The 238,357-nt window shown below is 45.0% G+C and overlaps 11 protein-coding genes across 17 annotated transcripts in view; 5 read left to right on the top strand and 6 right to left on the bottom strand.

Annotated features, from left to right (window-relative positions):
• Positions 1 to 4,324: 4,324 nt before the first annotated feature.
• Positions 4,325 to 19,954, bottom strand: proser1 (proline and serine rich 1). The gene is made up of 12 exons (XM_056285229.1): positions 19,764 to 19,954; positions 19,571 to 19,636; positions 19,061 to 19,129; positions 18,550 to 18,644; positions 18,307 to 18,400; positions 17,000 to 17,110; positions 14,990 to 15,091; positions 14,674 to 14,752; positions 14,148 to 14,240; positions 10,982 to 12,398; positions 8,529 to 8,673; positions 4,325 to 4,475 (listed from the first exon to the last, which is right to left on the bottom strand). The coding sequence occupies exons 1-12, from the start codon at positions 19,806 to 19,808 to the stop codon at positions 4,350 to 4,352; spliced, it is 2,442 nt and encodes an 813-aa protein (XP_056141204.1). The 5' UTR covers positions 19,809 to 19,954; the 3' UTR covers positions 4,325 to 4,349.
• Positions 19,955 to 21,302: 1,348 nt separating this feature from the next.
• Positions 21,303 to 31,993, top strand: vps36 (vacuolar protein sorting 36 homolog). Its single transcript, XM_056284949.1, has 14 exons — positions 21,303 to 21,432; positions 23,020 to 23,088; positions 23,234 to 23,304; positions 23,444 to 23,558; positions 23,677 to 23,766; positions 23,920 to 24,006; positions 25,117 to 25,149; positions 25,668 to 25,745; positions 26,813 to 26,947; positions 27,082 to 27,147; positions 27,467 to 27,531; positions 29,603 to 29,687; positions 29,918 to 29,994; positions 31,237 to 31,993. The coding sequence occupies exons 1-14, from the start codon at positions 21,337 to 21,339 to the stop codon at positions 31,316 to 31,318; spliced, it is 1,149 nt and encodes a 382-aa protein (XP_056140924.1). The 5' UTR covers positions 21,303 to 21,336; the 3' UTR covers positions 31,319 to 31,993.
• A 2,478-nt stretch (positions 31,994 to 34,471) lies between these two features.
• LOC130117015 (thrombospondin type-1 domain-containing protein 1) lies at positions 34,472 to 56,087 on the top strand. Of its 2 annotated transcripts, XM_056285150.1 has the most exons (8): positions 34,472 to 34,790; positions 36,026 to 36,274; positions 42,131 to 42,525; positions 43,782 to 44,445; positions 45,893 to 46,054; positions 48,581 to 49,004; positions 49,491 to 50,040; positions 50,960 to 56,087. In XM_056285150.1, the coding sequence occupies exons 2-8, from the start codon at positions 36,214 to 36,216 to the stop codon at positions 51,596 to 51,598; spliced, it is 2,895 nt and encodes a 964-aa protein (XP_056141125.1). In that variant the 5' UTR covers positions 34,472 to 34,790; positions 36,026 to 36,213; the 3' UTR covers positions 51,599 to 56,087. The 2 variants fall into 2 exon arrangements, with proteins under 2 accessions (XP_056141125.1, XP_056141126.1); XM_056285151.1 differs by lacking the exons at positions 34,472 to 34,790; positions 36,026 to 36,274 and having other exon boundaries at positions 42,416 to 42,536.
• Positions 56,088 to 57,150: 1,063 nt separating this feature from the next.
• fgl1b (fibrinogen like 1B) lies at positions 57,151 to 67,504 on the bottom strand. 2 transcript variants are annotated; one of them, XM_056285157.1, is made up of 9 exons: positions 67,375 to 67,504; positions 67,126 to 67,220; positions 66,303 to 66,549; positions 65,361 to 65,520; positions 65,059 to 65,156; positions 62,308 to 62,396; positions 60,439 to 60,564; positions 57,928 to 57,992; positions 57,151 to 57,822 (listed from the first exon to the last, which is right to left on the bottom strand). In XM_056285157.1, exons 2-9 carry the CDS (start codon positions 67,186 to 67,188, stop codon positions 57,639 to 57,641), a joined length of 1,032 nt encoding a protein of 343 aa, XP_056141132.1. In that variant the 5' UTR covers positions 67,189 to 67,220; positions 67,375 to 67,504; the 3' UTR covers positions 57,151 to 57,638. The 2 variants fall into 2 exon arrangements, with proteins under 2 accessions (XP_056141132.1, XP_056141130.1); XM_056285155.1 differs by lacking the exon at positions 67,375 to 67,504 and having other exon boundaries at positions 67,126 to 67,320.
• A 377-nt stretch (positions 67,505 to 67,881) lies between these two features.
• tpte (transmembrane phosphatase with tensin homology) lies at positions 67,882 to 81,679 on the top strand. 2 transcript variants are annotated; one of them, XM_056285153.1, is made up of 19 exons: positions 67,882 to 68,217; positions 68,980 to 69,081; positions 69,755 to 69,835; positions 70,256 to 70,303; positions 70,391 to 70,552; positions 71,911 to 72,030; positions 72,883 to 72,982; positions 73,113 to 73,176; positions 73,749 to 73,813; positions 74,044 to 74,104; positions 74,197 to 74,278; positions 75,366 to 75,454; positions 75,640 to 75,701; positions 75,813 to 75,893; positions 77,405 to 77,510; positions 77,614 to 77,711; positions 79,770 to 79,865; positions 79,965 to 80,035; positions 80,672 to 81,679. In XM_056285153.1, exons 2-19 carry the CDS (start codon positions 69,032 to 69,034, stop codon positions 80,772 to 80,774), a joined length of 1,539 nt encoding a protein of 512 aa, XP_056141128.1. In that variant the 5' UTR covers positions 67,882 to 68,217; positions 68,980 to 69,031; the 3' UTR covers positions 80,775 to 81,679. The 2 variants fall into 2 exon arrangements, with proteins under 2 accessions (XP_056141128.1, XP_056141129.1); XM_056285154.1 differs by lacking the exon at positions 67,882 to 68,217 and adding an exon at positions 68,698 to 68,880.
• Positions 81,680 to 82,306: 627 nt separating this feature from the next.
• Positions 82,307 to 94,083, bottom strand: smpd1 (sphingomyelin phosphodiesterase 1). The gene is made up of 8 exons (XM_056285152.1): positions 93,407 to 94,083; positions 92,082 to 92,402; positions 91,306 to 91,586; positions 89,449 to 89,622; positions 88,836 to 89,007; positions 86,683 to 86,759; positions 86,025 to 86,170; positions 82,307 to 84,292 (listed from the first exon to the last, which is right to left on the bottom strand). Exons 1-8 carry the CDS (start codon positions 93,614 to 93,616, stop codon positions 83,865 to 83,867), a joined length of 1,809 nt encoding a protein of 602 aa, XP_056141127.1. The 5' UTR covers positions 93,617 to 94,083; the 3' UTR covers positions 82,307 to 83,864.
• A 7,798-nt stretch (positions 94,084 to 101,881) lies between these two features.
• ilk (integrin-linked kinase) lies at positions 101,882 to 115,559 on the bottom strand. Its single transcript, XM_056284377.1, has 13 exons — positions 115,439 to 115,559; positions 113,946 to 114,175; positions 108,120 to 108,285; positions 106,845 to 106,940; positions 106,573 to 106,669; positions 106,353 to 106,436; positions 106,163 to 106,248; positions 105,430 to 105,539; positions 104,616 to 104,743; positions 103,511 to 103,632; positions 103,173 to 103,272; positions 102,567 to 102,697; positions 101,882 to 102,462 (listed from the first exon to the last, which is right to left on the bottom strand). The coding sequence occupies exons 2-13, from the start codon at positions 114,032 to 114,034 to the stop codon at positions 102,313 to 102,315; spliced, it is 1,359 nt and encodes a 452-aa protein (XP_056140352.1). The 5' UTR covers positions 114,035 to 114,175; positions 115,439 to 115,559; the 3' UTR covers positions 101,882 to 102,312.
• Positions 115,560 to 117,274: 1,715 nt separating this feature from the next.
• timm10b (translocase of inner mitochondrial membrane 10 homolog B (yeast)) lies at positions 117,275 to 120,992 on the bottom strand. The gene is made up of 3 exons (XM_056285193.1): positions 120,711 to 120,992; positions 120,119 to 120,214; positions 117,275 to 118,929 (listed from the first exon to the last, which is right to left on the bottom strand). Exons 1-3 carry the CDS (start codon positions 120,732 to 120,734, stop codon positions 118,144 to 118,146), a joined length of 906 nt encoding a protein of 301 aa, XP_056141168.1. The 5' UTR covers positions 120,735 to 120,992; the 3' UTR covers positions 117,275 to 118,143.
• A 17,770-nt stretch (positions 120,993 to 138,762) lies between these two features.
• On the bottom strand, positions 138,763 to 154,152 carry si:ch1073-15f19.2 (T-cell surface protein tactile). Of its 4 annotated transcripts, XM_056285124.1 has the most exons (8): positions 154,011 to 154,152; positions 153,044 to 153,397; positions 151,741 to 151,859; positions 150,207 to 150,363; positions 145,934 to 146,491; positions 140,326 to 140,419; positions 139,341 to 139,445; positions 138,763 to 139,098 (listed from the first exon to the last, which is right to left on the bottom strand). In XM_056285124.1, exons 1-8 carry the CDS (start codon positions 154,090 to 154,092, stop codon positions 138,987 to 138,989), a joined length of 1,581 nt encoding a protein of 526 aa, XP_056141099.1. In that variant the 5' UTR covers positions 154,093 to 154,152; the 3' UTR covers positions 138,763 to 138,986. The 4 variants fall into 4 exon arrangements, with proteins under 4 accessions (XP_056141099.1, XP_056141102.1, XP_056141100.1 ...); XM_056285127.1 differs by lacking the exon at positions 140,326 to 140,419; XM_056285125.1 differs by having other exon boundaries at positions 138,763 to 139,445.
• A 9,021-nt stretch (positions 154,153 to 163,173) lies between these two features.
• On the top strand, positions 163,174 to 211,668 carry hephl1b (hephaestin-like 1b). Its single transcript, XM_056285540.1, has 20 exons — positions 163,174 to 163,424; positions 173,347 to 173,591; positions 180,878 to 181,090; positions 181,851 to 182,063; positions 183,584 to 183,838; positions 187,121 to 187,292; positions 191,609 to 191,748; positions 191,998 to 192,129; positions 195,031 to 195,236; positions 197,626 to 197,770; positions 199,827 to 200,039; positions 202,523 to 202,739; positions 204,335 to 204,474; positions 204,604 to 204,729; positions 205,545 to 205,651; positions 207,351 to 207,585; positions 208,725 to 208,864; positions 210,120 to 210,273; positions 210,708 to 210,722; positions 210,841 to 211,668. Exons 1-20 carry the CDS (start codon positions 163,249 to 163,251, stop codon positions 210,933 to 210,935), a joined length of 3,339 nt encoding a protein of 1,112 aa, XP_056141515.1. The 5' UTR covers positions 163,174 to 163,248; the 3' UTR covers positions 210,936 to 211,668.
• Positions 211,669 to 221,457: 9,789 nt separating this feature from the next.
• Positions 221,458 to 238,357, top strand: part of slc43a2b (solute carrier family 43 member 2b) — a 20,934-nt gene continuing 4,034 nt past the window's right edge. The window contains exons 1-4 of the mRNA XM_056285240.1: positions 221,458 to 221,645; positions 224,907 to 225,226; positions 237,903 to 238,200; positions 238,327 to 238,356. Of these exons, the coding sequence (XP_056141215.1) occupies positions 225,064 to 225,226; positions 237,903 to 238,200; positions 238,327 to 238,356 (491 nt within the window). The 5' untranslated portion in view covers positions 221,458 to 221,645; positions 224,907 to 225,063. The remainder of the gene's footprint in view (positions 221,646 to 224,906; positions 225,227 to 237,902; positions 238,201 to 238,326; position 238,357) is intronic.

Here is a 238,357-nt window from a genome sequence, read left to right on the forward strand (position 1 = left end):
ATTCATAAAGACTCCCTTCATGTTCATGGCAGTGTCATGTCAGTTTTATGCACCGCCCTTCAAAGTCCGGGTGGCGTGGTGGTCGCCGGTTCCCTACAGACACAATTGGCTCTGTCTGCGGGTGGGAAGACGGATGTGGGTATGTGTCCTGGTCCCTGCACTAGCGCCTCCTCTGGTCGATCAGGGTGCCTGTTCAGGGGGGAGGGGGAACTGGGGGGAATGGCGTGACGTCCCCCTGGTGAAACTCCTCACTGTCAGGTGAAAAGAAGCGGCTGGAGACTCCACATGTATCTGACGAGGCATGTGGTGGTCTGCAGCCCTCCCCGGCAGAGGGGGTGGAGCAGCGATATATATATATATATATATATATATATATATATATATATATATATATATATATATATATATATACACACACACACACATATATATATACACACACATATATATATACACACACATACATACACACACACACACACACACACATATATATGTGTATATATATATATACACACATATATATATACACACATATACATACATACATACATACATACACACATATATATATATACACACACATACATACACACACACACACATATATATATATATACACACACACACATATATATATATACATACATATACACACACACACATCTATCTCTCTCTCTCTCTCTCTCTCTCTCTCTATATATATATATATCAGGAATTTGTGTGAGACAATAAAAAAATTATATATTGTATAATTTTTTCTCCCCCCTTTTTCTCCCCAATTGTACCTGGCCAATTGGGGAGAAAAAGGGGGGAGAAAAAAATTATACAATATATAATTTCCATAATGAACATTGGATAGGAATGCTCTACAGCAGTTAGTGGAGGAAAGTACAGATAATTAGTATAAGAACTGGCCCAGGGCACTCAGAGAGGTGTCACGAGTGAGTGACGGTGTGTCATGTGAGTCGCCGCCCACCTGGACGTGGTGCAGGACTCATACGTGATCGTGATAAGCCACGGTTAGGAGTGCTAAGTGGACTGGATGATAGCGGGCTGTAAAGGCGGCGGATAAAGATCCGGCTGATAGACGCGTGTCACGTGGGGAACTTTCCATAGATTACGCCGCCATCACGGGCGCACAGATGCGAGGCTGAGTCCACGAGAGGGAATAAAAGAACAACACACGAGAGACTTTAAGAAAGAAATTACTATTACTCCCAAACAATAAAACAACAGCGAGCAAGCCTACGTCAGGTTGTGAGTACGTGTTGGAGTGTACGGTAGTTTAAGTGCAGTATAAAACAGAAGGAAAAAAAAAAAACACACAAAAATAAAAAAGCCCCTTGAGGCAAATGTGTAATTTGTGATATTGGGCAGTACAAATACAAATTGCCTTGACCCTAAAAAGCATCATTTAAGAATATAGCCATTATACATCCCAAAGTATTATTTAGCAAAGGAGGACGTCAGTCGCTTCATATACAAGTGAGCCCAACCTGTACAGTCAGATACTGTATTCATAGTATTGCCTTCATCACAGCTGACAAAAGTACTTTGTAAACAAACAGATAAGGTCACAGTAAATTGACAAAACATTGATAAAGACAACACACATACATAAAAATGACTAAAAGCCAAATTGCCCCACACAAAAAAAAAAAAAAAATCATATCGTGTCCTGCGCCGTATGACGGAGGTGTCAATGAGCCGAACAGAAATCATTTCATGGTAATATCATTATGTAAAAATCAGATTTTTACCAACAGTGGACTCGAAGTGATACATAAATCCTTCCTAAGGGGCCGGACATTAAAACACATACAGGGGTACGCGTTAATGTTTGACATGATGATACTGTGGTAAATTATAGCAAAGAAGCCATGATCCGTTAATTCACTAACACATTAAGTTAATTAAAAACAGCTGAACTCAACTACAGTAAATTAAAATAATAAATCAATATCCATCGATGTCCTCCTGTGGAACGAACAGTATCCGCTTGTTCGCCACAGTGGCTACCCGCCCTCCTGTTCTGCATTTGGCTGCGGCGCTGGAGACGTAAAACAAGGGAGGCGCACTGCTCCCTGCCCTCAGTTACCTGATAATTACAAGATACAGTAAATACCTTGTCACTCCCCATAAAATACCTTGTTATTAAGAAAAACATGATCAACGTGGGACCCGGTCATATTCTGGGCATTTAAGCATCAGAAAGAGCGAATGGAAGCCAAGGCGACGTGGATAAACTACGATTTACTTCAGGTTTTTCTTCTTTCTTGGTTTGAGGCATCGGCAGCAAGACGCTTCTGTATAAATGTCCAGGAGCTGAATAATTTTTTATCAGGGAAGAGCCTTACTCGACAGTAGCCATGAAAATGAAAGACAGTCATAATCATTTGGAAATGTATGGATTAGCCATCATCTTGAATGCTCATTAAGTCTCTCACAAAGTATTCAGACTCTTCAATCTGTTGTTCTATGTCCTGCACAGTCCAAAGTTTGGCAAAACCTGCGTGTGCGTGTTGATTTGTGATGAAGAAGGCTGCTGTCTAGGTCAGAGGATAAGCCGGGGGGGGGGGGGGGGGGTTAAGAGTAGAAATGCGTGTTTTAAAGAACAGAGAATGAGGGACACCTGTGTGTGTGTGTGTGTGTGTGTGTGTATATATATATATATATACAGTGGTGTGACAAAGTGTTTGCCCCCTTCCTTATTTCTTATTTTTTTGCATGTTTGTCACACTTAAATGTTTCAGATCATCAAACAAATTTAAATATTAGACAAAGATAACACAAGTAAACACAAAATGCAGTTTTTAAATGAAGGTTTTTATTATTAAGGGAAAAAAAAAGATCCAAAGCTACATGGCCCTGTGTGACAAAGTGATTGCCCCCTAAACCTAATAACTGGTTGGGCCACCCTTAGCAGCAACAACTGCAATCAAGCGTTTGCGATAACTGGCAGAGTCTTTCACAGCGCTGTGGAGGAATTTTGGCCCACTCATCTTTGCAGAATTGTTGTAATTCAGCCACATTGGAGGGTTTTCGAGCATGAACCGCCTTTTTAAGGTCATGGCACAGCATATCAATCGGATTCAGGTCAGGACTTTGACTGGGCCACTCCAACGTCTTCATTTTGTTTTTCTGAAGCCATTCAGAGGTGGACTTGCTGGTGTGTTTTGGATCATTGTCCTGCTGCAGAACCCAAGTGCGCTTCAGCTTATGGTCACGAACAGATGGCCGGACATTCTCCTTCAGGATTTTTTGGTAGGCAGCAGAATTCATGGTTCCATTTACCACAGCAAGTCTTCCAGGTCCTGAAGCAGCAAAACAGCCCCAGACCATCACACTACCACCACCATATTTTACTGTTGGTATGATGTTCCTTTTCTGAAATGCTGTGTTATTTTTACGCCAGATGTAATGGGACACACGCCTTCCAAAAAGTTCAACTTTTGTCTCGTCAGTCCACAGAGTATCTTCCCAAAAGTCTTGGGGATCATCAAGATGTTTTCTGGCAAAACTGAGACGAGCCTTTATGTTCTTTTTGCTCAGCAGTGGTTTTCGTCTTGGAACTCTGCCATGCAGGCCATTTTCCCCCAGTCTCTTTCTTATGGTGGAGTCATGAACACTGACCTTAACTAAGGCAAGTGAGGCCTGCAGTTCTTTGGATGTTGTTGTGGGGTCTTTTGTGACCTCTTGGATGAGTCGTCGCTGCGCTCTTGGGGTAAATTGGTCGGCCGGCCACTCCTGGGAAGGTTCACCACTGTTCCATGTTTTCGCCATTTGTGGATAATGGCTCTCACTGTGGTTCGCTGGAGTCCCAAAGCTTTAGAAATGGCTTTATAACCTTTTCCAGACTGATAGATTTCAATTACTTTGTTTCTCATTTGTTCCTGAATTTCTTTGGATTGCAGCATGATGTCTAGCTTTTGAAGATCTTTTGGCCTACTTCACTTTTTCAGGCAGGTCCTATTTAAGTGATTTCTTGATTGAGAAGAGATGTGGCAGTAATCAGGCCTGGGTATGGCTACAGAAATTGAACTCAGCTTTCCAAAGATGTGATAAACCACACTTAATTTATGTTTTAACAGGGGGGGGGGGGGGGCAATCACTTTTTCACACAGGGCCATGTAGGTTTGGATTTTTCTTTTCCCTTAATAATAAAAACCTTCATTAAAAAACTGCATTTTGTGTTTACTTGTGTTATCTTTGTCTAATATTTAAATTAGTTTGATGATCTGAAACATTTAAGTGTGACAAACGTGCAAAAAAATAAGAAATCAGGAGGGGGGCAAACACTGTTTCACACCACTGTATATATATATAGCGTGTGTGTGTGTGTGTTTTCATTGCCAGCCGAGCTGAGGGTGTAGGCCTGGCTGCAGAGGGAAGGGGGTTCCCGGGGCAGCAGGGTAGTTGGTGAATCCATTGGGCTGCGGGGCGAAACTCTCCAGTGTAGATGCAGGGTGAGCCTGGAATGAGAGGAAGAAGAAAAAGGGTCTCTGGGTAAAGCGTGTACTTTAAACTTTTATTTGTCTCATTAGAACCAACCTTTTCAGAACCAAATTTACTTGGCCATGTATGTGTAAACATACATGGAATTTGACTCCGGTTTAGTGGCTCTCAATGTACTTACATACTTAACACAACAATCTTCAGGAACATATACAAGGAATGACTATATACAGGTGAAGCAGGAAGGTAATAGTGCAACAGTGCAGAGTGCAAAGATGCTGGAATAAATATGTTAACAGGTTTATATATACACTACCGTTCAAAAGTTTGGGATCACCCAAACAATTTTGTGTTTTCCATGAAAAGTCACACTTATTCACCACCATATGTTGTGAAATGAATAGAAAATAGAGTCAAGACATTGACAAGGTTAGAAATAATGATTTGTATTTGAAATAAGATTTTTTTTACATCAAACTTTGCTTTCGTCAAAGAATCCTCCATTTGCAGCAATTACAGCATTGCAGACCTTTGGCATTCTAGCTGTTAATTTGTTGAGGTAATCTGGAGAAATTGCACCCCACGCTTCCAGAAGCAGCTCCCACAAGTTGGATTGGTTGGATGGGCACTTCTTGCGTACCATACGGTCAAGCTGCTCCCACAACAGCTCAATGGGGTTCAGATCTGGTGACTGCGCTGGCCACTCCATTACCGATAGAATACCAGCTGCCTGCTTCTGCTCTAAATAGTTCTTGCACAATTTGGAGGTGTGTTTAGGGTCATTGTCCTGTTGTAGGATGAAATTGGCTCCAATCAAGCGCTGTCCACTGGGTATGGCATGGCGTTGCAAAATGGAGTGATAGCCTTCCTTATTCAGAATCCCTTTTACCCTGTACAAATCTCCCACCTTACCAGCACCAAAGCAACCCCAGACCATCACATTACCTCCATCATGCTTAACAGATGGCGTCAGGCATTCTTCCAGCATCTTTTCATTTGTTCTGCGTCTCACAAACGTTCTTCTTTGTGATCCAAACACCTCAAACTTGGATTCAGCCGTCCACAACACTTTTTTCCAGTCTTCCTCTGTCCAATGTCTGTGTTCTTTTGCCCATCTTAATCTTTTTCTTTTATTGGTCAGTCTCAGATATGGCTTTTTCTTTGCCACTTTGCCCTGAAGCCCAGAATCCCGCAGCCGCCTCTTCACTGTAGACACTGGTGTTTTGCGGGTACTATTTAATGAAGATGCCAGTTGGGGACCTGTGAGGCGTCTGTTTCTCAAACTAGAGACTCTAATGTACTTATCTTCTTGCTCAGTTGTGCAACGCGGCCTCCCACTTCTTTTTCTACTCTGGTTAGAGCCTGTTTGTGCTGTCCTCTGAAGGGAGTAGTACACACCGGTGTAGGAAATCTTCAATTTCTTAGCAATTTCTCGCATGAAATAGCCTTCATTTCTAAGAACAAGAATAGACTGTCGAGTTTCAGATGAAAGTTCTCTTTTTCTGGCCATTTTGAGCGTTTAATTGACCCCACAAATGTGATGCTCCAGAAACTCAATCTGCTCAAAGGAAGGTCAGTTTTGTAGCTTCTGTAACGAGCTAAACTGTTTTCAGATGTGTGAACATGATTGCACAAGGGTTTTCTAATCATCAATTAGCCTTCTGAGCCAATGAGCAAACACATTGTACCATTAGAACACTGGAGTGATAGTTGCTTGAAATGGGCCTCTATACACCTATGTAGATATTGCACCAAAAACCAGACATTTGCAGCTAGAATAGTCATTTACCACATTAGCAATGTATAGAGTGTATTTCTTTAAAGTTAAGACTAGTTTAAAGTTATCTTCATTGAAAAGTACAGTGCTTTTCCTTCAAAAATATGGACATTTCAATGTGATCCCAAACTTTTGAACGGTAGTGTATATATGAGGTAGTAGGTGGACATGACAGAATATGCACATATACAATATACAGTATATACAGCGTGCTTAGATGTATCTTGACAATGTTAAGTGTTCATGAGTGTGACAGCCTGCAGAAAGAAACTGTTCTTGTGTCCGGTTGTTTTGGCATACATTGCTCTGTAGCGCCTACCAGAGGGCAGGAGCTGGAACAGGTTATGATCAGAGTGTGATGCGTCTGCAGTGATGTTGCCTGACCATTTCCTGACTCCGGAGATGTGCAAGTCCTCAATGGAGGGCAGGTTGGCACCAATGATTTTCTCTGTGGTCCTGACTGTTGTAGTCTGTTCCTGTCCTTTTTGGTGGCTGATCCATACCAGACAGTGATGGATGTGCAGAGAACAGACTGGATTACTGCATTGTAGAACTGAATCAGCAGCTCCTGAGGCAGGTTGAACTTCCAGAGCTGGTGGAGAAAGTACATCCTCTGCGGGGTCTTTTTGATGATTGCATGATTGCGTTTGTGTTGGACGCCCACATTAGGTCCTAGGAGATTATGGATCCCAGAAATCTGAAGGTTTCCACAGCAGACTGTGAGTATGGTGTGTGTGTGTGTGTGGGGGGGGGGGTTCCCTCCTGAAGTCCACTGTCATCTCCACAGTTTTGAGCTTTTTCAGCTCCAGGTTATTATGACCGCACCAGATGGCCAGCTGTTCAACCTCCCATCGTTATGCTGACTCGTCACCGTTCCAGATGAGGCCGATCATCGTTTGTTGTTAGCAAACTTCAGGAGTTTAACAGACAGGTCTCCTGCAGTCATTTGTGTAGAGGGAGAATAGCAGAGGGGAGAGCACACATCCCTGGGGGGCGCCACTGCTGACTTTTGCAGTACATGTTCAGATCCTGTTGTTCCATGTGAGGTGTGTGTGTGCATGTATGTATGTATGTATGTATGTATATATATACATATATATACACACACACATACATATATACATATATATATAATCCAGTGAGTCAAGTACATTTTTTATGAGACAGTACAAGCCTGTTTCATGCCATAAGCAATCATCAGCTGTCTCACTAGATTATTTTGCCCCTTATTTGTTGAGCACTTTCCCTACCATTGAGTGTTTTTTTAACAAAGTTATATGTGTGTGTGTGTGTGTGTGTGTGTGTGTGTGTGTGAGTGTGAAGATGGCGGCGCGAATTAATGTTTGCAGTGGCCTCACCCAGTACCGGTGTGGGAAGATGGCAGCGCGAATTCACGTGTGCGGCAGCCTCAACCAGCCATGCAGTGTCTTTGTCTATATCTGGGTCTAAGTTTGTGTCTTCATTTGATGGCTTGGAGGGCTGGTGCTGGATCGGCTGGGAGAGCTTGGTTTGCTGCGTCCTGTGGGCCCAGGGACCACGGCCCTGCCCGGAGCTGCGCACGAAGAGCTAACAACGAGGGCAGTCTGATATACTTTAATGATATACTTTAATGATCCCGATAGGGAAATTACGCTCTGCATTTAAGCCATCCTAGCTATGTAGCTAGGAGCAGTCTGACAGAACACGGAAGCGGAGCAGGCTAAGCTAGCAGCTAGCCCATGCAGACCGGCAGTTCCAATAACACCGAGGACAGTCTGGCAGCGGCCTTGCCTAGCGTTGACTGTGTTTTTAGTGTTGTCGTGTGGAGTACGGGAGGGTGTGTGGAAGGTGTCTGGCTGGGAGAGCCAGTGTTGGATCGGTTGAGGGAGCCTGGTCTGCTGTGTCCGGTGGGCCCAAGGACCACGGCCCTGCCCGGAGCTTCGCCTGAAGAGGAAACACCGAGGGCGCTCTGACAGGATGCGGGAGCAGTGCAGGCTAAGCTAACTGCTAGCCCATGTGGACCGGCAGTTCTGACAGTCATGCTGGCTGGTGTTCGTTCTTTTGGACAGTAATTTTTGTTTTTAGTTTGGATATGTGTTAGTTTGGATATGTGTTCTTGTAGTTCTTGTAGTTTTTGGATATGTGTTTTTGTCTTTGTGTTGCATTGCTGTGAGCTGGGGGAAATGATATTTAATTTTATGTATGTATTCAAGTACATAAAATAAAAGGACAAATAAAGTGTTCCTGTTTCTTGATATATATATATATATATATATATGAGTGTGTGTGTGTGTGTGTGTGTGTGTATGTGTACCTGCAGCAGGGCAGACTGCATGGCTGGGTTGTGGAGACCACTGAGGGAAGCAGGAGATGCAGAGGGAGAGAAGCCTGGCACCCCCGGGAAGGAAAGCAAGCTTGGAAACCCAGCCCCTCCTGGAGGTTGGAGTCCACCGCTCAACCTGGAACAAAGTACTATAGTATTGTAAACCAACAAAGACATGTATATGACATGCAAGTGTTGCAAGCACTTGGGCTTTGACAAGATAACTTGCAAATGATTGCCACAAACCACCTTGTTTTGCTGCAGACTAACAACTCTCTCCCTCTTTTAGGCAGCTCTTATTCAGGTAAAACACCACCAATTAACAATGTTATGTCCAACAGGCTATAACCCAAAAAAGTATAGCAGACCTACACTGATCAGCCAAAACTTTAAAATCACCTGTCTAATATTGTGTAGGTCCCTCTTGTGTTGCCAAAACAGCTCTGATGTGTCGAGGCATGGACTCCACAAGACCTCTGAGGGTGTCCTCTGGTATCTGGCACCAAGACGTTAGCAGCAGATCCTTTAAGTCCTGAAAGTTGCGAGGTGGGGCATCCATGGGTCGTACTTGTTTTTCCAGCACATCCAACAGATGCTCGATCGGACTGAGATCTGTGGAATTTGGAGGCCAAGGCAGCACCTTGAATGAACCCTTTGTCATGTTCCTCAAACCATTCCTGAGCAATTTTTGAAGTATGGCAGGGCATATTATCATGCTGAAAGAGGCCACTGCCATCAGGGAATACCGCTGCCATGAAGGGGTGTACTTGGTCTGCAACAATATTTAGATAAGTGGTATGCCAAAGTAACATCCACATGATTTTCAGGACACAAGGTTTCCCAGCAGAACATTGCCCAGAGCATCACACCGCCTCTGCCGGCTTGCTTTCTTCTCATAGTGTATCCTGGTGCCATCACTTCTCCAGGTAAATGACGCACACGCACCCGGACATCCACATGATGTAAAAGAAAATATGATTCATCAGACCAGGCCACCTTCTTCCATTGCTCCATGGTACAGTTCTGGTACTCGCGTATCAGAACTCGTTGTAGGTGCTTTTAGTGGTGGACAGGGGTCATCAAGGGCACTTTGACTGGTCTGCGGTTATGCAGCCCCTTACACAGCAAGCTGCAACGCACTGTGTGTTCTGACACCTTTTTAATCATAGCCAACATTAACTTCTTAAGCAATCTGAGCTACAGTAGGTCTTCTGTGGGGTCGGACCAGATAGGCCTTTGCTCTCCGCGTGCATCAATGAGCCTTGGGCGCCCATGGCCCTATCGTCGGTTCATTGGTTGTCCTTCCTTGGAACACTCTTGGTAGATACTAACCACTGCACACCAGGAACACCCCACAAGACCTGCCGTTTTGGAGATGCTCTGACCCAGTCATCTAGCCATCACAATTTGGCCCTTTTCAAAGTGGCTCAGATCCTTACGCTTGCCCATTTTTCCTGCTTCCAATACATCAACTTCAAGAACTGACTTGCTGCCTAACATATCCCCCCCACCACCACCTTGACAGGTGCCACTGTAATGAGATAATCAATGTTACTCACTTACCCGTCAGTGGCTTTAATGTTTTGGCTTATCAGTGTATATCCACATGCATCAGCTGCTGTGGTCGTAATACTACTTACATTCTAGGTACAGCACACTCACTTATTAACACATAAAACCGAGAGTAAAATCTTACGTTTGTTACGCCCCTGTTTCAGTCACTTCACAAGAATGTTTGAATCAGAGTCACAGGTTCTCAGTAGCATAGGGCCAACTCTGGCCTTTTTCCACTGTCTTGTACAATTTACCACAGAGACGGCTTGATGGGTGTGTGCAAAACTGGAATATGACACACATTCAGTCTTCTGACAATAACAGACATGTAGCTTTTGCAAACAGAAGCCTGAAACTTTTCATATGAAAGGATTGTGCCATAAGAATCCAACATCGAGACCAATTAGATCAGAGGTGCCCAACCATGTCATGGAGAGCCATGCGTATGCAGGTCATCACTCCAACCTGACACCACATAAGCTGATTTAACCAACAATCCTTTGAGCAGACAGGAAAGGACTAATCAGTGAAATCAGATGGAGGGGTCTCAGGTTGCAAGGAAAACCTGCATACACATGGTGCTCTGTGGCACATAGTTGAGCACCACTGACATAGGATTCTTCATACAATTGCAGTTGCCTATTCTGCATTCCTGGTTAAGCTGAAAGTCGACCATACCTTTCCCGTAGAATAGAACAACACCTCTGTATATTAGAACTGCCCCCTCTAGTGATTCTTTTAAATCCCATTTAAAACCATCTCTACTCCCTGGCAATTGTTTGGCCTCAAGGTGCCATCTACTGTCTTTGTCTTGTGTGTTGCAGTTTGTCCTATATTAATTACACTGTTCTTACTAATGGATAGTTGATTCATCCGCACGTCTTACATACCCTGGCTGGAAGTTAGAGCTGAAGGCTGAGGCGAAGCCTGGCAGAACCGGAGATGACGACGGGACCCCGGCTGCTGCTGCTGCTGCTGCAGCCGCCGCCGCCGCCTGTAAAGGGGCTACGGATGCAACAGACGACGCAGTGGCTCCAGGGAGTCCCATGAAGGATGACAACACAGGGCTCCCAGCACCTGGACCACCCGTGCTGCCAAATCCGGGAAAGGTGGCAGGGTTGGGGCCGGGTGGAAGCCCTGAGAATATGGAGGGGGTGGTTGTGAGGCCCAGCCCGAAAGGAGAGGCCGCACTCGGGGCTCCACTGGGAGCCAGGCCAGGGTAGATGGGTGCAGCTACCGTCTGCGGGTGGCTGGAGATGTTGGTGGTGGAAGCCATCGAAGTCAGGGATGAAGGAATAGAGGAGGAAGGGAGAGAGGAGGAGAGCGAAGAGAAAGGAGAGAGGCCAGGGTAATGAGATGGAGCCGGGCTGGAGGGGAGGGCTTGGATCCCGGCAATGGCAGCAGGACTGGGGAGAGAGCCTTGAGGGGAGCCAGAGGGGTGGGACAGACCCAGGGAACGGGCCAGGGCAGCCTGAGCTGAACCTGGCACCACTAAAGAGCCCACAGAGGGAGTACAAGAACGAGACGTGCCTTTGAAAGCCGATGGCACAGGACTGTTACAGCCACTGTTATTGCCTGCCGGTTGTTTACTCAGGGCAGCACGCTGCTGATCACTGTAGAGCACTCCGGATGACCCCATAGCAGCCTGGGCTGGGGTTGAATGCACTGTTGAGGATTTGGGACTGGGGCCTGGTGTTGAGGTGTTTCCAGTTACTGGTGTGGTAGATCCAGAGGTGATGGGTGACATTTCTGAAGGGGTGTAGCTGCGAATTACTGATCCGGCGAGGTTACTGGGCTGAGTTGGAATACCAGGGAAGCTAGGTCCTGAATGCGGGTCGGCAGACAGGGGAAATGTCTTCTGTTGTGACACACTCACATTGCTGGGCTGAGGTAGGGTGTCAGGGCCGCCCCTGGAGGTAGCTGGGGTCCCGGGTCGGGAAAGCCCACTGTGGAAAGAAGAGGGGGAAAAGCCTGCGGCGCCAGGTATGGGAGTTCCACATGGGGTTCCTGATGGGGTGTGGGCTTTAATGACAGATGGGGGTGCGGGTGTACCGTAGCCACCAGGCGTAGTAGGGGGACCTGCCTTAATGACGGATGTGGACGGAGCTGGGGAGGAGGGGGGTGCTCCTGTGTTCTGAGCAGGAACCATGCCTGGAAAAACGGGCGTGATGGGGGTGGTGGGCGGGGCCTGAACAGGGGAGGCCTGGGGAGGGACGGGGGTGGAGGGCGTGGAGCCATGGGGAATGAGAAGAGGCCCACTATTGACCCCTGGAGTGGTATTTTGTGGATTGCCTGGTTTGGAGTAACCTCGAGAGAGAGAGAGAGAGAGAGAGAGAGAGAGAGAGAGAGAGAGAGAGAGAGAGAGAGAGAGAGAGAGAGAGAGAGAGAGAGAGAGAGACGGACAGACAGACAGACAGACAGACAGACAGACAGACAGACAGACAGACAAATTGAGGATGAAAAAAAATCTAATCTGGGCATTGATAAATATCTTGTGTTGTGAAACATAAAACAAGCAAGTAAAATGACAAAAAAAAAGAAAAAAAAGAAAAAGAATTCTGTTTAAAAACTTGGATCTTTTAAAATTAGTTAGATGCCAACAGGCCAAAAGAGTAATCCATTAATATTCAACCTGCAGGTGTGCAGTGGGTGGGTGGCGAGACAGTTTCCTGACGTGCAACCAATTAAAGGGGAATTCTGACAGTTTTCAACATTAAACTTTGTCTACTTACCTAACTTTACCTAGCTAACACAAATTTAATGTAAAATAGCAGAGAACTCAACATGTTTCAGCTAGACAACTATATCCTAAAAAGTTCGACAATTCAAGCGTGCTCAATTTTTCTCCTCTTTTTCCACCCACTTTGGCATGTCCAATTCCCTGATCTCCTGCCCCTGCAAAGCCCATACAGCAGCTGCGGAGGGGTGTAGACTTCCAAGTGGGTCCTCTGATACACGTGGAGTAGTCCAACACTTCTTTCTACAGGAGAACATAACGCCTTCAGAGGCTCATGCTATTTCCCCCAGATCCACCTGCAGCTGCAGACACCCCACCTCCAGTGACACAACGTGTTGTAAAGGTGGAGAGTATCGTCCGTACTGGCTCCCCACTCATGAACATTCAACCAAGTCGTAAAAAATGCTGGAGCATTTTTTACAGAGCTGAAATGGAGCTGAAATGTGGTGGGATGTTAGCTTATTTACCTGCTAGGTCACCACAGCATCCAGCTATGCAATATAATGTGACATACATATGTATTTTCTTGTTTTAACTGTAGCTCATAGAGCATAACAGTACAAAGATTCTCACAGAGAGGAAATCTAAGTAACTACATTCCCCACATTCTGTTCTTTACAACCCATAATAGCAATTTTGATGGTCCAAGAGATAGCAGTTAAGCTTCATGGCCAATTTGGCTGGGAAACCTCTACAAAAGCTCTCCTTCCATACAAACCCCATAGTTAATTTGGCCTCTGGTCCGTCGTTGTTATAATACTGCACTGCTTTGAGCCCTGCCTGCCACATTGTGACTATTGTAAATGGTAATTTCACGAAATGGATCGCATAAATTTTGCACGTTTTGAAAACTGGCAGATTTTCCCTTTAAGACAATTGGTTATTCCAAGCGATGCATGTTAAATGCCTGCAGAGGTTGAAAACAGAAGCGCTACAAAAGCATGTACACCTTCAAGCACGAGTTCCAGCGAAGGAAGCGATTAATGACATTAGTTTGGAATGGTTCTCGGCCCGGGAGAACAAAGAGCTACGTCCTCACAATCCACCATAACCTAAATTCTATTCTAACCCTGTTTGACTGGCAGTTGAGCAGCTCCACCTTCACCTCATCAAAGCATCATATTGGAGGAGCACAGTTAAGCATCATGCCGAGTAGTTAGGCAGCAAGCTTCGAGGAGCGCCAATTTGCTCTCATACACACACGCACATACGCACGCACACATACACACGCCAACACACACACACACACACACACACACACACACTCATGCATGTGTACAAATGCCCCCACCCCCCCACACGTTGCCAAGGTGTCATACCTGCTACTTTGTGGGTGGCACTGTAGGGGGGAGGGGGCACGCTGGCTGTTATAACCCCTCCCACAGCCACAAGGCCTGCGTTGTTGTAAGCACCTGAGTGGTGTTGCAAACATTAACAGTGTCCACCAAAAGCTCTCTCTCTCTCTCTCTCTCTCTCTCTCTCTCTCTCTCTCTCTCTCTCTCTCTCTCTCTCTCTCTCTCTCACACACACACACACACACACACACACACCCACCCACACTCTCTCTCTCTCTCTTGAGGAAACACCCCAGCACTAACCAAACCTAAACCAGGCTCAGATGACAGTGGTAAAAAATGTGTTAATTTACATGCCTCGCTGTACATAAAGCCACTCCAAGTAGCAACAATTATAAAGATCAGACAGTTTGAGTTATAACTCACTCACTCAACGTTCTCTCTCTTTCACATCTGTTCTCTTTTCCAAATGCATACACTTCATGAGGGATAAGGGTGTGTGTGTGTGTGTGTGTCTGCATTTGTGTGTGTGACCTAAGTTGTTTCTTACTTGGAGCGATGGTAGCATGTGGTCGGCAGGGTGGGATTGGGTAGGGCACGGGCCGGTGAGGATTATATGTGGAAGGAAACTAGAAATGGAAAGATAATAAATCGACTGATCAATCAACCAACCAACTAACACTGCCCAGTGATGAACTGGTAAGCTTATCCATGAAAAATCCTTCTTCAGCCATTAAAGAGTCACTTGCCATAATTGTGAAATTTCTACCTTTCAGATTACAGTAATTCGGCATTCTTATGTGTGTCATTGCATTTTTCTTTACCTTAAGGTACCAATGTCTCTTGAAAAGAAAGACTGCGCTTACAGGTTTATATGATCCAATGATCCGGGCAGCGATTCCTCTCCCCTCTGTATTAGCAGGGCTCTCCTCCTTCTTCTCTCCTTCCTTTTTCATAAGCAGGGTTCCCTTTGATCAAAAACACACATTTTGTCATGTCCAATGCTACAGAGTGGTCAAGGTGGAGCTTTAAGTTTTTGTGCTGGATTGACAGAAATGCAAGCGCCACTTTTAGTTAAAGAATTTGTTCAATCAGAATGACCTGCATCACTTCAATTTAAATGAGATGACTGGAAATACTTTGGCAGCCTATTCTACCATGTTTTCATTTCAGACGTTAACTGCTACTGCTACTTTACAACTAAGATGTTGTTGATTCGATTGTGTTAGTTTTGCTACTTGATTTGCTTTGTTTAGACAAACTGCCTGAATTAATTTAAGAATTGAGCCTGTCCCCTCTGTAATACAGACCCAACACAATTGCAGCAAAGGTTATGCATGGCATAAGCAGTCATTCATTGTATTCTGCATGTCTTGCAGTTATCCTGCCATTAATTGGAGTCAATACTAGCAGCTAATTTTTTTTTCTTCTCAAATCTAAATAGGACATATGCTGCTCTGAAAATGACTACAAATATCAAGTCACACATAAAATAAATGACCATTCTACTGCCCCCGAGCATCACATTGTCCCCTGGAGCAAGTTTTCTGCAGATCTTATTGAGGTAATTTGATATTGTATTTGGCTGCAATCCCTTCACCACTAGGACTGCAGTCCATGACTTAGGCTATGGAGAAACTTTTTATAACTATTCAGGGATTTAAGCAATTGTGTTCCTGAATCCTGAAATGTCCTGCAATGATAGTTCTAGGGTTGTGCGATATGATGATATATATCATGTGACAATATAAAACGTCTATCGTTTCATATTAAGCTCTATCGTTTATTTCGTTGTGTTGCAAATCACACTCTTTACAGTAAGAGTTTTCGTCATTTGGATGACCTTTCCCGCTCTTTGCACAGCACGGATGCAGGCAGGAAATTTGCATGAAGGCAACACAAACAAACATGGAGGACAGTGAACGTAATGCAGAACGGGGTCATTTCGAACAGGACTCTGACCGGCCAGGACAAAACGAGGAGCTTAAACCTAAAAGAGGGGCTACTTCTATCGTACGGCTGTGGTTTGGGTATGAAAAGTCTGACATGGACCAGAAAACCGTACTTTGCAAAATATGCCACACGCCGGTCCCCACAACGGACTCAAACACCACTAGCCTCTTTTACCACCTACGCAAGAGTCAAGTCAAACATAACGGAGAGAGACTACAGATGAGAGCCGCAAAAGCACAGCCGAGTGCTCAAAACGAACCCCAGACTCAGACGTTGCAGGAGGCTTTTGGCCGCAGCACACCATATGTCAAAGAATCACGAAGATGGAAAGAGACAACGACCACCATTGCAACTTACATCTGCAAAGACATGGCCCCAATTTACACGGTCGAGAAACAGAGGTTTTGTGAGTTGGTGCAAACACTTGACTCAAGGTACACAATGCCGAGCCGAAAACATTTCACCCAAGTCGAGTTGCCTCGTTTATATCAAACATGTCGGGCCAAACTAGAGGAGAAAATCCACATGGTATTCTACTATGCTACAACAACAGATATGTGGATGAGCCGAACGATATTTTGCTACATGCTTAATTGAAAATTTGCAGTAAGGTTCTAAATAAAAAGAGAAAAATAATCAAATATGAGTAAGTACCTTTTATTTGTCGACTATATGACTCAAAATGTAATGAGAAATAGGCCTTTCCATGTGGTCATTTTATATAAACTATATTCACTGAATTTACAGAAAATGCGCTATATCGTGATATGAATGACCTATATCATGATATGAGATTTTGGTCATAACGCACAGCCCTAGACGGTTCAGTTTAAGAGCACTCTATGTAGAAAAGGTCTACGTGGAAAACACTCCATGTAGAATAGCTCTATGTAAAACTCTGTGTGGAATGGGTTAGTACTCACATAGAAGGTGCCATTGACCAGGCTGGGCCTGCCTTTGGGGTAGGGGTTGCCAGGTATCATACCACAAGAAGAAATCATAGCTATAGGAGCCTTACAGCCAACTTTACACACCTAGAGAGACACAAACATACAACACTTAGCAACTTGATCCACAGGGTCACCTTTTCACTATGTCTTCAGAATTTGGTTTTCGAGGTAGGCTTTAGGCATATTGTGCTGTACTGGTTACAAAGGCGATTTAACACACAGTAAAACATATCAGTAGTTGTGTTATCTTGTTCACTGAAATGTAGGAGTGACATTTAGTAGTTGAGAGTTCACTTTTCCTCTTTTATATGCACGGGAATTATTTAGGTCAGTTTACACTGCACCTTAAACAGCCTTTCGTCTTGTCTAAAACGTACTTAATTAATTCAGATTATTATGAAAATTATGGGATCAAAAAATGCAACACCATTTTATTGAAACTCCAAGAATCTCTTCTAAAGTTAGTTCTCTATCGGTATGGATCATCCATCCATTATCCAAGCCGCTTATCTCCAATCGGGATTGCGGGAATGCTGGAGCCAACCCAGCAGTCATTGGGCGGCAGGTGGGGAGACACCCTGGACAGGCCGCCAGTCCAGCACAGGATCGACACAGTCACACCTAGGGACAATTTAGTATGGCTGATGCATCTGATACATGTCTTTGGCCTGTGGGAGGAAACTGGAGCACCCAAAGGAAACCCACGCAGACATGGGTAGAACACGCAAACTCCACACAGAGGACGCCCTGGGATGACCCCCAAGGTTGGACAACCCCAGAGTTCGAACCCAGAACCTTCAAGCTGTGAGGCAACCGCGCTAACCACTGCACCACAGTGCTGCCAGTATGGATCAGGACAAGATTACTTAATTAATTAAAAGGGAGAGTTTCTTGATTGGCAAGTGACTTGAATGCATCACTGTTGTAAGCAGGGCAAATAAATCCCACTGAAAATACAGTGAGCATTGGTGCCCTGTATCTGTATCACTCTGTATCTGGACACAGGTTTACCTACCTCTTCTTCCCATGCAACTCTAACACAAAGTGATGAAGCAAAGCGCAGCATAGTTTGACGCTTTAAGCTTAGTGGAAAATCAACAAAAATAATCCTAGAGACTGAGCATTATCAAATAGCAAATCACAAATTGAATAAGATTGGCAACCTTAAAGTTACCACACAAGTATTGTGCACTGAAAGGGCAATACCAAACTAGATTATTTTTTTCTATCATTTGCTTTTTTTCTTTATTTGTATACATATATAAATGTGTGCTTTGTACCTGCTCCAATATCCTACGGGCTCGTTTCTTCTCAGACAAGTGAATGCGGAACAGGTCCTCCACAGGACGGTAATTCTGAGCATCTGATATGTTCCTTTAAACATTGGGAACAAGCAACATTTGGCAACCAACCATTCATACTATTTAACTTATGGCTCTAGTAATTGCAATATTATAATATGAAGAAAAAAAACAATTAAAAATGTTGCAGTCAGTATCAGGTGAATTTTCGGAATTACATACAGAGCTATCAGTTCCAGGACAATCAGTCGGTCCTTTGAGAAGGTGAAGCAATTTAGGATATTGGCCACTTTGGTTGTAGGAATTGCAACCATTTTCTAAAGTGAAATGGGAAAAAGAATTTAGGAGATATAACAAGTTAATCAAAAATAACAGTGGAGAGCCAGGTATCATAGCTTAACTGACAATCACCTTTTTATATTTATGCTAATAATGCCAATGTTGTGCTTTTTAAAACTTTTTTTTAAAATTAACTTCTTTTTAAAGACTTAATTGTTTTTACTAATTTTCAAACTTTATTTTATTTTTAGACTTTTCAAGTGGAAATGCAAAATCAAAATTTGGCATCCTAGAGTCAATTATTTCAGTATTTGAAAAACCCCACTATTCTCAAAATATTATTACACCATCAAGAGAAGATTATGAGAAAACATGATAGTCATATGGTACCAGACCCATAGTGGCACACACAATGTAAACCACAAGAGCAAGTACTGCAATCCTTATTACTTACATGCTGAAGTGCTTTTACTGCTTTGATCTGAGGTTCAGCCCATGAGAAGTACTTCAGTATCTCCATTACCTGTAAGAGTTACAGATTGTTGTACATTTCAGAGCCAAACTGGAAGAGCACTCCCTCAGTCTAAGTCCATGTCATCTCTGTAAAATCTTACTGAGTCAAGTTACTCTTTTCTTTGTAAAATGTTGTTCATGTAAAGATTTACATGTTAGGATTCATCTTGAAATGTTTAAGAACATATTTTTCTAGAAACATTATCAAATATGTTTATGAAATCTAAATATCACATTTTGCATGGATTTTTGCAGAAGAATATTGTGGAAATGACAAAGCAATCACACATAATGTGAAAGACGGATTCCTAAGTTTACAAATTTTATGAATTAATCAATTAAACATAAGTGACACAACCACATAGGAGTGTTGCTGTGCACCCAGCTAGCCTATATCTAAATTTAAAGGTAAATCAGTGTCTTGGTATATTCGGGCAGGGACAGGAGGTACCTGTTCGCTGGAGAAATATCCATGCACCTGTTCTATTGCCTTGATCCGCTGATCTGTCAAGACGCACTGAAAGAAAAGTCGCACATTACCTTTAGTGATTGACAGAATGCTGTGACTGAAACATTTTTTTCCAATAACAACCAGCCAAATTCAACAGACAACTATTTCAAAACTTGGGATGGGCATTTCTTACCTTTCTAATTTCATCCAAGACGATATCAAATGATTTCTTATCCATGTTGGATGACTGATCGTAAACTGACTGTAGCTACTCTATGACAAATATTCCAGCCGATACCATATACTAAGTGCAATTTTAAAACAAGATGATCAAATTTAAGACAGATGCATTCGGGTGTTTACTTTTAAGAGTTATCTCTGCCTTTTAAGATGTTGCAGAGGTATGACCAACATGGTTGTTTGCACGTCCATTGCACGTTGTCCGTCTTGGGAGAGAGATCCCTCCTCTGTTGCTCTGAGGTTTCTTCCTATTTTTTCTCCCTGTTAAACTCTTTTTTTGTTTAGAGAGTTGTTCCTTATCCGATGAGAGGGTCTAAGGACAGGATGTTGTGCTGCTGTAAAGGCCCTTGAGGCAAATTTGTAATTTGTGATATTGGGCTATACAAACAAAATTGACTTGACCTGACTTGTTTGCAGTATTTGATTTCTGATCAGTTTACTGATCGTAAACTGACTGTAGCTACTCTATGACAAATATTCCAGCTGATACCATACACTAAGTGCAATTTTAAAACAAGATGATCAAATTTAAGACAAATGCATTCGGGTGTTTACTTTTAAGAGTTATCTCTGCCTTTTAAGATGCTGCAGAGGTATGACCAACATGGTTGTTTGCACATCCATTGCACGTTGTCCGTCTTGGGAGAGAGATCCCTCCTCTGTTGCTCTGAGGTTTCTTCCTATTTTTTCTCCCTGTTCAACTTTTTTTTTTTTTTTTTAGAGAGAGTTGTTCCTTATCCGATGAGAGGGTCTAAGGACAGGATGTTGTGCTGCTGTAAAGCCCCTTGAGGCAAATTTGTAATTTGTGATATTGGGCTATACAAATAAAATTGACTTGACCTGACTTGTTTGCAGTATTTGATTTCCTGTGTAATACAGCAACATGTTCCTTCTGATCCTTTTGTCTCTGCAGTATACAACTCCTCCACTCCACAATGATTCCCGACAAGAGAAAGTCTGTTCAACTAAAATGAAAAAAATAATAACACCAGATTCACAATCTGTAGGAGATTGAACGTCCGCGGCTAACACGCTAGCTAGCTTTAGCTAGCTCAGTTCTGCGTACAACCTAACAAAGGGAGGCAGGAACAAAAGCATAGAAAAAGTATAGTTACAAGTCAGATCGTTCAAGGTTTTTGAAACTCAATGGCAGAGTAATTCGAATTCAACAATAAACACGTAAAATTACATAAACGTCTCGAAATAATACGCAAAGTAAAACCAGCAGCTTAAGCCCGCAATCGTCTATTGACAGCTGCTGGGGTAGGACCCAGCCGTTGCGCCGTTAAGTCATCTTACTCAAAGCACAAGTTTTTAATTCCACATTATCCGTGGTAACCGTGAATTTATATAAAATAACAGTTGTTTATGTAGGATTTTAACCGGAGTATGCTTTATGATTTTTTTTCATATTGTATTTCAAAGTATTTTCCTGCAGGCTTGTATTTGGACACCATACAGGAAGTAAACACAAAACACATCGCCCCAGCAGTGCAGAAGAGCAACTCGCTTTTATAGCAAGGAAAATGGACCGGTTTACGTGGTCGAACGGGCTCTTAGAAATCAACGAAACATTAGTGATTCAGCAAAGAGGTGTCAAGTTATATGATGGAGATGAGAAGGTATAGCTGTTATTTCTAAAATCTGTTTTACTGTTTATTTGCACAATACATTAGCATAATGCTAGTGGGTCAAAATATTGAAATGTCAGCCAGCTCTGAACACGATACTATTAATTTCCTTTCCAACATCTTATGTAAATCATCAAGAATTATTTTCTATATTGTTTCTTCTTTTTTTTTTCTTGTTGGCAAGCTAACAGTTTAATATGACCCTCCTTAGTAGCCAATTTACTTTCTTTTAAGTAAAATTAGATAGTTTACTTGCTGAAATGTTGAAGGATTTGAGGATGAAGAATGAAAAGGCGGTTGGTCCAAATGACAAACCTGTGGAGGCATGGAGGTGTTTAGGAGAGATGGCAGTGGAGTTTTTAACTAGATTGTTTAACACAGTCTTGGAGAGGGAGAAGATGTCTGAGGAGTGGAGAAGAAGCATACTGGTACCAATTTTCAAGAATAAGGGTGATGTGCAGAGCTGTAGTAACTACAGAGTTGATCAGTCACAGCATGAAGATATGGGAAAGAGTAATAGAAGCTAGGTTAAGAGGAGAGGTGAAGATTAGCGAACAGCAGTATGTTTTCATGCCACAAAAGAACACTACAGATGCGATGTTTGCTTGAGAATGTTGGAGTATAGAGAAGGCCAGAAGTTACATTGTGTCTGGATTTAGAGAAAGCATATGACATGGTGCCAAGAGAGGAGGTTTGGTATTGTATGAGGAAGTCAGGAGTGGCAGAGAAGTATGTAAGAGTGGTGCAGGATATGTACGAGGGCAGTGTGACAGTGGTGAGGTGTGTGGTAGGAATAACAGATAGATGGGTTCAAGGTGGAGGTGGGATTACATCAAGGATCGGTTCTGAGCCTTTTATTGTTTGCACTGGTGGTGGACAGGTTGATGGACGAGATCAGGCAGGAGTCTCTGTGGACTATAATGTTCGCGGATGACATTGTGATCTGTAGCAAGAGTCGGGTGCTGGCTGAGGAGTGCCTGGAGAGGTGGATGTATGCACTGGAGAGAAGAGGAATGAAAGTTAGTAGGAGCAAGACGGAGGGAGGACAGCGGAATGGTGAGGATGCAAGGATTAGAGGTGATGAAGGTGGATGAGTTTAAATACTTGGGGTCAGCTTTTCAAAGTAATGGGGAGGGCGGAAGAGAGGTGAAGAAGAGAGTGCAGTATATTAGAGGGACAGCACAGGTTGGACAATTTGGAGACAAAGCAAGAGAGGCAAGATTGAGATGGTTTGGAGATGTGTGGAGGAGAGATGCTGGGTATATTGGGGGAAGGATGCTGAATATGGAGCTGCCAGGGAAGAGGAGAGGAGGAAGGCCAAAGAGGAGGTTTATGGATGTGGTGAGCAGGAAGAGATGGAAACGGATGATCTGCTGTGGCAACCCCTAACAGGAGCAGTAGTAGTAGTAGGTCTGCTGAAATGTACCTTTTCACCACACGTCAGTCTATCTATCTATCTATCTATCTATCTATCTATCTATCTATCTATCTGTCTGTCTGTCTACGATCTAATGGGGAAGTTAAAGATTCTCAGTCACATTCTCCTCACACTCCCCCTCTTCTCTGTCATTGTACAAGGCTAAGCTGGATGCTGGAGTAGTCTTGCTGAGCACTCATCAGTTGATTTGGAGGGACCTTAAGAATCACGTAAGAGAGGAGCAATCTAATGTTGCATGATGCATGCTGAACTGCTCAGACAATGTGCAAATTAGTAATTGTGTTTACTAATTTGTGCTTTTGATTTACTATGCTGACTCTTAATGCCTCTGTGTATTTCCTTTGGTATTCATAGGAATGTTCCATAGCCATACCTTTATCACAAATCATCTTCTTTGAGGAGCAAGGAGCAGGAATAGGAAAAAGGTAAATATCAGTTAACAAGTTTATATTGTGATAATGGTTTGCTTGAACTGTTGTCTTGTATTTCAAAACCTTGTTTACAATACTTTTGATATTGTTTTACAAGAAGGGGAAACTATTATTGATTGCTGTTATCTTCTAGTGCAAAGATAGTCATCCACCTGCATCCAGCACCTGCCAACAAGGAGCCAGGTCCTTACCAACAGAGCAAGTTCTCATACATAAAATTGTCCTTCAAAGAACATGGGCAGATTGAGGTAACACCACTTAAAAGTATAAGGAAATGTATTTTTTAATCTTAAACCCTCTCTAAACACAAGACAAGGTCTTTGTTTATTGCTCAAATGAAACCATCACAGTGTCGTGTGTTTGAAGTTCTACAGGAGGCTGACAGAGGAGATGACACAGAAGAGATGGGAGAGTACTCCAGTGTCACAGCCTATCCCCACAGGAACAGGGTCTCAGGTGAGGAGCTGAAGTTGAGCAGACGGTCGCCTTCATCAAATGATTTTGTTTTCTTCTGCATTGGGTTAGATCCATCTTTGTTTGACTGAACTTTCTTTGACAACAGTTGTACTGGTGTATGTGGTTTTTTTCCCCCTCTTTGTGGTCATGCAGACCGGAAGGACACGTGCTGTGGGTATCGTTGGCATTGAAAGAAAGATAGAGGAGAAGAGGAAAGAAATGGACAAAAACATCTCTGAGGTAATGCAAAGGGAAAATTGTATGTATGAGTATTTGCAAGACACTTGACTGTGCTTCATCCCCGGCTTCAAGCTCAATAACATTTAGCCTTTTTTTTCCTCCATCTAGTCTTTGGAAAGATCTTATTGTTGATGTCAGAATGCTGTGCTGCTCCATTTTATATGTGCGCCACATTTCAGTCAAATATCTTTATTACAATATTAAGTGAGGCTAAATGTATTTTCCTTAGTATATGTATAACCACTTTCTGTATAAAAATGTTTTGAAAGTAGTTTGATTTTAATTGACACTGAATTAAATGTCATTATTCTGTTTTTATTAGCATTAAATATATATTGCCCAAATTTACCACATTAAAAAAAATGTCATCATCTCTCACAATATTGTGATGCCATCCATTCCATCCATCCATTATCCGGACCGCTTATCCTGCTCTCAGGGTCGCGAGGATGCTGGAGCCTATCCCAGCAGTCACCGGGCGGCAGGCGGGGAGATACCCTGGACAGGCCATCACAGGGCATATTGTGATACAGTTCTCAAAATAAAGTAACAGTCATATACAATAACCTGCCAAGGCCAAAACTGCAGCTAAGAATTTCAGTTACTTCAACATTTACTCTGTCAAAAACCAGATGTTGGTGTTTGCTGCCTGTGGCTGTCCCAGTCGCTGCTCCACCCCCTCTGCCGATCCGGGGAGGGCTGCAGACTACCACATGCCTCTGTGGCGTCGCCAGCCACTTCTTTTCACTTCCTGACAGTGAGGCTGTTTCGCCAGGGGGACGTAGTGTGTGGGAGAATCACACTATTCCCCCCAGTCCCCCCCCCCCCAACAGGTGCCTCGACCGACCAGAGGAGGCATTAGTGCAGTGACCAGGACACATACCCCCACCTAGCTTCCCACCTGCAGACACGGCCATTTGCATCTGTAGGGACGCCCAACTAAGCTAAAAAAAAGAAAAAGAAGAAGAAACTTAATTGCATAATGATCAGAACAAGTGAAGTATACTAGAGGAAGGAGAGGCTCGCTGGATTTTAGCTTTGTGGGTCATGTGATTGTTATGATGACTGATGTGTATCACTCATTCAGTTCCTTTTTTTCCCTTTTTTTAGGCCTTCGAGGATCTCAGTAAGCTGATGGTGAAGGTAAACAGAATGCTTCCTTTATTTAATTTTCACTTTTCCCTGTACTTCTTGATTCATCGGTGGCCTTTTATGGGAGGCTCCTATTTTTAACGTGCCAGCCAATGGGTAGCACAGTGGCCCAGCGGTTAGCGCTGTCGCCTCACGGCAAGAAGGTCCTGGGTTCGAACGCCGGGTCATCCCAGGTCATCCTCTGTGTGGCGTTTACATGTTCTGCCCGTGTCTCTGATGGGTTTTCTCTGGGTGCTCCGGTTTCCCCCACCATAAAAAAGACATGCATGTTAGGGTTGGTACTCCTGTCTGTGTCCCTGACCGAGACATGGCAGGATGAACTGGAGTTGGTCCCCAGGTGCTACACGGCAGCTGCCCACTGCTCCTAGCTACACAGCCAGGATGGGTTGAATGCAGAGCGTAATTTCCCTACGGGGGTCAATAAAGTATCTCAAAATAATTTTTTTTTCCCACAACAATGGCTCGGGAGTCATAATCCAGGCTATCCTAATGCGTGTCTTCTCCAACAGGCCAAAGAGATGGTGGAGCTGTCCAGATCCATTGCTAACAAGATAAAAGACAAACAGGGGGACATCACAGAGGATGAGGTATGATCTTCATCCACATCATCTGATATACAAGTATTCAGTGAGCATGCTCATTCGCTGTCCATAACAATATGTATATTTGTTGATATAAGCCCTCTCCGACCTCATGTATACCAGCATGCATGGAAAGGTGTCAAATATATACGCTTGTCTCATTCCACAGTTCCTGTGTGGTTGACATTATGTCCAGTGTGGTCATCAATGCTGTCTCAGGGCCATTACACATTGGACCAGATTATAACCTTGGGAGCCCAGAAACAGCTTTATGTTGTGTTCTAGGCCACATGAACTCCGAGCTTTCACTAAAAGCTACATGTTTAATGGGCTTCCTGGTTTTTCGATGACCTCTTCCTTTCAGTATGGTAAACTGGATCTCCTCATTTCTAGAGCTTAGTACTTTGTATATGTTAATTCTAGGACAGGGTACAAGATGATGTCCTTTTGCTGCCATCCAGGCCAGTCCACACTGGATTAGGCTGAGACCAAATGAGACTGGTCAAACCGGCTGCTCAAACTCCCACGCCCCCCTCAGCACTTCCGCAAGGGTAAAGAATTGGTGCATTGTTCCACGGCCAGGATGGAATCCACATTGTTCCTCCTGGATGCAAGGTTCGACAGTTGGTCGGAGCCTCCTTTGCCGCACCCTAGCGTAGACTGTTCCAGGGAGGCAGGGCAATGGGATGCCCCGGTAATTGGAGTACACCCTCCGGTCAGGTGAATCGGCCGTACTAAATTGTCCCTAGGTGTGAATGTGTGTGTCGGCCCTGTGATGGACTGGCGGCCTGTCTAGGGTGTCTCCCCCCACCTGCTGCCCCAATGACTGCTGGGATAGGCTCCAGCATCCCTGCGACCCTGAGAGCAGGATAAGTGGTTTGGATAATGGATGGATGGAGACCGGTCAAGACTTATTGAGAATATCTTGGACTCTTGCTGAGACACTTACACTTCATGCGTGTTTGCAGACTTATTTGCCCACCCTAAGGCAGTATAAGCTTAACCCCATATAGGGCACACACAAGGGTTCCAGGAGTTTAACTTGTGAGTAATGACGTTGTTGACTTTCACAGACGATCCGGTTTAAATCCTATTTATTGAGCATGGGTATTGCCAACCCCGTGACGAGAGAAACCCACGGCTCTGGTACACACTATCACATGCAGCTGGCGAGACAGCTGGGAGACATGCTACAGGCCCCACTGGAGGTAGGCGTGTGTGTGTGTGTGTGTTCATGTGACAGAGAAACCGTGTTCCATGTGTGCGTTGATTTGAATATGCAGAGATAAGGAGCTCTTCTCCATCACTTCCTCCTTTTCTTTTCCGTTTTGCTCTCCGTCAGGAGCGAGGCGGCATGATGGCTCTGACTGAAGTCTACTGCCTGGTTAACCGAGCTAGAGGGATGGAGGTGTGTGTGACAGACACAGACACACACACACACACACACACACACAGAAAAGAAAGGGTTGAAGAAGTGTAGCGTGTATTTTATCTGGCCTCTCCTCTGTGAGTCGGGTTTGTGTCAGTACAAAGTGTCTGTGAGTCGGGTTTGTGTCCGTACAAAGTGTCTGTGCCATCTGTTCTTTTCCAAATCAATACTTCCAGAGGCTGGGCAGTTATCAAGCTGTTTTGTGTGTTATTGTTAAATTTAACATCATCAACATTATTGCACTATTGTTGTGGTACTTCTGAATAACTGAACCCCCCACCCCACCACCACCCCTTAGCTGTTGTCTCCAGAGGATCTGGTGAACGCATGCAAGATGTTTGAGTCACTCAAGCTGCCGTTAAGGTGAGTTCATGTCTGATGTGTGTTTGTCTTCATGTTTGATTACATTGTTTGATGGCGGCAGCATAATTACATACATCTGTGTGTGTATGGTGTGTGTTTGACAGTGGCAGCATAGTTACATACGTGTGTGTGTGTGTTTGACGGTGGCAGCATAGTTACATACATTGTGTGTGTGTTTGACGGTGGCAGCATAGTTACATACATTGTGTGTGTGTGTGTGTTTGACGGTGGCAGCATAGTTACGTACATTGTGTGTGTGTGTGTGTTTGACGGCGGCAGCATAGTTACATACATTGTGTGTGTATGTGTGTGTGTGGACCAGGTTATGTGTGTATGAGCCAGTGCAGGCGCCTGCCTAACCGAGGGATCGGCCAGGAACTTCCTGCCTGGTTTCCTGTTGTTGGACGTGCTTTCCAGCCCTCTTACGCTGTGTCATTTCCTGTCATTTCTTCGTTTAAAAAAAAAAACATTGTCTTGTTTCCGCTATCCAGCGTGTCCCAGTGCCCCAGTAAAGACACTGTCCCATCTGTTCAAGTCTATTATAGCTTGTGTACCTCATTTCAAATAGCGCCACTTAAAGCCGTTGACCCGATCCCTCTCAGATGACTTGTTTAGCTAGTCTTCTTGTTTTCGTCTCCTCCGTCTGTCTGTCCTCCTGCATGTGTTTGGCCTCACCCCGACTCTGAGAACTTTTCCTGTTGTCCACTGTGGCAGCGGTGTCTAAAGATGTAGAGCAGGTCACCTGGTGGCTGGAGGGTTGCCGGTTCGATCCACGGCTCCTCCTGGCAAAAATGTTGGGGTACCCTGAGCAAGACACCTAACCCTTAACTGCTGCCAATTAGATGGGTGTTACCTTGCATGGTTGACACCGCCACCGGTGTGTGAGTGTGTGTGTGGGTAGATGTGAGCCATTAATTGTAAAGGTGACTGCCACCGTGCACTGGGTGGTTTGCAGCTGAGTGTGAAATGGCTGGGATGAGAGTCAGCATCTCCAAGTCTGCGGCCATGGTTCTCTACCGGAAAATGGTGGATTGCTCCCTCCGGGTTGGGGATGAGTTGTTGCCTCAAGTGAAGGATTTCAAGTATCTTTGGGTCTTGTTCATGAGTGAGGGTAGGATGGAGTGGGAGATTGACAGGCAGATTGGTGCAGCATCAGCAGTAATGTGGACGTTGTACCGGACCGTTGTGGTGAAGAGGGAGCTGAGCCGGAAGGCACAGCTCTCAATTTACCAGTCAATCTTTGTTCCAACCCTCACCTATGGTCATGAGCTTTGGGTGGTGACCGAAAGGGTGAGATCGCGGATACAAGCGGCTGAAATGAGTTTCCTCCGTAGGGTGTCTGGGCTCAGCCTTAGAGATGGGGTTAAGATTTCGGACATCTGGAGGGAGCTCGGAGTAGAGCTGCTGCTCCTTCGCGTTGAAAGGAACAAGTTGAGGTGGTTCAGGCATCTGATTAGGATGCCCCCTGGACGCCTTCCTTTGGAGGTTTACTGGGCCAAGTCCACCTGGGGGGAGACCCCGGGGTAGACCCAGAATTCGCTGGAGGGACCACATGTCCAATCTGGCCTGGGAACACCTTAGAATCCCCCCAGGAGGAGCTGGAGGGCGTTGCTGGGGAGGGGGACGTATGGAGTGCCCTACTTAGCTTGCTGCCACCGCGACCCGACCCCGGAGAAGCGACTGATGATGAGATGAGATGAGATGAGACAACTGTAAAGTGTTTTGAGTAGCTGTTGCAGCTGACAACGGGCTGTATATATACAGTCCATTTACCAGTTTACCATTGTGTTTGACTGAACTTTCAGCCTACTGAGAGTCACACTTTGACCCCTAGTCACTTGACCATCTTTATTCTATTCATGCTACTTTATTTCTCAATGCCCTTATCTTTTAATTTCTCTTTTAAATTCCTCATTCTGTATTTCTTGTTTAATGCCCTTCATGGCTTTTATGTAAAGGACATTTAATTTCCTTTGTGTATGGCAATGTACAACAAAAATAAACTTGCCTTGCCTTTGGAAGCCTCCGCCTTCATTTCTCTGTTCTGTTTTTCTTTCTTCCTCTCTTTCAGGTTGCGTGTGTTTGACAGCGGCGTGATGGTGGTCCAGCTGCAGTCTCACAGCGAAGAGGAAATGATAGCCTCAGCGCTGGACAATGTAAGCTCGAACATCACAAACACCATGCTGACAATGGCACGGCCATGCTCGTGGAGATCAAACACATGTGGTCATCGTGGAAGTATCTCTGGGCAAATATCCGGAGAGAAGCCGGAGGCCACGTTCTTACAGCCCACATCTCTCTGACCCGTCACCCCTTTTCTTCTTTTTTTGACCTCTTTATCTCTGTCTGTCCCCCCCGCCCTGTCTTTCCACCGTCTGCTCTTCAGGTGTCAGACAAAGGCTCGCTGACGGCGGAGGAGTTTGCAAAACTGCTGGGTCTGTCAGTTCTGCTGTCTAAAGAGAGGTGGGTATGCCGTAGCAGGCGTGTCCTGCCGAAGAGGTGATGTGCCCCGAGTATCATCGGCAAAACATCAGTAAATTTGAAAATACGTATTTCCCGACACTGGGAATGTTATGGAAAATTATAATTTTGGAAAAGTCATGGAAGTCTGGCTAAAGCAGCATCAACTCTGTTAAAGATCGATTTACTATTTAAAAAAACATGTCTGCAACAGGTTGTCTGTATGCTAACAGGTGCCTTTGCTAGCTAGCTTTCACATCAGTTAGCTAGCTAGCGCGTCGACAGTATACTGAGCAATTGCAGTTTCGACAATCAGTGGCTTCAAATGAACAAGTACAAAATATGGCTTGCTGAAGTTGTTGAGAGTAAACTGGCTCATTTACAGTATTTGAGATACAGACCAACGTTCACATTATATGCAGTGTTAAAACACACCTTTTCAGCGGCAACTCAGTAGTTTCTTTTGGTCATGGAAATCAAGCACAATGTGTGTCACTGCTCTATAATGAGTTTACACACACACACGTTTGTTTTTCTGTTCTCATAAGGATGGAAGATTTATGTCTGAGTCAAAATCCTGTTTCCTCGACGCCAGACTCTAAAGTTTCCCTTAAAGTTATATAAGCCATGGATATCCGGGTAGCGTAGCGGTCTATTCCGTTGCCTACCAACACGGGGATCGCTGGTTCGAATCCCCGTGTTACCCCTGGCTTGGTCGGGCAACCCTACAGACACAATTGGCCGTGTCTGCGGGTGGGAAGCCGGATGTGGGTGTGTGTCCCGGTCGCGGCACTAGCACCTCCTCTGGTCAGTCAGAGCGCCTGTTCAGGGGGGAGGGGGAACTGGGAGGAATAGCGTGATCCTCCCATGCACTACGTCCCCCTGGTGAAACGCCTCACTGTCAGGTGAAAAGAAGCAGCTGGCGACTCCACATGTATCGGAGGAGGCATGTGGTAGTCTGCAGCGCTCCCCAGATCGGCAGAAGGGGTGGAGCAGCGACTGGGACGGCTTGAAAGAGTGGGGTAGTTGGCCGGTACAATTGGGGAGAAATCCACAAAAAAAGGTTACACAAGCCATTAAAAACCTTTGCTGAAAAAAGATTCAAGCTCACTATTACAATGATTAGTACTAATATCCACAGGAAGCACATCAAGTTTCTATTAATTTTTCACCAGTTCTCTCTCTGATGGCTCATTTTACACCTTATACGGTATCTCTCTCTTTTGGTCTCTCTCTCCTCTTAAGGTTGCTGCTGGCAGAGAAAATGGGTCATTTGTGTCGAGATGACTCGGTCGAGGGTTTGAGGTTCTACCCCAACCTCTTTTGACCCATTTTGCACCTACTATGGCAGAGACAAGCATGGCGTCCATGTTTCTCCACTCACAGACGTAATGTGGTGGACTGACGGACTGAGGCAGAGTTCCTACTTTCATCTACTTGAGTGGTGCAGCAGCACGCCAGCTGTATTTACACAAAATAATGTAGTTACTTAATGTCGTTTCCAGTGGCCTGGAAACAGTTTTGATAACTTAACTGATTGAAATGTGGTTGTCCTGTCTGAGCGGTGTAACCCGTGCATTCTGCCTTGCTCTTAAAGACATTGGGTTCTGTCTTTTACCAAGTCTCTTATGCAGATACCTTTCCAAAGATTCTTCAGCATACTTCGTGATGACTGTGCACATCATCAGAGAGGTTTTTCATAGAAAATTTCCCAGCATTATGCAGGTTTTCCATGCAAGTTTTTTTTTCTACTTCCACAGCCTGACAGAATGTCTTTACGTATGTGAAGTGGTAAATGGTTTCATGAAAAAAATGGCTTCATGGGATGGCTTTCACTCCGCTCAAATTTTGCACTTCATCAATAATGTGTCCTCATGCTTGAGGATGGTACGGTTACCACCAGTACTCTTCTGTATTGTGGGGGAGAGGGTCACATGTATGAAAAATACAAATTGTTCTTTTTTTGTCTCAAAGGGAAATAAAAGAATATCAAATTAGTCAAATGGGATGGAACTAGTTTTGAAGTCATTTCTTTGTGCGATAAAAATATTATTTCTACATGCCTTCTTTCACAGACATGTTGCAGAGCAGCGCACAATATTGTATTAATTTTCAAAAACACTCCATTGTTTCTTAAGATTACAGAGACGCGGCAGCAGCACCATGTCATTGTGTGGTTTCCATCTCTGACCACTAGGTGACAGGTGTATTATTGTAACGGCTGCAAAAAGCCACAACAGGCGATGCCATGCTAGCGATGGATCTGATTACTGTGATTTTATAAATATTATGTTTTCTTTTTCTTGTTTTGTTTCCCCCTTTTTCTCCCCAATTGTATCCGGCCAATTACCCCACTCTTCCGAGCCGTCCCGGTCGCTGCTCCACCCCCTTTGCCGATCCAGGGAGGGCTGCAGACTACCACGTCTCCTCCGATACATGTGGAGTCGCCAGCCGCTTCTTTTCACCTGACAGTGAGGCGTTTCGCCAGGGGGAAGTAGCGCGTGGGAGGCTCATGCTATTCCCCTTAGTATCCCCCCCAACAGACGCCCCGACTGGCCAGAAGAGGTGCTAGTGCAATGACCAGGACACATGCCCACATCCGGCTTCGCACTTGCAGACATGGCCAATTGTGTCTGTAGGAACGCCTGACCAAGCCGGGGGTAACACGGGGATTCGAAGCGGCAATCCCCCCTGTGTTGGTAGGCAACAGAATAGACCACTACGCTACCCGAACGCCCTCCAAATATTATGTTTTCTTTATGATGTTTTCTAAAATATTCACACTAGCATCATGATATATCACAATATATTGAATCGTGACATATGTATCGCAATACGAATTGTATCGCCAAATTCTTGCCAATACACAGCCCAGTGATCTATGTCACGTGTGTTCTACTCATTGTATGGAAAAGATAGAACACAGTGTCAGATGGATCATTCTTAAAGGTACGATCCATTATGGCACACGCCACCATGGCTATGTGGCGTACTACAACAACATCAAAATAATGTTCATGACTTTAAGGCACAAACTGTTCTTCAAAAGTGGTTTGAGCTCAAACACAAAAGTACAAGTAGGCTTGGCACTAAGACTCTACCTATACTAGAATTACTACCACAGGACAATCCATCTCTAATTTAATTCCCTATGTAGGTCTGATTTAAACACAGATTAGCATTCCTCTTTGTTCCAGTTTTGAATAGTGCTGAGCTGTGTACTGGGTTGCTGCCGGATTGCTTCAGAAGGGTTTCCTGTTTTCTGCAGGCCCTGATTAGATTACCCTGCCATGTGCTTTGCTGGTTTACGGTGGGTAAAACTCATTTGCTCCAGAGAGTCCTGAGAGTAGACCTCCGGTAGTCCTGATCACATTAATGGTTAATAAAATTTGATTAATCACAACCAGCATTCAAATGTTGTTGCACAGTTAGGGTACTATCAAAATAAAACCAGGATTCTCTCCTCGTGTTGAGATGGGCTGATTTAGACACCACTGCATTTCAAGTTCATTCATGTCCTGAGTGGCTGAGTTATCCATCTGTTCATATCTACAGAATGTCTTCTTTTTAATCAGGGGATTGTGTCAGAGCGAGTCATTGGTCAGATTATATATACGTGGGAACGAGGTAATCTGATTGTGTTAGGCAAATGTTTGAACAGTTTATTACCCACGCTTAGCATCTTCAAATTTTATTTTCATAACGACGACTCGGCCTCGGGTTCCCTCCTGCCCTTCGCACTCACTTTGTAGGCCAATTACGATACACGATGCTACTGTGGCTGACCTCTCTCAGCTTTGAATTTGTTCCTAAATGTAATTATACCAATATGACTTCTGCTTGTCTGAATATATACGGGCTTTTCCAGCTCAAGGGGGGGGGGGGATATAAACCCATCTGTCACATCTCAAATGTTCCTGTATGTAGTCACTTCCCCCCGGCACCTGTGACCTTTTGATGGCCTCTATGTGTCTCTCGCTGTAACGCAAACACCCGTAGATTCACCACCACATTATAATCTGACACCTCTACTACGAACTCACAAGCTATGAACCTCTATAATGATTTGTTTCTGTTGGAAGTTTCCTGTCCTTTATCTATCTAGCTAGCTAGCTAGCTAGCTCTAGCTGGCTAACCATTTCAATCTGTCAATCAACAAACGCTCGGGGGCAAATGAGTTGGTGGACAGGTATAAACAACAGTAAAGCCTGCTTGGCATCACTATAAAATGAATCACCGTGCCTTTGTTGCAGGGTTATGATATGCATTACAGTGAACCTCTGGAGGTTATAATACTATGAGAACCCCTAATATATTCAGATGTCGTTTATGTAAAATTTACATGTTCACTTCCGTTGCTCACGTGAAAGTTTGAAAGTCCACCCTCGGGGTCTGTCGTGTCCGTATTTTGATACAAAAAAAAAAAACAAAAAAAAAAATCACATCAAACAGACAACTCCTGACATGCCCCACGTCATTCATTTGATAAGCCACTTAATTAATTGGCGGTCAACGCGCCGCGCGTCCTTCCCGGTGCGCGCGCACGCGCTCATATCCACGCTCGCTCACGCCACACGGGCGCAACTACCGACGGGCGAGACGCGACTCGAGCGACTGGTCTCCGAACCCCGGCCGGTGGATCCTGCGTCTATAATCAATCAGTCAAATCAAATCAAATCAATCAATCAATCAGCGGGCTGCCGGCTGTGACGAGAGCGGAGGGCTGCGTTGTTGCGATTGCCTTCTGTGCGCGCGGGGAGAGTCGGATGGAGTAAAGTCACACCGAGGCTCCGGGAAACGTAAGTAACCTACGATGTGATTATTCCAGAAGGGGGGGGGGGAAGTTAAGAGGGTCGCGAGCGTTAATCTGGCCCGGTAAGGACTTCCGTTCGCATCGCTGGAAGGTGCATTTTAAGTAGTGGAGGTTTTACACACAGCACACGCACAAGTCGATGGGCGTCGCCTAGAAATAAACACAGAAACTTTCTAGAAAGAACCTCATGTTGGATTACAGCATAACGTGAAATACTCATGATAATACCACCTAGGGCAGTGTTTCTCAACCGGGGGTCCGCGGACCCCTAGTGGTCCGTGGTGTAATTGCAAGGGGTCCGTGAAGATAAAATATCTTTAAAAAAAAAGATCCTATGACGTTTATAGAAATAGGATTATTTTACTCAAATGTGACTGAGACCTTTATCTACCTAAACTATAAAGGGTAACGGGACTTTTTTCTCTAATTACATCTGTTTCACAAGTGTAATTTATTGTATTTTTAATAAGAGATCTCGCTCCCGTTTGCATTGTTAAAAGTTGCTGCATAAGAATTCTGCTTTGTTAACTATATCTAAGTTACAACTGAAAGCTCTTATTTTTGCCCCAAAGAGTGAATAAATGCTATAATGCCATTTAAAATGCAGTTTCTACTGTTTCTATCAAATTGCAACCCCCCTCCCCCAAGATCAGGTGGAGGGGTCCTAAGGGTAGATCAAAAATACGCAGGGGGTCCAGGACCCCAAAAAGGTTGAGAACCACTGGCCTAGACCACCCAGTTTGACGAGAACCGAGTCATAATGGGGTCTGGAAACAGACTTTAATAAAACGGCGTTAACCCAGAGAGACAGATGGAAAGATAACATCACACCGGCCGAAGCGGTTTATCCAGTTTGGTTTGTCGTCATTATCACACGTCTCCAAATGGACGTAGGCTAAAATTGTCTTTCTCAAATCCTAATTTGGCACGTTACCCATGGCCGGGGTTTCTCTGAGACAATGTGAGCATATTTCCGTGAAGGGGGGACCTGGGCACACTCACTCCTTCTTAGTTAGTAACTAAGTGCACCAGGAGAAGCGCAGACGTGTGAAACCCCTGCTGGTCTGCAGAGTCCCACTGTGGATCAGCAGGGGGCGAGTAAAAGTCAGTCATCCGTCTTCATGATGGACACGACAGCGCGCCACCTGTGTGGCAAAGGTGAGAAGCAGAGGAAGATGCCCGTGCGAATCCAGATGTCACCTTCCTGTCTTCCTGTTTTAGACCCCGCGCCTCCTCTGGCGCGATGATCTGACAAGCGTTCAGCTGTTCTTCATCATCTTCATCGTCATCATCATCTGTTTGCTTGGTGGTTGGCTGCGTTGCATCTCCTCTGATGAACCTCTGGCTGCGTAAGAGGAGGTGAGTCGGGAGGAAGAGGAGGGTCATGCGGTGGAGGAGGACGAAGAGGCATGGGAATGCCACCGGGCTCCGTCTCCCTCTCGCCACTCCTGCTGGCGCTCATGGCATCCGGTGAGTCCTGACGAGCCTCTGTCGCTTACTGCACACCAACGCCACGTCCCGGCTTCACACACTGACCCAGCAGCTATACTGAAGACTCTGTGTGTGTGTGTGTGTGTGTGTGTGTGTGTGTGTGTGTGTGTGTGTGCCAGGTTTTTATAGAAAATCTGAAATCACCTACCTTGTGGGGACATTTTGACATTTTTTTGGTTGGGGGGGTCTTCATGAGGAAAAGGGTCTATTTTAGGGTTAGGACTTGGGTTTAGGGTTAAGGTTAGAATTAGGATTGGGCTAGGGTTAGGGTTAAGGTCAGGCTTGTAGTTGGTTAAGGTTAGGGTTAGGGTTAAGGTCAGGCTTGTAGTTGGTTAAGGTTAGGGTTAGGGTTAGGGTTAAGGGCTAGAGAATGAATGTAGTCAGTGAGGGGTCTCCACAAGTACTGAGAAACGTGGTGTGTGTGTGTGTGTATTTGTGTGTGCTAGCCATCAAAACCTGATGTATTCTCTTTATGTATAGCACAAAAAGAGCAAATCAGACAACAATCAGAGAAATATAAACACAATCTGATCAGTAAAGATTCATTTTATCTAATCCAAACACACCATGTCACTTGTTCCTGAACTGCTAAAATGAACCATTTTCTGTAAAATGCACAGTTGGTGTTTTCATTCGGTGTCATGGTCTTGGACAGTATTTCCATTGACTTTGAAAATGGGATTTTTGTCTCTTGAAGTTTTGATTTATATTTTTTTAAATATGTAATGTTGATTTTTTTGTCACTAGTTTATGTTCCCATATGTTCATATTATTACTAATAATTTCACCTTTGGAGGATGAATACATCTTTATTCTAGATGGCAAGGCAGCAAAGAAAAAGCCAAGCCAACTATTTAATTACGCTAAATGATAAATTCCTAAACTCTGCTCAGAATCTGAACTGTTTGAATTGAGGTAAACTCACGTTGTGAGCTTCTATAACACGAGACTTCAAATAACTACACTTCATTTTCTGGATTACTTCACTGTCGATAAGAGGGGAAGAAGCCTTAAAAAATCGTAACGCTGAATCACAATATTTACAATATTATGATATTTTTTAAAAATCATTATGTATTGAATCGGCACTGAAATATGGTTTTGATGTCCAACTGGGCCGTGCCTGTCTTCATTTTCACCAAACTTTTTTTTTTATTTTTATTTTCTGTTCATTTTAATTTTAATTTTCTTCTCGCCAAACCCAGCACGGCCGTCATGTGAAAACTGACGTATCTGGCTGAACCGCGTGCACGCGCTACAGACTCCTTCAAACGGAGGAGAGGAGTTCCGCTGCAGGCGGAAAAAGGAGGGCAAGTTTTTTTTTCCTCTCCCCACACCCTCTTTCCTTTGGCGAGAGAGAGAGAGAGCGTTGCTTTGTCAGGATGTGAGCTCAACACAACAGGATTCAAATAGCATAACAGCTCTTTAAATGGATACGCCACCATAGTGGAACATCTGATGTTTACAGAGATTACAGCAGTTCATGTAGATAAAGGACTTCCACATCAAGTCCCATTTAATCAGTACAGCCCTAAACCACAACACAGCCCCACGAGGGCTTTACAATCACATTACATTCTCCAACTGATGAAAATATGATAATAATAATAATGATAACAACAATAAGAAGAAGAAGAAGAAGAAGAAGAAGAATTTACTCATAAGCACCTTCAAATTCACCCAAGGACACTGCACAATTCATAATAAAAAACAATACAAAGAACATACAATCCTAAAATAGCAAAACAATTCATAATGAATTAGAACAATAGGGAATGAATATGTGCCAGTGTAAGACTTCCCCCATCCCAAGACCCTCAGTGCGGATGAGGAACTCTACAGGGGGGAAAATGGGAGCAACAGATGATGGATTCCCCTTCCCGTGTGGATGGACATGTAATGGGTACCGAGTGGACAGAGTAGAAAAGCAGGAATAGATTTACAATAACCGTTCAGTTAATGAGTACAGGTTAACGCTTCAGGATTGTCTGTCTATAGTCATGTCAAACACTAACTGCTGGTTCACGTCAGTTAGTTTGAGATTAGTATCTCCAAAACATTTTCCAACTAATGCAAAGTCACTCAAATAACAAAATAAAAATTAAATCCAGGATTTTTTTTCCATTCATGAATAGTTATTCTATCTATCTGAACCAAGGAGTCAGACTCCATGATACCACAAGTCATCTTTACCATGGGTGGAGACTAGTCTCCAGTCTCCGTATCTACTATTACTACTACTTTAGGCTGCTCTCGTTAGGGGTCGCCACAGCGGATCATCCGTTTCCATCTCTTCCTGTCCTCTGCATCTTCCTCTCACACCAGCCAACTGCGTGTCCTCCCTCACCACATCCATAAACCTCCTCTTTGGCCTTCCTCTTTTCCTCTTCTCTGGCAGCTCCATATTCAGCATCCTTCTCCCAATATACCCAGCATCTCTCCTCCACACATGTCCAAACCATCTCAATCTTGCCTCTCTTGCTTTGTCTCCAAACCATCCAACCTGAGCTATCCCTCTAATATAATCGTTCCTAATCCTGTCCTTCGTCACTCCCAATGAAAATCTTAGCATCTTCAATTCTGCCACCTCCATCTCCACCTCCTGGTTTTTCGTCAGTGCCACTGTCTCCAAACCATACAACATAGCTGGTCTCACTACCATCTTGTAAATCTTCCCTTTAACTCGTGCTGGTACCCTTCTGTCGTAAATCACTCCTGACACTCTTCTCCACCCACTCCACCCTGCCTGCACTCTCTTCTTCACCTCTCCCCTGCACTCCCCGTTACTTTGAACAGTTGACCCCAAGTATTTAAACTCATACGCCTTTGTCACCTCTACTCCTTGCATCGTCACCATTCCACTGTCCTCCCTCTAATTCACACATAGTATGTACTCTGTCTTGGTCCGACTGACTTTCATTCCTCTTCTCTCCAGTGCATATCTCCACCTCTCCAGGCTCTCCTCAACCTGCACCCTACTCTCGCTACAGATCACAATGTCATCCGCAAACGTCATAGTCCATGGAGACTCCTGCCTGATCTTGTCTGTCAACCTGTCCATCACCATTGCAAACAAGAAAGGGCTCAGAGCCGAACCTTGATGTAATCCCACCTCCACCTTGAACCCATCTGTCATTCCAACCGCACACCTCACCACTGTCACACTGCCATCATACCTATCCTGTACCACTCTTACATACTTCTCTGCCACTCCCGACTTCCTCATACAATACCACGCCTCCTCTCTCGGCACCCTGTCATATGCTTTCTCTAAATCTACAAAGACACAATGCAACTCTTTCTGGCCTTCTCTATAATTCTCCATCAACATTCTCAAAAAAAACATCGCATCTGTGGTGCTCTTTCGTGGCATGAAACCATACTGTTGCTCACTGATCGTCACCTCTCCTCTTAACCTAGCTTCTATTACTCTTTCCCATATCTTCATGCTGTGGCTGATCAACTTTATACCTCTGTAGTTACTACAGCTCTATACATCACCCTTATTCTTGAAAATCGGTACCAGTATGCTTCTTCTCCAATCTCCAGGCATCCTCTCAATTTCCAAGATTGTGTTAAACAATCTAGTTAAAAACTCCACTGCCATCTCTCCTAAACAGCTCCATGCCAGGTATGTCATCTGGACCAACCACTCTTCATCCTCTTCATAGCTGCCCTCACTTGCTCCTTGTTAACCCACCGAACTTCCTGATTCACTATCCTCAAATCACTCAACCTTCTGTCACTCTCATTTTCTTCATTCATCAGCCCTTCAAAGTACTCCTTCCACCTTCTCAACACACTCTCCTCGCTTGTCAGGACATTTCCATCTCTAACCTTGATCGCCCTAACCTGCTGCACATCTTTTCCAGCTTGGTCCCTCCGTCTAGCCAATCCTTAATGTCCAACTTCTCTTACAACTCACCATACACCTTTGACTTGCATTGCCACATCTCTCTTGACTTTACGCCGCATCTTCTTGTACTCCTGTCTACTTTCTTCATCTCTCCGAGTTTCCCACTTCTTCTTTGCCAACCACTCCCTCAGTATACTCTGCTGTACTTCCTCATTGCACCACCAAGTCTCCTTGTCTTCCTTCCTCTGTCCTGATGACACACCAAGTACCTTCCTAGCGGTCTCCCTCACAATTTCTGCTGTGGTTGCCCAGCCATCTGGTAACTCTTCATTTCCACCCAGTGCCTGTCTTAACTCCTCCCTGAACTCCACACAACAGTCTTCCTTCTTCACCTTCCACCAGCTGATTCTTGGCTCTGTCTTCACTCTCTTCCTCTTCTTGATCTTCAAAGTCGTCCTAAAGACCACCATCTGATGCTGTCAGGCTACGTTCTCCCGTCACCACCTTGCAGTCTCCAATCACTTTCAGATCATGGCTCATACATAAAATAAAGCCCAACTTTGCGCACTTTCCTCCACTCTTATCCATCACCCTGTGTTCCTCTCTCTTCTTGAAGTATAAATTCACCACAACCATTTCCATCCTTTTTGCAAAATCCACCATCTGTCCTTCCACATTCCACATTGACACCATACCTACCCATCACCTCCTCATCACCTCTGTTCTCTTCACCATCATGCCCACTGAAGTCTACTCCAATCACCACTCTCTCCTCCTTGGGCACACTCTCCACCACTTCATCCAACTCACTCCAGAATTATTCTTTCTCTTCCATCTCACACCCATCTTGCAGGGCATATGCACCGATAACATTCATCAATACACCTCGGATTTCCAGCTTTATACTCATATCTCTGTCTGACACTGTTTATCTCGAACACACTCTTGACATATTCTTCCTTCAGAATTACCCCTACCTCATTTCTCCTCCCATCCGCACCATGGTAGAAGAGTGAATCCACTTCCAATGCTCCTGGCCTTACTCTCATTCCACCTGGCCCCTTGCACACACAATATATCTACCTACTTCTCGCCATCATATCAGTCAGCTCTCTCCCTTTACCAGTCATAGTGCCAATATTCAAAGTTCTGGCTCTCACCGCCACACTTCTACCCTTCCTCCTCTCCCGCTGCCTCTGCACATTCCTTCCCCTTCTTCTCATTCACTCAACAGTAGCATAGTTTCCACCGGCACCCTGCTGGCCAACAGTGCCGGTGGTGGTTGTTGGTAACCCGGGCCTCAACCAATGCAGTATGAAAATCTGATTTAGGATCCACATATTTGATTTGGCAAAGGTTTAACAACGGATACCCTTCCTGACACAACCCTTCCCATTTATCTGGGCTTGGGACTGGCACTAAGAATGCACTGGCCTGTGCATCCTCAATGGCTGGGTTACGCTCCAGTCTCCATATACCACTGCTGATGTTTTGACTGCGTAGGACAAACACTGGTATAGCGGCAAACGTGTGTGTTGGAAAAAAAGACTGAAACATGATGCTGACGTGTCCATGACAATCAATATGACTGTACAACAGTGTTCCCATATAGTGTGATGTAGTTTGTAATACATTAGATTGCCTGTGTTAGCTTTAGTCCCAGGATCCATTTTTAGAAGGGTGGGAACTGTTTATTGCTGAGCTGATGGCACATCAGCCACAATGGCTGCTACACCTTGTCTGTAGTTCTCACTGCCAGATTGGGAAAACTATAGGTTTCAGCTTTAATTTTTGTTAATTGGTTAAATTGATCAATTTAAGATCAAAACTCAGATCAAGAAAATATGCTGTGTTGGTTCCGGTTCATTTAGAAGGGGCATAATGAATAAATAACTTATTCGTCAATGTTTCCTCTAAAATTATGCTTTCTGTCCATTTCTCCTGGCTCCTTTCTCTTCTACACCGCCTCTTTCCTGTAGCTATTGCAGGCCTGAACGTCTGGCCCTCCCTCCACGTTGCCCTCAGCAATGCCAGTGTCTTTGTGGACTTCAGGACAGGATGCAACATCAGCACCGTCTGCAGCACCACCATCTCTCTGGTCGACATGGAAACCAATACCACCCTCCTAACCAGAATCCTACCCAGCAACCAATCAGAGAGGAGCGTAGAGTTCAACTGCTCGTGCTTCCTGTATGCTGGTACGTTCCGCTTCCACCTGAAGCAAACCAATGCCATCACTTCCTCTCACGCCAATGGAACGGATGGGAGCATCGCAGAAACTACGAAGGTGTGGTGGAGTTCTGAACTGCAGGTGCGGTGGCCCACCTTTCACATCACTGTGGAAAGGGCCAGTAACCACTCCAGATCTTTTCAGGTACTTAAAGAGTAAGTAGGCACTTGTGTTATGCCTGTCTTCGCCTACTCACATTTAGGTAAAATATAGGGGTGTAGATGTAGAGGACAGTGATGGAGGTTTCTATGTATAAAGGATATAAAGGGGTGTAGATGTAGAGGCCAGTGATGAGGTGTCCATGTATAAAGGATATAAAGGGGTATAGATGTAGAGGCCAGTGATGAGGTGTCCATGTATAAAGGATATAAAGGGGTGTAGATGCAGAGGACAATGATGGAGGTGTCCATGTATAAAGGATATAAAGGGGTGTAGATGTAGAGGCCAGTGATGAGGTGTCCATGTATAAAGGATATAAAGGGGTGTAGCTGTAGAGGACAGTGGTGGAGGTGTCCATGTATAAAGGATATAAAAGGGTGTAGATGTAGAGGACAGTGATGAGACGTCTACCCAGAGAGGTAGGACGCCATGTGTGTCGCTTGGGTCACATGGGTTTCGCTGTCTTCGATGCCCCCATATAACGCAGGCAATTCAGTAATGTGCATTTCACCGCACGTAATTAAAAGCATATATTTTCTCTCTCAAAGCAGCCATGTGATGCGTCTCGTTTTTTGTTGAATCTATCATGAGGTTTTACCATCTTAGGCCTTCACCAACATGTTCAGCTCAAAACATAACAAAAATGTTTACTCTCCCTTTAAGGCAAATAGGATCCAGTGTATTGCACTGAAATAGTGAGGTATGAAAATATCAATAAACTTGAGTATCACGATACCATCTCTCACAATATTGCATCGATTTTCTAAAACATTGTATCGATTGTTATCATTACACAGATTACACAGAGACATGACAGTAGCGGAACTTCATTGTGTAGTTTACATCTCTGACCACTAGATGGCAGGTGCAGTATTGGAACAGCAGACACTGCCAGTGCCACACTATGGCTCCGATGACTTTGATGTTATGCATATCGATGTGTTTTCTATGACATTTTCCCACAATCTTGATAAAATATTGCAATACACCGCAGGGTTTGTATCATCATGATATATCATGAGACACTGAATCATGACACTTGTACTGTGATATGAATCGTATCGCCAAATTCTACACCAACCAAACAGCAAGTTCGTGTATTGTACCAGAAAACTATGACCAGATTGAGAATGAGCATTAGTGTTAGGTGTTAAATGAAGCTCTCTGATGACAATTTCAAATAATCGCTCACTCCGACCCAAAGATAAAACTCTCAAGTTTCTCTCTCCGCGTCCTGTCAGGTGGGGATATCCACTAACCAACACTTCCAGCCGTGCGCCAGCAGCCAGGACTCCACCGTCCTCTTCATGGAAGTCAGCTACATGGAGTTCAACCAAATCGGGCGAAACAGCATCGACAAGGTCCGGGCCCGTACGCGCCACCCGCTCAAAGCACTCCGTTCCCAGCGCGTTGAGTTACCCTGCGCCTTCCCCTTCACGGAGAGGGACTTCATACGAGTGGCCCTACAGTCCCCTCACACAAACCAGGAGGTGAAAAGCTCTGAGCCCCTCTACCTGTCACGCATTATTGCCTACAAGCTGCTGGTGGACAACGCCAATGCTTTCAGGGCCGGCTGCGAAGGGACGGTGAAGGTGAAGCTGATCACACCGCCCTGCGCCCACATCAACGGAAGAGTCCTGCTGTATCGGGACGCAGACGCCGGAAAGGGGGCCGCTGGTTCACTTGAGACGGGGCCGGCAGTAACGGCAGCGTTGGGGTTTGGATCGAAGGAGCCCTCGTCTCCTCCAGTGGCGTTTCAGTGGTTGACTCAGGGAGAGAACGAGACCGAATTCAACTGCTCCGTGTTTTTCCCCGGGAAGAACAAGTACTGCTTCCGGTTTGTCTTCAACTACAGTCAGTCCCCAAGTCTGGCACAGAACTGTTTGGTGGTTCACAGGAGTGCCGGTGAGATTCACATACTGACAGGAGATTATGCAAAATATCATTATCACGACAATCATAATAATAAGGAATTTTACTATATTTTTATATATATCAGGATATCTGCTTACATACGCAGAAATACTGCGTTTAAGGATTCAAATGAGGCTCATTACTCCGAACAGTCATTAATGATTATTTTTCAGTTATTGTCAGTCTTTTGTGTGGTATTAACACTAAAGCGATTTCACTGCACTAGCGCCTCCTCTGGTTGGTCAGGGCGCCTGTTCGGGGGGGGGGGGGGTAGCGTGATCCTCCCACGCGCTACATTCCCCTGGTGAAACTCCTCACTGTCAGGTGAAAAGAAGCGGCTGGCGACTCCACATGTATCGGAGGAGGCATGTGGTAGTCTGCAGCCCTCGCCGGACCGGCGGAGGGGGTAGAGCAGCGACCGGGACGGCTCGGGAGAATGGGGTAATTGGCCAAGTACAATTGGAAGAAAAGGAGGGGGGGGGATTCATGAAAATTTGTACAAAACTTTTTTTGTGTGTGTAAAATTACCTTTTACGTTGCTTAACTTTTTTTGCAACTTGTATCAATACCAGCTCGTTGTGGACCGGCATACATAAATTATTTAAAATTCACAACAACAGATCATGACACTTTGTGCACTTATTTGAATAGTTATATAACACTTGGAGTGGCTGTTGCAGCCAGAAAAGCACTATATAAAGTGCAACTTGATTGATTGATTGATAACCATTACTGTGGAGCCAGTTTTTAACCAAAAATGTTTGTTAGTTTTTGCAAAAATATCTGAATTCGGTTGACTGTTAAATTCAACATGGTAGACACACTACTCCATGTTGCTTCAGTCAGTATGTGGACTTTAGTTTAATTGGTTTGTGTGCTGCAGAGGTCTATAGAGGTCCAGTTGGAACATGCACACAAATGTTCGAAACTATTAGACATTGTCCCAAAAAATGGATGGGATGGGGGGGGGCTTTTGTGTTGATACAGAAGTAAGAAAAACATATTTTTTGTTTCTCTTGGATGGGGGGGGGCTATTTGTGTTAATGCAGAAATAAAAAATATATTCTTTTTGGTTCCTCTTGAAGAAATTTGTTAACACAGCCTTTACGTTAAAATACAAGTACTTCTTGTGACAGCTCTATATTTTGGCTTTATCTTTACCACCTTTACTTAATGAATTTTGGCAAATTTGCTTAACTTGTGTACATCAGTTGTATTAACGCTAAGATGTACGTCGCTTTGGATAAGTGTCTGCTAAATGAAGTTGTAAAATTGTAACATCATGGGATCAAGCATCGGAGAAGATGTGAAGCTTCCTGTTCGCCCGTTGTTTTCTGGTTTGGAAAGGAAGCGAGAAAGGAAGTGAGAGTAGGGGAGGTTTAATTATAACCCGTAAAGCTGAAAATAACAGATTTTTCCCCTTTTCTTGGGGCTGCAGAATCGTGGGGCCCGTGGCTGCCGTGGAGCGTGTGCAGCGTGAGCTGTGGAGAGGGAGTGAGGGAGCGATTCCGGGAATGTCTGCTGCCATCTGGTGTTGAAGGGCTGCAGTGCACCGGCATGGTGAAGGAACAGTCACTCTGCTCACTGGAGGACTGCGTCGGTCAGCCTTCCTACTCTGTTTTCTCATCGTCATCACCCATCACTTCCATTATTCATATCCTTGGTTTTTTTTCCCTGTTATTCATTACCATATTTTATTACATTATTTATAGCCTCATTTTATACACGTTGCGAAAGAAAGAGCCATGTCAAAAAACTAATATAAAATTTAGCATATTCAAGGAAGAAAATCCCAAAACAAGCAAAATAATCTGCCACTGCAGTGAAATATAGCTAAGATTCTCCTAGAATCACTTCTTCCGAACGACCAGAAATATTGAAACAGGCTAAATTGCCTTCATTTTAAGATATTATATGTAGCCTGCAGCATAAATTAAGTGATGAATGGGCCCTCACGTCTCATGCATGTCAGGGGGAGTGGCAGCCAAGGTAATGCTAATGGAGGATGATTTATCTATCATACAACATACCACTTATTTTTAGTTAAGAAGATTTTTAAATTCACTCATTATACGTCCTATAGTGAAGTAAAGTAACTGTTATCTGACTATAACAGACTACTATTAAAACACACATTCTAAAATAAAGTGCTTGTGGGTTTTTTAGAAGTTTACCATGGGACATCTGTAGTGTTACAGGTTAGGAAAAGGTAAAAAGTCCTTCCTTTTTCATTAAGCCAAACTTTTATGTTGTTCAAAACAGTAGCTTCAAATTGAACATGAACACAAGTGTTTGTGTGTGTGTCCACTATGTAGTGCTAGAAAAGACACACTAAATGTACATTATGTTGCTACATATCAAATGTAGAGCACACATTTTAAATTTCATGTAAATCAAAGGAAGTTTGTAACATAAGGCTTGATTTCCTGTTTCCATTAGGTGGTGCTACACAAGTGTGTCATTAATGCAGCAACACATTTAGCGGAGGTAGCCTGACATGCATATGCATTTTCATGAATATCGGACGTTGCAAGGAGTTAGATATCACCACCTGTATCCACTATGTGGCACTAGAGAACACCTACTAATATGTCATGTTGCTGTGTATCATGTGTAGACCACACAGTGTAAATTTCATGTATATCAAATGATGTTTGTCACATAAGGATGACTCCCTGTTGCCAGTAGGTGGCGCTATGACATCAATCTTCACTTCCTGTTGCCAGTAGGCAATGCTACAGAAAGAAAAGTGTGATTAATACAGCAATACATTTAGCTGAGGTTGCCTGACATGCATATGCATTTTCATGTTTATCAAACGTTGTACGAAGGAGTTAAATATTATTTCTTGTGTCCAGTGTGTGGCACTACAGAACACCCACTTATTATACGTCAGTTGCTGTATATAATGTGCAGACTGCACCATGTTAATTGTAAATCTGATGGTGTTTGTCACATAAGGCTAACTTCCTGTTGTCAGTAGGTGGTGCTGTGACTATGACTCAATATGGACGTGTAGATGTTTTCAGGCCTGGACTGTTATCCAGTATGTGAAATTTGGGCCAGAATGGACAATGTAAATTCAAGTTGCAACAGCTTCCTCTTTTATGGCCAGACATGCAAATGTTCCACATCGCCAAGGCAACGGCATTACACAAAAACTCAACATATCCCTGACCCAATCTGAGATGGATCTGGTTAACATGCTAGGCAGAGATCGTAAAAGTACAGCACCTGTAACTTCCTGTTGCCAGTAAGTGGCGCTATAACTATGACCCAATATTGACACGTAGATGTGTTCAGGCCTGGACTCTTATCAAGCATGAGAAATTTGGGGCAGATTGGACAATGTTACGTTCCGGTTACAACAAAACGTGCAAATTGACTGGCACACCACATCAAGGGTGTTCCACGAAAACTCAAAAGCTTCGCAATTTAGCATCGCAAAGGTCTTTAGATGTCACAGACCAAATCTGAAGTCACACTACTCAATTATCTAGGAGGAGTTTGGGTACATTGCCTGGAAATGGCAAAAACTGTGCAAAAATTGCACAGTAAATTCAAAATGGCGGACTTCCTATTGGATTTAGGGTATGGCTCCAACAGGCTTTTTTGTAGGGCTGGAGATGTTTCTGCCTACCAAATTTCGTATTTCTACATCAAATTTAAAGGTGGGCTTCTGACTTTAAAAATGGTTAGGGAACACTGTCAAGCCAATTTGCTACACCCAAGCCCAAGACTGCTCCTAGCTACACAACTAGGATGGGTTAAATGCAGGGAAAGAATTTCCCCATGGGGATTAATAAGCAGTAAAAAAAAAAAAAGGAGACCCATATCAGATATCAATTTTCACCACTTCTGATATATGTGCAAAGTGTCGTGAGTTTTCAAGCACCTCAAAATTGCGTTGGAAGTTTTAAAAAAGGAACAGAATAATCTCTACAAATACAGTAGGGCCTTCGCACCACTTGGTGCTTGGGCCTTAATAATCCTATACAGTCTTGATGAGGAAATGATTCTTGAAACAAGACGAGATGATATTTCTGTGTGATTTTAAGACTGCCAGACTTGTGCAGTGCATCCTGTTAAAACTGTTCTCTCTCTCTCTCTCTCTCTTTACCTCCAGCACTGCCGGCTCCTTCTCCGTCCCTCTCCACTGTGTCTGTGGGATCTACCCCTCTCGGTGGTAACCTGGTGGTGGTTGCTGGTGTTTCCCTCTGCCTGGCTGTGATCCTGGCCACGGTTTTGGTGGCCGTGTGGAGAAAGCTCTGCCGTACACCCCAGTGCAGCTCTGTTCGACGAGGCTCGGTGCATTCCCCTGGCGGACGCAAGCTCTCAGACGAAGCCTCCATCTATGGGAACAGCCTGCAGAGACCCAGCCTGTCAGACGGCCTCGGCTGTCCCCAAGGCGGGCTGGCTTTGGGTTTAGGCCAGAAAGTGATGCCTCCCCTTGGTGGTCAGCCGCTTTCACAGCCTCTGGTGGTGCCCTCGGTGCAGGACCCAGAGAGGCTGTCTCCCACAGGACAAAAGCTGCTGCCGCCCATCTTTGGGTATGTAAAGGTTAATGTTTTAGATGGGAGAGAAAATGGGATAGATGTACAGGGTTTGGGACAGGATGGTAGAGATATTCCACTGGAGGAACAAAGACAACAGAGAGAAAGAACAGTGACACATATTGTCATAGATGCGTAGCACCACTGTTGTGTGACTTTGTTTGCAACAGAATGATACGGAATCATTGTCTTCAGTTTGTCGTTGGAAGTAGGTCTAGTATGGGCTGCAAAATATATGCTTATGCACCATTTCAACAGAGCTAATGTTAGCTCTTAGCTCTCATCGATGCTAAGAGAGATCGGAAGTGTAGGTGCAGAAACAAATAGAATTTGCCAATTTTATTTCCAGCAAGAATTATGAAGTGCTGAATCTTTAACATTTAAAACATTATTTCACATAGAAAAAACTGAGCTCTAGGCTGGATTTTTGAGGCTCCTCCATCAGTCCTTTTCTCTAGAAATTAAAGATCAGTATCTGTCCAGGTACCGGCTGGCTCAGCAGCAGTTGAAAGAAATGAAGAAGAAAGGTTTGAAGGAGGCCACACAGCTCTACCATGTCTCCTCGAGCCCCGTCCATGATACTATGCTGGAGACGTCAGCTTCTCCCACACACTCCCTGACTCCTACACCAACAGCGTTCACTGCTACCAAGCTCCTCCCCGGCACTGTTCCCCCAGGACAACACCAGGACAACCACGACCTCAGCCAACTCTGCATGGCAGCTCCCTTTCCTGAGGCTAGAGCCTCATCACAGTGCTCTAGGAATACCCAAGACAGACTGAGTCCCAGAGTGGAGCTCCTCCTAGGGCCTCCCGTTTCTGGCCATGGCAGTGGGGGGAGCTCAAAACGACACGACCGCACAGCGGAGTGGGTTGAAATGGTGGAAAGGAGTGGGTTAGGAGGACTTTCAGGAGGAGGAAATTCTAATCAGAAGAATCCAAATTTCCGTCGAACCTCCAGTTTTAATGATCCCAGACCTCATTCCCCACCTTCTGCACTCCCCAGACAGTTCAGAGAAAGGAGCATGACTCAGGTCAGCCAACCAACTTTATTCATTTATTCAGACAAATGGCACCCAAAAGCAGTAACCCACTTTTGGATGCCATTTGCTTGTTTGTTTGTCTGATACAGAAAAAAATGTAACAAATAACATGACATTTCAAAGAAAGGTGGGTAATTGTCCCTAGATGACCTGATTAGATTTTCAGATCTGGGTCAAGGTCACAAAAAAGGTAAAAATTGTTTTTCAGCTAAAACTTTGTCAAGAATGGTTCACTTTACTTCAAATTGACACCAAAACATGATGTCTTGCCATTTCAAAGATATATCCCCATCAGTTGCTATAGCGAGAAATGGCACTTGTTCATTTACAGCTGCTACAAGGACTATTTCCCTGATAATTTATCAGTCTTAGTTTAACTCTGATGCCTTGAAATGACCAACATAACCAAATGAGACCACCAACAAAAAAATTAGATATTGTTATATAATTATTCCAAACGTTTGTTTCCAGCCCAGATTCCCCATGAAAGCTGACAAAGCAATTTACGGCACACAAACGGGATACATAGCCAGAATTAGAGATACATTACTTCATTGCTGTATATCCTACCAGCAGCTGTTTTTCTAAAACATCATGACATCTCTCACTCTTCTCTTCAAAACAAATGCACCAGCTACCAGAGTTGATGGCAATCCTGCAACAAGAGGGAAAGCTTGTGTGAAATGAAGTCGCTCTTCTGCAAAACACCAATGCTTTCATCCCCAGCGGGTGCACAAAGTCAATAAAACCCCTAAACGTCTCATATCAGCTTTAATTCTTTGCTTTATCTTGTGCCCTTAACTGTATCCTCTTCATTTTTGTTGTATTTGCTTTGATTGCATCAATGTGGCTCTTTATTTAGTTGAAGAACTTCTATCATACAATAACCCGTTTACATTGTCTTCCTAAGGTGGGCTCGCGGACCCTCCCTGAGGGAAGCTGTAGGACCAAAGGAATCCGAGAGAGCAAGCCATACCCCTCTTTCCCCTCCTACCCCATTCCAGAACTAGCTGCCACAGACTGGAGCCAATGCAGACCTCATGGAAATGACCAGCGGTGGCCCTTAGGGGAGACAGCAGGTTTTCGCCAGAGCAGTGAGCTCACAAACAGAGGGACCAACACTAAAGCCAACCTTAATGGCACCACGGAGCGAGACAAACAGAATAGCAGTGGGACTGGAGCTGGACTGGGAGGGGGAACCTCAGGGATAGGCGGCCCTGTCAGTTCTCATGTCGGAGGCCACCTGGGTCTGAGTCGCGCTGAGCGGGCCGAGCAGAACTGGAGCCGCCGTGGCCCTTCTCCCATCCAGAGGAACATCTTGGCCCGCAAATTAAAGGAAGCCCAATCCAGCTCTGGCGTGTTGGGTCAAAATGGCCGCCAGCGCAGCTCCACTTTCAGCGCATCCACCTCGGAGCAGAGGAAAGCTCGGTGCCGTTCCTTGCCAATGTCGGCAGACTTTAGCGGTGTTGACAGCTCCCCCTACAGGCTGAGTGAGGCAGAGCAGAGGATGATGGACCTCGACTTGACTTCATCTTATGTTGAAGAGTAGCTCTAACACACACACACACACACACACAATTTGATTTTTCTATATTTGTAAGGACCCTCATTGACTACATTCATTCCATAGTTCTCTAACCTTCACCTTAAAGGTAACCAATGTAGTTTTGCCACTAGTGGCGCTACAAAGCACATGTTTATATGACGTGGTCTTCAAGCATGAGCACTAGGACGAACATGAACGCAACGAGCATGGGGTGATGTATTACATGTATCTGTAGAATAAAACACAAAGAAGAGGAACCACCAAAGCACAAATCGAGACGCATCAGTATACTACTACTACTACTTTCGGCTGCTCCCGTCAGTATACATCCAGGAAATAAGAAATAGAAGAAGAATATGAGAGAGAATTATGCCGACTGCTCAGAGCAAAGCTGCTGCCCCGTGAAAACCTGACCTTAATGTAGAATGATGAAAACAGACGAGTAAATAGAGGAGGTCCTGGCTGACGTCCAATAACTCTTACAAACTGCTCTCTAATTTCAGCCTCCAGCATCCTCAACACCATGTCCTGGACAGGAAAATTAGGGAACAAATGTCTAGGACTATCTAAACACTGCATGTAGGTGTGAGTGCAGATAGGACAAGTAAAGTCAAACTTTATATCGTAATTTTGTAAGAAACGCACATATCTATATAACGCACATTTTTATATTGTATCGTCTAAACTGATAATCTGTGCTACCGATGAACAGCCTTTCTTTTTTAATCTTCTATTCGTTATATTATTCCCTAACTTTCAGAAAACCAAACTCGTGTTTATTTGTATTTCAATTACTTGTTTGTCAGAGTCCATCCATGCCTTTTCCAAGCCGCTTATTCTAAGTAAGGTCGCGGGATACTGGAGCCTACCCCAGCAGTCATTGAGCGGCAGGCGGGGAGACACCCTGGACAGGCCGCCAAGCCATCACAGCCCCCCCCCCCCCCACATACACACACACATTAATACCTAGGGACAATTTAGTGCGGCTGTTTCGCCTGACCTATGTCTTTGGACTGTGGGAGGAAACCGGAGCACACGGAGGAAACCCACGCAGACACGGGGAGAACAAGCAAACTCCACACAGGGGATGACCCAGGACGACCCCCAAGGTCGGACTACCCCGGGTTCGAACCCAGGACCTTCTTGCTGTGAGGCGACCGCGCAGCAATGTTTTTTTAAAAACATATTTAATGTAGCCTTGAGTGTCCATATGACCACAAGAACCACTGACGAATCCCCAACACTGTCAAACAAGACACGGAGGTGTTCCTGAATTTCTCATTCTCAAAGCTGGACGGCAGTCTTGGATTTGAGACGCAGACATTCGGCCGGGTGTGAAAACAGAAAACTGTGTTTCAGTACTCTGTGACCTGTCCAAAGTTACGCACATCCCCCCCATTCTTACCCACCATGTCTTCCTGTATATTTTCTGCTGTATTTGGCCGGCGGTGTCTTGCACAGCGAACAGCAGCTGTGCGGTGGCACAGGAAGAGAGGTCATACACCCATCATGTGACGCTGTCTGGGTGCAAATACCACGAGATGTTTATGACGTTGTTCTAGCTATCAACATCTTTTTGATATCATAAATTAACTTTTCACTAGTTGAAATATCCATTTTGAATATCGTAAATTGAATTACAACTTGAAATAAGTCATTGTTAACTAGTTAAGATAACAACTGCTGATATCAGAAATTCAAATTGTTGAGCTGGGGTGCGCAATCTTCTTCTTGCGTATGGAGGATAAGCAAAGCTTGACTCGGTTTTCTCTTTAGATTTTAACGTTAGGCATATTTATTTAGGCAAACACAGCAGGTCTTAGCTCTCTACTACCGACTCTTACAACACACACTGTTGCACACTGACAACACACACTGTCCACAGTGAGAACGTGGCGACGTCACATCCGAATGTACCGTAATACAATGAGTAAGGGCGCCATCAAATAACGACACTTAACACCCCCACTCGCTCTTAGCTCAATTGGATTACCTGGAAAACAAAACAACAAAAAATAAGGCTTCTTCTTTACCTTGACAACGAGAACACACTCTATGCACTTCTAAGTGCCAAACATGTCTTGAGCAAACCTCTTTAGCTTTAGCTTGGTGACTGGCTTTGTCATTACATCAGCGATCATTTGCTCAGTAGGACAGTATTCCAAGATTACCTTTCCATTATTTACAGTTTCCCTTATGAAGTGGTACTTAATATCAATGTGCTTGCACCTCTGCCTGTTTACTGGGTTTCTGGCTAGGGCTATAATACCTTGGTTGTCTTCGTACACCTTTGTTTGTGCATACTGGTATTTGTCTATACCTCTGAGTAGCTGTTCTAGGTAGATACATTCCTGTATGGCTGATGCTAAGGACATGTACTCTGCTTCGCAAGTAGATAGTGCTACTGTCGGTTGTTTTCTTGTCTTCCATGAGATCAAAGAGCTTCCTTCACTTAGACTGACACAATAGCCTGATGTACTACATCTGTCTGTTACATCTGATGCCAGTCAGCATCACTGTACATTCTTAAACCTAGTCTCTCTGTGTCATTTCTCTTGAAGCATAAAACATGTTCTGCTGTACCTTTGCGGTATCTGAACACGTGTTTTACAGTGTTCTTCTGTTGGTTCAGCAAAGTGCTGAGATAGTTTACTGACCACGAAACTTATATCTGGTCGAGTGCATGTGGACAAGTAAATTAAACTTCCCACTGCCTCTCTGTACTTTCTTGGCTCTTTCATTTTTTCAGCATTTTCTGAGTACTCAAGTTTTGGCTCACATGTAGTCTCCCTGGACCTGCAATCCTGCATTTCAAATCTCTCCTGTATTTTGCTCATATATCTCTTCTTTGACATTTTAACTTGACCTTCTGCTTGCTCAAAATCTATCCCCAAGAAATGTTTAAACTTTCCCAGGTCTTTCATTTTGAACCTTTCGGTGAGCATTTCCTTTACACTTTTCAGTACACCCTTGTCGCTAGCTGCTATTATCGTCAACCCATATTATCAAGATTACCTTTTCGTTGTTTTTCTCTTGTATACACACAATGATCAGCAGATTCTGTACAAAACCATTTTCACTCAAACATGTATGTAACATAGCGTTCCAGTTTCTGCCTAACTGCTTTAGACCATAGAGAGACTTATGCAATTTGCATACTAGCTTTTCACACGTTTCTGACTTTTTCTCATAACCTTCTGGTAGCTCTATATCGATTTCACAGTCAATTGGTACATGCAAATAGGCTGTGTTAACATCCATCTGGTGTAAGACTAGGTTCTCCTTCGCTGCCTTCTGCATGACTGCTCTTACACTTGTCATAACAGCTGTGGGTGAGAATGTCTCCTCGTAGTCAGTTCCTGGTTTCTGACTGTAACCTTTTGATACAAATCTTGCCTTGTACTTATCAGATCCATCAATGTCACACTTGAGTGTGTAGACCCATCTACCCCCCACTGCATGTTTACCTGATGGCAACTGGGTGAAGCTGAAGGTCTCGTTCTCCTCCTGTGATCCCATCTCCTCGTTCATGGCATTTTTCCACTGCCTTGATTTTTTGATGCCATGGCGTCCTGGTAGGTTTGAGGAATGTCGCACAGTGCTCTATAACAAGAGTCCACGCATGTTTTCAGTTTGTCCTCTGTGTCCTCAGTCTCGAATTCCTGTAGGTAAACTGGTCTCCTCTTGGTTCGCGGTGGGTTCCTTCCGATTACAGTCTCGATGACTTTGCCCGGCTGTGTGCGTTCAGTCTGTTCAGGTCAAGTCCCAGAAACTCCACTCTGAACACCCAGACCTGGTACATTTTCTACGTTTTCATCAACAACATTTTCTTCACTGTCATTGACCCTGGGATGTACACTCCTATCACCATATTCTATGTATGACTCAGGTGTTTGCATTGCCTTTTCTTTGGCTGTCTTGGTTGCCATTTTGTTCCTCCGCGACTTTTCTGACACCATCTTCTGCCCCCTTTTTCTTGCACAGGTATTCTTGGTGTGTATTATTTTTGCAGTAACTGCACCACACTTGTCGATAAAATTTTCTTGCCCTGTGCCCTTTTATTCCACACTTGTAACACGTCACGTTGGCATCTTCATCTTTTCTGTCGCTAGCGTGCGTCTTAGTGGGGCCTCGGCATTGCCCTGCACATGTCTTCATCACATTATCCGTACATCTTGCCGTGTTCATTTTCTCCGCCTCTTCATGGACCCGTAGTCTTCTTTTAAAGTCTGCGAACGTAACGTTATCTTCGTTTTGTGTTATGTGGACGGCTAGCAACTTAAGAGTCTGGTAGCCCGCCTAGTATCATGGCTACGATCAGTCCATCACTCATGGTCTCGCCTGCATCTCTCAGAGCCGTAATGAGGTTCTCCGCCCTTATTGTGTAGTCGGTAACACTCTCGTTGTCCGCCATGCGTAGCTTGGACAACGACGTGTATAAATGTATTATCCGCGGCTTGCTTTTTCCGGAATAATGTTCTTTCAGTATTCTCAGAGCTCCCTGTCATCATCAGCGACTTCGTGTCTTATCAGCGATAGGCTTTTATCATCTATCAGTCTTATTAGCTCAGCATAGCAATCAGCATTCGCCCTCCTATCTTCAGCTAACTGTTCTTCGCTAGCGCCGGCGGGCTCACGTAAAATAGTCTCTTTTAGCTTCAGAGTACGTCAGCAGCCTAGGAATCTTGTTTCCCCAAAGTTCACGCTTATCTTAAAAGCTGCGGTGCCAAGACTCCCGTCGCTCGGCTCGCCATTTTGCCAACGCGCCAATTTTACCGCGGCCTACTAGCTTGCTATACTTTTCCTTTGCTAAGCTAGCTTGTTGGCGTCATTGGCTAACGCATAATGCGCCGCGTAAAACCTCTTCCGAGAACATAAAGACAGATTAAGAAACTGCGATATGAACGCTCTCTTACCTCCAAGCTGGTCCACATAGCCTGTAGAAGTTCCGCGTTAAACTTGCTCCTGAATGCCAGCTTGTGTCCAACTCTGCCTGGGCCCCATAACCTGTTGAGCTGGGGTGCGCAATCTTCCTGTTGCGTATGGAGGATATGCAAAGGTTGACTCGGTTTCCTCTTTAGATTTTAACGTTAGGCATATTTATTTAGGCAAACAGGGCAGGTCTTAGCTCTCTACTGCCGACTCTTACGACACACGCTGCCGCGAGAACGTGGTGACGTCACACCCGAATGTACCGTAATACAACGAGTACGGGCGCCATCGAATAACACTTGACACAAATCTTGATATCAAATGACCAACATACCAACCAGTGGTCTTTCAACTAGTTAAAATTGAATTGTAACTAATGTGGCTCAAGTTCTGACATCAAAAAATGGATATGAAGCAAGTGAAAATTGAATTTGTGATATAAAAAAAGGATAAAACGGCTCGCCACGTTTGTGCAGTGGGCGGAACAGGACGACGTGTAACGCCAAATAACAAACCGAGATAGGTTTTAAAACCAGCACCAAAAAATATATATATATATGTTTTCACGTGACTTTCTGGGCTAGTGGGGGTGGGTGTCTGGGTCGGGTATAACTCTCCAAATCTGGCCTGGTCTGGTTGGGTTAGCTCAGAAAAGGTATGAAATACTGTTCATCTCACTGACTGTCCCACACTAATGACCGTGTGGTTTCCACAGGACCGCCTGGTGCTGCTGTTTCCACCGGGCCACTGCTTGTTGTGCAGGGACAGCTGTGTTGTCTGGATCACTGTACAAAGTGGGTTGATGTGACAGTGTTGTTGTGATATTTGAGGGCACTCAAATATGAACATCAGGGAAGCAACACTGTTGATATGCTGATTGTTTTATTGTTAATGCCGATACATTGCACATTCTAATAACTGTGTTAATAGCATATGGTTGCAATGAAATATAAGGCAGTGAATCATCACTTTCCAATGATTAAGTTCTATGTTAATCAAACAAACAAGGGACATTTTAAAGGAAAAATAATTAAAAATATGGCGCATGCATTACTTTTCCCCCATGTTTTTCTTCATTTGTGAAGTCCAGTACGTCTGCAGCCCAGCGGTGTTATTCATTTTCCCCGGCTCCACTGCCCACGCTGTCCAGGAAAACAAGGGGGCGCACCTTCATGGTGCTGTGTCTGAGGGAATACCAGAGGCCCTTCCACGTCCCCCACACCACGCCGTTGTCATGCGTCCCAATGTACTCGCCGCCACGGTAGAACTTCCCGTTAAGATTGGCCGCGTGACATCTGCAGACGGGGGGGGGGGGGGTTCAGACAGTGAGACCACGATGCTACAAGAACAGACATAGAGAGGACACCATACGGGGGGGCCGAGGTTTAAAATGGTCTCACCTGTTAAACCACCAGCCCGCCTTGTTCTCCTGGGCACAGCTGCCTTGAAGGAAGCGGTCATTGTCCTGTCAATTACCATCGCTGCTGTTATTATCATACTCCGCACCAACACTGTTTACATTTCATTTCATCTAAAGGGAAACAATCCTGATTTTGAACATCATCTCAAAATACTTTGTCTGTATACACACACACACACGTTGCAGAGGATAATACTCCATTAGCAGCCATAATACTTTTTTCCCCTTCTTTTTTGGCCCCCCCCCCCTTTTCTTCCCAATTGTATCCGGCTAATTACCCCACTCTTCCGAGCCATCCCGGTCGCTGCTCCACCCCCTCTGCCGATCCAGGGAGGGCTGCGGACTACCACATGCCTCCTCCGATACATGTGCAGTCTGGGCAGGGCCGTGGTCCCTGGGCCCACAGCACACAGCAGGCCAAGCTCTCCCAGTCACCAAATGAAGACATCTTAGATGCAGACGTGGACAAAAAAAAAAAAAAACGAACACCAGCCAGGATGACTGTCAGAACTGCCAGTCTGCATGGGCTAGTGGTTATCTTAGTCTGCCCTGCTTCCGCATCCTGTCAGACCGCCCTCAGTGTTTCCTCTTTGGGCACAACTCCGGTCAGGGCCGTGGTCCTCGGGCCACAGGATGTAGCCGACCAAGCTCCCTCAGCTGATCCAACGCTAGCTCTCTCAGCCAGACACCTTTGACACACCTCCCCACACTCCACACAATGACACTAAAAACACAGTCAAGGCTAGGTGAGGCCGCCGTCAGACCGCCCTCAGTGTTATCGGAACTGCTGGTTTGCATGGGCTAGCAGTTAGCTTAGCCTGCCCCGCTTCCGCGTCCTGTCAGACTGCCCTCGGTGTCACCTCTTCAGGCACAGCTCCAGACAGGGCCGTGGTCCCTGGGCCCACAGGACGCAACAGTCCCAGCCATCAAATGAAGACAAACTTAGACGCAGATGTGGACAAAGACACTGCATGGATGGTACTGGGTGAGGCCGCCACGAACGTGAATTCGCACCACCATCGTCCCACATCGGTACTGGGTGAGGCCGCTGCAAACGTGAATTTGCGCCGCCATCTTCCCACACCGGAAGCGGGGTGGGCTTCCAGTAGGGGGCAGCCTTCCCACTGGTCCTAATAAAAGCAACAAATATCAAATCCCAATGCCCCTGTGCAGTGACGGGGACAATGCACTGTGGGTGATGCCGTCCTTCGGATGAGACGTTAAACCGAGGTCCTGACCCACTGTGGTCATTAAAGATCTCATGGCACTTATCGCAAAGAGTAGGGGGTTTCCCGGTGTCCTGGCAAAATTCCCAACCTGGCTCTCTCCATCTGGCCACCTAATCATCCCCCCCATGTAATTGGCTCAATGATTCCTCCCTCTCCACCTCAAGCTGATGTGTGGTGAGCGTTCTGGCGCAAAATGGCTGCCGCGCCTCACCCAGGTGGGTGCTACACATTGGTTGTGGTTGAAGTGAGTTACCCCCTTCTATGTGAAGCGCTCTGGGTGTCTAGAGAAGCGCTATATAAATTTAATGATTATTATCATTATTTATCAGTTATACAATGCAGCGATTTTCAGTAAATCATGCTGCACTCATAACGTTTTTATTCAAAATGGAACAGTTGCGTTCGAGTTCCACGCACGGGCACTGTTAGCAGGGGCGGATCTACAGGGTGGCAAGGGGTGGCAGCTGCCACCTCTGGGACACAGTCTTGCCACCCCTGTTGCCACCCCATTTATAAATCAGATAATATGTTTTTAAAGTATATTTTATGTACATGCATGGTGAAGGTCAATGAGACCCGCACCAAACTCATCTCAAACAGAAGTCGCCGATTTAGAATCCCCCCTCCCCCTCACAGGCGCGGATCTACAGGGTGGCAAAGGGGTGGCAGCTGCCACCTCTGGGACACAGTCTTGCCACCCCAGGAAAAAATCTCTAGATCCACCACTGACTGTTAGCGATCACACTAGATGCGTGCCGTGCCCGAGTCCAACTGAACCGTGCCCGAGTCCAGCCGAACCGTGCCCGAACCCACCTGTTCAACCATTCCCGAGCACAGTACGGAGCGACCAGTTAGTTAAACGAACTTCGCTCACACGGGCTCAGACGTGCTCGGGCACGGCACGGATTGCCTAGTGTGAGTACAATTTACAATTTCATTTAGCAGAGTACACCCTAACAGTCACCGTGAGAAATGCATCTGGTCTCATTCCTGGTGTAAACTACTAATAAGACACATTAGCCCCTAGCTAACGGATCTGCCCCTTAAGTCGAGCGGTTGGTGATGTCGCCTTGTGGTGCAGTACACCTCGTATCGAATCCCGCACCGGGCAAGAAAATAACCGGTTACAGTGGTAATGTCAAAACTTTCTTGACATTAAAAAAAAAGACCCAGATTCTGATTCAGAAACTAAAACTCCACATAGGTTTAGTTTCAGACTCAGAAAGCAGTATTTTCAGTTGTTTGGAGGACCGGTGTCTAACCTGGTCCTTGGTGCTGAACTGCATGCCATTGAGGCAGGCAGACCACTGATGCGTCATTCCCCTTCCTCCGGTCAGAGCGTCGCCGGCCCGCCCGCTGTACAGCTCGTACTGGAGTCGGTACCCATCCTGAAACAAGGCGCGACAGCAACCAGTTTGTACGGCAGTCACATTTAAACTTTTGTGGGCCACAAATACCTTCAGTGAACTAGACTCATGACGTCGTCATCATAATAGTCCACCTAAAGGATGTCGTCATCTCAGGTCCCAAATTACTTCCGGTTCCGTTTTTTTTCATCTGTGGTGAAAATGAATAGGATTTCCGGTTACTGTTTCCCAATCAATTCGCCCTTTAGATGTGTGAAGACGAAACATAGAAATAATATAGGATGAATTCCTTATGCATGCTATCGAATTAAGCATCGCAGAGCTGCCTTTTCTCTCGCTACTCACAACCGGAAGCAGTTTGTTTTCCGTCACTACTCACGACCGGAAGCAGTTTGTTTTCCGTCACTACTCACGACCGGAAGCAGTTTGTTTTCCGTCACTACTCACGACAGGAAGCAGTTTGTTTTGAGTGCGAGTGACCGACGCTCAGTAATATCCAATCACCGCACATTTATGAACCAATTAAATCTCACTGGATTGATTTAGAGTTAAGATTATACTGTGTTTTTTATTGCAAGTTTAGTTTTGAGGTTCAATAGTTATGTTAACGGTTAAAGTAAGGGTTAGGTTAAGGTTGTTGTCGTGGTTCTAAATTATGTGTAGTGATCCCTACTTCGCCATCCTGGGCAAAAAAATAAAAAAATAAAAAATATCGCAGAGCAGGTCACGGAAATGGTAAGCTAATTATAGCTAGAAGTTTTTTTATATTTTCTCATTACTTCTTCAAAATTGTTTGACATCCACCTAAACAAATACAGAAATTCATATTAAACCCATATTTCTTCCTCTTTCTGTTTATTCCCCTCATCACATTTTCTATTTCTATAGCTTATAAATCCATATTTATTTATTTATTTATTTAACATGATGATGCTGGTCGCGTGGCCTGGGTCCTGTACTATTCCGGTAGCATCCGAACACTGCTTGGCATCCTGCGCATCATATTCTTCATACATTTTATTATTCCATTATAATTCTGTTTATCCTCTTTCAATGTTGTATTGTGTAAATTATATACACACAACATCCATTGCACGTTGTCCGTCTTGGGAGAGAGATCCCTCCTCTGTTGCTCTCCCTGGGGTTTCTTCCTACTTTTTCTCCCTGTTAAAGGTTTTTTTTCGGGAGTTGTCCCTTATGTGATGAGAGGGTCTAAGGACAGGTTGTTGTGTTGCTGTTAAGCCCACTGAGGCAAATTTGTAATTTGTGATATTGGGCTACACAAATAAAACTGACTTGACTTGACTTTATTCCCTGCTTCTCATGCGTTGCCACAGCGGATTTTACAGTTTCCATCGGTACCCTGAGAGCGCACAGCACCAACGCCGCTGTTGTTAACCCGGGCCTCGACCGATCCCCTATGGAGCCTCGCCTGATCCGGTATGGTCTTGTCAATCCGTATAAGGATTTGGCAAAGTTTTACGTCGGATGCCTTTCCTGACACAAACACTAACCCTATGGACGGGAGCGCAAAGCACTGGATGCCACCCCAGTATTTATGGACTTGCACCCATGCCTGTCTCCAAATATTAACCACATTTCTTAAACACATTTGTCAGTGTTGGACATAATTTGAGGCGAGAATTTTATATCCCTATTCATTTTCCCACTCGACCGGCCAGGTAATTGAACTGGAATTCCTTATTTGTGTGGAACATTTACATCACGCTTTGGTTTTTCTATAAGAACAGAGGTGAGTCAGACCTCCTCATCGGAGATCCTAAAATTCTCATAGAAGGCATGGCTCCTCTCTCCCTTCCAGTCCATTAGCTCGATCTTCACCAGGTTCTTACCTTTGGACAACAGAGACAAAACGTAAGAGAAGAGTTCACCTCTTCTGATGGGTTGTACTGTTTAGTGGCCAGACCTTGGAAAAATAGTAGTTAGCCTGGACCTAATTCCAGTTCTGAGTACACGTGTAGCCCTCTAATAGGCTTCACCATTGGTTTACCCCAAAACTTTGATCCATGCCCTCATCACATCCAGAATTGACTTCTGCAACAGCATTCTTTACGGCTCATCATCCAAAGTCCTAAACAAACTCAAGTACATCTAGAACTCTGCTGCTCGCCTACTCACCCACTCCCGCTCCCGTGACCACATAACCCCCTGTCCTCCAGAACCTCCACCGGCTTCCGGTCCCACAATGGATCCAATTCAAAGTCCTTCTCCTCACTCACAAAGCCCTCCATAACCAGGCCCCCTCCTACCTCAATGACCTGCACCACCACCGTACTCCTTCCCACAGCCTTCACTCCTCCGATGCCAACCTCCTGTCTCCACCACACAGGACCAAGCACTGGACCCGGGGTGACCGGGCCTTCTCCATAGCTGCCCTCTCCCTCTGAAACTCTTCCCAAACATATCAGGGACTGCACTGATCTGTCCACGTTCAAATCATTAATCAAAACTCACCTTCTCAGAATAGTTTTTAATGTGTGATTAATATTGTTTGTTTTATGTTTTTGGTGTGTTGCTGTTATGTTTAACTTGTGTAAAGTGTCTTTGAGTGCTCTGAAAAGCGCTCTATGAATAAAATGTATTATGATTGCTATTTGTTATAATTAGCTTCTAGTGAATAAGGAGTGGAGGCCAGGGGAAGAGCGAGCAACGTGCTCTGCCTGCCCCTTATTCACCTCACCTGGGGAGGAAGGGGAGACGTCCCCTCCAGCCCAGGTAGAACGCCTCTCATGGCTGTCACCAGCATCTGAAATAGCTTGTGCATCAGAGTTTGTAGTGCTCAGGACTGCTATTTTTTGGAGGATATAATGGGTGGGATGATGCCTTCTACTATACCCAGAAATAGGAACGTTTTGGACAACAGAATGAATGGGGCTGACACGCCCCTCGCGTGCCTGGTTGCAATGGGGGGGGGGGTAGCTTGAGTGGCTGGTGGTCCTGTCGCAGGACCTCTCTCCGGAGAGACAGCGACAGCGAGATCTCGGCTGCTGACGTGGCTGCTGCTGCTGTCGAAGAGAGGGCTGCTGGGGGTGAAGACGAGATCCCAGCTGCTCCAATGCCTTCGGAGCGATCTCCAACCGGTCAGTGAATACCTGGATGTCCGAGCCAAAGAAGGACTCTTAAGAGAGGGGCGCGTTGAGCAGAAGGTGCCGCTCATGCTCCTTCAAGGAGGACAGGCCCAGCAAAAGGTGCCTGTAGCCAACTTGCGCAGCCACTATTGATGGCGAAGGCCTGGGACACACGGAGGACGGCAGTGGCTGTCATCTGGCACCAGTGTAGCAGCAGTCAAAAAAGTTGGCCGTCACTCGGTTCCGCTCACTGGGGAGTGACGGACAACTGCCTGGCCAGAGGGAGGCCGAGGGGAGGAGGCAGACCCTGACTGCATCCTCTATCAGCAGTACTCCCTTGTCCCACTCCCAGCCCTCCATGGAGCAGTAGGGACCATAGGCCACAGCCGGGGGTTTACCATTGAGCAGAGAGGCCCACTCATGCTGCGCGTAGTGGATCAGAGGTGCCATCTTGGGACACACAACACGTGTTCAAGGCCTACCATGTGGCTGAGCATGGAGGCTGGCGGTAAAGTTGTCCAGGGGAGCAGAGGAGGGCAGAACCGGTGGAAGCAGTGTTCCCATCTTTTCGGCAGAACAGGCGAACAGGATGGGCAGATCGTCGGGTGTATACCGATGTGCCACCGGTGGCTCCTCATTGAGGAAGAGGGTAGCCAGACCCCCCCCCCCATAGTAACGACAGTCGCCCTCCTAATCATACTCGTCCCAGGGTTTGGAGCAGGCCGTCACCCCTTTGTACACATGCACCTGGCCGGCATGGAAGAGAACGGACTCCGCAAACTTCTGCCGGTTCTTGCACTCCTCTCGGGGGGAGAGCAAGGCAGGCAGGGCAGGTCTCAAACTCCTCCTGGTCTTGCCAACTGAGGCAGGCAAAGCAAGACTGGTGGGCATCCAGGAGTGACAACTGAGCAGCACAAGTGAAGCAGGTCTTGGCAAAAGTAGTAGACATCTTGAAGCTGCGACACCAGAGGGTGACAGGATACTCGTAGGAAGATCCGTCATTCAGGTGGCTGAGTGAAAAAGGGAGACAGCGAGCAGCGGAGACACGGAGGTTTTATAGGGACCGGGCACTGTGTGGCTCCTACCCCCTAATTGGGCAGTGAGTGCAAAGATCTTTCTCAGGTGCTGAGGTGGAGCCTTGATGGGGTAAACCAATAGCGAAGCGTGTTAGAAGGCGGAGCACGGACGACATGGAATAGCATTTACAGATTAAAGTAATAGTTCACTTTAGTATATAATTTACTTTTTATTTGCTCGGAGCCAAATGGGATGGCTTAACTACATATATGATGCATTGGAAAGTCAAATTACGCGTTTTGTTTTTTTTTTCTTTCCATTTATTTACCTAATACCATCTGGTGAAAACTAATGTCAGGAATCACTTCCAAATGCTGTTTGATTTGTGTTGGATTGAAGGGGAACTTACCTTCTGAGAGTAGAGTATGAATGTGCTCGTTTCCGAGCCAGAACTCATCATTCCACAGCTTGAAATCACCAAAGCCATCTTTGTAATCCACCCAGTCTCTGCAATGAGATGAGATGAGATGAGATGAGATTAGATGAGATGAGATGAGATGAGATACACCAGAGAGAATGTCCATTCAGCTGGAAGGGAAAACATGTTATTCCATGACAACTTCCAGAGTCCACTGTGTGGCTTTGAGCAAAGGCCTTGGAACCTCTATACCAGTTTTACAGAATAAAAGGACTGAGTAGGAGCAGTCATACCTGTTGAAGTCCACCCTCCCATGCCGCCGTCTCTGAAACACAGTCCAACCTCCCCCATCCTCCATGTCGCAGTAGACCAAAAATGGCTCCTGGTCCAGTTTGGGTCTGATTCGATAGAAACCGCTCGGAGGTCTCAGTCTGTCATACAGCTCAGAACAGTCTAAAGAATCCACAGGGTTGGGTCGAATTACTTTGAAATGTAGTCAGTTACCGAATACAAATTACATGGCAATTTTCATAATTAGTAACATAATCCATTGGATTACAAAAATGTAATCTAATCGGAACACTTTTGGATTACTTCAAATCAAACATTGAAAATATTGTAATTTATGCTAAAAAATGGATGCAACCACAAAAATGTGAGCCCCACAAATGTTATTTTTTCTCTTCAAACATCTCAAAACATTTTCAGTCCAAATAAAATGCATTTCGCATTTTCAGCAGTCAGATCAAACCCTTTTTTAGCCTACTAGGAGAAGACTTCAGTTTAACCGTCGCGGTTTTCATGATATAAAGTGAACAAAAGCGAATGACTTTCATTCATTCATTGTTGTTTGAGATGTGACGCCATTGGTGTGTAGATACTGCATTTCATGTCGACCTCTGAGCAACTGTCAGTCTTTGCACTAGTTCTGGCCCCACTGGTCTTGGGGTTAGGCTCACCACTTTAAAGACTTGGACTTGACTTGAATGGTGGTCTTGACTACAAGGCTAAAACTTACAGATCGCTCATTGACGTCAACAGAAAAGTAAATTGTATTACATTACGTGTTGCATATTACAATTACAAATTCCAATCTGAGTGAATGAGACTTTTTTTAACAGACGTATGGACTCATGAACGCAGAGTGGGCTCTACTGACTACAGCCCATCGTGGACACCACGATCGACAGGATATGAAAAATGAATGCAGATGGTGTGTTAACATCCACCCTTACCTTTGTCCTGGACCAATACAATGCCTGCCGGTGGAAGTGGTCTCGCCAGTCCTGGGCTGAAGTCTCCTATACTGCTGTTGTCTGGCTTTAAACGTGGGTCAGGATCGGAGGAAGGGAGTCCAAAGGGTCCAAAGTGTTTATGTGTCCTTATATAGTCGATCTGCCAGGCCCCAATCAACAGCTGTTTCTCCAGGTCCTGAATACTTCGCCTGAGCCCCGCAAGCTCCGGCTCACAGAAGAACAGCGACTTGAACGAAAGGAAATCCAGTTCAAGAGATGAAGCGGTGAAGGCATGAAAGGATATTTCTATCTGTATCTATAGAGCATAGGGCTTTGCAATAATTCAACACTTATCATCACCATTTTAACGGTACTGTATCGGGATGAAATTTGGATATCGTCATACCGTGATAAACAAATAAGTAATAATGAGAATACATTACCTACAGTGCCTCTCAAAATGAGGTGTGAAATATTTGAGGGAGCATTATTTGAAACCTAATTCTGCTTTGATATTATACTTTACGTTACCAAAACACTTCAATGTGATGACCCTCAGCTGGTTTCTCAGATATGGTATTTCACATATGTAAGCAGACATTGCAATATATGTTAACGTCATGAAAAACTCCACTTAAATATCGTGATAATGACATTTTTCATATTGCCCAGCAATAATGGGGGCTATTGGCATCGTCCCACATTCCTCTCGGGAACAGGTGTCAGTCTTAAAAAAAAAGTCCTCTGGATAGGCACAGGTACAGCTTATAGGTGCATTTCAGGTATTGCATGTACTGAATCTAAGGAAAAACAGAAAACTTACGAATGACTGCAGAGGCGAGGCCGTCACTGGGCACAGCAGTGCCAGCAGAAGCAGCAGTGACATGGCTGTTATGAAGGGCAATCTGCTGTGGTGGTCTGAAAGCATAGATAACACATTAGATATGGATCATAGCAAATAACACACTTTCAAAATGTTTTGCTGTTTTAACCAAAAATAACGAAAATCCAAATGAGCTTCGAGGGAAGGAAGAAAAGAAGAAGAAAAAAATCCCTGCAGCACAAAACCCACCTTCATTTCACACGTCCACCTGTTTTGTTTTCCCCCATTTCCAGGTTCAGCCTGTCCTTTTCCAGTAAAATGGTGGGTATTATTTATAGGCTGGCTATGCATGGTCCACATTAAAGCCAGGATAAGGTTGACCCCCCCCTCCTCCCCCCCAAAAACTGAACTCAGATCGGTTTTTGGAGCGCTCTAACTCTTTAAAGCAGGGCGGGAGCTCGGGGGGAGAAGCTGACCCCGGAGCAGCAGATATGATGGACTTTCCGCTGGTCAGATGCCCAGAGATTCCTCACATACCAGCAGGGTTTGATAGATCTTCTGTTTTGTTTTGGTAAAACACTGATGAAAGTTGACTCGTGTGCGTGTCAACAGCGGATTCAGCCGTCCCAGATGAGACGCGCCGAACCAGATGTGAGACTAGCGGTTCGGCAGCTGGAACGGGACGAAAACGTTCGCTACTTGGACGCGCGCGGGGGGGGGGGGACGACGGGAAACAATGTAACGAGAGAGAGAAAGAGGGGGAAAAAAGCTCGAGCGTTTATTTTCTGCGCGAGGTCAGGAAGTCGGAAACCGCTACGTCTGCAGAATGGAGGAGGAGGAGGAGGAGATACAGCCGGTTAACCTTTGAACCGAGCGCCTCTGGTCCCTCCGGCGTCCTCACGAGAAGTCACAAGACAAAACCTCAAAGTACCTCGAATGTCAGACATCCGATGTGGGAAACGCGGTGCGGGTCGGAGGGTAAACGGCGTCACAGGTTTGGGAGCTTCGGGCGCAACGCACAACGGAGACGCACGCGCCGAGGAAGGGGACGTCTCGATATCCCGCAGACGAGCCCGGCTGCAAACGAGAGAGGTTCGCGCTGTTTGGGTCCGCACTTTTTCGTTGGGAGTTATCCACCACCAGTTTGCTTTCTCCCCCCCCCACCAGTTTGCTTTCTCTCTCCCCCCCCCCCACCACTTTGCTTTCTCTCTCTCTCTCCCCCCCACCAGTTTGCTTTCTTTCTCTCTCTCCCCCCCCCCCCGTTCCTTCATCCCTTCATACTTCTGGACTTGCATCGTCTCAACAGCAACAGAGTCTCGTCAGAATTTGTGCTGTTTGGGGTGCTTGGTTTTTTTTCTTTCTTTTTCTTCTTCTTCTTCTTCTTCTTTTCCAAAGAGGGACCGTGTGCATGACCAAGCGACATCTCCGGACGTCTTCATCGGTGCAGGGCAGGACTCGTCCTTGTTTTCAGGGCTGCAACCGTTTGCAGAGCTTTGCAGGGAGGCTCTCTTTTACACTCCTTACAGGCCCAATCTGTGACTAGATTTGACCATCTAGAATTGATGTTTATTCACAAACACAGTGGAAGAGTTGGATTTACAGATTGAAAACGACTCTTTTGCGCCTTCCTCATAATTGCAAATATGGGTCTGTTTTACGCCGATCTTTACAGCCGTTGGTGATGTGAACAAACCTTTTGCGTGAGAAACTCAGGTTGAGTTGTTGTTTGGAGTTAAGAGACCTGTCAATCAATCTGTGAGTGACAGCAGCTTCCAGTCCTGTGTTGTGTGTTTTGGTGGTGGGGCGGCCTTTGGTTCACACCTGAATTCAGGATTGTACCTTTTTTAAATCCAGGAAGAAGAAGAAGTTGAGAACAAAGCGAGGACAGGAGCCAGACACACGAGTCATGTCCGTTGTCCATTTCAATCCCGGGTCAGATTCCACGGATGTTAATGGGTGAGTAAAACACCACCGGCATGCCTATAAACAGGCCCGAGGCAGTCAACCTTTACTCTGTGCTTTTATATGAACACCGCAGCGCGATGTTATCTGCTGAGCGGCACTGCTACGATCTGCTGCTGTGTTGTATGGGAGGGCAGCTGGAGGTTTTTTTTAAAATCTTTTTTGTTTTTAATCTGAAGAAATAATCCCTTAGGTGTTTCCGTACAACTCAACATTTTTGCATCTTGTCTACTTTTTGTATTTTTTTTGTCTTAAGTTTGACTTTCAACATTCTTCTTGTTCATCCCCAACCCAACCTCCACTACATTCTATCAATCAATCTGTCTGTCTGCCTGCCTGCCTGCCTGCCTGTCTGTCTGTCTGCCTGCCTGCCTGCCTGCCTGTCTTTCTGTCTGCCTGCCTGTCTGCCTGCCTGTCTGTGCCTGCCTGGAAGTCTGCCTGCCTGTCTGTCTGTCTGCCTGCCTGTCTGTCTGCCTGCCTGGAAGTCTGCCTGCCTGGAAGTCTGCCTGCCTGCCTGCCTGTCTGTCTGTCTGTCTGCCTGTCTGCCTGCCTGCCTGCCTGTCTGTCTGTCTGTCTGTCCTGTTTACCTGTATTTCTGCACTGTCTGTGTGTTTTTATATGTATCTGTTTGTTTTTCACTAGGTTTGTTTATCTGTCCACTTTTCAGGAAGATTGATAAGATGGAGGATGCTAAAGTTGAGATTGATGATGGGAAGGATGAAAGTCTGGAGGCAGACACGCCGTGCCAGTAAGTTCATGCCGTCCGAGAGGGTGGCTTGACCTTTCTCTTGAATTCCTGTTGAAGGGCGGCACGGTGACCCGCTGGTTAGCACTGCCACCTCACAGCCAGAAGGTCCTGGGTTCGAACCCCAGGCCGTCCCGGGTCCTTTCTGTGTGGAGTTTGCATGTTCTCCCCCTGTCTGCGTGGGTTTCCTCCGGGTGCTCCGGTTTCCCCCCACCATCAAAAAGACATGCATGTTAGGGTTAATACTCCTGCCTGGGCCCCTGAGCAAGGCAGTGGAAAGAAGAACTGGAGTTGGTCCCCGGGTGCTGCAGCTGCCCACTGCTCCTATAGGATGGGTTAAATGCAGAGGACACATTCGTTGTGACCTATAATGGTGCTAAAGAAAAGCTGCTGACTCTCCATCTCCCCCTTTTTCCTCTGTAGCAAAATCCGGACGAAGATAACACCTTTTGTAATGTCCTTTGGCTTTCGGTGAGTGTGTGTGTGTGTGTGTGTGTGTGTATGTGTGTGTGAGAGACACGATGGCGGCCGCACTGACTTCTGTCTGCTGTGATGTAGCGTGTTTGGTGTGGTACTGATCCTGGTGGACGTCGTGCTGGTGATTGTCGACCTGTCGCTGCCAGCCAAGAGCAGAGAGGTGGGAAACGCCTTAGAGGCCGTGTCCCTGATCATCTCCTTCTTCTTCCTCATCGACGTCCTCCTCCGTGTCTACGTGGAAGGGTGAGCGAGCGAAGAATGCCTTTTAGAGGGAACGAGAGAGAGAGAGAGAGAGAGAGAGAGAGAGAGAGAGAGAGAGAGAGAATGAGTGTGAAAAAGTGACACAAACCTTGTCATGAGCTGAGTCGGCAGAAAGAACTGTTGAGATTCTGATTAGCTGTTAAATAGGAAGTAACGAGAAGGAAGTTGGACAGGAAGCGTATGGGCATGCACCGGGCTGACCTGTGTCCGAACCCATGTACTAGCATACTGCATACCAAAATAGCAATTAAGTGTACTGTTATCAAAAGACTGTTTTGACTGTGTAGTTTACTCAGACAGTTTGTCAGACCTCCATTTCATCCTGTTTGCAAAAAATCCACTTGTCTCCGATTTGGTCACCGAGCTGCATCGACAGCAAAGCACAAGGACAGTAAATGCAATGCTGGCTGCCACAGAGCCAGGTGTGTGGCTTGCTAGTTCCCATAAGGAGGTGCTGGGTTCAAACCCCGGGGTTGTCCAACCTTGGGGGGGGGTCACCCCAGGTCGTCCTCTGTGTGGAGTTTGCATGTTCTCCCCCGAGTCTGCGGCGGGTTTTCTCTGGGTGCTCCGGTTTCCCCCCACCATTAGAAAGACATGCATGTCAGGGTTAATACTCCTGTCTGTGCCCCTGAGCAAGGCAACGGAAAGAAGAACCGGAGTTGGTCCCCAGGGGCTGCAGCTGCCCACTGCTCCTAGCTACACAGCTAGGATGGGGTAAATGCAGAGCGTAGTTTCCCTACAGGGGATCAATAAAGTATCTCAAAAAAAAGAAAAGAAAAAAGTGGTGGGCAAAATGAGTGAATGAGTCATGCTTGAATGACTCATTTTCGAGTGCGATACGAATCGAGTCTCGTGTGGTAGGCACTGAATGATTCCTACCGATTCGTATGTGTTGACTCGACTTGTGCTGCTGCAGCTGACGATATGGCAGATCAACCAATCAATCAATCAAGCTGCATTTTCAAACATTGATAAACATCAAGTCCGAATATGACATCAGATCAGCTTTCCATTTCAGCACTGAGTGATTTGAACTGACAAAAAATAGTACTTCAAGTCGCCAGTTCAAAAAATGGGGTACAAAAATCCGCATTACACACAGTGTAAACACACTACAAGTTCATTTAACGTCACTGTTAGTAGGACGAGTGAGTTCTGGACACAGATCTGTGGGGAATGATACACTTGGTTATCCTCATTTGTCACCAACTAACTACACTACACTTGTGTTTTGTTTTTTTTCTCATGAAATTACCCTCAATTCACAAGACATGTACTTCTGGTTGCGTACCTTCTCTGTCCATCAACGAAGTGGTGTGTTTGTCACGGCCATGTTCCAGGTTCAAGGTGTACTTCAGGTCCAAGCTAAACATCATGGATGCCTGTATCGTGGTCGTCACTCTGGTCGTCACGATGAGCTACACCTTCTCTGACCTGTCGGGAGCCAGCCTCCTACCCAGGTACCGGATCTGACCTGCCGCTCGGCAACCTCGTAGTCCCCCGTCAGCATCCACCCATCATGGTGCATCTGTTAGAGCCATGATGTCTGAAATAACAACAGACATGCATGTAAAACTGCAGACGGACATCATATGAAAGTGACAGACGGAGGTGGAAAGAGACATGAGAATTCCTATTTAAGTTGAAGTGCTGTTAATGATGCTTTACACGAGTAGAGGTCATAGTGTTGATTAAGAAAATAACTCGGGTAAATGAGTTTCTTAGTGGGGCGTCAGGGTGGCATGGCGGTCTATTATTCCGTCGCCTAGCAACACGGGGATCGCCGGTTCGAATCCCCGTGTTATCGCCGTTATCGGGCGTCCCTACAGACACAATGGGCCGTGTGTGCTGGTGGGAAGCCAGGTGTGGGTGTGTGTTGTGGTCGCTGCACTAGCGCCTCCTCTGGTCGGCCGGGGCGCCTGTTCGGGGGGGGTACTGGGGGGGAATAGCGTGATCCTCCCACGCGCTACATCCCCCTGGTGAAACTCCTCACTGTCAGGCGAAGGGAAGCGGCTGGCGACTCCACGTGTATCGGGGGAGGCGTGTGGTAGTCTGCAGCCCTCCCCCGATCGGCAGAGGGGGGAGAGCAGCGACCGGGACGGCTCGGGAGAGGGGGGTAATTCGCCGGATACAGGGGGGAAAAATTGCTCAAGTACTGTAACTGTACTTGGATAAATTTAACTCGTTACTTGTCGTTTCAGGCCTTGTGTTGTGTTGTGTTGTGTTGTGTTGTGTTGTGTTGTGTTGTGTCGGTATGGGCATGTGTGTGCGTATGTGTCCATTCAGTCCTCTGTTTTCCCACTTGCCGTCAGGGTGGTGACGTTCCTGCGTTCACTGAGGATTATAATCCTGGTGAGGGTCTTCAGACTGGCGTCGCAGAGGAAGGAGCTGGAAAAGGTCACCCGGAGGATGGTGAGGTCATCGCCACAGCAACACAAAACACCACGAGTAGCTGCCGGAGCATCGCTTATGTGCTGTGGCTGACATCGTGGCGGGGCCTGGGATGGGCCTGCCAAGCCTGACCGGTTTCTATTTTCACCAGGTGTCTGAGAACAAGCGGCGGTATCAGAAGGACGGGTTTGACCTGGATCTCACCTACGTCACAGGCAGGTGTAACGTCCACACACGCCACATGGAAACAGGTATTGGATAATTGTAATGGAGAATTCATTGTGAAGGGGCATAGCGTGGCGGTCTATCCCGTTGCCTACCACCATGGGGATCGGCGGTTCGAATCCCCGCGTTACCTCCGGCTTGCTTGGGCATCCCGACAGACACAATTGGCTGTGTGGGGGGAGAGCCCGGTGGGAGGCTGGATGTGGGTAAGTGTCCTGTTCGCAGCACTAGCGCCTCCTCTGGTCAGTCGGGGCGCCTGTCCAGGGGGTGAGTGGGGGGGAATAGCGTGATCCTCCCACGCGCTACGTCCCCCTGGTGAAACTCCTCACTGTCAGGTGAAACTCCTCACTGTCAGGTGAAAAGAAGCGGCTGGTAGTCTTCAGCCCTCCCCGGATCGAATTGAAATTCAAGCCACTCCGTCTGCTGTTAACCACATTGTGAAGGCACAGGCAGGCTTATCACGCTTAAAAGCAGCAGGATTTGATCTGGAATCGAACACACGTGTGACGTTCCCCCTCTTAAGCACACAAACATCTGATTGTGTCTTTTCCCTTCTTACTAGACCGTGTCATCGCCATGTCCTTCCCCTCTTCTGGGAAGCAATCTTTCTACAGGAATCCGATCAGGGTAAACCATCTGGATACACACACACACACACACACACACACACACAGAAGAGCTTCCTCCCAGCATGCATCAGTTCACAAAGCCTTAACATGGCAGTCGCCATGTTGACGGTGAAGATGCTCCTAGGCGGTACTTCACCATCACAGGCAAACAAGAATCCCTCTCGCACACAAACATGCACACCTCTGTTTCTGTCAGACGTGTCACGTCTTTCTTCTCCCCGGGTCCAGGAGGTGGCCAGGTTCCTGGACACGAAGCACGCAGACCACTATAAAGTCTACAACCTCTGCAGTAGGTCTGCCTCCTTGTCTGTCACCGATGTCCGTCGCGGTGTGCGCCGTGTCTCACTGTCACGTTTTCCTTTTCTATCTTGACATTTCTAGGTGAAAAAGGCTATGACCCCAAGTTCTTCCACTACAGGGTGGAGCGGGTGTTCATAGACGACCACAACGTTCCCACCCTGGAGTGAGTAACTTCGTCTAACATGACGCGTCCTTGTCCGAGATGCTCTTTTTTCTCTCCCGTTGCCTCGCTTTGGCTTGCAGCACTGTGTGCGATTGTGCCAATAGCATGTGGAAGGACGTTCTTTTGTGGGTGAGGATTGTGGGTACGGCTGTGATTTAATGCCACGCCAGAGAACCCAAACTTAAGAAGGTATTTTTACTTGGATACCAACCCAAGTGTGCCCTTTTCAAGATTTGTTGGAGGTCACAGTGGTACAGTCTAGTACATACTGTGTGAGTGAGAGGGAGGACAGGAATGGTGAGGATGCAAGGAGTGGAGGTGACGAAGGCGTATGAGTTTAAATACTTGGGGGTCAGCTGTCCAAAGTAACGGGGAGCGCAGAAGAGAGGTGAAGAAGAGAGTGCAGGCAGGGTGGAGTGGGTGGAGAAGAGTGTCAGGAGTGATTTGCGACAGAAGGGTACCAGCAAGAGTTAAAGGGAAGGTTTACGAGATGGATGTGAGACCAGCTATGTTATATGGTTTGGAGACAGTGGCAGTGACGAAAAGACAGGAGGAAGAGCTGGAGGTGGCAGAGATGAAGATGCTAAGATTTCCACTGGGAGTGACGAAGAAGGACAGGATTAGGAACGAGTATATTAGAGGGACCGCTCAGGTTGGACGGTTTGGAGACAAAGCAAGAGAGGCAAGACTGAGATGGTTTGGACATGTGTGGAGGAGAGATGCTGGGTATACTGGGAGAAGGATGCTGAATATGGAGCTGCCAGGGAAGAGGAGAAGAGGAAGGCCAAAGAGGAGGTTTATGGATGTGGTGAGGGAGGACATGCAGGTGGCTGGTGTGACAGAGGAAGATGCAGAGGACAGGAAGAGATGGAAACAGATGATCCGCTGTGGCGCCCCCTAACGGGAGCAGCCGAAAGTAGTAGTAGTAGTAGTAGTAGTAGTATAGTCTAGTATAGTAGTTTAGCATGTGCAAAAGAACATCATATAAGACATGCAAATTAAGATTTAAACTATCCCAAGGCATTTTCATAACTGATCTCTCTCTCTCTCTCTCTCTCTCTCTCTCTCTCTCTCTCTCTCTCATCAGGGACATGTTAAAATACACAGCCAGTGTGAGAGAGTGGATGTCTGCTGATCCTAGGAATATCATTGCTATTCACTGTAAAGGAGGAAAAGGTAACATCTGTGACCCGGCACACCAGTCATTTTCCTCTAGCAAACACATTTGAGATAAGATGGAGTACTTTGTATGGTGGACGAGGTCACAGTTGTCATTTTGCGTCTCAGTCGGACCTCTGCTGGCTGAACATGTGCAATTACACTAATTCAATGGGTCATGTATGGGGTGATGTGATTCACAGGACGTACAGGTACTCTCGTGTGCACCTGGCTCATAGACAGCGACCAGTTTGAGAGTGCACAGGTAGGTCTCTCCGGGCTCAGTGACCAACATCTAGCTGTGTTTGATGAAATAACAACGAAGAAGTAACAACGTTCAAACCAGCGCTTATGAATTCGTCTCTGTGTCTCACAGGATAGCCTAGAATATTTTGGGGAGAGGAGGACGGACAAAAGTCGGAGCTCCAAGTTTCAGGGGGTGGAGACTCCCTCTCAGGTAAACTTTACAGTAAAATCTGACGTCATGTATCGGGACTAATATCAGAAGTGTGCTGCCTGCATGTGTTACATAGATAGGACGTCGTATTGATTACGTGCCAACGGCAACAACAGGCGTCAATGGACAGACAGGTGAGGCTACAGCCTGCGGAGAAGTGTAGACCCTTTTGATATTTGCAAAACATAAATTGTGTTGATTTGAGTCAACAGTGTGATAATTGGAAGCCTGTAAAAGAGTTGCTGAACCCTCCAGGGATGGGCAGCATGACCCAGAAAGGGCCGGTGTGGGTGCAGGTCTTTGTTCCAACCAAGCAGTTACACACCTGCGTCTACAAATCAAGGTCCTTAGCAAAGACTGTTGGTTGACTAGTAGGATCCGGTGTGCAACTGCTTGGTGGGAACAAAGACCTGTACCGACACCGGCCTTTTCTGGATCATGTTGCCCATCCCTGTGTGCTCACCTATCAGCATTGACAGACAGACAGCGCCAGCACCGACGGTGTCAATAGTACTGTCAGTGCTGGTTCTTCATCACACCTACACCCAACTGACCCATTATTCATGTTATTATCTGCAGCTGTGTTTATCCTGCTATGCTTACACCACACAGTACCAAGACCAGCCTGCTATGTTTTTAACCTTTACATGGTTTTTAACCTGTAGGTGTCAGGAAACTCACTAAAATGGTCTTGGGTTTAGTTACTCTTTAGGGATCCATTTGTTGGAGAACAAATTAAAGGGCAAAGATGTTTTAAAATATTATACCAAAATAAATGTGTTTTTTTTCCTCCCCCCATTTAAATTGAAATATTTGTGCTCATCTCCTTCAGTGAATGCAGACACTCCAGTTATAACTCAGGAAAGATGCTAATAAAGCAGTGTTTTTTAGTTGTCTGCACCTGCAGCAAGCGTCACGGTTGGTTTAATACATGAGCTCCACTCCACATACTGCAATGAAACATATGGGCCGCAGAGACCATGGAAATGATCGGTTATTGCGTCCAAGTAGCGTAGCGCTTCATTCCATTGCCTACCAACGCGAGGATCTCCGGTTCGAATCCCCGTGTTACCTCCGGCTTGGTCGGGCGTCCCTACAGACGCAATTGGCCGTGTTTGCGGGTGGGAAGCCGGATGTGGGTATGTGTCCTGGTCGCTGCACTAGCGCCTCCTCTGGTTGGTCGGGGCACCTGTTCTGGGGGGAGGGGGAACTGGGAGGAATAGCGTGATCCTCCCACGGGCTACATCCCCCCGGTGAAACTCCTCACTGTCAGGTGAAAGGAAGCAGGTGGCAGCTCCACATGTATCGGAGGAGGCCCGTGGTAGTCTGCAGCCCGCCCCGGATCAGCAGAGGGGGTGGAGCAGCGACCGCTTCGAAGAGTGGGGTAATCGGCCTGATACAATTGGGGGGGGGTCCAAAAAAAAGTGTGTGTGTGTGCCGAACTTGGAATATCCACCATTTTGAAATCCTCATTCTGTGTATGCCATCTGAGTTCTGTGTGTGTGCCACAGAGCCGGTATGTGGGCTACTACGAGGTCATGAAGACCAAGTTCAGCAGACACGTGCCGCCACCTCAGAGCCTCAGAATCAAGAGCATTCGCATCCACTCCATCGCAGGTAAAAACGCCGCGGCAAAGCGAGCGCTCTCGTGCTGCGTCCTTTCCCGGTTCGTGTCGCCGCGGGGCCACGAGTTGACCCTGGTTTTCCTGTCGATGTGCAGGTGTGGGTCGAGGTGACGGCAGCGATCTCAAGGTGAAGGTCATCGTGAGGAAAGAGCTGGTGTTTCAGGGCGTTTGTGCCAAACAGGAGAATTGCACGGTAAGTTCTTCTGTTAGAGGTGGGCAGGGGGGGGGGGGGGATCAGTTCATTGCAGAATCGTGATAAGTCGTGACGATTTTTAACATCGCAGCATTTCCCCCCCCCCTCTCGGTGTTGAATCGATATGAAGAGACTCGGTGAGGAAGTTTGACCTCGTGACTTCTACATCTCTGAATGTTTGAATTTGAAGGGGTTGAATGTTTTACTCAAGGAAGCATATTGATGTTTTCTAACACATGGGAGTTAAAATTACAAAAAAAATTTGTACATTTTTCTTTGGCTCGTTTCAGTTTTCACAAGGGCACAAACCCTGACTGGTATATGAAAAAAATACATCATTATGATTAGTCAAATATAAGAAAGTGACCTTTTAGTTAGTCAGACTGAAACGTCACATGCTTTTATCTGGCTAATGTTTATGATAGATAGCTAGATTCATGGAGAGATAGATACAGGGATGATAGCTACAGGGATAGATAGATAGATAGAACAGGGATTGATACATAGATAGATGGATAGATAGATTCATGGAGAGATAGATACAGGGATAATAGCTACAGGGATAGATAGATAGATAGATAGATATATGCATGGAGAGATAGATACAGGGATGATAGCTACAGGGATAGATAGATAGATAGATAGATAGATAGATAGATAGATAGATAGAACAGGGATTGATACATAGATAGATGGATAGATAGATTCATGGCGAGATAGATACAGGGATAATAGCTACAGGGATAGATAGATAGATAGATAGATAGATAGATAGATAGATAGATAGATAGATGCATGGAGAGATAGATACAGGGGTAGATAGATAAGATAGATAGATAGATGCATGGAGAGATAGATACAGGGATGATAGCTACAGGGATAGATAGATAGATAGAACAGGGATTGATACATAGCTAGATGGATAGATAGATTCATGGAGAGATAGATACAGGGATAATAGCTACAGGGATAGATAGATAGATAGAACAGGGATTGATACATAGCTAGATGGATAGATAGATTCATGGAGAGATAGATACAGGGATAATAGCTACAGGGATAGATAGATAGATAGATAGATAGATAGATAGATAGATAGATAGATAGATAGATAGATGGATGGATGCATGGAGAGATAGATACAGGGATAATAGCTACAGGGGTAGATAGATTAGATAGATAGATAGATAGATAGATAGATAGATAGATAGATAGATAGATGCATGGAGAGATAGATACAGGGATGATAGCTACAGGGATAGATAGATAGATAGATAGATAGATAGATGCATGGAGAGATAGATACAGGGATAATAGCTACAGGGGTAGATAGATTAGATAGATAGATAGATAGATAGATAGATAGATAGATAGATAGATAGATAGATAGATAGATAGATGCATGGAGAGATAGATACAGGGATAATAGCTACAGGGGTAGATAGATTAGATAGATAGATAGATAGATAGATAGATAGATAGATAGATAGATAGATGCATGGAGAGATAGATACAGGGATAATAGCTACAGGGGTAGATAGATTAGATAGATAGATAGATAGATAGATAGATAGATAGATAGATAGATAGATGCATGGAGAGATAGATACAGGGATAATAGCTACAGGGGTAGATAGATTAGATAGATAGATAGATAGATAGATAGATAGATAGATAGATAGATAGATGCATGGAGAGATAGATACAGGGATGATAGCTACAGGGATAGATAGATAGAACAGGGATTGATACATAGATGGATAGATAGATGTGCGTCCTCCCTTATGGATTCCACACTTTCTAACAGCATCTCATGTCCAGGTTCCACCTACAATTACTGTGATTTTCATAATTTACTGCAGATAAGAGTGGATTAAGCCTTAAAAACACCAAGTTGTATTATTGACGAAATGGGGATATTTGAAGAAATTGCAATGTGCATCGAGTCAGCACTTAAGTATGGTTGTAACATGGTATGGGGAGCTACCCGCCCTTTCTCATCCATAGCTGGTGCTCAGAACGTGGATTGACTCCCGGGGATCTGCGCTTGTTTTGCAGGTTTTTCCTGACGTGGGGAACAACGCTGCCGTGATCAGCCTCCAGGACGGGCCTGCCGTTGAAGGAGACGTGAAAGTCATGTTTGAATCGAGCGCTGTGGGTGATCGCATTTACACGGCTTCACAAAAGCGGACGAGGCAGCTTGTGTTGTGCGGCTTGAATCCCAACTTGTCTTGTGTTTTCGATCGCCTCTAGGGTTTACCCAAAGGGTACGAAGACTGTCCGTTCTACTTCTGGTTCAACACCTCCTTCGTAGAGGACCACAAGTATGTTCCTGCCACCACATAACATCCTCTCAACCGAATTCAGACGTGTAAAACAGATGTTTGGGGTATCCTTGTAGCGTGGCGGTCTATTCTGTTGCCTACCAACACGGAGCTCACAGGTTCGAATCCCCGTGTTGCCTCCGGCTTGGTCGGGCGTCCTACAGACACAATTGGCCGTGTCTGCGGGTGGGAAGTGGGATGTGGGTATGTGTCCTGGTTGCTGCACTAGCACCTCCTCTGGTCGGTTGGGGCACCTGTTCAGGGGGGGGGGGACTGGGGGAATAGCATGATCCTCCCACGCGCTACGTCCCCCTGGTGAAACTCCTCACTGTCAGGTGAAAAGAAGCGGCTGGCGACTCCACATGTATCGGAGGAGGCATGTGGTAGTCTGCAGCCCTCCCCGGATCGGCAGAGGGGGTGGAGCAGCGACCGGGACAGCTTGGAAGAGTGGGGTAATTGGCCAAGTACAACTGGGGGGGGCCCTCCCCAACTGGGGGGGGCCCTCCCCCCCTCCAAAAAAAAAACCGAATCAAAAACAGATGTTTGGTCTCCACACATGAAGCCGCAATTTTGTGTAGAAACCGTTCACCAGCTTTCAGTTGACCGACTGAACAGTGTTCGTTTTACTCCGGGCAGGCTGTTCTTACCCAGAGAGGAGCTGGACAACCCTCACAAGCCCAAGACCTGGAACCTCTACAAGGAGGACTTTGGCGTCACCATGTTTTTCTCAGATCCCTGAATAAAAGCCATTCAGAAAAATGGAGGAGGGGTTCAGGCGCAGGTTCATAAGTTTGAGTGGCTGCACACGCGCACACACACACACACACACACACACACACACACACACACACACACACACACACACACACACACACACACACAGGAAACCGCGGAGAACACTAATACAAGAAATGAGCGAGGGCTGCACACAAGCACTTCCCAGAAACTGACGTTTGGTCTGACAGAGTAAAGCGGCATCGGACATTTCTTAAATTGTTGTTCGGGGGGTTTTCATCTGTTGTAGCTTTAGAAGTGAAACCTTTTGACTGCAGAATTGGTGCCATGATTAGTTTTCATTTAAAAAAAAAAAAAACTTGTCAAAGAGATGTGAACAAGTTGTATAACCTGCACATGAAATGAAAACCAAAATCCTGACAGAGCCGGGGGGGGGTCAAATCTAGGACAAGTCCGTTAACAACTTATTTAACGTGACCTCTGTCAGACTGGATCAGGACAGTCCAAATTAGACCAGAAGACTCAGCACACCGTCATATTTTGGTCAGATTATTCAAATTAGGTTTGCATTCTTAAATGATGGTGGGATTGTCTCGTTTCGACGCCTTAAGATGTTTCACAAGCGTGAGACAGAACTGAAACGCCAGATGACTGATGGAGGCAAAACGCTGAAACTTCCCGGACCTCCGTGCGGTCTGTTTTCAACACGTGCAGCCCTCATCCGTTTCTTCAGCGCTGAACGGTTCGGATGTCCGATTAACAATGACATGTACATTTCTCATTTTCTGAAATTGAGAATGACATAAATTCCTCGTTGTTGAACATAACCTAATTTGTAATTTGAACACGAGAACGATGTACAGTTCTCATTTGAACATGAGGACATATGCATTTCTCATTTGAACAAGATGACCACTCTTCAGTATACCACATCCAAATATCCAGAGAACTGGTTCTGAACTATGGGGGAGTTACAGGAATGGCTCCTGACAGCAAACCACTTGTGCAGCTGTCAAACAAAGAAGGAATACATACCGGCTCCTGCTCGCTTGGCGTACGACAGCTTGAGGAAAGTTTCTACTCCACACCAACAGAACCAGGTGCCGACTCACAAGGGTACATAGAAGAGACCTGACAAAGTAAACGGACCAGCTTGGCCATCAGCAGTGCTGTGTCCAGGAAGGCGCTTCGGATTTGACATTTGTGCAGCTATGAGGTGGATTTTTGCACCGAGGTGTAAACGTTTATATGGACTACATTTAACATTAGTTCTGTGTGTGATACATCTCTGGAAAAGAAACCACTTAAATATAAAAAATGTCCACATGAGATTTTTTGTTGAGGTTTTGAATCGTGAATATTTGTTTGCATTTAATTTCCCCTCTTGGATGAGGCCAGATTTTCCGTTACACAAAGTCTGACTGCAACATGAAGCTATTCTGAGACTGTTTTCAGATCAAACTTGTTTCAAATCAATGTATTGTCACAAGAGAAATGATTAAACACCTATGGAGGATAACACTAACTGCATGAGAGTCGACAAAAAGACCTTTATTTGCAATTTTAAAGAATTTATTTAAATGACTGCTCGTTTTGTATTTTTCCACCACACGTGCAGCAGCCACAGTCCAGAAATACATGGTCAGAACAGCTCCAGCGCCCGTCACACTCACTCCGTGCGTCAGATTCACTCCACTCAAACTCAGTTGGCAGAAAAAAATAAAGTGCAAAGACATAAAAGGTACAGTGTTGATGTGGAATATTACGTTTAGATTTTAACACATCAAAATCTGATGGTGCTACATTTCTGAAGTTGGCCGCTTCACAAACTGGGCTTCATGTTTGCAAAGGAGGCGAGGCGGTCAGAGAAAAGTGACTGAAGAGATGCACGACTGCTGATTATTGGCCGATAAGCAAAGTTATGTAAGCTTAAATGCCAAGATCCGTGGATGGAAAGAATGCATGACGGCAGGGGCCTCTTTGATCAATGCCACATCTGGATCAATGTGCTTTTCCTCCCCTAACATCTGGTCATACACACTTTGGACAGCAAGCCAGTCTCAAATATTTGCACAACGTCAAGACGAAACCTTAAGAGAATTTTATTCCAAAGTCAGGAGATTTTCTTTAAAGTGCTCGTCGCAGTTAAAGGAATCACGCCGATGTCCTTTAAAGAGGTCTGCACTTTTCACGCAGCTTGTCCATGAAGCTACACCATCTAACGAAACGGAAAGAAAAGAACAACTGAGTGACACTCGTCAATGATTAGGACCCCTTACTGGGATGCTTTCAAGAGCCCATCCTGATCGCCAGCTCAATTTCAACATTCAGGAAAACAAAAAGTGAGTGAAGCAACTTTTCACCTTTACGTGAACTCTACGTTATTTAATGTCCAGCCATTGTAAGATTACAAATCAAAACCTGCTTGAAATGGTTTGGATGTGATTTTGATGTAAATTTCTCACTCGCTGTAGACTTATCCCAGCACTGCCACGGGGAATAAGAATCGCATGCTTTGTTAGTTCCCACTAGGTTAGCTTCTAAAAATCCTGAATCGCACAACGTGCTGCATGGTGGCGCTGTCTCAGTGTTGACAGGCTGCTTCCTAACTCACTCTTCATGCTTTGCTCAGCAACAACGGCCATTGTGCGAATTCACACATTTCCTGACAAGGGGTGTTAAACAGAAGGTGACAAACCATGAGCTTCTTGCAACGCTGCAATCTTTAGAGGAACCCTCCCCCCTCCAAAATACCACATTCTTTAAAAAAAAAAATCCTCATCAACAAATAGACCTCACCCCAACGCAGAGTAAGAAATCCACAGTAACTGTCCTCTTTAAAAGTAAGGGCCCTGAAGTGGGTTGATGCAATGGAACAAGTCCGATGTAATAAACCTTATCTGCCAACTGGTTTTAAGCTGCTCCTTACTGGCCCTTACGCAGAGAATCAATATCCAGTCATCAATCTACCTGCACACTGACAAACTAGTGGTCATAAATACTGTCACACTTTTATTTGGCTGAATTTCAGATGTGGTTGGGGCCCACCGTCGTATCCAGGGCCCCCGCCACATTCAGTCTGAACTAAACCAGATCAACAGAGGGTCACCTTGGCTGCCCGGGCCATGTTCCCCCCGAAACCACTGAGGAGGTCGCACTGTACCAGCTCATCATAGCGTCCGCTGCGCAGGAGGCAGAGGAGCGAGGTTTTACAGGTCTCCTTGCAGGGCTCCGACACATGGCCTTTGTGTCTCAGGTACCAGAATTTCTGGAAGACGCGGTCATCGGCCTGGAACATCTTCAGCAGCCCATCCCAGCTGGATGGAAATGCTGTGGACATGCCGAAAGCCTCGGTGGCGCGGTACAGCAAGGTCCATTTGGGGTCCGGCTGTGGGCTGCTAGGTACGCCCTGGGCTCTAGACATGTGGTTGACCTCCGTGAGATTGAGGATGTAGGTTTCATGGTCCAGAACCAACCGAGAGCTGCCCTGGTAATTCCCATCCACAATGTAGACGCGATAACCTACAAGGGGGAGCGAAGACCAGAACCTTCATCATTATAGTCTGAAACAAATAGACAAATGAGCCAACACAATAATATGCATTAGCTCACTAAAATGAGATAAGACTTCGTCTTTAGATGTTTTTCAAATGCGGTTGGTGGGTCTGTGACCCTGGTTCACCTCTGGACAAGTTGCAGCACCATTCCTGTTGAATGTTGCAGGATGAACACAGCTCTTTAGATACTCATGTTATACTATATGAGCAGTTGCATCGTAACTGATTAAATGACTTTGAAGACATTTTCCTTCTTGAAATGGGGGCATCCTTCCCGTTGCAGGGAGCTGGTAAAATTCAAAATTACTATCAATAAAATGTTGACTTTATCATAGCAAAAAATAACCATCCTTTATAAACAGGTGGGGCTGGGAAAAAAAAAAAAAAAGATTGTTGTTGATCTATACCAATTACAAAACGATAGCTTTACCACATGTTGAGATTTCTGGCTTTTAAAACCTGACGTTCCAGTAGAGGACACGCTGCAACATCTGTCCACAAAATTACGAGTCCTCACGTGTTCATTTTGACGCGAGTTTTAACGTTCCAATATGGAGAAGTCAAAAGTCAATATCATCCAACAAAAAAAAAAATTTTACACTAAACTCCTCTCCAAAAATAAAATAACTATAGGTATCGCTTTTGCGAGGTGGTGAAAAGGAGACTAAAAAGAGACAAAAACTGAAGCAGAGCTAGCCATGCCAACGTTGGACAGATGAGCAGAATCAGCATTACATGTATAGCCATGTGCGACGAGTTATATATTTTGTGTAGTGTTTTACAACATGGTTGTCTGTGGGAATCCAGTGTCGGGTAGCTTGTGAAATTGCCAGACATGATTAGAAAGAATTGTGTCATTTGCAGCCACTGTTGCTCAAGGGGGCAGGGCATGGGGGAGCAGGGTTGAGACCAGTGGTGTAGTGGTTGTTAGGAGGTAGGCACACTGCGACCTAGGTGGGCAGATCACTAAGGAGAAAGTGGGTAGTCTCTCCTATACATTCCAATGGCTTTTTGACTGATGATACTGAAAACTGACAGAGGAAGAGGTGGGTATACACTCTGTATACCCTCCACTACACCACCACTTGTGACACTATAAGACAGGAAACCAAGTTTTCCGACATCGTTGTACTTCCTACTTGACAATGATAACGACCCCTAGAGACCCCCCCCCCCCCTGTACCTATAATAAATGTGTGTGTGTGTGTGTGTGTGTGTGTGGGGGCACGACTTTCTGTTCACCTCTTTCTTTCTTGATGTCAAAATTGGTTCAGCTGTACCAACGTGGGGATCGCTGGTTCAAATCCCCATATTATCTCTGGCTTGGTCGGGCGTCCCTACAGACACAATTGGCCGTGTCTGCAGGTGGGAAGCCGGATGTGGGTATGTGTCATGGTCTCTGCACTAGCGCCTCCTCTGGTCGGTCGGGGGGCCTGTTTGGGGGGAACAGCAGGATCCTCCCACATGCTACATCCCCCTAGCGAAACTCCTTACCGTCAGGTGAAAAGAAGCGGCTGGTGACTCCACATGTATCGAAGGAGGCATGTGGTAGTCTGCAGCACTCCTCGGATTGGCATGGGGGGGGGGGGGTGGAGTAGCGACTGCGACGGCTCAGAAGAGTGGGGTAATTGGCCGGATACAATTGGGGAGGAAAAAAAAAGGGGGGGGGGATTGGTTCAGCTGGTTAACTCCCTCACCTGGGTTGAGGTTGATGTAGGTGGTGACACTGGGAGCAATGAAGGCCACTCCCAATGGACGGGTCATCGTCGCCTCATCATAAAACATCTGGAATTCATCAAAGTGCGTGTGCCCGAAAAACTGTCCGCTGATGGTGCTTTCATATCTGGGTGGGTGGGGGGGGGGGGGGACAAAAACACACAGAATTTGGCTTGCTGATCGCTTTAGTATAATCCTCAGTAGTATGGAGGTGTCACATGCTGCTGCTTTTAATTATTAACCAAGGCCACTCATGGGACAGTAGTAATCTGAACTAGGACAAGCCAGTACACTTCTCTCTGAGGAGTACACACATTTTCCAAACGGGGACACCCAATCACAGGCCATTTTAAGAAGAAAATAAAAAGGGAAGTGAAATACAAGGAAGCAAAATGTATGCGTGTAACACTTCAAGACAGTAGTGACCACAGGCAGGAACGGTATCGATGCCATTTTTAATGTCCTTAACAGAGCGTATCGGCCTTGGTCTTCTCCAGCGAGGGCTGATTTTCCCCACCAAAGTAAAATTCTACTTAACTGAAAAATAAAACAGTGTCCGTCTCTTAGATCCACATCAGAACAAGTCTGAAATAGAAGAATGAGCCGACCTTAGCTCATAACAGCGAGTTAACACACTACCTGTTGACAATGTGGTAGTAGTTCCAGCTCCAGCTACTGAGACACAGACCAGGAGGAATGTGACCGATGATGTGCACCTACGGAATTAGAGAAGAGCAGAATAGGAACAAGAGGGAAAACAAAGATCAGGTAAGAGAAGAAAGGTGACATGTTCTTCAACAGGGAATCATTAACCGCCCAAATATCGGGAGATGTTCCTTCATCCTCGCGCCACGCTCAGTTGCAGTGACTTTGAGGAGGTGAAGAGGGACTACATTAAATGCAGTCCATGTACATAAAGTTAGTCAAGAGCATTTTCCACAGGTAGTAAAAGAGCTACCTGCATCAACTGCAATACTTTTTAGGAGGCACGTTACAATGGCAGACCGTCAAACATGTAGTAATAATCACCGTCAGTCATATTCGTTCCTCATCTACCCCATTTTACTGTTGCTTCAATGTTATTTATGCGTCGGCGTTCTGGGAGAGTTATTTGTTTTAAGTGTGATTCTGTCTTGTGCAAGAGACCAAAAAACCACCATGGGGTTTGTCAATTGGCACGCCAAGGAGAACAGTTTCCCCATCTTTCTACTTTACTTTTGTCATCTATTTTCCGTTTACCTTATTATACGGTTCCATCCTGTATTTCTATGTGCAATAAATACACTTCTTTAAACAAGCTAGTTCACCTTAAGTGGGAAGTTGCGTCAAAACTAAGATCTGTGTCTAAATGCTTGTGGTGAAAGCTCAAACACAGTAGGGGGGAAGGTGTCAGTTCCCTTTCTTACTTCAACAGGAGTGTACTGAAATAACCTTCTCACACCAGAGCAACAACCTGGGAAGAACCGGTTTGTCACTGGTGTGAATGCATCAACACAGGTCTCATCCAGCCTGGGTCCGTGATACTGGTTATGAACCAGGTTTCGACAATACTCAGCTTCGGTATGAAAAGGGAAACACTGGACCCAGATTTCAATCAAGGCGCCTCATTGGAGGCACTCTAGTCAGGAATCGGGAACAATTTATTGTCATTTTGTTCATGTACTTGCGTACACAAAAGAAACAAAATTCTGTTTCTCCCAGCAGTGCAACCCAAATACATACAAAAACAGAGAAAAGAAGAAGAAGAAAAAAAAACACACAAACCGTTAACAACACAGTCCACTCAATGCAACACAGTCCAAAAATTCCACTGTCCAGAGAACGAACGCCAGCTAGGATGACTGTTGGAACTGATGGTCTGCATGGGCTAGCAGTTAGCTTAGCCTGCCCCGCTTCCGCGTCCTGTCAGACCACCCTCGGTGTTTCCTCCTCGGGTGCAGCTCCGGCAGGGCCGTGGTCCCTGAGCCCACCGGATGCAGCAGACCAGACTCCCCCAGCCGATCCAGCACCAGCTCTGCCAGCCAGACACCTTCGACACACCTCCCCGCACTCCACACAACGACACTAAAATCACAGTCAACGCTAGGCGAGGCCGCTGCCAGACCGCCCTAGGTGTTATCGGAACTGCTGGTCTGCATGGGCTAGCAGTTAGCTTAGCCTGCTGCGCTTCCGCGTCCTGTCAGACCACCCTTGGCGTTACCTCTGTGGACACAGCTCCAGGCAGGGCCGTGAACCCTGGGCCCACAGCACGCAGCAGACCAAGCTCGCCCAGCCGATCCAGCGCCAGCTCTCCCAGCCATCAAACAAAGACAAAACAAACTTAAGACGCATGGACGGTACTGGGCGAGGGTGCTGCAAATGTGAATTCGCGCCGCCATCTTCCCTCACTGGAAGCGGAATATGACATAAACGTCACGTTATACAGAAGTTGGAAAGAGGGAGCATGTTGTTGCATTAAGTTTTCATAAGGTGACTGAATTGAATAAAGAAAAATTCTACAAAGACACGGCTTGCATGACCAAAACAACAGCCCGGCCACAATATTTAATCTCCACTGTAAAAAAACCCCCGCTGAAATGGGACACTTGTGTCAAAACACAACATCCTGCCCAACAGTGACATTTACGAGCTAAATCGTGAACAGTGACAACCCGGTTTTAATCCGCGACCATAGTCTGATATGAACAGCCAAACACAGATTGAACCAGTTTCATACACAGGCGTGTGTGAAGTACAACTACATCATCAACATTACCCATCCTCTCAATCTATGTACCTGCTGGTCCACTCACCTTCTCCCCCTTCTCTTCACTGGTCTGGAGGATCTGGACCAGCCACTGCAGCTGGCTGGCCGGGTCAGTGGAGTTCACCATCAGCCAGAAGTTCTCCCGTGCACAAAAGTTCATGTTGAGCGACACCACCCTCAGCCCAGGCTGGATCTCCACTGTATAAAATCCACCATACCTGAAACCAGACCAACAGGTAGTCAGTGAGTGGAAAAAGAAAGTACTACGACAACACAAGCTGACAAGAATCATGGCATCTCCATTGTGTATTTGATCGAGAAAATGAGACAACTGAAATCCACAACAGGAAGTGAAAGCAATGCTGCATTGACTAGTTGTCTCATTCGTACGTAATAAAGAGAGAACAATGTTTAGGAAGACTAACCAAAACAAAATTGGGGTGGAGGGTGGTCAGATACTGTGTATATAAATTGTGAATTGTACCTTTAATTTATTATTCTGATCATCCCCATTACCGTTATTATTTTACTTTCATTGTTATTGCTCTACCACCATGCTGCCTCCTATCCCTTTGTTGTCTCTACTCTTTTAACAGAAATGATTGAGAGCATAAATTCAAAGGAAAGGAAGAAAGAAAGAAAGAAAAAAAAGGGGGTACCTCAGTGTTTTCAGGGCTTGCTCCGGTAACCAGGGAGCCCATTCCTCGGCCATGGCATTGTAGAGCCAGAGTGAAGACCGGTTTCCATGAACGAAGGGCGGAGGGAAGCTGTTGACCGGCGTGCTCTCATGGTTCCCTACAGCAGGGTATACTGTCACATTAGGCCCCAGGTGTCTGCACAGAGGTCAGAAATGATTTAGGTCAGTTGGATCGATGAAAAAGGGTGACAAGTGACTCAGAACAGACCAAAGTGGGGAAACAGCACATATTTGAACTCTTGCACTTTGTCTGTGTAATTCAATATGGCAATGCGAAAACAGGTTTAACTGGGGCAACTGTACGGTCATCACGAGAAAAATCCAATGACACTCGTCAATGATTTTCTCAATGGTTGCACTCTCTGAGTGCAACCAATTGCCTTCAGAAGTTTCCTGATGATTGCTGAATGATCGAACGTTGACCTAATGACTAAATAGTCAACCTGTGTGTAATCTAATCTCAGTACAAATACAGCTGTTCTGTGACGGCCTCAGAGGTTTGTTAAGAGAATATTGGGGAACAAACAGCATCATGAAGTCCAAGGAACACACCAGACAGGTCAGGGATAAAGTTGTGGAGAAGTTTAAAGCAGGGTTAGGCTATAAAAAGATTTCCCAAGCTTTGAACATCTCGCGGAGCACTGTTCAGTCCATCAATCCGAAAATGGAAAGAGTATGGCACAACTGCAAACCTACCAAGACACGGCCGTCCACCTAAACTTACGGGCCAAACAACGAGAGCACTGATCAGAGATGCAGCCAAGAGGCCCATGGTGACTCTGGACGAACTGCAGAGATCCGCAGCTCAGGTGGGGGAATCTGTCCACAGGACAACTATTGGCCGTGCACTACACAAATCTGGCCTTTATGGAAGAGTGGCAAGAAGAAAGCCATTGTTAAAAGAAAACCATAAGAAGTCCCGTTTGCAGTTTGCCAGAAGCCATGTGGGGGGCACAGCAAACATGTGGAAGAAGGTGCTCTGGTCAGATGAGACCAAGATTGAACTTTTTGGCCTAAATGCAAAACGCTATGTGTGGCGGAAAACTAACACTGCACATCACTCTGAACACACCATCCCCACTGTCAAACATGGTGGTGGCAGCATCGTGCTCTGGGGGTGCTTCTCTTCAGCAGGGACAGGGAAGATGGATGGAGCCAAATACAGGGCAATCTTGGAAGAAAACCTGTTGGAGTCTGCAAAAGACTTGAGACTGGGACGGAGGTTCACCTTCCAGCAGGACAACGACCCTAAACATAAAGCCAGGGCTACAATGGACTGGTTTAAAACAAAACATATTCATGTGTTAGAATGGCTCAGTCAAAGTCCGGACCAAAATCCAATTGAGAATCTGTGGCAACATCTGAAAACTGCCGTTCACAAACGCTCTCCATCTAATCTGACTGAGCGTGAGCTGTTTTGCAAAGAAGAATAGGCAAAAATTTCAGTCTCTAGATGTGCAAAGCTGATAGAGACATACCCCAAAAGACTTGCAGCTGTAACTGCAGCAAAAGGCGGTTCCACAAAGTATTGACTCAGGGGGGCTGAATACTTTTGCACACCGCACTTCTCAGTTTTTTATTTTTAAAAAACATTTAAAATCATGTATAATTTTCTTTGTACTTCACAATTGTGTGCCACTTTGTGTTGGTCCTTCACATAAAATATATTTATGATGTTTGTGGTCGAAATGTGACAAAATGTGGAAAAGTTCAAGGGGTATGAATACTTTGGCAAGCCACTGTATACAAGAGGACCTAAGTAAACTGGTGTGTCTGATCACATCTTTCTGTGGGCAGCATGCGGTGTGTGTATGCTCACTTGTGGATGAGCCTGGAGATGACGGTTAGCTCAGACAGCTGTTGTTTCCTGGTCTGAGACCAGACGTTGTGTGCCGGTATGTCTCCCGTCCAATAGACCCAGTCCCAGGGCCCAGTTTTGGCAGCATATTGTAGGAGGTTCTCCACCGTCCACAGAGGCAGGTCACACTTACTGTAGGTCCCCCAGTACCCGGCCTCCCTCCGGCGCCAGCTGGGGCTGCCTGACCCATTACGGCAACAGAGAGGGTCCTTACAGTCTGCACTGCTGCCCACTGCATATTCCTGTCCGTGGAAGGAAGCCTGGATTACTCCAAAAGCACATTATCCCTGATCAGCGGAATACATCATCATGGTCTATCCACAGTGTGGGGGCATGTCCACATTTCCTTATAAAACTGCAGCATTTCTTTCAAGTCAGTAATTTTGTATGGGAATATGATCCATGGAGTGATAAAATGTCCCTCGTCTCTCCAGTCCCCCCCCTTTTTAAATGGGTGTGTCTTTGCTTGTATCATTTGGGTTATTTTTGCATGTTACTTTTGTTGAAAATTGAAAATGCAAAACATGTTCAAATGGAAAAAAAAAAGAAAGAGTAATTTTCTTTTTGTCAATTTATGCACACGGTCCGAGGTGTCTTTATTGGGAACTGCACAAACTTTGGCAGACCTGCATTTATCTGGAGAGGAGGCTGGTATGAGTTTTTTCTTTTAGCAGATACCAACCAGGGCTGTAATGCTGTTATCACATCAGTCAAGTTCATCTCTTAGACACACTCACCTTGTCCCAGTGGATATCTGTCAGGAAGAGGATCCGGCTCTGTGGCATACCAGGTTTGGGTGGGGATGGAGGGGTGACGGGCGGCTTGGGGACCTTGGGCAGGGTGATGTTCCAGGGCGCGTAGAGGTCAAATTTGCCACATGAGGGACCCACCAGCAGGGCGCACACTTCGGAGGGCCACAGGAAAGACTGCTGCAGGGCCCGGATGAAATCGTCCCTGAACAGCTCCGTTATCTCACGACAGACCTGCTCGTCAGCCAGGTGGAGATGGATGCAGGCCTGGCCTACTGCACGGGCCACTCGCTCTTCATTCACATCACTCTGGTGAAGGTTACAGAAAAACAGGAGGAGGTTGAAGAGCTTAGAGAGCTTAAGGACACATCCTCCATACGGAAAACTAAATAACGTTATGCAAGATATGCAGCAGTTCATATGCAGAAATGCCTCAGAGCTAATTAAAGAATATTTAACGTACATCTGTTACACGTTAGACAGCACAAGAAAGGACTGACTAGGAAGAACATAAACCAAATTTATCTGGCACTTTGAGAAAGGGTTTAAAAAATCATAAAATAATCTGAAGTAGTGACTCCATGTTAGCACATAGTCAACATACCGACTTTGAACTGACTTGTACCAGCTGGTAAAGCAAACAGATGATTGGTTTGCTCCGGCTATCTCAACGACTCAGTGCCGTTGTCCAGGCTCATAAACGACACGAAGGGTTAACACTGAGGTCTGAATGAAGCCGGTAAAGTAAACGGGTCTCCTTATCTCAAAAATGTGCGACATGACCACATAGCAGTTCATCTGGACTTGCAGTCCACAACGCCACACGCCGTTTCAGCGCCCAGTCTTGCAGCCTGTTATGAGTGAATTCTAACTGATCGACGTGTCAACCGGAGATCAGAAATTCCATCGTTATCAGACACTGAAAGTCGAACTCGTCAGATTTGGAACGTTAGCTGATATCAGAAACTCGCACGTGGACACGAAGAAGTACGCTCAAGCATGATGGACACTAGTTAACGGAGATGTGATGTGAACAAAGAAGATTAAAAGCTAAAACAGTGGTTCATACTGATGAGACAGCGGTGCACTTCTTTAAAAAAGAAAAGAAAAGTGTACATGGATGTCTCAAGCGGTCCACGTGTGGACAAGGTTTAAACAAAAACTGTTGAAAGCACAACAGCAGTCAGCGTTTCAAGCTCTAAGCTCACCTGGGTGCCGGCGTCGAGTCGTCCCGAGGAGCGCCAATAACAACGAGCCCCCCCCCCCCGCCGCGCGCCAGAGCAAACAGCCGATTCTAAATAAAGGGGCCTTACCATGAGGGCGACATCCAGGACGGTGAAGAGCACTTTGCACACGGGGCAGGTGAGGTTTCTCCAGTTGAAGCCGACGTTGAGGCGACCGACCCGCTCCATCAACACGAGGCTGGGGTCACCCGAGGGGAAAGCCCCGGACAGGGACACCAGCAACACCAGTGACCAGGCGGGGGCCAGTCCGCAGGCGGCCGGCGCCGCGCAGAGACGCATGTTCAGTACGGGAGGGGAGGAGGGAGGCGGCTGCGCAGAGCAAACGCGTCTTCTAGGTGAGACGAGGACAAAGGCGGCTGAACCGCGACAGTGCCGCTTTCCCCTCTGTCGGTATTTATAAGAGGTCGGCCAGACCTCAAACACGTTCTGCAGCCCGGTGTCAGCTGACCGATCACATGAGTCTCAAACTGTCTTACACCCCCCTCCCCCTCCCCCTCGCTAAACTCGAGCTGAACGGAGCCGCTTGCCCTCTTCTCCTCGTCCGCGCGGCGATTTAGTTGATCGAAGACGCGATCTCGAGGCGCGGACTCGTCTATCCCTCCTCGGTTCGCAGTGAGGGCGACGTGAACCGCATAACGATGGACAAGTCCGCCTCGTACCGAGGACTTTTCATACGAGTGTTTCCAGACGAGCCGTCCGCTTTAAAAGCGTTTCCCACCAACTGGTCAATTTTTAACGCCAACTCCTTTCCGTCGGAGGACGTTTTGACAGCGTTGCTTCCGTAACGCTTTGATTGACATGCACTACGTCCAATCAGCGACGAGTATTGGTTGTCGGCACCGCCTTTTCTGGTTTTAGGACGGCTTTTGTTTTGTTTTCCACTTCGGGGTCGTTTTGTGTTTTGTCATGACTTTATATATATATATTATACTAGAAGAACCCCGCTACAATGTAGCGGTTTGGTTCTCCACCCGTCTAAATCTCCCTCCTCTTCATCCTGCCAGCTAACCGCCTTCCCCCCTGCCCCTAAACCCCCCCCACCCACCCCACTCCAACTCCCTCCCCCCCCAAAATGCTCAGAATCATCTGAAATGCCGAGAAAAGTGGTTTTTAGCCATTTTTTAAAATTGCATATTTTGCATAATTATGCATAATTATTTTAATTTTCTGCTATTTTTCTGGTCCTCTGTGGAACAATACCTACCACCTCAAAAAAAAATTAGGATCATAAGTGCATTTTTGCAAAAATGCATTTATTTTGCATAATGCCAAAACATTTCTAAGTCCCAGAAATTTTTTTTATATAGGTGAAAAAAAATCAAAGGTGCTCAGAATCATCTGAACTGCCGAGAAAAGTGGTTTTTAGCCATTTTTAGAAAAATGCAGATTTTGCATATTTATGCATAATTATGCATAATTTTAATTGTCTAGGGGTTTTGCCCTTACTCTCCGGAACAATACCTACCACCTCCAAAAAGAATTAGGATCATAAGTGCTTTAGTTTTCGGTCCCGCTATCTACACTAACACCACACACACACACACACACACACACACACACACACACACATTACGAAAATATATGAGTAGATATATATATATATATATATATATCGTCACCTTCTTAAAATAATGGCCTAAGTCATATTTTCAAGTTAAAAAAAAAAAACAATAAACTGAAACAAAATCTGTCAGTTTATTCTGTTTTTTTAAAAACTTGAAAATATGATTTAGGCCATTGTTTTAAGAAGGTGACGATATCAAGGCCCTTTATGAATTTATTTGAATATCCATCATCATGAAATAATAGTAATTTCTAGATCATCGTTATAAACTTGGACTAATATGTCTTGGCAAACATCCATCCATTCCATTATCCAAACCGCTTATCATGCTCTAGTCCTGGGTACGACGTTAAACTGCAACCGTCGGGTCGCCGTGACTAAACCGGCACCCCCCCTCCCCCCCCCCACACACACACACACTTTAACCCTTTGGTTGGTGTGAGGAGGGTGTGTGGACACCCAGCAGGACTAAAAACAAAACCTGTCAAAGGAAGGATGAGTTCCTCTGTGAACCAATGGCCACCCATACCTGGAGAGGAGATAGGGACCACCAGGTACTCCCCCTACTAAAACACAACGATGACTCAACCTGAGCGTCAGCTGTACCCCTACCTCAAAATAGGTTACGGAACTGATGGTGATGATGGTGATTATCCTGCTCTCAGGGTCTCGGGGATGCTGGAGCCTGTCCCAGCAGTCATTGGGCGGCAGGCGGGGAGACACCCAGGACAGGCCGCCATGCCGTCACAGGGCCGTTTATTTCATAAACATGAAAATTATTCATGGTGTTTATAAAGCCACGTCCAACAAGAAAGGGTACATGAAAATAAATTCCCAGGTGTGACACCAGACCACAAAATCCGCCGGAAACCTCGCACGTGTGCGAGCAAAGCTGCCTAGGAGCACCGCGGCCACGGGAAACGCAAGACACACTCCGGATCACAAATCGTTGCACACTCTGCACCCCACCGCTCATCCACTCTACCACACCCGACCCACCGCGCGGAGGCACGGGGCAACACACAAAACCAACCCGCAACGAACGGGAAATTGAACCAATCACAATGTTTCTTCCGATGGCATCTTGGCTCCCCCGTGCCAGGACCTTCTGTAGCGGTAACCGAATGCCTGTGTAATTCAAGTCAATGTGGGCATGAATTTGATTTTAACAGTCGTCTTAGCCAAGGCAAGACTGAGGTGGCTTGGACATGTGTGGAGGAGAGATGCTGGGTATATTGGGAGAAGGATGCTGAACATGCAGCTGCCAGGGAAGAGGAAGGCCGAAGAGGAGGTTTATGGATGTGGTGAGGGAGGACATGCAGGTGACAGAGGAAGATGCGGAAGACAGGAGGAAATGGAAACGGATGATCCGCTGTGGCGCCCCCTAACGGGAGCAGCCGAAAGTAGTAGTAGTACTAGTCGTCGTCTTAGCCAATCATGTGTTTGTTGAGTTGTGGGCGGGACAATATCCGACACCTTCCGGGTATTCGCGAATTTGATAAGCGACCGGCGAAGGTAGCCGAGTGAGCGAGCAAAGACCTCGACGAAGGGTTTAGGGAGCAGCGAAATGGCGGGAGTTGGCGGAGAAGACCGTGTGGCTGAACTAATAGAAACCCCATTTTCTAGACTGCCTTTGAAGGAAAAACTAGAAACACTCCGGAAAGGTCGACCGTCACCCGTCTTGCCGGGACTGGTGCAAGCGACCAAGCGCTGCGAGAGGCATTTCCACACTAGCAGCTACCGTCGCTACCCGTGGCTGACGGGCAGCCCGCGCACCAACATGCTGTACTGCTGGAACTGCTTGCTCTTCAGCCCCAGCAAGGGGCCCTGGTCCAGCGCGGGATTTGCTAATTTGAGTTGCCTAACTAAAGCAGCCCTGAAACACCAGGCCACGCCCGGGCACCTGCGTGCCACGGTTTCCCTGAAAACGTTTGGAGACACGCAGCCGCAGAGTGAGCAGCAGCGGAGAGAGACCACTGCGCACAACCGGAAGGTGAGTATGCGCAGACACGTCACCAGACTAACTGTAAAGATTACGGATTACTTGTTATACCGCAACAGCCTCATATAGCGTTGATATGCCGAAAGGAAGAAGAATAAAAAACGAAGAAGAAGAGGGAGGGTAGAAGAAGAAAAACTCCGCCGGGACTCGGTAGCCAAAAATGAGCGGGGTGCGTGGAAGAAAAACGGGTGACGGCTCGGCGGGTTCGGAGGGTGTGTCGTTAAAAGGTTTTCGTGTCCACTAGATGTTCTTAGAGTGGCTTTGGACCAAGGGAGCTCCGAGTGTTGCTTCGGATAAAGGGCTAATGGTGTAGCAGCTAGGCGCTAGCAGTGTAGCAGCTAGGCGCTAGCATTGTAGCAGCTGGGCGCTAGCAATGTAGCAGCTAGGCGCCAATACTGTGGTTGGAGCGCCGCCAAGCTAAGCTAAGGTAGCCGCTAGGTGCTAGCAGTGTAGCCGCTAGGCGCTAGCATTGTAGCAGCTAGGCGCTAGCAGCGTAGCGGCTAGGCGCTAATATTGTGGTTGGAACGCCGCCAAGCTAAGCTAAGCTAAGGTAGCCGCTAACTGCGTGGCTGTACGTTACGTGTGAAGGGTGTAGAGCGAAGTCGGGAGGATCGAAACGTTGCAAGTAACGTTAGCTACTCGACAGTCAGTTGGACTCTTAAAACGTAAGACAACGCACAGAGTTGGAGAGTAATCTCACTCTGCGGACCCACGCTTGCAGTGTAAAAGTAGATTTGAGAGCATAACGGGAGCTGGTGGTGATTAAGATCCCCTGCCATCCAGGCGCCATCTTGGTGATCCACCCGGTTCATCCCGCCGTGTACAGTTGTGGACCATCCACCCTCCACGGTTTGGAATTTAAGTTCTGTTCGCTGCTTCACAGCAGAAACGGAGGTGTGGTTGCCCTTTTCTTATTTGAACTGTGAGCTGGGAATTTGATGGAGGATCATCACAATAGCTAAGACGGATACTAACTCACTGGTTATCATAACGGGCTAGGATCAGCTGCGAGGATAGACTTCTGAGAAAGTCTCCAGTGGATTTAAAGTTGCGTATTAGGAGAGACTGCGTGTCTAAATCCAACGATTCAAGCCTTGTCGAAGTATTCTCTTTAATTTTGGGTTAATTTTAATACATTTTCTGTTTTTTGTTTTCCTCACTCAAAGTTGTTGTTTTAAAGTCTGTATGGTTGAAACTGTCCTGGAGTAGTTTAGGCTTGGTATGGGGGGGGGATTGTGCTAGTTTAGGTTTTTAGTGTAAGAGCACACTACGCACACTATACTTCAGGTAGACACCGTGGTGGAGATAGGAGTCCTTAAGCCCATCCTACCATATCTGTATTGCCCCAGTTAATTAGAGAGCCAAGCCAGATAGGTGACAACATACTTACTGATGTAGCTACCGGGGCTGAAAGTGCTGGGGGTTACAGACCTAGATCTTGTATTCTCCCTGTCATCCAGGGCAGGCTTACACTAATCACAACCCTACATATAGGGCTTATTCCCCGCTACATAACTTTTCCAGTTTGTTGCACCAATATGTGATTTGACAATCGGACCAACACAGTTTCGGTCAGACAGTAAAAAAAAATATTTTTTTTTCCTTCTAAACACCCATTAATTGTGTAGTTGCACTGGTGCTACCTTTGAGAAAAAAAATCACTCGCACCTTGGGAAAAAAATGGTCGCAAAATGTCTGGAGTCAGCCTTGATCCTCATCCTCACTGAAAATTCAACTCTTATTTTTAGTGAGGATCAAATAGTTTGAGAGCAAATGAATTCAGTTTCATAATATGACATTCAGTGTCAAGTTTATTGGTATTCAGTTCCAAGCTAATTTCAAATTCAATTTCAAATTATGCTATTCAGATTCAGGTTTTCAATGCAGTTGTTCAAGTTAAACAATACAAATTCAAATTGTGTGATTCAAATTCAGTTTTTCTAAATGCAATTATTCAAGTTGAGCAATTCAAATTCAAATATAAATGATTCAAATTCAGTTTCTACTGACACATATCTCTGCCCATAGGTGGGACAAAACAGGGAGATTTTGAAACGGCTCATTCACACTGTGGTGTTTTTGGGGAAACAGGAACTACCATTTAGAGGACATGACGAGAGCAGAAAATCGGCGAACAAGGGGAATTATTTGGAGTTGTTGGACTACTTAGCTGAATATGACAGTGAGCTGAGATCGCACCTTGCAACTTCTAAGGTGTTTGCTGGTACATCAAGCAAAATCCAGAATGATCTGATCAGTGCCACTGCTGAAGTGTTATGGGATGCAATGAAAGATGAGGTGAAGAACACACCATTTGTAGCAGTCATGGTTGATGAGACAACCAACGTGAGTAACTCAACACAGATGTCACTTGTGTTACGTTATGTCACTGACAGTGGCATAAAGGAGAGATTTTTCAAATTCAGCGATGTAACTGCGGACAAGCGGGCGGAGGCTGTTGCAGCTCACATTCTTGCCTTTCTTAACGAGGTCGGATGCACTTCAAAAGTAGTTGCTCAGTGTTATGGTGGAGCTGCAGTGATGACCTCTGGTTTAAGTGGAGTTCAGGCCAGGGTAAAGGAAGCAATCCCACAAGCATTGTTTGTTCACTGCTATGCGCACACACTGAATTTGGTCATGTCTCAAGGTGCTGCAAAGATCAAGGAATGCAAAATCTTTTTTACCCATCTCAGTGGCCTGGCAGCGTTTTTCTCAAAATTATTGGATGACACATGCCAGCATCGACAACCCAGAGTTGCCCCAACATGGTGGACGTATACATCTCGCTTGGTCAACACAGTGTACGAGAGGAGAGAAGAGCTACGAGAGGAGTTTGAGCACATTTTAGATCTTCACGAGGACTTTGATGCTGACACTGTTTGCTGTGCAGATGGGTATGTCAACCTTATGTCCAGCTTTGAGTTCCGTTTCCTTCTGGCTACCTTCAACTCCATCTTTGCACACTCGGATGTACTGTTTGACATTCTGCAGACTAAAGTGTTGGACATGCAGTTTTGTCTGAAGAGGATCAGTGACTTTTGTGACACCATTGAGAGGGAGAGGGTGAGCTTCCATGCCATCTATGAGGAAACAGTTGGTGAGACTGGGGTACCCAGAAGGGGGCAGGCTGGAGCACAGTATGACGTGCGCACTCATTACCAACAACTACACAGTGGGATAATGGACAACCTGCACACACAAGTGAAGGACAGGTTCAAAGACCACAAGAGACTCTTGTTTCTTGCACTACTAGACCCACAGCATTTTACTGCATATAGGCAGAGCTTTCCCAACATGGCTCTCTGCAGTCTTGAGGAAACTTATGGGGGCCACTTCAACATATCCCGTCTGAAGACCGAGCTATGTGTAATGTATGCTATGTCTGACTTCGAAGGACGGAGCCCTTCTGATCTCCTTCACTTTCTCCAGCGAAAGGAACTGACTGAAAGTATGCACCAGCTCCATCTTCTCACTTGCCTGGTCTTAACCATCCCTGTGTCCACAGCTTCCGTGGAGGGACCGTTGTCAGCATTGGAAAGGATAAAAACGTACACAAGAAACAGCACTGGACAGGATCATCTGTCAGCCTTGGCTTTAATCTCAGTTGAGAAAGAACTTCTTATGGAGTTGAAGTCAAAGGACAAACTGTACGACCCGGCAATTGCGCACTTTGTTAAAAAGGATTGCAGGGTGGACTTTGTTTTCAAGTGATCTTCATTTGGTGAGTACACAGCTTTTTTCAATAATCTGCTGGTTTTCTCTATTTTTGTTCTATCTCCAAATTATGCAACTTTTGCTGACGTCTGCTGTTCTAATGAGGCATCTGTAAATTATTTTTAGTTTGTTAACGATTGACCAGAGGGGTGTACTAGAAGCTGGATTATAAGGTTTTCTAGAATAGCGTTTGTGTGTTGTGAAGCCATTTATGGCAAAGAAACCTTCAATACTATGTTGAACTTGCATGTGACAGGGCTCTGGCTATTATTTTTATTGCTGTTTGATTTTTTTTTTTTATTGCCACATGTGGTCCTACTGAAGGTCCAGGGCCACGGTTCGCCATTGCCATCATGCATAATCATTGTAACCAATCATTTATATTGCTTATTACATATTTGATTTTCATTTTCTGCTTGCGATTTTTTTTTAATCAAATGCAAATCACCTTGAGCTGCATTTCGTGTATGTTTATTACAGATCAGCTATGTCTAACTAGTATACCAATATGTGTTCAAGTTCTGTTTACCTTTCTCAATAGTGAGTTAGCCTAGTTTAAAAAAGGGTAGGATTAGTTCTGTGTTAAAATGGAGTGACCCTATAGGCCTTAAGATTACAATGACCTGATCAGTGTCATCAAATGGTATGTGCCAGACTGACAGTATATGATAGTTTACCAGAATGATACTATGCCTGTCCTGTTTGAAGACTGCTGACCATGTTAAACTATGGAAAATTCTAAGTAGCATCCTCCTTGAAGTGAATTACAAAACCCTTTAGTTGAGACGATCTTAGCAGAGCGATTTTGATGGGACTTGCTATAGTTAGTGTGTTTGATCTCTCATCATACTTGTATGAATAAATATTATTCTACTCCACCAATAAAACCTAATTGAAGACTGAGTTTTCTCCCACAATGGATTGATTCATTGCTCAGTAGATGTTCCTCACCCCCCCCCCCCGCCAAAAATTGGGAGTCTTTAAACATGTATTCACTCCTATACAGAATGGGCCCACATATAAAATCAAACTGAAAATCCCATTATTACTTATTACACATTTCTACAGTGTGCTTGACAACAAAAACGCTGGACCCGTCAGCCTGCTTCAATTTCCATCAAAAAGTTTCGCTCATGGACCATGAAAACATGTGATTATCAAGTGCAAATGGGACGATGATTTGTTAATTTAAATAGGCCAAGAGGGTTAAAAAGGCATGAAGTATGTATCTAGAAATATATGAATACAAATCAGCATGCCAAAATACAAGGAAATGTCATAAATATAAAACATTTATTGCATAGATAATAGTTTAAAAACTGCTTGTAGACCTGTTTCTCTGAATCTGATTTTAGAGCGTCTTTATAAAAACAAATCAATGAATATATCTAAACAACATAAACACCTGTTAAATAAGATTGCCGATGTCTCCGCTATTGAGAGGAAGTTTCAGTTCTTATCAAATAGCACCATATTTTCCACTCAAATTTAAATGATCTGTTGTTATATAGTGGTACTGAAGTGGCTTAAGCAGTGATTTGAGTGGTTTCTCTGACTTTAATAGTATTTACAGTGGCTTGTAGCAGATACACAATTGAAGTGAAGACAAAGTAAGAAAATGAAGACAATGGCTTGTTGGTAGTCTTGGCTTAAAAAAAAAACACACGCTGGCTGGATGAATTGCTGTGGTGGTGTTCACTTGTCTTGCATCTTCTCCAGGATGGGAACGATCATATCAAACTTAGGCCTTTTGGCCGCGTCTTCATTCATGCACAACCTCATCAGCTTACAGATGTGAGGTGAGATTCCCGGAGGAATGGTGGGCCGAAGACCCTCCAGAGCCACCTAAACAGTGGTGGGATAAAACATGTCACTCCATCTGTGCACATACGTGTCACGAGCACACACATGCTCACCCGCATGAACATACAAAACACACACATACTCACCTTCATGCCTATCTCCATTTGTGTGAGGTCGGCGAAGGGGACTTCTCTGGTGACCAGCTCCCACAGTAACACTGAAAAGCTCCACATGTCTGCTGATCTCCTGTTGATGTCCTCTGGTTTCTTCTGCAGCGCTGGGATATTAGGCGGGAATCAGTTAAAAGAAGAAAGGAGGAGCCAAAACATACAGGAATTACACACTGTGTATGCTGCCATGTTGATAATAAGAGCAGCACACAGGATGTGATGGATTTAGCTCTGAACAGCTGGGACTAAATCATACTACGCTGTATGTTTGTCACTGAGCAACAGCATTTTGAATAGTGTTCAGTGATATGTAAAGACTATGGACAGACTAATGTGTAAAGATAGCACACTAGTCTTGAACCATAAAATTCACTAGTGTCACCTGTTCCCTCACTGGTATCATTGCAAACAACAACATCCATTAAAAAGGTTAGCAAATCTAAGATGAAAATGGAAGCAGGAGAATTTCAACCAATATCAAAACAATTCAGTTATAGAAAGATGGACAAAAGTGGAATCATGGGAGAGGGAGCTTGGTAGTGAGAAGGATGAAAACAGAAAATCAACAGAGATGAATAATACCTTCAGGGGCCATCCACGCTGGAGAATACATCCGACCAGGACACTGGAAGGAGAACTTGGCATCCGCCATGCTTATCCTGGCTGTCATGTCTTCATCAATCTGCCAATCAACACATCACTTTGGTAGCAACCCGCCATCACATCGGTCAAACAATCCCAGAAAAAGTATGCTTGATTTGTGAGTTTATGGGTGTGTGTGTTTTTAAATCAAAGGAAATATACAGAAGTAATAGAATTCATCAACCTGCGATTCCCTTATATTTTATCATTCTTATTCCTTCTTACTGATAAGGTCTTGGTGGAATGAAGAGTCCAGAAGCTCTGATACAGCGTCTTACCATGACATGCTTACTGTTGAGGAAAAGCCGTGAAACCATCGGCTCCAGCGTGTGGAGAAAAGCCATGCCGCTGGCAATGTCCAAAGCAAACCGCACCGCTTGGCTCTGATCTACCACCAAAGCTGAGAAAAGAGAGAGAGATGGAGTGAGATAGATAGAGGGAGAGATTCTTGTCTGTCCTATTTGAGGAAATTCATGGCCACATCAAAACAGTTCATCGCATCAGAATACAAGTTCACCTTCATACACACACATATATAGTATACCTCCACGTAATATATACATATATACCAAATACTACATATACCTCCATATTATATATAAATATATATGTGTATATACACACACCTCCATATCATCTACATATACGCCTCCATATCATACGTAGGTACATGCGTTTATTTGTATAGCCCAAAAAAACAAAGTACTCCCGAAATGCTTTACAACCAGTGCAATATATGAAACCCCTATTCTTAGACCATTGACTCAGATGAGGAAAAAACCCACCAGAAAAACATGATCAGGAAACAAGAAAAATGGGAGAAACCATCCATACATACATATATATGGATGTATGTACCATCCATACATATATAGCTCCATATAATAAACACGTACCTCCTTAAAGTTAGACATGGTTACACATGTACTACCATGTAGTGTGTGTATGTGCGTGTATGTGTGTGTGTGTGTGTGTGTGTATATATATATATATATATATATATATATATATATATATATATGCACTACATTTAGCAGGACATAGTCACACAGATACAGAAGAGAAGAGAACGAAAAAGAAAAGGAAAGAAGAGAAGAGAAGGTAAAATAATAAACGGTAGCAGCTACTCCATCTCATCTGTTCTAATAATTCAGTTTTGGGAGGAGGGCTGGGCCATAATTCAACATTATGTGTGAAATCCCCACAGTTAAGATATTTTCTGTATCGCCCAGGACTACTTGGTGGAAGAGGCTCACTCACTCTCATGAATAAACACTCAATTATTTATGTTCATGATATCAAGGCCAGTCTGTGCAGCCGTGGAAATTCATTCAATGCAGATATCATCCACTTCCTACTGTGGGGTCGGGCGACAGAACTCACTGGTGCCTTGGTGCAGAATGGTGTAGAGCGACCCGTATGGCATGTAATGGGTGATGATGATGGGGTGGGGGGACGGAGGGGACGGACAGGCTCCAAGTACAGGCAGAATGTTTGGGTGGGAAAAAATCCTATGGAGAAAAAGAGAGTAGAAGCGAGAAAGGTAGGGACAACATGAGAGAGAGAGAGAGAGAGAGAGAGAGAGAGAGAGAGAGAGAGAGAGAGAGAGAGAGCGATTAATATTGCTGTATAACGTGCGTCCTTCAGTCAGCCAAACTCAATTCATGAAGCACATCTCATACATAAAAATAAAATGCAATGTGCTTTAAATGAGGACAATACACTGACGATAAGTAAGCGTGTGACTGACTTAGCAACGTAAAGACTGGTTACTAGTTTGACCTGTGTGACCAGTATTTAGTTAGTTCACTAAAGTTGTTCTGTAAAAGTGGAAATACAGAGGTGCGAACAAGCTAGTTTTGCCTCACTTCACAACATCCAAAAGAACTACAGCACACTACTACTAGCACACTACTACTAGATATCAGCAACATTAAAAGCACACAAATCTCCTCACTGCAGGAGAGAGGTGGAGTAAGCTCATGTGCCAAATAGCCAATTCATACCTTCTATGCTACAGTTTTAAAGCTTTAGTACACACCGGATTTGGATGCTCTGCATACTTTTTATTAGTAAGCTGCACACATGAGTAAACTGTACATAAAACATCCAATACTGAGTCATACGGCGTGCCTCTGAACACTCGTAATGATGGAGTCGTAATGTAATTTTGTAAGAGTGATGCTTGGAAATGTACCTGAGTTTAGGATGCTCCTCGTTGAAGTCTCTGCTCTTCCTGGTGCTCCAGTCTCTCACCTGCAACACCTTCACTATAATCTCATCCCCCTGCCAGCGACCCTGCCATAACTACACAGAGAACACACAGAAAACGCACAAGAGGAAGGAAGTAAGCGAGGAGAAGGTTGTGGCCAACATACAGTACAGTGGTTGCCATGTTATGGAACAGATTAATGGATATGGATGATAATAGATTATCCAAAAGAATATTCAAATGGGATAAAGAATGGAACGGGCCTCGCATAGCGGACATGTATACATGAGAAAGATGATGTATTGTAGTTTATTATTCATATTTTGTAAAGGAGTCTTGCAATTCAGTATGGGATGGGTGACTGCTGGCCTTTGAGTGACAGCTACAAGCAAGAGTTGGATGGTAAGGGTGGGCGGGGCTTCATATTTAGACGATTTGATCTGATTGTCTGTATGTAAACGAGTGGGTCTGATGACATCATGAGTATCAGGAAAAAAAGATGGCCTGAAGCTGAGGAGGGGGGAGCTCTTTAAAAGGAGAAAAACTGAATTCTACCTTTTAAAGAGACAGTACAAAATGTATGACGATTAAAGTAATATGTGATATTAGAAAATAATTGTGTTTCAACTTTGTTCTGACTGAATAAATTGTGCATTCATTCACTCATACAGCATGTAGTGGAAAAAGTGGACTAGTGAAAGAGACGCAGACGTCTTACCTCTCCAGAGTGGTTCTCATTGATTTTGGCCAGGAGTGACAGCTGCTTGTAGTCGATACCAGCCTGCTTGTTCAGAGTGCCGTTACCTGGAAGAGCAAAAAACAAGACCGGTTGGTGAAGAGAAATTGATTAGATTTTATTTTTGTTTCTTTCCCCTATTGAGTGTGTTGTTGTAGAGTGTGTTACTCACGGGGCCGTGTACGCATGGTGCCCTTCCAGAAGGTTTCTTTGTAGGGGACTTTGGTCAAACTTTGGCCCTGTTTCTCTGCCTTCTCTGAGATAGGAGAGACAAACAGAGGTGACTGGTAAACACCGGCTCGTAACCCTTCGCCTTGTACTGGGATGAAAAGAGGAGAAAATCCAAAAAACAAGATGAACATCTGATTTCCATATGGTATGTATCGTCTAACCTTCAAGCAACTGGCGAAGATGGGGCTTGGCTTTATCCAGAGGTGTCTGTCCATATCTATTACAAACACACACCTGGGCACCGCTGGCCACGAGATCCTAAGGACGACAACGTGGAGTGAGTAGAATGCGTTGCATTTAACCTGATAATAAACGGTCAAATAAATAACCTTTGATAAAATGTATTTTGGACGTCTGTACTGTAGATACTGCTTCCCCCCACCAGATGGCGATTTTTGTGACAAACATCCATCCGACTGGGAGTGCATCATACCTCTGCCACTTGGTCCTGTCCCCAGAAGCAGGCGTAGTGAAGCGGGGTGTTTCCATGCTCGTTGACGGTATTGGGATCTGCTTTGCACTGGATAAGCTGCAGTTAAATGAGATTTATCACAAAGGTATGTATGCTGATAACATACACAAGACTTAAATCAGAGGGCGTCCGGGTGGCGTGGCGGTCTATTCCGCTGCCTACCAACACAGGGACCACCGGTTTGAATCCCCGTGTTACCTCCAGCTTGGTCGGGCATCCCTACAGAGACAATTGGCTGTGTCTGCGGGTGGGAAGCCAGATGTGGGTATGTGTCCTGATCACTGCACTAGCGCCTCCCCTGGTCGGTCGGGGCACCTGTTCGGGGGCAGGGGGAACTGGAGGGAATAGCGTGAGCCTCCCATGCGCCACGTCCCCCTGGTGAAACTCCTCACTGTCAGGTGAAAAGAAGTGGCTGGCGACTCCACATGTATCTGAGGAGAAATGTGGTAGTCTGCAGCCCTCCCCGGATCGGCAGAGGGGGTGGAGCAGCGACCAGGACGGCTCGTAGAGTGGGGTAATTGGCCAAGTAGAATTGGGGGGGGGAAAGGGGGAACCCCCCCCCCTCAAAAAAAAAAGACAAATCAGAAAAACAGAGTATTTATAGCGCATATCCGGCCTCTTGTTTATAGACTTGCCTCTGTGTGTGTGTGTGTGTGTGTGTGTGTGTGTGTGTGTGTGTGTGTTCGTGTTCAACTATATTATGAGGACCAATTTGAGTTTTTATCCAGAAGAGTGAGGACTAAGTTTTTGGAACGTGAGGGTATTTTGGTTGCTCCTCACCTCTTCAAGGGTCTATTTTAGGGTTTGGACTTGGGTTTAGGGTCTTGGGTTAAGGTCAGAATTAGGATTAGTTTCAGATTTGGGATGAAAACAGTTCAACACAATGGGCTCGGAGAGGAAAGGATGGTATATACCCGACCAGATCTGGTCGGCACCAGTCGGAACACTAGAGGAGTTTCTCACATCCGCTGGGCCAGACTGGGCATGTTATAATGGAGGGTTAGGTTCGGGTTAATGACAGGTCCAGGTGGTTTTCTGAGATGGGATAGATCCCCGCAAGACAGAGGAGAGAAATATTAAGTTGAGAGCAAGTGTTTAAGTTAGGAATGTAGCGCTGTGATGGTTAAGGTCAGAGTTTGGGGGCCAGGGAATGACTGTGGTCAATGAGGGTCCTCACACCAAGTGTAGAAAAAGAAATCTGTGTGTGTGTGTGTGTGTGTGTGCGCGCACATGTACCTTAGCCACAATGTCTCTGTGTCCATGGTTGGCAGCGAGGTGTAGCGGGGTGTCATCTCCCCGGTTCATCACGTTGATGCGAGCGCCTCTCATGATGAGCATGTCGACAACACCGCTCCTTCCTTCCCTGCAGGCCCAGTGTAGCGGGCTGAAGCCGTGGTCATCACTACAGGACCAGGAGACAGACAGACAACGCCAGACCTCCGAATCAGTCAACGGCATCATGGAAAATACAACAGTAAAATGTAAGAATGACAACGTTCACTGTCATTCTTATATTTTTCATATTCAATACTGCATACTGTCACTCACACTGTAATAATTTAACTTATGTCCATATGTCCTCTGCAGTATCGCTATGGATAGATGTATTTATCACTTAAATTATGTGCAATATACAATAACTGCGCGTTTGTATATTCCATGTATTTTTTTGGGCTTTATATTCCTGCTATTGTGTGTATTTTTGATATTGTGTGTCTTTGGATTGGATTATATGATCTGTAATGATACTTTAATTTCCCTCAGGCTGAATAAAGTATCTATCTATCTATCTATCTATCTATCTATCTATCTATCTATCTATCTATCTATCTATCTATCTATCTATCTATCTATCTATCTGTCTGTCTGTCTGTCTGTCTGTCTGTCTGTCTGTCTGTCTGTCTGTCTATCTATCTATCTATCTATCTATCTATCTATCTATCTATCTATCTATCTATCTATCTATCTATCTATCTATCTATCTATCTATATCCATCCATCTATCCATCCATCCATATGAGGGACGTTATTTGGAGTAACACAGATGAAAACTTCCTCAGTTCAGAGTTGAAAAACCTCTATTGCTGGGCTCTAACACAGTCAGATGGGGGGGACATTGTTTAAGCTTTCAAAAGTCATGATATATATATTCTTTCATTCATCTTCAGCCGCCTCTCCAGGGTCAGGTCATGTTGGCAGCAAGCTAAGTAGAGCACTCCAGATGTCCCTCTCCCCAGCAACGCCCTCCAGCTCCTCCTGGGAGATCCCAAGGCGTTCCCAGGCCAGATTGGACATGTGGTCCCTCCAACGCGTTCTGGGTCTACCCCAGGGTATCCACCCAGTTGGCCGTGCCCGGAAAACCTCCAAAGGAAGGCGCCCAGGAGGCATCCTAATCAGACGCTCAAACCACCTCAACTGGCTGCTTTCGACGCGAAGGAGCAGCGGCTCTACTCCGAGCTCCCTCCGGATGTCTGAGCTCCTCACCCTATCTCTAAGGCTGAGCCCAGACATCCTACGGAGGAAACTCATTTCAGCCACTTGTAACCGCGATCTCACCCTTTCAGTCACTACCCAAAGCTCATGACCATATACGTATATATATATATATATGTATATATATGTGTGTGTGTGTGTGTGTGTGTGTGTGTGTGTGTGTGTGTATACATATATATATACACACATACATATAAACCCTCACTCAACGGTAGGGAAAGTGCTTAACAAACAAGGAGCAAAATAATCCAGTGACTCAAGTAATTCTTTAATAGACAGTACAAGCCTGTTTCATGCTATTATACACCACAGAATAGAGATCCCACTCTAGAATAGAGATCTCTGTTCTGTGATATGCACAGCTATGTGCATGATATATGTCACAACTGTTGATTGCATATAGCATGAAACAGGCTTGTACTGTCTATTAAAGAATTACTTGAGTCACTGGATTTTTTATATATATATATATATATATATATACACACACACACATATATATATATATATAATGTATATAGAAATCTTTTGAAAACGAGAGGCTCACAGTACTTTCACCTGTATCATTTATTTTTCCAATTTTCATTTATGTGACATAAACAATACAAATGAGGATGTAAACAATGCATAGAACAGGGGAGGGTATAGAAACAAGACCAGCGCGATAAAAATATGTGCAAGAAAAGAACGAAACGAGACAAAAAGAAACACCGAACTTCAGCCCTACAGGTTAAGATATGAGAATGAATGTGACCGAGAATGTGCTTGTGTTTATATGAGGGAAACGTTTATGGGCTCCGTCGAAAGTCTGTGTGTGTGTGTGTAACTGCATGTTCTGTGTGTATGTCTACGTGGTTGTGCATATTTTATTTAGGGCTGGGGACAGAGGAAGATGCAGGAGACAGGAAGAAATGGAAACGGCTGATCCGCTGTGGCGACCCCTAACGGGAACAGCCGAAAGTAGTAGTAGTAGTAGTATTTGTGGGGTGGGGTTGTGGGGTGTGTCGGAGCCCCCCGGTGTAGTGTTTGCAGAAGTCTTGAGCGCCGGTGTCCCCCGCGTCACAGATCTTCATTTTCTATGTTCATTCAGAATGTGTTGAACACGTGCAGACTCGAACCTGATTTCGAAATACTTTCTGCAGCTGACTCATCCCAAACATCTGTAAACTTCCACTACGTGAAATTACAAACCAAGGAAGTTGCAGCTATAGCAACCTGGAATGACGCTGACGGTGCCAAAGGGAAATAAATGTATGTGTTAAGAGTGGTGCAGATGTGTTGTGTGTACAGGCAGTGGTGGGGCTGGCAGGCGTTTCAGTCAGCATGGCGGCAGTGTTGGGACAGTCAGTCTGGGTCAGACACCTGAGACCCCCACAGTTTCAGTTTCACTTTACAACTATGCGTAGTTCTCTCTCTGACGCACACACACACACACATACACACACACACACACACACACATCCTCCCACCTCTTCCTTTCCATCTTTATTTAGCCATAAGCGCATACTTTCGTGCTCTTCCCACCACCTTACCTTCATCAGACTACCGAGGCAGCGTTACACGTCTGGCTCGTCTCCTAACTAATGCTGTCTGATATGGAAAACCGCATTACCTTCATAATCACAGCGAATTTTACACCCGCCGTTCCCAAACCCTAAGCCACAAATTCTCATTGCCTGTCGAAAAGTAAGATAATTAAGAATCCTGTCGTTATTGTTCATCAATACAATATTCCCCTGTTCAGTCTGTGGACATGTCCAACTAATGATGAGATGAAACTGAACAAGGCGTGTCACTATTAAACATCATGTTAGGGATATTGTGGACTACAGTTAAATCCCTGTCAACAAATGAAAACCACTACTTCACACAATATCGATATATATATATATATATATATATATATATATATATATATATATATATATATATATATATATATATATATATATAAAATGTGTGAGGGAGCATTATTTAAATACTAGGTTTTTTTTCAGGAGATTTAAAACTCTAATTTGCTGTTTTGATATGTCTGACTTCTGTTTTGATATAACTGACTATTGTTTTGATATGTCTGATTGCTGTTTTGATATGACCGACTGCGTTTGAAATAACTGACTGCGTTTGAAATAACTGACTTCTGCTTTGCTATAACTGACTGCTGATATATATTGCGCTTTTACTTCAACACTGGTTTTGCTCTTAGATGCTTGTTTAGAGAGAAGATGCACTTATGACCTCTGATGACTAGTAGTTCTCCTGATTTCCTACATTAAATGCACTTATTGTAAGTCGCTTTGGATAAAAGCGCCGGCTAAATGACAGTAATGTAATAAATATATAAATATATAAAACAACATCTGCTTACATAGGCAACAACACCACGTTTAAGAATCCAGCTGAGGTTCATCACGTTGAACTGTGTGGTAATGAATGTAAAGTATAATATCAAACCAAATCTAGTTTTTAAAATAATACTCCCTCAAATATTTCACACCTCAGGTAACCAATTCTCGTCATCATTAACTGACACAATAACATTGTGTTATTGCGATATCACAACACCCGAATTTCACCCCAATATAATCCTGATACAACACTGATACAATAGCGATATAATACCGATACAATACCAATACAATCCTGATACAATACTGCAGGAAGACGATAAATGATAATGCTGCATAAGGTGGGGACGTCTGTGGCAGACCTGTCACCTACACGCCAACCTCCACCCGCAAAGCAGCTGCTGGTGTTTTTCGCAGTCCTTCACCAAGACCCACCCCAAAACACTAACACACACACACACACACACAGGTGGTCCGACACATGAGGTGGTTTTGGTCTCATTCAGGCACGTTTTACCCTGTTAGGTCTCACTGCCTTCACATCCTCATACGTATGAGCGGATGAGCGGATGGATAGATGAAAAGCTGAAAACATGAACAGGCCAGCTTTTCTCCCAGCAACCACAACAGCTATAAAAAGTTCAGAGAAGGAAAAGACGACGACTCAGGAATGACAGAGAGAGAAAAAACGGAGGAATCCTCAGCCACACATCATCTCTTTTCCCCTCTCACTCCTTTCTTCACCCCCCCCCGTCTCTCCCCCTCTCACTCCCGTCTTCTACTCTCTCTCTCTTATCTCTCTGTCAGTCTCTCTCTCTCTCTCTCTGTGCCTCTGGGAGAGCTGTGGTATGGCAGCTATTTTGGTCTCAGTGGTCGCATTCTTCAACCTCAAACTACAATGTGACCTGAAAACTGCAGAAGAAGAAAAGCATTTCAGTATCAACCCAAGCAACAAACGCTACTACGGCCGCGTCCCTCTTAACCGACATTAGTGAACGCTCATTTCTCACTGACAAATTAAAAACACAACATTTAAGTGAAACCGATCCACGGGGCAGTAAAAGTGGGAGACCAGACCAGTGGGACATAATGACCGGTCTGCTCTGGTCTGCTCTGGTCTCTCATGTGTTTATGTGGGACTCTGTCAGAGACCGCCAGCCGGCCCTGTATGGAGCTGAACAGAGGAAATGGCCTCGACGTCACAAACATCAACAGTGTGTTCATATATGGCCCGGCCCCGAGAGAGAAATAACCAAAGTCTGTAGTTTGGCGAGCCGCGCTTTCTCGCTGTCTGAGATACGGATCTACAGCAAAGCTGGGCGACTTCCAAATATAAACACATATAGTATTTATATTTATACGGTTTACAACATACGACTCTTCTTCAGTGACCGTGGAGATCTCTCTCTCTGCTCTCCCATGCCTTCGTGGTCGCTCAAATTATAGTGGAACTGAATGTCATTTATTCCAGTAGAGAAACACCTTCTCACCCCTACCGCACACACACACACACACACACTAATCCTAATCCTGAATCCAAACTCATATCCTATCCCTAAAAAAATAGACCCTTTTAAGAAGCGAGGACCGGCCACAGAGTTACTCACTTTGCAAAAATGTTCTCAAAAACTCAAATGGATCCTCCCAAATATGGCTGAGTAAGAAATCATGCACACGCATGCACACACACAAATGAGATAACACACAACGGCACCCCCCCTTCTCCGTATTCTATTTATGGGGATGACATCAGAGCGAGAGAGAGAGAGAGAGAAAAAAAGCACAACTGGATTAGAATTAGTGAAGAAGTCTGGAGTTGAATCTTGAGTATGCGGGGAGCACACAATATGGAAACTATTTGTCCACTTCCACTGTGCCAGCTATCCCTCTCTCTCTCTACACACACACAGACACACACACGCACACACACACGCACGCACACAGAACTCCCAGCCTCCAGCCTACCATACCAAATGTGGTACGATAGCTCACGACAACTCCCATCCTTGCAGACGGAAAAGCAGACTCACTGGATCTTTACGCACATCGGCACGCTCGTATTGCACTGCTGGACTAACATCCTCAATTGGGCCGGCCTTAAGAAACTGATGAGGGGTTCCAGCTCTCCTACTATCACCACCGCTTCAGAGCTGCCGCTCCTCCTTAATAAAGCACAGTGCGTGTGTGCGTGTGTGCGTGTGCGTGTGGTGTGTGCGCTCACCCCAAGTTAAGGTCGTTTTCTGTGTTGTCTAACCAGAGACGGACGGCCACCGAGTTGCCCTCTCGGCATTGCGTGAAGATGTCGTCCATGGCATCAGGTAATGTAACGGCTCTAGTAAATTACCCAATTACCCCTCCTGAGTGAGTTTTCCTTTTTTTTAATATATATATAGTATATATATATATATCTCTCTCTTTGACCACTCCCAAGTCTTCTCCGAGCCGAGCAACCTTAAAAAAAAAAGCAGAAAAGTCAGCTTCCTTATTAACTGCAGGTTATGAAGTAATAAGGACTACTAGAGCAGTGGTTCTTAACCTTTTTGGGGTCCTGGACCCCCTGCGTATTTTTGATCTACCCTGAGGACCCCTCCACCTGATCTTGGGGGAGGGGGGTTGCAATTTGATAGAAACAGTAGAAACTGCATTTTAAATTGCATTATAGCATTTATTCACTCTTTGGGGCAAAAATAAGAGCTTTCAGTTGTAACTTAGATATAGTTAACAAAACAGAATTCTTATGCAGTAACTTTCAGATATATGTAACAAAACAGAATATGTATTCAGTAACTTTCAGATATATGTAACAACAGAATTTTTATGCAGTAACTTTTAACAATGCAAACGGGAGTGAGATCTCTTATTAAAATTCAATAAATTACACTTGTGAAACAGATGTAATTAGAGAAAAAAGTCCTGTTACCCTTTATAGTTTAGGTAGATAAAGGTCTCAGTCACATTTGAGTAAAATAATCCTATTTCTATAAATGTCATAGGATCTTTTTTTTAAAGATATTTTATTTTCACTGACCCCTTGCAATTACACCACGGACCACTAGGGGTCCGCGGACCCCCGGTTGAGAAACGCTGTACTGGAGCGACCTGGTGCGTTTTGGGTAAAATTTAGAGCAGCGTCGTTCCAGCACCTTGGCTGTGGCAACTTACTATATAATATAATATAATATAATATAATATAATACCCGTCATAAGAGGCAAGGCGAGGTTATCTGTGGTCTAAAAAGACAATCTAGCCCCGCGTCTCCTATTCGTTGTCTCCTTACGACACAAATAAACTATTAGGATGAGTTGAACGGAGAGAGGTAAGATTAATGGAAAATCCAACGACATAAAAAGATTAAACGCGTGAGACAGAGAACGACCAGAACCCGCTAAAGCACAGAGGGTCCAACTTTACAACGAACGTTACGAAAACCGGCTTTTTGCTGGTCTTTCGCGGTTCTGACCCGCATAGTAGGAAAGCCGCTTCTTCAAGTCATCCATCCATTCATGAATCCCAAGTCCGCGCGGGCCAGCCCCGCGCGCCGGAGTTACTCTCCTACGCTCGCCGGGAGGGAGAGCGAGAGAGGGGGGGGGGGAGGAGGAGGGGGGAGGCCTTCCCGTCTCAGCCCCGAAAACCGCGCTCTCCGCCCGTCCTTCTCCGCCCGACCCCCCCAACAACAGCCGAGAAAGTAAGACGAAGTGGATCTGCCGACTTACCGGATCCGTCTTCTGCCCCGGTCTCCGGCGGTGAAACGGCGCGCGGGTCGGCACTTCCCGGTGGCTCTCCCCCGTCTGCGGGTCCCGTCCGCTCGCTGCCCTGCCGGGAGTCCACGCCCCGCTCCGCCTGCTGGACGCACATCAGTACTGACGACCGGGGTGTGGGGGGGGGGGGAGAGCTACCGGTGTTCGGCGGCGGCAACGGAACACCGCCATCTGCTGGACTCGGTGGGTAACTACAGCCGCCCCCCCCCGGCGATTTAACCGCGCCCTTCTTCAGAATCGCAGTCAACTTTATCGGCCGAGCGTGCTCATGCGCACGAGGAATTTGACTCCGCTTCCAGTACCTACGCGTCATCCCTCACTAAGCAAACAAGCAAAAGCAATAACTGGAATAATAAACAGAAGAGTCGGAGGTAAGCATGCGCAACAGGTATGTCACAACTATACAGAGTTTCGTTATGGCTGAATAATGTATAACTTATTGTGCTTTTATATTGTATTATATACTAATATTATATCATCCTAAAATACATACTATATATTTATCTATTATATAATTATTACTACTTGTGTGTCAGAATTATGAAAATAACATTATTTTGCAACAGTGTACAGCGGTTGTATATGTATGTACAGTTGCACATCTGGTGGAAAGAGGTGGTGCACATCGTAGATATGCGGGTGAGACATCTTGACCAGAAGTGGCTGTTTGCAAAGTGTCGTGTTTGAATAATAAGTGTCCATTATTGCACCATGCTGTTAAGTGTTCACGAGAGAGGTGGCCCGTGGGGGGAAAAACTGCTCCTGTGTCTGGTGGTTTTGGGGCACATTGCTGTGCAGGGTTTACCAGAGGGTCAGAGTTGACACAGACTGACCTGGATGTGGGGGTCTGTGCTGATTCTGCCCCCCCTTCCCGTTTCTGGGTTCTACTAACCTTGGTTAAAAAAAGAAGTGATAATAAATAATAATTTTGACAATAGTATTACTGTTGTTGTAATTATTACTATAATAAACTAAGATTTTTTGTTTGCATCCCTTAATTCCCCTACTCTTCCACCAGGGCGAAGGCTGCAGGTCTTCTTGCTTTTTCGAACTGAGATCTCTGAAACGTGTGAGCTTGATAAATAACTAACAGCTGACAACACAAAGTTTCTGCATCTTAATATTTTTCCACGTACATTATGTAGTATTAGTACCTTATAAAAGTACGATAGCGTGGTGTAATAAAGTATATTGGTAAATATCTGATATATTAGTATACAGCTACATTAGTAATAATAATTTGTTGGTATAATAGTATGTAGCTAGATTAATATGTTCATAGTATACTAATATAGTATTAGTATATATTACTCTATTTGTATATATTTATTAGTATATTGGTCTATTTGTATATATTGGCACTGTAGTATAATATTTTTGCATAATAGCACAACCATGTTTGTAGAATGTCCGCATAATTATAATCCATGTATAATAATTACAATTTATTTGTATAGTATATTGTAGAATTTATTAGCATATTCTTGTTTGTCTACTTTAAACTGGCTACTACATATGAAGGGTCCCTTGGTTAGTTTTTCTATCTGTATTTTCTAATATTTGAATTCCAAGGTATGAGCTGCTTAATATTACAATACAATCAAACAACAATTTGTTCACATCATAATTAAACACAACAGCTTGTTCCTTTTATCCTTTCCTCTTGTTATTTGGCCTCCGGCTGGATTGGTTTGGATTATCTTCAACAACTAATTGTGGGTTCGTACACAAATTTCCCAAACATAATGGGAGAACCAACGCCATTGGGAATACTTTTGTAGATATGTTTATTATCACACTGCTGTAATACTGGGAAGAATACAGTTGAATGACTGGAAACATGGGAGAGATGTTCAGTCATAGTTAATTAAATGGATGTGAACCCTTAACAGCTTACTGACTCACTGAAACACTGGTCATCAAGAATACTTAATGCAGAGTAATCGGCTAAGCATCGCTCTCGGCGGCAGAACACCGTGAAGAAGGAAAACATGAAAATTAATATTCAGAATCTCATCTTTATTGCTCAAGATCATTATGTTGTCCTTTTCAATACTTTGCACAACGACACTGAAGATTTGTTGTTTATCAAGTGGTTTATCAAGTATATCAAGTAGGTCCCAACCTGGGCATTTTTAAGTCTCGGCCAAAGGCCAAATGTCACCAGTCTTTTACCAGCCAGGTCCCTATGTGTTTTGAACTGTCATGTTGGTAGAGAACAAAAATCAGTGTTGTCACGTATATTACATTATGTCAAACAAACATTGATACAACATTAACTTTTGTTTAATGTTGGTTTACATTTTTTTTCTCATTTCTCGAAACCTTGTTTCATTTTAGGAGTTTTGTCCATCATATTATTATCTTTTGACATTACTACTATAGTTTCTACAACACTCTTCTGAAAAGTACTATAATTGTACAGCTTGTTAGAACAGACCCAGTCCTTATCACCCATCTTACTTCATCTTGTTTGGAACAGAGACCATTTCTTCACAGTGGATGGTAGCACACTTGGAAATGCCAGTAATGAGTAATTAAGAATTTGGCCACTGATGGTCTGAACTAGACGAGGTGGTTGGGACGAGATGGCCCGGGTGGGCATGGGTGGGTCAGAGCCCCAGTCGGATGCCATTATTGCCTGATGTCGGGGAAACCACCTAGGGTCTCTCCTGACCTGTTGGGCTCTCTGTGGGTTTAGACACCGCCGGAGCTGGAACAGCAGGCACAGATACATCTTCTGAAAATGTAACTGGTTTAGATGGGGTAAACATAGGCTGAACAGGTACTGGTGCCGAGTGTCCAGACTTGGATGGGTCTCCAGCTTGGACTGTTGGGGGGAAAGGGGGTGATTCTAAAGGTGAGACTGCAGTATTGGATGGTCTACTAACCACTGTATTAAGTCCTAAAGGATTTATGATTTCTGCTGGAGATGTGATTGGTGTGGCAGCGACTAACTGGCTTTTGGTGACTGGTGGGGCTACTGTGAATTTGGAAGATGAAGGACTCAGCTCAACTGGTATGTCTAATGCAGTAGGCCTTAAGCCTGAGTCAGGCACCTCTGGCCTAAGCATGGCTTCACCTAAACCAAGGGAAGGGGTTGATGGTGCAGATTTCTCAATTGCCTGTCCGGATTCAGTGGATGTCTGAACCGGTCCCACATCTGTCACAGCTGACGAGATAAATGAGGGTGTTTGTGAGGATGGAGTGGAGGTGACAGAGGGCTGATCTATCGATAAACCTTCTGTTGTAACAGGGACAGCCATGCCAGATCCATCTGCTTTGTCAGCTGCAGCAGTCTCTGCTAGCTTAGCATTCTCCGCAGCATTGCTCTCCATCTCCTCCATTCGACGCTGGACCATTTTTGGCATTAGCTGCACGTAGGTCCCCATCAGGCGGTGGTTGGAGCGAATCAGCTTCCCAGCACAGTTATCCACACAGCGCTCCTTGAGAAACAACACTAATCAGCTAACTGAATGACTTTAAACAGACCAACGCTCCAGTAAAGCTGAATAAGTGCGACGCTATGGACAGGCAATAATTCAACATCATCATTTAGTGATTTTCAACGGTATTGGATCAGGATGAAATTCAGAAAGTCATGTCATAATGCACAATTTTGTTGTCTCAATTAAAGACAGTGGGACTCTATTACCTAAAATTTCTCACAAGATGAGGCCTGAATATCTGAGGGAGTATTATTTGAAAACTGCTTTTGGTTTGATATTATACTTTGCATTACCAAACAGTTCAATGTGATGAATCTCAGCTGGATTTTTAAACATGGTATTTTTGCATATGTAAGCAGATGTGATATATATCAATATCGTGTGAAATTCGCTGCGATAGTCACGAAAATACATTTTTATATCACCCAGTGCTACGCCTAACATGGCAAACCAATTCATAGTAATTAATAATAATAATAATAATAATGAATTGAGTTTTTATAGTGCTTCTCATCTGGGGAGACAGATCTCGAAGCACTTCACAGATAAACGATGATAGTAAAAGAAATAAAGACAATCCATCCATCCAGCCATCCATCCATCCATTATCCGACCGGCTTATCCTGCTCTCAGGGTCATGGGGACGCTGGAGCCTACCCCAGCAGTCACTGGGCGGCAGGCGGGAAGACACCCTGGACAGGCCGCCAGGCCATCACACAGGGCCGACATACACATAGACACACACACATTCATACCTAGGGACAATTTAGTACGGCCGATTCACCTGACCTACATGTCTCTGGACTGTGGGAGGAAACCGGAGCCCCCAGAGGAAACCCACACAGACACGGGGAGAACATGCAAACTCCACACAGAGGACAATCCGGGATGACCCCCAAGGTTGGACTACCTCAGGGCTCAAATCCAGGACCTTCTCGCTGTGAGGCAACCACGCTAACCACTGCGCCACCATGCCGCCCAAATTAAAGAAAATATATAATAAAATATAGTCTTACAGTGTGTGTGTGTGTGTGTGTGTGTGTGTGTGTGTGTATATATATATAATAGTGTATATATAATAGCCTTATAGTGGTTACAGTCACACAGATAGGAGACACATAAAACGTACCATAACAGCAACCGTGAAATGTCCATTCACCGCTAAGTTTGTCATGCATTTACTAACCTCGTCCATGGTTAGGTTTCTGTAGCTGAAGTTGCTGGAGCATCGCTGGAAGCAAATTTCCGTCATGCGGTTGTAAACCAGCAGAAAATCCCGCAGCTATGAGAGAAATCAACATCACACTGAATACATACAAGAATGACGGCCTTTGGGCCAGGTCAGTGCTTAACCCTGTCCATCTGGCTGTTGTCTCTTTCTGATTCTCTCTCACCTACACCTGAGAGAGAGACGGGGCTGCAGCTCCACCCAGTTCTAACAGAATCTTGAAGAGGCCACTTCGGGCTCTCTGCCCCTCTTCTCTTAAGTTGTTGCCTGAGTTTCTTGTTTTTGGGTTTGTCAAGATTTTGCACCATACAACGGCCATACAAGCATAACAGTTAGCAGCAACACGGTACACGCATACTGGTCTACAGTAAACACACATCATAGTTCATTTTTACTAAAATAAACCTGATTCGTCCTGGTATTTACTGTGTACACCTCCCTTTTTGTTGCGTTCACTGGGTTTGATAATAAAGAATAAAGACAGGTGTACCGAGCGTGGCAAGCTGACAGTGATCTAGTCACAGCCAAGCTGAAAAAAGAGGTGACTTACATTTCGCAGTTGGTCGGGCTCCATCGGGAATCCTTCACGAATTGCCGATTGGATAGCTACGATGCTAAGCTACCAGGCTTTGACAGCAAAGCTAGCGCGTCTGCAAATTAGTTTGTGTCAAAGTCTTGACGTCTTATGTCGCCATTGTGTTAATACACACTTCTACGACAAACAACTGTTCATGCCAGCAGCACGAGGCAACCAATTAGACAGGAATATGACTGTATTCTTGTGACAGATTACAGCGGCGTGACTTTCACACGGGCGCCGCCATGTTGTAGCTCTGTGGCCACGCCCCTCAGTGGGCGGTCACGCCTTTTTTATTTTTTTAATGACGGTTGGCAACCATCTTGAAGGCGCATTACCGCCCCCTACCGTATCAGAGTGTAATAAGAGTATGGCGATCGTCCCGTTCGTGACATTCAGAGATAGTGGGGCAGCTTAGCATAAAAATTGTGCATTTTGTGATAAAAGCATGCAAACTTGATACATATGTAGCTTAATATAAGCATGTTGAAAAAACTAAGTTGCCAGTCCCTTCTGAGACATTATTCATGTATACACTATGTATAGACATCTATACCTAAACACTCCTCTATTCATCTATACACTATGTATAGACTTCTATACCTAAACACTCCTCTATTCATCTATACACTATGTATAGACATCTATACCTAAACACTCCTCTATTCACCTATACACTATGTATAGACTTCTATACCTAAACACTCCTCTATTCACCTATACACTATGTATAGACTTCTATACCTAAACACTCCTCTATTCATCTATACACTATGTATAGACATCTATACCTAAACACTCCTCTATTCACCTATACACTATGTATAGACTTCTATACCTAAACACTCCTCTATTCATCTATACACTATGTATAGACATCTATACCTAAACACTCCTCTATTCATCTATACACTATGTATAGACATCTATACCTAAACACTCCTCTATTCACCTATACACTCTGTATAGACATCTATACCTAAACACTCCTCTATTCATCTATACACTATGTAGACTTCTATACCTAAACACTCCTCTATTCATCTATACACTCTGTATAGACATCTATACCTAAATACTCCTCTATTCATCTATACACTATGTATAGACTTCTATACCTAAACACTCCTCTATTCATCTATACACTATGTATAGACATCTATACCTAAACACTCCTCTATTCATCTATACACTCTGTATAGACTTCTATACCTAAACACTCCTCTATTCATCTATACACTATGTATAGACATCTATACCTAAACACTCCTCTATTCATCTATACACTATGTATAGACATCTATAGCTAAACACTCCTCTATTCACCTATACACTCTGTATAGACATCTATACCTAAACACTCCTCTATTCATCTATACACTATGTAGACTTCTATACCTAAACACTCCTCTATTCATCTATACACTCTGTATAGACATCTATACCTAAATACTCCTCTATTCATCTATACACTATGTATAGACTTCTATACCTAAACACTCCTCTATTCATCTATACACTATGTATAGACTTCTATACCTAAACACTCCTCTATTCATCTATACACTATGTATAGACATCTATACCTAAACACTCCTCTATTCATCTATACACTATGTATAGACATCTATACCTAAACACTCCTCTTCTGTTGGGCAAGGTTTAGAACCAGCGATTGCAGGAAACAATACACAATTCAGTACTTCAAAAGTGTTTATTGTTTTTTTTTATTGTTTTTTTTATATTTACAAAAGTAGCTGCTTATCCACTTAGTTTTTTCAACATGCGTTGGTGCCATCCGATATGTAAAATGGCATATCTCTGGTTCTGTTTGGACCAGAACAATAATACTGGTATCTCTGGAAAGGTAACATTCTCCTCTGTCTTGTCATAATGGCTGATATGACATTTGGGGAGGCCACAGCCCCGCTGAAAGCCATCTAATAACGTCCATGCCTGCCATGGCCACTACGGGGTTAATGTTCAGTGGCTCCACGTCCACATTTCTTCTAAATGTATCAAGCTACACACGTACCAAATTTGGCGCTTTTATCACAAAATGCACAATCCTTATGAATATTGGAGCTAAGCTGCCCCACTAAGAAGATTGAAACAGTATCTAGCGGTAATGTCCTAGATTATGAATAATTCTGCACTAAACATAATTTCAACCCTTCAAAATCAGACTTTATTAATTCACACAAAACACTTCCTCAAGAATTTGCCTTAATCCTGGACAAAACAAACGTAGTACCAATCATTTTATAAGAAACTGTCTTGCAGATCAATTATTCCTCAGAAGACAAAACAAAAAAATGACATCCTGCACAAATTTGATAAAAATTCCATTGATAGACTAAGAACAATGTATACATTCCCCGTGTACCACCCCCCCCAAACAAAATAAAAGAAACACACTTCAAAATTATGAACAACATTAAAAAGAATTACTGAGGCTACGTTTTAATATTGATGACACTATATGCACACTTTGTGAAAAAGGATATTGAAACTACGGACCAAATGTTTTTCTCATGCAATGTAATACATTCATTCTGGCTTGACATTCACAAACTCATAAAACAAAAACATTTCAACATTTCCGGCTTCGATCTGGAGAGACAACACAACAAGTAGTAGGATATTGCAAAACAAAAATGATGAACTCTGTTGTAATGTAGTTCTGTGTCTGGCACCTTTTTTTTTTCATCCACAAGAACAGAATCTTGAAATCCTCCCTCAAACCTGTTATCTTACTGGATAAATTAAAGTATACTTGACAACCTTAAAACGTATACAAGGAATAAAAGCACAAAACCTATATATTTTTTAAAAATTTCCCCACTGAATTAGATAACCAAGATAAAACTGAATTTCCCCATCTCTGATAGTTTATATATTTTACTTCCATCCATCCAGCCATCCATTATCCAAACTGCTTATCCTGCTCTCGGGGATGCTGGAGCCTATCCCAGCAGTCACTGGGCGGCAGGCGGGGAGACACCCTGGACAGGCCGCCAGGCCATCACACACACACATATACGAGTAGGATTCAATGCAGGCCGGGTGGCAGGCGAAGGCGGGGGACTGGGGTGTGCTGACTTCTGGCATCGCAGATTGGTCTTTGGGATGTGGACTGTCACCTCTTTGGCAGGGAAGGAGCCTGAGCTGGTGTGGGAGGTGGAGCGGCACCAACTAGATATAGTTGGGCTCACCTCCACATATAGCATGGGCTCTGGTAATTCCTGGAGAGGGGCTGGACTCTTTACTTTTCCAGAGTCGGCCAAGGGGACAGGCGCCGGGCAGGTGTTGGCGTTCTGCCTGAGGAATGAGGGTCGCCTCTATAGGACTGTGAGTTGCTGGGGGGGGGGGGGAGGCTCTGACTGCTGTGTGTGCTTATGCACCGCATAGCGGTTTGGAGTATCCGGCCTTCTTGGAGTCTCTGGGTGGTGTCCTGGATAGGGGTCCGCCCGGGGACTCTGTAGCTCTGCTGGGTGACTTCAACACTCACGTGGGCAACGATGGAGAAACCCGGAGGGGCGTTATTGGGAGGAACGGCCTCCCCGATCGGAACCCGAGCGGTGTCTTGCTATTGGACTTCTGTGCGAGTCATGGATGGCCATAACAAACACTATGTTTGAATATAAGGTATTTCACAAGTATACTTGGTACCAGAACACTATGTACAATATGCAGTCATTCATGCTACTGTTAAAAACAGTAACATGAATGACTGCATATTGATTTTTGCTTCTTTTTTTTGTGCTTTCGCTAAACTGAAACTAAATTTTGTGAAATGGGTCTCGATGTTATTACATCTTGAAATGACATCTTACATCTCAATAATGTTGCATCTAGCGCAGTGGCTGCTGGGATAGGCTGCAGCATCCCGCGGCTTGGGTAAGGGATGGATGGATATCTGTGATTCTTGAGATAAGGGACAAAACATGTCCCCTCACCGAAAAGCCTTCTTTGCATTAAAGATCAAGAAATTAATAATAGAAATACTTTAAAAGTTAAATCTGAAGGACCTGTGTATACCCATGAAATTAATTTGACATATCTTTTAAATAATTTCATGAGAATTTTGTTAAAATACAGGCTCTGCACTCGGGAAGTACATGTAACTTAAACTGTCCTCGGCAAGAGGTCACAGTGTCAAACTGCCAAAAAAAGTGTTTAAAAATGCTATAAATGCATAAATATAGATATAAAATGAAATGGATTGTTAAATAAGATATCACAAAAATACATAAAGCGAACTTTAAATGATGTTTTTCATTAAAAAAAAAACCTGCCCATTAAAGTTGCGGTCTCACTTTCCGTCAGCTCCGTCAGATTGTCTTTATGATCCTGAATAAATCAGGCAATGTCATGGTCAAGTATAAGCCTGAGGACCCCTTTTCCAATTCCTGCTGTTGGTGGATGCAACAGTAGGACACTTGGTCTGGCAAGTTTTCAGTTTTATGGTATTTTAAACAAACAATGTTGATATCGCTGCAGTCACAGCTTTAACATGTCAACACCGTCTTCCCATTGTGATCATCTAATATATGAGGAGACGGTGCCATTGCTGTCTACCAATATATTCTTTCTTGCAAGAGTTTGAAATAAAACTATAAAACAAAAAAATAATAATATGAAATAAGATAGAATAAAATAAAATTCAAAAAAAAAAATTAGACCAAACTAATCTATCCCCAAAAACAAGATAAAATTAGTACATTTAAGAACAGAATGCTGCCTTGTCCCCTTATTACTTTTCTTTCTGTAAATTGCTTTTCAGAGGAAGAGGGGAGCAGTGCAATACAGTTTCGAAAACAGAATAACACCGACTGAACACAAGGTCATCAGGGCCGTAGAACAATAAAACGATTTGACAACGTACTTAAAATTTAGAGAAGATCCAAGATAGGTTATCTTGATGAGGGTGGCCTGACAAACTGCCAGAGGTAATGTAAATAAAATTCAGAATCAGATTTATTGCCAAATACGAGAACAAACGAGGACTTTGTCTTGGTATGTTGGCGCAAAAGGGGAAAAAAAACAACAGTAAATAGTAAAGATAAAGGTTAACTGTATTGTCTTCTCCTCATTAGAAGATAAAGGTGAGAAATCTATATCAATTAAAATCACATTTGTGACTTTTGGTCACTAATACTAACTTTTATTTACCACGTTAGTTTTGGTGCTACGTTAGCAAAATGTCAGGCTCGTTGCTTGGTGATTCATGAACAGATTCTTCTTGGGAAATGTTTCCTCTCAAGGTTTAAAGAAAAGCCCACAGCTCGGAAAAATATAAATGTTATCTTCACAATTTGTTCCTATATACAGTTTCTATGAGACATCAGGAGAAATGTCAAGAACGAACATCGAAACGGCAAAAGTCGCTGCATGCAATGAGGCCCTTTGAGCTTTTTGTGGTTCACCAAAAGTTGTAGTTTTCCACCCTGTGATGATTCACTTGTCAACTTCCTTTTTGTCTGTACATGTTTCTGTGTGCTCTATTTTATTATACCCCCTGTTACTCACAGAGAGCTCCAGTTTTGCCACAGCTGCAGTTGCTGGGCAAATTTCAAGAGGTAGTTTCTTCACTATATGGAGAGAAAACACTGCACGGTCGTCTTGCATTTCAGATGACACCGTTTCCATTGTATTCTACTTTTATTCTAATTAAAGCTGCATCAGACAACTTTTTTTTTTGCTTTAACTTATCATGATGAAGCAAATGTTAATTGCACAGTGTAGTGGCTATAGGATAATGACCCGATCAGCATTTAGACTGGTTCCCTATAAGCCTCGCTTTCACGATGCAACTCCGCCTGCCAACGGGTACGATCTCATAGGAAAATGAAGGCTGGATTTATGGCACAAAGGAAGTGTGTCAACCATTGCACAACCAAACTAGGAAGAGGATAGAGCTTTTGTTTAGCTATCGGTAGCTATCCCCAGTAGCGGAAATGGCGGACGGTGGAATGACCAAAGTGTCAGTGGAAACTCTACCCGGCAAGAGAAATAGAACCCTGTTGAGGGAGGAAGCAAACAAGGCGAAGAGGGAGAGTGATAGAAACAGGAGTAAAACAAGAGTGAACCTCAGAAAGGCATTCGCTTGACGGAGAGAGCTCCGGTGTTGTGTCAAACTCTGTTTCCCCGTCGAGATCTGTCAGCTATCAGTTATGATTAAAGTAAGCGTGAGGTTATGGTTGAAGTTAGGTTAAGGTAAGGGTTAGGTTGAGGTTTAGGTTAAGGTTGAGGCTAGGTCAGGGTAACTCAAGCATCCCGGTGTTGTATCGAACTCTGGCTAGGGGGAACAGCTCTCAACGGGGAAACAGTCTTCAATACAACTCCTAGGACTTGAGAGGGTTCCAAACTGACATTCAGTTGGCATTCTTTCTACTGGATCAATAAGTAACACAACCTGCCTACTTATTAATACTTTTACGCTGCGTCTATCATAACACTAGATCAGGGTTTCTAGTTCAAATTGGGATTCTTACGGTTGTTTCTTGCTTTGGACAGTAGCCAGACTGCTAATAAATGGAAAGTGATCCGGTTGTCTTTGCAACAGCAATGCAAACAATAAAAACACTTGGAAACGCTGGGGGGGGGGGGGGGAGTTGAAAAGTGATCTACAGCCACTTTAAATACATTCCAAACAGTTTGAAAGTTAGAGCTGGTGGTCTAAGTGAATATAATGATATTCAAACTTGTGAACCGTTATCACAGTCAAAACTACTCAAATGATCTGTGTCTTCTACACCTGTTGTTGGTGTAGGCCTCCCCCCTTTCACAATATGATCGTTCTCTCTATCCATCCCTCTCTCGCCTTCTCTCCCTCTCTCTCGCTCCCCCGCCCATTCACCTATTGCCCCTGTCTCCCAGTCCCTAGGTTGATCCCACGCTTTCACCTCCCTTTCCGTGTTGTTTCCTGTTTCTCTGTGCCTCGCGTCTGTCTCTTGGGCTATCTGCTGGCTGTTCAGGTAGATACTGCTTTGGGAAGCCATGGTGCTGCTGTTTTTGGGTGGGAGCGAGGCCCCCATCCCCAACCTCAGGGCCTCTGCCTCAATGCACGAGGCCACAGAGACTGCAGACTGAAACAGGGGCTGGGACAGATGAGCCCGCAGGCAGCCGTGGTCCTGGATTTGACCTTTCTGGTAGCGATGTGTCTTCTTTTGTGCCTTCTTCGCATTCAGGTCCAGCGAGGCATAGTTGACATCCAGTTGCTGAAGGTGGGTGTGTGGAATTGAAAAGAGTTGAAAAGCTTTAGATCCTTGACAGTGTTAGGTGTTTAGAAATCCAACATGAAAACAAGGTAACCTTTAAAATTACAAGTCATTCATTAATCAGAAATAACTAAGTAATATATGAGTCAAAGTGGCAATTTCAAAGATTCTCACGTAAATAAATGTCCGTTCAGCTACTATCTTTCGCCGAACAAGGTGACACATTAACAGCTCAGCCTAACAGCCGCTGGGGGTGTCTGGGTAGCATAGCTGTCTATTCCGTTGCCTACCAACATGGAGATCGCCGGTTCGAATCCCCGCGTTACCTCCAGCTTGGTTGGGTGTCCCTACAGACACAATTGGCCGTGTCTGCGGATGGGAACCCAGATGTGGGTATGTGTCCTGGTCGCTGCACTAGCACCTCTTTTGGTGTCCGTCGGGGCACCTGTTCAGGGGGGACTGGGGGGGGGGGGATAGCTTGATCCTCCCATGTGCTACGTCCCCCTGGTGAAATTCCTCACTGTCAGGTGAAAAGAAGCGGCTGGCGACTCCACATGTATGGGAGGAGGCATGTGGTAGTCTGCAGCCCTCCCCGGATTGGCAGAGGGGGTGGAGCAGCGACCGGGATGGCTTGAAAGAGTGGGGTAATTGGCCAAGTACAATTGGGGAGAAAATGGGTGAAAATCCAAAAAAGAAAAAGAAAAAAAGATTCTCATGTAAATAAATGTCCGGTCAGTTATTATCTTTCGCTGAACAAGGTGACACAATAACAGTTCAGCCTAACCGCTGCTGATGGAAGCTCTTGCATGTGCAGTAATGTGGTGGAACACAAATGTGTGTCTGTGGGTACATTTCTGCCAAACATCCGCAGTGTCGCACAGGAAGTGACATGTTTCCCATCTCCCAGCAGCAGCTGGTCCACCTGGGAGGACAGACAGACCAACGCGCCGTGTTCCAATGTTGTGGCGATCAAACTAGTTAGCTGTTTCGAAATGACTTCTGGGAATTGTATGGGAAATAAATAAATAAATCAAATAAAAAGCGTTCACTTATTTTTTTTTTGGGACTTAAAATGTCGAATTGAAGCGAAAGTTAGCGGTTGCAATAAAGCTTTGGGCTGGCTATTCAACCCGTTGCTATGGCTGCATAGTAACTTTTTTGGCCAGCTGAACTGTGCATTAAATAGTTACGACACAAACCCTCCAGCCAATCAGGGGGCAGTATCCTCTGTGACCATGGTATCAACAGATGTAATGGAACTATGACGAGAGGTAATCCCCGAGTAAAGTTTGAGTAAATTCCATCTCCATGAGATTTACTACTATTGCTAGTTTGCTGCCTTTTCGTTATAATGTGACGTTAAATATAATCTACATCAAAGACCGTATGGGATACATCCTCTAATCACATTGTGACAAACACAAATACGAATCCGTGTTTCGTGGATAACGTGCAGTTAGCTGTTAAACTTGAGTATAAGGTACATATGGGATGTTGCGCTATCCTTACTATCGATGTTACTTACCAGTTACCAGTTATTACTGTACAATGCTCTGGTGTTTGTTTGGCAAATTAAGAATTAATAGACAAATGAGTTTGAAGTTGGTGAGATACCATGAAGTGGTAGCTATTTGCGGCTAATTAACACAGTATAATAAACCATCCCATAAATGCACTCTTTGATGCAGTATTCTAATTTCCAAATTCCTATTGAGTAACTGATGGTATCCTGCAATTAGCTTTGGCTTTATTGTAGCTGACAGCTGCCAGACTGAACATCCCATCCCAACTCGTACCTTTCTGCCGTCTTTTGTGCGTGGCATGGTCATCATCTCGTAGCACTCTTCTTCAAACTCTGTACAAGCAGAACAAAATGAAGCTGCAATGGGTCAATTTGTTTTTGTTTTTTAATGCATCCTTTTGATTGAGGACAGGTTGATGGAAATGAAGATGTTTATAGCTTATGTGTCTCAAGTGGAGACATTTCTATTGGTTGCTGTTTTGGAGGTCCTGCTTGGAATTACAGCAACCTAGATGACTCCTGCTGGACATGCACGTGAAAATGAAAGATCTTTATCTTATTGTGTCAAATGAACTGCCATAGCCCATAAGCAAGTAATTTGAATGTCTTCTTTTTCCAAATCTGTACAGCAATGTGCAGCCACTCTCACACACACACACACACACAAAAATGATTTTTGTGCTAATGGGCAATGTTACTGAATACTTTGAATGCTTGAACCAAATTGGCTCTACGAATAGAATACCTATACAAATAAATCCATGACAGCACTAAAACTGATGCTGAAATCTCTTCACCTGTGTTAAATTGCATTAGTAATTGCATAGACCAAAAAAAAAAGCTTGCTGTGGGAATATTTATAGATCTAAATAAAAAAAGGCTTTTGACACTATTGACCACAATAGATTAGTAGATAAATTGGAAAGGTATGGTATCAGAGGGGTAGTACAGAATTAGCTAAGAAGCTATTTAAGTAACAGGCAGCAGTTTGTAAAGATAGGTGAACATAAATCGTCATGCATGGATATTACTTGTGGTGTACCCCCAGGGTCGGTTTTAGGTCCAAAACTGTTCATTCTGTACTTAAATTATATGCAAGATAGCAAAAAATATTGAAATTTGTTTTATTTGCAGATGACATGAATATATTTTGTTCTGGTGAGAATTTAAAGCAGGTTTTAGCTTTTGGAGGTGGCCACAATAAAATGGACAAAAACAAATTATCCTTAAATTTGGACAAAACAAAGTTTATGTTGTTTGGAAATTATAAAATAAACACCAAAGTAAAAGTAGTGATTGACAATGTCCACCTAGAAAGACTATATGAAAATAAATTCCTAGGCGTGATACTAGACCACAAAATCTGCCTCACATAACCTCACATAACATGTGCAAGCAAAGCTGGCAAGGAACATTGCAGTCATGAGAAAAGCAAGACACATTCTGGATCATAAATCACTGTACACTCTGTATTGTTCATTTATTTTGCCATATCTGATCTACTGTGTGGAGGTGTGGGATAACACCTACAAAACCAACCTGCAACCATTGTTTATATGACAAAAAAGAGCCATAAGGATAGTTAATAATGTAGGATATCATTTAAAGTGAAGTGCCTTCAAGTTCAGGGTTTAAGTAGCATTTATCCATCCATTCATCCATCCATTATCCAAACCACTTATCCTGCTCTCAGGGTCGTGGGGCTACTGGAGCCTATCCCAGCAGTCATTGGGCAGCAGGCAGGGAGACACCCTGGACAGGCCGCCAGGCCATCACAGGGCCCACACACACACACACACACACACACACACACACACACACACACACACACCTAGGGACAATTTAGTACAGCCGATTCACCTGACCTACAGGTCTCTGGACTGTGGGAGGAAACCGGAGCACCCGGAGGAAACCCACGCAGACTAGGGGAGAACATGCAAACTCCACACAGAGGACGACCTGGGACGACCCCCAAGGTTGGACTACCCTGGGGATCAAACTCAGGACCTTCTTGCTGTGAGGTGACCGCGCTAACCACTGGGCCGCCCATTTAGTAGAATTTAACACAGCACAAATAACGTTGAAAGCAAGAAACAATCTATTACCGAGTAATATACAAAAAATATTCTCAGATAGAGAAGGGGGATATAATTTGAGAGGGAAATTAAACATCAGGAAACGATGTGTTAATTGGTACAACTTTGAAGAAAATGGCCATTTCAATCTGTGGGGTAAAATTGTGGAACAGTCTGAGCATGGAACTCAAACAAAGTACAAATATTACACAGTTATAAAAGAAGTATGAAAAGAGATATAGGGACGGCGAAGAGTTGTGTTAACTGTTAAAGTTTTACTTATCTCCAAACATTCCTAATTACATTTTTTTCTTTCTATGACACTGAGTGGATATTTGGGTTGTGCGTAGCACTGAGATCTGTTTATTCTTGGTACATGACATTAGGGTGTGTTTTTTCTTTTTTTTCTTCCTCTCGTGTTTTTGGTGTGTTTTTTTTCTTCTTTCTCCTATTGCTCACACTAGTTGAGTTTGTGTTGTGCAGCACAACTTTCATTGAATGTGAACTACACAGCACAGTGGGGACTGAGTTTGAAATGTAGAGTAGCTGAATTAACTTCAGAGTAGGGGGGAAGGGGTAGGAAAAAATAAGTGTATACTTCCTCCTGCCCCTTTTCCAACATGTAACAAATAATCTGATGCATACGGAGATTCGTTCACCGAGTTTGATGTGTGGATTTGTTGATCACTTCAGATTATTGGCAATGGATTATCTGTATGTTATATCCTGCTTATTTCCATGTTCGAAATAAATCATCATTCATTCATTCAAATTCATTGATGATATCCTTTGCTGGTCATTTTGTGCACACTTTGAACGCACAACATATCCAACATCTAAACTCGAGGTGCTCACCTCTGTGATTTGTGCTGATGTTTCCATAAATGGGATTATCCATCTGATGCTGACTGTCCTCCTCATTCTGATGTGACCCTCTGTCAGATCGGGTGGAGCTAAACACACGGGAACAACAGTACAGATGATACAACAATAATACGGTATTCACACTTTCAAACGAAATAGAAATAAAAAAAACAAACAACAACAAATGAGACATATTGGTCTGAATAATATTGGTTTGTAATATTACAAACCAATATTATACCAAACAATTACAATCCAATATGTACGCGTTGGTTTTGTAATTGACTCACAAACGGGATAGGAAGGTATTTCATGGCTGCGATTCCCTGTCAGACTACATACCTCTCCCTTTGGTATGCTTGTCGGTAAAACTGTTCATCAAGGGCTGTGGGACAAAATGGTGGTCAGTTTATAGTTTTTTTATTGTGCTTCTCAAAATGTTAAAGCATGCACAGACAGATAGCTTGCTAGCTTCGGGCCCTCACAGCCAGACTGTGTTTCTTCCCCCAAGCCATCAGACTCCTCAATACCCAGTGACTGGACTTGACCCCCCCCCCCACACACACACACATACACATTACATATATATATAGACATATATACAAACATGCATGTACACATACACACTCATACTCATACTCGGTTGAATACCATTCCACCTCCCTTGCAGCTTGTTGCACTTCTTTTTTTTTAAGTACTGCACTGACCGCCTGCATTCCTGCTGCTGTATACTGTACTTTATGTTTACAGCGGTATGTTTACGTTTTACGGCGGCTTACGTTTACACTTCGAGCAGATGTCTTGGGAATTTTGCAAAGCCTGTCTTAGTAACTTTGTGTAGGCCTGTGTAGCCTGTTTCCTCTCACTGTCTATTGGCTATATATGCTTGAAATGACAATAAATCTAAGTATAAGATGGATAGATGGCTATATTCTTTACGGATAAGTGGAGGTGGTCCGTATGAAATTACAAAATAACCCCACCCTGAGCAATAGGACCTCCCTTAACACTGATCAAGTGTGTCTGCTCCTGAAACTGTGTCTTCGGTCCACATAATTCACATACAGGGGGCAGCACTATAGGCAGAGGCATGGGTGTGCTATGGGTTCCCCAGTTTCACCTGTAGTGGCCAACTTGTATATGGAGGAAGTGGAAAACAGGGCTCTGATGTCCTATCTGGGGACACCATCTAGCCATTGGTTCAAATTTGTGGTCCCCTGGGTTAAAATCAAACCTCAGGATGTACCACATTTCACCCACCACATTAACTCTGTGGACAACCACATCAAGTTCACCAGGGAGGATGTGAAAAGTGACAGGTTCACCTTCTTAGACTGTAAAATTGTAATTGGTGATGGGGACCTTTGATTGTTGATGTTTACCATAAACCAACACATACTGATCAGTACTTAAGGTCTGACTCTCATCATCCACTGGAGCACAAACTAGGAGTCATCAGGACGCTGTACCACTGAGCTGACCACGTCCCCACCGACACAGCGGCCGGGGAAGGGGAGAAATCCCACATTAAACAGGCCCTGGTTAAGTACATCGGGGAAGCTAAACAGACGCTGGCCAAGAGGAGGGCACAACACAACACAGGAGAGCTAACATGTCAGGCCAGGACTCCACAGTCTACACCGTCTACAGGCCAGTGGCCACTCTTTCAAGGACGAGGATGTTCACACCCTCGATAGGGAGGAACGCCGGTTTGAACGGGGAGTCAAAGACGCCATCTACGTGAAGAGGGAACGACCGTCCCTGAACCGGGGGAGGACCTAAGAGGACATCTGTCACCATCTTACAATGCTGTGGTTGCAAACATTCCCAAATCCTCTGTGAATAGTACACATGGCCATTGTACCTCCAGTTAATGGTCACATTCATATCCGCATATGAAACTGGTCACTGGTTTCAGCTGTTAGAAGGGTGGGGATACCTGCAGTGAGTTGCAACTGGCTGCAGGGTCTAAGACAGACAGGGTGCCGTGTTGCTGTAAAGCCCCTCGAGGCTAATTTGTGATATTGGGCTATACAACTAAAACTGACTTGACTGAGGAGGTCGCTTAGACGAGTGATGAAACATATCCGTCAGGAAACGCTGTGTCCAGATGAACTGACTCAACCTTCTTTGATTGACGAGATGTGGGTACACACACGGACATGGCTGAGCTAAATCGATAGACACCGGAGAGAAACGGTGGCCGACGAGGTTATTTGGAGTAGGAGACAAAACCCTGCAAGAGAAAGCCGCGTGTAGCTGAGCTACGATAGGCCTCACGTGTCGCCGTGCCTCGGCGGGATCCTTCCTTTTTTCTCAGCCAGCAGCAGAGGACGTTCGTGCAGAGAGAGACCAGCAGGGCCAGAGAGGTCAGCGCCAGAGGCAGCAAGCAAGGATCTGAAACACAAACACACATTTCCACAGGCTCGGTTAACATCCTCATGTCTTTATCAGAAGCGACTTCACAAAGAGAGAAGGCAGTTAGCAGACACGCCCGTGGGTCTCGGAGACATCTTAGAGGACTTGACTGCAATCAGACCACGGCCAAGACTGCACGCCAAGTCACTTAGAAATGATACGGGACTCAGTACTTGGACGTATCTCAGATGATAACCAGCATCTTATACATCTTATCAAGGTCTCAATCAAATCCTGGTCTTGTCGTCAAGACCGCCCAAGGCGAGAAAAAGTCCAGATCAGGAGGAGCCCGAGTCAAGTCCAACACTTTAAGGAGGCGAGTTCAAGTCCATATGAGTGGAGTCAGAACTTGTGCACAGGCCGACTCCAGAACAGTGTAAGTCCAGTTACACACCAGGACTGCAGCTGCGGTGGTCCACCGTCGTAGGAAAAGTCACTGTTTCACTACACCGTCACATTTCCTTCGTTTATCTGCTGTTCTGGATTCCAATTTAGCAATATTTCACAGATATAACTTGATAATCATAATAAAAAATAAGAACTTGATAATAAATAATAATACATAAATAATAAAATTGAAGAGAAAATGGTTTAGGTTGCATTTTATCATGACTGAGTTTTGTGCAGAAGTTGATTTTATACTTATCTGTTGTGTTCACTTTTTATTGTCTACCCTGCTTCGTTTTGACTTCACGCTGTCTGATACAGCGCCGCTTGTTTTGTCCTTTTACCGTGTTCTGTAAGGTGTCCTCGAGTGTTTTGAAAAGCGCCCACAAATAAAATGCATTATTATCATTATCATCATCATTATTATCAACCCGAACCCTCTTCTCTGAGGAGGTTTGACCTTCATTTCAAAAATGAAAAAAACAAAAAAGGGTAATTTAAAGCTATGTCCTCGAGCTGTCTTTCTAAATTTTCCCAAGTCTGCAGACCGAGTCAGGCCCGAGTCGTTATGCTGTGCAGTCTGAGACGAGACCGACTCCGTCCGTACTCCAGTACTGCAACCCTGAAGTTCCCGGACTTCAGCAGAGGCAGAAAGGGAGACCCAGTCCGGACATTTGCTCGAAACACACTGCGGCACGTCCAAACGGTGGTTTCTATTCGGTTATCACGCAACGTCGAGACGTCAGTCCAGGGCCTGTCACGCCGTCAGGCCCGACCCTGGACTTGACCCGCAACACTGCTGGTAAAGTGGCCACACGGTAGAAACCACCACCACAGAGGCCAAGACACAAGGAGCGTGTCATCGACAAACCAACACGGGTTCAGATCAGAATGGGAACGAATGGCAGAGTTTAGGTGGGTGAGAGATGGAGGACATGTGGCCTCCTTACGAAGCCGGTCTGGAGGTTCGAATAAAGGCGACGTGTCTTTTATTCAGAGGCTCAAAGTCGAGCCTCCCAACAAACACCCCCCTTTAAGAGCCGCGGTATTCATTTGTAGCAATTAGTGCACACCGTTTACTTTCCAACTTCCAATGAAAATCGGCGGTGGTCGCTCGAAGCCAAATTCCCTCGTCGGGAATCGAAGCGATCACCGACAGCACCGTCTCAAATTCAGGAGTTCCCATGCAAAGCGCAACTTTTATGTTTTGTAAAATGTTTAAAACTGAATACAGCCACATGTTCTTCTCTTACCTGTCATATTCCAGGAGTCTTGAAGTCTCTCTCTCTCTGTCTGTCTCGCTTTCTCTCTTTTGCTCTCTCTCCCTCCCCCGTGTCTCTCTCTCTCAAATCCAAAAGTGCTTTATCGGCATGACAAATAGGCACTTGTATTGTCTGTCTCTGTCTCTCTCACACCCTCTGTCTCTCTCTCACTCTGTCTCTCAAATTCAAATGAATTCTGTCTGTCTCTCTCTGACTCTGTCTTTCTCTCTCTCCGTCTCTCACACTCTCTGACTCTGTCTCTCTCTCTCTGTCTGTCTGTCTCGCTTTCTCTCTTTTGCTCTCTCTCCCTCCGTGTCTCTCTCTCAAATCCAAAAGTGCTTTATTGGCATGACAAATAGGCACTTGTATTGTCTGTCTCTGTCTCTCTCACACCCTCTGTCTCTCTCCCTCCCTCTCTCTCTCTCTCACTCTGTCTCTCAAATTCAAATGAATTCTGTCTGTCTCTCTCTGACTCTGTCTCTTTCTCTCTCTCTCCGTCTCTCACTCTCTGACTCTGTCTCTTTCTCTCTCTGTCTCTCTCTCACTCTGTCTCTCAAATTCAAATGAATTCTGTCTGTCTCTCTCTGACTCTGTCTCTTTCTCTCTCTTCGTCTCTCTCACACACTCTCACTCTGTCTCATACACTGTCTCACTCTGTCTCTCACTCTTTCTCATACACTGTCTCACTCTTTCTCATACACTGTCTCACTCTGTCTCTCACTCTTTCTTTCATGCTCTCTCTCTCAGATTAATCTATTTTTACCCTCTCGTAGTTAACCTGCTCTGTGCTCTGTGTTCTTTTTCAGTTACAAACAGGAAACCAGGTAACCTCATTCTTCAGCTTGGTTGTCGAAAGCGTCAATAGAGACCCGGGGTTGGTGCGTGCAGATGGAAATGTTTATTCAATACCTATTAACATATTTGCAGTTGTGAAAAAAATTCAAGTCAGCCAGCCAACGAAAAAAGGAAGGAAAAGAATAGAAAGGCTAGGAAATGTATTATTCAATGACATTCAACAAAATATCAGGATCCCACTTGCATGGAGTCGTGTCAACACGACAAAGATCCTCCTAACATGTCTTGATAAAAATGTTCTCGAACAAAAAACAAAAACATCGATTGATCACATTTATTTCAATTACACACACACACACACACACACACGTGCATATGTGCACGCACACATAGCTGCACATGCGAATAATGAAGTGATTTAGGATCAATCATTGCTTTTTCTAACTTTCCATTTCCGACCGCAGCAGCAGCATGCAGGAAGTTTTCAGTGTATACAGTCGAGCTTTCTTTTTCAAGCCCCGTGCACCGGAAACACTCACGTTAGCACACTGTACAGTTTAAGAGGTAGATATTGTGTACATATGACGAAGGCGTACGAGTTGAAATACTTGGGGTCAACTGTCCAAAGTAACGCGGAGCGCAGGAGAGAGGTGAAGAAGAGAGTGCAGGCAGGGTGGAGTGGGTGGAGGAGAGTGTCAGGAGTGATTTGTGACAGCAGGGTACCAGCAAGAGTTAAAGGGAAGGTTTACAAGATGGCTGTGAGACCAGCTATGTTATATGGTTTGGAGACTGGGGCACTGATGGAAAGACAGGAGGTGGAGCTGGAGGTGGCAGAGATGAAGATGATAAGATTTTCATTGGGAGTAACGAAGGAGGACAGGATTAGGAAGGAGTATATTAGAGGGACCGCTCAGGTTGGACGGTTTGGAGACAAAGCAAGAGAGGCAAGATGGAGATGGCTTGGACATGTGTGGAGGAGAGACGCTGGGTATACTGGGAGAAGGATGCTGAATATGGAGCTGCCAGGGGAGAGGAGAAGAGGAAGGCCAAAGAAGAGGTTTATGGATGTGGTGAGGGAGGACATGCAGGTGGCTGGTGTGACAGAGGAAGATGCAGAGGACAGGAAGAGATGGAAACGGATGATCCGCTGTGGCGCCCCCTAACGGGAGCAGCCGAAAATAGTAGTAGTAGATATTGTGTACGAATCTACACAAAGCGTGCGTGTATGTGTGTGTTGGGTTTTTAGTATGGAAAAAAAAAGAGTTCAACTGATTTTTGTCATTCTAATAAAAAAAAGTAAAATGAATACAAAAATGACAGAAGTGAAAGTTCTGATTGAAATGATGGAAGAGCTGAAAGGGAATATTTGTCAGTGTTTTATTTTATTTTTTAAAAGCAAACACTGTTAAGATGAATATAGATGTATATAGCCCAGAATGCTCAGAAAGCAAAAGTTCACGAAAGGCACACACACACACACACAAACACACACACACACACACACACACAGACACACACACACTTCCTGTGTGCCGCTGTGTTAAGTGTCTGGTCCACCAGCTGACTTGGTTTGGTGGTTTGGTTTGAGACCAGTTTTCTTCTGTGGTTCCGGTGGACTCCGGAGGTCGCTGATGCCGGCTTGCTCCGGTCAGAATCGACAGCGAACGACGTCGTGTGACCAAGTCAACGGTAACGGTAAAGGGTCAAGCCAATGCTAATAGCAGGCAGCTCCTCGAGGCCCGCCGAGCAGACCAACCAACGCCTCTCGCTCCATAGTGTGAACCGACAGGACGTGTGGAAAGGATCAGCCCAACACTTACAACAAACAGCACATTTATTTTGCTTCCAACACACAGGATTTATCACAACACAGCATAAAAACAATTCCTTCTATAGAGAGCTACTGAGAAACCATTATTTGACATAAATAACAAAAACACCACGAGTGCTATGACAACAATGACACAACTTCAGCAAAAGACAAAAAAAAAATCAAAGTCAAATTAGCTTGTTTATGCTTTTGAACAAAAGTAAAGATTAAAAACTATATCTCTTGCCATTGGCAGTGTGGCTGTTTTCGGTTCACCGGGCTGCGTTGCGTGTACACCAACGTGTACTTCTCTGGAGGAGGAGGCGGTTTGAAAGGAGGAGGCATGTCCATCCTACAGAACGCAGACGGAAGAGAAGGATGGATGGCAGAAACAGAGAGAGGGAGAGGGTTTGATGGGACATCATACGAAGAGCACCAGCGCCACCTGTTGCTGCTGCGCGTTCTCTGATCACCTGTGAACCTGATTTAAAGTTTGGGATTTTTGTTGGCTTTGGACAAAAGCGGGAATGCTTGATAGAAGGACACCTTCATTCCACATTTAAGCTTGGCCTCTCGCAGAGATCCCCATTCACCCCCGATAGGTGGTGCATTTATTGTGAAGAGAAGAGAGAGTGATGTGGGGATGTTTAGAGAAAAACAGCTGTTGGTAAGATATGAAGTAACGTGTCTCTAATCGTGGCTATGGACCCCAGAGACAAGCATTTTATATAGAATATTTAATCTTGTTGTTGATGATGTCATCTGGTAATGTCAGTCATATAGAGGCATCAAAATTTAATTGAGACTGATACATATTAAGTTAAGAACTCAATTTTAGGTAAGGCCATTTGCTGTACCATCAAGATGTAAGCCATGTAAACTTTTCCAATTTGTACATCTGTCCATCCTAGAAGAGATCCCTCCTCTGCTGCTCTTACTAAGATCGCTCCTGTTTTATTTCCTGATAAGGTTTTTCTTGTGGAGTTTTCCTCATTCAAGTCTAGGGTCTGAGAATAAGGGGTATTGTATATTATGCTGACTGTAAAGCCCTTCAGGACTACCTTGCGATTTTAGGCAATAAAAACAGACTCGACTTAACTTGACCTAACTTGACTTGACTCGACTTTTGATTTGTCTTGACTCGACTTGACTTGGTCTGACTCGACTTGACCAATCTGACTTGACTTGACTCGACTTTACTTGACCTGACAAGGTAATTCGAGAGATCTCACCTCTTCTGGATAATTCTTATCCGGTAGAGGATCCCTGCCAGAACAATCAATACAAGTATTGGAACGATAATCCACCACAGACTGCGGCCAGTATCTAAGGACCAGATTCAGAAAGAGAACAAGGCATTACTGTGAACCCATGCAGTAAAAATAAGAAGCAAGCTTGTGGAGCTGACCAATATGTTCTGTCTGTCCATGAGTCTAACTACTGATATATGTAATGATCATGAATGTCATGTACACATCTGTAACATATAGTCATACCTGTGTACTATCTATCTATCTATCTATCTATCTATCTATCTATCTATCTATCTGTCCGTCCGTCCATCTATCTGTCAAGTTTTTGTAGCTGTTAAATTGTCAGTTATTTTTCTGCTTAAAATGGTTGTATTGTTCTTCTTCTCTCTCTCTCTGTCTCTCTCGCTATATATATATATATATATATATATATGTGTGTGTGTGTGTGTGTGTGTGTGTGTGTGTGTGTGTGTATGTGTATGTATATGTATATATGTATATGCATATATGTATATGTATATATGTATATGTAAAAAAAACTTTTATTACATAGCAGTACAAGTTTGTTTCATGTGTCGTGCACTCATCAGCTGCTAATGTGAGTCAACAAAGAAAACACACAGTATACGTTGCCCCGCGTCAAGCTCCTGATTTCGGTGGACAGCAACCAATCAGAGGAGAAAATATTTGAACTATTACAACCAATGGGGTAGGTAGTTACGATGCAAAGCAACCAATGGTGGGGTAGAAACATTACAACCAATGGGGTAAGGGCCTGGGGCTTGTTTTGAAAAAGCATTTAAATGACCAGGGCACTGTTGAAATAGCCTACATTTAGAATATAACAAGGTAACGTCAAATGGGGCAATTTATGTATATCATATAGTGGGGTGGTGTTGTGGCACAGTTGGAAGGGCAGGCAGTTAAAATATGAAAAAAATACAACATCTAATAAATGTCACGTGTATCATCTAATGAGGGGGAAGAGAATAATAAAGACGTTTTACTTATAGTTACAAAGGAGATAATTTTTTCGGTGTCTACAGATGGTGGCCAATTCGTTTCTACTATTCAAGGTGGACATATCAGGTCTGCAAATAATAAAATACTTTTCTGCCAAGCACAGGTCACATCTTTTACCTCTAATTGAATATGCATTGCTCTTTGCAAGGATTTTCCATGAAACAGAATAACTGATATTCTTGTCTACCAATGACCAAATGTGTCAGCTCAAGGCCGTTGCATTTCCTGCATGCTTATTTCTGAAGCTACTCATATGGGCGTTAAACCTCATTTTAAAAGGGCCCTCTGTTAATCCCACATAAGTGTCCACATTGCAGTTGTCTTCTCTTGTCACCGATGCCTGGTAGATGACTCCCTCTGTCTGGCATTTTCCTTCAAGAGGACATGATGCCTTAGCATGGCAGTTGCATTTGGTGGTGTTTGGTTGTGGTGAAGGGGTCTGTGCCTTGTTCATGATGCTTGTGTTGTGGGATGAAATAACCTGCTGAACATTTGGCATGCAGCTGTAGCTCATTTTGACTGTGTTTCCATTGAATATTTTTACTCAAGTGATGATCTGGGGTAAAGCACTCGTCCAAAAGCTTGAAAAATTGTTTTCCAATATTAGAGGCCACGGTGTCGCTGTAGAGAGGATTATACCAGGTGATGTTCTGACTTCTGCTGCGTTTTTTGTTTGTTTGTTTGTTTGTTTTTTTGTTGCTGGCTGACGCTAATTAATGGTGGACTGTACTTAAGCCTGAAATTATATCCAAATTTTTGTAAGGCTTCTTGGTATGGGGGGGCTGCTTCATTAAAGATGGCTTCGCTGGATGATAAACATGAGAGTCTCATATTTAGGCTGGCAGTCTGCAACAAACCGGCAAGAGAAGTTGACAGAATAAAAAGGAAAATGTGTAGTATATTCGCAAGCAACAGACAAAAAATTTCAATTGAGGCTAACAAAAAACCAAATTGACTTCCTCGACATCTCATTAGACCTTAAAAATGGTACATACAGGCCATACACGAAACCCAACAATATACTGCAATACATCCACAGAGAAAGCAATCATCTGCTCTCCTCTTGAAAAATATCCCAGTGAGCATAAATAAGAGACTCTCATGGTCTCTAATATCGGAAAACAATTTTTCAAGCTTTTGAACGAGTGCGTTACCCCAGACCATCAATTGAGTGAAATATTTAACAGAAACACAGTCAAAATGAGCTACAGCTGCATGCCAAATGTTCAGCAGGTTATTTCATCCCACAACACAAGCATCATGGCCAAGGCACAGACCCCCTCACCGCAACCAAGCACCTCCAACTGCAACTGCCGTGCTAAGGCATCATGTCCCCTTGAAGGAAAATGCCAGACAGAGGGAGTCATCTACCAGGCATCGGTGACAAGAGAAGACAACTGCAATGTGGACACTTACGTGGGATTAACAGAGGGCCCTTTTAAAATTAGGTTTAACACCCATATGAGTAGCTTCAGAGATGAGCATGCAAAAAAATGCAACAGCCTTGAGCTGACACATTTGGTCATTGGTAGACAAGAATATCGGTTACTCTATTTCACGGAAAATCCTTGCAAAGAGCAATGCATATTCAATTAAAGGTAAAAGATGTAACCTGTGCTTGGCAGAAAAGTATTTTATTATTTGCAGACCTGATATGTCCACCTTGAATAGTAGAAACGAATTGGCCACCAGCTGTAGACACCGAAAAAAAAGGTTCTTTATAATTACAAGTAAATGTCTTTATTATTCCCCCCCCCATTAGATGATACACGTGACATTTATTAGATGTTGTATTTTTTTTTTAGATTTTATATTTTAACTGCCTGCCCTTCCGACTGTGCCGCAACACCACCCCACTATATGATATACATAAATTACCTCATTTGACGTTACCTTGTTATATTCTAAATGTAGGCTATTTCAACAGTGCCCTCGTCATTTAAATGCTTTGTCAAAACAAGCTCCAGCCCCTTACCCCATTGGTTGTAATGTTCTCTACCCCACCATTGGTTTCTGTGCATCGTAACTACCTACCCCCATAGGTTGTAATGGTTCAGATGTTTTCTCATCTGATTGGTTGCTGTCCACCGAAATTAGGAGCGTGACGCGGGAAAACGTATACTGTGTGTTTTCTTTGTTGACTCACATTAGCAGCTGATGAGTGCGCAACGCACGAAACAAGCTTGTACTGCTATGTAGTAAAAAAAAATTCCCTACATCTATATTGATATTCCGCTCCTCATTTGTTGAGCACTTCTATCAACACCATTGACGATTTCCAGGGGAAAAAAACGATATATATATACGGTGCATCCGGAAAGTATTCACACCCCTTCACTTTCCCCACATTTTGTTATGTTACAGCCTTATTCCAAAATGGATTAAATTCCTTTTTTTTTTCTCATCAATCTACACACAATACCTCATAATGACAAAGTGAAAAAGGTTTTGTAGAAATTTTTGGCAAATTTATTAAAGATAAAAAACTGAAATATTGCATGTACATAAGTATTCACACCCTTTGCTATGACACTCAAAATTAAGCTCAGGTTCATCCTGTTTCCACTGATCATCCTTGAGATGTTTCTACATCTTGATTGGAGTCCACCTGTAGTAAATTCAATTTATTGGACATGATTTGGAAAGGCACACACCTGTCTATATAAGGTCCCACTGTTGACAGTGCATGTCAGAGCAGAAACCAAGCCATGAAGTCAAAGGAATTGTCTGTGGACCTCCGAGACAGGATTGTATCGAGGCACAGATCTGGGGAAGGGTAGAAAAAAATTTCTACAGCTTTGAAGGTCCCGAAAAGCACAGTAGTCTCCATCATTCGTAAATGGAAGAAGTTTGGATCCACCAGGACTCTTCCTAGAGCTGGCCGCCCAGCCAAACTGAACAATCGGGGGAGAAGGGCCTTGGTCAGGGAGGTGACCAAGAACCCGATGGTCACTCTGACAGAGCTCCAGCGTTCCTCTGTGGAGATGGGAGAACCTTCCAGAAGGACAACCATCTCTGCAGCACTCCACCAATCAGGCCTTTATGGTAGAGTGGCCAGACAGAAGCCTCTGCTCAGTAAAAGGCACATGACAGCCCGCTTGGAGTTTGCCAGAAAGCACCTAAAGGACTCTCAGACCATGAGAAACAAGATTCTCTGGTCTGATGGAACCAAGATTGAACTTTTTGGCCTGAATGCCAAATGTCACATCTGGAGGAAACCAGGCACCTCTCATCACCTTGCTAATACCATCCCTACAGTGAAGCATGGTGGTGGCAGCATCATGCTGTGGGGATGTTTTTCAGCGGTAGGAACTGGGCGACTAGTCAGGATCGAGGGAAAGATGAATGGAGCGAAGTAAAGAGAGATCCTTGATGAAAACCTGCTCCACAGCGCTCAGGACCTCAGACTGGGGCGAAGGTTTACCTTTCAACATGACAACGACCCTAAGCACACAGCCAAGACAACGAAGGAGTGGCTTTGGGACAAGTCTGTGAATGTCCTTGAGTGGCCCAGCCAGAGCCCAGACTTGAACCCCATTGAACATCTCTGGAAAGACCTGAAAATAGCTGTGCAGCGACACTCCCCATCTAACCTTACAGAGCTCGAGAGGATCTGAAGAGAAGAATGGGAGAAATACCCCAAATACAGGTGTGCCAAGCTTGTAGCTTCGTACCCAAGAAGACTTGAGGCTGTAATCGCTGCCAAGGGTGCCTCAACCAAGTACTGAGTAAAGGGTGTGAATACTTATGTACATGCAATATTTCAGTTTTTTATTTTTAATAAATTTGTACAAATTTCTACAAAACCTTTTTCACTTTGTCATTATGGGGTATTGTGTGTAGATTGATGAGAACAAAAAGGAATTTAATCCATTTTGGAATAAGGCTGTAACATAACAAAATGTGGGGAAAGTGAAGGGGTGTGAATACTTTCCGGATGCACTGTGTGTATATATATGTATTATGCTTTTCTGTTGCACTTTTTAACCATGTGTTAGAAAATGTTGTAAAAATAAAAGTTTTTCTTACTTTCATTACAATATAAACAGTTTAACTAATACTGTTACTATAGTCTAGTGCAGAAAGTGTTCCTATAGTATTACTATGGAAGTGCTGTAGCATGCTGTTGACTCATGTATGTATATATGTATTATTATTATTAGTGTGCACTGTTTGTAAAATGTTTTCAGTAATGTGACAAAAAAAAAAACCCCACAGGGAATAACATCATAATTTTCCATTTTCTATGACTTTACAGCAGTCCCTAAACTTGAACCCTAAACTTGAACTTGTGCTGAACCTCCTCCATCTTGTGGATCTGTTCTTGTTGGTGCAACAGGAACTTTCCAGGAGCCATCTCATAAATGCAGCATCCGGTTTTTTTCAGGCCTTGGTGTCAGTCATCACTCATCACTACTGTTGAAGTATCCTGGTGGAGTACACTAAATCCTTACGTCTTTATGTTCAATAATCCAAAATCTAAATCCTTGCTAACTATACTTCTTAGTATCTCGCACAGGGATAAGCAAAAAGAGAGCAAAGTGTTGGTTCATCTCATCATTACCTTTTTCTATCATGTCTCCGATGCTGTCTTCATCGGTTAGAGTTGTGGATGCAGTGGGTTTTTCTGGTTTCGTCGCAGTCGTCTTCAGGGTGCTGGACTCTGCCGTCAATGTGAAGGAGCTCTTTTCTGTGCCCTTGGACTCTGTCTCATCACCGGTCCTCTCCACAGGTCCACCATATCCTACAGTAGTCGGCATGCTCATGTCACTTGAAGAGGACTGTAATTGGACTGTGGATGGATCGTAGGACACTGATGGAGAAGGGATGGAGGTCGTGGTGACCGCCACATCAGTGGAGTTATGCAAGTGGTCCGGGTTTAAGGGCATGGTGGAGGGGTCAGTGACGGCCATATTCACTCGGTCAGATAAGAAAGAGGATGATACATTCAGAGAGGTGTTGTGATTTCCATCTGAGGTCGTGGCCGTAAGTTCGTCAGCTGTCACGTTAGGGTCCATCTTCGTGGTCCACGCTCCACTGATAGCAGGATGAGGGCTCTTGGTGCTGGGTGATATGGTATGGCTATCGGTCACACGAGGTGGACCCGATGATGTGTTAAGATCTGAAAGGAACACAACAGACAAGCTATCAGCACACCGGTCAGTCACAAATAATACTGCAGTAACGGTTATTGATCCTGTTTCGCTCCTATAAGCTAACTGCTGCTTCGTTTCATTGAATAACTTCAGACTTTGTGCACCTTTTGTTTTTGGGGGTAGTACCTTCAGCGACCCGCCTGATCCCACACCCATCTTTTTGGTGACATCCACGATACTTTGAAAGGAAATAAGTCCGGTAGCCAATCTCCAGTTTTTTTTTCCTAATCATCATTGCACATCAGTGGCGGCTGCTGACCAAATTTTTTGGTGAAGCAACCTCCCAACCAACCCCCCTGTTCTATTTTTAAAACATCCCTCACTGATTTCAAATGAGCAGCCAGAACACCATCATAGCGGGAAAACACTTCTACCATCTCTCTGTAGTTTCCTTTATTATCGGACTTTTCACTCTCATCATGCCCCCTACATGCCTGCTCCTGATGACCCAATAATGACACCGAATCAATCAACCTTTTCAGAATGTCATGGTTTCTCCGGCCCGTGTTGCTATGCTTTGCCAACTGGAGATGCTTAGTTTCATCAATCAGTGTATCAATCCTCACATTTCCCAACAGACTTGATTGCACGGCTGCACTGACATGCTCCTTTGATTTTTCATGAAGCTTAACAGATCTGTCAAAATTTCGTAGATCCTCAAATCCATCTCTTGCAAACTTTGAGGAACACCCATCTCCTGCAGCCGCACACTTACACATCTTGCAAGGCCAGCAATACAAGTGGTTTGTTAGCACACTCCCCGTTAGCCACTCCACCTTGTCATACCTAGAACACTTAAAACTCCAATCTCTGCACCAGCTTGATGGGGGGGGGGGGGGCCTTTGGTCTCCCATGTGCCTTCACTCCTAGTTTTTCCTCATTGGAAAGTGTGAAAAGATTCCCGTAGGATCTGGTCCACGATGTTTGCATCCATTGTAATTGTGAAAGACAGGACAGGAGCTAGCAGCTAGCAGCTAGCTAGCTAGAACAACTAACGTTAGCCTAAACTACTATAGTAATCACTAATTCATCTTAGGCTAATCTATTTTTCTTATCTTTCTTATCCTACCTTTCACCGTGCTTCGAATACCAAAAGGTATTGTCATTACCCGATGCCCATTTCAATTTCACTCGGTCTGTGCGATCAACGTTGGAGGCAATTTCACCTTTTAAGAGGTATTCCTGCAAATGATGGTAGAAGGCAAAAGAATCCATATCAGGCGATGGGATCACCTTTTTCGACAATGCCGTAAAACGACAGCGGTGACAGGAAGTAGACGCATTTTCACACATGCGTAAAACAAATCGGGTTTCTGTAACGAATCGGGTGACGACAAGTATGGTGAAGATTGAAGAAAAGTCAACAGGATCGGAAAGGCTGAACTGGTGTTCTCTGATTGGTTAGATGGGTGTCAATCATTTTCAGGTCGAGGAAAGACTCACTTGGTGGGCATTAAAACGCGCCATAAACCATAACTGTCCAATCAACGTGTAAGGTACCACGCCAACTTAAATTCACTTACATTGGGTTAATGAAGCAGAACACTCCCCTGTGTCACCTGAAGAGGGTCGCTGGGTCGCACAATACTGACGACATTTTTTTGACAGTGACACTTTTTTTTTGTTTGATTCACAGAGGAAATGGTCATTCTAATGCAATTTTGGCATCTAGAAACGGTATTTTATGTGATGTATGTGTTATGTTGTTATAGAAACCTCCTCTGTTACTCACTCTCTCTTTGTCGATGGATGTCTCTGTGGACCAAACACTGTGCATGTTTGACTGGTTGTTGGTGATGTGTTTGCATGAGGTTGTGGTGAGAAAGAGCAGACACAAAAACACAGGATGTGACTGCTGACGTCTGTCTGGGTTGTGTTTGTTCTCAGGAACATCATCTATACGGGGGGGGGGGTGTAAGACCATCGAGTAACAGAGGCCTGCAGCTCTTGGATTGTTTGTCTATTTGATTTTGGACTATTTACTTCTATAGCCTGTAACCAGTATGTGATGATTCAGTGACTCAAGTGGTTTACTGCAGCTTTTGCCACTTCCGTGAAGACTAGAACGCCTTCTTAATACATCCATCCATCCATCCATTATCCAAACCGCTTATCCTAACTCAGGGTCGTGGGGATGCTAGAGCCTATCCCAGCAGTCATTGGGTGGCAGGCGGGGAGACACTCTGGACAGGCTGCCAGTCCATGACAGGACCCACCCACACACACACACACACACACACACACACACACACACACACACACACACACACACACACACACACACACACACACACACACACACACACACACACACACACACACACACACACATTCACACCTAGGGACAATTTAGTATGGCCGATTCACCTGACCTACATGTCTTTGGAACGTGGGAGGAAGCTGGAGCACTCGGAGGAAACCCACGCAGACACGGGGAGAACATGCAAACTCCACACAGAGAACGACCCGGGACGACCCCCAAGGTTGGACAACCCCGAGGCTCGAGCCCAGGACCTTCTTGCTGTGAGGTGATCGCGCTACCCACTGCGCCACCATGCTGCCCCCCTTCTAAATTCATTCACATTTAAATGAATAAATTAGTTCAGGTTTGAGAAATAACACTCATTAACCAGAAATAAAATCTTGGGCTCTGCCCTATCCCGTGTGTTCAGCCAGCAAAACTAATTTTTGAAGTTGTATGAATCGATTTAAAAAGTTGTTCCTCTCAGCAAGAGGAAGTGTTTGAGAGCCAAATATGATGTTATAATAAAATATTATAATATTGTGTTGCTCCTTATCAATAGTCCCTGATCTCATGGCATGGTAAGCAGCTTCAGAATGCCTTAAGTCTATATCCGTCGTTTAAGCTGTTGTGAAAATTGGAGGGAAAAACAAAATTAATAAGCACCGAGTTTTAGTTCGGCAGCATTTGTCCACACATTAAATTCAATTGTTTCTTGGACTCTATAGATTTTATTAAGAAAGCCCTGAAGAGATGGAAAGATAGAGATACACAAAGGTATAGTCTCACTTAGTGTTGGGTAAAATGTAAAATATTAATATCCATCCATCCATTATCTGAACCGCTTATCCTGCTCTCAGGATCGCCTGGATGCTGGAGCCTATTCCAGCAGTCACTGGGCGGCAGGCGGGGAGACACCCTGGACACACACCCATTCACACCTAGGGACAATTTAGTATGGCCAATTCACTTGACTTACATGCCTTTGGACTGTGGGAGGAAACCGGAGCCCCTGGAGGAAACCCACCCAGACACGGGGAGAACATGCAAACTCCACACAGAGGACGACCCCGGATGACCCACCAAGGTTGGACTACCCCGGGGCTCGAACCCAGGGCCTTCTCGCTGTGAGGCGACCGCACTAACCACTGCACCACCGTGCCGCCCTAAAATATTATTATGATCACCATAATTATCTGGAATTTTATACCGACATATATCACAATATCTGCTTACATATGTGAGGTTCATCACATTGAATTGTTTGGTAATGTAAAGTATAAACTCAAACCAACACTAGTTTTCATGTAATACTCCCTCATTTTCAGAGAAACTCTGAGGAAATAGTTTCTAATTATCATCAGTTGGGGTGGAAAAACAGTGTGTCAAGATCCAGAGTTCATCAAAAGAAGATAAATTATGGTTTTGAGGTTAGTCACCTCTCTCCATGTTGGAGGTTGCCGTCAGCACAGTGATGTTGAAAGCTGCTTGCAGTTGGTTGTTTCCTGTGTCGACAGTCAGTCTGTAGACTCCTGCATGAGCGTCAGTCACCCAGCTGAGCTGCAGAAATTCGTTCACCGACAGCAACTTTTCATCCTGGGACCAATCAGATTTACTGGATTTACCACACGTGCAACTTAACGACCGGGATTTCCTACCTACAATGACCATGGGCGGTCAAAATGACCGCCGATTTTTAAACTCTATATTCTGTCAAGATAAATACCCAGTTGAGATATTAATGCATTGTATGTGTTAGTACGTTTGTTAGGAAACTAACTGACGCTAAAATTACAATTTCAACAACTGTAATACTATTTTTAAACAATTTAAACCAGAGAGACATGGTCGAACTTGAATAGTAAAATTGAAAAAGTGAAAATATTACCTGAAAAACAAAACTGAAAACACATATTGCTAACCTAACAAACGTAACAACACATATAAAACGTGAAATATATATATATATATATATATATATATATATATATATATATATATTAAAAAAAACTGAAACTAACAATTGAAACAGTCCCAAACCATGGCTGGAACTTAAAAACTACTAGAACGACCATGGGCCGTCAAAATGACCGCCCACGGTTTTTAAACTCTATAGTCTGTCAAGATACATACCCAATTGAGATATTAATGCATTAAATATGTTAGTATGTCTGTTAAGAAACTAACTGACACCAAAATTAATATTTTAAAAACTTTAATACTATTTTTCAAACCATTTAAAATGGCCGCTGTCCAATGCCTGTAAATACTGCAGCGCCTCGGTGGTAGTCATGGTGCGTCTGAAACGGCTGTAACCAGACATGTTGGAAATAATCATAAATCAAGTTTAGACCATTTCTCTGCACTGGAGGGCGCTAGTGGGTTTCTAGGACAGAGCGATGAACTTCGCGCAGTAAATGACGCGACAACACACGTCATAAACAGTGACATGAAGTGCTCAATGACGCGCAAATTACGCGCGGTCATTTTGACCACTCATGGTCATTTTAGGTAGATTTTACCATAACTTTGTGTGTGTGTGTGTGTGTGTGTGTGCAATTGATCTAAAACTCGTTTTAATACAAACGTATGCAATTTTAGGAGCATTCACGGAGCGGCAGGTCTGTATTTTTTTCCCCACAAAGTTATTAAATTTTGAAAACGGTCAAAATGACCGCCGCGTCACAAACTCATCAAATCCCATAAACCTGGAGATACATCGAAACGCCACTTAGTCTAAGCAATACACAATACTTCCATGGTAATGTGCCGTGGGGTTAATGGTTCATATTGTAACCGGTTATTTTCTTGCCAGGTGCGGGATTCGATACGAGGTGTACTGCACCACAAGGCTGCATCACTAACCGCTCGGCTAAAGGGTCAGACCCGGGTCTTATTAGTAGTTTACAATATCATAGGAATAAGATTGATTCCTATTTCAGCTTTAATAATAGCAGAGAGACGATGGCTCACCTTTGTCCAGTTGTAGTACTGTGCACCAGAGGACGTGTCCACCGTGCAGCGAATGGAGACGTTCTCCCCCCGGTGGACCTCAAAACTGCTGTTCATGTTGCATTTAATTTGACTGACATCTCCAGTTGGAATAAAACGGGGATATCAATCAGAATCAGAATACTTTATTCATCCTCGAGGGAAAATTGGGTTGTATTACAGTGAAAATATTCTATTCTATTAAAGTGAAACGCTTGTAGAGATACTGACACAAGTTAGGGGGGATTTGCAAACAGAAGAATCGGGTAAACATGCTCAGACCACAGATAGGACTGTAGCCTTTGACCGTTTGCAGACAATGCATCCATGCCATTTTGTTCTATCCTTGTGTTACACTGATAGCATGGAGACTATTTTCATTCACTTCAGGTACAGATGACTGAAAGTAAATGGTGGCGGTATAGATACAGGGTGGCTCGTGTCCGTTTTAGCTTGTCAGTTTAATGATTGACACCTGAGAGAGATTTCTTACAACAAAACCAATCAGTCATTTACATAAATGTAAATGGACGTGTATTGCAAACTGAATGACTCTTTGCTAAGACTGGTAGAGTGACATCACCCTGATGCCATGAAGGATAATGTTTTAGCGAATTCAGGGGGCAGCCAGGAACCGCCACGGCCGGGATGCGAACCCAGGTCCCCGGGACTCCGAGAAGTGCATCCCCACGCTTCAGCATACCAGCTCCCTCACACCTCTGGGCGCATGTGCTTCCGATGGCCTCACGGTCTCACAAACTCACAGCTGACACCAATGCAGCGAATTCAGGGGGGCAGCTGGGAACTGCCACCGCCGGGACGTGAACCCCGGTTGCCCGCACCACGGACAACTGAGCTAACCAGTCGACTAAAGGGTCCGACCCAGGTTCGCGTCCTGGCTGCGGTGGTTCCCTGCTGTCCCCTGAAATCGCTACATTAGTGTCAGAAGTGAGATGGTGAGACTGTGAGGCCATCAGAAGTGCAGGCGCCCAGAGGCGTGGGGGAGCTGGTATGCTGAAGCGTGGGGACGTGCTTCCCGAAGGAGGGGGGCAGAGTAATGACCACAGTTGTGTAGACTCGCTAGCCCTTGGCTAACAGGTCAGGCCCTTTAGTTGATTGGTTAGCGCAGTCGCCCGGCAGATTCCCAGCTGCCCCCTGAATTTGCTACTATATTATATGTATAAAGACCACAATAGAACAGAAAAGTTGGGTTTAACTGTGGTCTTTGACACATAGTATTGACCTGAAATGTTTGTTCCCGTGGAAATAAATATATTTCTCTGACCTTTGACCTTTAGCTGGGTGCTGGTGCTGATGGATCCCAGTGGAAAGGTTGAGATGTCACAGATATAGACCCCACTGTCCTGTTTTCCCACCACCTGCAGCCGCAGATTGGTGCCAATCAGCGTGCTCTGCTCGTCTGTCCCTGCCCTCTGTGCCCAGATAGTGACATTGGGATGGAATACATAACCTCCGTGGATTAAGTTGTACACAGCCAACTTTGTGTTGTTCATCTTACTCCATTCAACTTGGACAATATTAAGAGAGGTGTAGTTTTGTACGATACATGGCAGGTCGATGCTCTGGCCCGCCACTGCCTCCATGGTTTGATGGTGTAACACATCGATGCCAAGCAGCCCTGCCAAACATGACAGACGACAAAAGAAAAACAGTCTCATACATTGTAAAATCAAAGAAGGTTGAATCAGTTCATCTGGATACAACATTTACGTTGCAGCAAATCAAATCAAATCAAATCAAAGGTTGAACCAGTTCATCTGGATACAACATTTACGTTGTATCAAATCAAAATCAAGTCAAATCAATTCAAATCAAAGAAGGTTGAATCAGTTCATCTGGATACAACGTTGTATCCAAATGAACTGATCCAATCTTCTTTGATTTTCTTACCTGGATTATTGAGCATGCATCAAGACATTCAATACTGTGGTTATCAAGTAATTATTCATACAACCTATCAGCAACTCTCTGAGCCATATGTCACTATCATTAGTAAACGGAACAGCATTTTCCCATGGCTTCAAAATCAAAGAAGGTTGAATCAGTTCATGTGGATACAACGTTTAGAAACGTTGTATCCACATGAACTGATTCAACCATCTTTGAGTCTCACACATTACAACTCACATCTGACTGAGATCCATGGCCTTCAAAACAGCCAGTATTCACTTTTTCATCTTTACTTGTTATGAAATTAGACACAGTCAATAGGAGATGTGGTGTGAAGTTACCTTGTATGAAAGAGGTCAAAAAGAGGAGAGAGCATGCAGTTCCCAGTACGGTCCCAGTTATGTGTGACACGTCCAGTCTCATGTTTAGTTTGGATGATACAAATGAAGAGGGTAGACAAAAGGACAAAGCCTGGGTATTAAACTGAAGGTTAAGACAGGTGGAGAGAGAGAGAGAGAGAGAGAGTGTGAGAGTGGGTGAGAAGATGATGGGGTTTGTGAACAGGAAACCACAGAGAGAGAGACGAGAAGGAAGGAACTCAGCATCTGGCTAAAGTTTCACATTGAGGCAGTTTTGTGGTAACATGTTCCAACACACAGCAGACGTCTCACTGAATGGTTAATCTGTGTTTTACAGAAAGACTAAATGAGAGAGCAGTGTTTCCTGTACATAGATTTGTCTGTGGCTGCCCGCCAAGGCCGCCAGCATGCAGTTTGCATCACATTCGCTGTAACACATGAAAAGTGTTGGGCGTTAAAAAGTCTGTCAAATGTTTTGGTCGGCTGTCAGGACTGGTTGACTGTGATGGATGCGATCACTGTCACCACCAGCATGCTCTTGGTAACATGGTGTTATTATACAAGATTGTCAATAGATTGACAACAGTACTAAAATTACATTTCAATAACCTTGTATTCATAGAAATAAAATAGACACAAACACTGGAACAGGTCTCATCCTTTTTTTTTTGGTGGACCCCCCCCCCCCTTTTTCTCCCCAACCGTACTTGGCTAATTACCCCACTATTCCGAGCCATCTCGGTTGCTGCTCCAACCCCTCTGCTGATCCGGGGAGGACTGCAGACTACCCCATGCCTCCTCCGATACATGTGGAGTCACCAGCCTTTTCACCTGACAGTGAGGAATTTCGCCAGGGGGATGTAGTGAGTGGGGGGATCATGCTATCCCCCCAGTCCCTCCTCCCCCCAAACAGGCGCCCTGACGGACCAGAGGAGGCGCTAGTGCAGTGACTAGGACACATACCCATATCCGGCTTCCCACCCGCGGACCACAGATGTATTATAGTAGAACACATCCATGCCGCGGAGACGGCCAATTGTGTCTGTAGGGACGCCTGACCAAGCTGGAGGTAACACGGGGCTTTGAACCGGCGATCCCCGTATTGGGGGCAATGGAATAGACCGCTACGCTACCTGGACGCCTTGGAACAGGTCTCATTCTGTAACCTCTGCTCATCATCTGCAAAAAAAATGTCCCTCTAATCTCTAGTTTTTGTGATTGTACCCAATCAATGTGTATTGTTATCGCAATGTGAAAGTGTGAAACGCTAATTATAGTATTAGATTAATAGATTGTAATTTAAGATTATTTAGCTTTATAGTCTCAGATGATTTTAGATTATAACTCAATTTCCACTTTTACTAATTATAATCTGCTCCAGGAATCAGAAATTACTTAGAAATGTTGATGGACGTGCATATGGATCAATAGGAGTTGGCCAAAAAGTGTGTGTGTGTGTGTGTGTGTGTTTGGGGGTGTAGGGATGTCTTCCTGACCTGGGCCTTGAGAGGTGCAGCATGCTGGACAGATCACTGCCTGATCATGACCAAGCTCCACATCAAAGTGCGCCCCCCACAGCGTCTCAAGAAACCCATAAAAAAGCAACTGAACTGTGCTAAACTGAAGTCAGCCCCAGTATGAAATGAGTTCCGGCGCTCTGTAGGCATGATGGCACTAGAGTTTGAGGCCATTCTGAGTTCTGACAATTTCTTTGATAAGAAATGGACCCTAACCTCATTGCTACATCAAGCTGGAATCGACTCTATAGGCTACAGGGCCAGAAAACATCAGGACTGGTTCAACAAGAACTCTGACACCATCACATCCCTGCCGGCAACCATGCATAGGGCACACGGGGCTACTCTCAACTGCGCTGCATCCGCCATCTTTCAGCAGCAGTGGCAAACAGCGCTCCGCAAAATACATGGTGGATGAAAAAAGCTCACAAGATTCAATCATATGCTGACAGAAATGATGTGCACAACTTCTACAATTCTATAAAGACTATATGTGGCCGTAGAAACAGTTCTTTCACACCCTTAAAGTCAGCAGACCGACTGACAACCCTGAAAGACCAAAAGGGGATCCTGGCGAGGTGGGCTGAACATTTTGAAACCTCACTTAACCAGCACTCACCAATCGAGCAATCCATCCTGAAAGAGCTGCCAATTTGTCTGCCCATCTCAGACCTTGACCACTCACCAACTTTTCAAGAAGTACTTGCAGCCATCAACTCCCTTAAGAACAATAAGTCCCCTGGCAGGGTTAGTATCTCAGCAGAACTCATAAAAAGGAGGATAATTGTGCACCAGAATGATCTATCAGTACATCTTGCAGGTCTGGGACCAGGAGAGTGTCCCTCAACAATGGAGGGATGCTAAAATTGTCACCCTGTACAAAAACTGGGGTGACAAGTACATTTGCAGCAACAGTCATGGTGCATCCCTACTAGCTGTTGCATGCAAGGTCCTAGCAAAGGTCATGCTATGCAGGATGGTGATGCACTTGACAGAACATCTGTTGCCAAAATCACCATGCGGTTTCAGGAAGATCAGAAGTACTGTGGATAAGAGTTTCACAGTAGACAGCTACAAGAAAAGTGCCACGAACAACATCAGGACCTTTTCATGCAAACCATCCTTGCTGCAGTTGTGAAAGCCTACAGCAGGCTGGGTCTATCAGTCAACACCACGAAGACTGAGGTGTTATACCAATGTAGGTCCAGCCCCCACCCACTATGCCTGTCTTCACTATAAAACACCAACCACTCTCGGTTGCTCCATCTTTCAAATACTTGGGCAGCATCCTTTCTGAGGGCTGCAACACTGATATGAAACTCATGATAGAATCAAACAAGCCTCTGTAGCCTTCAGCAAACTCTGACGTAAGGTCTTCCACGACACACACCTCCACTTGCACACCAAAATTGCCGTTTACAAAGCTATCTGCATCACAACTCTCCTATACAGCTGTGAAGCCTGGGTCACATACAGCCGCCACCTAAGGTTGCTGGAGCGGTTCCACATAAGGTGTCTGCAGCGAATCATGGTGATCATGTGGCGTGACCGTGTTCCTCATGCTGAGATTCTTGCTAGGACAAACTGCAAGAGCATAGATGCCATGGTCACTGAACACCAACTGCGCTGGCTTGGGCATGTCATCAGGAACACCTGCCACTTCATTGCAAAATACTAAGAGGGGATGGGGGGAGGACCTGGGAGTAGAAATCACAGAAGACCAGTGGGAGGTAATAGTACGGTGGGTCCACTCCTCTTCAATTTGTGCTAGACATGGACTGACTGATTCAATGTAAAATTGTACACCATACACATGTAACTAAAGTTAGGTTAGCTAAGATTTATGATAACATTGATCCCACCTGTGACCGATGCCATCAGGCCCAGGCCACATATAGTCACATGTTTTGGTCCTGCCCTTCCCTATTCAATTTTTGGTCAGACATTTTAAAAACAATTTCAAATAGTGTTGAGATCCCAATTAGGCCGACAGCTTTAACAGCTTGCTTTGGTGTCCCTCCTGCTGACCTGCCATTACCATCATATAAAGCAGACCTGGTAGCTTTCACAACTCTTCTGGCCAGACGCCTCATTTTATTATGGGGGAAATCACTCACTCCTCCATCTCACTCTATGTGGCTCAGGGACATTTTGTATTTTATCAAGATGGAGAGAATAAGATGTGTCACAAAGGGTTCAACAACCAGACTTCATAAAACATGGGGTCCTTTCTTTAAAATTGTTAAGGAACTGCAGTCATTTGACACCCCACAAACACCCCATAAACTCGGGGTAATCTTTTTACATGTGCGGCGATATGGGTGTATCCATAGGCAGAAATCCCAGGGGGGGATGGGGGGGGCCTCATTCTGGGAAAATATGATATACCCCCCCAATATATCACTATAAACATAACTATGTAATTTAAATAAGATTAATAATACACAACGAAAGCACTTGTGCTGATTATAGACACTTAATAGCGCATATTTAAGTTTCAAAAGTTCGTGATCCCCCGCCCTTTACATCACAATGGTTTGGTCCACTGCCACTCCCCCCCTCCCCCTCCTCCTACAGTGCATGTGGGAAATCTGACAGTCTTTCTTTGGTGGCTAACATTAACCTCCAGTCCAGTAAGTAGTTCAAACAAATGATATGTTAGACATTTCTTTACTTCTACCACTCAATACAATAAAACACATTGATAATCGTGACTAGTCTTCATTTTCGCTGCATTGAATTACAGGTCACTCTTTATGTTAGCTAGTGGTTAACTGACGTTTGCTAGCCAACTTAGCTAAGTTACAGTAGCATCAACCAGTGTTTGTGGCTGTTTGAATTTGAGAGAAACTAGCAATGCAATTATGGTTCCTCAATATACATTTAACATTTTACAACACATAGGCTATGTGTTACAGCACTACTTTTGCTATCCCCCTCAAGAACTGCGCTTGAGAAAATTTCATGTAATTGTCCCCTCCAAAGTTGATATCAGATTTTTGCCCCTGGGTGTATCCCTTAACTATTTTTTACCATTATATTTTTCCTGTATAATCCATCATTTCATTTTATAATATTGTTTATTTGTCTTGAGTATACAAGCTGTGTTTTCTCTAATTAGCTAGGCGGCCAGGCTATATGTTTGTTTTGTTTTTGGTTTTGTTTTTATCTTTTTTTATATGTTGAATCTTGGTTGCTGTTTTTTTTTCTATGTAAATATAAACATTGACTTCATATATGTATGTACAATATTTTGATTGTAAAATTTCAATAAAAAAGTTGTGGAAAAAAAAGAACACCTGCCACGTCAAGTCCTGTATGGACAGCTTCATCTGGGCTGCCAGTCCGCAGGTGGTCAGAAGAAGCGATACAAAGACCAGCTAAAAACATTGCTGAAGAAGTGTTGTATCGACCCCTTGAGACTGGAGCAAGCTACCATCAACCGTTCCAACTGGCGGGAGATCTGCCACAGAGATGCAGAACAGCTGGAAATGGAGAGGAATGTGAAAAAACGACAGAAAAGACTAAGGAGACACACAAGCATGTAACTCAGACTTCATATGCCCAACGTGCAATAAAAGATTGTAGATCAAGAATTGGACTCTGCAGTCATCAAAGAACACACCATTAGGGAGGGATGTCATCACCGGACTCGATGGACTACCAGCAAGCAAGTTTGGGTGCATCATGGTGGAACCAACATGAGCGATACCAGCAAACTGAACAAGCTGGTGAAGAAGGCTAGCTCAGTAGTTGGGGTTGACCTGGATGACCTAGAGATGGTGGCAGAGGGGAGGATCAGCAATCAGGAATCAGGAACACTGTCATTTCATTGCTTTGATTCAAATAAACTAACACTAAATTTAAGCAAAACAAAATGTATAATATTTGGGAATTGATCAACAAACTCAAACAAGAAGCTCACGATAAATGATGTAGAAATCGAAAGATTGTCAGAAATCAAATTTCTTGGTGTAAAAATAGACAATAAATTATGTTGGAAGCCAAAAAATATCAAAGTCAATTGCAATATTACATAAAGTCAAAAATCTCCTACATCAACCAGCACTATACACCTTGTACTGCTCCTTCATATTTCCATGGAACACATACAAAACAAACACAGATCCAACCTTCATCCTTCAAAAAAGACCCATGAGAATTGTAAACAAAACCACTTACAGACAGCCTACAAACCCACTCTTGATCAAACGGAAAGCACTAACATTTAAGGATGTGGTTGACTTCAAAACAATTCAAATCATGTGGAGTGAAATATCAGCAGTTACCAAACAGTGTCCAAAAGTTGTTCCAAATGAGGGAAAGTAAACACCATCTCCGAGGAATATGTACGTTCAAAAAACAGTTAGTGAGGACAAATGCAAAACTTCATTGTATAACCATCAAAGGAGTCAACCTATGGAACACCTGTAGAAAAGACATGAGGACGTGTAAATCATTAAGTAAGTTTAAACAACTCTTTAAAAATAACATGTTGAACGAATATAGAATGGATGAACAACGAGATGGACTGGAATAACGACATGACACAGGATGTGTCAGGTGCCTTGATTGACTTGTGCTGTTTTGTTTATTTCTTGTTATTTTGTTGCTTATTTTTGGTTTCTATGCATTGGTCTTCCTCTTTCTTCCTCTCACTTTTGGTTTGATTGGATTGATTGGATTGATAATGTATAGAAAGGAGTAGGGCCAGAAAAGTTCTTTACTTCGTCCTATGCCCTTTTTTAACATGGTACTTGTGTTGTTACAGAGCGTTTGCAAAATATGTTCACTGTTGTTTCCATTTGTTTTGTATTCCTGCCTATATATCTTATTTTGTTATTTCATCATGGTCGAAATAAAATCAACCAATCAGTGAAATGACACGAAATATCGTTTCCCCCAGCCAACAGTAGCGCAACACAAAGACAAAGACACGTCCAAAAACTACAAGAACTTCAGGAACACACGTACTAACCAACACATATATCTAAACTGACATATATATCCAAACTAAAAAAATAAAATAAAATAAAAAACTCACTGTCCAAGGGAACGAATGCCAGCCAGGATGATTGTCGGAACCGCCGGTCTGCATGGGCTAGCAGTTAGCTTAGCCTGCCCCGCTTCCGCGTCCTGTAAGACCGCCCTCGGTGCGTCCTCCTCGGTCGCAGCTCCAGGCAGGGCCGTGGTTCAGAGGCCCACCGGACGCTGAAGACCAGTGTCCCCCAGCCGATCCCACACCAGCTCTCCCAGCCATCAAACTAAGACCAAACTTAAACGCAGATGTGGACAAAGACATTGCATGGACGGTACTGGGCGAGGCCGCCGCAAACTGGAATTCGCTGCCATCTTCCCACACCGGAAGCGGAAAAGATGAGGCTGAGGATGAGGATGAGGAGGAAGATGGACGCCATCTTGATGAATCTCTCCGAATCATTCGCGTGATTTTTTTCGTACCCATTTTCCGGGAACTCTGCCTCTGATTGGCTAGTACTCGTTGCCTCCGTTGGTTAATGTTAGGGTTAGCCAATCAGAGATAGCGTAAGGGCGGGTCTTCCCTTGCGGAAAACGGGTACGAAAAAAATCACGCCTCCCATTCCCTTCATGAGGAGCTAACGGGGAGGAGGAGCTCATACAGTCAGACTCATAGCCCCCCCCCCGGCAAACCACGAAACGTCTCGGCAAATCTTTTGTACCAACAGCCATCAGGCTCCATAACAAGCCTATCGCCCCCTTCCCTGTTTACTCCCCTCTTGATTCAGTGCCACAGTTACCACCTGCCCCCCTTCACCCACCCCTCACAGCTACCCTCCTTTCCCTGCCCCCTCCCTCTTGCCCCCCCAGCCACCTATACCTGCTGACATAGATCCATTATATCTGACAGATCCCTTATACCCGACAACCTACAGTCCACATCTCATATCTACTGATGTTATATTGTATGTATGCCCAATCTGCTGATTGTTGTTGTTTGTCCAGGCAGCCATGGTTGATGTGATGTCGATGATGATGTCCTTCCTTGCCTTGCCACTATCTATGTCTGAATTTCCCCCACGGGGGTCAATAAAGGTTATCTTATTTATTTATGTGATATTAGCCAACACTTGTTTGCCATTTGTTCAGGTTAACTGTTAGAGTAGGCAGATTGCAGGATCCAGGATTTTCAGATGAGCAGAAACCCAAAGGTGAAGCAGCTCCTAGTCTCCCATGCAGATGAACAGGAACGTGGACGAGTGTTCTGGACGTGGGGGTTATTTTGCAGAGCTGCTCGCCCGTCACGTTTCCCGTTGTAGTACTAAAGCCGGCCAGCAGGTGTCAGACTAACGCTTCTACTTCACAGTCAGTCTGATAAGAACGTCCTTAAGAGTTTAAATATAAATAAATCCTATTCGACTTTACACAACTTCTTTTTAGCATTCTTAAGCACTGAAATAGAAGCAAGACCAGCCTTTATAATCTCATGAATCCCCCCCCCAAACAAACAAAACTGTACCGTTTATCCGTTACAGACAGAATGAATGCAAGCTGGTGCTGACGTGCTCTCTCTCAGGTAGCTCAATTGGGTTTGCTGGACCGCAGGGAAAGCGGTTTTGGTTTTGGTTTTTGGTTTCTGGTTTTTTCAGACAAACACATAGTTAAGCCTTAACATTAAAAAATTAAACACCTGAAACCGATTTCTAGTCATTCAACTATAGCCTGCCCATCAACAGGTCACCTTTGAGCAGACTCCAGTGTAATACCCTGTCACTTATTTATAAATGATTATAAAGGATTAATGATCCAGTCATAATAATTATTAAATCATTTATGGTTTGGTGTGTGTCTGATAGTATGGTAGGCGGTCGCCCTCGTGGCTGACTGAATAGGGCGACTGTTTCCCTCGCCGAGTTTCGTAAGCGTTGCGCGCCGCTGTACTGTAACATTTTGCATCCCCAGCAGAATGTGTACCCCACATAAAGCGTAACGTCGCGGGAACGCGCTTGCATTAAACCAAGGCGAACCTCAAATCAGCTCATCACATTTCCATTCCATTTACTATTAGGAGGTGGAAAAAGCATTGACCCCCCCCCCCATTTTTACAGTTTATCAGCATTTACAGATCAACAACATGATTCTAAAATCAAGGCAGCATACCGAAAAAATCTCCAACATCTCACCAGTTTCAATTCACCTGCTTTCGTGGCGCGACTCTGTTTAAAACCGTGTTGATGATCAACAAAAGCGCACATGTCTCCTAAACATCTCTTATGGGGTGGTCCCCCCCCCCAAAAAAAGTGAACCTCTTCACTCAGAGTAGCCTACTTCATGCAAGCAGACCCTTAACTTACTAGGTAGTATACTAAAAGTTGTAATTTAGTGAAAGGATTGTTAAAAAAGCGCGCGATAGTTCAGGCTTAAAAACACCAGTTTATTCTGGGAGCTTACGTAAGGAAACTGCCGCTTGGTTTCGTTAAACAGCATGCTGGACTTTCTAGACCTTCAGTTTGTTGGGGGCGACTCCCCGTGCATGGAAAACGCGTGTATGCGTCCCAGATCATGTCTCGTCGCGGGAACGCGCGGGGAACAGATTCTGTTGGCGGTGCAGAATCTGACGCGTCACCGCGCCGCCTGCGGTGCACGGGGGGGAGTAGGCGGGAGGTTTTCCCTTCAGCGTCCCCTCAAATAAAACCGACGGGTCTGATGGGAATGGTCATCTGAGCATGGAACCGACATGGCGGAGGTCAGTGGCTGGTTTCCTCCTGCTTCTTCCTCTCCTGCTCGTGGCGGAGGGCGCCGGCAAAGAGCGAGTCTACTACATCGGGATCGTTGAGGATTTGTGGGACTACGCACCGAGCGGCCGAAACCTCATCACCGGGGCACAAGTGGCCAACGATGAGTGAGTTTGTCCCGTTTTCACAACTTTCATTCTTTCTTTTTTCGGTGGTGGGATTGGATGGACGGGTGGATGGACGGGTGGATGGAGATGAAGAAAAGATGATGATGATGGTGCGTGCGTGATGATTTGCATGTTTTGCGTGAAAGCCCTGCATCTTCGCCCGTGACTGACCCGCAACACGGTGATGGGGTGCGTTATGACGTCTGGAGGCTGGCAGTTACCGTGTCATGTGTCTGACCTCTACCCCCGGGATACACCCTCAGGCAGACCCGATATTCAGCCCCGACCTGACTTGACATACGGGAGCAGACTCCCCTATGAACTCCGTCCCGGGGTTGGGTGGCGCGGAGCACCTGCGCCCCGCGGGAGCGGCAGAGGCCGGCCACACCCCTGACACGTGACACCGCGCAGCCGCGTCCGCCGGTAAGGGACCGTGGTAGAACCAACAGGGGGGCTGTGGACGATAAACCTCGACAGTAAACTCTGCTCACGTCGAACCGAGAAGAGGCACCGCGCAGGGAACGGAGTGGGTATAAGTAACTGGGACGGTGTCTGCTGATGAATGTGTCATTCATCATTGCTAATGAATGAATGAATGATGACTTATTCTGAAAATGAGCGGGGTGACATACAGACAAGCCATTGCCACACATCCCACACCAAACATCAAACTCAGTGAGCAAATCTCCACAGACATCAGATTATTTGTTACATGTTGGAAAGGGAGCAGGGGGAAGTATGCACCTACCCCTTCTCAAGTTAATCCAGCGGCCATACCGTAACGTGCATGGCTGAGAAGACACGCTGGCCGCTGGTAGGCGGGTCTGACCCTTTAGTCGAGCGGTTAGCGATGCCTCCTGCGGTGCGGGCGACACGGGTTCGCTTCCCGGCCGCGGCACTTTCTGTGGTTGCGTTGTCCCCCGAATTCGCTACAACACATTGCAAACGCAATTGCCCCTGCACTGTGTAGTTCATATGCAATGCAAGTTGTGCTGCACAACACACACCCAGCTACTGTGAACAATAAGAGAGAAACACGAAAGAGAAACAAACAGGAAAACGTGATCTAATGGATGCAGGAAGTGTCTTAACCCCATACAGCTCATCGTTTTATGTTGCGCCTTCTTTCACACACTGAGTGAGTCCTGTCAAATAAAATATCAGTTTCAAATACAACTCACATGAAAAAAACAACAACACGGCAGTAAGGGGAAGTGTACTTTACAGTGATGTTATTAACTTGAACTGCGATGAAATCATGGGACACCAAAACTATGACGTTGGCTTGTCCTAATGAAACCGGTACTAACATCCCCACAGGCAAAAGCTGCCAAACCCCATTCATGCGATGCTTAAATTTCTCTTGCTCAACATCTATCTGCCAGAGGTACGAATAGAAATAGTTGATTATTTACTTTAATTACTTGTAAATGTATGCACCGCGTGTGCAGTATAACTTATCAGAAGTTTGAACAAACAAACTCGAGTTATGGCGGACCAGAGACGCGAACAGTCCCGCAGCGGTCCACAACACGAGCCGTGTCTCGTTTGTTTAGCCAAAAGACCCTTAGCGAGTTCACTGTGGTGGAGCAGTAAAGCCTGTGACCTCTTCTATTAATAGTCCCATGAGAATAAAGAAGAACACTACCGGTAATAACCAGAGGAAATATAACATTAACATTCCAGAGGACAGGAAGAAATGCAAACGGATGATCCGGTGTGGCGACCCCTAACGGGAACGGCCGGAAGTAGTAGAAGTAAGACTACTGGAATGGACATCCAGTTCATAATTATTAAGTTGCACTAATTTGAATAAAAGTCTTTTAAAGTCCATTGATCACTACTATTATTACTACTACTACTATGTCAGATATCTTGATGCATGCTCAATGATACTGGTAAGAACATCAAAGAAGGTTGCATCACTTCCTCTGGATACAATGTGTAAAGACAGAAACGTTCCACCACCCAACTGAGTGACCTCTTCAGTCTAAACTGACTGCAGCCACCCCCACCCTTATAAACAATACAGCACAATAGGTGCGTAACGACCGAAACCAACGACCCGTTTCATATGCAGATATGGGTGTGACCATTGATCACGTGGACTATACACAGAGGATCAGGGATTGTTGCAATCACAGCATTGTAAGATGGCAACAGCTTTACTCTTAGCCCCCCGTTTAGGGATGGTCATCCCCTCTTCACATAGATGGCGTCTTTGACTCCCCATTCAAAGCAGCGTTCCTCCCTATCAAGGATGTGCACATCTTCATCCTCGTAAGAGTGGCCGCCGGCCTGTAGATGGTGTAGACTGCGGAGTCCTGGCCCTGACGTGTTAGCTCTCCTGTGTTGTGTCATCCTCTTGGCCAGCATCTGTGTGGTTTCCCCGATGTACAAGTCACGGCAATACCTCCTGGCACTTAACAGCGTACACTGTATTGCTCTGTTTGTGCTGGGGGGGTGGGGGCCGATCCTTGGGGTGCACCAACATCTGGTGCAGCGTGTTTTTGGGATTTAAAAGCAACTGAGACTTGGTGTTTACGAAAATACACGTCTCAGCTATCCCGACACTCCTGCCCCATACGGAATCACCCCTGGTTTACACTTACACAGCTGTTGGCCTTCTCCCCTCTCCGATTGGCTGGTGCACTGTTTGGACGTCGTCCTGGCTTTGTGAAGAGAGTTTACTCTTTTAGACGTCCGATGGTTTATTCTGGCAACACACAGATGAGCCTTGATTCACTCCCAACACAAAATGTGCTCAAATGAAAGTATTTAGGCTTTCCCCCACATCCTTTTATATGTGAAGGACCTCGTGAACCTGGTTTCTAATTCACTCACTCACAAACTTACATCTGTGACGCGTAAACAAACTGAACGTTTGTCGAAACTCTGAATTACAGGCTGGAAACGCGGGTACCATTCCCGGAGCCCTGGTTTTTCTGACCAGGGCACCGGTGACGTCACAACAAGAAAAGTGGAATAAGGGCGTCCGGGTAGCGTTGCGGACTACTCCGTTGCCTACCAACGCGGGGACCGCGGGTTCGAATCCCCCGTGTTACCTCCGGCTTGGTCGGGCGTCCCTACAGACACAGTTGGCCGTGTCTGCGGGTGGGAAGCCGGATGAGGGTGTTTGTCCTGGTCGCTGCACTAGCGCCTCCTCTGGTCGGTCGGGGGCACCTGTTCGAGGGGGAACTGGGGGGAATAGCGTGATCCTCCCACGCGCTACGTCCCCCTGGCGAAACTCCTCACTGTCAGGTGAAAAGAAACGGCTGGCGACTCCACATGTATCGGAGGAGGCATGTGGTGGTCTGTCGCCCCGCCTGGATCGGCAGAGGGGGTGGGGAGCAGCGACCGGGACGGCTCAGAAGAGTGGGGTAATTGGAAAGGTACAATTGGGGGGAAAGCCGGAAAAAAAACAAGTGGAACAAAAAAATGCATTTACTTTTATTTATATATATATATAAACTACTAATAAGACACGTTAGTCCCCAGCTAACGGGTCTGACCCTTTAGCCGAGCGGTTAGTGAAGTCGCCTTGTGGTGCGGTACACCTCGTATCGAATCCCGCAGGGGGCAAGAAAATAACCGGTTACACTGGTGGCAGCGGTGGGATCCGGAAGTGTGCAGATCCTCAGGAGTCTATTCGGAGCGCGGGAAGAACAAAGCGCGAGGGCGCACTTCCGGGGAGGGTGACGACTGTAAACTACTAATAACGGACGTTAGCCCCTAGCTAACGGGTCTGACCCTTTAGCCGAGCGGTTAGTGACGTCGCCTTGTGGTGCAATACACCCCGTATCGAATCCCGCACCGGGCAAGAAAATAACATCTATATTAACTGTTTTTAAACATCAGCTATTTTTCTGGGTTGTCAGTTAGCTAAGAAAAACATGATTCAGGGGAGCTATCTTTAGCCCCATGACCCGCTGCAAGGGCATCTGTTTTACAACGTCAGTGTTAAGCATCTAGTCAGGATATGACGTAAATAATATTGTAACGTGCACGGATAAGAAGACACGCTGGCCGCTGGCCGCTGGGTCTGACCCTTTAGTCTAGCGGTCAGCGATGTCTCCTGCGGTGCGGGCGATACGGGTTCGCTTCCCGGCCGCGGCAGTTCCTGTGGTTGCGCTGTCCCCCGAATTCGCTACAATATGCAACGCTGGATACTAAACTGAAAATGTGCAGCCAACACTAGACCTGCCTCCAATAACAGACTTCACACAACGATCCTGTATCGTTTCGTTCGCAACAAAGTCACACAACAGCTCTCAGTCACATCTACAACACAATAGCTACGTTTCCATCCAATTTCGAACGAATGAATGTATTATAGTAAATTAAATCATGCAACTCCAGGTGTGTTTCCATCAGATCTGTTTCATTGTTCAATGATTAATAAAACCCTCAATGTTAAGCCCGCGCGTCCTCCATCATACGGCCGTACTTCCATGCCCACAAGAAAACTGAACCAGTAGATGAAGAAACGGTTGATAACGTGATTAAATTCTATTCGAACTTCATTTTCTTTAATTGGAAAATTAAAATGTCCAATTGGGAAAAACGCCTTTTCGTCGCCAATCTGAATTGGCAAAAGCCAAAAATCCTCTCAAGCAAGCGTAAACGTTTTTCTTTTTCTTTTTTTGCGATACTGAGGAAGTTTATTGAATTTTGTCATTTCCATCCAGCTTTCTAACTTCATAAAGTGTATAAAAAATATGTATTAAAACTGATGGAAACGTGGCTTTTGTGTCCTTTGTTAAAAAACGTGTTCTACGCATTATGTTCCCTAAAATGTTTCCATATGTAAACTGATGGATACTGCCTTCGGTTTATAGCTGCCAGCAACGAGAAACCACACTGCTGAATATTGAGGGGCATCTTAGGTTTGTGTCATATTATGGGAGGCAGGTATGTGATCAGTGCTTTCAGTGAATCTGTTCAATCATGGGAAATATGGCTGTTATGTTTTTAAGGAGGGTGCTGGATGCTGGTATGGTGAACACTAGCCAACTTTTACTTGAAAATTCAACTCTTAACTTGGTCTCTTAAGAGTTTAATTGTCATTGAATTGTCAAAATGCAGCTGCACTTCATTCGAACACAGCCGGACATCACAAAACTATCACAGAACAATTGACCCTGAACGGACATAACATTTTCCCCTCCCTGGGAGACTGAGATGTGAAAGGTAAACACAAAGTCCTTCAGGTGATTAGGCCGTGCCTGCGTGCACACTGATCTTGGGGAACCCAAGGCTGAGGGTAATGCTAACGGTGGTGGGGAAGCTGGAGGTAGGGTCAGTGCTACTGATGGGGACACAAAGTTGTGGTGATAAGGGAGTCTCTGAGGACTGTGGAGCTGCCTGAGGGTTGGGGTCCTCCTGCCAGACTCTGGGTGAGGTGTGGAGCATGCCCCTGCTAATATGGGTTGAAGATGCAGGTGGCACAGGCACCTTCTGGAGGCAGCTGCCATGCCAATGGGTACCATCATCAAGAAGGAATGTGGCTGAACCCAGCCGGCAGAGAATTTGCTGCAGGGATGACCAGAATGATGCCATTTTATTCTCCCTGTGAGGTCGGTGAACTCTCACCCAGCCCGTCACAGAGAGGTCTGGCGCCCCGAATTGCTTTTTCTTGTCAAACCACTGCTTCATCTGTCTCTGCCCACAGGCAACTGAGGCTTTGATTGAGAGGTGCTCTGGGCTGTGGAGGGGCAGAGCCTGTCAAGTAACAGGCTGAGCTCCCTACCCAGCATGAGTGAAGCTCTAGAGAAGTCTGTGGTTATGTGCTGGGTAGCCCAGTAGTGTAGCAGGATCAGCCGGATGGCTTGTTTAAAGGAACGCCCCTGGGCCTGGTGTGCTGTGATGCCATTTTTCAGGGACTGATGGAACCATTCCATGCCACCATTGGCCTGTGGGTAATACAGAGCAGTGCAAATGTGTCGGATGCCCTTGTTCTGCAGTTATCAGGTGAATTCTACAGAAACTAGTTGCGGACCATTGTCTGTGGTAATGGTGAGAAGAGAGACTCAAGGAAGTCCACAATGACCTGGGAGGTGAGGGAGCTGACGGTGGTCAGTTCAGGTCATTCTGAGTGCAAATCATAGGCAAAACCCAAGAAACATTGATGGTGAGGGGCCCATGGATCTCGCCACAGATGTCTAACTGCAGGTGTTCCCAGGGCTGAAAAGGCCAGAATAGAGGTTACAGGGGTGGGGGAGGTTGGCGGCCAATTTTACCAATCACAAAGCATGCAGGACATTCTCCAACTAGGACCTCAATATCTTTGTCTATGCCTGGCCACCACACAGTCGCAGCAACACTGTTTGAGCTTCACTATGCCAAGGTGGCCCTCATGTACCATAGCCAAAACACGAGCATGAAGGGCACCTGGGACCTCAGTGCAAAAATCCACATGCCACACAGGAGTCATTCCAACAGGAGAGTTCGTGCTTGACACGGGAAAATGCTAACAGTTCCTCTAGAAACTTATTTGGCCAGCCCTGTCAGATGTAGATGCGGAGCTGAGAGAGGACCGGCTCCTGTTCAGAGGCTTCCCTCAGCTCCTGTAGGGAGATAGTGGCCCGGAGTGGTGTGCGGAGCATTTGAATGATCTCACTTTCACCATAGTTAATGCTGGTGGATGGGGCTAGGGCAGAGACTGACTGTGAGAAGAGGTCAGCGACGACATTATCTCCACCTGGGGTGAACAGCGGGGTGTAATTGCACTGATGGAGGTGGTCATACCAATGATGTAGTCTCAGTGGCTTATGGCCTGTGCCCGCTGAGGATAGCAGTGCTGTCAAAGCTTGGTGGTCCATCCTCAGGGTGAAGGGGCAGCCAAAGAGGTACAGGGGCCATCCCTCACATGCCCACATGCAAGGGAGTGCTTCACGCTCCCCCACAGAATACCACTGTTCTTGGACTTAGACTGCTTTTATTGCCATTTCCCCATATGCATGCCTCATACATACAGGGAATGAGATTGCATTTCACATGGGCCACAGTGCCACATAAAAACAAATAATGTGCAATAAATATTTAAAAAGCAAAAAGTACATCAAAAACAAAAAGTACTTCACAAACCTAAACATCACAAGGACGCCTGACACAGACAGTAAGTTTCTGGCAGCAACAGTTGTGCAGGTAGGTGTGTTGTTTAGAGTGACAGTGCAGTTAATTTTACAAAAGGAAGCAGGTCAAAAAGTCATTGTGTAAAAGGTCTGAGTGTTCAGACTGTTGCGGACCCTCACAGCTTGAGGAATGAAAATGTAGTCTAGTGGAGGCCGTACGGATGCTCTGGTACCTCCTGCCAGAGGGTAGTTGGGTGAAATGGGTGTGGGAAGGGTGGTTGGGGTCCTTCATGATCCTGAGGGCCTTCTGGATGCACCGTGTGTCACAGATGGCCTGGATGGATGGGAGAGTAGTTCCTATGATCTTTCCAGCTGCCTTCACTATCCGCTGTAGGGACTTGCGGTCAGACGCCTTGCAGCTGCCATGCCAGACAGTGATACAGCTGGTCAGAATGCTCTCTGTGGTGCCTCTGTAGAATGTGGTGAGGATGGATGGGGAGAGACTCGCCTTCTTCAAACATCGCAGGAAGTGGAGATGCTGCTGGGCCTTCTTGGAGCGCACAGTGGCATGTGAGGACCAGGAGAGGTCCTCTGTGGTGTGCCCTCCCAGGAACTTAGCGCTGCTGACTCTCTCCACATCCATACCATCAATGGCCGCGGGGGGGGGGGTATGGTGGATGTTGCTCTTTCTAAAGTCGATAATTACCTCCTTAGTTTTCCCTATGTTTAGAGAGAGGTTTTTGATTTACTACCATGCTGCCAGTTGGTCCACATACGCTCTGTATGATGATTCATCACTTTTGCTGACGAGGCCTACCACTGTGGTGTCATCAGCAAACTTTATGATTAGGTTGGAGGTGAATGACACTGTGCAGTCATGAGTCAGCAGGGTGAACAGCAGCGGACTGAACACACAGCTCTTTGGAGTGCCGGTGCTCAGTGTGATGGTCCTGGAGGTGATCCTGCCCATTCGGACTGACTGTGACCTCCCCATGAGGAAGTCCAGCACCCACTTACAGAGAGAGGTGTTAAGGCCCAGCTGGCTCAGGTTTCCGATTAGGTGTTGAGCTATAATTGTGTTAAAAGCTGAGCTGAAGTTAATGAACAAAAGCATCACATAGATTTTCTTTCTCTCCAGGTGGGACAGGGCAGAGGTTGTGGTATCTTCTGTGGAGCCGTTAGCACAGTCTGCAAACTGGAGAGGGTCCAGAGTGGAGGGGAGGCTGGACTGAATGTGCTTTATTACCAGCCTCTCGAAGCACTTCGTGATGTTGGTAGTCAGTGCAACGGGGTGGTAGTTATTGTGGCAGGACACAGGGGACTTCTTGGCACTGGTATGACAGTAGTAGATTTGAAACACTGCCTGGAACAGCAAGATGTCGGAAGATGTCAGTGAGGACATCTGCCAGCTGCTCAGCACAGTCCCCGATGGCTCAGTCTGGGATTCTGTCTGGACCCACAGCTTTGCGTGGGGTTGACTCTGGAGAGTGTCTTTTTCTGCAGTCACCTGCAGAACCTGGTCATCCATCAAGGAGGTAGTCTTCACCACTGGCACATTGTTCATTCAGTCAGTGTAGAGGTCATTCAGTGCATCTGGGAGGGTGGGGCCACCGCCACAGGTCTGAGGAGGAGGCTTGTAGCCAGTGAGGGCCTGGATACCCTTTCACAAGCAGCATGCATCTCTGCTGTTGGTGAGGTTGCTGTTGATTCTCTGAGCATATTGTCTTTTGGCCTCCCTGAAGCCATGCGACAGGTTTTCCTGCACTGTCTTGAGGGCTGCCTTATCTGGATCTGAATACAGAATTCCAGGTCCTCAGCAGTGCCTGAAATTCTGCTTTCAACCCTGGCTTCTGGTTGGCCCACGAAGAGATTGTTTTGGTGACTGTGATTGATCTATACACTTATTGACGTAGGCTGTCACTGTCACTGTGTATTCCTCCAGACCTATGAGCTCAACAGAGGAGGCTGCTGCTTTTAACATGCCTCAGTCAGTACTCTCAAAGCAGTCCCGAACAGCTGAGACAAACACCTCTGGCCAGGCCTTGAGCTGTCACTGAAGCGGTTTGGCGCCTTTCAGAAGTGCCCTGTATGCTGAAATTAGCATAACAGAGCATAGTCTGAATTTCCTAGGTGGGGGCAAGGGAAAGCTCTGTATGCACGCTTCTCATTAGTGTAAATGAGGTCGTATGTTGTTTTCCCTAGTGGCAAAGTTTACATGTTGATGGAATTTAGGTAATAGTCTTTAGGTCTGCATGATTGAAATCCACAGCAATAATTAAAAATCTGTCGGGGCGCATCCGGGTAGCATGGCGGGTCTGTTCAGTTGCCTACCAACATGGGGATCACCGTTCGAATCCCCGTGTTACCTCCGGCTTGGTCGGGTGTCCCAACAGATACAATTGGCCGTGTCTGCGGGTGGGAAGCTGGATGTGGGTATGTGTCCTGGTCGCTGCACTAGCACCTCCTCCGGTTGGTTGGGGTGCCTGTTTGGGGGGGAGGAGGCTTTTTTGCCTCCCCCCACACTGAGGGGGGACTTGTCCCCTCCGCCCCCACCCCAGTTTCGATGCCCTTGCTTGGCATGCTTGAAATAATATGGCCCTTGGAGAAAACTGATTGGGGAACCCTGTCCTACTACTTTTACCTTTACAAATCTCTTTTACCATCATTACTCTTCTCTCTCTCTGTCTGTCTGTCTGTCTGTCTGTCTGTCTGTCTGTCTGTCTGTCTCTCTCTGTCTCTCTCTCTGTCTCTCTCTCTCTCGCACACACACACACACACACACCCCCACACACACACCTCTGTGCGTCTCACTCACTTTTTTTTATTTTCTTTCCCCACTTCTGTCCCAGATATGCATCTGTATTCTTGGAGCAAGGGCCCCATCGTATCGGAAAGGTTTATAAGAAGGCCATGTTCCGACAGTACACAGATGCCACATTTAGCCGCCAGGCTCCCCGACCCGACTGGCTGGGCTTCCTGGGGCCACTGCTCCGGGCCGAGGTCGAGGATGTCATAATAGTCCACATGAAGAACTTTGCCTCCAGGAGCTACTCGGTGCATCCTCACGGAGTCTTCTATGAAAAGGATGCTGAGGGTAACGTGTTCACACACACACACACACACACACACATTTGAACAAAAAAGAAAATGAATGAGTTTGTCCCCAAATGAAATATCCATCAACAAAAAAAGGTGGCACCTGCTTATTATTCAAGCTAAAATCATGATGGACAGTAAAAGCATTTTGTTCACAAAATGTGTAACAAACAAACTAGATCCTTGTCACGGTTGTAGTAGAGAGGAGGACCCAAGTGCAGCTGGTGGAGGCAAACCGGTTCCGACAACTCCTTTATTAAGTGGAACAAAGACAGCAGGTACAGACAGCGGGGAGGGCTAACAAATTGGATGAGGCACAACTTACAAAACGGCAGGAAACAACGGCAGGAATGGACACGGGGAAAGTTCACAAAAGCCAAGGCACTCTGGCGACAAAAGGTCTCCGAGTCTCAGTGGGTGGCCCAACCAAGGGGCATATACTATACCCAGGGGAGGCCAATCAGGGAGACGGGGCGCAGGCGAGCAGGAACCGGCCAGCCAATCGGAGACAGGGGAGGTTGAGCGAAGCCGAGCAATCCGGGTCATTCAGGGCCCCGGGCGCAGGTAGAGCCATGATCCCAGACCATGACGATCCTCTGCGTTGTAAGAGGCACACTAATGCCGGGATCAGACTACACGATATTTTTGTCTTTCACAATGGTCACCATGTCAGATCGGGCAATCATAGTGCCGTGAATTCTTATCGTGTCTTAGCCGGGAGACTGGCAATGCCACAAGCATGACTCCGATCAATGATCGCTCATAGGTCGTCGGGGAGGAGGTCGAGAAGTCGTCAGTTACTGCTACAGAAGCACTATGTGTGATGCTGGCGGTCTGGTGTTGTGAAAAGACAAAGAAAATTAAGAAAAGGGGGGAAAAACGATTGTGGGCGCTGTTGCGGCTAGTGCTACCGGGGAATGATAACCTAGCATAGCTGGTTAAGCTATGCTAGGTTAAGCTATGAAGTGCCTCCACTATTTCTTGCTAAAATGTATCTTTTTGGATTATGTCTTGGGGGGGGGGCAGCAGCACGGTGGCGCAGTGGTTAGCGCGGTCGCCTCACAGCAAGAAGGTCCTGGGTTCGAGCCCCGGGGTACTCCACCCTTGGGGGTCGTCCCAGCTCGTCCTCTGTGTGGAGTTTGCATGTTCTCCCCGTGTCTGCGTGGGTTTCCTCCGGGTGCTCCGGTTTCTTCCCACAGTCCAGAGACGTGTAGGTCAGGTGAATCAGCTGTACTAAATTGTCCCTAGGTGTGAGTGTGTGTGTGGGTGTGTATGTCGGCCCTGTGTGATGGCCTGGCGGCCTGTCCAGGGTGTCTCCCCACCTGCTGCCAAATGACTGCTGGGATAGTCTCCAGCATCCCCGCGACCCTGAGAGCAGGATAAGTGGTTCGGATTATGGATGGATGGATGGATTCTGACATGGTACTCCATCGAGGAAACGTCAAAATAGCCTTCGTTTCATCATTCAACCTGACAGCAGCAACAGCAGCAACGCTCTTCTGCCATGTTTACATATGTGCACCACAGCATTCTGTCATCCTATTGGTCAACATCAAGGAACATGTCATAGGAGATTTCAGGCTAGGCGGCAAAATACAAAAAAATCTGACATGCTAGACTTTTTTCGCCGGAGTGCTGTGGGGCGTCCCAGACACCACATCGCTGTTCTTTGATTATATCACACTACACGGGGTAAAGACGTCCGTTCTTCATTCCCGGTGTTCATAATCGGGCCTGATGGTGCACATTTGCCATCGATGATGTGTCAAAATCGGGCCGAATTCGTGCAATCTGGTCCCGGCTTAAATTGATATCGAGAGTCTTGTAAATTGTGCTGCAAAATAGACCGTCAAAAGTGTGACGTAAACTGTAGAAAAATAAATTAGTAAATATATGTGAATACATCAATAAATAAAGTATAGCAATCAGAAAGAATTACCACTGTTAATATGAGTTTGAAACATCCCGTGACAGGCATGGGCGCAAGTCCATGAACACTGGGATGGCATCCAGCGCTTTAGCTGTCCCCCCATCCATAGGGTTAGTGGTGGTGTCAGGAAGGGCATCCAACGTAAAACTTTGCCAAATCAGTATTTGGATTGACAAGACCATACCGGATCGTTCGAGGCTCCGTATGGGATCGGTCGAGGCCAGGGTTAACAACGACTGCTATTGGTGCTGTGCCCTCACAGGGTACCAATGGAAACTATAAAATGCGCTGTGGCGACCCCTGAGAAACAGGGAACAAGCCGAAAGAATAACAATATGAGTTTGAAACATCACATCCTGGCCTATGTTTCCAAAATGGAGGTAATGACATCACCATCACCACTGATAAGGTCAGTAAGGTCGGTGTTGATGGGTGACCAGTCACTGTTGTATGCATTTATCCACTTTTGTTCAGTTGTTTTTTGTTGTGGTATCAAACAGTTGCCTGTGCAAGTCCATTTGAGGAAATGTATTGTACCCTAACCAGGCCTTTTTTTTTTTTTACCATTTAAAAAAAATATATATTTCTAGTTTTTCCCCTTATCCCACCCGATTAACCCAATGGCATATGGCTGGAACTCTTGTCGAATAGCTCCCCTGGCTCACGTTTCCAAAGGAAGGAGATAGTCGTAACACCAGCTTCCTTCAAACTCGTGTCGGCTGCTCTCGCTGTTTTACACGCTGAAGCCTCGCATGGGTTGCATCACCTTCAGGCCGCGAAGGAGGCGTAGGGAGAACGCTTTCAGTTGGTTGGCTGCAGGCGCCCGGGTGGGCCAGAGGGGTCGCCGGAGAACGACGAGTCCCCGAACACTACACCGATCTACACCCACTATCCCTCGGGTAAGGGGGGCCTAATGAATGCCTTACCCCGTGGACGCTCTGGCCGTGACCGCTTACGGCGAGTCTGGGATACGAACCTCCCAGCCACATGACGAGCGGGTTGCAAGAACGGCGGTTTAGTCCGCTCGGCCATCAGAGCGGCAACCAGGCCTTTTAAGGAGAAACATGCAATAACAAACAGTATGGGGGTCTTGGCTTGTATCTGAAAGGGAAGGCGTTTTTTTAAATGAACGTAGCATCTGCCCATTCTTTATACAACAGACCACAAGTGGGAATAAGATATACATTGAATGATTCAAAGATACATCCAAGGATGCATGGGGACACATCATCGGTGATGTTTCCTGAGGTCCTCGGTGTTTTGGGTCGTTCAACATCATACACCCTCGCTCAAGTGACCCAGCCACGGTTGATCAGACCCTAGCTTGTTGTCCCAGCAGCACTGACCCACAGATCACTCCTTCTGATCCAAAGCCATCTGGAGGCCCTTTCTGTAGCCTCCATGGTAGACTTGATGGCTTTCCTTTTTTGCAGCCCCAGTGATGCCAAGTAGAGTATAGACCTTGCACAGTAAGTGGCCAGCAAAACCTCTACACCCTATTTCAATGGGCTCACAACGCACCTTCCAGCCTCTCCTCTGGCACTGATCCACCAGCTCCTGGTACTTGGACCGCTGCCGCTCATTTGCCTCTTCCATCGGGTCCTCCCAGGGAACCGTCAGCTCTATAAGGAGCACCTGCTTTGAAGAGGATGATGATAGCACTATGTCTGGCCTCAACGAAGTTGTCATAACATGGTTTGGGAACCTGAGCTGCCCCCCCCCCCAAGTCGACTTGCAGCTCCCAGTCTGACACAGAGGTGAGGAGACCGGCTGCTAATCTGTTCCCAGAAGTAACTCTGAACCTGAAGTTCCCATAGTAGTTGAGGGATGAGGTCCTTGATCTTACTGGGTACATGGTGTTGGTCCAGAGTAGTCTCCATCAGCTTGTGGGGTATTGAGCCGTATGCATTGTCAAGGTCAAGCCAAAGCACAACTAGGTCACCCTTTCCTTCATGCGCCTGCCTGATCAGCTGGGTGACAACTCCGGTGTGTTCTAGGCACCCTGGAACTCCAGGAATGCCACCTTTCTGCACCGAAGTATCAATGTAGGCATTCTTATGGAGAAGGTCTGTCATCCTTCTGGATAGGACACTGAAGAAGATCTCCCCCTCCACACCGAGGAACGAGATTGATCTGAACTGCTCCAGTTCGTTTAAGTTCTCTTCCTTTGGTATCCAGACTCCCTCTGCCTGCCTCCATTGGTCCGCTACAGTTGTCCTGCACCAAATCACTCGCAGAATCGTCCAGACAATACCGAGACGCTCTGGGCAGCACGTGTACACCTTATAGGGTACTCCACTGGGTTCTGGAGTGGAGCTGGCTCTGGCTGCAGCAACCACTTCCTGGACTTCCTTCCAGGTAGGCTCTCTGGTATTGAACTCCACTGTGGGCGATTGTATGTCCAAAAGAGCTCTGAGGGGCCCTAGCTCTTCTTCTCCATCAGGCTCACTCAGAGCGTTGTTTAGGAAGTGGTGCAGGAAGTACTTGAAAAGCCTATTTACAGGATTTGTTTGTTGGATAGTTATTGTAGTTTAGATTTCTTTGAAGAAAACTTTGACATGCTTTGACTTCACAGGTGCAGACTTGTTAACAAGATCCGCCGACACTACTCAGCGTATTCTAACAGATGTCTTCACTTTCTGTCCTTTGTGTCTAGTTTTGCTTTCACACACTGATAGTCATTATGTGACGCATCTGCTTCCCCCCGCTTGCATCAGCGTAAAGTGACCCAGATAACAGGAAGTTGAAACTTTTGATGAAAAAAAAAAAAGCGGACCTGCAGATGCAAACTGGACGGAGAATAAAAGTCCTTTTAGATGAGAATGAATGAAGTCTGTACACTTTATCCTGAGAGGCTGCGTAAGTGCTGTGAACTCTCTAACTCTGTGTTATGCAACATCACATCACCCCCAACACACACACACACACACCTCGCCCCACCTCATCAGGGAGATCCCGACTGGTTTGGGAATTTTCCAGGCTTGCGCAGGAATTTCTGAAGTTTTGTTTTTCTCCTTGAAAGAGAGGACGGTTGCACCCCCGCTGTCGCAACCGGTTAAGTCAAGTCGGCCAGTCAGAAACAGGGCACCCTCTATCTGCTCATGTTTCCTTTACATTGTGACGAGGCATTGTTTGAGCAGACACAGGGGATCAACACAACAACTGATAAAACAAAACAATCTGGGAGGTTTGTGCTGAGCCACGTTAGCTGACGAGCGAAGAACTCAAAGTTTGCCAGCGTGGCCGGAAACGTCTGTCCAATCCGCCAGATCTTTTGTGTGTTTACAGTGCAGACACACGCGCGCACACACACACACACACACACACCACAGATAAGAGCCTAAAGCCTTGAAATAGTGTCCTGATTTTGAAACACGTCTGACAGAGAACATGCTTATTTATGCCATTTTAAGTTCAAACAACAACATACAACTAAGGCTGGACGATACGGACCAAATCAAACACCACAGCATTCATGGCGGACCATCTCGATATGGACAATGCGAGGATATTTAGGGGCTCACTAGTGGTGCTTTCATAAGATAGTTACTTACACAGCAGAAAATGTTGGTGATGTGGATATGATGACCAAGCGGGTAGCGACGTTCCTCGTTCATGTCACTAAAGCAGTGGAATAAGTTCAGAAGACGGCCTCACTTTACTGTAAGGCAGCGTTTAGGACCAGGGAACGACAACATTTAAGTTACGTATATCACCAGATTACCACAACCACAGTCCCACAGCACATCTCGGCTCACGTCACCACGTATCCACATTATATCCAGGTGTTGCCCAGCTTCGGTCGTGTACGATCCCTTCTGCGTGTTCTCCTGCAGGTTTGTCATGTAGGAAATGAAGCGCTTTCGAAAAACCCGTTTTGGGCTCCTGTTCTGATTTATAGAACCAGAAAAATCCTGTTGGTTTTAGGGGGGGGGGGAAGTGGAGGGTTTTCTCTGAGGGGACGGCTCAGGAGGGTCGTCTGGTAATTGGAAGGTTGCTGGTTCGATCCCTGGCTCCTCCACGGAGCGTGTGGCAGTGCCCTTGAGCAAGACACTGAACCCCCTAACTGCTCCTGGTGAGCAGGTTGGTGTGTTGCATGGCAGCCTCCACCATCAGTGTGTGATGGGTGAATGTGAGTCATACACCGTAAAGCGCTTGGAGTGGTTGGTAGACTATAAAAGCAGTCCCCGTACCACGAAGCACCATACCACGTACCATAAAGGCCAGTTTATAGTTTATGATCCTCATCACCGGCAGTTATCACAACTGATGGTTGATCACAACGACTTGTGGTTTAACCTTTGAGCCGCCCGCCACTATTTTGATGATCAGTCCATCGCTGGGGCATACATTTTGTTGAACTTTGACCCCATCGCTGGCTTAGTTCTCATGACAACATTACAGGATGTTCCCATCATCGCCTCAGTTTATCACGGAGGATCGTTGTCCTGCTGAAACTTTGATAAACATCATTACAGTGTCCCCCCCCCCCCCCGTGTGTGTATGTCCTGTGACTTTCTACAGCGTGCGTGGAAGTCATCTTTATCACCCAGTCACATTCCTTGAATAAGGACATGATACTGACCCAGTGTTTGCCTTCTTGTGTCCACACCCCTCATATCCTCACATAAGACTTTTTTTGTTGTCTGCCCCTCTTTCATCATAGCAAAACGACGGCTGTTAAGGCTATCCATCCATCCATCCATCCATCTATCCATCCAGCCATCCATCCATTATCCATCCATCCATTATCCGAACCACTTATCCTGCTCTCAGGGTCGCAGGGTACTGGAGCCTATCCCAGCAGGCATTGGGCGGCAGGCGGGGAGACACCCTGGACAGGCTGCCAGGCCATCACACGGGGCCCACACATACACACACACACACACACACACACACACACACACACACATTAATACCTAGGGAAAACTTAGTACGGCCGATTCATACATGTCTTTGGACTGTGGGAGGAAACCGGAGCCCCCGGAGGAAACACACGCAGACACGGGGAGAACATGCAGACTCCACACAGAGGATGACCCGGGACGACCCCCAAGGTCGGACTACCCCAGGGCTCGAACCCAGGACCTTCTTGCTGTGAGGCGACCACGCTAACCACTGCGCCACCGTCCTGCCTGTTAAGACTTCAAATGCACAAAAATCTACATTTACATTTGTCGACATGTTCTATTGTCACTCGTGTGTTTCTAATTTTTAACAGCGTGCAAAATCAAAGTGGTGCAGTTTTGGTGACGTGGCGACGTCGGTCAGGTGATCATGGATCACCAAACTATGAAGGGACCTTGATAAGCCACAAAAAAAAAAGAACACTGTTTTGTTTTTGTCTGCTATAGGTGCGCTTTATCCAGATGGGACGTCCCCCAAGCTGAAGCAGGATGACGCCGTCCCACCAGGGGGAACGTACACTTACCGCTGGGAGGTCAAGCCAGAGTTCACCCCCACAGAGGGAGACGCCGACTGTCTGACCTGGATCTACCACTCCCACGTGGAAGCCCCTCGGGACATCTCTTCTGGGCTCATAGGGCCCCTGCTCACCTGCAAAAAAGGTTTGAGGAAAATGTGACCAAACGCCTGTCAAGAAACCAACATTCATTTGACTTTGCAGAAAACCAAATTTGCATAAGAAAAAAAAAATTCAAAGTGTGATCAGGATGCACATTTTAATCCAGTAGTTAATGAAACAAATCAATTGATCAACCCTCATTATATGTGATTTTAAAGCTACGCCGGGCAAGTTTGTTCGAGTAGCGCCGCTTGTTGACTTCCTCGGTGCTTTCAGTGTATTGTGAAGCAACGGTGGCATACAGTGACAAAAGCATGGTGCTAAAATGTCTACTTTTTGTCTACTGCCATGTATTAACTTATTGAAAATACTGAAAACGCTCAGTTAGAGCTTTTCTTAGTATATGTGACATGCGAGATATTCCAGAAGATTACGAAAGGTTCGGTTGCACCGGACCACTTCCAGCTCTGGCAGCCAAAACACTTGTTGTATTAAATTCTTAGTTGTTGCAATTTTTTCCCCTGTATAAACTAAGTTATTAACTTAGGATGTGGCATTTAAAAAAAACAGACTTAAGGCTGCAAGCCTTCATTACTCTATGCCACTGCAAAAGTACTGCTTGCAGCCAGCAAGCGTTGTTCATGTCAAACTCACACATAGTTTAGCTTCCACGGTCTGAACGCCAAGATCAACAAGCTATGAAAAACAAATACGGATTTTCCACGCCAGGCCTCATATCTTTGTCTGCCTATGGGTGTGTTGTCTGCCAACTTGCATTAGCTCATGTTTCCCCGGGAACACAGGTACGCTGAATGACACAGTCCGGCACGAGAACAAGCGAGACCCTCTGCTACAGCTGGAGCGTCTAGATGTGGACCAGGATATCGCTCTGCTGTTCAGTGTGGTGAATGAAGCTATGAGCTGGTACATGGAGGACAACATCAACACCTTCTGCTCAGATCCAGCCGGAGTCAACCGAGAGGACCCTGATTTTGTGGAGTCAAACCTGATGCATGGTTGGTGATGAAGTCCTTCCAAAATCTCCCTCATGTTGCGTTAGAGCCTTAAAGCAGTACGAACTGAGCTGGTTTATCACGAGGAGTTTCTTTTTTGAGTAATGGCAGGGTGTGTTTCTGACCTTGGCTAAATTGTGCTGTCTGAACTAGAATGCAAATGTTCTACATGTCTCACCTTCTTTCCCACAACCCAGTGCCATAAGTTACAAAGAACGCCGTCACATACGTCCAAACATCACATCACTTTTCCATCCAGGTGTCGTTATACAGACTGTGGTGTTTTGAATTTAAAAAAAAAAGAGGCTTGACTGAAAGAGCAAGTAGCAAAAACCCAAACCCAGAGTTCATGTAGAAGTGTAGATGCTCGCTTGAGGTGGATAAACTTTTTGTTCCATGGAAAGACATGTGATAAGTTACAATTGAAATGCATTTGACGAATAAAAAAAAAATTAAATGCCAACAGAATTTAATCACATAATCACGTTAAGAGCTCACTGTGTGTTGTTGTATGTGTTTCCATCTCTATCATCCGCCATCTGGCCTTCGTCTTCAGGCAGCATTAAATGGCCGTCGGGTGAACCATAACAGAAACACACAACAACCTGTCCTATATGAATCAGTGACCCCGTTTACACTTGGTTTTAAAATGCGTTTTTTTGTTTTGTTTTTTTGCGATCAGCTCACAAGTTGACGGCGCTAAATACAAGTGTGAGCGACCACCAAAACGTTTTGTGAACCGGTTACTCAAACCACATGCCGAGGTGATCTGGGACGCATTTGACCACATATCTTTTGTGGTGTAAACGCTAATGCGTCCTGATGCGTCCCCGACAGGGGCGTAACAGGAAATCACCTTCGGAGGAGGAGCAGGAGGAACGAAATCTGATCACAAGTGGTTAGCAGAACGCATTTGGAGACGCATAATAGACACAGGTGTAAACGGCGGTGTGTCTTGCTGTCCCCTTGTGATCCGATCGCCCAAGACGCATTTTAAAACCAAGTGTAAACAGGGTCAGTGTTTGATAGACTGCCAATCTTCCTCGCGGGTGTGGACGTGTGGCCATAAGGCGTAGGACATGTTTCCAACATCTATTTATGCGCTTGGTTATGATTCAAAAGTTAATGGGTTATTTACAAGAAGGTTCAATATTAAATCATTTTTGTTAGTCCTTAGTCTTTTTTGTAGTAACAAATAATCCTGATGCATACTGAGGTTAGTTCGCGGAGTTTGACATGTGGATTTGTTGATCACCTCAGATTATCGGCTAAGGCTTATCTATATTGTAGCGAATTCGGGGGACAACGCAACCGCAGGAACTGCCGCGGCCGGGAAGCGAACCCGTATCGCCCGCACCGCAGGAGACATCGCTAACCGCTCGACTAAAGGGTCAGACTCGCCAGCCAGCGGCCAGCGTGTCTACTCATCCATGCACGTTACAATATGTCATATCCTGCTTATTTACATGTTCGAAATAAATCCTCACTCATTCGTTTATCTATGTGTTTGCTCCGCGATACAGCCATTAATGGATACGTGTTTGGCAACCTGCCTGGAATCGAGCTATGTCAGCACCGCCCGGTGGCCTGGCATTTGTTCGGCATGGGCAGCGAGGTGGACGTCCACTCGGCCTACTTCCATGGGAACACACTGTTAGACCGCGGCCACCGCACCGACGTCCTCAGCCTCTTCCCAGCAACGTTCGCCACAGCCGAGATGATTCCCGCAGCGGCTGGAAAGTGGCTGCTGTCCTGCCAGGTTAACGACCACCTACACGGTAGGACGTTATCTTCCGGGTCACCTTTAACCCATTTGCTCTGACCGCTGACTGTTTAAAGTTGTATGTATGTTTGGGGAGGAGGGGCAAGGTTATTCTAATCTTGGGGTGGATTTTGCTGTCAGCGAGGAGCACCATTTTCTCCTGCTTTCACAGCACATAAAATCTCCTTTCACCAGATTTTTATGGGACCAAAGAGTAAGATTTGAGAAGGCCATTCAGAATTGCCCCTCAGAGCGACGTCACACTGCAAACTGTTGTAACCGGTTATGTTCTTGCCCGGTGCGGGATTCGATACGGGGTGTACTGCACCACAAGCCAACGTCGCTAACCACTCGGCTAAAGGGTCAGACCCCGTTAGCTAGGGGCTAACGTGTCTTAGTAGTAGTTTACACTATCAACTCAGCTTGTGCGTAAGGTCGCCCACGTCGACAGCCAAGTAGCCTGCGAGTCCGCTCGGACTACTCCAGAGAAATGTGGAGAAAATGCTGTTTTCGTTGCCAAAACGGGTCAAAGGTTTTCTGTCCACACGCGTGTTTTATGTGTGTGTGTGTGGGGGGGGGGGGTTGCATGTGCGTGCAACTTGATTCAGCAGATTTACGCTTCTCACGTGACAGTCACGTGTCAGCGATACCGGAAAGCTCCATTTCCACCATTTCCGCTACGACGCCAGGACGCGGATTTCACTGGCGTCCGCTTTGGGCAGCGTTTTTGGAAAAGTTCCGTTTTTGTGGTGGAAAACACCAGCTAAGTGTGAACGGAAGGCCAAAACGAAGAGAAAAAGACGTGTGTTAAACTTTAAACATGTTAGCCATAGATGTACTTTCTAGCGGAGCGGCCGTTGTTTCTGAGGGGGCGGGGCCAGCGGTGCTGCCAACCAATCAGAGTAATGACTCATGAATAATGTTAACGACCCGCCAAACAGCCTTTTTCGTTAGAGGTGCATGAAAATAAACAACCTTGAGTTGAAAGAAGTATGATGCGGGGCGTCCGGGTGGCGTGGCGGTCTATTCCGTTGCCTACCAACACGGGGATCGCTGGTTCGAATCCCCGTGTTACCTCCGGCTTGGTCGGGCGTCGCTACAGACACAATTGGCCGCGTCTATGTGGGTGTGTCCAGCACTAGCGCCTCCTCTGATCGGTTGGGGGGGATAGTGTGATCCTCCCACGTGCTATCCTCCCACGTGCTATGTCCCCCTGGCAAAACTCCTCACTATCAGGGACATTTATTTGTCATTTCATTCCAATACACCTGCGCACATGGAATGAAACAAAATATCGTTCCCACGGCAGTGCAACACAAAGACAAACACACATCTAAACTACAAAAACACATATATCCAAAAATACACAAAAACTACAATACACATATATACAACATATTAAAAAAAAATTCACTGTCCAAGAGGGCGAAAGCTAGGATGACTGCCGGACTGCCGGTCTAAATGGGCTAGCCGTTAGCTTAGCCTGCCCTGCTTCTGCGTCCTGTCAGACCACCCTTGGTGTTTCCTCCTCGGGCGCAGCTCCAAGCAGGGCCGTGGTCCCTGGGCCCACCGGACGCAGCAGACCAGGCTCCCCCAGCCGATCCAACACCAGCTCTCTCAGCCAGATACCTTTGACACACCTCCCCACACTCCACACAATGACACTAAAACACAGTCAATGCAAGGCGAGGCCGCCGCCTGCCCCGCTTCCGCGTCCTGTCACACCACCCTCGGTGTTTCCTACTCGGACGCAGCTCCAGGCAGGGCAGTGGTCCCTGGGCTCACAGGATGCAGCAGACCAAGCTCTCCCAGCCGATCCAGTGCCAGCTCTCCCAGCCATCAAACGACAACACAAACCTAGACGGAGACGTGGTAAAAGACACGGCATGGACGGTACTGGGTGAGGCCGCCGCAAACGTGAATTCGCGCAGCCATCTTCCCACACCGGAAGTGGAAGGTGATAAGAAGCGGCTGGCGACTCCACATGTATCGGAGGAGGGCATGTGGTAGTCTGCGGCGCGCCCCGGATCGGCAGAGGGGATGGAGCAGCGACCGGGACAGCTCGGAGGAGTTGGGTAATTGGCCGGATACAATTGGGGAGAAAAAAGGGGGGGAAATCCAGAAAAAAAGGAAATATGATGAAACATAGATGTTTCATTGACATTGCAGTACCAATTTGTCAAAAAGTAGGAAAATGGCCCCTTTTAAGGAGAGCTTACAGTGACCGTTGTCAGTCTTCTTAATGTCAGTACTTGAATTTGCTGAGTTCAGCTGTCTTGTTTGAGGAACGTCAACCCATATTCAGTTTCCGGTTGTACATGTTGAAACATGCAAGGTCTGAGAGGCTTTACAATGTTTTCAAGAACGCCAGAGGAGCAGGCGATGTCCAAAGTCTGCCGAGAGTAAGGACCTCAATGAGCTCAGCATGAGTCAAGCTGACACCAGGAAACTGTGCCTCTGTGCATCACGTTGGACTTTCTGTACTTTATCAATCTTATTATCTTGCTATCTCCGTCAGTTTGCGGAGGAAATGACTTTATGGCCCATATATTATGAAAATCCATTGCAGTTTATTAGCACAATGTGTTCCTGTAAAGTGTTGCGTCATTTATATAGTGTGCAATTATCAGTTTTACTTTGTTTATTAGCACAATGTGTTCCTGTAAAGTGTTGCATCATTTATATAGTCTGCAATTATCAGTTTTACTTTGTTTATTAACACAATGTGTTCCTGTAAAGTGTTGCATCATTTATATAGTCTGCAATTATCAGTATTACTTTGTTTATTAACACAATGTGTTTCTGTAAAGTGTTGCATCATTTATAGTCTGCAATTATCGGTTTTACTTTGTTTATTAACACAATGTGTTTCTGTAAAGTGTTGCGTCATTTATATAGTCTGCAATTGTCAGTTTTACTTTGTTTATTAGCGCAATGTGTTCCTGTAAAGTGTTGCGTCATTTATATAGTCTGCAATTATCAGTTTTACTTTCAGTGACCAGTGATTGGTTGTACTCGTTTGCAATCCCAGTCGAAGTCCTTTTCCATTAACATCACTGACGTATGGTTAAAACACGGGAGAACAATGAGAAAGTTGGAAGTGCAAGAACATAATATTTTATAAACAGCCATTAAATTTTAGAGGAGTTCCAGATGTTTTCAACTCGCAGGCATTACCAATGTTTTATTCACTTCACAAATGCTGGCTCAGCACAGCTCATTTACAGCTTGTGCAATGTCCCTCTCAAGTATTTGCATGTGTGTGTGTTTTTTTTTTTTGTCGGTCCATCTTTACCAGCTGGGATGCAGGCCCTGTATGAAGTGAAGAGCTGTGGCGGTGAGGCCAGCCCCCCCTCAGTAAAAGGGGGAGTAGTCAGGCATTTCTACCTGGCAGCTGAGGAGGTCCAGTGGGACTACGCTCCATCAGGGAAGGATCTAATCAACGACCGATATCTTAATGAGAGCCACAGGTAAGCATGAAACATGCTGGCATGAAATGCCTAAACACATAAACAGCAAGCCACTTCAATACATTTTGAGGTTTGGTGGCGTCTGCTGGCTGAGCTGCTTGTCTGCGTGTAAGAGAGCTTAGTAAGAGAGCCGATTGTTGAGGTTGGGGTTATTCAGAATCAGAAACACTTGATTTGTCATTTCATTTCATACACTTGCGCACATGAAATGAAATGAAACGTTGTTTCCCCCAGCTCAAGGCAGTGCAACACAAAAACACAAAACACATATCCAAAAACTACTAGAACTATACGAACACATATATCCAAATTAACACATATACCTAAACTGAACAACAAAAAAGAAAATCACTGTCCAGGAGAACAAACGCCAGCCAGGATGACTGTCGGGACTGCCGGTCTGCATGGGATAGCGGTTAGCTTAGCCTGCCCCGCTTCTGCATCCTGTCAGTCTGCCCTCGGAGTTTCCTCTTCAGGCGCAGCTCCGGTCAGAGCCTTGCGCCCACAGGGAGCGGCAGACCAGGCTCCCTCAGCTGAGCCAAAGCTAGCTCCCCCAGCCAGACACCTTCGACACACCTCCCCGCACTCCACATGGCGACACTGAAAACAGTCAAAGCTAGGCGAGGCCACTGCCAGACTGCCCTCGGTGTTATCGGAACTGCCGGTCTGCATGGGCTAGCAGTTAGCTTAGCCTGCCCCGCTTCCGCGTCCTGTCAGACCGCCCCTCGGTGTTACCTCTTCAGGCACAGCTCCAGGCAGGGCCGTGGTCCCTGGGCCCACAGGGTGCAGCAGACCGAGCTCTCCCAGCCAATCCAGCGCCAGCTCTCCCAGCCATCAAACGAAGTCAAACTTAGATGCAGACGTGGACAAAGACACTGCACGGACGGTACTGGGTGAGGCCACCCCAAACTGCCAGGTTAACATACTACATACTAATAGTATGACAATTTTAGTATGTGCAATGTTAGTCATTTAGGATGTGAAAGGTATGTGTATACATACTACATAGACTAAAATATTAAGTATGGAGCTTATGGCCAAATGATCACAACGGTCTGGCAATTCTTTGCTCCTTTGTCGTTTCCATGGAAATGATCTACCAGGCCAACATTTTTCCAAAGCAATATGGCGGACAAAGAGGGTCGAATCAGTTCATCTGGATACAACATTTATTGACAGATATGTTTCGTCACTCATCTAAGTGACCTCTTCAATCTGAAGATGACAGTCTGAAGATGACTGAAGAGGTCACTTAGTTGAGTGATGAAACGTATCTGTCAATAAACATTGTGTCCAGATGAACTAGTTCAACCTTCTTTGACTTTCTTACCTGGATTATTGAGCATGCATCAAGACAATATGGCGGACAACGTAGCAGCAGTCAGTGGCTGAAAAATGTAAACGTATTCTTTTCAACAATTTGAGCATTAAAATATGTTTTTCACATAAATAAAGAGCTAAGGCTAAACTTGAAGCTCTTCTTCTGTTGTTATGAAGGGTCACTTCCACTTGGATGTGAGTCCAACAAGTCCTATATAACCCGGTGCATACAGCCCTCGAGGTGCTGAATCGTATGTCCCAATGGTACATACAGCACTCAAGTCAAGTTTATTTGTATAGCCCAAAACCACAAGGCAGTCCCGAAGGGCTTTACATCCATCCATTATCCAAGCCTCTTATCCCAATTGGGGTGGGGGGGGGATGCTGGAGCCTATCCCAGCAGTCATTGGGTGGCAGGTGGGGAGACACCCTGGACAAGCCACCAGGCCATCACAGGGCCGAAACACACACACACGTAGGGACAATTTATTTAGTAAGGCCGATTGACCTGACCTACATGTCTTTGGACTGTGGAGGAAACTGGAGCACCCGGAGGAAACCCACACAGATACGGGGAGAACATGCAAACTCCACACAGAGGAAGATCCCGGAAAGCCCCCCCCAAGGTTGGACTACCCCGGGACTTGAACCCAGGACCTTCTTGCTGTGAGGCGACTGCGCTAACCACTGCACCACCATGGCTTTACAATCAGTATAATATACAACAATATATGACATACAACATCCTCTATCCTTGAACCCTAGACCCGAATGAGGAAAACTCCATAAGGAAATACTTATAAATACTCATAGGGAAGAAAGATATGGGAGCGACCTCAGGAAGACGAAAAAAAGATATGGGAGCAACCTCAGGGAGAGGAACGGGAGGGGTCCTTCTTCCAGGACGGACAGACGCCAAATGCACAAAATACACAAAAGTAACGGAATCATAATCTAACATCATAGAGCGAGGTAATGTAGAATACATACAGTTAATGCATAACATTTAGCACATTTAAACGTGCTGGGTAATAAAGTCGTAGAGAGAGCAAGGCAGATTTAGTGAGTCTGTGACCATCCAAGACAACGTCAGCAAGCCCAAAGATGCAGTGAAGAGCCGGTGGGACCCCGCACCACAAACCCAGCTCTGCTCAATGGAGCGCTGCAGAGAGAACAGACTTCACATGCACGCAAGAGGCGAGGCAGACGTCCACACGGCATCCACACAGAGACAGGAAGAAGACGAGAGAAGTGACGGGAGTGATGCTGAAGTTGTCATAGCTAAACAAATAGTATGAAAGCAATTTTAAATGAGAACAGCGCAAACAATAGCATACATCATCCAGGAGGGTGGGACTGTGGCCAAGGGAAAACAGGACGCATCATAAACAGATTCCGAAGTCGTCAGGCAGTCGAAAGAGAGAGAGAGGGGGGATGATCCCTGTTCATCAGACAGTCCATAAAGGAGGAAACTGTGTCATGTAAAGCAATACAAGCGAGAGACAGAGAGCGAGAAAGAATTTTATAGGTTAAAAGCAGCACTTTAAAGTCTGATCTAGCATGAACGGAGAGACGGAGAAGGGAGACTAGAACTGGCGTGATATGGTCAAACCTTTATGTTTTAGGCCATAAATTGATAGAATATCAATATTGTGATCTGAGATCCGATGTTGTCTGAGATTTTGGTTATCGTATCTTGATTTAAGGTTGAGTTGTTGTAGGTAATTTTCTATTGGCCAAAATGTCACGGCGCTTAATCTGAACAACCAATCAGGATAGCTCTGTGCAAGAGAGGCAGCGGAGAGGGAGGCTTGGATGGTTTTAATTGTTTACTTTTCAATTATTGCTCGTTTCAGGAATCGGGAACATTTATTTATCATTTCATTCCATGCACCTGCGCATATGAAATTAAATGAAATATAATTTCCCCCAGCCCACAGCAGTGCAACACAAAGACAAAAACACATATCCAAACTACAAGAACACATATATCCACCATCTCCAAAAAAAAAAAATCATGTCCAAGAGGGCGAACACCAGGATGGCTGTCGAAACTGCCGGTCTGCATGGGCTAGCAGTTAGCTTAGCCTGCCCCGCTTCCGCGTCCCGTCAGACCGCCCTCTGTGTTTCCTACTCGGGCACAGCTCTGGGCAGGTCCGTGGTCCCTGGGCCCACCGGACGCAGCAGACCAAGCTCTCCCAGCCGATCCAACACCAGCTCTCCCAGCCATCAAACGAAGACACAAACTTAGACGTGGGCAAAGACACTGCATGGACGGTACTGGGTGAGGCCGCCGCAAACGTAAGTTCGCGCCGCCATCTTCCCACACCGGCACACCGGTACTGGGTGAGGCCGCCATAAACGTGAGTTTGTGCCGCCATCTCCGTTTCCCCAAAGTGTCCAGCAGCTTTAAATGTTGTCATTCCCTGGACTTAAAAGCTGCTTTTCAGTCAAGTGAGACCATTTTCTGAAGTTATTCAACTGTTTTAGTGAAATGAACTATGAATGTCTCTCCCTGCTTGGTCATCACATCCACATTACTAATGATCATTTATCTACATTTACTGTAGTGTAAATATCTTATGGAAGCACCAGTAAGCATCCCCAAAATATCCTCACACATTTGTGGTATGGTATTTGGTCACATTTAGTCAATATTTTGATATTGACTAAATATGGTGATATTTAGTCAATATCACTTAACTCTACCCAACAGTATGTAGTATACAGTCTGTACTTTAAGTATGCAGACTGTACTAAGTATTGGGACAGTGCTGGTGTACACAGTGAACCAGCTGTTGGTAAGCTGTCTGAGTCTGGCTCTTTTATCTGGCATGTATTACCGCCATGTGAGATTCCACAATCCTGACTCATGGAGGCAACAGGAATCTCCTTCCTAACTGCATCATTTCTCTTCCTTTTCTCTCCCACACACTCATCGTGTGCTCCTCACATCACTCCTCCTCCTCCTCCTCCTCTTCCTCTGTCTCTCACAGTGCTTCACAGGTGTTTTTCGGCAGAAGTGGGGGGAGGCTCGGGGGGAGGTACAAGAAAGTGGTATTTCGGGCCTACACAGACAACACCTTCAAAACCAGAGAACCACAAACACCCAAATCACAACACCTAGGACTCCTGGGTGAGCATTTCTCTCTCTCTCTGTCTCTCTCTCTCTCTCTGTGTCTCTCTCACTCTCTCCATCTGTCCCTGTCTGTCTCACTCTCTCTGTCTTTGTCTGTCTGTCTGTCTGTCTCTCACTCACTCACTACATCGTCAGCTTTCTCCTGAAAACGACATCTATTTTCACTCCACCTCAGCTTTTTAATTTAGATTCCCTCCCTGTTCTGTTTTGTTGTTGTTGTTGTTTTTTTTTTGTGCAAACGTCCAGGACCTGTTCTGAGGGGAGAGGAAGGAGACACTCTCCTGGTAACCTTCATGAACAAGGCCGGGAGGAACTACAGTATCCAGCCTCATGGACTGCACTACGACAAACACTTCCAGGGAACCAGCTACGAGGACGGTAAGACACACTGAATTCATCCCAAAAGTTGAATTTTGATTTAGATTTAAAGCTGAAATCTGTGATTTCTCTCCCTTAATAAACAGTTACTTTCTCCAAATATGTGATGGAGTCAGTTTACATAATAGACACTACAAGTCATCTTCACCATGGAGACACTCTCCAGTCTCCATATACCGCTGGCGCAGCGGCGTGTTGGAAACAACTCGAGTAGGAAAGAAGACTGAAACGTGACGCTGACGTGTCCATGACAACCCATATGACTGTACGACAGTGTTCCCATATAGTGTGATATAGTTTGTAATACATTAGAGTGTTTGTGTCAGCTTTGGTCCCAGGATCCATTTTTACAAGGGTGGGAACTGTTTACTGCTGAGCTGGCGGCACACCAGCCACAATGGCTGCCACAGCTGGTTTGTAGTCCTGCTACACCTGGTTTGTAGTCCCAGAAAATCAGAGTCAACAGGTCTGTTTCTCTCCGCCCCCCACATCCAACTATATCACAACACTGCTCTACTGGAATACTGACTTCCTGTCCAACACAACCACCACATCTTCATCACGTTTTAAATGAATAAAATAGCCACTTACGAATGGAGAAAAATCATGGATTTCAGCTTTAATTTTAAAGACTTAAATTAAAATGATTGGGGATAAAGGCTTTCTTTCATTGCTGAAAAGTCTCCGTTTTCACAGTTTCAGTGTGAGGAAGTCACTCTGGCGTGCAGAGCTGTTCCAGCTAATCTGCAAAGTCGATGCAATGAGGGCAGTGAGGCAAGGCCATTTCCTGCAAAAGCTGAGATCTCGACGGCAGCTTGGCAGACTGATTTATCCGAAGTCAAATAAGAAACTATTTAAACAGAGAAGCACTATTATTAGTCTGAAACGGACATCGTTTGATGTATAAATCAAATCCACAAATCAATGGCACGCTGGTGACATCATAAGAGGTGGGGTAATGTGACTGAATTGAGTCCCAGCAAACAAAGCTTCCCAAGGTCAAATGATTCTGAAGGCGTCGACTGCCTTTATGGACGCCAGTGACAGCAAACAAACGTCAACAGCTGTCCACAGCCTGAGCAAACAGGGTTTAGTTGTGGACGCTGAGAGTACTTCTGTCTCGCAGCAGGATGGCGTTGCAGAACGTGCAGCTCTTGAACGTGTCCTCAAATAAAGAAGAACCTTTAGACCGGAGTTTACAGCTCGCACTCCCAACACCCTGCACTTAACATTCCCAAATCCTCTAAACTGATGACCACAGCAAAGACTCAAAATATCTCATCAATGTTGTTTTTTTTTAAAAAGTTAAAATGCTGAAGATCTGCATGCAAAAATATCCATTTTGACACTTTTTATGAACACTTTGGGAATTGTTCATTTTAATGCTTACTGTCCGGAAAGTTGATTTTAGCACATTAGCATGTACTTGTAGAGGATGTTAGCAAGTAGCGACAAGTTTGAAGAGGAAGCTAATCGCTATAGCTAGCGAGCAGCTATGATGCAACAAGCTTTCATTTTTTTCAACTTCTCAAACTTTACCCGCTGCTCTTGATGCATGCAGAGACTTGTACCCTTAAAAAATATCCCCACCAAATCCACAACAACTTAGTCTCTTCAACAGCACACCAAAATACATACAAAAGAGAAAACCTATAGAATGAAACAGAACCACCAAGTGAATGAAATGCACAGATTTGTGGTGTGTTCAGTGGTCAAACCAAAGCCTGTTCCAAAAAAAGACGAAGCTAGTTTCTGGGCATGCTCACCTCTCATAAGCAACAAAGATTCGCTCAATGAAGGGCGTCCGGGTGGCGCAGCGGTCTGTTCCGTTGCCTACCAACACGGGGATCGCCGGTTTGAATCCCCGTGTTACCTCCGGCTTGGTCGGGCGTCCCTACAGACTCAGCTGGCCGAGTCTGTGGTCGGGAAGCCGGATGTGGGTTTGTGTCCTGGTCGCTGTACTAGCGCCTCCTCTGGTCGGTCGGGGCGACTGTTCAGGGGGAGAGGGGGAATAGCGTGATCCTCCCACGTGCCACGTCCCCCTGGCAAAACTCCTCACTGTCAGGTGAAAAGAAGCGGCTGGCGACTCCACATGTACCGGAGGAGGCATGTGGGAGTCTGCAGCCCTCCCCGGATCGGCAGAGGGGGTGGAGCAGTGGAAGAGTGGAGTAATTGGCCAGATTCAGTTGGGGAGGAAAAAGGGGGAAATTTTAAAAAAAAAAGATTCATTCAATAATTATTATTCTTTCAAAAAGTTGTCTTTTTTTTTACTTTTCCCCCTTTTTCCCCCCAATTGTGTCCAGCCAGTTACCCCACTCTTCTGAGCCGTCCCGGTCGCTGCTCCACCCCCTCCGCCGACCCGGGGAGGGCTGCAGACTCCCACATGCCTCCTCCGATACACCTGGAGTCACCAGCCGCGTCTTTTCACCTGACATTGAGGCGTTTCGCGAGGGGGACGTAGCGCGTGGGATGATCACGCTATCCCCCCCCCCCCCAGTACAGGCGCCCTGGCCAACCAGAGGAGGCGCTAGTGCAGCGACCAGGACACACACCCACATCCGGCTTCCCACCCGCAGACACGGCCAATTGTGTCTGTAGGGACGCCCGACCAAGCCGGAGGCAACGTGGGGATTCGAACCGGCGATCCCCGTGTTGGTAGGCAACGGAATAGACCGCCACGCCACCCGGACGCCCCAAAGATGTAAAAGTTTGCTGTGTTTTTTGATAATACAGTGTGAACATACAACCTGCACCATACCAGGTTAGAGGAAGTTCAACAGAAACGACGACCTTCCGGATTAGACGTCATGATAGGAACCATCGAGATGCACCGTCATGTCTGTTCGCTCGAGTGGACGGAGGCAGCGGCTCCGTTACTGGGTCTATTCTGTGTTTCCGTAGGCGTTCGCAATCCTGGTGCCCACGTGGCTCCCGGGGAGACCTTCATCTACAACTGGACGGTGCAGGAGGGACCTTCTCCGTCCGACTCAGCTTGCATCCCTTATCTGTATTACTCCGCCAGCGAACCGGCCGGGGACACCAACTCAGGACTAGTAGGACCTCTGCTGGTCTGCAAAAGAGGAGCACTGGGGGAGGAAGGCGCAAAGGTGTTGTACCGAGGTTCAAGGTCTTTCTGCTCTCTGTGGTGGCGTGCTCGTACAGGGGACAGGGGGGTTTTGTGGTGAAAGAGGAGCCTCACTGGTTTCAGTCTCCTCAGCATGCACGGGTTTCTTCTGACCGCTGCAGTCAGTCCACCATGTCACATGACTGGCTGTGTTTATGGTAAAGCCCCTCGTTTCATTCTAGAGCAGTGGTTCTCAACCTTTTTGGGGTCCTGGACCCCCTGCGTATTTTTGATCTACCCTGAGGACCCCTCCACCTGATCTTGGGGGAGGGGGGGTTGCAATTTGATAGAAACAGTAGAAACTGCATTTTAAATTGCATTATAGCATTTATTCACTCTTTGGGGCAAAAATAAGAGCTTTCAGTTGTAACTTAGATATAGTTAACAAAACACAATTCTTATGCAGTAACTTTCAGATATATGTAACAAAACAGAATATGTAGTCAGTAACTTTCAGATATATGTAACAAAACAGAATATGTATTCAGTAACTTTCAGATATATGTAACAACAGAATGTTTATGCAGTAACTTTTAACAATGCAAACGGGAGCGAGATCTCTGATTAAAATACAATAAATTACGCTTGTGAAACAGATGTAATTAGAGAAAAAAGTCCCGTTACCCTTTATAGTTTAGGTAGATAAAGGTCTCAGTCACATTTGAGTAAAATAATCCTATTTCTATAAATGTCATAGGATCTTTTTTTTAAAGATATTTTATTTTCACGGACCCCTTGCAATTACACCACGGACCACTAGGGGTCCGCGGACCCCCGGTTGAGAAACACTGTTCTAGAGTAAACTGCATTTGTCTCCATCTCATGGTGAACAAACAATATTCAGCAAGTTACACAACCCGGAAAACTGACCGACAAAGTGATTGTAACCTCTTTACCCTTTACATATTCCCTCTCTTCTGTCGTTCTTTGCCCACACCGTCTGCGTGGTTTACTAAAAAGACAGAATACACGTTAAGTGAATGGCTTTTCAGAGGCCACAGAGCAACAAATGGCCGCAAGTTATTGTATGCCATCATTAATGTGTTAAAAGATGCAGATTGGCTGCTGTTACCTGAAAGAACAATAGATGGGCAGTTAGTCTCTGTTCACCCAATGCATCTGTGAAATAGAAGTATAAGCAAACACAGTCAGTTTATTCCAAAATTATTTATATATAGAAATATATATTTCTATATATAAATAACTTTGTTAAAAGAAACAATGGTAAAGTGCCCAACAAATAAGGAGAAAACTTATATACATATATTATATATAACAGATGTAAGAAATTACATATATAAAATTTTCATTTATGATTATATTTGATTTTTATATACAATTTTTATTTATATGATATTTATATATTTGATTTATATATATAAATTATATATATAACATATGTAAGAAATTACATATATAAAATTTTCATTTATGATTATATTTAATTTTATATAATTTTTTTATTTATATATTTATATATTTGATTTATATATATAAATTATATATATATAGTATATAACATATGTAAGAAATTACATATATAAAATTTTCATTTATGATTATATTTGATTTTTATATAACATTTTTATTTATATGATATTTATATATTTGATTTATATATATAAATTATATATATGTATATATAATTCAGAATCTACTGATTTCAAACCCCTAATGAAGTTTCAGAATAACTTGTAATTATAATTATAATGGGTTTTTTTGGGTTTTTTTTTTAAAGAGCATTTCTCTTATAAAAACACACCAGGCATCTTATCGTCACCCGAGAACCACACCGCAGAGTCTCGTTTTATCTGCTTTTCTTAAAGTTATAAATTTATAAATTCTCTTAAAAATTTTGTGTTTCTGTGACTGTTGCTGTTTCTATACATATACACACACACGCGCGCACACACACACGCACGCGCGCGCACACACACACACACACACACACACACACACACACACACACACACACACATAAAGTAAGACCATTGACCACTATGTAAAAGCCTGTTAGGCATGAATTTGACAGCTTGTGTGTTTGTTCAGTTTGGGAAAACCTTTTGTTGGCCCTTATTATAGACAACAACAAAATGTTGTGCTACTTTCAACAGCAATTTGAACGTAAATCCATTTGGACATTGTCTGGACAGCCTCCTTTAGTTCTGTCTCTTCTCCTAACAGGACTACAGACAGTCTGTGGTCAGAAACTTTCGTCTTCCCTCCATCACGCTTTTAAAACCTCCTGTAGATCCAACAGTTGCGGAGGACAGACAAACAGTATTGTAGATTTTCACATTTATGTGTTGATTTTGAGTAGTTGTGTGTGTGTGTGTGTGTGTGTGTGTGTGTGTGTGTGTGCTGTTTAACAGGATGGCGCGAACAAAGAGATGTTCCTCCTCTTCTCTGTCATGGATGAGAATGAAAGCTGGTATCTGGAGGACAACATCAGGATGTACGGCAGCAACGACACAAAGCCAGAGGATGAACACTTTGTGGAGAGCAACAAGATGCATGGTAATCACTGTGTGTGTGTGTGTGTGTGTGTGTGTGTGTGTGTGTGTGTGTGTGTGTGTGTGTGTGGTCCTTTATTGGCATTTACATTTACTCATTTTGGCAGATGGATTTATCCAAAGTCACTTACAAGAGAGTCAACAGAGGAGCTCATACATCACCACATACATCACTAGACCACATATATCACTAGACCACATACATCGCCACATACATCACCACGTACTACACCACATACTACACCACATACTTCACCACATACATCACTACATACATCACTAGACCACATACATCACCACGTACTACACCACATACTACACCACATACATCACTAGACCACATACATCACCACGTACTACACCACATACATCACTAGACCACATACATCACTAGACCACATACATCACCACATACATCACTAGACCACATACATCACCACATACATCACCACGTACTACACCACATACTACACCACATACATCACCACATACTACACCACATACTACACCACATACATCACTAGACCACATACTTCACCACATACATCACTAGACCACATACATCGCCACATACATCACCACGTACTACATCACATACATCACCACATACTACACCACATACATCACCACATACTACACCACATACATCACCACATACTTCACCACATATATCACTAGACCACATACTACACCACATACATCACTACACCACATACATAACCACATAGCATTCTATCATAAAAGTATCCCTATATGATGCAGTAATACTAATGCATTTACTACATGGTAATTGTATCATAGTAGTACTATATGATGTAGTGATAGTAGCATATTTGCTACATAGTAATAGTTGTACTATATGACGTAGTGGTAGTAGTATATTTGCTACATAGTAATAGTAGTACTATATGATGTAGTGATAGTAGTGTATTTGCTACATAGTAATAGTTGTGCTATATGACGTAGTGGTAGTAGTATATTTGCTACATAGTAATAGTAGTACTATGTGATGTAGTGATAGTAGTATATTTGCTACATAGTAATAGTAATACTATGTGATGTAGTGGTAGTAGTATATTTGCTACATAATTGTGTCATAGCTATGAGCGTGTCGTGTCCAGTACATTTAGTGTAAATGTGCCGCATGACGTCATTAAGAGGGACTAATTGGAAAGTCACATGACAAAGTAGATTTACGTTGCCATATGTCACTATAACAGGTTGCCCACTGGGACAAGAAATTAAAAATCCATTTAATTTATTCTCACTGATTAAAGATTAGCCCTGTGATGGTCTGGCGGCCTGTCCAGGGTGTCTCTCCGCCTGCCACCCAGTGACTGCTGGGATGGGCTCCAGCATCCCCGTGACCCTGAGAGCAGGATAAATAGTTTGGATATAATGGATGGATGGGTGATTAAAGAGTCTGAAAACTATGTGAACGTCTTTTGAAGCAGGAAGTACATTCTGGTCTGAACATGTGTAAACTAATTAACATTAAAATCTTACAGAGTCACTGCGGCTGAGCAATAGCTTTATATATGTATATATATATGTATGTATGTATGTATATATATATATGTGTGTGTGTGTATGTATGTATATGTGTGTGTGTGTGTGTATATATATATATATATATATATATGCTGCTAAAATGACAAACTTACACTTCCTGTTCATCTGACCAGTGAGTGAAGAGCAAACTTGTGAGAAGTGGCCAGTAATGATGTAATGGTGGACATGTGTTTTGGAGCGTTTGCTGGTTGTGTTTGGGGAAATGTCACAAACAGTTTGCTCCCAAACATCTGGTCACCTTAGCTGAGGTCAGAGGAAAGATCCTGGGCCTTTCTTGAAGGAAAAGAGTCAGTAGCTCTGATGGAAGGAAGATGGGCGTTTGTAATGTAATGTAATGTTCCACCATTTTGGAGCCAAGTGAGAGAAAAGTCAGGATGTAGACCGACAACAGCTTGTGTAACTCCCAACACATCACAATGAATTTATGCACATTTATTTTGTCTTTAATTTGTTTTTTGGGGGGTTTTTTTTGTATCTTCTCATTTCAGCGGTGAATGGGTTCATGTATGGGAACCTCCCTGGGTTGGATTTGTGTGCCGGGGACAACGTTTCATGGTACACCTTTGGCCTGGGTACGGAGGTGGACGTCCACGGTGTTTACGTCGAGGGCAACACCTTTCAGAGGCAGAACACAACCCGCGACACTGTCAGCCTGTTTCCTCACACGACAGCTGCCTTCACCATGCAGCCCACCTCCACCGGTCAGTCACACTCACACACACACACACACACACACACACACAATATCAGTGCTGGTCTCCCACCACCACAGTTTGATTTAATTTAAATTTTTTCTAATTTATTTTATGTTTGGGGGGATTTCCCCCCCCCCCCGTTTTTCCCCCCAGTTGTACCCGTCCAATTACCCCACTCCTCTGAGCCGTCCCGGTTGCTGCCCCACCACCTCTTCCGATCCGGGGAGGGCTGCAGACTACCACATGCCTCCTCCAATACATGTGGAGTCGCCAGCCGCTTCTTTTCACCGGACAGTGAGGGGTTTCACCAGCGGGATGTAGCACATGGGAGGATCCCCCAGTTACCCCTCCCCCACCCCCTGAACAGGCGCCCCAACTGACCAGAGGAGGCACTAGTGCAGCGACCAGGACACATACCCACATCCAGCTTCCCACCCGCGGACATGGCCAATTGTGTCTGTAGGGACGCCCGACCAAGCCGGAGGTAACACAGGGATTCGAACTGGCGATCCCTGTGTTGGTAGGCAACACAGGGATCCAGGGTCCCAGGTTTGGGTTAGACCCGTGAAGACCTCTACTCGGGCAGCTCAGGTTCTGGACGGTCCCCGCCAACCATATCCTCTAGCTCGGCTAATGCAGAAGCAGCCTCAGACTCACCCGAGTCAGAGCCAAATCAGCTTTGTAGTTTTGTTGCATCTAGCATAAAGGTAACTTCGACTGTTTGCGCTTAGGAACTCTAATAACGACTACTCGTCCGTCGCCATGGCTGCCAACGTTAGCATTGCTAATTTGCTATCATCTGTGCTCTCCGAGACGAGTCTGACCTCTGCTCTCTCAGCGCTGTTTGATCACGGCCGGGTCTTTTCGGGTTCACTCGGGTATTACACATAATGTTAAACAGACCCGGGGCCTGCAGTAATAGAACGGGACCTGACCCGAACCTGACTGACCATATAAAACATGGATCTGAACCGTACGGCTCCCAGGTCCTAGGGTTTAGGTGGACCCATGAAGACCTCTACTCGGCAGCTCTGGATGGTCCCCGCCGGCCATACCCTGTTGCTCGGCTAATGCAGCAGCAGCCTCGGCCTCTCTCTGCTGCATTTCTTCGGTCGTATACTCTGGCTTGAAAAAATACAGTTGAATATCCAAGTCAGCCAAAACGCTGTAAAAAAATATCCTTTTTGCTGTTAGAAACTTAGCTAGTTTGCAAAAGAAATTGAAGAGAAAAGGGAAGTTTTGTTTTTGGGTGGCATCCAGAGCACGCTCCCTTGCTGAGGCGCAAGAAGAGACTAGAAATCCAAGCTGAACTTGCCCGTAGTTCTTCCTTGTCACCAACTACATCACTGACACGTCAAATGACGGCGCTGGTGCCAGAAGAAGAACAGATTTTCCAACTACGGCCCAGATACAGAGAACATTGGCAACAACTGCAGGCATTTTTCACACTAGATCCCCAATTCCTATGGTCGAAAATCGGCAAGGTGGTCCTTCAACACGAAACCAATCAGTTGCCACAACAAAGGAACTGACAATATACACACATTAAGACCACAGAACAAAACAGAAAGTAGATTATATGGAGGATCTAAGGCTCTTTTTAATTCTTTTTGTTTGTTCATCTTATTTCCGTTTCCAGTTTTCTTCAGTTTTTACCTTGCAATTTGTTTTTGTAAACTTGACACTGCCCTCCAGGACACATGCAAATGCTATGTTCCAAGTATACAGGCCGACATCCCTGCACACATCTGTGTCAATGCATCACACACGCACACACACACACACACACACACACTGGAGCTTTACTCACTTCCTTATATAAAGCAATCCTGTTTGAGACTCCAGTCGTGGAATCACATGTTTTTATGACCATGTGTTCACAACCTTGTGTTCCTCCCGTACTATATGAGCACAACCAACACTTTAAACAGGAAGCACACCCAATCACAAATTCATATTTACTGTGAGAATGTAAGCCACGCAACTTTAGATTTGTAGTCTCTCCCGTGATATGTGTAAGCGCTACATCAGCCTGGGGGAATTGGACCATAATTGCTTTTAGGTTTTTCACTCTGCAAATGTAAACCATGAGTTCCTGAGTTCATTCCTATGAGACCGACATCGTCCTGTATTCATGTTAAGCAGTTTGTATTTATGGTAAAAAAACAAACAAACGTTGCAACTGGTAAATGTAAATATATGGAAGTCATGGTACATAGAATTCACCTCCAATCATGTTATGCTGTAAATTGTAATTCAGAGACATCATAGTTTGCTCTCTCTGATGGTGAGAGCACAAAACAACCCCAAACAGCCGGAAACACTGTTTAAAATAAGGAGGAAAAATGTCTTTATTTTGCTGTATAGCAGCCCAAGTTCTAATTTTAGTAGAATTCCCCCCATTAACATCTGAACAACCTCTGACCTCATGTAGGGTTTACTGTGAAGATATTTCCCATCATGGCCATCTCCTTGATTTACCCTCACAGGTGTGTTTGAAGTAAGCTGCGGGACGACAGACCACTTCTCAGCTGGAATGAGAGCGCAGTACACGGTGAAGGACTGCTCGGGACATAATGTCCCAAAAACGCACAAAGAACCAACAAAGGTTGTTCGGTATTTTATCAGCGCTGAAGAGGTAGAATGGGACTACTCCCCTGACAGAGCCTGGGAACTGGAGAATTACAATACCACAGCAGACAACAGGTGTGTGTGTGTGTGTGTGTGTGTGTGTGTCGTGGGATCACAATAGACTTTGGGCTAGATGGAAACCTCTTAAACATCTGAAGGTTCCAGACCAAGTTGTCTGCAGTGCAGGGGCTTCATGTATCAATCGTTACTATGGGCAAATTTGTGCGTACACACCCATGGGATTTTTTTTAGCCCTGAAGTTTGTCTCAGAGACCAGTGTAGAACTTGGGTAACCCCTGAATTTAGACACCAATTGGCTAGCACTGATGTCTTTGCAGGCCTGGGTGATTGCTCGTTGCAAGAGGTAGACAATAGATGTTAGGAGGAAGGAATTACAAATAACCATCATGCTTTGCTGCTGCTGACTGTCAGGCAAACTTGAGGGCTAAAAAATTCCATGGGTGTGTACGCACAGATTTGCTCATAGTAACGACTGATACATGAGGCCCCAGGTCCTTGAGTGGCAGTACGCTGATGACTGCACTCTTGTAGCTCACACACCAGAAGACCTGCAAACCATCCTTGCCGTAGTTGTGAATGCCTACAGCAGGCTGGGTCTATCAGTCAACACCACCAAGACTGAAGTGTTACGCCAATGGAGGTCAAGCCCCCACCCACTATGCCTGTCTTCACTACAGAACACTAATCCCCTCAGTTGCTCCATCTTTCAAATACCTGTGCAGCATCCTTTCTGAGGGCTGCAACACTGATCACAAAACTCATAATAGAATCAAACAAGCCTCTGTAGCCTTTGGCAAACTCCAACGTAAGGTCTTTAAACAAACACCTCCACCTGCACACCAAAATTGCCATTTACAAAGCCGGCTGCGTCACAACTCTCCTATACCGCTGTGAAGCCTGGGTCACATACAGCCGCCACCTAAGGTTGCTGGAACGGTTCCACATAAGGTGTCTGCAGCGAATCATGGGGATCACGTGGCGTGACCGTGTCCCTCATGCTGAGATTCTTGCTAGGACAAACTGCAAGAGCATAGAAGCCACGGTCACTGAACACCAACTGCGCTGGCTTGGGCATGTCATCAGGATGCCTCAAGAACGCCTGCCATGTCAAGTCCTGTATGGACAGCGTCATCTGGGCCTCCGGTCTGCAGATGGTCAGAAGAAACAATACAAAGACCAGCTAAAAACATCGCTGAGGAAGTGTTGTATCGACCCCTTGAGACTGGAGCAAGCTGCCATCAACCGTTCCAACTGGTGGGAGATCTGTCACAGAGGTAACGAACAGCTGGAAATGGAGAGGAATGTGAAAAAATAACGGTAAAGTCGAAGGAGACACATAACCATGTCTGCCCCCACTAACTGAGACTTCATATGCCCAACGTGCAATAAAATTTGTGGATCAAGAGTTGGACTCTACAGTCATCAAAGAACACACACCGTTGATGACGAGGGATGTCATCATCGGACGACCAGCAAGTGTGTGTGTGTGTGTGTGTGTGTGTGTAACATAATTACAAATCACTCATCTTACACAGGCTTAATCAATGATGGCATGTTTACTCATTTCGGGTTTTGGAGGTGGAACCTGTAATTAAAGGCACAAGTCATTACTGTTTGTTAATGCTCGCAAACTGGCGCTTGCTTCCCAGCCCAGGTAGTATATTTGTGGAGGGAGGGGAGAACAGAATTGGCTCCCGATATAAGAAGGCAGTATACAGAGAATACACCGACGACACCTTCAAAACACGCAAGGAACGCCAGCCTGCCGAACAGCACCTGGAAATTCTGGGTAGGCTTTCATGGCTGCTCTCATCTCAGTCAGTGATATCTGTTGAAATGAGTGCTTAGTTGATCATTTGCATGTTAACGGATCAATTTGTATCCCTAATGCAAATTTTAATTTTATTTCCCCTGACAGGTCCGATCATAAAAGCAGAAGTCGGGGAGCGAATACTAATTACCTTCAAAAACAAAGCCAGCCGGCCGTACTCGATCCACGCGCATGGTGTGAAGGCCAGTGTTATGCACGCCCCTGTGCAACCAGGTGAGGATTTGGAGTTGGAAATAGATTTACCTGACCCTTCACGTTATACCACACAGCATTTTTTTGGGGGGGGGGATTTTCCTCCCTTTCCCCCCCCAATTGTATTTTGGCCAGTCACCCCACTCTTCCAAGCTGTCCCGGTCGCTGCTCCACCCCCTCTGCCGATCCGGGGAGGGCTGCAGACTACCACATGTCTCCTCCGATACATGTGGAGTCGCCAGCCGCTTCTTTTCACCTGACAGTGAGGAGTTTCACCAGGAGGACGTAACGTGTGGGAGGATCACGCTGTTCCCCCCAGTTCTCCCTTCCCCCCAAACAGGTGCCCTGGCTGACCAGAGCAGGTGCTAGTGCATTGACCAGGACACATACCCCCAGATCCAGCTTCCCACCCCCAGACACGGCCAGTTGTGTCTGTAGGGACACCCGACCAAGCCGGAGGTAACACGGGAAGCCCCGTGTTGGTAGGCAACGCAACAGACCACTACGCCATGTGGACACCCCAGGAATTTATTTTCTAATCTGTTATTGAAGCATATTATATACATTGTTTTGCGTCAACTAGTGGACAAGAGTGTAACTGCAGGCGGGATTTAAACATGTCACATTACACGTTAGTCTTGGTCTCCTATGAAGAATGGACATTATACTAAACATCTGTCCTGAGTTGTCCTGCAAAATCCTACTGTTTGCCCTGCATTTAGATGTTTTGCAAGAATTGTGTGCTTCTTCGCATGTGAGCCGTCCCCATCCAGTCTGTTGTTATGGATGATGAACGAGTGTGTTACATGGGTTTTTATGTGTCTTTTTCCCTTCAGGCAACATGACCGAGGTGATATGGGATGTTGCTGAGAGCTCGGGTCCCGGCGTCTCAGATCCTAACTGCATTTCCTTCGTCTACTACTCCGCAGTGCACGTCATCAGGGTATGTATTAGTAAGAACACATGAAATGGTGTTGCAGGAAGTAAAAAAAAAAGGGATCGCAGAGGGGAAAATATGTAGAAAGCCTTTATTGTAAATGGCTGCATCATTAAATTGGCAAAATGTTTGGACCACACGGCTGGTCTTCATCAGGACATAATGAACAAGGTTTAGATAAACTAACACCAAGAGACCAAACGGTCACATGACACCCAGTAGGAAAAATAATGAAATATACAACTGAAAAAACAATGGAATATATATATATATATATATAAAATTGGTAATTGTTATATCTATTATTAATTATATTATTGTTAATTATAGCAACTGTTATCTGTTATTATATTATTAATTTTATATGAAATATCTAATCATGAAAAATAAATGGGCACCCCATTGTCATATTGATTTCACTTGTTTTACATGATTTTGTCATTTGACTCAAATGTTTCTTTATTTCTTTTTTGTTTTTGTTTTCATTTGCCTGTTGATATATATATATATATATATATATATATATATATATATATATATATATATATATAACTTTGTTAAAAGAAACACTCAATGGTAGGGAAAGTGCTCAACAAATAAGGAGCAAAATAATCCAGTGAGTCAAGTACAAAATTTACTTGACTCACTGGATTATTTTGTAATATATATATTTGTTGAGCACTTTCCCGACCGTTGAGTATAATAATATAAATATATAATACATATATATATGTTTTAAACTATCCTTTTATTTTCTAAAACCACCTTTTTAGACTTGCTTATCATAATTAATCTATTCTACCTTCCTCCCTGTTTTTATTTGTGTTTTTAACTTTTCTTTCTTTTTTACTTTTATGTTTATTAAACTATGGTTTTGTTTTGTTTGCTTTGTAAAGTGGTTTGAATACCTAGAAAGCCACTATAGTATAAATTTGATGAATTATTTAAAACATTTTTAATTAACGATTATTCACCTAACTCATTTCTGCTTCTCTTCATGAAGGTTGTAAGAGAAAACAATCTGGTAATAATTAATAACAATATAAAATAATAGATGGGACCAAGTCATTGATACCCAAGTCCCGAACTGAGTTTCGAGTCCCAAACAAGTCATTATCTGCTCTTTAACACCTCAGCAGATTTAATGCCATTTCAAAATTTCAACAAGTTAATGTGCCAAAATATGCAAATCATCAATGCTTTTAAAATCTGCATTTTTTACAGTGATCCAAAGTGGATCTGTAATTGTGGAAATGAAGAGTTGACTGGCTGCACACTTTTTAAAGTATTTTATCTTTGGGCTTGGAGAAGGTATCAAGTCTTTCAAGTCAAAAGGCTCAAGTCCAAGTCAAGTCACGAGTCACTGGTGTTAAAGTCGAAGTCGAGGTGCAAGTCTTTTCCAGTTTTATCAAGTCAAGTCTAGGTCATGTGACTCGAGTCCACACCTCTGTGAACCTTCCTCTTGGAGTAAATCGGGTTCAGCTGAGGCCAATGCGTGAAGATTTCCAACTTGTTACGAGCAAGCAAGTCATTTTAACTCCCATATGATGTGAATGAGGCATCAGGGAACCTTTTGTATGTCGGATGCAGCATTTCAAACAGTTTAAAGTGTTACGCTATTTAAAACAAAGTCATGTGTCCTCTGAAAGGGGGTCTTTTTTAAATAGGGTGTTTCTGAGAAAGGATGTGCTGTGTTTATTTTCAGGACCTGTTTAGTGGTCTTCTGGGACCGCTGGTGGTCTGCCGGCCCGGGACCCTGCATGGCGATCAGGGTTCTGAGAGAACCAGGAGCGACGTGGATAAGGAGTTTGCTCTGCTGTTCCTGGTGTTTGATGAGAATTGGTCCTGGTATTTAGAGGACAACATCCAGACGTACATAAAGGTGGATCCCGAGAGTTTCACGCCAGACGAAGACTTTAAGGAGAGCAACCTGATGCATGGTGAGAGACAGAGACAGAGAGAGAGAGGGGCAGAGCAGGGGTGTCAGTAATCATTACGATAATGTCCTGTAATTAAAGCTGCAAGTGGAGTTTTGGGTTTTGTTGTTTTTGTTTTGTTGACCTGCCGCCCCCTTGTGGATAAAATGGATAGTGTTCAACAGAGGACCACTCTCCATTCACCCTCTGGTAGCCTTTGTACTTGTTCTGAAGAGAAGAACGAGAGACGTGACGTCTTAGAAAGAGGGGTTTGTGAGATATACAGGCACGGGGTAATGTAACTTTAATTGTGGTTATGCGTCTTGTCTGCGTGCCCCGAATCACTTTGGCAGACTTCGCAGGGAATCCGACCCGGAGACAAGTGTTAGAAATCATTACACAGAAATACGTAATCTTCTCACTGGGGGTGTCTGTTGATCATGTCAGTCATTTAGAGGCATCAAAACTAAATTGTGACTCATAAATATCTGGTGAAAAAAAATCCTCGTAGCAGCTTTAAAATGCCACGATAAGCTGTTTTTTTTCTAAACATGCAGCGGTTGAAAGATGGAGGTTCACGTAGACTCGGATCAACACAGACTCAAAGCTTCAAAAACCAGACAAACACCTCCTGTGTCCCAAACCACCCCATCCAGTCCATCCAGACCTGACCTCCTTTAAAGCCAGCTCACCATCTGCCACGCAGAGACATATGGTATAACCTATGAACCACAGGCTTCCATCGAAAGTCATAGAGATGTGTTGTCTTCTCATTTAGCGCCCCCCCCCCCTGGTTTTGCAGGTAGAACAGGACACGCTGTTGTGTTGGTTAGATATGCTGATGACAGCTGACGTGAAATCAGTGTCTATATCAGAGGTCAAAGTCTAAATTTTCTCGTTTGGTTGTCATGAACTCACAAATGAAGTTATCACAGAGAAAAGTATCATTTCCACAAAAAAAAAACTTCAGGAATGTGATGAACGCAGAATCCAAGATGAGAATCAAAACGTGCCTTGCTCAAAGTGTGACTTTTAAAAACACTTTGGATCATAAATTTCCTGACCTAATGCAAACTGTCTATTCTGACGTGTGTGTGTGTGTGTGTGTGTGTGTGTGTGTGTGTGTGTGTGTGTGTGTGTGTGTGTGTGTGTGTGTGTTGAAGCAATAAATGGTAAACTGTATGGTAACCTCCGTGGTCTGGAGATGACACAGGGCCAGAAGGTAGACTGGTATCTACTGGGAATGGGCAATGAAGTGGACATCCACACAGTTCACTTCCACGCCGAAAGCTTCATCTACAAGGTATCATCATCATCATCACCTTCATCATCTTAATCTCTCCTATGGCTGTTATTGTCATAATCCACTAGCCTCGTCCCCAAACATCAGTCATCATATCATCATCAGTAGGAACACACAATACTACCTTAAAGTTTGAAAATGTCATTATCAACCTGACATACAGAGTTGTTATCCATTTCTACTCTCATCCGTTTTTCCTTTGTATTTTTGAAATTTTCGAGTAGTCCCTCCCCGCCCCCTTCTCCCCAATTGTATCCAGCCAATTATACCACTCTTCCGAGCCATCCCGGTCACTGCTCCACCCCCCCCCCCCCCCCGCCGATCCGGGGAGGGCTGCAGACTACCACGTCTCCTCCGATACATGTGGAGTCACCAGCCGCTTCTTTTCACCTGACAGTGAGGAGTTTCGCCAGGGGGACGTAGTGCGTGGGAGGATCACGCTATTCCCCCCAGTTCCCCCTCCCCTCCAAACAGGTGGCCCGACCGACCAGAGGAGGCGCTAGCGCGGCGACAAGGACACATACCTACATCTGGCTGCCCCACAGACACGGCCAATTGTTTCTGTAGGGACACCCGACCAAGCCGGAGGTAACACAGGGATTCGAACCGGCGATCCCTGTGTTGGTAGGCAACAGAATAGACCGCTACGCTACCCTGACGCCCTTAGTAGTTTTTTTTAAAGGTTTCACTAAACAACATTTAGAGCAACGCAGATGATTTGACTTGTATTTGAGTGTAACTGAGTGGTGGGATTTAGTGAGGGGGGGGGGACATGTATTTGACAGACAGCCAATAGTGACCAGGCATTTTTGTGGACGTCGGTGTGTTATTGGCTAGTTTCAGTTTGGCGCTGGAAGATCACTCGTCTTCTCTCCATGTCACTCCCAACCAGTCATTCATTCATCTGCGAGTGCAGGATGACGTAACTAGATTATTACTAACGACATGACATTCTGTTAAATAGATACATTTAAACAAATACACTTTACAATTCATGGGACCTTTACTGTGTTTTTCATTGTCTCTCGGTCCCTAAGGAGATTTGCTATAATTCACCAAAATCGATAAAGTACTGGTTTCTGTCTAATAACATGCAATTCATTCTTATGGACTTCCAAGGCAAAGCAGACCCATACAGGGCCGAGGACAGGAAGTCACTGTTTGTCTCCAACGAGCTCACTTCCCCCTTTCTGTTCCCCATTCTTCTGTCTGTCGCCAAACCACTCTGGTTTGTGTGCGTGCGTGTGTGTTTCAGACGGACCGGGTGCATCGAGCCGATGTGTTTGACCTCTTCCCCGGAACGTTCCAGACAGTAGAAATGGTGGTAGGGAATCCTGGGACTTGGCTGCTCCACTGTCATGTCGCAGACCACATCCACGGTGGCATGGAGACTACTTTCACCATCAGAGGTGTGTGTGCATGTGTCTGTGTGTGTTCTTATTCAGCTGCATTTGTTTGGACCAATTTGTGTTTTTAGCCATAAGACAGGATATTTTTGCAAAGTGAGAGCATTGTGTGTGTGTGCGCGCGCGTGCGTGCGTGCGTGCGTTTGTACTTGCATGTGTGTGTGTGTGTGTGCGCGTATGTCTGTGTGTGTGCGTGTATGTCTATGTGTGTGCGTGTGTTCTTATTCAACTGCATTTGTATGGACCCAATTGTGTTTTTAGCCATAAGACTGAGGATATTTTTGCAAAGCGAGAGCATTTTGGGTTTGTGTGTGTGTGTGTCTGCCCTTGTCTCTGTCTGTCCTTCTGTCTTCATGTCTGTGTATTTATGTGAAAATGCATAGTTGGGGAACATTTTCTGACAGTTTATTAATCCAATGTTGTACTTTTAATTACAGAGCCGGCATCACATGGTGAGCTCATTTCTTTTCCTCTAAACAACTTCTAAATGAAAAAAAAAAGAGATATTGTCACTTCTATTGTTGTTGTTGCTGCTGTTTCTTATCGGGGTTTTTTTCTTGCATTTTCCAGTCTCTCCGTCATTAGCACCAGGGTTGGAAGGCTGCACGGCCAAACTGCTGCTCTCCGTGACACTCGGACTTCTTGTGTCGGGAGTTTTGCACTAGCGGAGTGACCGGCAGTGGACAGACCGACTGCACTAGTTAGACATCCAGGGACTGTATCACTGTTCTGTATATGTGCAAACCCAGATAGCATCCGCACATGGGCCACTTCAGGCAATGATGCAGCACTGACGGCCTTCTTCTGGCCCTGACAAAATGGACGTGAACCTGAAGTGGCCCACGTGTATAATAGCAAATATGGCCCAAATATACCAAATCAAATGTGGAACTTTTTTGGTAAAGGTGTAATCTGGATGTGGCCTGTGTGGTAAATGGTGAATACGGCCCAAATATCACAAAACAAATATGGGCCACCTTTGGCAAATATGTGGCACATGCAGTCTTGCTATGGCTTGGTTCTGGCCCAGATCTGGCAAACAGGAGCGGACCGCCCAAGTGCCATCATTCCACACGGTATGTGGGCCGGATGAAAAGTGTGGGTGTGGGACGGGTCCGGGCCACAGTAATTTTGCTATCTGGGTATGTGTGTCAATGTTATGCAATGTAATCCATCAGATATGTGGGCACAATCATGTATACAATCAAAAGCTGTTTTCTTTCTCTTTCTTTTCTTTTTTTTTTTAAACTAATTTGAAACTTTTCTATGGCGTTGGATTGTTTATATGGTGTTTCAGTTTTCGGGGTATATTGCACTGTATTTTGACTGAAATATGCAAAGTTGAACTGTACCAAATATGAATGATTTTTGAATTGTGAATAAAAACTATCAAGTTTCCGTGTGTGTTTGTGTCTCTCACACGCCTCGTGTTTTTACCTCTTATTACCACCTGGTGGCGCACTTTGGCAATGAAGCAGCCAGAAATCCAGTGGCTCTATTTTTTTTTCCATTGTAAAATTTTCTCAGTGCAGCAGCTTGTTTTTTGTCTTTCAATTCCAACCTTATACAAACACACAGTTATTCAGTGAAAACAGGATTGCAGCTTCTGAAAATCAGTGAGCCCCATTCATGATACGTTATGCTTTATGTTGTCCTCACCAAGCGTATCGGTCTCTAGCAGGTGGACTGTGTGTTTTAAGTGTTGTACTGATATCCATGTGGTCCACGACTGCTCACTTAAAGTGTCTGTAAAGTCGAGCACCTCTATCTCGGCTTTGTCCAGTGGAGACTTATTGTTCAACTACGACTAATAATACACCACGGCATTAGTCGTAGTTGCTGTGTTGTAAAGCACTGCATCTTGGCTAATGAAGTTGAATGGGACGGTGCAGCGCAGGAATCACGAGCGCTTGTCGTTTCATTCCATGCGCATGCGCACATGAAGAAATATCGCCCCCCCCCTCGCCCACTGCAGTGCAACACAAAGACAAAAACATATACCCAAACTACAAAAACACACATATATTATCACACATACACATATTAAATCTGCCCTCCGAGCTCTTTGTTGAGCCCTGCTTTAAATTGATTCACTCGGTGTTGCATTAAAACAGGTGGAAAGCGTACCTCGTCCCTCTTCGTTAACCGCGTGCTCGCTTCTGTGACTTCCCTTGACCGCAGGAGATGTCCTACATCCTCCTCCATAACTCCACATTGTCTTGATTAGAAAGAAAGAACATAACCTTCACTTGAATCATGGCTAACGGAATAGTGAGCCAGCTATCGAAAGCAATGTTACGAAACGTACAGTACAGTTACATTAATGTAACTGGATATTTTCTTGCCCGGTGCGGGATTCGATACGAGATGTACTGCACCACAAGGCGACATCACTAACCGCTCGGCTAAAGCAGTGGTTCTCAACCTTTTTGGGGTCCTGGACCCCCTGCGTATTTTTGATCTACCCTGAGGACCCCTCCACCTGATCTTGGGGGAGGGGGGTTGCAATTTGATAGAAACAGTAGAAACTGCATTTTAAATTGCATTATAGCATTTATTCACTCTTTGGGGCAAAAATAAGAGCTTTCAGTTGTAACTTAGATATAGTTAACAAAACAGAATTCTTATGCAGTAACTTTCAGATATATGTAACAAAACAGAATATGTATTCAGTAACTTTCAGATATATGTAACAAAACAGAATATGTATTCAGTAACTTTCAGATATATGTAACAAAACAGAATATGTATTCAGTAACTTTCAGATATATGTAACAACAGAATTTTTATGCAGTAACTTTTAACAATGCAAACGGGAGCGAGATCTCTTATTAAAATACAATAAATTACACTTGTGAAACAGATGTAATTAGAGAAAAAAGTCCTGTTACCCTTTATAGTTTAAGTAGATAAAGGTCTCAGTCACATTTGAGTAAAATAATCCTATTTCTATAAATGTCATAGGATCTTTTTTTTTAAAGATATTTTATTTTCACGGACCCCTTGCAATTACACCACGGACCACTAGGGGTCCGCGGACCCCCGGTTGAGAAACATTGGGCTAAAGGGTCAGACTCGTTAGCTAGGGGGCTAACGTGTCTTACTAGTAGTTTACATTAACATTTAACAGACACTTTCATCCGAAGCGACTTCGCACAAATGGTTAGATAAATAAATAAACAGTTAACGCTAGTGGAGCGGGCCACCGAGCAGACCCGCGGGCGCTTGGATAACTTGGCGCGACAAAAGACGGAGCCCGTCAGAGATGGAAGTTTTCCCGCCCAACCTGAATGGTGAGCCGGCTATCGAGAGCAGGGGTGCAAAACTTACTGTACAGCTACATTAACATTTAGCAGACACGTTTATCCAAAGCGAATTCACACAAATAGTTAAATAATTACATAAATCGTTAAAATGAACACCGCCTACCTGACGATGAACGATATAAACAGACTGAACCAACCGGAAGTTAGCTTCTTCTTCCTCTTCCTCTTCTTCTTCTTCTTCACTGGTGAAGAAGGTATTGCGAGGGAACGCAAAGCGGCACCCTAATTTTTTTTCTCACCATCTCCCGAATACGGCTCCGTATTTATCCAACATATCTGCACAAAAATAAAAACAAAAAACAAACAAAACAAAAACAAACGCCAGGATGACTGTCGGAACTGCCGGTCTGCATTGTTACGAGAGTTGGCCTGTAGGTGGCAACACTGTGTTAATCTTACGCATCTGTGATCCACTAGGCAAGAGAAGTAGAATGATAGCGCCAACGTACAAGGCATGTTCTGCACTATGTCCCAGAGTTATAAGTAAAGCTTCATAGACCCACGTATCTGCATGATCATTTCAACGTGGTGTCAGAACTGGACTCAGCGGCAACCAAGAGAAGAAGAAAATAATAAATTTGAGGGCGGGAAACTTCCACATTGAGACAGCTAGCTGGCTAACGTTGCTGCTGAGAAGGACCGCGCTAGCTACAATGGCAGAAGCAAAAGCTAATTTCCCGGCGATTCCAGTGCCGGAACGGATGGACATGAAAGGAGACTTATTCAACTACTGGACATTCTTTAGAGCACAATGGGAAAACTACGCGACTGCAACTGGACTGAATGAAAAGGATGACGAAATCCGCGTGGCTACTCTGCTAACCGTGATGGGTAAGGAATGCCATATGCTGCAAAGGCACCTTCACATGACAGATGTAGACAGGATAAATTCTGAGTCTCATCCCTGGCCAGTCAGACCAGCTTGGTCTAGTCAGAAAGGCACGAACTGAGGAAGCCTCTTGGATGAGAGGCGAAACGTCTTCACGGATATATACCAAGTCCAGTTGCACTTGATTCGACTCCTTTGGATAACCATGACCTGGATGAATGAGAACATTCACAGACATGTAGACAGACGCAAACCTGATAAGATTCTAGATGCACTTCGAACCATCCAGGAATTTGATTTATGAGCGCCATATATTCCATACCACTCAACAGAGCCAGTGTGAGTCAGTAGACCAATATGTTGCAAACTTGAGGAAGTTGGTGCACACCTATGATTTTGGCGCTTTGAATGAGGAAATGATACGTGACAGGCTTGTCATCGGGACAAAAGATGTTGGCGTTCGCACGCGCATGCTGAGGGAATCCAATCTCACGCTAGCGAAAGCCATAGACATTTGCAGGGCAAGCGAGCAAGCACAGATCCAAAACAAGCGAATGAGTGGAGGGGAGCAGGAGGCCGTGAACTATGCATCACGCGAAAGACGTTCAGAGGGGCAAAGCTCTGCTCGCCGTCACAAACTTACAGAATCCAGGGGCGCTGCAAACAGAGAAAGGAAGCCAGAAGGCACGTGCCACTACTGTGGGTCCACACATGAGAGACTGAAATGCCCGGCATATGGAGCCATCTGCAAAGCCTGTGGTAAGAAGAACCATTTTGCCAAAGTATGCAAACAAGCACAACACAAACCTCATGTTAATCTAATGCAGGAAGACAGTGAGCCAGACGATGAATCAACAGATGAAATGTGGTACATCTCACATGTAAACTCTATACAAGACAAGGGTCATAAGCTGTTTGTCAATCTGAAGCTGACCCTGCCAATTCATGGAAAAGTGACATATGACCCCAGCCACACAGTGAAATGTCAATTGGACACAGACTCAACTGTCAATGTACTGAGCTACCGAGATGTACAACGCATAACACAGGACGGCAACCCAGCTCTCATTCCCAGCAAAGCCACTCTCAATCTGTATGATGGATCACTGATAAAACCAAAAGGAGAAATCAAACTCAAAGTGGAACATGATGGACAGACAGACACACAAGCTCAAGTTCCAGGTCATAGAATCATCTCAGATCCCTCTGCTATCAGCCAACACGTGCCAGAAGCTGAACTTGCTCAAGGTAAATCAGAGACACGTCGTTCATCATGTGGACACTTCACAAACGCCTACTGAAGCGCACACAGCACTCACAACAGAGGAGATACTGTCCAAATATGAAGACGTGTTTGCAGGGCTTAGCTTTCTACCTGGTGAGCTACACCTGAATGTCGACACTGACATATGGCCAGTACAACAACTACTGCGGTAGGTTCCTATCCCGCTAAAGAAAAACATCACAGAAGCAATACTGTCGATGGAGAAGCAAGGAATCATTGCTAAAGTCACTGAGCCCACACAATGGGTCAGCAACATACTCGTTATCGAGAAGCCAGGGAAACTGCACACCTGCATCGACCCGAACGCGCTCAACAAGGCTCTGCCGAGGTCTCACTATCAGATGCGCACCATAGAGGAGATACTGCCAGACATAGCGAATGCCAAGGTATTCTCAGTGCTAGATGCGAAGGGCGGATACTGGAAGGTGAAAGGAGATGAAGAAAGCAGCCATCTCACCACATTTTGGACACCTCTGGGAAAATACAGGTAGTTAAGAATGCCATTTGGGATCAAGCCAGCAGCTGAAGAATACCAACGCAGACAGCATGAAGCACTACAGGGACTGACTGGTGTTAGTTTCATAGCAGATGACATTCTTCTCAATGGCTGTGGAGACAAACAGGGGATGGCATTGGCAGACCATGACAAAAACCTTGCAGCCCTATTGCAAAGGGCGAGAGAGGTCAACCTGAAGTTAAACAAGAAGAAACTCAAGCTGAAGCAATCCAGCATGCCATACATGGGTCATCTTCTCACCACAGAGGGCCTGCTCCCGGACCCAGAGAAAATAACGGCGGTGCAAAACATGCAGACGCCTACTGATGTCAAAGCGCTACAGAGGCTTCTGGGGTTCGTGAATTACTTAGCAAAATTCCTTCCCCACCTATCTGATGTGTGCGAACCACTCAGGCGGCTGGCGGACAAGGACATCCAACGGGCATGGCTACCGCAACATGAAACAGCCCTCAACACTGTGAAGGATCTGGTCACGCATCACCCAGTGCTCAAGTACTACAACATGAAGGAGGAGGTGACACTTGAATGTGATGCCAGTGAAACAGGCCTCGGTGCAGCTCTCAGAATAGACAACCTGTTGCATTTGCCTCCAGAACTCTAACTCCCACTGAACAGAGGTATGCTCAAATCGAGAAGGTATGCCTCGCCATTGTCTTTGCATGTGACAAGTTTGATCAATACATCCATGGCAGGGAGAGTATTACAGTGCACAGCGACCACAAGACATTGGAGGTGATCTTCAAAAAGTCCCTCCTCACAGCCCCCAAGAGGCTACAGAGAATGCTACTATTGCTCCACCGCTATCAGCTCCAGGTCCAATACAAACCGGGCAAACTGCTGCATGTAGCGGATTTTCTCTCCAGAACGGCTCAACCAAATACGACACACACGCAAATGCAAGCACCAGCCACAGTCTACACCATGGGCTTGACCACAGAGGCCCTTGAAGGTGTGGATCACAGCAGCTGTACCAACATCTCCACAAAAACACTGGAGTCCATCAGAGCCGCCATGCTCAAAGATCCCTTATGTCAGGCTCTGAAGGCTGGCCCATCTCTAAACGAGGAGTAGATCAACACTGAGACCGTTTAGGACATTCAATGAGGAGCTAGCCACTGACAATGGACTGATATTCAAAGGTGACAGAGTGTTCATCCAAGGGTGCAACACCCTTCAGGGGTGACAGCAGAAGGAATCACTCAATCCCCATCATCTCCCCAAACTCCCATGGTCTAAGGTAGGCATAGACCTTTTCACTGTGAACCAATCACACTACCTCATAATGGTTGACTACTACTCGGACTACTGGGAGCTGGATGAATTGGAGGACACCACAGCATCTACCGTCATCGATCGCTGCAAACAGCACTTCAGCCAACATGGCATCCCTCACACTGTCATCTCAGACAATGGCCCTCCCTTCTCTGGCCTTGACTTTCAGACCTTCCCAAATGACTGGGACTTCCAACACGTAACATCATCACCATACCACAGCCAAAGCAATGGCAAGGCGGAGTCAGCTGTCAAAATAGCCAAAACAATACTGAAAAAGGCGGCGCTGGCAGGAGAGGACCCATGGAAGGCAGTGTTAGCATGGAGAAACTCTCCAACGGAGGGAATTGACAGCTCCCCGGCTCAGCGGCTCATGTCCAGACGCACGCGCACACACCTGCCCTCCAAAGATCTTCTGCTTCAACCTCGGGTAGTGCAAAATGTGGTCACAAAGAAGCACAGAAAGGGGCTTATTTCCAAGCACCACTATGATGCACATGCCCATGACATCAATCAATCACGCCAGTGATCATTCAAGAGGAGACAGTCCGAGTCTTGCTACGAGCCAACGTGCCCAACAGTGCATGGTCCCTTGGAATCTGCACGACCAGAAGAGTGACAGATCATATGAGGTGCTGGTACATGGTAAAACATACCAAAGAAACAGGAAACACATCCGCCCGGTGGACAAAACACTCAGACCTTCACCGCCTGAAAACCCTGAAGAGGATGATGACTGGGGGAGTTGGGGTGGAGCTATAGTGGCTGATGATCCAGAGGGTCATGCTCCAGCACTGGCGGAAAACACAGTCCAGGCTGCAGACTCTGAGCCTCAAGGTCTCCGCCAAACCAGGACCAAGAAAAACATCAGGCCTCCAGAGAGGTACAACAAAGACTATGTGACTTGAGCATGGACTTATTTTAAAAAAAAAAAGGAGAGAGAGGCATGAGAATGTAATGTTTATCATCTGATTTACTGTTCATTGTTTATTGAGTAGCCACTGCAAGAACTCACTGTTTTAAGTTTTATATCTCTGAGAGAATCACTTTCATTTATGTGAAGGGAGATGTTACGAGAGTTGGCCTGTAGGTGGCAACACTGTGTTAATCTTATGCATCTGTGATCTACTAGGCAAGAGAAGTAGAATGATTGCACCAACGTACAAGGCATGTTCTGTACTATGTCCCAGAGTTACAAGTAAAGCTTCATAAACCCACGTATCTGCATGATCATTTCAACATGCATGGGCTAGCAGTTAGCTTAGCCTGCCCCACTTCTGCGTCCTGTCAGACCGCCGTCGGTGTTTCCTCCTTGGGTGCAGCACCAGGCAGGGCCGTGGTCCCTGGGCCCACCATATGCAACAGCCCAGGCGCCCGGCCAGACACCGACACCTCCCCACACTCTACATGATGACACCAAAAACATAGTCGATGCTAGGCGAGGCCGCTGCCAGACCGCCCTCGGTGTTATCGGAACTGCCGGTCTGGATGGTCAGCTTTATGGTTATGTTTGGAGGATGCATACATACAGAGCTGACCCAGCAGCAATTTTTCTTTTTTGCAGTTTCAATTTCATTAAGTCATTGAATCTTTTATCTTTCTAAACCTGTCGCCGGATTCTCTACCTAGCCCAGACGGTGTCTACTGCGTGCCTATCCATCCTGGGAGAGCGCCCGCCTGGAGCATAAGCAACCTAAGTGGTCGCCAAAGGAATCATGAAAAGAAAAGAAGGTTGAATTTTAGTTCACATCTTCTAGCATGGTTTATGAGACATCCATCCAGCCATTCATTATCCAGACCGCTTATCCCAGCAGTCATTAGGCGGCAGGCGGGGAAACACCCTGGACAGGCCGCCAGTCCATCACAGGGTGAAAAGAAAATAAAGAGTAACCCGCAGACACGGCCAATTGTGTCTGTAGGGACGCCCGACCAAGCTGGACATACATTCAAGCCTATTTCAGGTGCAGTCACATAGAAGCAAAGTGGTGCTGGGACTGGTTGATAGGGTGCGTGGGTGTGGGTGTGGGTGGGTGTGGGGGGGGGTGAAAGTCTTCTTAAGGGCCCCAAAAAAGTTTAGGCTGGCCATGGCTCATCACAGGTCTAGTGCTGTTTCTGAGGGCCCCCCCCCCCGAAAAGTTGTAACTTTTGGTAACCTTTTAACCGACAGGCAATTCGTTTTGTTGAACTTATCAAGTTGCACTACAGACGTAACAGTTTTATGGGGCCTGTTAAGTGCTGGATGACGTTACATAACCTGCACCAAGATAACGTGACACTGGATTTTCACCTGAAATTTGCGTTGAACAGCCGAGTGCGTCATACCCCTGCAGCACCGAGGATTTGCAATACTGTTTGCAATACTTTTTGCAATCCTGTTTGCAACTGCAATATTTGCAGCACTGTTTGGCGCGAGGCGATTCGAGAAGTGAGCTCCGATTCTGATGTTTGATGCTGATTTGCTTTTAACACCAGGACACAAGGGGCCAAACTAGACTGAAAGCCTCTGTGCTACTCACTTGCTGCTCGGCTATTACTTTGATACGAAAGAAGGCCTGTAGTTTTACAGGTTAGTTTAAACCTGGTGTACCCCTGTGTGCATGTAAGGCAGCCCTGTCAGACTGCACGCGGACCTCAGGACTTCCCAAATGAACTAGATGTGACCCCCCCATAACTTGTGCAGTGGAGTAAACACCTTTACGTTACCAACCAGTTCGATGGGACGAAGCCCAGCTGGATCTCTAAACCTGCTGCTGCGCGGACGGAGCGTCCCACCGTGCAGACTGTCTGCGTCCTGGTCTGTTGGCACGGCTGCGCGTCCTCGGCTCTGCACAGCCGGTGCCGTTGTACCCAAACCACACGGCGTCGTGCCAGCCCTGTCGACTTCACCCACCTTCACAGGTAAACACACGCGCGCGCGCGCGCACACACACACACGCACAGCTTTACTTTCCAGCTCCGCTCTGCATATTCTAGATACCGTGGGAAGCAACGGTGCCGCGGGGCATCTACTTTTCTTTTTTTTTACTGTTTAGCGCGAGCGGCAGCTCGTCTATAGACCGGTATCTGCAACCGAGCCGCGAGGTAGGACTCTCTGAAGCGGTCTGATGGTCTTGTTTTTGTCTCAGTGGGCTGGGAAAGCTTTTTAAATAGCCAGCCTCGGTTATCTCGCTGCGTAGTTTTGGGGTTTTTTTGTGCACATATTGGAAACCAAACGATCCATCAGAATAAGAGACAAAGCGTCAAGTCAGTTGTCACTTTTTTTCATCACGTGTCTTTATAGAGGGGATGTCTACTTTTTTTTTACTCTTTGTAAATGCTCTGACGACACTATTGTCGTTTGTTTTGTGCAAAACCTGATAATAAAAATACACGCACGCACACGTGCACAGACGCGCGCGCGCACACGCACACACACACACACACACACACACACACACACACACACACACCGCACACGCACAACCGACAAGTCGTTACAAAGTGTCATCCGTCCTGCTGTTGTTTTTCCCAGGCTTGCTGTGTGTCCCGTGTTCTATATGTCGTGCGTTAGATGGTGCTTCGGTTATCTGCTGTCTGTTATCCGAGTTGCGCAACCCGCGTCATGTGAGCCCGAACCGGGCGCGTCTTTGTGTGAATGGGCGCTCCTCTTATCAATGGCTCTCATTGACTGACAGCTTGTTTGTGTGTTTTTTCTCCTTTTAGTCTAATCACCACCACCGCCACCACCACCCACCCCCCCCCCGACCCGACCCGACTCCCCCCTTCCAAGGAGGTCCCTTTTGTTTTGCCCATTGAAAGCTGTTTGCCATCATTCATCATTTAGATTAGCCCTGCCGAGGAATTAATTAGCATCACACTACAGAGGTCGCCCCCCGCTTAGCGGAGCGGTGATAGAATTAACTTGCAATCTTAAAAGTCTTCACGTGCACGGATGTGGACCGTTGTCAGATGTCTGGCTGCTCCTGGCTGACGCAGCATCCGGGGACCTCCTCGCAGCCAATGGGACGGCAGGTCGGCGCCGTGGTGCGGGACTATATAAAGTGGGGTTTCTGGGGTAATGGGTGTTTCGCTGTCACCGGCCGCCCTCTGGAGAGCTGTGTGTGGGCTGAGGACAGCCTCGGGTGTGTGAAGCTGAACAGCACTAAGGTAGATGCCGTTTGATGCCGAGTCTCCCACAGATTCATGTTCATGGTGATACTTTGTGCATGCGCGCGCGCGCGCGTGCTTACTTCTATATTTGTGAGGCCAACAGAAGTTGTTAACCGTCAGGGTGAGGACATGTTGGCCGGTCCTCACTTCTTCAGTGGTCGATTTTTGGGGTTAGCATTTGGGGTTTAGGGGTTAAGGTCAGAATCAGCATTAGGCTAAGGTGAGGGTGTGGGGATGATATGGAGTCATTGGGGGTTACTCACTTAGCAGACCGGGTTCATCCAAAGAGACCTGCAAGAGGATCGTGTCCCAGCTGACACATTGTAAACTAGTTGGATGCTCACAAGTACAGAACAGCAAACGTGTGTGTGCGCGCGCGCGCACGTGTGTGAGAGTGAGTGAGAGAGAGAGAGAGAGAGAGAGAGAGAGAGAGAGAGAGAGAGAGAGAGAGAGAGAGAGAGAGAGAGAGAGATGTCTGCTTATTTGTTTATTGTGTGCCTCTTTTTTGTTGTGTTGGATGCGCTACAGTAATCAGAGAGAATAGCTGTGGGTGGAAGGGTCTGTGGGGACGTTTCATGTTTGTCTAATGGGGGTTTCGGGGGGTGGGGGTTCAGTACCAGTAGATGTGGGACCATTGAGGGAGTCCCACTTTTCTGGGTCCAGTTTGGACCAGTTTGCCTTTACCAGGAAACGGTGTGACGACTCTGGGCTGACAGCTCGTGAAAATGTCGACTCAGCTTCTGCATCGTTTGCAGCTTTAGTAATTTGGTGTAATGATCTTTGTCCTGGCATGAGCAAGACATGTCCCCCGGCATGTTAATATTTCACTAGCCGCTTCCACATGAAGGAGTTAGTTGTGTAATTAAGAGTGTCTTACCTTCGTTATCTCAGCCTGGTGTCCATCTACTGTGAGACACCACATCAAAGAACCCAGTCAAATCTCTGCTGAACATACCGATATAATATGGATATAATGTGGATATAATGTGGATATAATGAAAATGTAATATGGATATAATGTGGATATAATGAAAATGTAATATGGATATAATATGGACTGGATATAATATGGATATAATGAAAATATAATGGGGATATAATATGGACTGGATATAATGAAAATATAATATGGATATAATGTGGTTATAATGTGGATATAATATGGATATAATGTGGATATAATGTGGTTATGATATGGATATAATATGGACTGGATATAATATGGATATAATGAAAATATAATATGGGTATAATATGGATATAATGTGGATATAATATGGATATAATATGGATATAATATGGGTATAATGTGGATATAATATGGATATAATATGGGTATAATATGGATATAATATGGGTATAATGTGGATATAATGTGGATATAATATGGGTATAATATGGATATAATGAAAATATAATATGAATATAATGTGGATATAATGTGGATATAATATGGATATGTGGATATAATATGGATATAATGTGGATATAATATGGGTATAATATGGATGTAACGTGGATATAATATGGGTATAATATGGATATAATATGGATATGTGGATATAATATGGATATAATGTGGATATAATATGGATATAATATGGGTATAATATAGATATAATATGGATATATGGATATGTGGATATAATGTGGATATAATATGGATATAACATGGATATAATATGGGTATAAAATGGATATAATACGGATATGTGGATATAATATGGATATAATGTGGATATAATATGGGTATAATATGGATATAATATGGATATAACGTGGATATAATGTGGATATAATATGGATATAATATGGGTATAATATGGATATAATATGGATATATGGATATGTGGATATAATGTGGATATAATGTGGATATAATGTGGATATAATATGGGTATAATATGGATATAATATGGATATGTGGATATAATATGGATATAATGTGGATATAATATGGATATAACGTGGCTATAATATGGATATAATGTGGATATAATATGGGTATAATATGGATATAATATGGATATATGGTAATGTCAGACTAGATGTGTTGTGGGATTGTGGTTGTGGTAATCTGGTGATATAACCTAAATGTCGTCATTAACTGGTCTTAAAGGCTACATTACAGCAAAGTGAAACAAGTTTCTGAACGTATTCCACTGTTTTAGGGAAACGAACACTGCACGTCTCATGATATCTGCATCAACTTTTTCTGCTGTGTCAATATCTTATGAAAGCACCAACAACTTTTTTTCCTGATGAAAATGTGGCCATTTACTGTCTCCTACCAGATGATGACTCTCTTTTATACAGGTTTTATTGGAACAGTTTCAATGTACCGTATTGTTGCTTGGTTTGGTGACTTGACTCTGGCCAATAAAAAACGGCTTCATCAAATGGGCTAGCAAGATGTCAGGGAGAAGCCAAGCCCAGCTTACTGACCTTTTTAAAGGGAAGGTGTTCAGAAAGGCTACTTCCCTTCTGGAGTGCCAAGGTCACCCCCTTCCGCCAGAGTTTGAGCCGTTACCCTCGGGTCGTCGGTTGAGGATGTCCTGTATTAGGACTAAGAGATACAAGGCTTCCTTTGTCCCCACTGCCATTCAGTTGTTAAATGGCAGATAGTATTCATCTGTTGTCTGCAGATCGCTTGATTCCGTGGTCTCTATATTTGAACTCCTTTGGTCCTCCTTGCCCACTTTGTCCTGTTGTCAGTTCTGCCTCGGTCTTTGTATGTTTTGTTTTTGTGTGAGAGTTTTATTATACTGGCTGCAAACTAATTTCGCTGTAAGGGACAGTAGATGCTTTGACTGTGACAGTCATGCCCAAAATAAGTTTTTGAGTCAAGTTTATTTGAAAAGCCAACAATCACAAATGTGTCCCAAACGGCTTAACAACCACAGCTACGATTAGCAGAATGAACAGCTGCCCCCTGTCCTTAGACCCCTGACTCAGATGATGACAAACTCGGGGAAAAAGCAAATCAGAGAAAAATACCATCACGTGATGCATGTCAAGGAATTCAGTCAGGAAACATCAGCACATCTGATCTTGTCAGTTATCATCGGCCCTCTTACACAGCATTTTGCACAGACCACCGTATCAGCTCGTTGATACGGTTGGTACAGATCATGAGTCAGGGATCAAAGTTTCTCGTCTTTATCTTGAAATCTCAATGTCAGAAGGTGTCCCCATCCCGCCCTGCATGCTTGACTGCAACAAAAAGGCTAACTATAGAAACTCCTGTTCTCTCTGCAGACTAGCACCTGCTGAGCGGTCATCCAGACGTCCAACCTTTTCTCTTCTCTCACCTGTACACCGCCTTCCATCTCTCTCTCTCTCTCTCTCTCTGAATCCTCTATCTTCATCATCCCTTGCTATCCTCTCGTAATCTTTCCACCTCTCTCCCGGGACCATGGCTCCGACCCTGGCCACGGCCTTCGCCCGCCGCTGGTGGATGGCGGTCACCGCCGTCATCGAGAATCTGCTGTTCTCCGCCGTGCTGCTGGGATGGGGATCGCTGCTCATCATGCTGAAGTCGGAGGGTTTCTACTCGTACCTGTGCAACGAGGAAGAAGGTGAGTCACACTCCATAAACAGGACCAATAAATTCAGGTTTTAGTGGATTTGAGAGGCCTGGTACAGGACAGTGTAGGTCATATCATTTAGGAATGACAGAAGTCGACGTTGCACACAAACATCTCACATGTTGATATTCTGGGGGGGGGGGGTGAAACCTGGACTGACTTTATCATACAGGGCGTCTTTTGAGGAAAGGGGGTAGTGGAGAAAAGGAGATAGAAACAAATATGCACGTGAAATGCATAAGAAGACAGATAAAAACGTGCAAACAAGCAGTCATGATTGGGAAATCATAACCTGTGGCAGATTGAACAACAGAAAATAATAACTTAAATGGGTGATAACAGATGTTAGTGGTGAGAAAAGGGTGTGGTCTGCGAGAATGTGTGAGGTTGAGGTCTTAAAGCTGACGTGGCAATGAAATTGCTCAACTTTGCCGTCTCTTGCAGTCTCTTACAGTCTCAGCTGACAGAAGTGATGATAAGCCAAGTGAGTGTTTTCAACAGAATACGGTCGACAGAACGGGATGCTGAAGCAGCAGATTTTGTTTGCAGAAAGTTACAGAGAGTTTTTGTAGACAAGCTTTAATCAGAGGATATTTTGATGTGCGTGTGTAAAGATAGCCAGTTGACTTTAGGTTTATATACAAACATGTGGTTTTTCCTGAGAATCTCACTACTGGGAAAACCTCCAGAGCAAGCCATGTGGTTAAGAGAGGGTTGGTAGTAGGAATGAACGATAATGTCCTTTCAAAATCAACGTTGCGTTGTACACATGTGCAATAGTCACAATGCAAAAGATGCAGTTGATAAGGCATGTCAGTCATTATGCCAAAACTCTCATTGCTTGCTGAGAAATGAAATCCAGCAAGGTCAACTTTTTTTGTTTGTTAAAACTCTTGAGGAAAAATATTTTAAAGCATTTGACGAACAATCTATAATTTAGTCTGATTCAATGATTTCTGGGACACCTGTCCCCCCCCCCCCAAAAATCACCCTATTCATTACTAGAATGATCAATTCTTTGCAAATGGGCCTCTGAAAGTGGTGATTTTTATTGGACTGAAATGTTGTTCAGCCCTGGTTGGGGTGGAGGTTTTACTGCACATGCTAATGCTGCTATCAGTGTTGTCATCCAGTCGGTCTGTGTCTCAGCTGAACGAAACCCCTTTTCACTCAGTGTAATCCAACACTGCTGCTTTTTTAGTTCCCTTCTGCAGGAAGAATAGGTGTCCTCCTCTACAGGGGCCCTGGGACTTGAGGAGGTTAAATTTGATCACTTAAATTGGAGGAGGGAACAGGGAGAGGTGGCGGCGGAGGTAGAGGTGGGGTCCAAATTAGGAAAGAGGCCACTTTCTCATAAAACTAGGCTATAGGCCTTCTCTCTCACACGCACACATAAACACACAAAATGACACAGCTTGGCTAAATCAAACAACATGGCAGCTGACTTGTTGAGAAGAAACTGGTAGACGAGTTGGTTTGCTGATTGAAAGGATTTTTTTTTCTTAGTCACTGAAGGAAAGGAGTTCCCTGAGTTTCTGTCCATCTAAAAGTCACTTGTCTCAGTCAGGATGTGGCCTGACAGAGACGGACAGAGATGCTAATGAAGGAGAAGGAAAACAAGAGAGAGAGAGAGAGAATGGTGACGTCGCGAAGCTGCGCCCTGTCCTGGGAAAATCAGTTGATTGGGGTTTTTCTTCCTCAGTTTTAATAATTTCTCAAAATTATTTTTGGCATCCTGACTTTTTTTAAGCGTACACAATCAGCTGGTGATTTGCAGGATTTGTTTTGGTGCTTATCTGGAAGGTTCACTCTGTTCATTTCCATAGACCTCTTATCATGTGACGTAAAAGCTGCAGATGCGCGCGCAGAACGTGGGTCAAAACATGGCCGAGACTGCTTTCACCATCGAAGAGAAACAAGTTTTGCTTAATAAAATCAGTGGTAAGCCCTCGTAGTTTAATTGTTTGTACGATTGAAGTGTTCGTATTCAACAAAAGTTGAATTGTTTGTACGGTTATGAGATCGAGGCTGGAGTCAAATGATGACGTCAAACATCATGACGCAAAGCTGACGGAATCGTTGTCAAACTTGAGGAAGGCCAGGCATTAACGACTCAGACTTTGGTTCGTTAGTTGCTCTGCTAGGACAGTATCTCATTTGGAGCTGTTACGTACGTCACAATACTTATTTGTGTAAGAAACGGATACATACCAGGTATGAAATGTTCTCCACAGATCTTCGCGTTTGATATTTGCTCTTCTGGGCAGTTGCTTGTTTTTAACCATCTTTACGATTTGTGCGACCGACAGCGCAACAACTGTGAGGCGTTTCGTTTAAAATCGGTTTCTCCGCGGTGATCTCGTCGAAATGAACGTAGTAACGTTTCCAAACGCAAGACTCGTGGTCCCTTTTTGCCTCACAATCTGCGCGCGCACATTTGGCGCATGCAAGGGAACGCGTCGATTCCAACGATCACCACCCAGGCTAGCATGTTATGTTAGCGTCTCTCAAGCTAGCATGTTATCTTAAAGTCTCTCAGGTTAGCATGTTATAGTAGCGTCTCTCAGGTTAGCATGTTATCTTAGCGTTCCTCAGGTTAGCATGTTATCTTAACGTCTCTCGGGTTAGCATGTTATCTTAACGTCTCTCGGGTTAGCGTGTTATCTTAGCGTCTCTCGGGTTAGCATGTTATATTAGCGTCTCTCAGGTTAGCATGTTATTTTAGCGTCTCTCGAGTTAGCATGTTATCTTAACGTCTCTCGGGTTAGCATGTTATCTTAGCGTCTCTCAGGTTAGCATGTTATCTTAGCGTTCCTCAGGTTAGCATGTTATCTTAAAGCAGGGGTCGGGAACCTTTTTGACTGGGAGAGCCATAAAAGCCAAATATTTCTAAATATATTTCATTGAGAGCCATATAGTATTTTTAACGTATAATAAATTAAATATGTCTTACTTTTAATGCGACTTCTGGTGCTGCATGGTTTTGCTGATGGCCTTGTAGTCTGGTTCATACGTGGTGAGGTTGAGCTTCATGCAGGCGTTGAGGCTTCCATCAGTTAAACGTGAGCGTAGGTTGGTCTTAATGTTCCTCATATGCGAGAAAGACTGTTCACATGCATATGTAGAGCCAAACATGGTCAATACGGCAATACTCACACGCTGCATTGTGTGGTATGTCACAGGAAGCTCGTTCCAAGTTTTAAGAATCAGCTGGTCTTCAGGTTGAAGATTTTTCATTTCTGTCCACTTGTGTTCCCTCGCCAGCTCTGCTCGCTGTCGCGCAAGACTTTCCAACTCTCCATTAAGTGACTTGAACTTACTCATCCACATGTCTGATGCCTTCAGGTCAGCAACTTCCAGCTCAAAGTCTCCGATAGAGACCCCGGGGATGCATGTCAGGTCGATTTTGTCCACTGCACACTCATGTGGATGAGTGATGAACTTGAAAAGACCAGTGCGCGCACAAAATTCTCCAAAACGTGCTTTGAATGACTGCAGGAGATTGAACGTAAAGCCAGCTAGCTGCTGGAGATCCAGATGTTGAGTGGAGTCACTTGCTAAGCATGCATCTCTAAATTGTTGCAGTCTTTCAAAGTGCAGAAGACGACCTGTTTCAATGTCCCTGAGAAAGACTTCCAGCTTGCTTTCAAATGCAAACACTGCTTGTTGAAGGGATGAGATTGTATTTCCAATACCTTGCATTTTCACATTGAGCTGGTTCAGATGGCCAGTTATGTCCACGAGATAGTGAAACTGCAGGAGCCAGTCAGTGTTGTCTAGCTCAGGATGCTTGACGCCTTTCATTTCAAGAAAAGTCCGGATTTCACTCAGGCAAGCTGCAAAACGGCTGAGCACCTTCCCCCTTGACAACCAACGCACGTTGCTGTGTAAAAGCAGACCGGGATAATGATTCCCAACTTCTTCTAACAGAGCTTTAAACTGGCGATCATTTAAAGCTCGGGCAACAATAAAGTTGACCACTCGAATGACCAGAGACATCACCTCGCCAAGCTCCTGGCCACACGTCTGAGCGCAAAGCGCCTCCTGGTGCAGGATGCAATGAAAACTTAGGATGGCTCTCTTTTCATGTTCACGGAGAAGCGCTACAAATCCTTTGTTCTTCCCCAACATACAGGGTGCACCATCAGTACAGACAGAAATAAGTTTATCCATCGGTAGTTTTTTTTCTTTAGCAAACTCCATGAAAGACATGAATAAATCCTCTCCTCTTGTTGTCCCTTTCATTGGCAAAACAGCCAAGCTTTCCTCACGCAGTGTGTCACCTGCAGCATACCTGGCAATGATACTGCACTGAGATAGATGGCTAACGTCTGTTGACTCATCTAACGCGAGAGAAAAGTATGTCCCGGCGTTTATGTCCTTAATTTGTGTTTCCTCGACTTGATTTGCCATCATGATGCTACGATCGTGCACAGTTCTTGCTGACAGGGGCATGTCTTTTATTCGTTTGATTATCTTGTCTTTATTTGGGAAGTCATCAAACAGTTCATTGGCCACATCAAGCATGAATGTTTTGGCATACTCGCCATCTGTGAATGACTTTCCATTCCTTACTATTGCCAAAGCACCCGCAAAGCTAGCGGAATTCCCGTCACCTTGCTTGGTCCACACACGTAGTTGCTGCTGACTCGTCTGCACTCTCCGCTGTAGCTCCTCGCATGCCCTTTTCCTGCTGTCCCCCGCTGGATATTTCCATGCAAATGAAGCATGGTGCGTATCGAAGTGCCGCTTTATATTTGACCGTTTCATCGATGCAATTTTATCATTGCATATTAGACATACCGCAGATCCTGCTCTCTCCACAAATGCAAATTCCTCTGTCCACGCAGCCTGGAATGCACGGTAATCATCGTCTTTTTTTCTTTTCGCCATCTTTTCCGTTACAAGGGTTGAAGCGGATAAGCTAGTTGGCTATCTGATAAAATTGATTTCTTCACCTTTACAATGACCCGGACATGCTCGCGAGCCATTGGTTCCCGACCCGACCCACGGGTGACCCGTGACCCGTGAAATTTATCTTCAAAACTAATTTCTGTTTACTTTAAAATGACACAGTATTATTAAGAAATATCACAAGTATTTCAAAATCAGTTCCAAACTGATTTTTTTGAAAAAAAAATAATTTTCAACTCAAAATTGTCTGGGAGCCATATGCCATCACCGGAAGAGCCATATATGGCTCGCGAGCCATAGGTTCCCGACCGCTGTCTTAAAGTCTCTGAGGTTAGCATTTTATATTAGCGTCTCTCAGGTTACCATGTTATCTTAACGTCTCTCGGGTTAGCATGTTATCTTAGCGTTCCTCAGGTTAGCATGTTTTCTTAGCGTCTCTCGGGTTAGCATGTAATTTTAGCGTCTGTACCCGACAGTACCTGTCCCAGTGAAAAACGCATTGATAAATTCCACATGAAACGATGAATTATATATTCAGCTATGGCTACAATGTTGTAAGCAAATCGTAGCTATTTGGAGGAAGCAACAACAACAACAAAAAAACAAAAAACCAGCAGCAACCTTAGTGACACTTCGCCTCGTGTCTGAACACAACCTTAGATGTAACAGCAAGACTAGTTGTTTAACAGCAACGGGCTTAAGTTTCACTCTTTTCTTCTTAAAATGTGAATATTTCTAGATTGATGTTGTTTTGTTTTTGTTTTTTTTCCTCAGTAAAGACCCAAAGCAACCCACTACTGTTATGGGTGGCTTATGTATGACCACCAAGGCCGGCTTACCTCATTCTGATTAGGTAACACTGAGAAAAACAAAACACCCACATCAGCTTAACTCCTCTCAGGCACGTGAAACTCAGATCAAGGGACAAAAAGATCCGCGGGGGGATTTATTACCAATAATTTAGAAGTGTAAAGTCCATTTATAAAGATAAATGGGCAAGAGAGACACAGAGGAAAAGCTGCTAAAACTGATAAAGTGAATGAACAGAGAACTGCTGAGGCTGAAAGAAAACAGAGGTAAAGGAGAGGAAGGAGGATGGAGTTGGCGTGCCGTACGTTAGACGGCAGCTGGGTGTTGGATTCGGTCCGGATAATTCATGTGAGTTGGCGCAGGAGTCACAGTGGGTTTGGAGACCTTGTGGCCTCGTCTAATATCCCATGATGCTTTGCATGACGGCTTGCACAGCCTGCCTGAGACGGGCTGTTCCCACCCAGAGGACGTGAGTTACATCTGCTAGAAGTTGCTTTATTTTCTGGTTTTGTGATACTGAAATATTGGAGGGGGTGTATTACTTATGTGTATGCAAAGTGTTTGTGTTAATCCACATGTGAAAAACAGTCAATTGAGCAGTTTGACCAAAAAAAAATCTTGTATGATAGATTTGTTCAAGTAACGACAAAATGCCCTGTTTACACCTGACATTAACATGCGTCTTGGATGATCCAGTCACAAGTGGACAGCTCTTAAGTACAGGTGTGAACGCATCCAAAACGCATTTTGAGGACGCATTGAGATCGATCGCTCAGACCACATTTGGAGGTGGTCTGGGCCACATATGGCCATATTCTTTTAACAGCATGTACACGAATGTGTCCTGGGCAAAATTGATGGACCAGCTACTCAACCGACATCCTCTGCGTAAGCGGAAGTACGGACTCATTCGTGCACCAATGGCATCATATTATGGTCTTTTCAGACGGTAAGCGACACTCCGCCTGCGCACTTGCTTGGATCCGCGGGGTCTCAATGTACTCATGTGAATAGACAGGCAGACAAGCGCTCCACACGTTAATGCCAGGCGCTCTACGCATGGTTACCATGGAAGACTTCTGTGCACTACTGCATCCCTGCCGGTACAACTATAGGAATTGAGTCTATAACTAAACAACATACCTACTAAGTTTCAAATTAGTTTAGTTAAGTTTACATGGCAAGGATCAGTCTCATGTCCATTTTGTGGGGTGACACTGCGTGTCACGTAGAAAAAAGTTCAAGACAATTCAACTCTGGCAGTGGGCTTGTGCATGAGACGAGCACGACTGCGACACTTCATGGGATGGTGCCCGCTTGTCGCTCCACCTGACAGATTGCCCATGCCTCCCTACCTGCCTGCTCGCCTCTCATTCAAAATGAATTACTTAGGTGCATCAATCGCTCCCCGTCTGAAAAGACCATATTAAAGTGTGAAACAACAAGAAGTCTTTGTGCGTGCTCAGAAAGTTGAATCAGTTCATTTGGACACAATCTTTATTGGGAGAATCGTTCCATCACTCACCTGAGTTCTTCAGTCTCAACTGGCTGCAGGTATCCCCACTTATAAACAGATATACCCCATCCATATAAACAGATGTTGCAACAATGCATTTGGTCTTTGCAAGGTGAAATTATCTACGTGTTAATTTGCATATAGAGTGGGGAAGTGGTCACAAATGGTCACTTGAGACGCATGTGGGGACACATTCTAATGCCAGGTGTGAACTGAAGTACTTAGAGCTGTCCACTTGTGATGGGATCACCCTAGACGTATGTTACTACCAGGTATAAACAGGGCTCAGGACTAGCTGTGTCCACAGTCATGCTCTCACTCACTCATTCGCTATTCCCTACATATGAAACACCCAATCGTGTACTCTGTATAGTACGTGTTAGATGAAGATTTCAGACACTATTTCATGGTGAAGAGTGCACAAGCAGCGCGGAGAAGAAGCAAAGCATTGCATTGTGGTATTTTTTTGCATAAAATATTGCACATAAGTTGGACGCTACATTTTCAGTTGCATTGTGGGATATTTTAAAAAAAATACTAAATAGTGAACAAATTTTACAGTTAGAGTTCAGACACGTCAATAAAATGGAGAACGGTGACTACAGTGTACTATAGCAAATAAGGGAGCGATTTCTGACAGCAAATGTTTTCAGACTGATAGAAAGGTGGGGAAGGAACCTATGTATTGCAACAAACAATTATTTTCATCATCAAATAATATATGGATCATTTTTTGTTTAATCAAATAATCATCTAGTTAACAAAACTGAAAACGATGTATTGAAGTCATATATTTTAGTCTGACCAGCAGCTCTAAAAAAAAACTGTATAGTATTTATCTTATAATGTTATAAATCAGAGAAAGGCAAGCAAATTTTAGTATTTGAGAAGATGTAACCAGCAAACGTTTGGTAGCTTTAATTAATAGATGACCAAGATGATTAATAATCGATTAATATTCTGTCGACTGATTGACTGACTAATACATGAGATGTGACGCATGACTATCTGCTTTATATTTATACATATCTTTTTTCTGAACTGTTCTGTTAATCGCGCTCATCATCTCCACGTTTCTCCTCTCTCGTGTCCATATTGCCCCCTCACCACCTCCATGAGAGATGTTTCATCATATCTTCTCACAACCTTGTTAAGGTTTTCATTTGTACAGTTGCTCCATCAGCTGGCTGTGTGTCAGATACATTAACATGTTATTATTAGATGGTATAGAAATGTATTGGAGGGCAATATGCCCTTTCTTTCTTTTTTAGGTATGTCAGAAATTTATTTTGCTAGAAAAGAACTTAACACTACCTGGACAGGTTCAGTCCAAAATACAAACCCAGACAAGGATGCTGGCTGCCCTTATTGCACCTTTAGTGTGCCTCTTTTAAACTGAAAACGAGCAAGTGAACTTCTGTTTTACTTTTGTTGCACTCACAAAAGGTGAACTTGAGAGTAATGTACTTAAACTTCACTTCCGCTTCCAGACTTGTCGAATACTTTGCACTTTTGCAAAACATATACTGATACTTTAAATGAAACGTTGGCCTCATTTATATTTCTGTGCACTCATAAGTACAGTTTCAACAAATTTTAAAGTATACTTAAGTATACTTTGACATAATATGCCTACAGTATGCCAGTGTTTTGTAAGGGAACACACAAACGCACAAACCAGAATCAGAATCAGAATCGTGTTTATTGGCCATGTAGGTTTGCACTACATGGAATTGGACTCTGGTTTCGTGGTTCTGTCAGTGTACTTAACATAGAATAACAACACTACAACACAACAATCTGCAGATATATACACAAGGATTGACTTATACATGTGAAATAAGAGGTGAAATGCACACAGTATCCTCTGTTCTATCTGCTTATGGCTGCAGCTGCAGATAGCACTAGCTCGGCGCTAATCAGAGGTCAGGAATGAGACTGGAGATAACGTGACTTTACCATTTCCCTGAATAAGCAATTCTGCGGCTTGCCGATGAAGAAACACTTCTGTGTGCTTTGTCATGTTGTTGAACACCAACCGGAGTTTCACCCGTCTTTGCCACAGCTCACGTGCAGGTTTCCTCCATCACCTCTTCTTGTGTGTCAGCCAGCTGCTCGCTCTCACGTTGCTCCTTAGCTAGCGACGGGGTGCCAAGCCAGTTCCCTCAGGAAGGCCTTTGGCATTTTGCTATCACACGCGTCATGACGTTTCACATGGGGTCACCACACATGCTTGTCTCTGCTGAGTACCTCAACGAGGGGGTGATGATGCCACAGAAAAAGAGAGATCCACAGTGTGGAGTGCAGGTGTGAAACTGATGCATGTGAGGAGGTGAATGGATCGTTGTAGCGGCAAGACACCGTTAGCAGCCATGATACTGAGCATTCCTCTGGTGCCCTAGTTGTGTCCGCCATTGACGTCACTCCTGAATAATCTGTGAATAGCAATTCTACATTATACAGCTGTATGTAGCATTGTTATTTACACTTTCTTTAACAATGCAGCCTATCGGCAAACCAGGAAGTGAATTGTCACATTCTTAGATGGTCTGTTAGTGACCACAATGTGTCTATCTAGCCTAGCTAGCTAAGGGAAATAATGTTATAAATCATGATTATGTCTCTTTAATCAGAAATTAATTTTGAAATGTCTCATCTACTTTTATCTTAAATTAAAATGTGGGAAGTAATGAAAATAAAGGTTGCTGTAGCCCAAAAAAAAAAAAATCACAAGAATTTTCAGTCTTGTGAACATTTTTTACTTTCCACTGAAGAACATATATTCAATAGATGGAGAGCCGCAGTTAAGAGGCAGCTTAAAATATTCTTACAGTGTTTCTTCAGAAACTTCTTAGTTTTGTGTTTTTAATCAGGGCAAACTTAACACACACACACACACACATGTGGGTGGGTGGGTGGATGGGTATTAACTTTGCCCTTTGCTCGTGGTGCTGGATGTGTAATGAAATTGCCCGGGCAGCATTTTAGGTTAGATTGTCGTGGCTCCTCGCACCTTGTGCTCTGTCTATCGAGTACAAGGTCAAGGTGTGGCTCACTGGTGCTTGGTCAGCTCCGGCGGCGAAGTGTTTGCACTACACGATGACTTATGGCTCACATGGGTAGAGCTTGTGTGTGTGTGTGTGTGTGCGTGCATGTGTTTGTGTGTGCATGTGTGCGTATCCGTTCTGGCGTTCATGTGCACGTGCCATCGGCCGGGGACCTATCAGGAACTTGTGAAGAAGCAGAGTTGTCATCGTCAAACAGGACAGGAGGCCCTGCAGGGCCTCCTAACACACGATTAACAATATTCCCAAGCTGCCCTGCTTTCATGTTACAATCACGTTTTGTTCTTAGTTAGACTGTAACAGATTTATGACTGCTCAGGAATTGGGTCATACTGTAGCGATGGGACGCGTGTTACAGGGTTGCACCTTGCCAACATAATTCCCCGTCTCTCTCGACCAATAAACTTTGGAATTTCTTGACGGCTGTCGGATTGTGTCGGCTGATGTGTTGGCAGAGAGGGCAAACGGGTTGGCAGCGTCTGTTACCGCCAAAACATTTCAAGTGGAAAAATTAGATGCTGATTTTGTTTTTGGGGTCAGGTCACGTGTCTCAAACTGTCTGACAGAGTAGGTAGGTAGGTAGATAGATAGACATACAGACAGACAGACAGATAGATAGATAGATAGATAGATAGATAGATAGATAGATAGATAGATAGATAGATAGATAGATAGATATTATAATATAATATAATGATTATAATATTATAATCATTGTTGTATTGTGTTGTTGTTTTACATGCTTTGGCAATATGTACACAAATGTATGTCATGCCAATAAAGCACATATTGAATTAAATAGATAGATAGACAGACAGACAGACAGATAGATAGATAGATGTGTGGATGGATGGGTTAGATCAATAGATAGATGGATGGATGGGTGGATGGATGGATAGATACATAGATAGATTATTTTTCTCGAAGAAATTTGTTGCCACATTCTCTATATCAACATACAAGTTTATATTTCATTACTCCGCCGTCAAATTATCCACAAATACACAAACTACCATAAAAGTCTCTGCAAAACTTCTAATTTTCTGACTTCAAATGGGATTTTTATTCTATCATATCCAAATATTCATTTGCATTAATTTACCGAATCATGGCTCCTCATCCTTCTGATTCCACAACCACACGGGCTGCCGGTGTACTGTAGAGAATATACCCCACGTGTTTTAACAACCCCACCAAAATCACCGGCCCCTCTCTGGCCACCCCACTCCAAACTGTTTCCTCTGACAAACAAGTCCCAGTAGATGCAGAAATGTCATGTTTCTCCTAATAGCAGGCACATATGTATAAGGCGCATATAGGCAAAGGGCTTATGCAGGATACACCAGCATCTTCTCCTTCGTTTGATGTAATTTTGGGAGCATTTTTCCCTCATCTGTGTATTGGCGGATAGCTGATAAACACATGCCATGGGGAGGATGTGAGTGTATGAGCATAAAACGCATTCAGCACCTTAAACTTGTGTGTTTTTATGGGGTGTCTCGGTGGCGTAGCGGTCTACCCCGTTGCCTACCAACACGGGGATCTCCGGCGTCACTCCACCATCTTCTCGGGGTTTCCCGGCTAAGGCCGCCTTGTCGTATTTTTAGGTAGCTAATGTTCTGCCGGTTTAAAAAGATCGCGTCGCGGGACTTCGCGGCAACGTACAGAATTTCACGTATTGTATACCTTGCAGTAATTTAGCCAGGACATAGACTGACTAACAAACTGACTAACAAACTTGATTGCGTCAAGCTTGAATAATATTTTCATTATCTCTAAAAAAAATATATAATATTAACATTATTTTGCCACAAAGGCTGTGTTTCGCGAGCTTTTCAAACGGGCAGATTGTTAGCTACCTAAAAACGCGCTAAAAAATGCGACAAGGGTGCCTCAGCCGGGAAAATATTTACCCCGAGAAGATCATGTTGTGACACCAGTTCGAATACCCGTGTTACCTCCGGTTTGGTCGAGCGCACCTGCAGACACAATTGGCCGTACCTTTGGTGGGAAGCCGGATGTGGGTATGTGTCCTGGTCACTGTACCAGCGCCTCCTCTGTTCGGTCGGGGCACCTGTTCGGGGGGGGGGGTTGAACTGGGGGAATAGCGTGATCCTCCCACACACTACGTCCCCCTGGTGAAACTCCTCACTGTCAGGTGAAAAGAAGCGGCTGGTGACTCCACATGTATCGGAGGAGGCATGTGGGTAGTCTGTAACCCTCCCCGGATCGGCAGAGGGGGGTGGAGCAGTGACCGGGATGGCTCAGAAAGCGGGGTGATTGGCCAGGTACAATTGGGGAGAAAAAGGGGGAAAGATAAAAAAAAAAACCTTGTTTTTCTTTCTGTCACCACATCTTGCAGGTAACGGCACTTCCTACAACCTCACCCTGCCGATGGTCACGCCCGCCGCCGATGACGAGTACGCCGACTACTACGAGTCTGAGAGCGGAGTGGTGGGCCTGGGCGACGGGGTGGAGATTCGACCCCTGGTGCCCTTGGACGGCCCCTTGAGGATGAACGGCTGGCTGATCTGCAAAGAGCAGGACGAGATGCTGAACCTGGCCTTCACCGTGGGCTCCTTCCTGCTGTCGGCCATCACGCTGCCTCTGGGCATCGTCATGGACAAATACGGGCCTCGCAAGCTTCGCCTGCTGGGCAGGTAAGAGGGCGGGGGGGGGGTGGGTGGGTACGGAGGACTCGGCACGGCGCTCGTTGCACGGCTCGTCTCATTTGCATGTTTGTGTTGGCGCATGAATAATATGGTTTGATTCTGTGTCCTTTTCAGCACCTGTTTTGGATTTTCCTGCCTGCTCATC

This window comes from Lampris incognitus, chromosome 8 (genome assembly GCF_029633865.1).
Source record: "Lampris incognitus isolate fLamInc1 chromosome 8, fLamInc1.hap2, whole genome shotgun sequence".
NCBI lineage: Eukaryota > Metazoa > Chordata > Actinopteri > Lampriformes > Lampridae > Lampris > Lampris incognitus.

Bases quoted from the DNA above. Each gene is read 5' to 3' on its own strand.
- proser1 (XM_056285229.1), bottom strand. From the start codon at position 19,808: ATGGATAAGAAATCATTTGATATCGTCTTGGATGAAATTAGAAAG. The intron at 18,645-19,060 runs GTAAGTAATAAG...ATTTCACTTTAG, and splicing joins CAGTAAAAGCACTTCAGCAT to AAAATGGTTGCAATTCCTAC. The intron at 8,674-10,981 runs GTATGTAAGACG...ACTTTGTTCCAG, and splicing joins AGCTCTAACTTCCAGCCAGG to GTTGAGCGGTGGACTCCAAC.
- vps36 (XM_056284949.1), top strand. From the start codon at position 21,337: ATGGACCGGTTTACGTGGTCGAACGGGCTCTTAGAAATCAACGAAACA. The intron at 23,767-23,919 runs GTGAGGAGCTGA...GTGGTCATGCAG, and splicing joins CCACAGGAACAGGGTCTCAG to ACCGGAAGGACACGTGCTGT. The intron at 26,948-27,081 runs GTAGGCGTGTGT...GCTCTCCGTCAG, and splicing joins TGCTACAGGCCCCACTGGAG to GAGCGAGGCGGCATGATGGC.
- LOC130117015 (XM_056285150.1), top strand. From the start codon at position 36,214: ATGGGAATGCCACCGGGCTCCGTCTCCCTCTCGCCACTCCTGCTGGCG. The intron at 44,446-45,892 runs GTGAGATTCACA...TTGGGGCTGCAG, and splicing joins GGTGGTTCACAGGAGTGCCG to AATCGTGGGGCCCGTGGCTG. The intron at 46,055-48,580 runs GTCAGCCTTCCT...CTTTACCTCCAG, and splicing joins CTCACTGGAGGACTGCGTCG to CACTGCCGGCTCCTTCTCCG.
- fgl1b (XM_056285155.1), bottom strand. From the start codon at position 67,230: ATGCTTTCAGACCACCACAGCAGATTGCCCTTCATAACAGCCATGTCA. The intron at 66,550-67,125 runs GTAAGTTTTCTG...CTTTCGTTCAAG, and splicing joins CCTCGCCTCTGCAGTCATTC to TCGCTGTTCTTCTGTGAGCC. The intron at 57,823-57,927 runs GTGAGACCATTT...CCCCGTCTGCAG, and splicing joins GCGGGCTGGTGGTTTAACAG to ATGTCACGCGGCCAATCTTA.
- tpte (XM_056285153.1), top strand. From the start codon at position 69,032: ATGTCCGTTGTCCATTTCAATCCCGGGTCAGATTCCACGGATGTTAAT. The intron at 69,082-69,754 runs GTGAGTAAAACA...TCCACTTTTCAG, and splicing joins GATTCCACGGATGTTAATGG to GAAGATTGATAAGATGGAGG. The intron at 79,866-79,964 runs GTGGGTGATCGC...GATCGCCTCTAG, and splicing joins TCATGTTTGAATCGAGCGCT to GGTTTACCCAAAGGGTACGA.
- smpd1 (XM_056285152.1), bottom strand. From the start codon at position 93,616: ATGCGTCTCTGCGCGGCGCCGGCCGCCTGCGGACTGGCCCCCGCCTGG. The intron at 89,008-89,448 runs GTACCCCCTTTT...GTCTGGTTTCAG, and splicing joins CAAGCCCTGAAAACACTGAG to GTATGGTGGATTTTATACAG. The intron at 86,171-86,682 runs GTAGTGTGTTAA...CCACCCACCCAG, and splicing joins TACTACCACATTGTCAACAG to ATATGAAAGCACCATCAGCG.
- ilk (XM_056284377.1), bottom strand. From the start codon at position 114,034: ATGGACGACATCTTCACGCAATGCCGAGAGGGCAACTCGGTGGCCGTC. The intron at 108,286-113,945 runs GTGAGCGCACAC...CTGGTCCTGTAG, and splicing joins GAAAACGACCTTAACTTGGG to TGATGACCACGGCTTCAGCC. The intron at 106,249-106,352 runs GTGAGTAACACA...TTGCTCTTCCAG, and splicing joins CACCATGCGTACACGGCCCC to GTAACGGCACTCTGAACAAG.
- timm10b (XM_056285193.1), bottom strand. From the start codon at position 120,734: ATGGAGCCCGACCAACTGCGAAAT. The intron at 120,215-120,710 runs GTAAGTCACCTC...TTTCTCTCATAG, and splicing joins AGCCCGACCAACTGCGAAAT to CTGCGGGATTTTCTGCTGGT. The intron at 118,930-120,118 runs GTTAGTAAATGC...TTGTTTCTCAAG, and splicing joins GAAACCTAACCATGGACGAG to GAGCGCTGTGTGGATAACTG.
- si:ch1073-15f19.2 (XM_056285124.1), bottom strand. From the start codon at position 154,092: ATGAGACTGGACGTGTCACACATAACTGGGACCGTACTGGGAACTGCA. The intron at 151,860-153,043 runs GTCAGAGAAATA...TTCCAACTGGAG, and splicing joins CACCCAGCTAAAGGTCAAAG to ATGTCAGTCAAATTAAATGC. The intron at 140,420-145,933 runs GTAATGATGAGA...TCTGGTCCTTAG, and splicing joins CGGAGACATGATAGAAAAAG to ATACTGGCCGCAGTCTGTGG.
- hephl1b (XM_056285540.1), top strand. From the start codon at position 163,249: ATGGAACCGACATGGCGGAGGTCAGTGGCTGGTTTCCTCCTGCTTCTT. The intron at 192,130-195,030 runs GTAAGACACACT...GTGTTTCCGTAG, and splicing joins GGGAACCAGCTACGAGGACG to GCGTTCGCAATCCTGGTGCC. The intron at 207,586-208,724 runs GTGAGAGACAGA...TGTGTGTTGAAG, and splicing joins GGAGAGCAACCTGATGCATG to CAATAAATGGTAAACTGTAT.